This window comes from Mytilus edulis, chromosome 4 (assembly GCF_963676685.1).
Source record: "Mytilus edulis chromosome 4, xbMytEdul2.2, whole genome shotgun sequence".
Lineage (NCBI taxonomy): Eukaryota > Metazoa > Mollusca > Bivalvia > Mytilida > Mytilidae > Mytilus > Mytilus edulis.
The window spans coordinates 35485188-35773545 of NC_092347.1; the positions used below are offsets into that span (position 1 = coordinate 35485188).

The 288358-nt window shown below is 32.2% G+C and overlaps 11 protein-coding genes and 1 long non-coding RNA gene across 18 annotated transcripts; 3 read left to right on the forward strand and 9 right to left on the reverse strand.

Moving 5' to 3' along the window:
- Positions 1-21558: 21558 nt before the first annotated feature.
- On the reverse strand, positions 21559-28914 carry LOC139518426 (GTPase IMAP family member 3-like). Its single transcript, XM_071309967.1, has 3 exons — positions 28868-28914; positions 24100-24171; positions 21559-23356 (listed from the first exon to the last, which is right to left on the reverse strand). Exons 2-3 carry the CDS (start codon positions 24152-24154, stop codon positions 22461-22463), a joined length of 951 nt encoding a protein of 316 aa, XP_071166068.1. The 5' UTR covers positions 24155-24171; positions 28868-28914; the 3' UTR covers positions 21559-22460.
- A 2950-nt stretch (positions 28915-31864) lies between these two features.
- LOC139518427 (GTPase IMAP family member 3-like) lies at positions 31865-39429 on the reverse strand. Of its 2 annotated transcripts, none has more exons than XM_071309968.1 (3): positions 39365-39429; positions 34315-34389; positions 31865-32964 (listed from the first exon to the last, which is right to left on the reverse strand). In XM_071309968.1, the coding sequence occupies exons 2-3, from the start codon at positions 34370-34372 to the stop codon at positions 32078-32080; spliced, it is 945 nt and encodes a 314-aa protein (XP_071166069.1). In that variant the 5' UTR covers positions 34373-34389; positions 39365-39429; the 3' UTR covers positions 31865-32077. The 2 variants fall into 2 exon arrangements, with proteins under 2 accessions (XP_071166069.1, XP_071166070.1); XM_071309969.1 differs by lacking the exon at positions 39365-39429 and adding an exon at positions 38993-39112.
- A 14461-nt stretch (positions 39430-53890) lies between these two features.
- Positions 53891-85800, reverse strand: LOC139519610 (lon protease homolog, mitochondrial-like). The gene is made up of 22 exons (XM_071311801.1): positions 85204-85800; positions 83786-83874; positions 82648-82776; positions 81995-82035; positions 80478-80782; positions 79995-80056; positions 78085-78152; positions 76955-77016; positions 73291-73374; positions 72790-72921; positions 72341-72429; positions 71504-71642; positions 70475-70597; positions 69572-69627; positions 64593-64680; positions 64155-64277; positions 63763-63879; positions 60400-60540; positions 59519-59684; positions 56361-56572; positions 55946-56110; positions 53891-55473 (listed from the first exon to the last, which is right to left on the reverse strand). Exons 1-22 carry the CDS (start codon positions 85759-85761, stop codon positions 55321-55323), a joined length of 3102 nt encoding a protein of 1033 aa, XP_071167902.1. The 5' UTR covers positions 85762-85800; the 3' UTR covers positions 53891-55320.
- LOC139519564 (uncharacterized) lies at positions 67494-68731 on the reverse strand. The gene is made up of 2 exons (XR_011663623.1): positions 68558-68731; positions 67494-67857 (listed from the first exon to the last, which is right to left on the reverse strand). It is a non-coding gene; the product is annotated as an uncharacterized lncRNA (long non-coding RNA).
- Positions 85801-92732: 6932 nt separating the features above from the next.
- LOC139519613 (cation-dependent mannose-6-phosphate receptor-like) lies at positions 92733-105669 on the reverse strand. 3 transcript variants are annotated; one of them, XM_071311805.1, is made up of 6 exons: positions 105486-105669; positions 101062-101291; positions 98371-98567; positions 96881-96984; positions 94620-94743; positions 92733-93994 (listed from the first exon to the last, which is right to left on the reverse strand). In XM_071311805.1, the coding sequence occupies exons 1-6, from the start codon at positions 105638-105640 to the stop codon at positions 93929-93931; spliced, it is 876 nt and encodes a 291-aa protein (XP_071167906.1). In that variant the 5' UTR covers positions 105641-105669; the 3' UTR covers positions 92733-93928. The 3 variants fall into 3 exon arrangements, with proteins under 3 accessions (XP_071167906.1, XP_071167907.1, XP_071167908.1); XM_071311806.1 differs by lacking the exon at positions 105486-105669 and adding an exon at positions 105213-105246; XM_071311807.1 differs by lacking the exon at positions 105486-105669 and adding an exon at positions 104485-104567.
- Positions 105259-122151, forward strand: LOC139519611 (protein rolling stone-like). Of its 3 annotated transcripts, none has more exons than XM_071311802.1 (5): positions 105259-105390; positions 115727-115943; positions 116478-116697; positions 118078-118182; positions 119114-122151. In XM_071311802.1, exons 2-5 carry the CDS (start codon positions 115740-115742, stop codon positions 119494-119496), a joined length of 912 nt encoding a protein of 303 aa, XP_071167903.1. In that variant the 5' UTR covers positions 105259-105390; positions 115727-115739; the 3' UTR covers positions 119497-122151. The 3 variants fall into 3 exon arrangements, with proteins under 3 accessions (XP_071167903.1, XP_071167905.1, XP_071167904.1); XM_071311804.1 differs by having other exon boundaries at positions 105273-105410; XM_071311803.1 differs by lacking the exon at positions 105259-105390 and adding an exon at positions 109255-109359.
- A 2760-nt stretch (positions 122152-124911) lies between these two features.
- On the reverse strand, positions 124912-139953 carry LOC139519615 (polyamine-modulated factor 1-like). Its single transcript, XM_071311808.1, has 5 exons — positions 139755-139953; positions 135174-135279; positions 131897-132000; positions 127979-128177; positions 124912-125705 (listed from the first exon to the last, which is right to left on the reverse strand). Exons 1-5 carry the CDS (start codon positions 139883-139885, stop codon positions 125643-125645), a joined length of 603 nt encoding a protein of 200 aa, XP_071167909.1. The 5' UTR covers positions 139886-139953; the 3' UTR covers positions 124912-125642.
- Positions 139954-158629: 18676 nt separating this feature from the next.
- On the reverse strand, positions 158630-159322 carry LOC139521348 (P-selectin glycoprotein ligand 1-like). Its single transcript, XM_071314827.1, has one exon. The coding sequence runs from the start codon at positions 159320-159322 to the stop codon at positions 158630-158632; it is 693 nt and encodes a 230-aa protein (XP_071170928.1).
- Positions 159323-162135: 2813 nt separating this feature from the next.
- LOC139521349 (uncharacterized) lies at positions 162136-165526 on the forward strand. Its single transcript, XM_071314828.1, has 2 exons — positions 162136-162721; positions 165204-165526. Exons 1-2 carry the CDS (start codon positions 162304-162306, stop codon positions 165524-165526), a joined length of 741 nt encoding a protein of 246 aa, XP_071170929.1. The 5' UTR covers positions 162136-162303.
- Positions 165527-165902: 376 nt separating this feature from the next.
- On the reverse strand, positions 165903-167795 carry LOC139519565 (putative nuclease HARBI1). Its single transcript, XM_071311735.1, has 2 exons — positions 167409-167795; positions 165903-166537 (listed from the first exon to the last, which is right to left on the reverse strand). The coding sequence occupies exons 1-2, from the start codon at positions 167698-167700 to the stop codon at positions 166053-166055; spliced, it is 777 nt and encodes a 258-aa protein (XP_071167836.1). The 5' UTR covers positions 167701-167795; the 3' UTR covers positions 165903-166052.
- Positions 167796-173918: 6123 nt separating this feature from the next.
- On the forward strand, positions 173919-238276 carry LOC139519616 (uncharacterized). The gene is made up of 10 exons (XM_071311809.1): positions 173919-174418; positions 191973-192009; positions 194511-194666; positions 218055-218179; positions 220137-220275; positions 229287-229525; positions 229944-229985; positions 232623-232734; positions 234333-234494; positions 234932-238276. Exons 1-10 carry the CDS (start codon positions 174332-174334, stop codon positions 235321-235323), a joined length of 1491 nt encoding a protein of 496 aa, XP_071167910.1. The 5' UTR covers positions 173919-174331; the 3' UTR covers positions 235324-238276.
- A 23234-nt stretch (positions 238277-261510) lies between these two features.
- On the reverse strand, positions 261511-282479 carry LOC139519617 (KH homology domain-containing protein 4-like). 2 transcript variants are annotated; one of them, XM_071311811.1, is made up of 18 exons: positions 282365-282479; positions 277055-277235; positions 276232-276336; positions 275717-275787; positions 275417-275469; positions 274783-274967; positions 274108-274194; positions 273517-273644; positions 273220-273280; positions 270072-270159; positions 267355-267462; positions 266594-266677; positions 265938-266146; positions 265401-265571; positions 264845-265020; positions 264363-264457; positions 263752-263823; positions 261511-262785 (listed from the first exon to the last, which is right to left on the reverse strand). In XM_071311811.1, the coding sequence occupies exons 1-18, from the start codon at positions 282463-282465 to the stop codon at positions 262082-262084; spliced, it is 2679 nt and encodes an 892-aa protein (XP_071167912.1). In that variant the 5' UTR covers positions 282466-282479; the 3' UTR covers positions 261511-262081. The 2 variants fall into 2 exon arrangements, with proteins under 2 accessions (XP_071167912.1, XP_071167911.1); XM_071311810.1 differs by having other exon boundaries at positions 267355-267465.
- Between the last annotated feature and the right edge of the window lie 5879 nt (positions 282480-288358).

Sequence of the window (288358 nt, forward strand, 5' to 3'; positions counted from 1 at the left end):
TTTTATTTGTCTATGTAAAATGCACCCATCTAGGATGGAGGGTTTTGAGTACTGATGTAAAATTGCGCGTTTGAAATTCGCACAGGTAGACATGAAATAATTTTGTCGTTCAAAGTATGACGTGATGCATAAATACAGTCACGCAAAATAGATATGACAAAAACTGACTTAACAGTTAAAGTAATAATAATAAATAAAATAATAGTGTGGTTCAAAGTCTGACGGGATAAATAAGTACAGAGTCACGTCAAATGTATATCACAAAAAAAGTGGATTAACAGTAAAAGTAATATTAATAAATAAAATAATTTTGTCATTCAAAGTATGACAAGATACATAGGTACAGAGTCACATCATAAAATAATTTTGTCGTTCAAATTATGATGGGATATATAAACACAGAGTTACGTCAAAAGGATATCTCAAAAAAAAAGTAATTAAAGTAATTAATAAAGACAAATAAAACAATAATATAACACGTTATTAAATGATAAACAACGTCAGTACGCAAAATCTATACTTCAAGACCATCGTGTATTATTTGTGAAGTTGATACGGAATATTTATCAACAAGTTCTGGGTACCTTCCAATGAACTTTTTTAGTAAAAGGACGAGACGTTCTTTGACATACCCCTGGTTCATCAACTTTCTGCTCAGACACTGGTGACGTTTTACAAAGTCTGAGTAGGAGCTGCAAGCTCTTGAATACCAAATAAGTTGGGAAATGTATATTCCATATGCAGGTGAAGTTGGTATATTGCTACTAAGGTGGGGAAATTGATAATTTCAAAATCAAAATCGTCTCGTTAGTCATAGATTATGGCACTAAGATGACTGTGTATGTCAAATTCGAGGTATAAGTCTAAAAATGTGTCTGTTATCTCTTTAATTTCTAGTTATGGTGGATATATTAATGGAACCCAATCAGAAAAGTTCGGATTGTTAATGGAAAGAACATCATCAATATATCTGAAAGTGAAATTAAATAACCTGGCTTCTTTGATCATCTTGTTTTTGACAAGTGTCTGAAGGAACTCCGATTCATATGAAAATAAGAAGAGGTCAACAAGGAGAGAAGCGCAGTTCGTTCCCATAGGAATGCCGACAATTTGTTAAAAAAATTCAACCTCCAAACTCAAAAAATATGTTGTCAATAAGAAACTCCAGCATACTGACCACTTGTTCTTTTGTGTAGCATGTTTTACCTTTTTTTTGTCACTATTAACGAAATACGCCTTATGAAATCCCAAAGTAATAAATTTATAGCGTATGCTACCATTTGTATGTTGAAAGGCATTGTGGATTCTTTCTTTTAGGCTATTTTCAATTTCACATGGGGAATGTTGGTATACAGGGTTGAAAAATCAAAAGTTTTGATAGAACTAATTTCAGAAAAAACCGAGATTTAAAATTGTCTAGAAGTTCTTTAGAATTTTTAAGAATCCACATATGCATGGTTAATACCACTACGCGAGTAAACAGTAAAACGGTACTTCTGAAGACCCTCTTTCACTGCAGATAGAATTTTAGTCAATCTAATGGACAATTCTTTAGTGGAACATGAAGATGAGCCAGCAATATACCGTTGTTTGTACGGAATTTTATGAAGCTTTGGTATCCAATACAAACAAGGTAAGTCCTCCGATTTGGTGTTCAATGTAATGTTTATTGAAGCCATGAATGACTTGCTTAAACCTCATCCTTGTCAAATGATATGTCTTTGTATATGGGATTACCTGAGTGCTCCTTTATACCCAATTCTATTACAAGACATTCGTAGTAATACGATTTACATACAAAGACAATATTATTTGAAGCTTTGTCCGCAGGAACAACAACATACTTGTTGATGATAGACATTTCATGGCCTCTTTGTCTCTGAAAACGGACTTTGGTCGATCGTTCACACAGTTTTTCAACTTGTGAATGCGACGTTTTATCAGAGACCTGATAGTTTTAACCCATTCTGACAAAGTGTCCAGTTCAACTTCTTCTCGCTTAGCCCATGCTCTGGCGTAGTCCTCAATGGAATCCATAATTATTTTGAAGTTATGGTTCCAATTGATGTGTTGGGGTTCTTTAAACTTAGGACCATGAGAAATCACTTTTCGGAGATTGTCATGTTGAATTATGTTTAGATCTCTAGTTATAAAATGACCAGAGGGGCTGTAATTATAAGGCGAGTGGGAACAGTCACATGTCGGAGGGTTTTTTAAGTATTGTATTAAGTCAAGGTCCTGCAATGCTTGTTTATAGTTAAACATTTTAGGTGCAATGGTTTTGGTGTAACTGTAGGATACAATAGAAACAGATTGATTTTGAAAATAAATAGGTATTTTAGATGTTACCTCATTGTGATGTAGAACGTTGCCGATATTGATTGCATCAATTCCTCTATTGGCAAAATCGACAGGAAGGAATTTCCTCTTTTCCTCATGTAAAGGTTCCGATCTTACTGGTTTGAAAAGACGGAAAAGAGCTACATCACACATAATACTGACTAGTTTGTATATTGCAGAAAATGTATTGGTGCCTCCTTTGTTAAGTGCATAATCTCTCAAACGTTTTAGAAAATTAACTGGCAGTGAAAAGAGAATAGTTATTATGTAATGTAACCCTATTGGATGATGAAGATGTGAAAGAAGGTCATCAAAGCTCCCAGAGGGTGATCTAGATTTGGAAGACTTTTTTTTACATTAGACCGATGGTAATGTTTTTGCCCATGACTACGTTGTTGTCGTAAGGTGGTATTAAATAAACTCATTACATTAACATCACTGCAGGCAGAACTTGACAAATTCCCTACTCCTTTAATATTGTCATTGCAACCATATGGCATTGCAGTCCCTAACTCCCTTATCCAGAAATTTTCTCTATCTTTGCGGAAAGGAGTACTTAGTACAGGGCTATTTGTGTGGTGATAAATTTTCTCAATGATGCGTACTTTCATAGATAAAGAAGGATCATGGTCCGGTTGATTAAAATGGTTATAAAAAACCCTAAATTGAGGATCTTTATTATCAGACCGGTGTTAATTCATTCTTTTACGCAAAGTTTGACGAGTTTCACCAACATAAAGTTGTCCACACAAAGTACATTCGATTCCGTACACGACATTGTCCGTGGAACAGTCCAGAGGCTCGAAAGATTTAGTATAATATGTTTTAGATGTTAAATTACTAGTGAAATCAGGAGTCGTGATTAACATATCACATGTCTTACATGTGCTCCTTTTTCCTTTTTTATTGTTTACAAGAAGAAATGATAGGTGTTGATTCACTTGTAGCAGGTGTCTTTAAACAGTCGAAAATTTTGACACAACATGGCTTTAATTTATGAAAGGTATCTGAATTTTTGAAATAGTAATTACCTTCTGGCTGAACATATGTCAAATCAGGGGTATCCCAGAGGATATTTCGTGGAACACACAAATCAAATGCTACAGTGTTCCGTGCAGCAAAAGAGGTCCTTGGTAACCCGGGCGACGTCCCAAACGGTTTGTTCTTCGTATTATTTGTATTCATCATGCATAAAGCTACCAGGTTAATGATGCCCTCGGGGAATAATCCACCAGCAGTAAAGTTTCTTCTGTGAAGAAACTTGACATCGACTTGGTTGTAGTAAAAAGTGAAATCACAAAAATACTGAACTCAGAGGAAAATCAATTCGGAAAGTCCATAATCACGAAATTCCATTATATTGTCACCGATGCGTGAACAAAACAAACAGACAATAACAGTACAACAATATAACAGTACAACATGAGAACAAACTATAAAAATCAGTTGAAAAAGGCTTAACTCATCAGAGGGACAAAAATACAAGTTAACGTACCGGGCACTTGTACATCCCAACAACAAAAATACAATAGGAACCGATCTGAGAGTACTCGCATTTAGGGAGGGATAAATCATACTTTGTAAAGAATCACTTTGATTCAAACAAAAAATTCTCTGAAACCGATATTATCAAGATGCTTGATTTCTTGATTGACAACATATTTGTAACGTTCGGAGCACGTGTTTTTCAACAGACTGTCGGCATCCCAATGGGAACAAACTGTGCCCCTCTACTTGCCGACTTGTTTCTTTATTATTATGAGGCTGACTTCATGCAGGAACTTCTTAGGAAGAAAGATAAGAAGTTAGCAATATCCTTTAACTCTACTTTCCGCTATATAGATGACGTTCTTTCACTAAATAATTCAAAATTTGGTGACTATGTGGAACGCATCTATCCCATCGAATTGGAGATAAAGGATACTACAGATACAGTTAAGTCGGCTTCATATCTTGACTTACATCTAGAAATTGACAATGAGGGTCGGTTGAAAACAAAACTTTACGACAAAAGAGATGATTTCAGCTTTCCAATTGTGAACTTTCCATTTCTAAGTAGCAACATTCCAGCAGCACCTGCATACGGGGTATATATCTCCCAATTGATACGATATTCCCGTGCTTGCGTTTCCTATCATGATTTTCTTGATAGAGGGTTACTGCTCACTAGGAAGCTATTAAACCAAGAGTTCCAAATGGTGAAGTTGAAATCATCCCTTCGTAAATTTTACGGACGCCATCACGAGTTGGTTGACCGTTATGGAATAACCGTTTCACAAATGATATCGGATATGTTCCTTACGTCGTAACTACAATCCCCTTCCCTTTCATGAATGTGACCTACCGAATTAGACTCTTTACCGGATTTGTAATCACATAAGCAACACGACTGGTGCCACATGTGGAGCAGGATCTGCTTACCCTTCCGGAGCACCTGAGATCGCCCCTAGTTTTTGGTGGGGTTCGTGTTGTTTATTCTTTAGTTTTCTATGTTGTGTCATGTGTACTATTGTTTTTCTGTTTGTCTTTTTCATTTTTAGCCATGGCGTTGTCAGTTTGTTTTAGATTTATGAGTTTGACTGTCCCTTTGGTATCTTTCGTCCCTCTTTTATCTGACAGCTAGTGCAAAGCCACTAACAGCTAATAAAAAAATCATGCATCTAAGACTTAATTATCAATTCAAACATCCAATAGATTTAGTATAAAGACGTCATAAACAGTCAGAGAAAAACATGACCTTGTGCAATGCCAAGATACAGGTATCGACAGATTGTAGATCCTTGAATGTGTATATGTATATAATTTAATTTTGGATGTAACGCGTCTTCTGATTGGCTGACGTTATTTTATTATCAGACCATAGACATAATTTGGTCATGTGACCATGAATGTAATATTTTTTCTGTCTATTCGAAATAACATAAAAAAGGTGGTACACACTGTTAAAAAAACCCGCTACGGGCGTTATTCAGTGTGCACCAATTTTTTTTATGTTTTTTTTAAAACAATGTATTTATATAATAAAAATAAACGCTTATTAAATTTCGAGCGTCTTCAGTGCTTTCCATGATTTACCTTAATCAGGAAACCTCAAAACGAAAACATTATAAAGACAGGGATTGATATAGATAAGGTTAACAGTTAAGCACTGTGAAACCAAAATAGGACATAAAAAGAAAGTCAAATGTATCTAATGTCAGCTTTGCATGGTTAAGTTTAAACCTTAGTCCTTAAGTAACTCTGGAAATTTATCAAAGAGGAATTGAGAAATGATATATATCATAAATATGTCAGTACTGAAGCATTGCAAACTAAACTGAAGTGGTGGTAACCTATGGGACTAACTATCGGCACAGTGCCAATAAATGAAAGTAACATTTCATAAATCGTGTTTCCCATGCCTTTTTTGTCAAGCTTTATATGGAATGTTCAAACCCAAATATTTGAAAAACAGAAATTTATAAATACGTTAAAGAATTCGGAGCTATATGATCAAGTATGGCCTTAAACACTAATAAACAGTGTCCAATTTCATTCAGTTAATTTTTGCCCAAGCGCTTTTCCTGGATATATAAATAAAGGCAACAGTAGTATACCGCTGTTCAAAACTCATAAATCTATGGACAAAAAACAAAATCGGGGTAACAAACTAAAACCGAGGGAAACGCATTAAATATAAGAGGAGAACAACGACACAACACTAAAATGTAACACACACAGAAACGGACTTTTTGCAAATATAACATTAAACATTTAAACTAAATACATGAATTGAATTTGGGATAGACAATAATAATATTCATTATGAACGCACAAACCAATGTATATCGGATGGACTCGAACTTCTTGAATAAAATGCAAAACGGCAAACATTGGAAAAAATCTAGTCTGATTTTGGGAACTTGTCATTAGTTTCTGGATATGACCTGACCACATAAAGATATTTTGCTGTAATAATTCAAATTGTTTATCAATAATGTAAATGTGAGATTTTTATCTTTGTCAGTTTTTAAAATGTCAATTTATCGCTATGCAATCTTAATTTGTTTGCCTCGAGTTTTCATATTTTGAAAACCGATATAATCAATGTCTTTTGTCTATCTTTTTCTAATTTAGCTATTTGCTCTGAGTATTTTTTTCTTATCTCGCAGTAACATAGCCCATTGTTTCAAATTATACAAATCATTACAACATTGGCTCTCTTGTAACACATGGTTAATACCAACTATAATTATCTTAAAATATAACTGATCCTATTTCCTGCAATAAATTCTGAATAATCAAATGAAAGTGTATCCAATAGTAGAGAAGGATTATGATCTACAAGGAAATGTTTTGATATTTTTATATCATAAAACTTGTAGATTTAAAGGTGAAATGATTCTCGCTGTTTTTCCTTTATCGAAACCTTGAGATTTGTTTTATAAAAATAAATGTTATATCTATGTTCGTAAAAAATGTTTCAAATAGCTGTATATCAGCGAAATTGAGCAGAGTAAATATATTTAAAAAGTGTTAAATATCAGAACAATACATAATAACATTGAATCGAATATCGCGAACGTTTCTGTTCATAAACTATTTGGTTTGTTGATCAAAGATTTTGTGAATAATCGCTTGCTAAATGTTTGGTCCTAAGCGAACTTGAAGACGGGTAAGAAATACGTGTTGTGCACAGAAAAGTTTTATGTAGAGTCAGTCACGTTCGTCTAACTGTTCCTCGTTTTAATATTGACCCAATACCTTTAGAACCTTGAAATATCTATAGATTGAAGGTCATTAAATTGATAAGATAACAGTTGGATTGTAAATCATTACATTTTCGGATGTGACCTATTTTGACTAATTAGATGATATCATTATGAAAAAGAAAAATACTGAAATCCGTGGAAAATTAAAAAAAAGAAAAAAAATCCCTTATCAAATGGCAAAACCAAAAGCACTCATCAAACGAGTGGAGAACTGCTGTCCTTACTTGGTACCTGCGGTTTTTTTAAGTAAAAAATGGTGGATTAAATTGATGTTATAGCTAGATAGACCTCTTACTTGTATGAAACATTTGCAAAATGTTCACGTTTTGGGTGTTTGTCATTAGAAATGAATATATAGCGAATTATTCTTTTCTTATTGGATCTTTTGTTGAAATGCTTATTTACATTCACAGTAGATCACATTAGCTTTATACCATTTGCTTTATGAGGTTACCGACAAATTATCTTACATTACCTTAATTAAGGATAAGACTTTTATTTGGCCCTTTTAAACTTTTTTGGATTCGAGTGTCACTGATGAGTCTTTTGTAGACGAAACGCGCGTCTGGCGTATATACTAAACTTAGTCCTGGTATCTTTAATGAGTTTACTTATCTGACATACGTTTTATACGTTTGTTAATGATATACCAGAATTATCTAACGTTCTACCAGTAAGGAACAAATGAATTGGAGTTTGTTCGTTTGGAGGTTTCTCTAGAAACCACTAATTATTTGACTGGGTTGTTTGGTTAAGAAATAGAAGAGAAAGAAGCCCAGTTCACCACTGGAAAGTATTGCTTTGCTATTAATTGCAATACTCATATAAGAAGACCCTATATCAATACTGAACGAATACCAATGAGACGAAGAACAACGATCAAGAGTTGTTGACGTATTTTCTAAACTATGCTAAAAATTAATCTAGAGTTGTCTCTCTTTGTCTGTTGTTAATTGTAATCCACAAATGCCAAAATTGAAATACTACAGACTTTCTGTATATTATACTCATTTGTATAGAGGTTCCATCCTCTGTATTTCTTTTACAACTTATACAAAAACAATCCTTGAATTAAACATACATTTTATTACACCAACTTGTATTTACATTTTCATGACTAGAATATACATGTTTACTTTGTGGCATTACTTTGGCTACAGAGTATTCTATAATATTTTGTTGAGGCGCCAGGTGACTACCGATTACCTATACACAATGGCTATCAGCTGACCTATGTTAAACACGGTTACACCACCACCTACCCTGGGGAGTGACCGGGGGAAACACTCGTATTACCAATGATCCAGTTATAAGTGCCCACCTGTTCGCAAGTGTAGGCCTCCCCTCTATAAGATGAGGTGGAAGAGGTCCCAGAGTCACCCATCTGTAGACCCCACCGTTACCACTAACCACATTTTCCAAACCTGCAAATTTTAGAACTTGTCAGGCCCAGAGCAAGGGCCGAGTGAAATAATCCCCCAATCACTACCAGTCTCCCTGGACCCCCCCTCCCCTTCCCATTCAAAATTGACTCTGCGCCTAAGGATAGTAGAAGATGATCAATTTCTGAAAAATGTCTTGTTTTCTTTCCAATTATTAAAATTGTTAATTACTAAAAACTAAAATTAATTTTGAATGCTTAAATCACAATATTCCATAATATGTCAATAAAGTGCTGAATAACGGAAATGTCCAATTCATAGAAACGCAAGTTTATTCGAAATTATCCTGTATTGGTCCAATACTATGAAGGTCCGCTTGGATACTGGTAACCATAATATTCCAATCAAATACATCAAACAAGTGCCTAGAAATATAAAACAAAAACAGCATCAACTATTCTCATAGGGAGGGTGGGCGGGTTTTAAATAGTTAAACTAATTTGTGTAACACCTGCTTTCTAGTCGGCAGCAGATTAACAAGTGCCCGATACGGGAATTCCAAAATTCTAATCCAAGCTGATACGGAAATTCCAAAATTCTGATTCAAGCTGCGAGCGCCATCTATGGCCATGCCGAATATGGCAATGAGCTACAGGCTGCATCATCCACGCACCCACACAAATATTTGATTGAATTAAACCAGATTATTGAAAATATAACTTTTTTATAATCTCTATTAATTGCAATACTCATATAAGAAGACCCTATATCAATACTGAACGAATAACAATGAGAAGAAGAACAACGATTAAGAGTTGTTGACGTATTTTCTAAACTATGTTAAAAATTAATCTAGAGTTGTCTCTCTTTGTCTGTTGTTAAATGTAATTCACAAATACCAAAATTAAAATACTACAGACTTTCTGTATATTATACTCATTTGTGTAGAGGTTCCATCCTCTGTATTTCATTTACAACTTATACAAAAACAATCTTTGAATTAAACATACATTTTATTACACCAACTTGTATTTACATTTTCATGACTAGAATATACATTTATACTTTGTGGCATTACTTTGGCTACAGAGTATTCTATAATATTTTGTTGAGGCACCAGATGACTACCGATTACCTATACACAATGGCTATCAGCTGACCTATGTATAAAACCCCTGGTAGTTAAACACGGTTACACCACCCCTACCATGGGGAGTGACCGGGGGAAACACTCGTATTACCAATGATCCAGTTATTAGTGCCCACCTGTTGGCAGGTGTAGGCCTCCCCTCTATAAGATGAGGTGGAGGAGGTCCCAGAGTCACCCATCTGTAGACCCCACCGTTACCACTAACCACATTTTCCAAACCTGCAAATTTTAGAACTTGTCAGGCCCAGAGCAAGGACCGAGTGAAAAAATCCCCCAATCACTACCAGTCTCCCTGGACCGCCACATGAGAGCCCAAGTCAGCTACCAAATCTGACATGGGTTCTCACCTCCACAAAATTTTCAATTTTGAATCTTTGGAAAAGTTTATTATGTTGTGCGTAGGAAAGACTCAACCTCTCCCCCCTCCCCCCCCCCTTGTATATTATTTAAGAAACCCTGATTTCCAGTTTGTGACAAATAAGTTCCATCTGTTCTGTATAAAGACACTTCACTTGCCCTAATGTTCTCATGTAATATAGTTAAACCCCCATTTTCTGTAACAAAGTTTTTGACCACTAAATTCCTCTTTTTCTGTTCTGTTCTATTATTGTACCCGCATTCAAAGGTGCAAAATGCCAGTATCGCACTGTAGCATTGAAGACCATATAATATTATAATAACCTTTTTAAATAAAGCCTGGTAACGTAGGGTAGACCATTTTACATTTTCAATTAAACCCTTCACTGTCAATTCTAAATCTGTCAAATGATTAGCTCCACAGTGAATAATAATAAAATGAGGAGATGGTAAAACAATTTTTTTTAATTTTTTTTTTAATTCTATTTGCATCCAGTAGGGAGTCCAAATCTTAAAGAGACTATAGAGACAATAACAAGTGGAAACTATAGAGACAATAACAAGTGGAAACAAGGAGTTATCGTTCTTAAACTCGGAACAGTAACTTATCAAGTCCAAGTTGGAGATTTAGTATGGAAGGGCATATTGATCAGATGCGTGGTTTCGTACCGCAGGTAAATAAAGACATACCAAACATACTTGAAATTACCATATCTGATATTGACACTGAATTCATTACAGTATCAACATGTAATTCAAACTGCGATACCGAAAACTCTGAAAATAACAATAAATCCGAACAAACTAAAATAACCGAAAATAAAACAGTTGAAAATGCTAATGATATTATCGTTACGCACCGCACAGAAAGAGTAAGAGAGGCACCAGAGAGACTTATTGAAAACATGTGACTGTAAATATTTGTGGTTAAGTTAGTGTAGTGATATAACTGTAGGTTTAGGATTTCATAATTGAACATTTAATATATAGACAGTAAAGCTTTTAGCTATTTAGTTTAATTGAGTGCAAATTGGATTTATTACTTTCATTCACTAGAGATTACTCTTGTTTATCTTAATCTTCTAAATTAAAACGGGAAAGATTGTTATGTTTACATGATACATTATCACTTTAATAGTTGAATTGGCTTATAATTAATACTGACAGTTAGGAATTTATAATCATCAGATTAGCGGATGTTGTGTATTTGTTCTATAACCCTGTGATTGCACTGACACACTGTTTTGTACTATGGGAGATGTAATGTGTAATAGCCAATATTCACCGTGTATATCATGTATATTTTCCCAAGATAAATTTGGATTCTTTTCTATTTTTAGCCTAAATTGCTTGTCATAGGTGGCCCAGTTTTCTGACCTCGTTGCCGCTAATCTTATATCGCGCATATATTTTAACAATTCCTGTGCCCGTGTGCTGTATTTCGCAATGTAGACACTCATAAAAACCATGAATGCTGAAGTCCATTCATTATAGACAAATAAAAACTCGACGATCTTTTTTCAATGCAAATTTTCCCCCTTTTTAATTTCAAATCGCCCTCGTCCACCTCTTCCATTGCTTTTTGCGTTCTCAATAGAGAATGAAGCTCAATAAACTTTCCCTCCCAAATTTTTTCCTTAATTTTAAAAGGCACGTGTTCCCCCACTGTGTCATGAATGCTAGATTCTTGCGACGGAGTGAAATCAATGGAATTATTTGCAATTTCAAAGTTTTGGTGTAACGGGTCGTGCCTTAAAGCGGGGAACGCTAGTGCATCCTCCTCCGACTCATTACCTCATGAGAAATCAATAGTTTCCACCGGTCCTTCTGCCACCACGTGTCCGACCCCTTGTGTTTTCTTGGCAGTTCTTTTCCGGCCAGCTCCGTCCTTCTTTTGGGGTATTTCTTCGTTCTGCACTCTCTGTCCTCCTGTCCTGTTAGACGTTCTTCTCTTCTTTCCTATGGCCCTTGATGGCGATCCTATGGCATTTCTCTTGTTTAGCATCTTTTCTTTTTCTTTTAAATAGTTTAACTTATTTGTTTAACACCTGCTTTCTAGTCGGCGGCAAATTAACAAGTGCCCGATACGGGAATTCCAAAATTCTAATTCAAGCTCATACGGAAATTCCAAAATTCTGATTCAAGCTGCGAGCGCCATCTATGGCAATGAACTACAGGCTGCAACACCCACGCACCCACACAAAGATTTGATTGAATTAAACCAGATTATTGAAAATATAAATTTTTTATAATCTCTATTTATTTCAGGAAAATAGCCTAGCCTCGCTCCTGTCTATTGATCAACAATGGCCAAACCCTGTCATAAACTTGTGTGTTGCTTTTGATCTGCAAAATGGTTATGCATAGAAAAAGAGGCTCTTTTTTACATATTTGTACTCAGGTTTGATTTCAAAATGTGTACCTAAATGTATGACCAAAAAATGAAATTGCGGAACTGTTATTTTAAATGTTTGCACAGTAAATAAATATCATGATTATTATGGAAAGTAAAAATGTAAATTCAGGTAACGTTACGATTTTTACCATTCAAACTATTGTTGTTTGTTCATACATTTCGATTCTATATAAAACTGCAATGCATTTCTTTCTTATAATGGCATTTCCATGTAGAGTTGCACAAAGCAATAACATACAAAGAATTTAATTGCAAGAGAAAGGACGAAAAGTAGTCACGAAAAAGGAAAAATTGATGCATAACTGAAGTGTTATATTTAATTTAGTCATTAAAATCAACTAAACTACGTAATTTGTGTTATGTAATGTTGTGGTGCCACGCGATCAGTATAATGACAGTGGTTGTTCTCCTACTGGAACCAATGAACGCTTCTTATATGGTGCTGTACTACACAGCTACTTTTGCATAGGTACTATTTCTGTACTTATTGTAATATTTAGGTACTTGTATTTTCCAGTACTTGATTTGCACTCAAAATATTGGTACAAAAATGATACCAAAAATGATCACAGTATTACATGTTTGAACATCATAACTTCATGAGATTTGAAAAAGACAAACGTTCAAAATGCTGAAAATGTAACCGTGCAACCAAAATTCTGTAGTACTTAAATTTCAAGTACAAATCAAGTACTGTAAAATACAGGTACTTAAATATTACAATAATTCGTAAGTAACACAATATAACTGAATATTAAAAGTAGATTTCCAGGACTACAGATTTGTGGTACATAAATAGTACATAAATAGTACCTATGCAAAAGTAGCTGTGAAGTTATCGGACAAATCTTTCAAAATATACCTATAACATAAACTCAGCATGGATACCAGTGACTGTATGCATTTAACCACTTAGTTGAGAAATCCAATCGTAGTACTTATTTATCGTTAAAAATGTAGAAAAATATATCCTTTCGGAACAAATTTTAATTTAAGTAGTTTCATGCATGCGGATCGAGGCTTTACATTCTTGTACGCCAGATGTGCGTTTCGTTTATGAACACTCATCATTATTGATTTAACAGGTTCAACCCACCATTTTTTCTTAAAATGTCCCGTACTAAGTCAGGACAATGGCCATTGTTATATCATAGTTCGTTTCTGTGTGCTTTACATTTCAATGTTGTGTTTCTGTTGTGTTGTAGTTCTCCTCTTATATTTGATGTGTTTCCCTCAGTTTAAAATTGTAACCCGGATTCGTTTTTTTTTTTTATCTTAATCGATTTATGAATTTCGAACAGCGGTATACTACTGTTGCCTTTATTTGAATCGCTCGAACTAAAATATTTTTAAAAAAGAAAGAAAGAAAAAACGAAGTAAAAAGAAAAGTACGGATCCAAATTTCTAAAAGTTTTTTTATGTTCAAAAAAGTGAAGATGGGTCACCGAGCTATTTTTCCAGCTATGAGTTGATGAAAATTTGACCATGAAAAAACACATTTTTGTGCATAAAAAAAAAGAAGTTTGAAATAAATTGTGAAAAGATAGGTTTAACAATATTTATTTTCTTGGTACAAGTAAAATTTTAAAATTTCCCTATCAGTCCGGTATAAATTTGTTACTCCTTAAATGGCTTAGTTGAAAAAAATGATTCTAAAACACAAATGTATGCTATTTGTTTAAATATTTTGAATAATACAATAAATCAGTAAGTTTTCTTCATATAAATAAACACTCAAATCAATAAATCAATAATCAATAAAATTTCACATCTGTCTACAAATTTGCAGATTTGGGCTATTAACTAGACTGATTGTGTACTGCAATAGTACAATCTAAGATGGCGGTATACCATGAATCTACCTTAACAAAATGTATTTCTATGAGTAGATAAAAATTTGACCATGAAAAAACACATTTTTGTGCATAAATAAAAGAAAGAGAATTTTGAAATAAATTGCGAAAAGATAGGTTTTACAATATATTTTTTCTTTCTACAAGTAAAATTTTAAAATTTCACTATCAGTCCGGTAAAAATTTGTTACTCAAAAAGTTATCTCCCCTTAAATGGCTTAGTTGAAAAAAATGATTCTAAAACACAAATGTTTGCTATTTGTTTAAATATTTTGAATAATACAATAAATCAGTAAGTGTTCTTCATATAAATAAATACTCTAATCAATAAAATTTCACATCTGTCTACAAATTTCCAGATTTGGGCAAATAACTAGACTGATTGTGAACTGCAATAGTAAAATCTAAGATGGAGGTATACCATGAATCTACCTTAACAAAATATATTTCTACACATTAAAATAAATTTAAATTTAAATTTATTTTATTTACAATGACAGATTAGCTGCTGGTGTTGTTTTTTTTTTATATAAATAAACCAAATATTTTTCAAAACATTTCGCTTCTTTTTTTAAAATTGGTCAATCAGAAGAACATGCCTGCAAAATTTGATTATGATTTGCTATTAATTAATTAAAAAAAATATAACAATGGAATTTTAATTGACAACATATTTGTTAAATTTTGGAGGTTTTGTCTTCCAACAGACTATTGAAATCCCAATGGGTACCAATTACGCTACTCTACTTGCAGATTTGTTTTAAGTTTCTATGAAGCAGAATTTATCAAAGGGCTTGTAGAGAAAGGAGAAAAGATATTAGCCCAGTCTTTTAATTTCACCTTTCGGTATATTGATGATGTACTGTCTCTTAATAATAATAGATTCAGTGATCACTTGCATTTAGTATACCCGAGTAAACTTGAAATTAAAGATACTACCGACACAGATAAATCTGCTTCATATTTAGACCTTTTTCTCGAAATGACTACTGATGGTAGGTTGAATACCAAAATTTATGACAAACCCGATGATTTTCATTTTCCTAAAGTCAACAAAAGCACATAATTTCACTCCCGGTTTTTAGTGGAGTTCGTGTTGTTTCTTAATTGTTATTTTAAACTGTTGATGTAAATGTCCTTTGGTTTTCGTGAGTCTTTGTTTACTCCTTGTTTTTGATTGTTATTGTTTCAGAAAAAAAAATCCAATTTAGTTTCGACAATAACGAAATGGTAAAAGTATAGTAATCTAACTATGCTTTCAATACTTACAATCTACTTACATAACCACAATCTTTGTCTAGCGATTATACTGATAGATGTGTTGTTTTGTGAATGCACTATTAAAGGGGCACTAGCTACGAGATATATAAAAAATCTAAAGTATGATTGTTTTTTGTTCAATCATTAATGAAAGTGTAATAATGAAAAACTAATGTGCTTTTGTCAGCTAAAATGGTTCAATTTTGTCAAATTAATCTAATAAACATTGTTAATGACTTATTCACTTGCAAATAAATAATTTGACGACCTTATTAAATCCGTATTCATGTGAACTCCAATCTAACCCCCGTAGAAAGAGATAGAATAACGCATGCATTGTCCGTGTACGGTTATTTAAAGAAAAAGAATGTCAACATTGAAAGTGAAACAAAGGTAAATAATTTGGTTGAATTATTCGATCCACACAAAAACATTATTATAAAGGTAAAAACGACGATAAACATACATTTTTAATGTATAATACAAAATTTAACAGACCTATTAAAATATAATTGCACGAGTTGCTTATAAAAAAGAAGATGTGGTATGATTGATAATGAGACAACTATCCACAAGATACCAAAATGACTCCGACATTAACAACTATAGGTTACCGTACGGCCTTCAACAATGAGCAAAGCCGATTCCGTATAGTCAGCTATGAAAGGCCCGATATGACAATGTAAAAAAATTCAAACGAGAAAACTAACGGCCTTATTTGTATAAAAAAATGAACGAAAAACAAATATGTAACATATAAACAAAGTTTTTCTTTTGATAGTTTGGAAAAATGTTTTACATTGTTATACATAAAATATGAGAATTTGAGTCAAATCGGTGAACATGAATCTTGCACCTAGTGCCCCTTTAGTATAAAACGTGGAAAATCAGAGATAGAGCATTTACAGTTGTCTAAAATTTAATAAAGAAAGCTGAGCTGAATCACAAATTCTGTAAACGTCAAAATTATTTGTTTTATCATTTTTCTCAAATATAGTTCAATCTTAGAACGTTAAGTCCTTTTAAAATGCATACATCAAAAATGAAATGCTTCTTTTGGAGAAAAATATTGTGTATTATTGCTGAAATTCACTATTACTTTCCAATGTTATCAAAAATACATCCAACGCAAAAACACATAATTCGGCTAGAGGTGCCGTCTTCAAAGACAAAACAATATAAAGTAGTGTCGTTAGAATATGATCCTATATCGATCTCTACAATTCCAAATGACATTAATATTGATCCTAATATATTTTGTTTTATTCAAAAAAGCATCCGCCGAGTTAGTTTGAGGGATTAGATCATGTTCGAAAGAAAACAGAATGATCATTTAAAAAACTTTATGTTTTTATGGCAGTTCATTGTAATTATTCAAACCTAAAATTTACCTCTGTATTTTTTTAATTTTTTTTTGTGTACAAACATCGATATTTTCAGATGTCAAAAAGCACACTGAAAGTCACACATAAAGAAAACAAAATAGATAAAATTTACTACAGATTAAGTTTTAACTACTTTTATTTAGCAAGTCTGTGATCTTTTTGTTGGAGTTTAATAGTAAAAATTAAATGCGTGGGTATCATTGAAGTCTAAACCATCTATGTAATACCGGTCGTGCTGAAATGCTTAAGGAGAAATTAATCACTGTATATACAAGCCTTTCAATAGTATCATCCGAGATGTAAATATCTAATATATTGCAAATAGTTAGATGGAAGTCAACAAAAGGGATTAGTTTTGCATTGTGAATGTAAGTCCTTAAATAATAACTGACACAAACATTATATTTAAGGACTACAGTCAAGATAGTGTTTCTTTTTTCTCTGTTCAAAAAGTAATAAATAGTAAAAAATACCAAACTTCAAGAAAAATACAAAACATAAAGCCCCTTACCTAAATCCTAAGCTCAAACTCAACAAACTATTGGAAAACAACTGTCATATACCTGACTTGGCAAAGGCATTTCCTTAAGTTGAAAATGGTAAATTAAACCGTGTTTTATAACTAGCTCAAACTCTGACGTTTATGACAATAACTATATTGACAACAATGTGTGAGCAAAACTAACGAACATAATTGGTTAAATTTTTGTAAGGCAGTCAACATTGTGTTGTAGTCTTGATCACTATAAAAGTAGATAACTGCATGGACCATTTATTGAGTTTCAGGATGTAAGGGTGTGAACAACAATACAAAGAAAATAATTAGAAGCATGATTTAAACTGAGGGGTTCTGGTAGAATAAGCAGTACCTAATCCATTTGTGCCACCTTTGATATCCCTCTTATCAGAAAATACACAAATCAATATGTTATGTTCCATGACATTTCACTCGTCCAACAATTGTGAACTTTCCATTTCTATGTACCAACATTCCCGCAGCGCCTGCATACGGAGTATATATCTCCTAATTGATACGATATTCCCGGGCTTGTATTTCCTATCATATATATAAAAAAGAAGATGTGGTATGATTGCCAAAGAGACAACGGTCCACAAGAGACCAACATGACACAGAAATTAACAACTACAGGTCACCATGCGGTCTTCAACGCCCATACTGCATAGTCAGTTATAAAAGACCCCGAAATGACAATGTAAAACAATTCAAACGAGAAAGCTAACGGCCTTATGTATATAAAAAAAAAGAACGAAAAAAACAAATATGTAACACATAAACAAACGACAACACTGAATTACAGGCTCCTGACTTGCGACAGGCATATACATACATAATGTGGCGGTGTTAAACATGTTAGCGGGATCCCAACATTCCCCTAACCTGGGACAGTGGTATATCAGTACAACATAAGAACGAACTATAAAAATCAGTTGATAAGACGTAACTCATCCGATGGACAAAAATACAAGTGAACGTGGCCGGGTACATCCCAACAACAAAAAGACACTAGGAACCGATCTGAGAGTACTCGCAGTTATCTGAGAGCTAGTTCAAAGCCACATACAATTAATAAGAAAAATCATGCATCTAAGACCAAATTATCAATCTGTACACATCCAACATCCAATGAATTTAGTGTAAAGACGTCATAAATAATCAGAGAAAAACATGACCTTGTGCAATGCCAAGATACAGGTATCGACGATTGTAGATCCATGAATGTGTATATGTATATAACATACTAGTAATATTAGTTTGCTTTAAATTTAATGATAACAAAATTAATCTTTATACCAATAAAAAAACAATATTCAATGATCTTATGACAGCGTTGAATTGGTAACCTTTTAGAATAAGTTTATTTAAAGGAGCGATAAGTTTACAAGGATCATTTCTAAATATCCGGGTACGGTTATCAACATTTACGTTAAACTGAGGATGTGCTATCATAATTGAAATAAGTTTTCTACAGGTAAAATCAAACTTCAAAACCAAATCTTTATATCTATATCATATATTTTTACATATAAAATATCATATATTTTACATATAAAATATCATATATTTTTACATATAAAATATCATAAATGTTTACATATAGAATATCATATATTTTTACATGCCCCAGACTAAAGATACGTCAAAGTTTGGGTTTTTACAGCCGTTACTATGATATATAACATAATTTTCTAAATTAACACAAGAAGACTTACACTTAAATTACATACTACTCTCAAAATTTGCACTTTTAATTAAAATCTTTACCAATTGTTTATCTGCTTCTTCAAAATCAAACAATGGAGGACGACACCCCATGTTGATGAGATAAGTATATGATTGTATATGATTTTTAATAGTTATTATTCTTTTGAAACTGACAACGCTAAACTTGACACTTTTCTGCTAGCTATTTGTTGTACTTATTCAATGTTAAAATACATAGAACTCTTGCTTTTTGGAATCACTGTCAACTTTACTATGGTGAGTGACGGAAGTGACATTTTTTTCAACCCAGGTAACAAATTATATCCCTTATTTTAAACAAAGCGTATTGAAACCATATATTTTAGGAATCAGTGTACAGTAAGCTACTATCTGTCACTGAATATGATCAAAATATCTTAAACCATTGTGGTGACGTCAGCCTATTCATTTACCGTGGATTCTTTTTCTAGAATCAACGCTTCCTAGATACGTCGCTGAAATGGACTCACCATTTTATATTCTTTTGTTTCCTTTGTGTGCCTAATTACATTACGGTTGAATTGGCCAATTTACTGATTTCTGTTCAGTAATTTCTATATGCCTGAACCGGGAGTCGAACCCGTCCATGAATTCTCTTAAGTGTCACTAACATCAACATATCGACGAAACCTCTGGGCTACCAATTGGTTACAATTTAATTGTCTAATTTATATATATAAATGAATATTTGATATACATCGGTACAACGGACACACATGGATTGTACCTTTATATATACAATAATAGGCAATCGTATAGTATGAGTTTGTAGCCGCGAGCTTTCACGGTTAAAGATAAAAAAAAATGGTTATGCTCAATGAGTTAGAACTTGTCGGCTTAGGTATGAATTCTGTTATTTTTTTGTTGTTTTCCCCTTTTCTCTAGTTTTCCTGTTTTGTTTCTTGTTTTTTAAGTTATTGTGGATATTTTGTTTAATAAAAGCGAGTTTGGTCGTTTATTATCCGATCATTGTTAGCTATTCCACATGTTTGAAACGAAAATGTTTACATTATAGGTGTCCATTTTTGTTGTATAAATCAATATAGTATGATTTCATCTGTTTATTCGCAAATTCCTATGCTAGAAAATCGTGATGTGCCTAGAATAAGACTTCTTGTTAGAAATTACGGACACATGCTTTATATATATGCTATATATATGTTTTTTGTCAAGTTGTTGTCCCCGGCTTTGACACATTCCCCATTTTCATTCTCAATTTTATTAGAAATAAGATCAAATATGTCTCATTTTGTCAAAGCAGATAATGTTCAGATGCCTGATAAATCAAAGTATTTAAGGGCAGACGTGTAGTGTTAAACATGTATTTGTATTGTTTTAACAATTTAATTGTAATATATAATTTATTGTAACGCATCGTTTGTCACGATAACAGGGTTATTTAAACTCACTTACAATAACTTCTAATAAAGAATAGGCTTTAATTTTGAAAAGACATTATCACAATAGTTTAAGTTATAGATGCAATGGATAAGCGTTGATTCAGGAAAAACAAACCATTCGCCCTGCGGGCTCATGGTTTCTTTTTCAAGAATCAACGCTTATCCATTGTATCTATATCACAAAATATATGGTTACGGTCGGAAAGACCTGTAATGGTTCTCTGAAGCACTGGCTTTAATTATCATTTTTACCGCTAAATTATATTCTTGTGTGTACGTTTTATTTCATGTCATATCGCTTAAATATTTAGTACATGTTTTCGAATAGTTTATGGGCCTTTAATTTTGACACTGTAATACAGAATGATTTTTTTTGTGAGAGTTATCTCCCCGGACATTTTTCATCTTATGTATGCATCGTAAAGATAATCGACAACATTTGTTTCCAAAATAGCTCGTATAATCCTCAAGAATCATTGTACCCGATCGATATTTAGACAAAATGTGCGAGTTTCTTTCCCTTTTGTATTTGACATAAGTTATACAGAAAAATAAATTTTAGAACCTGAAGTGGTAGAGACGTAGGATATCCTAATTTTAGGTCCTTTGTACACCTTGGTACACCAACAAGACAATGCTGTCAAAGCAAAATGTCGAGGTCGTTTTCTGAATTTTTCTCTTTGCTTGGGTTTTCATCATACTGTATACTACGTCTAAAAGCACTAATGAATAATGTTGGGGTGTTGAAACGAACAAATGGTACATTAAGTTCGAAGCGATCTGATGATTTTTCTTATATGCGTTATTGTCCCTTAAATTTTAAAATTTAAGGTAAATCGAATACCACTCTATTCCAGTTCATGATAAATAGTTCAACAGGAAAATAATGATAAACAATTACCTTTTGGATAATACTTGAAGTCGCCTTTGTAAATAGGAATTAGCGTATTATCTTCTGATTTGAAAAATAAGTATATAGACATCTTACACATTTGGGAATAAGTGCAAAGTAAGTATCTTATGGAACCAGAAATGACATTTACTTAATCAGAAGTAACACACATGTACATAGAAACCGTATATTTTAAGAATCAGTGCAACGAAATCTATGATATGAAATTGAAAATGACATTTTTTCAACCTGAATCCCCTAATGTAAGTCACAAGTATAGAGAAACCATACATGTTTAATCAATATAAAACAAACATATAACTGAACGTCAATAGTAGCTTTGCTAAGAGAACAATTGAAAGTCTTTCCACATTACTTCTCTTCTTTTTTAATGTAGTTTTATACTTATAGAAATGAAATGCGGAAAGACCTTCAATTGTTCTGTGAACAATTCTTTTTTTAATTTTGATTTAATTTGTTTCAAGTGTACTAATGCGCACTGTTATCTTATTGACAAAGAGCTGGTTCGAGACGCCTACCTACAACATAGTAACGTCAAAGGCATATTTCGTGACTAGATTTTAAGAACAAGTTTTTTTCTATTAATGTCGTACCTACATATACCTCTTTACGATACCTATATCTTCGGGTCAAAACTTAGCCGTCCATGGCAGGCGTTTAAAATTCTACAAACACATCCTTTTAGAAATGCCCAAATAAGACAGTTTCCTCACTTTATGATAAGATAATATAAAGAATAAAACTTATATAGTTAAAAAAAAAAAAAAAAAAAAAAAAGGCAACAGTAGTATATTGGTGCTAAAAAGTAATAAATCGCTTGAGATGAAACAAATCCGGATCTTATACATCTTTTTGTGTCTTAATGTCATCTATTTCAGATTAATTAATGTGTGTTTGTTTGAATATCATAGTCACTTTTTTGTATGTCTGTAATGTATGTTTAAATTGTCAATCACAAATACGTTTTGCAAGATCTCAATATTGATGACTTCATTTCGGTGGGTATCGATTTAATCCGGTTGCAATTACCACACCAGTTACCAAAGGCACAGGACCGTAAAATGATGCGATCGCTACCCCACAAGCACCACAAGCACCTAAAATAAGGCCACGAATTAACTTCGTAACCCAATTTTTTTCTTCTACAATTTCTCGACGCGCTGATGATCTTAAGGTTAATAAGTCATCATAAGTTAACGATTTAGAGGATTTCTTGACTATTTCTTTTATTCTGTTATCGATCTCCTTTTCTGCATTGATAAACTCGGCATTTTGGAAAAACTTTCTTTCGTTTCGTTTCTCCAATGCAAAAATCATATCAAGTAAGTGGTTTGCTTCTTTTTCTTTAATGTCAGCTGTTGCAACATTATTGATGGAACAATAACGGTTTTCGCAACTAGCAAGGAATGCATTCTTCTGACCATCTTTAAACTTCAGAACATAATCTTCAATTGATAGACTATTTCTTTCCAATTCGTCTCCTCTAGTGAAAACTACTATAAGATTTTTCATCAGATCTTTACCAAAAGCTTTTTTGTACATATCTATTGCTTGTATTTCTGTATTGTCAAATCTGTTTAATCCTACCACAAGCAAAAATACATTTGGACCAGGGGCAAGTAATGCAGTTGCCTTAGCCAGCTCTTTCTTCATGTTTTCTTCAGTGAAATTACGATCAAAAAATAATCCCGGTCCATCAACAACAACAATATTCCGATTATATATCTCCTTTGTCCCAAAGCGAAATGTTGTGGTTACAGGCTGAGGCGAAAGACCTTCTTTAAAAATGTTTTTTCCTAGAAGTGTGTTTCCAGTATAACTTTTTCCAGAACCGCTTTTGCCGATTAGGAAAATTCTAACTTCCCTATCTATAATGGTCTGAAGATCTGTAATAAAAGATTTCATTTGTAGTATAGTATTTCTAAATAAGGCAACATGTATTTACAAACCATTGACCAGTTTCACAAAACATCTGAAGACTAAAGTTGATTGTAAATGCATATAACGAGATGTGGTATGAGTCCCAATGAAACAACTCTCCATCCAAGTCACAATTTATTAAAGTAAACCATTATAGGTCAAGGTACAGTTTTCAACACGGAGTCTATGCTCATACCGAACAGCAGGCTATAAAGGGTCCCAAACATTACTAGTGTAAAACCATTCAATCCGGAAAAGAAATGGTCTAATCTATATAAAAAAACGAAAAACGGAAAACACTTGTGAACCACACAAACAAACGACAATCACTGAACATCAGACTCCTGACTTGATACAAGTGCAAATAATGTAAGTTTAGATAGAGTGAATCAAAAAAACAATTTGTCCTTTTTAATCACAAAATAGTTTGATTCTAGTAAAGTTGTACCTTCTGTCATGTTATAACCTTAACGTTACAAATAAGATTTCTGCTGGAATGTAACAACATTATATTGGAGAATGGTGTGAAATTTTGAATTGTCTCAAACATTAAGTTTTCAGCCAACTAAATGTCATCGTTGTAGTGCAATCGTACAGAGTGAGGAGGTGTCTCTAGGTTTTATTCGTAAAAATGATAAGAAACCTTAACCTAGCTGAATGTTGCTACATGAACAGAGATTTTTTTATAAAAGTAAATACAATTATATACCAGTCCTATATTTTTCAGCACTGTCAACTTCTTTATTCATCATTTTTGTTGCCATGTTATGTCTGTGGAGTTCTGAAAAAAAGAATACATTTATTACTTAATTGTATGCAATGTGTTTGGATTTGACATTTTACAAGATAATTCTGTTCAGGTTATTTATTGGTGATGAAACACGAAATCCTTCAAATAGTTATCAAAGGTACCAGGCTTATAATATAAAACGCGCAAACAAGACCCACCAGTGACGCTCAGACCAAAATAGTGAGAAGGTAAAAACAAATACAAAGTTGAGGAGCATTGAGGACCAAAAATTCCAAAAATTAAATGTAAACTATGCATTGGATAAGAAAATCCTAAGTATTTCGAAAAAAAATCATACTTTTGCAAAAACAGGTCTGTTAATTTTTCATTGCAAAATATCTTTTGAATGTTGCTTAGCAATATCTACAATTCATCAAATGGATGAAGAACAATATAGTTGACCTACTAAGTTATTGTAACAAAATAATCTAAAAGTTTTACATGTATTGAACTTCCGTATAAAATACCATACAATCGACCCACTTGAAAAAAAGTTAGTACCGACCGATAGTCAATGTTTATAGTACCTCACAAATATTCACTGTCTACATGGTGCATGTGACTGAATATTTACATTTAGTGGTATGTACCTAAAAAAAACATTCTCCGTCTTGGATCTCATATACGTTCAGTACATATTCAGTCCGCACTCTGCAATATGATTAGTTGAATTCATGACGAAAGTTCCTCCTTTACTGACAATCAAGAGTAAACAAAATAACAGGAATTGATAATTTAAGGGTTTATCGAAGTATATACATAGACAAATGTATGCTTAAATGGGCACTAGCTGTCAAATTCATGTTCACCGATTTTAATCAAATTCTATTATTTTTTTTATAACAATAAAAAAACATTTATCCAAACTATTAAAAGTCTAAAATAAATATAGCACGAGTATGAAAATACATAGCTTCGTTTCGTGTGTATTAAAGTCCAGACGCCATCTAATTATCATAGAATTGACCTCTAAAGTCATGCGATAGCCATATTACCGATGTAAACATAAATATAGATATAAATAGATTAAGCAAACTCGTGCTATGGGATTATTCTAGGTCTATTTAATTTCATATTATAGATGAAAACTAAATGTTTATCATCGTTTTTATCTGTATAAGAATAAACTTTTGTGGATAGAATCAGCCAATCAAATGATCTACCTTTGTTTCACTTTCAATGTTGACATTCTATTCCTTTAAATAACTTTACACATACAATTCACGTGTTATCCATCTCAAGCTAAGGGGTTAAATTGAAGTTCACATGAATACGGATTCAATGAGATCGAATTATTTACCTGCAAGTGAATAATTCATAATCAATGTCATTTAGCTTATTTTGACAAAATTGAACCATACTGGCTGCTCAAAGCTAATTATTATTTCACTATTTGCATTAAATCATAGATTGAGCAAAAAAAAAAATTAGATTTGTTATACATCTCGTAGCTAGTGCCCCTTTAAAAGCATTACAAAGTGGGGATATAATTTATATAATAACCAAAGAAATACTTGTTTCTCTATTTTACTGAATATACCGTTATTTGTCTCTGATACTGTGTGTTTCTGCTTTATACCTATCTGATGAGGTAAACCCTTCTTAACTGATTTTTATAGCTTGTTCTATTGTGACAATTCTGTCCCAGGTAAAAGTAGGTTTTGGGGTCAACAAGCTACCTTAATCAGCCACATTCTGTATTTGACTGTCCAAAGAAAAGAGCTTGTAATTCAGTGGATTTCATTTCTTGTTGTTTATCTTATTTGTTTTTCGTTCATTGTTTAGAGAAAAAAAATCCGTTCGTTTTCTGTTTTGAATTTATTTGAATTTGTTAATTACCGGCCTTTTAAAGCTGAGTATGCGATATCAGTTGTGCTCATGGTCGTACGTACGGTGACCTGTATTTATAAACTTCTATGTGATCATTTGGTCTCTGGTTTGTTTTCTCATTGGCAATCATACAACATCTATTTTCGTGGCTTTAGATGGATTAATGTGGTATAACCAGTAAAATATAACTGACATACTGCTTGGGAATTTCCTGGGTTTCTACTTCTGAACAAGATGTTGTTCGAATATATTCGGGACTGTTTATTCAGTTTGTATAATTCTTTTCCTGAAGATACGCTATTTTTGTGGTCTTATTTCGGGGACAAGTTATGAGCGATTGTGAAATGGAAATTAATAAGTTAAAATGAAGTGTTGGTATGATAGAGAATTTAGAATCCTAATAATCAGGTAAATGGTGTCCTACGTATTTAATGACATTCAATCATGGAAAGGTTTTTAACTTATATTAAACACGATAAACGTGTAAATGATTTGGACTATATAGTCAACGCATTGATAAGTGTCTTTGGAAATAGCATAGTCACTACCCTACTTTACAACCAGATAGATGGTAGTTTGAATGATTTTCCAAAATAGGGAGTTGTTTATGTATATCTAGTCCAAATAATTATGACGTCTTGAAAGGCTATTATATTTTTTTTCTTTGACGCCTAACTTCGATGTAAGGCGTCAAAGAACAAAAAATATAATAGCCTTTCAAGACGTCCTAATTATTTGGACTAATGTATATCCAGAACTACTAATGTAGCTAAAAGTTATATATATATATATTGAAAATTCTAGAAAATCGTCAAAATTTCATTACAATAACCAGCTAAACTAAGATTACTTTTTTTGGTAATTTAATCATTATATTACCAACAGGACAGACACGATCTACAGTAACCTGAGTAATTACTCCCAAGGGTGATTGTCTTATAATATTTGTCATTGAAAGTCTTATTAAAAGCTTGACATCTTGATCAAGAGTTCAGTGTTTGTAAATAGTTTCGAAATTTACAGTCTTCTGATGAAACTAAGCAGATGTGGTAATATCACTTATAACACCTCTCCACAAAAGATCAAATGATACAGAAATTAACAACTAGATACAAAAATGAAACTGAAATTTATGCAGAGAAGTCGTTATCCATTCGTTTGATTAGTTTGACATGAAATTTGGGATGTTTGTTATTAAGTTTTTTGGATGGTTGATCCATTAAAACGTAAATAGTGGATTTCAACCATACTCATATTTATCTTTGATCACTACCTCATGGTCAATGTCATTGTTACAAAACATAGACTTAAAGCGTCTAGAAAAGTAATTTTTGGGTGTTGAATCAAATCCTATATATGGGATTGGAATTTTCTTGGATATATGATCATATGAGTTGAGAGGTAGAATGGTAGATATATTTTTATTGATTTGATGTCACCGTATCAAATGTCAAAGTCATAGTGAGAATAATAACTGGCAATGTGCAGAAAGGAACTTACTTAAAATTATGTTGGATAGCAACCTTTTTTTTACCCTAAAACTCAATTAAATAGCACAATATTTTTGTTTGCATAAGCAAAGAAAGACTCATTTTTTAAAGTCATCGGGTCCATTTCAACTTTTCTTCCTATCACTGGAGGATGAGGTTAACAGTTGGTCTGTTCACTAAAAAAAATTTAATTGATTTCGTTCATTTATTATTTAAATAGAGGCAGCAGTAGTATACCGCTGTTCAAAGTTCATACATCGATTAAGTAAAAACAAATCAAGGGTTACAAACTAAAACCGAGGGAAACGTATCAAATATAAGAGAACTACGACACAGAAACGAACTATAACATTGGGGAAGAACTTGTTGGATGAACCATTCTTGCTTGCAAGTAACACGATTGATTATTATACATCAATGTCATGTTCTTCCTTCGGATTTCTTAAAACATAACTTAATCAAATTGTAATGTCGTTAGTTTTTTTTTATGACAAAAAAAAACACAAAAAAAGCGGATCAATTTAGGATTTTTATTCTAAAAAATATGGCGTTTTTAACTAATAATAAGCACTCTTTGTCAAAACTGGTTTTGTAGTATTGGTTACAATAAAACTCGTCCTTAACTGTACATTGATATACATTTGACAGATGTTCTTTTCAATAATTCTACATTGAACAGAAGGTATATAATTGAAAGATTTAAATTTTTCAATAAATGTGTTTTGACATTGTAATCGATCGATCTTGACATCAAGGAAGAAAGATAATATTAATATTCTTAACCTTCTACGTTTAAATTCAATGGTAGGCATATTATTCAAAATAGTAAATTGAATGTGTAGAGGGACAAAAACATTTTATGAAGGATAAATTAACGACATTTTTTAAAAATCAAAATAACTGACACAGGCCTTTGTCTACCCTTTCTAAATAAATTTATCTAATCATACAGTCTTTGTTGAAATTAGTTAACATGGTTAATTAAAAAAAGTTTTGAAGCTTTGAATTTCATTTTTAATTCAACTTACTGTTAACTTGATTAAAGACTTTCCGTTTGAAATTTTCCGGAGATCAGTATTTTTGTGAATTTACATTTTTTTCACATTTAAGTTTCGCTAACAAAGGGGGGACTTGACATTTGAAGTTTAACTGACCCGCCTTGCCGTGAGTGGGCCTTAACCTTGATGACCACATTATATTTCAGAAATTATATTCTTTCAATTTTCCCTCTATTTTCATTTGGGAATGTTCTGATGTCAGTAAATAGAGAACGGAATAAGCTAGTTATAAATATTGAACAAATATCAAACGCTTATAGAACTCCTCCCTTTTCCCTTGGTAGAGGACAATATAGAATCAGATCTTACCGTGTAATGATACAACTTGTCATGTGTGAGTCATCAACAGTGCGTTCAGTTTAAAAAATAGGTTTTAATAAAATGTTAAAGTACAGTTAACATCAGTCGAAACATTACTTTAAAGGCTAAACATTTTGGACGAAAGATATACTATTTCATTGAATTTTATTTGGCATAAAACTTTATTATTCTCAAATCACGTTATATATAGCAAAGAGAAGAAAATAGTAAAACTGAATAATCTATATCAGTCTCAATCAATAAGTGAATCTTGTTCAAAATATTTTTCTTACCACGATGCTTTTTTAATGTTATAAAATGTAAAGAATCCGGAATATTCCAAGTGGTGAATAAACTATTCATTTTCAACGATGGTCATGTTTTTAACATTAGATAATGATCTCTCAGATGGGTTAGTTTAGCATGACACAATTTCAGCATGTTCAATGTTCAATGTTCAATATTACCTCACAGGTTACACTCTAAAACATCTAATTGTTTATATCGGACAAATATGTTCCTCCATACAATGAAATTTTGACTTTTGTTATTTGTTACGATTCATTTTTGTGTTTATTTTGCTAAAGCAAACCAATTATAGGACTCCAAATCATTTATAAGCACTCTTATTCAAAAATATAATAAAATACTTTTGGACTTTACGTTGGTTTATTTTATATTTTAAGCTGGGATTTATATCATAGTTAAAAGAAACAATATCTTGTTGTGCGTTTAAACTTTTCATTTTCCACGCTGGTCAAATTTTCAAAAAATATTAATGATCTTTCGGATGGGTCAGGTGATTTTGAAATAATTCAAATTACTTGTATGTTCAACAATATTTTCTGTTAGATTCTATTCTATGAATGAAACTATATAATGATTAAATATTAAAAGCAATTCCAAAAACCTTTAAGTTTGTGTCTGAATGAAACTTTTAATCCAGATAGTGAATTTGTAAAAGAGTCCGTGAAATAAAACTTAAAAAGTGTTATTTGAAGTATTTCTAATAAGTTACGACTTTCTATTTTTAGACTCAAATTTTCCAAATTTTTGAATTTTATTCAGGCTCTGTTTTGACTTTCCATATAAAATAAGAGAACTCAACATAACATTTATTTCTAGCAATTCAGCATCTTCCATAACATTTGACAAATCAAACCTGTACCAAGTCAGGAATATGACAGTTCTTGTCCATTCGTTTTTGATGCGTTTTGTTATTTGATTTTGCCATGTGATTATGGACTTTCCCAATTGATCTTCCTCTAAGTTCAGTTTTTTTGTGATTTTACTTATTATTAGAGAAGAAAATATATTAAAAAAAAACAATCATAAGTAACCATTTACCTAGCTGAAGAACAAATTCACGTGAAAAACTATATCCTACGAATTTGATCCTTCATTTACTTGATTCAAACATCAAAAAAAACATCGAAACAAGTATCTGACAGCAAGAGATTTTCCAGTTTAACAGTTGTTATCGATTTGTTTGATATGTTTGAGCTTTTGATTTTGTCATTTGATTAGGGACTTTCCGTTTTGAATTTTCCTTGGAGTTCAGTATTTTTGTGATTTTACTTGTCACTGTACGCAACACCTGTTAAGACAGACAATCCCACTATAATCCTAATGCATCTCAGGAACAAAAACAACAGAACTGGTTGACTTGATTGAGCACAGAATTTCCAAAGCAATCGAAAGACATTATCACATTATCATTCAAATTTGGCAAGGACCCTGTACTTTACTTTAAAAAGGGGAAATTTATGGTCAAAGTTGTAAAACTGTCAATTCCATACCAAAAGAATCAAACAATACACATTGTTGCGCAACATCCATGTTCCGAAACATAGTTCATTGATCGTCTCAAACTGTCAGTCCTCATTACAATAATTAAGAGGACATACAGATTCAGCACCATTTAAAGTTGAAGATTCCAAGTATCTTAACAGATGATCTGAGATCATTCCCAATAACTAGCAATTTGATAAGAACCTCAAAGTCAGCAAATATTTCATCAGAGACAGAAAAATAAAAAGAAGTTGCTCCATACAGTTAATTAACATCTCCATCAACAAAAAGACGTGTTCTTAGCCCAGGCATAGATTATCTTAGCCGTATTTGCACAATTTTTGGGAATTTTCGACCCTCAATGCTCTTCAACTTTGTACTTGTTTGGCTTTATAAATATTTTGATATGAGCGTCACTGATGAGTCTTATGTAGACGAAACGCGCGTCTGGCGTACTAAATTATAATCCTGATACCTTTGATAACTATTTTCACCACTGAGTCTATGCCACTGTTGGTGGGCGTTTCGTTCCCGAGGGTTTCAGCTGCCTAGTAGTCAACACTGCGGTGTTGACATGAATATCAATAATGTTGTCATTTTTATAAATTTCCTGTTTACAAAACTTTGAATTTTTCGAAAAACTAAGGATTTTCTTATCCCAGGCATGGATTACCTTAGCCATATTTGGCACAATTTTTGGGAATTTTGGATCCTCAATTCTCTTCAACTTTGTACTTGTTTGGCTTTATAAATATTTTGATATGAGCGTCACTGATGAGTCTTATGTAGACGAAACGCGCATCTGCCGTATTAAATTATAATCCTGGTACCTTTAATGACTATCTACCGCTCGGAAACGTACTTAATCTTGTCATCACCAAACAACCTACTGATTTGTTACATGTTTGTATGTTTTTATAGTGATGAGAATTAAAGCACAATGTTGGCTGCTGTATTTTTAACATTTTTATCTTTTCGGTTTGAATTTTCCTCGCAGATCAGTATTTTTGTGATTTTTAAAATTATTTCGTGACACCTACCGTGAATAATACAAGGCAATACAAGAATCATAACTTGTCCAACTAAAAGTCGAAGAACTAAAGCTATTGACATTATTCTAGCACCAAGACTTAATCCTGCAGTTTGGTTTATTTGAGGTTATCTTATCAGTGTGAACTACATCGTATTGATACAAAGTAAAACAAATTACTAAAAACAAGTACTATAGAATATATTCAGCACATAAAATTTGCATTACATGTCAACTTCAAATTTCAAAATGTGGTTTATCCCAATTGTGATCATTATTGTAAGAACCATTATGAACATGCAAAATATAACTGGGACAAACATTGAAAAAGAAGAGATACAAATAAAACAAGATATAACAGTGAACAGTTTGTTAACAACAATATCGTGTTTATTCATTTATCCTTCAGCGTATTTTCCTACTCCACCTATAATAGCTGCACTAGCTAACACAGCAGCAGGACCGCCAATATAAAATGCGACTACTGCCCCAAAACCTACAATTAATGAACCGATCAACGTTTCAACCCAACCCGCTTCTATTATTATGTCGTGACGCACTGATGCTCTTATGGTAATTAAGTCATCATAAGTTAGCGATTTAGGTGATTTATTGACCATTTCTTTTATTCTTTTATCGATCTCTTTTTCTGCCCTAATAAACTGCGCATTTTGGTAAATCTTTCTTTCGTTTCGATTCTCTAGTGCGAAAATCATATCAAGTAAGTTGTTTGCATCTCTTTTTTTAATATCAGCAGTTCCAACATTATTGATGGAACAATAACGATTTTCGCAACTAGCAAGAAATGACCTCGCCTTAACATCTTCAAACTTTCGTACGTAGTCCTGAATTAATAGACTATTTCTTTCCAATTCGTCTCCTCTTGTGAAAACCACTATAAGATATTTCATCAGATCTTTACCAAAAGCTTTTTTGTACATTTCGATTGCTTTTAATTCCGACCCGTCAAACTTCTTTAATCCTACCACAAGCAAAAATACATTTGGACCAGGCGCAAGTAATGCAGTTGCCTTAGCTAGCTCTTTCTTCATGTTTTCTTCAGTGAAATTACTATCAAAAAATAATCCAGGTCCATCGGCAATAATTATATTCCGACTCCCGGTGTTCTTTGTCCCAAAGCGTAATTGCGAGGTTACCGGCAGAGGCGAAAGACCTGGTTGAAAATTTTTTTTTCCTAGAAGTGTGTTTCCGGTTTCACTTTTTCCAGCACCGCTTTGGCCGATGAGGAAAATTCTAACTTCGTTTTCTATTATGGTCTGAAGATCTGTAATAAGAGAATTCATTCAAGTATAGTTTTTTTTCTAGATTAAGCAACATTAATGACCAGTTTTACAAAACAACCTTACGACTAAAGTTGCTCGAAGGTGTACTAAATTGTTCACCCCTTACGATCAACCGAAGTCATAAGATTTTTTGTTAAACTTATTAGTGGTGCCAAATTGTTAACTTAATTAGAAATAAACATGTAGTTGTGTTTTGTCAGTTGTATTAACTCAGAACAAGGCATTTAGACGAAAATTATAGCTTTGTTTAAATTATCAATTAAATCTTTTAATTTGACAGTAATGAACCAAACTTCCAAATAACCTAGAATTGTGTAAGATAAAAATATGATTGAGTTAGATGAGCTGATTCAGACCAGTCAAGAATAAGTTTTAAGGTCAAGACTGAGTGTAGACAGGTCGATAGTGGTGGAGACAGGTCGCAACTGGTCGCACATTTGTTGAGAATGTACCACGGTTATCGAGTACTTAATTAGACTAATAAATTAAGGTCAAGACCAAAGTCGAGTACAGTTCAGTTCAGCTTAGTATTTTCGAGATTTTTTCGAGTCTTAAGTAAAAATATAGTCTTTTAATACTATGAGCGGTATGTAGTGCATGTAGTGATGGGCTTATGGCATTTCAAGAAAACAAGATGTAGGAGAAAACTAAATAGCACAAACCCCTTCTCTGTCAGTAGAAAGTATCCGCGTTTGAAAGAAAAGGATTAATGCATAAATAAATGAGGATATAATAAACTAAAAGTTTCAGGATTTAAACCTGGGGTTCACTAAATTCAAATGATGGAATAATAACATCTTGAAATAATCAATCTGCTTGGGCCGTAGAAGACATGTTCCGTTTACGCACTATATAACAAAATATTAGCAAAACGGTGAGCATGGATGTTTTAATTAAATAATTATATGGATATAGACACGGGAGAAAATTAACCACTGGTATCATAACGTGTTCAAAGTACCTGAAACTCAATTCTGGGTTAAAAGTATTTGTCACCAGTCTATTTGTGATATGTTTTTTTTTATTTGGAAACTATGTCGCTGTTAATTGTTCCTCCCATCTTGAATACGTATTTACCTTATGTACGTTTATCACGTATAGTCAAAGCTAGCTCATTTTTTTTTGTCGACTTGAATTGCGATGTTGTGATACCGCAATTTCAAAGTATTTCCACAGTTTAAAGCATCTGATCATTTTGATACTTTTCAAGAATAGCTTTAAATATTATAAATATAAATACGATATTACGAAAACTTTTTGAAAACTCAGTTGAATGATGCTTCAAGATAAAAAAAAAAAAAATTGTCATAAAAATATATACAACTATATACCAGTCTTCAATCTTTTTTCTTCATCATCATCTCGAATATATAACATTTCCGTCGCCATGTTATGTCAGACGATTTCTGAAAAATATGTATATCAAATATATTAACCGATAGTTTACACTGATGCTGTGTTATTTCTGATGTGTATCGATCTGTTGAGGTAAACCCTTTTCAACTGACCGTTATTGTTGGATGTTATGTTACACCACTGTCCCCGGTTAGGGGGGTAGCACCATACAAACAAGTTATACTCCAACACATTATGTATGTGCCTGTTCCAAACGAGTAGCATTATTGGCTGTATATCATATTTGTTTTGCGTTCGTTGTTTTGAATTAATTTCGTGCTGTCAGATTTTAGCCTTTTATAGTTGACTATGCGTTAAAGGTTTAGCTAAGTGTTGGAGGTCATACTATAGTCTATAGTTATGAACTTATATATGTTTTTTGTCTCTGGTGGGGAGTTGTCTCATTGGCAATAATAACACATCTTCTTACTTTCACATTTCGTATCTTTTAACTTAATTGGTCTGGCAAAATTAATAAATATATTATTAAACTACTGCTTGGGAATCACCTGCGTTTCGCCTACTGAACTAGACTTTGGTTGAATCTGTTCGATGCTGTTATATGATATATTAGTTAAAATAATTGTTTTCCTGCAGATACAGTATACTTATATTCCCAGTTATTTTTTCTTGTTTCGGAACAATTTATCTGCGCTTGTGAAATGAATGATAAGGTAAAAATGAAGTAATGGTTAATATACAATTTTGGAATCCTAATAGTCATGTACATGGTTTTCTACGTATTAAATGACATTCATTCCTGTTTGTTGCCTATATTTAATAACATAGTAAACGAGTAAATAGCTTGGACTATACAGTCAACTCCTTGTAAAGATCAGTTATATATAATCAAATTAATTGTGAACCTTAGAAATGGCTCTAACCGATTTGGATCTAAATAGTAGTTTCAATGGTTTTCAAAAATAGGGAGTTGTATATGTGTATCCAGAATTTAGTAAAGAGTCTTATATTTATTGAAAACTATCAGCAATTGTTCAGTCCAATTCAGTCTGACATTTTTCCTATAACATTGGAAAGTAGACCAGAAATAATACAACAAAGTAGTTTAAATTTCATTACAATGACGGTTTTTGTCTCTTTGACACAATCCCCCTTTTCATTCTCGTTTTTATAAGATGTGTCGTAATTCAATTATAGTATTGCCTCTATCCCTACCAACAAGGTATTAAAGATTTAAAGTACCATGACTATATTCCCTAAAACAAAACGAAGGAATATCTAATATGTGATTAGCCACGACATATCCAGGCTTATGGCGGTAGAACGTCATTGTGAGAAAAACGCCGTTAACTATATGTGACTAGCCATTTCCAGGCTCAGGAGGGTACATTGTCTAAAATTTGATTTTTGTATATTTATCTAGAATATTTCGAAACAAAACTCTCTGTCATGTTATTATAATATATTTGTTGTAATAGCAATGAAACGCGTCATTTCGAATACCGGTATGAAAATGGGACTGTTCTATAACGACTTTTATTTATTGAATGCCCGTATTTATAAAACACAAAATTATTGTATCTATTGGCTTTTAGTGATGTTCAATAGCGTATTTGAATAAAATTTTAAAGACTTAAATTTACTACAATGCAAACAATTCTTAGCTCTATTTTAGAACATGTAATTTAAACTTGTTGAAATGAAGTTAGTTTAACATTTGTCAAAGTAAGCATTAAGAATTCCTTTTTTTTAATTTAGATTTATTATGCATGTCTCTATACATAGTATGCGACGCGTAACAGTTTATAAGTAGGTGTTATCTTAAATGCATTTGATACGGTGCATTAATTATGGATATATTCAGACTTCATTTATGAAAGGAAATCTATAGGGCAGAAATTTTATTTTTTTTGTATCAATTTAAAATGTAGATTTAAATATTTTTCACTTCAAACGATAAAGTAAAACTTTTTCAAAACTTATAGATGATGTATAGTTCGGCGTCCGCAAAATGAAGCCAAGGAAAGTGTTTATCTCTTCTTCACAAATACGTATTTCATTGAATCTCGATATTTATTATGTTTATAATTTTTCTAACAATGACGTTCTACCTCCATAAGCCTGCAAATGTCATGGCGGGTCACATATATGCATTCGATAGTATTTTAAAAAGCTTTGACATCATTATCAAGTGTTCAGTGTTTGAAGATAATCTTGTTATTTATGCTTACAGCTTTTTGATAAAACTAAGAAAATGCAGTAGGATTGTCAATTAAACAGCTTTACACAAGAGATAAAATGACACATAAATTAACAGCTATAGGTCACCGTACGACCTTCAACAATGAGTAAAATCCATACCACATAATCAGCTATCAAAGGCCCCGAAATGATTCCTGTAGATTAATTCAAATGAGAAAACTAAAGGCCTGATTGATGTACCAAAAGATGAACGAAAAAAAATTATATTAGGACAACAGCAACAAACAACAACCACTGAATAACTTGGGACAGGCATATACAGAATGTGGCTCCTGAAGGGCAAAATCTTTTTCAGTCATCAGGCATCATAATATGACCAGTACGTTTTTGATATAAGAATGTAAAATTTATATTGTTATATCATTGAAGTTGATTCATAATTGCACTTGCTATTACTAGTAATTGTTGTATAATTCGAATTACTTACAAATCAACAATCGTATGTATGAAAAAAGCATATACGTTTCAAGGTTTATGTACTAATACACATCACAAATAACAATCAATGAAATGATGCCCAAACAAATAATTTTGCTCAGAAGATTAGGAAAAGGGTTATAATTTTTCAAGTTTTCGCTCAGTTTTATTCTAGTGGCAAGGTTTTGGATGAGATTGTTTAGTTCATCATTTTTATCTATTAAAACAGTAACTTCCACTTCCTAAGTGACAAACTGTTACAATCGATGACACAACTGTCTTTATGTACATCGACATAAGATATATATAAGATGCTAGCTTAATCCATTGTATAAAAATGCGTCTGCAGTTTGTCGTTTGTTAGTACAAACGCTACATTTGTTTCTTACCTCAACCTGATTAAACGAAGTATATTTTTTCTACGTTTGTAAAAGGTCTGTTTACCAACAACATGTGCATGCATTATTGAAAGTTCAAACAGGGTCATTAAAGACTTATTAAACGATGTATTTGTTTCTACTTTTGTAACGTTTAGAAAACAACAACAAACGCGACACAACGTTTACAAAATTTTGGTTAGAAAGAAATGCGGCCAAGGAAAAACACAAACAGACAAACGATAATGCAAAAAAAAATAAAGACAGAAAACTTAAGACTAAGCAACACGAACAAGCACAAATAATTTATTTGGCACAACTTTTTGGAATTTTGGGTCCTCAATGCTCTTCAACTTTGGACTTGTTTGGCTTTTTAAATATTTTGATGTGAGCGTCACTGATGAGTCTCATGTAGACGAAACGCGCGTCTGGCGTACTAAATTATAATCCTGGTACCTTTGATAACAATTTAAACCACTGGGTCGATGCCACTGCTGGTGGTCGTTTCGTCCCAGAGGGTATCACCAGCCCAGTAGTCAACACTTCGGTGTTGACATGAATATCAATAGTGTGTTCATTTTTATAAATTTCCTGTTTACAAAACTATGAATTTTTCGAAAAACTAAGGATCTTCTTATCCCAGGCATAGATTACCTTAGATGTATTTGGCACAACTTTTTGGAATTTGGGGTCCTCAATGCTCTTCAACTTTGGACTTGTTTGGCTTTTTAAATATTTTGATGTGAGCGTCACTGATGAGTCTTATGTAGACGAAACGCGCGTCTGGCGTACTAAATTATAATCCTGGTACCTTTGATAACTACTTGACAAATTAATGGACAAGTCATAATATAAAAAATAATAACTCAACAGAAACAGATGATATATATTGTCTACTTTGTCGGACTTTTAGATGCAAATATTTATGGTGTTATTGTCATGTTTCTAATTTGATTCATGAACATGTACACACACAATAATTGCTATTATGATAGGTTATTTTTGGAAACGGCCGTCGGTAGTTCATTATTTAATTTTTGTAGTACGTTTGTCTTTCGTTAATATGAACTGTTGTAACAAAAACACCGCATCTCACCTAAAATCTTAACTTTTGAAAAGACTTTTAAGATTAATCCGAGTACTCGAGTACTCGCGAGTATCATGACCGAGAATCCGAGTATTAAATTTCAGATCTTTTGATATACCTAATAATAATAATAAAACTCGTCGTTAAATATATATTGGCATGCAAACTTACGACTTAAGAAAGGAATAAGATATCTAAACACACGGACCAAGATCATATTGTAAAAGGAAAGATATAAATCTGACAGAGATTCTTTTTAATGATCCTACATTTTAACAAAAGGCATATAATTCAAGATACGATTTAAATCATTTTCAATAGATGTGTTTTGACATTGTGATCTTATGATCTTGATATCAAGGAAGAAAGATTATATTAATAAGTTCTTAACCTGCTACGTTTAAAATCAATGGTAGACATATTAATAAAAAATAGAATGTGACAGGGAAACATTAAAATCTTATAAATCATACATTAAACAGGAAATTTTTATAAATTAAGATAGCTTACATAGGCGCTCGTCTAACATTTCCAAATGTATTCATTTACACATACAGTATTTACTTAATGTTGTCAAATAAAACAAGTTTAAGTTTCAACTAAATTTCCCGTTCACATCCAACTTTGGCATAAAACGGGGGACCAGGTATAAGAAGTTTTTACTGACCCGACTTGCCTTTAGTGAGCGTTTGGTTGCCAGATTATGTTGCAAAAATTATGTGCTCACAAATTTTCCTCTATTTTCTCTTTTTAATGTTCTGATGGCAGCAAACAGAGAACGCAATGAGTTTATAATAAATATTTGGACAATTATCAGATGCATATTTTTGGTATTGAACCCCTCCTCTCCCTTGCTAGTGGATAATAAGACTCAGATCTTACCGTGTGATGATACAATTGATCATGCGCTAGTCGTCGATAGTAGTAACTATTCAGTGTAAACAAACATTCATAGTACTTGTTTAAAGTACAGATAAGATCAGACGAAACATTACTTTAAAGGCTAAACATTGCTTGCGAAAGATTTCCTATTTTGAATCTTGTTTGACATGAAAATTTAATTCTCTAGAAACGACTAACTTTGTATATTTATGCAGTGAAGAAAATAATAAAATGGATCAATAATGTTCAGTCGCAATCAGTAAATGTCGTTCAAATTAATTTTTTCACGATTAGTGATTTAAGAGATACATAATTTTTTCGAAGCAGTTATTATTTAGATATGCAATGGAAATCCAATTAATTTCCGGAACGCATGAACAAGAAATTGAATGACATCGAGTAAGACCTTGGCAGTATGTTTGTTAAATTGAAACATTGAGATATCAAAACGTATATCGACCGTTACTGATTCAGGTTTCGAGTATGATCAAATGGTCATGGTAAATGCAAGTTAGGTCTATTAATGTTACGGGATCCATTTGACGTTTTTTCAACATCTTTTTTTTTCTCGTAACATATGTTTAGGAATTTGAAATATTACCTCATACATATAACTCTAACTGATGATAACACTACTGCTGAGTAATTTGTTATATTTTGTTAAGATAAGTGAACGATGAGATTTTAAACCTATTATCTTTTTGCGATATTTTTTTGGCAACTTTTATGTTTCAAAAGAAAACATTTTCATAATCATTTCCAAAATAAGTATATTACTTTAAATGACACAGTTTATTTTCGACATTTCTTATGGTTAGTTTTATATTTTAATCTATCTTTTTTCCATAAAAATTTCAAAATGTAAAGAAATTGGACTACTCTAAGACTTAAAGAGAGCAATAAACTATGCATTATTTATGCCATGTTTTTAACATGAACTAATAAACTTTCAGATATGAATGTTTAGAAAATGTAAAATATTTTCTCACACAGACCATTCTGCGACAATGATTCAAAAAATTCTAATTGTTTATGTCAAATATGTTCAACCATATGATGACAAATTCAGCTTTCATGATTTGTTATGATAGTTGTTGGCTTCATTTTGCTAGAGCAAACACATTTTAGGCCCTCGGGACTGATATTGGTTTCTCATGGTGATACAGCATGCGATACGGATTTTGCCATGTATTAGTGTATATAAAATGACTGTAACGATATCTCTAAGTGCAATTTGTTTCAAACTATTGTCTCCGTGTTGGGGATTAATAAAACCTGAGATAAATCCGAACTATCATTTTCAAGTTTTACTAGCCTAAGGGTGATAATATCTCTAATAGCGAATCTTTATTGACATTATCTACTTCTAAATATTTTTCTAAATAAAATTGAGAATGGAAATAGGCAATGTGTCAAATAGACAACAACCCGACCACAGAGCAAACAACAGCCGAAGGCCATCAATGGGTCTTCAGTGCAGCGAGAAACTCCTGCACTCGGAGGCGTCTTTCATCTGGTCCCTTAACAAATATGTATACTAGTTCAGTGATAATTGACGTCATACTAAACTCCAAATTATACACAAGAAACTTCAATTAAAAATCCTCGTTTTTTATGTTCTAACAATTATATTTTTTTTAAATTATTTTACTTTCTTAACATGTATCCAAAGTAGCTGTGCTTGTCATCTGAAAGATAAGTTGGCAACATATCAATAAACTATCAATAACGTTAATTTTATACATGAAGATTTCTAACATCCTAAAGTTACAGTCAATGTTCTTGCAGGTATCTATTCATCTGATTTCATTATTGCAAAATGTAGGTTTTTTTAAAGTTAAAGACGTTGAAAATTGATCGCTCATAAGATGAATCCAAAGTTGTAATAAAAGAAAGAGGTTTAATTTTTTACTCTTATCTTTACAAAATTCTAAGATGATGTGAGTTTTCATAGCAAACATTCCCACAAAACATAGGGTATTATAATGTGTTAAGGCCCTTTGAATTCGAATATAAAAAAATGATATAAATCTATCGAATATTGAAAAAAACCGTATTTTTTTAACTTTGGCATACATATTTTTTTGAGTACTTCAAACTTCATAAATTGTAAACCTGCCAAAAGTGGCAAAATGTTAGCCTGATTTTGAGGTCTTAAATAGTCATTTAGAAAAATCTTGAAATGAGTAGATAACAAACCCCAACAGATATTTTGCTGTACGAATTTACATTATTAGTCTTTATTGTACATATTAGATTGTTATCTTTGACATTGTATTTTAGTATCTTTTTCTTTTGTAGATCATTCCATTATTTTGCCTTTTCAATTGATGTATTCTGAAAGAAAAGATGACGTGATAATTTGGTAAACCGTATGTTATATACCCGTGATATCCGAAATAAATCTCTTTGTTTTACAAGTGTATTTTTTTCTTATTAAACCTGTATCTGGAGATATCTGATCAAAATAACGGGATGAAATTTTCGCTATTGAATTTTTATTTTCTTTTATGCGTTAATATGAATATGCACTATTTACTCTTGAACACTATAACACAGTTACATAGTCCATTATTTCAAATTATAGAAATTCTGAACGACAATGGTTTCTTGTTACCGATTAACTATAGCCACTAGAATTGGGTGAATTATATACCTGTAACAGATCATATCATTTCTGAATAATATTGCTCGATGTTAATCCAATAGCAGAGAAGGGTGTGGATCTACAAGACAGTGTTTCGATATTCTATAAGACAAAACGTATGAAATAAATAGTAAAATGCTTCCCGCTGAAGCTCATTTCCTGTTTTTCCTATAAAGAAACAACTTTAAATTTTGAAATTGTAATTTTCTGCACTTTTTTTTTTTTTTTTACTTTCTAACTTTGTTCTTATTAATCTTTTCAAGTAGCTGTATATAAACGAGTTGAATTGTACATACTATATATATTTAAAACGTGTTAAATGTCTGCATAATTTGTAATATCACCAAATTAAATATTGTAGACGTTTTTATTTGACAACAAAATTGTTTGCTAATCAAACATTATGTGAATCATCGCTTGCCAAACATTTGGTCCTAAGCAAAATTGCTGAAGTTTAAGAAATACGTATAATGTACAGTAAAAGTTTAATTGATCCAGTCACGTTTAGCAAACTGTTTAAACCATATCAATGCTGATCCAATTTCTAAAGACACTTGAAATACTTGAAGGTGAAATCCAATTAGACAGATAAGATTAAAGTTAAATTGTAAAAGTTTTATATTTTTGGATGTGAATTATGTTAGCTAATGAGATGATGTCCTTGTGGAACATTTGTAAAAATATTCACGTTGTGGGTGTTTTAAATGGATTGATAGCTTCTTGCAGATGTGTGTAAATGTTTTTCTCATTTGGGTCTTATTGACTTACACGTTGTTGCATTACTCATAAATCATTTGTTCTTTATGAGGTTTCCAACAAATGGAATAAATTTACCGTATTTAAGTATAAGACTTATCTAACATACGTTAAATACATTTGTGATGGGTAATTGACCAATGTATACAATCGTTATCTTACAATTTATCAGAAAATATCAAATGTATTGGAATGTGTTCGTTAAGATTTTTTAAGAGACCACGAATTAGTAGATTGTTTTTTTTTTGGTTAACAAATGGAGGAGAAAGAACGTATTGTCCTATTCACTTCTGTGAAGTAGTGATGTCCTATTCATCACAGAAAAATAACCTCTATCATATATATTATTTAACAATATCCCGATCATGTAATGAACAGTTGTGCTGTTTTTGTTCTGCAAAATTAATTTGCAAAGACAAACAGGTGTTACTAAGTACATTCCCCAGTGTTGATATTAAAAGGTGTACAAATTTGTTAGGACACAAATGAAACTTCATGAAAGTTAATTTCAAGGTTTGTTTGGTAAATAAATACTGTGTTTTTCCGACGTAGTCGGTATAGTTTCGGTTTGTGCCCTTTGAACTTAAGGACGCTTAACTATGGCAACAGAATACGCATGCTCGAAAATCCTTTCTGTGATTGGACAAAATGCTATCATGGTGGGTGATTTGGCAGTGTTTGAAAAAACGTCTCGTTAATTATATCGTGATGGAAAGCAAGTGAAAAACTATAAATATTTGAACTAGATCTTACAAAGACTTATATTTTTATTAAAATAATTGTTTCTCCAATAGCTCTTTGCATCCGTGACAGCTGTTTATTCGGAACAATTATATAATTTTTAATGTAAACTTTGTTGTACGAACGTACATGACTTTTATAACGCTCCTACGCATGTGACATTTCCGTGGGGTTTTGGTGAATGTAAACAGAAAGATACGAGGACCGAGAATACTGAACACAAACAGTGAAAACGTTACTTAAATGGTATCTTTGTGCTTCTGAAGGTTATCGAAATGATAGTTTTAAACATATACTCAAATCTAATTACATCGGATATCTTTTTTTAAAGATAGTTCTTGTTTATTTATACATCAGGTAAAGTAAAATGTAAATTCATGTTTTGATAGGAATTTTGTATCCAAACACTTGCTTATAGATCAATAAAGTTCCGTTTGATATAAAACAGTGCGAGATAATGTCTTTATTAAGACATGAAAAATTCAAAATAAATCAAATTATTTGTGCATCCGCATGTATTTCTTAGGCCACACCAATTTAATTTCTTGTTCTACGGATTTTTTGGACTCCAAAAATGGGGGGCAAGCGAGCGATTTGAAAGTTTTAATAAAAAAATAATTAATTTGCAAATTTTTGAGGCGAAGCTTGAAAAGTAAAGGCGAGCGATTATAATTTTTTTTTGTAAACATAAAATTGTAGGTTTTGACAATATTGAAACTTGATTTATCATTTCTTTAATCTATGAAGTATTTTTTCCCTGTTCACCGAGAAATAATTGTATAATTAAATCTGGTCTATGTATGTGTGACTGACAATGAGACAATTCTCTATCTAAGTCATAATTAGGTTGGGAACAACCCCTTAATGTTATAAATATCCCTTTTATGAGGGGTTAATATAAGTTATGTCTGTAATATATTACTTTGTAAAAAACACTTTTAAGTACAAAAGGGCTCATATTTTCAAAAAGAACTATATATCTATCTATCTACTTTAACAGTTTAATATTATTCAAAATAAGTGGACCCTCTTTTAGAAAAGTTGTTTAAAATATGATGTACTCTTCTTAAGTAAAAAATTCTAAGTTTTTAAAGGTTTTGTATAGTAGCAATGTACAAATCCTTGGTATTTCTACAACAGTAAAATGACCCCTTGTCTGGGGAGGGTTGTTCCAAACCTAATAATAACAAAAAAAGGTCAAAGTACGGACTTTAACACAGGGCTTTGACCAGACCAAACAGGGACCCCAAAATTATTAGTGTACACAATTCGAACAGGAAAACCAACTATCTAATTTATATATCCAAACGAGAAATAGTATACCAATGCCCCACATCAACAAACGAGAACTGCTGAACGACAAGCCCCTGAATCAATCAGGACAGGTGCATACACATGCAGCGGCTATGGATAGTTTTGTTTCGCCAGCATACAATATAATTGCAGTTGAAGGCAAATCCTTCAGAAGTTAATAGGGAATATAAGTAAGGGGAAAGAAACCAATGTTTTGTTCTGTACAGGTATTTCCGCTGTTATATATTTATATTGGAGCACACCCACGTGGGATAAACAAATATTCTCACAGATATTTACAGTGTGATGGGGTGCTTATAGGTTTAAAATCGTTATATACAGGTTAGACTGTGATTTAAAAAAACGAATGTTGATATCATTTTATAATATTTACAAAAAACGGTGCGGGAAATAGACATGATTACATTTCCTGTTGCAGGATGCGGGAATATAAAAAAAATAAAAATCAAAGCGCTGTAAGCACTGTAGGCAGTTAACAAAAACCAAGGCAAACATAATTATGAAAACTGTGGCAATGTTGCTTCAACTTTTTTAAAGATTTAAAAGAACAAACATTAAACATTCATATATAATTGTACATTTATGTTCATTTAATTAATTAATCATTAAGGCAAATAATTCATATTTTATCAAGGTTTTCAATAGCAATGCACATGACCACGAACGGTCATGAGTCTTTCATGAGTCAGCAGTGGTACAAATTTGCAATGATTGCAGTTCTTCTAGTTGATCGTAATTGTTCGTATTAGTTGACTGTTAGTAGTTCAAGTTGACTTTAGTACGAGCTTGTAAAAGTATGAATGGACTTGCTTCCCTGGAAAGAAAACTGAGTTTGTGTTGTACAGTACAAATGAGACACAAATCAGACAAATGTTTACTACTACAGGGATCAATGGTGAGGTCTGACTGACCTGTCCATAATAAATGTAAATGACTCCCACGTTCACCCCAAGTCCATGATGTCTAAGTTTGGAATAAAATGACAGGTGTTAGGGTCTAGCAAAGTGATATGCATATGTGTCGCCTATGAGATTGACCTTGTATGTCATTCAATCTGTTGACAAACAGGAATGAATATGGTTTAGGCGTTGGTATCTCAATCTTTTACAAGTTCTCAAAACACACACAAGAGGGAGTGGGGTGACCCTAGGGACTACCCCTATTTTTCATTTGATTTTTTATATTGTCCCATACATGAATATATATGGTTTAGGGGTGGGGATCTCATCTGTTTCTAATTTATCAAACAGGAGTGGGTAGGGTGACCCTAAGGACTTTCCCTATATTTCATTTGATTAGCTCTCATACATGAATATATATGGTTTAATTTAAAGGTGGGGATCTGGACTGTTTCCAATTTCTCAATCAGGAGGGGTGGGGTGACTGCAGGGACTCCCCCTATATTTCATTTAATTTAGAGTTGGGGATCCCAACTGTTTCCAAGTTCTTAAACATGAGGGGTAGGGTGACCACAGGGACTTCCCCTATATTTCATTTGATTTGTTATATAGTCTTATACATGAGTATATATGGTTAAGGGGTGATGATCTCGAATTTTTCCAAGTTCTTAAACAGGAGGGTGTACAGTGACCATTGGGACCCCCTTATAAGATTTGTAATATTGTCCCTTACATATTATTTCAAATCATTGTGGATCTCGACCGTTATAAATTCTCAAACAGAAAGGGGTAGAGTGGCCCCACGAACTCCACCTATATTTCATATAATTTGTTATATTGTCCCATACATGAATATATATGGTTTAGGGGTGGGGATCTTGACCGTTACCAAGTTCTCAAACAGGAGGGGTGGAGTGACCCCCCAGGGAATCCCCCTATATTTCATTTGATTAGTTATATTGTCCCATACATGAATAAATATGGTTTAGGGTTGAGGATCTCGAATGTTTCCAAGTTCTCAAACAGGAGGGTTTACAGTGACCCTAGGGAACCCCTTATCATTCCTTTGATTTGTAATATTGTCCCATACATCATTGTACATGAATATATATGGTTTAAGATTGGGGATCTCAACCGTTTTCAAATTCTCAAACCGGAAGGGGAAGAGTGGCCCCACGAACTCCACCTATATTTCATATGATTTGGTTATATTGTCCCATACATGAATATATATGGTTTAGGGGTGGGGATCTCGACCGTTTCCAAGTTCTCAAATATGAGGGGTGTGGTGATCACCAGGGACTCCCCCTACATATTTCATTTGATTTGTTATATTGTCCCCTACATGAAGATATATGGTTTAGGGGTGGGGATCTCGACCGTTACCAAGTTCTCAAACAGGAGGGGTGGGGTGGCCCCCAGGGACTCCCCTATATTTCATTTGATTATATATATATATTGCCCTATACATGAATAAATATGGTTTAGGGGTGGGGATCTCGACTGTTTCCAAGTTCTAAAATATGAGGGGGTGGGGTGACCCTAGGGACTTCCCCTATTTTTCATTTGATTAGTTATTTAGTCTCATACATGAATGTATATGGTTGAGGGGTGGGGATCTAATCTGTTTCAAAGTTATCAAACAGGAGGAGGTAGAGTGGCCCAATGGACTCCACCTATATATTAAATGATTTGCTTACATTCAGGTATCATATAAATATAGTTGCACTATTTGTGCCTGTCCCATGTCAGAAGCCTGTTATTCAGTGGTTGTCGTTTGTTTTTGTGTTACATATTTGTTTTTTGTTAATTCTTTTTATATAAATAGGGCCGTTAGTTTTCTCGTTTGACTTGTTTTACATTGTCTTATCGGGGCCTTTTATAGCTGACTATGCGGTATGGGCTTTGCTCATTGTTGAAGGGTGTACAATGACCTATTGTTGTTAATGTCTGTGTCATTTTGGTCTCTTATAGATAGTTGTCTCATTGGCAATCATACCAGATCTTTTTTTTTATATAAGAAACTTCCAGCTATTTTAACTGACCTATCAAAATTGAGAAGAAAAAAATACCCCTTGAAATTGCAGTAATATGTTTAACTAGAAAAGCATCTAATATGCATTACCAACATTAATCACTGATAAAGAAAACTTATACTGTTACCAGGAACATATATATTGTTAGATAAACTGTTCCCAGATGTCACGTTGTAATGGATTTTGACATTAAAATTGGTGTACAAAATATTTTCTGCTTTTTCTTTCTTTTACATATATCTGTTGGTTTTCAATTCTAGTGTTTATATTTATTTACCATGCATAGATGTATTTTGTCACCTGTCTGGATTTTTTCAGTTGATATCCAAAACCCGGGATTACCCTTATCCGCTTCCGGAATCGAATCCGATATTGTAATTGTCTTCTCGCGGCAGCCATTTTTTTCGATGTTGTTTTTGACAGACAGTGAGATACGATTTGACTCGGATTTACACATTATTTGTCGGCGATTTTCTGTATAAAGCTAGCGATTGAACAAATTGAACATCGCTGCCATGAATAGTAATGATGAAAATAAGTTTGAGATCGTTTATTAGGAACCTTTGGTAAAAATGTTTGCAAAGTTATTTTTTATTTTCTTTCAAGGTCCGTCGGGCATGTCGGGCGTAGCTAGTAACCAAGTAGTAAGTCCGACTGCAAAAGTGGAAGGTCGCAGACCTCGGATCACCGCTAATTTGAATCCCTGCGTCCAAATTTAAAAGATACGAAAATATCAACTTCTAATTCAAAATTGCCGCCAACAGCGTGATCAGTTGAAATATATTAATAGACTACTGACGTAGATGACGGGTAACACGAATGACCGAATAACACTGTTATTATCCGAATAACACATGTAATGACCGAATAACTCTTCAAATATCAATACTAACACATTTGAGTGACTTTTAAACATATATTATTGAATAAAATTATCATAGAAGTGTATTTTATAACCTAAAAATGATTTACAAGTTGCAGGTAAGTTAATATTGATCATTATAAATTTATGAATATCGGTGTGTATTTCCAAGATGGCGACCAAGGAGATCGTATACAATTCAATTCAATTCAATATTTTATTGGAAAGAGCACAATAGAGGCGTGATCCAAATACAGACAATTATAATATTAAAACAACACATAAATGAAATAAAGATTCATGTAACAAGTCATGAGCCAATTCTATGTATACAAATACATTATAAACTGATATTGATACCATAAACTTATATTTCAGTATTATTCTAGATTTTCATATATTTACTTAAAACACACAATATAAGATTTATATATATATATATATATATATATGCATATGCACTGAATAAAAGAAAGATTGCATACAATCCCTCAACGTGTTCATCAGTGGAGCCCTCACGCCACGTCAAGGCAATGAACAATGTGAGGGTGGGCCTTTTTAAAATAAAATATGGAATAGTAAACTGTTTAAATTAGTTTTTGTTTTAATTTTAGTTAGTTATTAAAAAAATAAGTATCTTTATCATATTATTATATTTTTAATTTAGAAATGGATGTTAACCAAGCCCCTTTTAAACTCTAAAATTACAACTACTAAGATATCCTGCACAAGGCCACGGGCTTATCTGTCATAGTCCGCGAAAATACTTTATGTAGAATTTATTGTAAAAAAAATTACGGTTATTTTTATTTTACTGATTTATTTTCCAATCTATTGATTAGCAGAATGCTGTACGTCTCAAGTGCTGCTGCATACGTTTTAGTTTGACGCGGTCACATGCAAAATATTTCTATAATTTGTATTTAATATTCAGTCTGTGTTGTGTCAGTTCCGAGATAAAAATAATTACAGTGAGCAATACTTGTATATTATTAGTAGCTTGATGATTCTTTGTAGTTTTTACTGTAAACAAATATTGTCCGAAAGTTGGAGATGTTTAACTAAAATAGAACGCAAATAATAACACTAGAAGAAAATATTGATTCTTCCCGGGCATAAGTTTATTTTCTGCATTGATCTGCATTTGGGGGTTGTGGGTAAAAGGGGTCCAGATCTCGAAATCCCGGGCTTAAAAACACGAAGTCCCAAGGTCCCGAATTTAAATCCCGACATCGCGAAAAAAAGAATTCCCAGATCCCGAAAGGGTTAATCCCGAAATCCCGAACTTAATTGCATAATATTAATTTACGCACAACCATGTAAAAAAAGAAACTTGTATGTTATATTTTTTTATAGCAATCTTAAAGAGAAAATTGCCGTGAAAAGACAATTCCATGATACACATATCAGTGATCAACAGCGTGTGCACGTGGTTGAACTTTAACTTGACTCCACTCACAATAATATTGAATGCTAATAAAAGATATTAAAGATCGATTTTGTCCACTGCACGAGATTTTTATATGGCGGGAAATGTAACAGTAAACACAGGTGACCTTACTGACCGACCGTGGGAAAATTCATTTATGATTAAATTTGATGTGGAATGATTGACAGTATTGTGTATTAGTTTTGAGGCTCTTGATCGATTTACCAGAATAGAAATTTAATCGATTTACATACATGTATAATCAAAACACGATTTAGTCGTCTTTAACTATTTTTTGTTTTATTTTTATCAGTCATTTCCCGGATTCCCATTTATCCATAAAAATAAGTCCCTACCCGTACTGTAATGCAGCCTTGGTAAACCAAGACAGTCACAAGCCTGTTTAATGCAGAGTGTCCATACCGTAATATAATTTCATTATCTCTTAATAATTAATTATGTAATGGGCACGTGTCAGTAAACAACAACCGAATTAACACTATAACAGAAGTGTGAGGTAATGATTATTTTGTTTATTGGAACATATTAACTCATTATCACTACGTATTGACGACAAACAATATTCCTACGACTTTTGCAATTTGGGAAATCTTAACTACTTGTCTTTAGAGATTTTCGGCGATTAAATATTTCATACATTTGTTCTTTGACATCTTAGCCAAAAGCTCAGGGGAGAATAAACTACATAAGGATTCCTAATGTGCTCTACTTCCTATGTGCAACTTCAAAACTTTTGGGAAAATCGACGATCATTTAAGGTTTTTCTGGTCCCATTTTTGTAATCCAGAATGAAAAGTATGAAAAAACTGTCCAATAAGTTATAAATAATATAGTAGCCAGCTAGATGATAACAATGGCACGTATTTCAGAATTTATTGGGTAGAACACAAATCCAGGGTGCTCGCATAAGGCAGCTTAACTGCCTAAAAATCTGTTTTGAAAAAAATAGGTGCGGGCAGGTCGGTCGAACGAGGAATCAAATTGGTGTGGCCTAAACAGAATTTTTCTTAATATCGCAAACATTAAAATCGCATATTAGTCTTAAATGATAAAATCGCAATGATAAATGCAGCCAATAATTTCTGAATTTACAGTATTCATCTTGTTTTGTACTATTCAGCGCATTAGATTCTTCTTTAGTTTATATCAAACAAGATTTCTGATGTATATTTTTAAAGGGGCACTAGCTGTCAAATTCATGGTCACCGATTTGACTCAAATTCATATATTTGATTTATAACAATGTAAAACATTTATCCACACTATCAAAAGTCTAAAATAAACAGTTTACAGAGCATGGGGTAGATAAAATATAGGTTCGTTTCGTGGGTATTTAAGTCCAGATGCCATCTAATTAACTATCGATTTGACCTCAGATGACCATATAAGCGATGTAAACATAAATAAAGATATGAATAGATTAAACCAACACGTGCAATTGGATTTTTATAGGTCTGTTTGATTTGATTTTATAGATTAAAAATAGATGTTTCTCATTGCTTTTAACCGTATAAGAATGATTTTATGTGCATCGAATTAGTAATCAAATGATTTACCGTAGTTTCACTTTCATTGTTGACATTCTTTTTCTTTAAATAACCAGTACACGTACAATGCATGCGTTGTCAATCTCTAGCTAGGGGTTAAATTGAAGTTCACATGAATACGGATTTAAAGAGGTCGACTCATTCACTTGCAAGTGAAAACCTAATTATCAATGTTTCTTAGCGTAATTTGACAAAATTGAACCTTTTTGGCTGCAAAAAAGCGAATTGTTATTTCACTATTTCACTTTCATTATTGATTGCACAAAAAATCAAAGCCTTAAAGGCTGTAAAAGCAATTGCTGCCATGTTAATGTTTGGAGACTTTTATTTTTCATCCACATATATACAAGAATTAAACCTGACATGAGTGTTGTCTAGTTAAAAGTAAGAAGGTTTTAACTTTATATAAATAAAAGACTTTAGCAGAAAGTCATTTTTAATATGTTTTATATTTCACAAGGAGACAACACGTTTACCAGGCTAAAGTTGGGGTCAAATATACATGTGCTGAAACATATAACTCAAAAAGAAATCATCATGGATTATCCCCTGGTAGTGTTTGTAACTTCCTTGGCAATAATTTCCTTTATTGATTTAATTTTAACAATTTTCATTATTAATTTATATTTAACCATTAACACAAATGATTAAGTTAAAACATTTCAACTTTCCAGACGCAAATGTTAAAAAACAGGAAAGAAATAAAATATCTTACAAGACATAAACATGTAAAGAATAAATGTATATTCCAGCTTAATAAAAATATTTTCATCATTTTTAAAACTAAGTTCCAAACATTATTGCTCAGTTGATATGTGTCCTTCTGATGCGGTACGAGCACATGCACTTGTTTCTATCCATAGGAAGGTCGATTATCCATATAAATAGTTTTATATGGATAGTCGACCTTCCTATGGATAGAAACAAGTGCATGTGGGTACGAGATAACTACAATTCTCATGCAATCCCGAAAAAGGGGGTCATCACAGACAAACATGACATTAAATCGTTATCACTGAACTAGTATATATATTGTATAGGGGCCAGCTGAAGGACGCCTCCGGGTGCGGGAATTTTTCGCTGCATTGAAGACCTGTTGGTGACCTTAATTCTGCTGTTGTATGTTTTTCTATGGTCGGGTTTTTGTCTCTTTGACAAATTCCCCATTTCCATTCTCAATTTTATTATACGAAGAAGAACAAACAGCTCTACGTTGCTTTGATATTTATCAATTTTCAGGAAACATTGCGAAACATGATCTTCAATATTTCGAAAACATGTGAAATAAAATTGCTAACAAGGTGGACCGTCGAGTGTCAACAAACGTAGTAGACTTGTTCACTGAAAAGACGAGGATAATGGTTTCATCTGACATTTGTTATGCAAACCCAGTTTTGATCATGGTATTTAAAAAGACGTACTTTTTTCAATCTATGTATTAATAAACCAGAAAATTCCAAATTGTAAATATCTCTTCATCTGGACCGACTTGGCATCTACTTCGTTTGGACGGGTCCATTTCATTAGTAAGGTGGTCGATAAATATTACGGAGTTTTGACAGAAAAGGAAAACGAACTTATTGTTATGTGTTTTCAACAAGGGTTTCGTTCCGCTAAATTATTTGCGCAAATAAAGTTTGTCTATTTTTAGATTACAGGTAATAATTTGACACTACGCATTAACCTGTGTAGTGATTTTGATTTTACGATAAATGTATGAATGAACGATAATTTTATGAATGAACAAGAGCACCTGAGCTCTTAAAGAAACACAAATTAAACATAAAAACCGTATTTATTAGGAGATAATTCAGTTAAATTTTCAATACTAAATCAACAACTGAAATGAATCCATATTTTGTTGAAACATCGTACGAACGGCGGAAAACGGAATCGCATTTATAAAAATATACTTTTTTTCACTCGGACTTCTATGTTATTTGATAGTCAAACGGTTGACCCTTTAAATACAAAAATACATCTACAAGAACATATTCTGAAACTTCTTAAATCCACTAACTTTTTTTAAAAGTTTCAAGCTATGTATTGCATTAGAAAACATACATAGGTGTTAAAGAATGACTGACAAGGAGCCTGTTTAACAAAATACTATGGCTTGATCTGGGCGGAGTCTCTGATCTGGGTCACAAAGATGGCCATACGCGACGGCATAAAAGCAATTGCTTTAAAAATCAAACTTTAGATTTTTTATATATCTCGTAGCTAGTGCCCCTTTAAAGGGATTGGCAGGGGAAAAAAAATTGGCAACATGTGTAATATTTAAACATTTATTCTATTTACATTGTTTTTGTAAACTTTTTTTTTACATATCACAAAATGTTACGGTAACTACGACAATCTACAATTTGTTCAAATATTGAGCAAAAAGTGTATTTCTATTGAAGATAATATTCATATATTCATTTGATCTTTCCTTAGTTGAAAATAACACAATGAACACTAGTGTGAAACTTTGATAGATATTTAACTCTTCCCAGTGATAAAATCATGTACAAATATACCAAGCTGCTTTAACAAGATATTAAAAATTGGTATGTATATATCCAGTGAAATCTACAACTTTAACAGATAACTTCACAAATAATATCCTGTCTCAACATTGATTTGTATGAAAAGAGGATGCATTTTTTTTCTCCAACATTACATGACAATTTGGTCTCAAATAAATTGTTTTTATTCTTTATATTTTGGTTGGGTGGGACTGGATTTTAGGATTTTCATGAAATTGTCAAATCACACAGCAGAATTTCCTCTTTGTTACATTCATAGCTATCCCAAATTCATAGATTGTTTGTTTATGATTTTTTTTTATCAAATTAAAACCTCAAAATACCAATAAAGCTTTGACACTGAGGAAAAAAAGCCCAAGTGAGAAATATATGCAGTGGAAACTAGTCCAACAGCTTGTATTGGCAAATATTGAACTAAAAGTAGTATATCTAATAGCTGTTAAACCACAGCAGTAAGTTAATTGTTATAATGTAAGATGCCTGCAATTATTATGTATTCCTATATTGACATTAAAAATTGTTGTGCAATAAATATCACTATTCGATACAAATATGAATCATATACATAAAAAACATAAAATATAATATTAATCACAACAAGGTCTATCTATAATGAATAAATTAAGAGAAGAACACTTCTTCTTTTGATACCTGACTTCATAAATAAAAGGGCACGTTAAACTAGTATTATAAGTTGCACTGTTAAATAAACATATACCTGATTATTAATTACAAAATATATAACTCCAGTTACAAAATTGCCTACCCATAAAAATAACATGTTTGTGTTAAGAAATCATATTTGCAGTCTTGTCAACAATTTATTGATTTTTGGCATTAATAAAATCAAATTCTTATGTTAGATTAACAGTTAAAGGTGAGTATTTGTTAATGGGTCGGATAGTCCAACCTTATATCTTTATGTTCTATCTTTTTGTTGAATATTTCCTTTTACATAAACATGATAAATGAATTGACATTATAAACATTGAATACATGAATTTAAAAAAATCAGCTGGGTGGTTGTTTTGATTTGTGAATTCAGTTTCACATTCCATGAAAATTCATAAATTGACTTACACTTTTTATGTATCATTTAGATAAAATACACAAATATCTAATTGACTTTGCAATAACCTACAACATAACTGGCTATTTTACAGTGACATTCTGTCATGAATCTACAGGAAATGCAATGTCATATACTTGTTGATAATTCTCTACAAAATGTATCTCAACTCCATCTTTGATAAAGTCTGGCAAATCAGAATAATCTTTTCTGTTCTCTTCGGGCAAGATAATACATGTTATTCCTGATCGCTTTGCCTGTAAAATTAATAAACTCAATTAATTTGCATACAATGCTTATAATATGGTATGGTATTCATGTGTTGATCAAGTTAAGCAAAGAAGGAAATGGTCCTCAAAATTATTTCAGTAGGTGTAAAAACTGATCTGGTCACTAAATCAATTATCAACATGTTTTTCTAATAAAAAGAATTTCAATATTCTAATATAAAACTGTAAACCATTGAAATTTATACCAGCAATTTAAATAAAAATATTTATTGTTTTACAAGTATCATCATTTGATTAAATTTCAAGAAACCAATAAATTGTTTAAGTGAACATTCTCTTTGTATAAACATCTGTTTTGTGAAGGCACAAGAGAAGTTACTTAGAGATCTTCTTCATTTGGTAGCTGGTAGATGGTTTTCCCATTGGCAATCATTAAACGTCCCCTTACTTTTTTATAATATAAAATGTACATGTAAGCAATCTGAAACTTTTCACTTACAGCAATAGTTTTCTCTTTGATACCTCCCACTGGGAGCACCTTTCCTGTCAATGACACCTCTCCAGTCATTGCTAGGTTCTGTCGACATGGTCTCCCTAATGTCAGGGACAACAGAGCTGTTACTATTGTACATCCAGCACTAGGTCCATCTTTCGGTGTAGCTCCCTACAATTAAACATTTGATAGCATAAGCAAGTCAGTAAAAGAAAAGTCAATGTTTACTTTAAACAGCTTATACAAAAGATGTAATGACTTTGTTAAAGAAAAGTAAAAAGTAAACTGCTTACAAGATCTTATCCAATCATAAAATAATCTTTACTTGTTAAAAAGATAGACAAGACCTTATATGTATCTTCAAAGTTATGTCAATGAAGTCAAAGAGTTGAAGGAGAAATGAGAGCCTGACTGATTTTACCTCAGGTACATGTAAATGTAGCTGTGCTTTCTGTAGGAAGTTATTATCAGGTTCTGTCTGTGTCATGTATGATTTAGCGTAGGTATAAGCTAGCTGTATACTTTCTTGCATGACTTTGCCAAGATTGCCAGTAACTTCCATAGCACCGTCTTTGTCAGAACCAATTTCTAAAGCTCTTTTCAATACTGTTTCTATATATAATGTAGCACCACCTAGAATGATATTGGGTACTCAGTACAGGAGAATGTTCACAAAATAAATTATAAATTTAACATTCATAAAATAAGTATTAATAATTATCAAACTTTTGAACACAACTTACTTGTTCTAAAACACGTTTTTAAAGAATGTATGAGGAAAATTCAAAATGGCAAAATAAAAATCTCAAACACATCAAATGAATGGATAGCAACTGTCATATTCCTTACTTGATACGTTTACACGCCATTATTCCGACAGCCCATTAGTCCGACAGCCCATTGGCCCCACAACCCATTAGTCCGACAACCCAATAGTCTGACAACCCATTGCTCCAACAGCCCAATACTCCGACAACCCATAAGTCCGACACTTATCAAGTCAAGTATCAGGTAAAATAAATGTTTGTCTGTCTGTATTATTACGTTTATGTAATAACATATTTTAAGAAATAACTCCGTATATATTACATAAGACTAAGGTAGTTCGAATACTTTCTATATACTCAACTCAAAATCTGTTTATAGAATAGAACAGAAAAGAATATTTCATTTTCCAAATACATTTGTAACAGGGTCTATAAAGAGCATATAAATCAAGACCAGCCGACCGTGCAAGGGCTGTATAGCCAGTCAAGGTCGTTAAAAACTTCCATTTGTTGTTGCCAACCAGTGATGGTGGGAGCTACTGATGATACCCACGCCGGTAAACAGAAAGTTGTTGAGTCTGAAATTGCATCACACGATAAAGCCGACTTCAATAAACCCTGAAACCAAATTTCAGAAATCCTTATAATGTTGTTTATGAAAAAGATGCAACGAAAATATTCACGGGACGGACGGACGAACTGACGGATGGACGGACGGTCAGACAGAGGTATAATGCTTGGGTCAACATTAAGACAATACAATACTAATATATACTAGTTATCTTTATTCCACAATCGGAGCCAAAACAAAATAGGAAAAAAAGAACTAACACATTGATATCAAACAACAGTCAGTATCAAGACCTGTACTACATGCATAATTCAAATGAACTAACAATAAAATCATAATTTTTCCCATAGTAGTAAAGTTTTCTTGTGTTAACATCGAAGATTAATGAGTCATGTTTATCTAACTTTATCTAACTCTGACAAGTGCTAGAAATTAATATGCTGAAAGAGTTCATCCATTATTATGAAGGGAGCATTCGATTGAAAAATGACGCTCATACTCAACTTTATCAGCTGTACAATACGTTTTTTTGAGTATCTGGCATTTTCAATTCCTAATGTAATGGGTTCTTAATTAACATTTGAACTACCTTTCTTAAAATCAATGATATCTAAATTGAAACAATCTTTAAATGAAAAATAAGTGTCAAGTATGCCACAAAACACACAATGTACTTAGTTTTTAGATAATTTGACAAAGACACAAGCGTGACCAGAATGTCATACATTGTCTTCGAATTTTTACTAGTTGTTATTGACTTTTATACTGCACTCGTTCTATTTAAGCATTCACATTGCGTTGACTGGATGTTTCTTTGTCATATACAGTCACTGACCCGATATCACTTTTCCTCATGAATATTTAAATAGAAGTTACCGAAATTGTCATGTCCGCCATATTTGTTTTTCGTATTAAGTTTTGTTGTAAATCATAAGTCCTAAACCTACCCCAACCATTATAAATGAGGCATATTTTTCTAGATTTTAAAATAAGCTCAGGATATAATATAAGTATCCCTACAAATATATTGAGTTTCATCTCTCAGACTATGTCTGATCTATCGCTATTGCGGAAGTGACTTGTAGTTGTCTCCGTATTTCGTGGATTTACTTTCCCGAACATGATACCGTATTCTTAATTGAAATTGCTCATCTTTTCTGAGCACAAATTTCGTCCTATTTGTCATCTTATGTTTTAGGATCTTGGTATGTATTTGATTCTGTTTTTCTCATTTTGCCTGATGCCACATTAGTCCCTTATTTCTGCGACAAAATCAATTTAAATAAAACTCAGATGAGTGACACAAGGGGTAGCAAATGTTGCGTCCAAAGAGGGCGGGTAGTGTAATCCAACTACGATATATTTATTAATGTAATTAATTGTGGTGAAACTTCACTTCCCTGATACGTGTAAGAGGGAAACCGAAGATCTAGTGAAAGGTAGATCAAGACACAAAAAAACCAAGCGAACTAGAACAGCACAGACTGACAGTTGACACAAAAACGACGAAATATGAATAAATAAAATATTATACTCAGACAAGTAAAACATAAGAGGGTCGAAGGTAAGGACTGGGCAGTTGCAATTTGCATGTGTATCAACTTTAATATAATGAGACAAATATCCCGCATGGAAAGAATAATAGGAATCAAAACGGACAACCCCAAATATTAAAGAGAACAAAGTTGGTCTTTTTAAAGAAAAATTAAGCAATACACACAAGACAGATGCATTGTCGGAATAATGGGCTGTCGGAGTAATGGGTTGTCGGAATAGTGGGCTGTCGGAGTATTGGGCTGTCGGAATAGCGGGTTGTCGGAGTAATGGGCTGTCGGAATAATAGGCTGTCGGAGTAATGGGCTGTCGGAATAATGGTTGTCGGACTAATGGGATGTCACCCTTGATACAGGCATTTTCTTAAGTAGAAAACGATTTTAATAGCTAGCTAAACCTCTCACATGTATGACATGAAATTCCATCTCATTTAGTCTCATAATTTTACATGTCATAGTATTATACTATTGTTCTCTGATGTCTATCTGTGTTTTATATCTATTTAATATATGTTGTTAATTTTGAAATAGCATGTCTATGACCTTGTAATAAAGATTCATTCATTCATTTTTCCAAAATTATCCAAGTAAAACTGCATCTAAAAATAAACAAAGAAGAGTCTGATAGCTTAAGTTGGAAAGATTGATTCCCTTTATATCTGAAGTCTCTCGATCTCGTTAGACCTACCCATAGCAGTCCATGCTAAACCTGTGACGACCCCTGGTGGAGTTATATCGTACATCCTGTCTGATGTAAACAATGGCTTCCCCACATAGTCTGATAAATTATCTGTAGATATCTCTATATTTTCTGTGTTTTCTTTCACCATCTTAAGTGCTGCTTTCCTATATATCTGAAAACAAAACATACAATTTTATAAACTAGGCAGAACTTTTTTCTCTCCTAAGAATATAAATGCTTTGCTATCAACTGTCAGAGATTTGCACTAATCAAATAAAGAACATTCATGTTCAGAACAGAGAACTTGCAGTACATCAAATTATAAAATGTTAATGTATGTCTTTTGAAAAAAGATTGTATGCTGACCTTAAATGTATTTTTGTTAATTGGGTTTTGGGGTTACAGTCTCATTGGCTAATACCTAACATATCCTTTTATTCATATCAAACTTTACAGATAGGCACAGAAGAAAATCAAAATTTATGGATAGATAGAACATCATATTTACAGATGGACTGAGGAATGAAAACCATAATATGTTAAACTAATTATCAGATATCCATTCCGTTTCACCTTAGAAATGACAAAAAATTTACCTTTTTGACAGCATAAATGTTTGTGCTAATATCACACTTTCTGCAGTTGTTTTCACAATGTATCTCACGGCTATAAACTATAGTTTTACTGGAAAGTTTATGAATAAAGTATTTTTCTCGAAAAATCGTTAACTTTGTTTAAAGGATATTATAAAATGTCAACTGCTTTATTTAATCCTTTATGCAGAAAACCTGAATTCCTATATATTAAGGGCTTATCAATGTATTTTGTCTACATACAGTTTCCTATGTAGAGCAAAGATTTCTCTTGTCTAAAAGACTGAACCATACCTTTTCTACCTGTTTCTGTAGATTTCTAACTCCGCTCTCCCTACAATAATGTTTGATTAAAGTGTTCATAGCATCATCTGATATAGAAACACCTTCTTTAGTTATACCAGTATGTTCCTGGGCTTGTGGCACCAAATATTTCTGAAATATAAACAAATATCAGTTACACACTCCATTTATGAAATAGTTCAGTTTTGACTGAAAGAAAAAATATTCAAATATATTTCATTGACTTGGTTAAAATGATTGAATCCATCAAATTTGTTAGATCTTGTTATCAATAAAGAAAATCAAATTTTGGTATGAGAATCCTGTGATCTTTGTGTTAAAATGAAGTGAAAATAAACAAAAACAAACTATATCAAGAGTACACAAGTCATTCATTTCATTAGTCAGATACACTGACAACAACATGGGAAATAGTGAAAAATGATGAACAGCAAAACAACAGTCTATAAAACACGTCATAAAAAACAGGATTCAGGAACATATATATTGATGGGACTTGACAATACATAATAAAAACAGGACCCAGGAACATATATATTGATGGGACTTGACAATACATAATAAAAACAGGACCCAGGAACATATATATTGATGGGACTTGACAATACATAATAAAAACAGGACCCAGGAACATATATATTGATGGGACTTGACAATACATAATAAAAACAGGACCCAGGAACATATATATTGATGGGACTTGACAATACATAATAAAAACAGGACCCAGGAACATATATATTGATGGGACTTGACAATACATCATAAAAACAGGACCCAGGAACATATATATTGATGGGACTTGACAATACATCATAAAAACAGGACCCAGGAACATATATATTGATGGGACTTGACAATACATCATAAAAACAGGACCCAGGAACATATATATTGATGGGACTTGAGTCACTTGACAATACATCATAAAAACAGGACCCAGGAACATATATATTGATGGGACTTGACAATACATCATAAATACAGGATCCAGGAACATATATATTGATGGGACTTGAGTCACTTGACAATACATCATAAAAACAGGACCCAGGAACATATATATTGATGGGACTTGACAATACATCATAAAAACAGGATCCAAGAACATATATATTGATGGGACTTGACAATACATAATAATACAGGATTTTGTTGTTGGGTCATAGTAAATAAATTACACTATATGGAAATGGATATGTGTAAAATACTATTTTCTTAATAATTTCTAATAGTATCAATAAATGTCATTCAAACCACGTAATGAGTGAGGCCAGTGTATAGAACTTGTAATTTGTCACTTCAAATTTGGCCTAATCACATTCATTTCATCACAGAAGGGTACAGAATGCAAACTGGTTACTAACAAAAATGGGGCAGATGGCACTCTCAGTAACCTTGAATTCACCAACCAATATAAAGCAATTTACATCAAATTAATCATACTTATATTGGTAATTTAATATGAAACTAGATGTGTCAAAGCGACACGAATGGCCCTGTCTCAAAAAGTTGAACAATTTGTTATTTCAATAACACATGTGGACACAAACATGAAGGTAGTCTCACATATCAAAAATCAGCTCAAAATGTGGATGCGTATTTAAAAAAAGTCTGTATAACTGTGATGTTCAACAATTTTCAAAGTTGTAAAGCCTTAATTTTGGCAAAAATAAGCGGAGCAGAACGAAACTTAAACTTGATCTGTAACTCACATACTAAAAATCAGCCCAATATCTGAAAGAGTTTAGAAAAAAAGTCTGTATAACTGTGATTTTCAACAATTTATCAAAGTCCATAGCCTGTAATTTTGGCAAAAATGAGCCGAGTTTAATAAAACTTAAACTTGATCTGTAACTCATCTTGGTTAACTCACATGCCAAAAATCATCCCAATATTTGAAAGCGTTTAGAAAAAAAGTCTGTGTAACTGTTATTTTCAACAATTTATCAAAGTCCAAAGCCCGTAATTTCGACAAAAATTAGCGGAGCGGACCGAAACTTAAACTTGATCTGTAACTCATCCTGGTTAACTCACATACCAAAAATCAGCCCAATATCTGAAGGCATTTAGAAAAAAACTCTGTATAATGGTTTGTTGCGGAATGACAGAATGACAAGAATTTCAGAATTACGGAATTTCAGAATTACGGACAAGGGTAAAACTATATGGCACCGACAACTTCATTGAGGGGCCATAAAAATATATCTACTTTAAGACAAGAGGCTGTCACAACGACAGCAAACCGGATTTATTAACATTTATTTGTGTCCTGGCAATATCACAAGAACCATTACTGATGAATGGTGAAAGTGAAAATCGTCAATATCAAATTTGACCTCCATTTTGTCATCAGTATCAACATATTAAAATTTGAAAAGCTTAGATTGAATGGTTCATGAGTAAATGCAACAACCTGAATGGAAACGCCATTTTACGATCTTTCAAGAACCATAACTCCTGAACGGTACAAGTCAAAATCGTCATTATTGAACTTGACCTCTATTTTGTCATCAGTAACAACATATTAAAATTTCAAAAGCTTTGGTTGAATGGTTCATGAGAAAATGCATGGACACGACGGGAAAAACCATTTTTCAATCTTTCAAGAACCACAACTCCTGAACGGTAAAAGTCAAAATCGTCATTATTGAACTTGACCTCCATTTTGTCATCAGTAACAGCATATTAAAATTTCAGAAGCTTTGGTAGAACAGTTCATGCATAAATGCACGGACACGACTGGAAACTCCATTTTTCAATCTTTCAAGAACCATAACTCCTGAACGGTAAAAGTCAAATTCGTCATTATTGAACTTGACCTCCATTCTTTCATTAGTAACAACATATTAAAATTTGGGAAGCTTTGGTAGAACAGTTCATGCGTAAATGCACGGACAACTCCATTTTTCAATCTTTCAAGAACCATAACTCCTGAACGGTAAAAGTCAAAATCGCCATTATTGAACTTGACCTTCGTATAGTTGTCAGGAATAACATATTAAAATTTTAAAAGCTTTGGTTAAACGGTTCATGAGTTAATGCACGGACAACATTTGATTGCCGCCCGCCCGCCCGGCCGCCCGCCCGCCGTACATCCCCAAATCAATAACCGACATTTTTGTCACAAAAATCCGGTTAATAAAACATTTTTGTTTGTGACAATGTGGTTATTTATTGAATTACCTTGATGGTTTTGCAGTCAGACACTTCTAAAATGCTTCAATCTCGCAAAGTCTCAGAAAGTTCAGGAGTTTATCAATTCATTACTGAAAAGTCTATCAGGTTCATTTCCCATTAGATATACTGTTCACAATGTGACTGTAGCAGTTTATTTGACTTAATTCTACATACCTGAGCTATAGCTAATTTTTCTTCAGCTACATAACCAGAAACATCAATCATTTCCATTCTGTCTTTAAGGGGTTCTGGGATAGTATCTGTCACATTGGCAGTGCAAATAAATAATACCTAAAATCATACATTGTTTCAAAATACTTTATAGAAATTCAAATTTCATATCAATAAATATCAAAGTGAATTGAATAAACTAGTTGAGCAATAAATAATATTTATGAAGAAACCATAAAAACATACATCAAAACTTATTGGTAAATATTGTTTAAGACTGCAAATCTAACTTCAACAAAATGTTTCAAACACAATATAGTTCACAACTTTCATGGATGGTGTAGGCAAAACCACAACTTCACAAAACAATCATACTAGTTAAAATAATAACTTACTTTAGAACAATCAACAGTCACATCAAGATAATGGTCAAGGAAGTTAGCATTTTGTTCAGGATCTAGTAACTCGAGTAATGCTGAAGCTGGATCACCTTGGTAACCTTTACCTATCTTATCTACCTGTAAATATACACAAAACTTGATACACGTACAACTATCTTAATCATATAATTCAATACATATTTTAATAGATTTAATAGGAGACTATTGGAGTAATCTCCCTCAAAAATGAGTTATTTTGCAAATTCTGTTAAAATTATATTTCCCCTGGTAAATGTCCATATAAAAAGCATATACTAATTGTATCATTTATATCCAATATAAGGTAGCAAGCAACATATTTCATTGTAAGTTTCTAAAACAATGAATCTCACTTTTCATGATGTATAAAGGGACTTGTTCTTTAGAAGACATACATCCCATAATAGTACTGACCTCATCAATAAGTACAAGTGGATTTTCCGTCTTCGTTTTCTTTAGACACTGTATCATTTTACCTGGCATGGCTCCCACATACGTCCTCCTGTAAACAGGTTTTAAATTAACTCCTTTATTTGTGTTTCAATGTTTACATTATAAAGAATTGAGACAATCATTGTAAATCAACACTTGTTATAACACCATTTTCAAAAATGTTGTTAATTTGTGGCGGTCAGTTTTTATTAATGGAGGAACCACCATCGACCAACTGACAAATCTAGTCAATTTTAAAAGATTAGAGTCAAGCACACCTGCTACATGCCTACATAAAACTCACAACCACAGTGTTGACAGTCAGTCTAGTGATACAGACAATTTAATAATTAGACCAGTTGGCCACAAAGGCCCCAATCAACATTAAAACATTTTATATTTAAATCAAAATTACATCTTACAACAAATTTATTTTTTGGGGTTAATGCTCTCAGTTCTGTCTGATTTTATTTTACTTAAAACAGATTATGGTTTGTTTTCAACAGGAATTTTAACAAGACTGTGTCCATAGTACACAGATTCCCCACTCACACGTTCATTTTCTATGTTTAGTAGACTGTGAAATCGGGGTAAAAACTCTAATTTGGCATAAAAATTAGAAATATCATATCATAGGGAATATGTTTACTAAGTTTCAAGTAGATTGGACTTCAACTTCATCAAAAACTACCTTGACCAAAAACTTTAACCTGAAGCGGAACAAACAAACGGACCCACAGACCAGAAAACATAATGCCCCTCTACTATTGTAGGTGGGGCATAAAAATAAAAAGCTGTTTTGGTCTATTTTAATAAGTGTTTTCATCCATTTGTAACATGTCAATTTACATAGCTACATGAATCATACCTGCCAACTTTCCCGATTTAGGCGTGTATTACACGATTTTGACCCTTTGTCACGATTGCACGATTGTGATCGTGAAAACCCCTCTAAAACACGATTTTGTGAAAATCTACAAAAAAATATGGATGGTTCCCGATTTGAACTGTGTGCAAGGAAGACATTCGTGTTCAGCCAATCAAATTCTATGTTAATTGTTTCTCATGATCAAATTAATCAGCCAATCAAAAACGTTTTCTCTCAAGATAATTCTAACATCCTAGATTTTGAACTTGTAAATACTCCTGATTACCCAGTACGGGGTGTTCCTTAGATAAGAAGCTCATACACAAGAAAGAAAGAAAGAACTTATGTTGAATTCCTCTGTTTTTTAAAATCGTAAACATGGCAAATGCTTTTTCACCTGCAAGGAGGTTCTTACATAGAATAAGAATAAAAGCATGGCTGATTGACAAACTTCAATGATGCAGTACTACCATAAAGATAATAAATAGTAGTTTATTCACTAATTTATTGATATTACACTTGCTGTAACAAATGTTATTTATGTATTTAATTAAAATACCAAATCATTTAATGTACTATTCTTTATTTTTCACATGGACAACACAAAAAAACCCACATGAGGAATCCCTTAAATGAGGGACTTCCCTTAGTCAAGGGGTCATTTTACTTCTGTGAAAAATAAAAATGAAAAATGTAGATTTTTATTTAACTTAAAAATGGGCAATTCTGACATTATATTTAGAACTACTTTTCTTAATGTACAGTGGGATTTCCAGTGACACTAGAACAATAGAAAAGTCACTCTTCTTATGAAAGAGATAGAAAAGGTCTAAGAACAGGAGAGACAATTTACGCATAAAACCCGATATGCATAGGGATGAATATCTCTTAAAACACAAAACCATTATATAACTTTTATACAACCACTATAAATAAAGTAAATGTTAAAGCTAAATGTGTTAATATATGATTTTTTAATTGCCAAACATGCTGTTAATTGAACAACCTATTGTTCAACATAGGGGTGTGTAAAAAACTGCCAGATTTGACTGCATATTTTTCTTTTTTTTTGAAAAAAATATATATCAAACCTTAATAATGTAGCTTTCTGGGTATCCAATTTTTAACGTGTTCCGAAATGTAGTTTCGTCACAAGAATTTTTCAAAGTTGTGTCATTTTGTCTATATGAATGTCGGTAAATTGGTATGATCGAGCACACCGACAAGTATATCGTTGGGACAACTCTATATAATGTAATCAATATACGTGAAAGATTACCTAATGTGAAGTTTATCAAAATCATCATAACATAATTGATCAACACATTATGTTTGAACAACATGAGTCCTACAATATAAGATTTAAAGGTGCATATCATTTACATTCAACGTTTTTATTGGATTTTTTTTTACTACAATGTAACCTCGAGGTTCAACGTTGATAGTAAAAAAAAATCCCAGAAATTTTTTGAATGATATTGTAAATGATATGAACCTTCGAATTCTTATAACATCGGAATAGAAAATATGTGATCCGAATTAACCATGCACGTGTGCTACAGAAGATTATGAACTTTTATGATGTACAGGGGGTAAGGGTTTTTCTTAAACAATATTATGATCCCAAATTTGATGAATTTTGTTGGCAATACTTTAATATACACACTACATATAGCAAAGTATATATTAAATCTCAATGTATTATAATTAGGAAAAATGTTTGACTCGGTAAAAAAAATCTTCCCCCTCCCCCCGTATTGCATGTAATGGTTTAAACCTAAAGGATTCGCACTAACTGCCTAAAAGGGGTCCGCTCCAGTCTTGAATCAGTGATTTTGTTTATCATAAACAAAATATTGTCTCACACTGAAAGGGTCAGCCGGGCAACATGCACAGCCCGGATTGTCAAAACAACTAAGATTTACAAAAACGATTACAAACAAAAACCATCAGTTGGACAATCTTACTGGAATCTGATTATCTCTACTGATAAATAATGCAACACTAATGACACATTTAAGTTTTGGAATGATTTTATTCACAAAGAATGTTTCTCATTGGTATACATTTCTATGCTCTTGTCTTTTCAGAGTTTATATTGGAAATTAAAAATTGCTGCATGAAAGACACTAGCTCCACATTCCTATGCATATGATTTTATATGTACGAGAATCATTCCATAAAATATCCGTTTGATATCCTTTCAATGCATGACACTGTCTAGTGGTTTTTCTGCCACAATTACAAGGAAAACCTGGCTAAACTTGTGCTAAATCAAACACTTGAATCTTACATCGCTATTGATGTTAAGCAATTATTTAAAGGGCCATCCGGAACTGTTGGGTGTTTATGACAGTCTTCCTTCCATACACACCATCGCTGCAAAATAATTTGAACATTCAATTAGATGATTATAATATTATTTGGCAATCCAAATAGAACCTGAAAACATCAGACCACAATAAACAGAGACCCCAAAAAAAGCCAGTTTTACTTTACAATGAAATTGAAAAAGTAGTTAGTTACATGTCAAATCATCTTTTGGCTGTCGACAAAAAATAAATAAAATCTAAATTTCGTAGCATTTTACCACCCCCCCTTTTTTTTAACTGAATTTGTTCAAGGTATGGTGGTTTTACCCCTTTTCAGATTTCAGTATGTCATGTTGTATATCTTTTATAAATTAGATGAATTTCTAGCAAGTTTCTACGATATTCTTTATCATTTGACAAAATACTATGCATCTGAATTAAATTGTTTACTATTTGAAAAAGCGCGCCTTCTTTTACTTTAATTTACTTCCCTTTATTTCACATAGCAACAAATATTAAAAACTGCCACATTTGACTGCATATCAATTTTTTTTCCCCAAAAAAATATATGTCAAGCAGCATAATTAACTTTACAAATTGGGAGAAAATCAAGATGTTCCGACTATAGGTTAGTATTAAAAAAAAATAATGAAAGGTTGGCATGATTCCAGGTTTGAACCCTGACGACACTTAAAATCGAAAATTCACTTATTTACCTATCATATGAAGATACGATGATGTGATAAACTTAACAATTAATAATTTACCTGGTGCATTATCATATTCACATTACGTTGACACGTCTCAGTTCGTCTGTGTTAGCTCATTTCAAGCTCGTAAACAATGTACACCATTTTCCGCTGTTCTTTACCGATTACCTCTAGTCAGAAGAGCCCACTGTTTACAGGGGCGATAATATTTTGTCACCGGTTCACGCACTGTGTAGGGTCCAATTATTTTGAAAAATAAAGAAGATATACATGATATATTAGGCCAAGAACATACCAAAATTCTTAGACATGTGTTGACCATATTATACCAGATAGATCATAAGATGTATAATTCTTTGGGAAAAGTTTCTTCAAATAATATGAATATGTGCTCATTTTTACTTAAAAAATGATTTAATGTCCTTACATTGAGGGGATACTCCTAGGTGTTGTTCCCAACCTGATAAAGGTCTTTCTTTGTGCATAATTTTAAATTGGAAGGTCAACAATTATTTAATATCCTTACACATGAAATTAATTCCTGGTCTTGCAGCTACCTGTTCATCTTTTCTACTGATATATAATAACTAGTGCAAATAAACTTAAGAAAAAGGCATGTAAGCTCATCTTACAAATATGACACTTTTTCTAGACCACAAAACAGCACACGCAAAATAGTCGTCGCAAAGAATTGTAACCTTTGAAATTGTTGTCGCACACTAAAACCCCCATGGGCACATTCAAAACTTAGCAGGTATGATGAATGCATTTTAGAAATTGGGGACAAAACTCTAATTTGGCATAAAACTTAAAGATCTTATCATAGGGAACAAACATGTGTACTAAATTTCAAGTTGATTAGACTTCAACTTCATCAGAAACTACCTTGACCAAAATCTTTAACCCAAAATTTTAACCTGGAGCAGGACAGACTGACAGACGCATAGAATGAAATACATAATGCCCCTAAGTGGGGCATAAACATTTGGTTTTCACAATTTACACTTAAATGCATGTATGTTTAATGCTATTGCCTTTTTCTGATTTTAGGACTCTACTAGTAAATATTACCTATGTCCTTTGATTTCAGCAACGTCAGTCATACCTCCAACACTGAATCTGTAATACTGAAACCATAAAAAATATAAAACATTTATAACTTTCTATGCATGAGTTAGCTATTGGTTAACAATTTAAGATTTGTATATGCTGTAGAATAAACAGTCAATTAGTTTGAGAGAAATTTGATTTTAAATTTATATACATACACTCTTCAGTTTATAGCTTGTGTAAATTTCAACTGTATTTCTATCCTGTATCAGCTTATTCATTGAACTTAATTAGCAGACTTTACACCAATTCATAATCCTTTAATGTTTGATATGGCTATAAATGTTTTCAATTTAATAACCTCTCTTTAAAAGGCTGAATATACAAAGTTAAAGAACCAGAATACTCACCTCTTTATTAAAGGCTTTAGCAATAAATCTGGCTATACTTGTTTTATAAAGTGGGAGAACCAGAATACTCGCCTCTTTTTAGGGCTTTAGCAATAGATCTGGCTAAATTTGTTTTATACAAAGTTAGAAAACCAGAAAATTCACCTCTCTTTATAAGGCTTTAGCAATAGATCTGGCTATACTTGTTTTATACATAGTTAGAAAACCAGAATATTCACCTCTCTTTATAAGGCTTTAGCAATAGATCTGGCTATACTTGTTTTATATAAAGTTGGAGAACCAGAATACTCACCTCTCTATTTAGGGCTTTAGCAATAGACCTGGCTAAACTTGTTTTATACATAGTTAGAAAACCAGAATATTCACCTCTCTTTATAGGGCTTTAGCAATAGATCTGGCTATACTTATTTTATACATAGTTAGAAAACCAGAATATTCACCTCTCTTTATAAGGCTTTAGCAATAGATCTGGCTATACTTGTTTTATATAAAGTGGGAGAACCAGAATACTCACCTCTCTATTTAAGGCTTTAGCAATAGATCTGGCTATACTTGTTTTACCCACACCTGGTGGACCATAAAAACATAATATTTTTCCTTGTGTTGATTTCTTTAACTGGCTTACTGCTATAAATTCCTTTAAAATAGAAAATATATCATTATCAATATTACTATTACTATCAAGCAATATGAAAAACCGATTATCATTGAGATAGACGGACAATAAAAGACCGGATCATATCAGATAATTGATGGTCAGATTTCCTGCATCGGATTGGTATTAAAAACACTCATAATAATCATTAATTGATCGTGGATATTTAACACTACTTTCAGCAGTTTTAGCTATATCATGACAACCCGTTTTAATGTTGAAGGAAGCTGGGGTACCCAGAAGAAACCTTGAGCAGAAAAACAGGACATCCTACTCAATTAAGTTCTGAGTTAAATGCTATTTTCTACAAAGATTGTTCAACTATTAAACAACCTCTAGCATTTGTAGGATAGTGATCACTGTAGATGATATTTACAATTAAGCCATAGAAGACCACTGATTATTGAAGAAGTATTATCTACTAAAAAATTATCGATAAAATTTTTTCAACTATGAAAATTGAATTTGAAACTGATCATAATGTCATGGTATTTTAAACTAGACATTTTAAAGTATTTATCATATTTATCCAGATTACTATTTTTAAAGCAAAGAAAATGTATCAACAACAACCTCAAAATATATTCTTACCAAAAATAGTCAAAATAGTAGTTTTTGTTTCTAAATACTGTAGATTCATTAACATTCGTTGGATACCAATTTGCGTAGATTTCGTGGGTACAGGATAACCTCAAATTGAAATGTTCAACAAATTGTTAATTTTACGAAAGAATGTATGAAGACTTTTCCAAAACCATGAAATTAAATATATCCACAAATATGCAAGTTTTTCTCAAACCACGAAAATCGGTACCCACAGGAATAGATGAATTCACAGTATAACTTCGTTTTATACTATTAATCAAACTAAGTAATTTTTCTACTCACAAGAATTCTATTTTTAACATCTTCCATTCCATAATGGTCTTCCTCCAACACCTCTTTGGCTTGTTCTATTTCCAAATTTTCTTCACTATATTTACCCCAGGGTAAATTGGTTAACCAATCAAGATAATTTCTTGTTACGCTGAAATAACAATTTAACATTTATTTTAACTACTGACAAAAGTTTGTTTTAAAGAAGGTAGGACAAAACCTAAAGTGAGCAAGTTCGCATACTCACGCTTTATAAAGAGGAAGAGCTATGTAGAGTAACCTGCTGACATTGTTTTAAGATCTGCAGGCCCTTTCAAGTTATAAGAATTAAAAGTGATATATCTTAAAAGCCAACTCTTGAATAAAGTCATTATACATGTTATACAGACCTCGCAGGTTGAAACCTTCATAAAGATAAAACACAGATCTGATCAAAAATGAAGGGGCTTTACCTAAAACAAGAACTTATATGGGTAAGTGTAACAACCCCTCCCTAAAATTGTCCCAAATCTCAATTTTTTTTCTATTCATGCATCTGATGTTTTGAAGAATATAAAAAAGGTAATATAAAAAAGAAGATGTGGTATGATTGCCAATGAGACAGTCCACAAGAGACCAAAATGACACAGACATTAACAACTATAGGTCACCGTACGGCCTTCAACAATGAGCAAAGCACATACCGAATGATAAGCAGTGTATCAGCTAAAGGTAGTTAATGAATACCAAGATCTAAAAATATGACTTTTCAGGCATTTCTTTGTGGATTGTTTTAAGGTCTAAAGCCAAAACAAAAGAGATTCATTCCAAAAATGAATCAGTCAGACTAATGTTTTATGAACATCTTACTTGAATTCTGATGAATGTTGATCAAGGAAACTAAGTTTATTTGTTTCTTCATCAATGACTTCCTTTACATGCTTGGGAACCACTAAGTCCTACAACATAAAAAAACATGATTATACTCCTCCACTGAGAAAATGCAGAAATTATAGTATGCCTATTATTCAGTCAACATTACTCAAAATCAAGTCTTCATCTATCGGGTCCAACTTTACTGCAAAAAAATCCTTTACAACAAATGAAATTACATGTCTACATTCAAGTCTAGAAATTGTGTACACAATTCAGTAGATGCAAAACTGTCAAAATATAAGTCAATTACTTTCTTTTGTGTTTTGGAAACATATGATTATGCTGATGTCATTTTTTCAATTCAAACTTTTCTAAAAAAAAAAAAAACAAAAAAAAAACAAATTGATATGTTTGATATATAATGAAAATAAAAAGTTAAATACCTTTATTCTTTCTTTAAACTTGTCTTCAAGAGCATCTTTATCATCTTTTTCAATACCCAAGTCTCTTTTTATGACCTTTAACTGCTCTCGTAAAATGTATTCTCTATGTTGTTTCTGGACTTTTTCCTCAACCTACATGATAGAATGAGGAAAAAGATCAGTTATTTTAGTACAATTTACAAAAGGTTAAAAGTTAGATCTTGAAATACATCATCAAACAATAACTATCAAAATATAATTTAAGAGGGTCCAAAATAATTATCATTATTAGAAGTCCTTGTTATAAATGGACAAATATGCAACAGTATTTATACTATCAATATTTTTTTTTTATTTTTGAAAAAAAATGTATCCTGTCATATATGTCTAGCAAAGTGTAAGCTTTGAAAGAGCAAAAACTTGTTCAAAATTTTAGACTTATCCATAAACTTGTGTTCCTTTTCACTCCTTTTCACTCCTTAAGGTTTTTAAGTTTCCACCCATTTTTTTCAATCATCTTACCTCTTTAACTATTTTTCTCTGTAGTTTACACACATCATATTCAATTTTTAGTAGTTCATATGTTAGATATAGTCTTTTTGATATCTGCAAAGAATAACAGAACACCAATATAATATTTCTAGGATAATCAATAACATAAATTTTTCATTCAAATCTGAAATCATGATATAGAATTAATCAACATACAATGGAAATCTACTTCATTTTATTGTGTAGCATATCAGCTGAAACATATGAAATCCTGTAATAATTTTTAATATCTTATTAACCTCTTCTGCGAAGTTATTTGATTGCTGCATCATTAAGATATATAGAGATTAATACATGGCCTTTTCCATATCAGCCTGGGTATCATCCCGAGACCCCCATATCAGCCAGAGACGGAGTCAAGGTGCTGATATGGGTCGAGGGATGATACCCAGGCTGATATGGAAAAGGCCATGTATTAATCGCTTTATCATATACTTCCGTCAATAGTTTTATGTAAGGCAAATACACAAATGCAATAACTAAAACAGTCAAAAACTGTATAAAGAAGTTAAGTTATGAATCAAATATACTTTAATTGTCCAACAACAGCATCACTATCTCCATAGTGGGTCTCATTGGGGTCTAAGTGTGACGCGGGATTGCCGATTGTTTATAAACGTGAAAGTCGAATTATTGTGCCGTGAAAACGGGAACTGAAGTCTAGCAGGACACGGGAAATTACAAAAAAAATGAAAATTGCTTAAGTACATAGCGTAAGCGGGATACGGGAATCTGACAAAACAGTAAGCAGGACCGGGATCAGAACCCCCCAATGAGACCCCCTCAATATATATGTATGGTAACATTTCCTATAGAGGCATTTTGAAACATTGAAAATTTGGAAGAGTTTTATGATCATTATTACTCCCTGTTTGTTATACTATAAAATGACTCTTAAAATTGTCAATGGCATTTGTTAGCAAGTACTACACTATCCCCACAAAAGTTCCCGTAAATTTTGACGTCGTCATAAAATATATCTGACGTCACAATGGAAAAGTAAACAATCGATACCAGAACCACCGGAAGTAACTTGCACGAGAAGCACTGTTATGGGTTTTTGCACGAGACGCCCCTGATATGGGTTATCAGCCCGGGTGGGAAATTATGGCTTGTGTACTTCCGCTCATTACACATATGCAAAAGCTATCATATCAATGCTAAGTATATGATAAACAAAAATATCTTCTTTATGGTGACCTATAGTTGTTAATTTCTCTGTCATTTTGGTCTCTCGTGGAGAGTTGGTCCGAGTACACAGTTATCGTCCTTTGATTTTCGTTGTCCACGAATATAGTCCTTAGTGTGGACAGTGTGTTACTTGCCAATTTTTGTTATACCCCTTCCAAATTTATTTCTCCATGTTTTATGCCTCATATAGAAAGTTGGGGGGTGAAATGACACTGTAAAAAAATTTGGGTCATAAATATTAATGTAAAGTAGTGATTAGGTCCAGCTGAAAAAGGTCAGAAATTAGCACTTCGGAAGCTGTCAAAAGATTTCAAGACCCCCTTAACACAAAATTGTCCATATTTTGAGTTAGAGCTGATGAAGTTTTCTATAATTTTGATATAATTTGTCCCAAAAGTAGTACAACACACTGTAAAAATATTATTGAGAAAGCGCTCGTGGGATTTTTTTAATTTTCATTTATTGTCTAAAAGAAATGCACTACGAAATAACTGTGTACTCGGACCTAAGAGGTGAAATTAGGAAATATAGAATCTGTACTTTGGCAACTTCCCTGAATGATTTGATGGTGTCAATTTGTCAAATAGCATAAAACTAAAGGATTTAAACTTTTATTTGATAGAATTTCTGCAAAAATGACCAATTTTGGCATTTTATGGTCAAAATAAGCATTTCATAGCTTTTTCAATTTTGATGCATAAGTGGCATTCTGACTTTCTATCTGACATGTTTTCATGTGTCAATTTTTGTGTTTCTATGCTTTAATCCAGTTTTATTACTCATGTGTGAACTCTGAATCTACAGAAAAGAAGATTATCTCAGACAATATGAGCAAAATGTGTTGTATAAATGACCCTCGCCTAACGCCCTGTTTGGATCAAGTTAAATGTGAGGAGCATGGCACATAAAAGTTGAAGTCCATAATAAAGACCTCACTAAATTTGTATAAAAAGCACTTAACAATGTCTTTTGTACCTGTTTCATTTCACATAATATCTTTCTTTACTTCTGTAGGATAGCATGGGGTTCAAATATAAGCCTGTTGAGACTAAAATTGCATGCAAGTTTTTCACTAAAAAGTGAAAAATCTTTGTATCAGACCATACTGTCTGCTAAAAAAGTTGAATGTAAGAGCCTTTTTGTGCTCAGATATATTGTATCATGTCACCTGAGTATAGAAATGATAGAAAAGACACAAATTTTTATTTCCTATAGCTTCAATATGCATTTTTTAATGTAAATATGTGCTACGGCCTAAATTGACCCTAAATTATTTTTAGTCTTACTTGGCCTAAGACCCTTTTAAACTAATATGATATGTTATTTGTAAGTTTTCTTTCCATTTAAAGTACATTAAATACATATGGAAGGATTATTTATAATCAAAAAGCTTCACAAATTTAAAATTGCTGGAAAATATTACATCTTCATGTAAGGCCCCCCTTCATTGGAAAACCTCCATTTTTAGGCACAGGCTCATATAAATTTGACTTTTGAATAATTATGCTAAGTCTGATATATCAAATGAGTACTCTATTGCTTTAAATACATGATATATTATATATTAAGGCATTTTAAAAGTATTTTTTTGCAATGTTTAAATTTTAAAAGCCCCAAATGTTGATAGTTGAAATTTCTCAATTTTAACGTCTAAATTTAACACGCAAAGTTGAATATAGAATTAATCATATTGTCTATAATATATATCCTATTGCTATGAAACTTTGTAAGCAGTCTTATAATATATTAAGCTTTAGTCATACCAAGTTTTATTAAGATTGGTCAACTTGTTCTATCCTATTAGGTCCGAGTACACAGTTATCGTCCTTTGATTTTCGTTGTCCACGAATATAGTCCTTAGTGTGGACAGTGTGTTACTTGCCAATTTTTGTTATACCCCTTCCAAATTTATTTCTCCATGTTTTATGCCTCATATAGAAAGTTGGGGGGTGAAATGACACTGTAAAAAAATTTGGGTCATAAATATTAATGTAAAGTAGTGATTAGGTCCAGCTGAAAAAGGTCAGAAATTAGCACTTCGGAAGCTGTCAAAAGATTTCAAGACCCCCTTAACACAAAATTGTCCATATTTTGAGTTAGAGCTGATGAAGTTTTCTATAATTTTGATATAATTTGTCCCAAAAGTAGTACAACACACTGTAAAAATATTATTGAGAAAGCGCAGGTGGGATTTTTTTTATTTTCATTTATTGTCTAAAAGAAATGCACTACGAAATAACTGTGTACTCGGACCAGTTGTCTCAATGGCAATCATACCACATCTTATTTTTTATATAAAAAAATCTTCTTTAAATCAAACATGTTTACAGTCATTTTATTTCATATGAGTTCTGAACTAAGAAAAGACAAAGAAGAGGTTGACAGGGAAAAGAAGTTGAAGCTGAGGTAAAAATGGACTTGTGGAGAATATAAATTAACTTACATCAGTTTCTTCAAGAACCTTTTGTTGATCTTTTGCTTCAACTGAATTCAGTAGCTGAGCAGCTAAAATATAAAAAGGTAAATATGCACAATCCTTAAGTCTTTAATAACATGTTTAAATGAAATAACAAAGTAATTAAGTTTTATTTAAAGATTTTAAAAACAAGAATGTGTCCATAGTACATGTAGTACATGGATGCCCCTCTTGCACTATTATTCTATATGTTCAGGGGACCGTCAAAAATTAGATCAAACTCAAATTTGGCATTAAAACTAGAAAGATTATACCATAGGGAACATGTGTACTACTAAGTTTTAAGTTGATTGGACTTAAACTTCATCAAATACTACTTTGATCAAAATCTTTAACCAAAAGCAGGACAGATGGACCAATGGACTGACACACAGACCGAAAAAAAACATAAAATATATATTTTGCCACTTGATACATTGTATTAACTCTACTCAGACAGATGCTGATTATGTTATGGGATTCAATTTCATGCAGTATTAAGAATAACAATTTGAAGGTCAACATGTATAAGAAATCAAATTTTGAATAACCGCAAATTGATATTAAAACATGAATGTGTTGAAAGTATGTGGATGCCCCACTTGCACAATCATATTCTATGTTCAATGGACCATGAAATTGGGGTAAAACCTCTAATTTGTCATTAAAATAGGAAAGATCTTATGATAGTGAACATGTGTACTAAGTTTCAAATTGATTTAACAACCTTGACCAAAATTTGAACCTGAAAAAGCAGGAACGATAGTGAGACAATGAACAGATGCACATACCAAAAACATAATGCCCCTAAGTGGGGCATAAAAAAAAGAAACAGATGTAGAAGCAACATAAATGTTCAAATTGTATTCTATAAATTATCATTTTTCAATTGATCCAATTTATGTTTGCATGTATCTTTGGTCATTTTCCTCCTTCCGATCACACAAAAAACAGATTCATTTGAAGCTGAATTCTTTCTAAAATTGATTACTACTGAATCTATAATCACTTTGCTATCTTACGATCTAAAACAGATGGATACTTGCTATCTTACGATCTAAAACAGATGAATACTTGCTATCTTACGATCTAAAACAGATGGATACTTGCTATCTTACCTAGATCACACATAAAAACTGGATCACCTGCAACTGATCCTTTATCTAAGATTGACAGTAACTGATCTCTGAAAAAGAAGAATATAAAGCTGTTAACAGTGAAGAAAAGTAAATTGTATATAGTCAATCAAAGTGATGGAAATCACTCATGGAAAGATTAGAAGAGTAGTTGGAATAATTTCATATTATGGTATGGTGGGGGAAAATGAACAGTAATGAAGCACTATTGCTGAAAATTGCATTAACAGCAGGGAAGTGTGCTTTTCCAGTATGAGAATAAAATGAGCTCAAATTAAATAATATAGGTCTCTTAATTTGCACAATTTTATTTAAACTGCAGTTTATATCTTATTCAAAAATTTAAATGTTGCCTGTTCTGAACTTATTTCAAAAAAACAAAAAAATGCAAATAAAAAATTCTTCTAGTAAATGTTATCCACTATCCTTGTAAGACATTAAATTTAGACCAACAGCTAAAAACTTTAAAGTGTCAACAAAAATATTCTAAAAATTTTGTTTTGGGGCATTTTGTAAGTTGAAAAAGAGGTTATATGACATTAAAGATTAAAAGTTGTAGAGTGCCTCAATTTTTTAAAGTATTTTTCAACACGGGCATTGAAAATGTATTTTTTCAATGTAAACAAATTAAAAAACATATTTTATTGAAATGTGGATTCTTTCTTGATTGCAAAAATATATATTCACTTCTAATAAAAATTCAAACGACTAAAAAAGACATAATGATTGATGGGGAATAAACTAATAAACAATGGTTTGTTATAATTAAAAGTTTTAAATTTCAAAACTGTTTCAAGCAAATTCCTGATAAAAAAAAAAAGTGAACTAATCTAAATTGTTGATCAATTACAGATGAATATTGGAAATTTATCAAGTAAACTACAGGCCTTACTTGAATACCTTTTATATATTCATATTTATATTCATATTTCTTTTTTTTCAAAGATCTTGAAAATCCATTAATCATTTATCTTTCAGATATAATTTACAGAATCACTTTATGTAATGTAGATCAAAAGCAATTAGGCAATACATAAATCTATCATCCTTATATATATCAAACATCTAATATATACATTTGTGTATTCTATTATGAGGTCAAATATTTGTATATTAAGATCTAGATGTATATTGCAGGTTCTCTTTAATTATGTAAGACTGAGGTTGATAAGTAATGTGGTCAATTTGATTGGCAGTGTAGGAGGTGGGGCATTGTAATTAAAGGTCCACCTTGTCTTTGATTGTTTAGTGATAATGACAAATGTCAATCATACTAGTATTGTATCAATACCCAATTACCTAATCAAAATGTTTTTTAAAAAATGCCTGCACATTAACACACCTTAATGACATACATTTTTGAATGAACTGCTCCAATAATATACTCATTTTTTCAGTTTGGATGTGTATTATGTGCACATGAATGAGAACCATAGGGGACTATATTCCAGAGTGAATACATTTACTAACAGTAGCTAACCTGTCGTGTTGTTAGGGGAGGCTGGTGTCTTAGTAAAGATTAAGAACAAGTTCTAATCTTTCCAAAAACTGACACTGCTTTCATTTCAATATAGTTGAAAATGAACTCAGTGAAATCACACACTTCATAACATAGTCTCTTTTCATTTTGACACCATGTTTGTCTTTGACTTTTTGCAATCAAATGTTCAGCAAAGTTTTATGAGAGTGTCAACTATGATAGGTTTTATTGATTTGTATATTATGTCATATTTTGTTCTTCCAATTTTTTTTGTCTAAATAAATAATAATTATGTACATGTATGTTTCAGGATTTATTTTCAAGTATCACAATTTAAAAATTATAGGAAAATATGAACAGAAAACATAATGCCCCTAGATGGGCCATAAAAACAAAGTAAAATAGTACATACCTGTATAAATGATTCATCATAAGTATTTCTTGAATAGTTTTAACAATTTCTGCAGTAAGGGCCTGCAATAATGAAAAAAATAACATAAATAAATGACAACCTTGATTCACACAAACTAAATTCAGTCCATTACATCTTAAAAAATTATTTTTATCTTGAACGATAGTTCAAGTTTCTCTAAGTGTATTTTGAGAAATTAAAACCGACAAATTTTAAAGTAAGAGGGCCAATAAAGGAAAAACTTAATGAATAGTGAATGTCATGTTGATTTCAGTGACATAGCAAGACATTTCTATTGTAATGTTGAACTTGCACTTTGTAAATATTTCATAAGATGGCAAATTATCTCCCCTTAATATATATTTTTTTGTACAGATTATTATACATTTACAAAGTATGTCAGCAAGACAAATAACAAAATTCTTCAGAAAAAGAAAACAAAATCCAACAAACTACCTTCTTTTAACATTAATAAACACAAACCTTTATTTTAGTATCGCTAGTTAAAGGTAAATCTTTTATATTTTCTGTTTCAACCATCAGAACTTTTGGCATCTCAGGAGGTGTAACCACTAAACCTTCCAGTATATCATTGGACAATGGAGGGGGAGTTGGTGTGATCAGTTCTGGATCAGGCGTGATCAACTCAGGATTACCATTCTCATCTAATTCAGATGCTTCTATTGGCAGTATAGGAGCTGAATCTTCCTTGGGATTCTCAAGAAATGTATCAAGTACATTGTTCCTCCTTCTATTCTTTCTTTTTCCTTTCTTCTTTGCTTCCTCATCTTCAAAAGTTGATTAACATAGTTTAGTTAAAATATTTTATAATAGTTTAAAACAAAATTTTAATGTATCATATATACTTTTAAATGTTTTACTTTGCATTGATATTAGGCTTTGCGCAAAAGTAGGGAATGATAAAAAAAAATAATTAACAAAAATATAATGTACAAAAATTCAAAAATGGTATCTTTAACTTTATTTGCACACTAGTGAACAGATGTCTCGTAGGCAATCACACAACAACTTCTTCTTTTATATGTTTTATATATCTTGAAACTGACACTGCTAAACAGCTATCTTTTCATTTCCTTTTTTCTTTGTATTTGTTAAATATTGTCATACAGGGTTTCCCCTGGGTCAATTATTTTTTTCGCCACCTCTTTCGCCAAAACAATATATTTTTCGCCACTTTATTATTTTTTTCGCCAAGTAACATAAATATATTTTTCCTGTTGTGCCCTTTTGTACTAAGAAGTAATTTTTACAACAAAACAAAAGCTTTTATCTCATGAAATTGATCCCTCATTTCATGTGTAGTCATTAAATTCAAGGGTTACTCTCATTCGAGGGGTTGTTCCCAGCCTTTTGGATAGATTTTTTCATAACGACAGTTTTCTTTTCTTGACCATCGTAAATGAAAAAGTTGAGACGTACAACTATGCTTGAAACACGTGCATGTGTCACTCAAACGACTTTATTAAAGTCAAAGGATAAAAGAATTAAAGTTTTAAATCGGAGATTTTTCTTGCTTTTGAACAATTTTCGTCACAACAGCTTTCTTTACAAAACTATCTTTAAAGGGAGAGATGTCAAAAGTTTGCTTCAAACACGTGCGTCACAAAGATGTAAATAAATTCTGTATGTGACATTTATAGCGGAAGCCATTTGACCATATCATTTTGTGAAACAATTCAATCAACACCTTTATTAATTAGTCCTTTGTTGTCGATAGCTATAAAATGCAATCAGCTGATTATTGATTTTCTGTCTAAATCTTAATGAGGTCAAGGTGAATTCCGAGTATTGTCTGATCGGGTAAAGTCCGAGAAACTCGTAAGTAAAGTAAATAAACAAGATGGAGGAAAATAAATCGGTTTATATATTTCTTTCGCCAAATTCTTTCGCAAATGACGAATTTTTATCGCCACAAATATTATTTTTTCGCAAATTGCGAAAATGGCGACCGCCAGCGGAAACCCTGTTGTCATAGTTACCTGGTTTCTGATCTTCAGTCAACACAGATTTAATCATAATTCTGTAAAACAGGAAAATAGGCTCAACTGGGTAAAATTAAATCTTTTAATTTACAAATTATACATAGTGTGTATTGAAAAATTATGTGTGAAATACATTTGTACTAAAACATAAATCAACCAATAAGCAGCTTGCTTAGGAATATTTTTATTCATATGCAGATTCAGAAATTATTGAGATGTCTTCAATAATGCAAAAAATGAGGCAGTATCAGGATCACAATAATAAAAACTCCCAATCTTATTTTTAAAACTTTACATTTTTATCAATTATCAGTAATTTGAGACACATTAATTTTTTTGAAATATACAGCATATCATTTTTATTGTACTATCCTAGATAACATTGTATACTTATAAAATGTATTAAAAGTAAGCAAAAAATTTGTTTTCCCTAAATGCCAATAACCAAGTAAAAATAAAAAATAAAATATGGTATTTTCAATAACTTTTCTAAATATTTAATGTACCTGAGGATTTATTTATTTTTGTGAGAATCAGTTTTTATGGATAGATGGAAACCTACATTTTCATTGAGATTTTATTTTGTGGTTTTGACAAAATTTGCATGCTCCAATAGAGAAAATTTGCAGTTTGTTGAACATCTTTCTTACCTCCTGTAAGCCTGTACCTCCATGATCATTTTTTTATCTGCAGCTTCCAGTACTTGCATAGAAAGAATCTTCACAAACACTCCAACATTGTAAACATCACTCAAACTTTCCACAACCTCTGCATTATTACTGTAAAATAATCAATAACAATAAAATCATACAACTAATTTACTATGTCTTCCTTAAACATGATAGAATGAAATATTCTTGGAATGCTATCCCAAAGTTAACTTGATCTTTTAGCAAAATTAAAACCATGAAAGGTGTAGGTATCAGACAAGTTTTGCTTTGATCAGTAAGAAGATTTCAAAGAGAAGGTTTTTATATACCTTTAAACCGATGATGCAAGTGGAACAAATAGTTGTGGTAGCTTTATTCTATTTTTACATGATCCCAATTTCAGGTATATTTCTGATAGGGAACTTCATATTAACCATTTGTCAAAAATTTAGTTTTATCTTCTATATACAATGTATAACATATTCAATTCTGAGACAGAGCAATGATATTAAACAACTACAAAGCCAGCATATTAGTTTATTTCAAAAGAGAATATATTAGAATGGTTAGAGTACTACTTTATTTTTCTTCTATTTTTGGCTTGTTCTCCGGATCTTTTTTTTTTTTTTTTATCAAAGTCATCTATAAATGCAGTTGGTTTATATAACCACATGCAAGTACATGAGGAGTAACGTAATAAAATTAATAAGAGGCTAAATTTCCTTGTATCATGTGTATAGTATATGCAAGCCAGAACAAAAGGCAAAAAAAAAAAATAATAAGTGTGTTTCCTATTACATCTTTAAAAAAAATAAGGTAGCTTAAAAGTAAGATTTTTGTTTTATATTACCATTTTTTTTAACATTGAGTCTATTGGAGGGACATTTTGACTTTTCACAGTGCTTAATTATTGAAAGGACAACAAAAAAAATGGCTATTTTTTTAGCTCAAAATATAGGGAAGGTAGGGTAATAGAAAACACACATATTTCTTTATTTGGCCCAATGAACCTTTACTGTTATATGTCTTTATTTGGCCCAATGAACCTTTACTTTTAACACTAGATTTTGAATATTTGTTATGTGGTTTCACAATAAAATATTAATTGACACCTTTGGTAAATATTTCATCACTATACCTTTCATCTTTTTTTAAAAACACACCAGCATATGGCTGTCGCAACTCCATCTTCCTCACCAAAAGACTTATCAGGTCTTTATCGGTCACCTAAAGCAAAAATATTTTGGAAATTAACATGATTAAGGTGATGTCTTGGCCTGCAATTTTTTTTTGCATATATTCAGCTTTGAGCGTCACTGATGAAGTTAAATCCAGATAAGTGCTTTGACATGTTGAATGCATGAAATTTATCATGTTTATAGTGTTGTTCTTATTTTTTACTAGACAATGCTAGAGTATCAAAACACTGACAGATCGAAGATTTTTTGAAGATCATTTAAAACTTGAATCCAGACAATATTTCAGTCATGGGAGTCCTTTCAAAAAAATTCTGTCTTCTACACATGTACATTAATGTTTACAGGATGACAACAAATATTTTCAGATCTAAACATGTAGTTCATTTTTTAATCCTTAATTGATACATTTGTACTTGTGTAGCACTAGGTTTCAATAACATGCATGATAATATAAATATCTTTCCTTACTTATTTAGAGGTAATGAGGGTTTACAGCTAAATAATCGTTCTCTCACGGACAAATAAAACATGGTAGATTGATAAGAATATAAGTGTAAATGAATTGCATGATATAATATCAAATGCATGTAAATACGGGTCTCACTAATTAGCGACAACAAGCCTCAAGAAGCGACAACAAGAATTATTTTAGCGACAACAAGCGACAAGAAGACTATTTAGCGACAAGAAAACATTTTTTTTTTTTATTAGATATAAAGAAATTTGTATTTAATGGTTTTTTTTAAATATACGAGCAGATATGTCTAATTAAAATGTTTTATTATATAGAAAGACGAAGAAATGAAACATTTGTGAGAAAGAAAGAGGCAATAAACAAATAAAAAGATGAAAACATTCACATTTCAATTTTCTTTTCCTCCTGTTTGATTTCAGTTCTTTGTATTTCACAATTTGTGTCAATATTTTCAGGACAATGATGCACAAGTAATCAGTCATTTTGCGAGCTTAATACATGTACATACTGCACGAAAAGAGTTTTAAAAAACAAATTATAAGATAAATAATATGTTCTAAAACACAAGGAAAAGTAATCTCATAATACAATAATTAAACATAATACTGGCTGTTATTCATAATAGATGATAAAATATTATGTAAATAATGTTTCATTATTTTCTATCAATTTTAACTTTCTTGTCGCTAAAATTATTTTTTTTGCATATGCTTTTAATATTTATCATTGTTTATTGCAATTATTAATTTTAATTAAAAAAAAATGTTTTCTTGTCGCTAAATATTTTCTTGTCGCTAAAATAATTCTTGTTGTCGCTTCTTGTTGCTTGTTGTCGCTAAAATTCTTGTTGTCGCTAATTAGTGAGACCGTGTAAATACTAACAGTTATCAATTTTCTAAATCCGGGGAAAACAATGTTACGGTTAATCGTCAAGACAGGAAGGTTTGGAAAATAATCTGGGACTGTAATAGGAGCCAATAATGAATTAGTTGCAGATGTTGTTTTCTCTTCCGTTGCAGTCTCAGCTGATACATCCTCTTGCTCCCCTCCACTGCTACTGACTCCATCATCACCATCACTACTGCTGCTGTTACTGCTACAAAATCTTTTAGAGATATTAAATGTTGAGAAAGGTTCATTTCCAGTAAAGGCACTTCTGTTAAATCTATTGCCAAGAGAATAAAGGGAAGCGTAGTTTCTGTTAATTGCAACTTGTGAGTTTGGCAAAGGCAGACAAGTATGATGCAACTGTCCTTTGACCTCGTTTATGCAATCAGGTTTTGTATGAATTGAGTTTTTACATAAGCATGACGAAACTACAGGTTGTAGAATAACTGCTCTATGAACTCCAGCACTCAAATGTCTAGATATTGTCATACAAAGTTGCAGTTTTGACTGTTTCGTAACACACGTGCTGGAAATTCGACCAAAAGTCGCCATGTTGAAAGTAAACTTCCGGTTAGGCGGTTCTAAATTTTGAACCTGTGACGGAATATAATTTTGACAGATTTGCGGAAAACAAAAACAAAAACAAAAACAAAAACATAAAACATAAAAACAAAAACAAAACCTTCTTTTTTATTTTAATATCTTGTGCACTTTTAAAAGCAAAATCTTTTTGTGAAATTAAAAAAAAATATGTGGAGATTTTTTTTAATTTTTTAAATTTTTATGTTATACCTGTGCATGTATTTTTTGTCTGAATAACATATACTTTATGTATATATATTTCGTATGCATGTAATTTGTTGATGTTATAATGTGTCTTTAGTGTTGAATAGTCAATTTGAATAGCTGATTAGTGCTTGTGTAATATGTATTTAGATATAGGAAGATGTGGTTTGAATGCCAATGAGATAACTCTCCATCCAAATCTGTTTACTTGTTGACTTTGAATTCAATTGAATTTTTAACAAGCCAATATCTCAGGCCCTTAAAGGTCAAAAGACAACAAGTCATGGCCTGCTCAAGGGTAAATCTTGCCAAAAATACAGTTATCATCCTAGAGGTCAAAGTTCAAGGTCACATGAAGGTCATATTTGTACAGGGATACACCAATACATGATAATTAATACATCCACATACCAAAGATTTTAGGTCTAGGTCAGAAGACAAAGAAGTCATGGCCAGATTGTGCTTATTTCGAGAGAAAAAATAAGTTGACCTTGAGGTTAAATTTGAAGGTCTCATGAAGGTCATCATGAAACAAGACACTTGACCCTATGATGTCATACATCAACATGATACATATCTAAGTCCTAGATCAAAAGAATAACAAGAATGTGTCCATAGTACATGGATACCCCCCCACACTATCATTTTCTATGTTTAGTGGACCGTGAATTTGGGGTAAAAACTTTAATTTGGCATTAAAATTAGAAAGATCATATCATAGGGAACATGTATACTAAGTTTCAAGTTGATTAGACTTCAACTTCATCAAAAACTACCTTGACCAAAAACTTTAACCTGAAACTTGCACTATCGATTTCTATGTTCAATGGACTGTGAAATTGGGGTCAAAACTCTAGTTTAGCATTTAATTTAGAAAGATCATCACATAGGGAACATGTGTACTAAGTTTCAAGTTGATTTGACTTCAACTTCATCAAAAACTACCTTGACCCAAAACTTTAACCTGAAGCGGAACGATCGGAGAAACAAATGGACGAACAAATAGATGAAAGAACTGACCGAAGCACAGACCAGAAAACATAATGCCCCTCTACTATCTTAGGTGGGGCATAAAAAGTTACAGCCATTATGTACTAGCTATAAGAATGGCATTTGCTATCATTTGTGGTCAAATTTTTAAAAAATTTTGCCAGAAAAACAGACTGGTATAGCTTTTCAAATATATTGGATTTTTTTTTATATGAATGACAACACATTCTTCTTCAAGTACTAGACCCATCATATTCACTTTTGAAGGCTGAACTTGAGACCCCTTTTTTAAGTTTGGACTCAAATTTAAATCCAGAATAAAAACCTGACAATTGAAGAATATCCGTGAACTAAAATTTGTCTCAGTTATCACTATATACTATGCTATTGTCAATTTAGGATAAATTTTTAAAAATATTATCATATATATATATATACCCTTATAGTCATATTTTCTGAAACTTTGAAGTTTGACCGATTTTTGCATGTAAATGATGCCATATTTGAGTTGTCAATTCTTTTAAACCTATGGTCCAAATCTTTTGTAATTTTATTAAGATGTTCAGCTAGACTTAGTTTATCAACGTGAAAAAAATAAGAAAAAAATTAACCACAGGTTTTTTAAGGGTATAATGTTGGGTATAGAACAGGTTATGCATTCAGTGGTGAAATCTCTGAATAATAAACTTAATAAACCATTTTCCTAAGTCTAAAACATATTTAAACAAGAATGTGTCCACAGTACACGGATGCCCCACTCGCACTATCATTTTCTATGTTTAAAGGACTGTGAAATTGGACTAAATTCTCTAATTTGGCATTAAAATTAGAATGATCTTATCAAAGGGAACATGTATACTAAGTTTCAAGTTGATTGGACTTCTACTTTATCAAAAACTACCTTGACCAAAAACTTTAACCTGAAATTTGCACTATCATTTTCTATGTTCAGTGAACCGTAAAATTGGGGTCAAAACTCTAATTTGGCATTTAAATTAGAAAGATCATATCATAGGGCACATGTATACTAAGTTTCAAGTTGATTGGACTTCAACTTCATCAAAAACTACCTTGACCAAAAACTTTAACCTGAAGACAAAAACTTTAACCTGAAATTTGCACTATCATTTTCTATGTTCAGTGAACCGTAAAATTGGGGTCAAAACTCTAATTTGGCATTTAAATTAGAAAGATCATATCATAGGGCACATGTATACTAAGTTTCAAGTTGATTGGACTTCAACTTCATCAAAAACTACCTTGACCAAAAACTTTAACCTGAAGCCAAAAACTTTAACCTGAAATTTGCACTATCATTTTCTATGTTCAGTGAACCGTAAAATCGGGGTCAAAACTCTAATTTGGCATTTAAATTAGAAAGATCATATCATAGGGCACATGTATACTAAGTTTCAAGTTGATTGGACTTCAACTTCATCAAAAACTACCTTGACCAAAAACTTTAACCTGAAGCGGGACAGACGGACGAACGAACGGACGAACGAACGAACGAACGAACAGACGGACGGACGAACGAACGAACGGACGCACAGACCAGAAAACATAATGCCCCTCTACTATCGTAGGTGGGGCATAACAAGACCGTCCATGACTTTCCAGTATACCTTGTAAAAAATGCCATTTTCATATTCATTAATTTCATTTTCTGTCTTCCAATCAGTTATGTCTGCTTATTAGTAGATCTTGTAAAGTTGCAATTAGTATGTCTTCTAATGACGATCATTTTGACTGTTTACAGTTTATAACATTCCCCACTATCTATTACAGTTTTGAGATAATTTTTTTTTTATAAATTATGAAAAAAAATATCTTTTTTACCGCAATTATATATAAACTATTATAATAGTATTGATAATTTTGCCATTTTGCCTTACTTGTAAATTATTGTTTCTCTCTGACTTCTATAGCCAATAACTGCTATCTAATTTGATGATTTCTGACAAGTATTTCTTCTAGATAAAAATTTAGAGACACAGGATGGATCTATAGAAGTTTTCGAAATGTGTATTGCTGTTTTTCCAAGGATGCTTCTGTTTTGTTGCAGTGTGCGCATGGAGTAATGTCTTGAAGTTAATAGAGATTTCCAGTGACCACTTGCAATGCATGTGTGTGTTTAAAACTCATGGATTGCTGCTAGGAAAAGTATTTCTTAAAGAATTTATATTTGTTTCAAATAAAGAAATACTTGGCACAAGTAAAGTTTGACCCTGTACTGAATACTGCAGAGAAAATTTCACATAAAATATCATTGCATAAAAGAAAATAACCATAACTTGAAGTTAACTAATCAAATTTTCATCCATTTTTCGATGTGTACAAGCCATAGTAACCATGATGTAACCTCAAGTTTCCAAAACATTTTTTAGAAGCACCAAATAAAAACAGAATGGTGTTATGAAACACCCAAGAAATATGCTTATGCACAGAAGTTTTTATCTTCAATAAAATGTAGGGTTTAATTTCCAACAACTATCAAATTCAAGTGAATATTTTTTTTCAACACTTTTTTGTATGCAACCGGATGTGAAATTCTACTATTTGGTGGTATAAAACCATTAGATGCTCCATCTATTTACAGAGTCAGTTATTTATATTTGTTTCATGATATTTTGTTTTATAAATATAATGTATACTTCATTTACTTATGAACCTGGAATAAGAAATCAACTGAAACTCAAGTAACTATTAGCATTAATTTATTTATTCAAAATAAAATTTTGTATGTATATATAGTGTATAAATAAAAACAGAAAAAAACATATTTATCAATATACATTGCTATGCACTTCAGGAGAGCTGAAACTGTTTCTGATAAGTTTACTTTTGATTTTAATTCTACTTATAGATAGACATATAAACAATAAAATAAAATACTGATTAGTATTGACTTGTTGTATCTTATATCTCACAATGTATTATTTTTAACCAAGTATCTTTTCATAAAGGCTTCAAATATGAACCCAAATTTTATTAAATCAGAAAAAATTTAAAAAAATTTTAAATTTCAAAATTAAATGCCTGTGTCCTCAATACATTTCAAATTTCTAAACAAAAATATCAAGGTACCTTTTTTCATTTATTTGCTTCATAGATAAGACTAAAAATACAACACATTTATATGGAAAAAAAAAATAATAACAAAACAATAGAGAACAGTCTTAACTCAATCCTTGCATATTTCAAGATCTATAACAGCACTATCATAACAAATAAAAATATATTATCAGTATAACAGCAAACAAGACAGTGACATTTCATAAGCAGCAGTTCCCTGTTTCGTGATCTTCACTTTTTCAGGGTAAAAATTTCAAGACTGTACATAAAGGCTGTGATTGGCTAACAATGTCCCACACAATTGGTGTTTTCATTGTATCAGACCATGTATAGGGCTGCTATATCATACCATGCAGTCAAGGTCGTTAAAAACTCCAATCATCATCGTTTAATGCTTACCAGTGAAAACTGTTATTTAGCAATTTTTTTCAAAATTATGCAAGGGAATTTAACCAATAATGGTTAGTGTGTTAGGTGTTGTTTTTTACCCATGGCAAACAGTTTTGAATAATTCTTATACCCCACCTACGATAGTAGAGGGGCATTATGTTTTCTGGTCTGTGCGTCCGTTCGTCCGTTCGTTCGTCCGTTCGTCCGTCTGTCCCGCTTCAGGTTAAAGTTTTTGGTCGAGGTAGTTTTTGATGAAGTTGAAGTCCAATCGACTTCAAACTTGGTACACATGTTCCCTATTATATGATCTTTCTAATTTTAATGCCAAATTAGAGATTTTACCCCAATTTCACGGTCCACTGAACATAGAAAATGATAGTGCGAGTTGGGCATTCGTGTACTGAGGACACATTCTTGTTTACTATCAAATACTTATAGCAGCTTGACATATATACACATATGTGTATATACATGTATGTCTCTGCTTATAGCAACATATATATATATAAATGTGTGAGTAAAATAAACACTATACAAAACAAGAATGTGTCCACAGTACACGGATGCCCCACTCACACTATCATTTTCTATGTTTAAAGGACTGTGAAATTGGAATAAATTCTCTAATTTGGCATTAAAATTAGAATGATCTTATCAAAGGGAACATGTATACTAAGTTTCAAGTTGATTGGACTTCTACTTTATCAAAAACTACCTTGACCAAAAACTTTAACCTGAAATTTGCACTATCATTTTCTATGTTCAGTGAACCGTAAAATTGGGGTCAAAACTCTAATTTGGCATTTAAATTAGAAAGATCATATCATAGGGCAGATGTATACTAAGTTTCAAGTTGATTGGACTTCAACTTCATCAAAAACTACCTTGACCAAAAACTTTAACCTGAAGCCAAAAACTTTAACCTGAAATTTGCACTATCATTTTCTATGTTCAGTGAACCGTAAAATTGGGGTCAAAACTCTAATTTGGCATTTAAATTAGAAAGATCATATCATAGGGCACATGTATACTAAGTTTCAAGTTGATTGGACTTCAACTTCATCAAAAACTACCTTGACCAAAAACTTTAACCTGAAGCCAAAAACTTTAACCTGAAATTTGCACTATCATTTTCTATGTTCAGTGAACCGTAAAATTGGGGTCAAAACTCTAATTTGACATTTAAATTAGAAAGATCATATCATAGGGCACATGTATACTAAGTTTCAAGTTGATTGGACTTCAACTTCATCAAAAACTACCTTGACCAAAAACTTTAACCTGAAATTTGCACTATCATTTTCTATGTTCAGTGAACCGTAAAATTGGGGTCAAAACTCTAATTTGGCATTTAAATTAGAAAGATCATATCATAGGGCACATGTATACTAAGTTTCAAGTTGATTGGACTTCAACTTCATCAAAAACTACCTTGACCAAAAACTTTAACCTGAAGCCAAAAACTTAAACCTGAAATTTGCACTATCATTTTCTATGTTCAGTGAACCGTAAAATTGGGGTCAAAACTCTAATTTGGCATTAAAATTAGAAAGATCATATCATAGGGCACATGTATACTAAGTTTCAAGTTGATTGGACTTCAACTTCATCAAAAACTACCTTGACCAAAAACTTTAACCTGAAGCCAAAAACTTTAACCTGAAATTTGCACTATCATTTTCTATCAGTGAACCGTAAAATTGGGGTCAAAACTCTAATTTGGCATTTAAATTAGAAAGATCATATCATAAGGAACATGTGTACTAAGTTTCAAGTCGATTGGACTTCAACTTCATCAAAAACTACCTCGACCAAAAACTTTAACCTGAAGCGGGACAGACGGACGAACGGACGAACGGACGAACGAACGGACGGACGAACGAACGGACGGACGAACGGACGCACAGACCAGAAAACATAATGCCCCTCTACTATCGTAGGTGGGGCATAAAAAATGTAGAAATGAGATATAAGCAAATGGAAAAAAAATCAATTACATTTGCTTATTTGAATTTATGAAATTGGAATGTTTAATATAAATCAGAATTCAATGCAAAATATTTCCATAGCAAGAGATTCATTCTATGCTTACTCAAAATCTATTTACCAATTTATTGATGCCAGGACCATTAAAAAAAAACAATATGGAGATGTGGTACTGTACATTTCAAAGAAGTCAATAAATAATAAAAGAATATTTATCATCATCCAAATGTTTTTTTTTTTAAATTGGAATGAGCTTGAAATTTTTCCTGCAATGCATATCATTGATTTTGGTACAAAAATGAAAAAAAAAATAAGCTTAAATGTATAAATATTATGCAATTGCAATTGGTTTACTGTTTTTTCTGTTATAATATGATTGTTGGTATAATCTTCTTTTTTACAAATAAATGAAATAATAATAGATTGTTAGACTCATACTAATAACTTTTAGTTAGGGTGGTTTTTATTTTCAAATAAAATAATAAAAAAAATTACAGACAACGGTGTTATTTCAATTTGGTTTAAGATCTTTATCAAGATATCTTAAAAATAAAATGAATTCATAAATACATTGTATTACATACATAAAATGGCAACCAAATGATCACTAAATGACAAGATAAGATAAAGACTTTTAAGCACAGTTATGACTATAGCATATTAGAATTACAACATTATCATTAGTAAGCATCTTTAGATTTATAATAATATAATAATATATAGTTTTATAAAACAGCAGAGAACATAATAATCACTTTGAAGTTAACATAAGGGCATCACTATAGAAAATCTTATAGATAAATATACCAACATCTTGCAGCAATAACAAAATAGATATACATATATATTGTCCTTTCTAGGTTTAGCTAGCTATAAAACCAGGTTCAATCCACCATTTTCTACATAAGAAAATGCCTGTACCAAGTCAGGAATATGACAGTTGTTATCCATTCGCTTAATGTGTTTGAACTTTTGATTTTGCCATTTGATTTGGGACTTTCCATTTTGAATTTTCCTTGGAGTTCAGTATTTTTGTGATTTACTTTTTTCTAAAACATTTTTCTCAATTTTAAGGGAGATAACACATATTACCAAGAACAAATCACAAAACTAAGGCTAGTTCATGTACTTTTGTCATTAGTTGTTGGGGAATTTATCTTATTTAAAATTCAAAACAAATTCCAAAAGTCAGTATCCCCTCTCAAGTAACTGGTCCACCTGGACGAAATTTTCTTTTATATGTCCACAATATTATCTGCCCTTTATAACTTGTTTGAGGAAAAATATTTTAAAAGATTATTTGAATAGAATTAAGGAATGCATCATAAAATAAGCCACATAACTTTAATGGGGTTAGCCCACAAAATTTGCCTCTGGTTATAGTTTTAAACAGAAGATGTTTTGTTGATGGTCTTTTTTCTATTCATTCAAATCAAATGATCTGTACATCTAGGTAACCATTGAATTTCTAGATCCACTATTCTGTCATTTTTCATATACCATCGTAATTCCTGGCCATATCAGTCTTTCCACATTTAAGGGTAAAGGCAATACCGTCCTATAAAAAACATATGAAAATTTACACAGATGTTATCATTTCAAAATAATTAAGATGTATTCATTTCTTGTTTTGTTCAAATTATAATTTGGCCACGTCGTTATGCATTGATGATTTTGTAGAGTATGACTAACCACCTGTCTTTTGATTATTAAGGAACATCTGTCCAAGATTTTCAAACAATTCCATTAAGGGTTGACAAATTTAATGATGTCTTTAAATTTTTAACCACAGAATGAACCTAAATGTTGATGCTGTTAAAGATGACAGCAAGTAGGATGTCTTGTTTCAGCAAATTTCGTTGCAACTGACCGAAAACCAAAGACTGAACCTAAGACCAAATAAATAAAAATTTGTGTTTTCTATTTCCCTACCTACCCTATATTTTAAGCTTAGAAATAGCCTACCGGTACCTTAAAGTTTTTTTTTGGTCATTTTTCAATAAGCAAGGTTTATTCAGAATTCCTCTTCCATAGATTCAATGTAAAAAAAATTGTAAAATAAAAAAAAATCCTCAACTACATTCCCTAAGAAACGCACATACTATTTTATTTGGACTAAATGTTGACGAAATAGAAAAAACATAGAATTTTTCTTTGCATGCAAAGAAATATAAAATACTAACTGTTATCAAAACTGGTAAATCTATCCAAAATTCTGAATGTGGCAGTACTTCTGGCCCTCTGAATCCGTAACAAAATTTAAATGTACAGCCAAATAAAAAGTATGTTGACACGACAACTACAAATCTGAAAAAAAAAGAAACAAATATTAATTGTACTGTCGTATTGGATGTGACAAGTGAAGGCAAAAAATAAAAAAATATAGGTCAAAAACATAACAAAAATCAAATCTAGCCTTAAGTTATTATTTTTTTATCATTAAATCATTGTTTATTTCACTGAGCCTTGATAATGTCATTTTTTTCACCTTTTTTTTTTAAAACCCAGGATTTTCCATTTCTAAAAATAGCCGATTCAATAATGTTTGCTAATTAAGAGTATGATTAAGAACTTTCTTAATGCACATTTTAATCGACCAATCAGATGAGACCTAACTTTTTTAAGGCTTTATTTAAGACTGTGAGACACAATACAATAAAACCGAGATTATTATAATATATCATCAATGTTGAAATCTCATACAAATATGAATTTCAGGAATTTTTTGAAAGTAGAAAATTGTTAAAAAAGTTAAGTGGAACCCTGCTCAGTCCATGTTTTTGTAAGTGAAACTCCTAATGCCACTTTTGTCAAAGTTCATATAAGGGTCATAACTCAATGTCCTGACCATGATAGAACAAACTGCTCTTTGGATGTGAATTCTAAAAATTAGTTTTTGCATTTTAAACAAGTTTGACATTGTCGATTACAAAATATATCAAAAAGTGGCAAATGCAACATCACAGCTTTAGTGGCAGGCTACACAATAAAAATATAACAGGTGTTATATCACAAGTCATCTCTATGTGTTGCTTCAGCTTTGATGGTAGGCAAAACCATAAATATTACAAGATTCTTAGACTTACATGATAATTAAGATAGACCCTAGACTTAAGACTGTTATCTTCTGGTACTGGTTGTGGTGGTGCTATGGCTGTACAGTAGACTTACATGATTATTAAGATAGACCCTAGACTTAAGACTGTTATCTTCTGGTATTGGTTGTGGTGGTGCTATGGCTGTACAGTAGACTTACATGATTATTAAGATAGACCCTAGACTTAAGACTGTTATCTTCTGGTACTGGTTGTGGTGGTGCTATGGCTGTACAGTAGACTTACATGATTATTAAGATAGACCCTAGATTTAAGACTGTTATCTTCTGGTATTGGTTGTGGTGGTGCTATGGCTGTACAGTAGACTTACATGATTATTAAGATAGACCCTAGACTTAAGACTGTTATCTTCTGGTATTGGTTGTGGTGGTGCTATGGCTGTACAGTAGACTTACATGATTATTAAGAAAGACCCTAGACTTAAGACTGTTATCTTCTGGTATTGGTTGTGGTGGTGCTATGGCTGTACAGTAGACCTACATGATAATTAAGATAGACCCTAGATTTAAGACTGTTATCTTCTGGTATTGGTTGTGGTGGTGCTATGGCTGTACAGTAGACTTACATGATTATTAAGATAGACCCTAGACTTAAGACTGTTATCTTCTGGTATTGGTTGTGGTGGTTCTATGTCTGTACAGTAGACTTACATGATTATTAAGATAGACCCTAGACTTAAGACTGTTATCTTCTGGTATTGGTTTTGGTGGTGCTATGGCTGTACAGTAGACTTACATGATTATTAAGATAGACCCTAGACTTAGACTGTTATCTTCTGGTATTGGTTGTGGTGGTTCTATGTCTGTACAGTAGACTTACATGATTATTAAGATAGACCCTAGACTTAGACTGTTATCTTCTGGTATTGGTTGTGGTGGTGCTATGGCTGTACAGTAGACTTACATGATTATTAAGATAGACCCTAGACTTAAGACTGTTATCTTCTGGTATTGGTTGTTGTGGTGCTATGTCTGTACAGTAGACTTACATGATTATTAAGAAAGACCCTAGACTTAAGACTGTTATCTTCTGGTATTGGTTGTGGTGGTGCTATGGCTGTACAGTAGACTTACATGATAATTAAGATAGACCCTAGATTTAAGACTGTTATCTTCTGGTATTGGTTGTGGTGGTGCTATGGCTGTACAGTAGACTTACATGATAATTAAGATAGACCCTACATTTAAGACTGTTATCTTCTGGTATTGGTTGTGGTGGTGCTATGGCTGTACAGTAGACTTACATGATTATTAAGATAGACCCTAGACTTAAGACTGTTATCTTCTGGTATTGGTTGTGGTGGTTCTATGTCTGTACAGTAGACTTACATGATTATTAAGATAGACCCTAGACTTAGACTGTTATCTTCTGGTATTGGTTGTGGTGGTGCTATGGCTGTACAGGCTCCTTCATATTGAACGTATACAGTAAACTGAAATAGAAGTGTACTGCAAATGGTTTTTTGTTTCTTTGGTTGTTTATTCACAAGATAAAATCTACAATCATCTATCCAATTTTGTCTAATATTAGTGTGATTGAAATACAAGGCTTTCATAAGAAAAATCTTCATTTAAAGTTTAAAGATTCTAATAAGAAATAAAGGTGCTATACCTTGTATATTGATTTCATAAAATCATATACTGTGAACGTACTATTATTGTGGGGTACCAATTTTCGTGGTTTTCTTGGATGACTTTATCCACAAATTTAAGTTTCTAACGAAATAAAACAACCATTGTCCAAATCAAAACATGGAAAGATCCCCACTGTAGGTTTGACTTCTGACATGATCTAGAGAATAAATTGAATATTGCCAAATCTGAGAATACTATAATAGTAGTGACAGTGCAAACGCACTATGAACTACAACTGCATGCAGGATTAAACTCATTTAATCTTTTATAACCTAAACTGTACAACTTTTGATCTTTAAATTCTCATGAAAAATATTTTTGATCAATGAAAGTTTATAGCATTTGTGTATGTTACTGTTTTCTTTAGGTGACATGTTTATAGCTTAATTAACACCTGTGATGGTCTTTAATCTGTTGATCTCTTTATTTCGGGTTAATTAGTGTGGTCAATACAATTTACACTGGTCATGTTTACTTTGTAATTTCCTTCAATACAGACAAATTTATTGTAACCTTCGTTTCTAATGGCTTCATTTTTGAACTCTTTTTTTTTAAACTAAAATCCACGAATTAAAAAACCCACGAACATGTAAATGTTGCTCAAACCACGAAAATTGATACCCAAGAATAAAAGTACTTTCACAGTAATATTGAAAATATCCTATCCAAAAATAAAATAGTTCTGACAATTTTTCCTAATTTCAAAAGTAAAAAATCTTTGAAGGTATGTACATGTATAAGTATAAATCTACATTCAACTTATAAATTCTTACATTAGTAATGGAAAGTCTTTCCATACAGTTTTGACAGACATTATAAATGCATGAAGTCTGTTCAATACAACATTTAAAAAAAATATTGATTTTAAGTCCATCTCTCTATATTTGGTCTTTGAATACAAGATTGAAAATATCATGCAGTAAAAGGTAAACAAATTTTGTTTGAATCATTTCACATTTGTCATTTTGGGTCCTTTTATGGCTGACATTCCAGATTGGATTTTCTCATTGTTGAAGTCTGTGAAGATACTTATAGTTAATTTCTGTGTCATTTGGTCGTGAGAGTTGTCTAGTTGGCAAACATACAACATCTTCTTACTTGAAATTAAATGTACTGTAGCTGTATATGTTTGAATGTAAAGTGTTTGTACTACATGTAAATCATATATTAATTTTATAGCATACCGTGCAATTACTTTCATCAAAAGTAACATTAGTTATATAGTTAGCAGGCAGTATTGCTGTTTTACCAGCATCTACTGGTTTCCATTTCATATTTCTATTGCATTGGAAATACACCTCTGACTGTAGCACACACCCAGTCTTATTATCTTTCTTGGTGTAGTTTGCCCCACTGTAAAAATTTGCTTTAAAATCAGTACCTAAAAAACAATCAAATTCAAAACAAACATGACAAATGACATTGAAATTTACTGTTAATTGAAAATTGTCATCATCGATCATAGTTCAGTCAAATAAGGTTTAACCTCAAACTTATTGCGTCAGAAAATGTTTTAGTTCTAATCTATAGGATTAAGCCCCAGATATACACAGAAAAAAATCCCCTTAAAATTTAATTTGAGGAAACCTCAAAATTAGAATTTCAATTTCATAATGATATATGGAAATAAACAATGGAAAGGGATGATAACTCTGCAAATTTGAGTCTTTTTTGTCAGTTTTTGGTTGATTTTCTTAAAATTATGTAAAGCATGATACTTTGGTGAGGATGTACATTTGTATTTGACTATATCATACCATCTCCTGCTCATGAAATGTACAAAATCCAGGTGTTATGGTTTTGGTTTTTTTTAAATCACACATTTTTCATTAAAGAAATTGCAAGTTTATGGTTTTGTAACCATATTGAAAAAATAATGTGAAAATTTGGTATTGTTTTTAAATCATATTTGTTCAGCATCTACCTTGTTTAAAGAAACTTTAAACCACAAAAAGAAGGATTTTTATGCTTAATTATCTTTATCAAGTTTAAGATTCTTTTCCTTCCCATGTTGAAAAATTTAACAAATGGTCAACTAATCATTTACGAAATCTAGGTTGTAGCTTGATAAAAGATATGAAAACACCTTTATAGTTGTTTGTTATACTCTAAAAACAGCTAAAATATCAAGAATCAATACATTCTGCTGAATAGAAGCAGTAAAATTATAATTGTGTATCAATTTCTATTGATATTTCTGCTTTTTTTGCAAGAGTTATCTCCCATTTCAATGCAAATCTCCATAGGAATTTTAAAATCATGATTTTTTAGTCTTCCTCAAGTTATATTTTGCTGGACTTTTAGTGTGTACTGTGTATTTTGGGGGTTTAATGCTAAAGATTAAAACTAAAAAAATATTCTGTTGCAATTACTTTAAGTTTATGTTAGCTTCACTGGACTATCAATTTTGTGATGAAAATAAAGTAGTGAACATATATATCCTTTGGTCTTAACTTGATCTTTACAGATTTAGACTCAGTACCAAGAAAGAAAAAAAAATCAAAAGTGACTGCTAAAACCCTCATGAAACAGAATCCATTAATATTAACGTAAAATTCATTATCTTTAAAATTATCTGTAACACTCATACTCTTGCTAACAAAATACAATTTATTCCTTTACTCCATAATGACCTTTTGATGCCACCCCCTTTACTCCATAATGACGCCTTTCTACGCCTGTGTAGTCCCTCAGTTGAAAGGTATTGGCTATGAAAAAACTTTATCAGACTTAAAAAAAAAAATTGAATCTTATATAACAAGAATGTGTCCATAGTACACGGATGCCCCACTCCCACTATCATTTTCTATGTTCAGTGGACCGTGAAATTGGGGTCAAAACTTTAATTTGGACTTAAAATTAGAAAGATCGTATCATAGGGAACATGTGTACTAAGTTTCAAGTTGATGTAACTTTAACTTTATTAAAAATTACCTTGACCAAAAACTTTAACCTGAACTTTGCACTATCATTTTCTATGTTCAGTGGACCATGAAATTGGGGTCAAAACTATAATTTGGCATTAAAATTAGAAAGATCATATCATGGGGAACATGTGTATTAAGTTTCAAGTTGATTGGACTTCAGCTTCATCAAAAACTACCTCGACCAAAAACTTTAACCGGACGGACGAACTTAGGCACAGACGGACGGACAAACGGAGGCACAGACCAGAAAACATAATGCCACTCTACTATCGTAGGTGGGGCATAAAAAGGATATTCATGAGAATATAAACCTGATGATTTTCTTTTATTGAAAAAATCCTATGTGAAATCAAGTATTTAAAAAAAAATCCATGGAGGAAAGGGGCATGGTAAGGTTCCATTTTATATTTTAGGAAATAATAAAGCCACATTTGTTTCTGAAGGGGCCTCAGTGACCAAGTGCTCTTAGAAGTTTCACTAGTGTAATCATTAGCCAGTCAACACTGATATCGTGAGTTTGAACCCTGCTGATGTGGGTGCGCTCCACTCCAATCTTAATTGAGTAGGATTGTCAGTTTACCATTTGAAGGTTGGTGGTTTTCTCTGGGCACTCTGGTTTCCTCTGCCATTAAAAACTGGCCACACGAAATAACCCAAAAATGGCTTTAAAACAACAAAAATCAATCAATCAATCTGTTTTCTGACAAGCTAAGACTATAAATAGAAATACATGTATAATAAAATATTTATTTTGGATTGTCACTGGAAAACCAAGAGTTATAGATAATACTAATAGCTGAGTTATTATCTTGGAATATAGGCAGTGAATGCATGTATCTAATTTATATTCTTTTTTTTTCTACTTTATTTTTAAAAGAGTACAGAGGATATCGCTTTAATTATTTTTAACAATAAATAAATATGTCACCAATTTATACAATAAGTTACCTGTATTGGCTTTTATTGTTGAATATGGATTTTTGTTGGGTATTAATTTTCCTACACTGTAATTTTTCGTTTCATTTGCTCCAGTTCCATTGTAAGTCTGCACACATATACTAGAAGTACTTCCACATCCCATACTTGTTTGCAGTCCATGACAGAATCCCATTATTACAGTAGAGTTTCTATATCGATTCCAACCAATTCCTTCTTTCTGTGATGTAAATAACCAGTAACTAAAACATATACACAAATTTCAGAACTGTAGCATGCAGACTTTGAGGTTTACTGAAAAGTGATAACCGTATTTGTCTAGTTTGAATTTAGCACAGACGATAGAATTATCCAGTAAAAGAACTAGTGCATGTAATAAAGAGTACAATATGTACTTGTACAAATGTACATGTACATGAACTAATACTACAGTTTAAAATCAAATAAAAACATGCAGTCAGGGGTACTACTTGAATGTACAAGTAATCTTTATTTACTTGAAGAAGTAAAAATAAATATACTTAAACGAGTTAATTATAATGTTTGAATAATCTCCCCTCAATTTTCTCACAAATTCACTTGTATAAGGGATTTCTTTTTTACAATTCCACAAAAATTCTCAAGTTTTGACATGTAAAAACATATGCCTTTAATGATTTTTCCCAGGTTAGCTCAGATTTTTTTTATAATAGTTCAATGTTTCATCTCATTTATAATTCAACAAAGAAACTGATTGCACAAAGATGTAAGTATTTGCAGCAAGGCCTTCAAAAATTACTCATGTATAAAAACAGTATTAGATAATTTAGTCAGTTAATTTATTATATAATCAGAGGTGGATTTAGAATGGGGATCAGAGGGATCAGTCTTTAGTTTTCTATGTTGTTTCTTGTGTACTATTAGGGACGACATCAAAAGATCGATGTAGGATAAAAAAACTTAAATCAAATAGTTTGGGGGTGGGGGGGATGAAATTCTGCAAGTTTTGTATATGGACCATAATTTGGTATTCGGCCTTTGGTTTCTTTTTGTATCCTTTTTTATAAGTTCTAAAACTTTAACTTTTATTCTGTGGGTTGTGTTGATGTAAGAATAGTATTAATGGAACAATTGAGTTTTTCGAGAAAAAATTAATACATTTTGATTCACCGTTTACGTGACAGGAAACAAAACAGGAAACCAATCTTTATTTTCTTTATTTTGCACAATATATTTCAAAAGACATAAATGAACACCATTACTAGTGTTACTTGCTTCATGTTAATATTTAAAATCTATTTTCAATGTTAAATTAAAGTTTTTTTTAAACGCGACAGGAAACCATAAGAAACCGAAAGCATTTTTTTAGTTTTATTTTATTGCAAAATCTGCTTAAAATGATCTGAACAGTATACTTTTTCTTAAAATCCATATTAAATGTAACAGTATTATAAAACTCCTAAATATGTGCTTGTTTTGAAAACAATTAGTACAATTTATTCAGGAATTTCCGTATTTTCTTCATTGATACAGGATACCATAATCGTTGTATCTTGATGTTTTAGCCAAAAAAATGTATTTATATTTGGTTTTGAAATTCCAGTTATATACAATTTATTCCAAATCATTGGTAATGTAAAATTCTTTAAATCCAGTAAAGAAAACAACTTTTAACTTGGAATTAGCATCTTTAAAATAGGCACCATGTGATATTTGTGACCTGTACACCATCTACATGGTTTCCACATTTTAACCTACTTTAGTGGGCTAAAATCAATAAAGTACTTCCTTTCAAGTCATGCATGGTAAAAGTTTACTTTTCCTTTGACAAGTTTATTGCGTTTCTGATAAGTGTTTGCAGAACATGAATAAAAAAAATTAATTAAAAATTGTGACAAAGATACCAACTTTGTACATTCCAAGTGTAACGGTACATTAACATGTATTTTTTATTAAATTATCTTTATTCACCTAAAATATCCATTAATATTTACTGCTGAAGCTAAATCAATCCAACGAACATCGGCACCATGATAGGAGACGTAATTTCGATTGAATTTTCCAAGGACCTTTTACATTGTTATTGGGAAACGAAGTGTGTTAAAACGTCGGTCAAATCTGAAATCGATTTTGTCAAGTCATTGGGCATTTATTTTCACACAAGATCATATGTAACATTACGCACATAGGAAAAATAATAGACCCCCGGCGCAATCTCTTTGAAAATTGTATTTTCCTTTTTTAAACAAGACGAAACAAGCCTACAGATTATGTTTGCTTACATCCCGTTGGAAACAAATACAATGTTTAGACCTAGTATTTCGTATATCCGGCTGTAAGGGCGTGATCACATGTTAGTCACATGTTTCACGTATGACCGGAAATGATTAGAACTTAACGACAAAAACAATTTTAATAAATAAATGGACTTCTGTTTTGTGTGAAATGTAACGCATAACGATAACGTCATTTTCTAACTTAATTATTACGAAGAACAAAACAAGAATGTAAATCATCTCTGATTTACCTGTTTGAACATCTCGCGAGAGTTCGTATTTGCATATTGTTGCAAAGAATTCTTTTACAACAAAGCAGATTAAACCATCTAAAATGTGCGTTACGAAATGGGAAACCAAAATAACGACAGTGTTCTTACACCTGCTACAGAAATACTTATAGTTCTTGGCATTTTCTTCTCACTATTCTTATTGGTCGATGTTCTTTTTTATTTTAAAGCAAAAATTACGAATTTGCCGGTGACGATTATCTATAAATTAGTCAGCGTTATGCACTTCGGACGCGAAAAGTAACGCGAGAAACGACACACAAATACGGTCGTATAATCTTTGAAATTTGTTAATTTCAATTTTTTTTCTAGGGAAGAGTAGCATACACTTGTATGTTGATAAAAATAATGGCATCTTTAGATGTAGTTACAACTTTTCTTACAGTAATTCACATTTTATTACTTTTCTATAGTTATAGGAAACGGAGCCCAATAGCAAATTATGGTCCATATCTAAAATCGATTTTTACATATATCCCTATTGGTAAATCAATTTTTCCCAAATTAAGTTAAGAAGGGGGGGTTGTTCAGTGAAAAAACTATGTGAATTAAGTCTAATTATTAAAAGCTATTTTATATTTTTGCTTTGATGCCTTACGGGGGCATATATATGAGGGGCATAATGGGGATACCTTTATGACAAATAACGTTAAAAATTCTTGCCAAATGACGTTAAGTTATTCTTGCTGTATGACAATAAAATGTACACTTTCTTAGACTATAAAAACATATGGACTGATTTTGACAGATCACTTTATTTTTTTCCCCAAAAATGATGGTAACGATAATTATTTGACACCTCTGACAAATCACGATAAGGATATTTTGACGAATCACAATAAGGATATTTTGAGAAACCACGGTAGAATTTTAACCAATTTGATGCTAACCTTAACCAAAAATGACTGTTTGTTGTCTGACGTTTAAGGGCATTACTACCCTCATATATACAAGTGACTTAGTCACTGGTTGATTCGATCAAGGCGTCAAAACAAGAAAATAAATTTGAATTTCTAGACCTCATAATAATTTATAGGTATCCTTTTCCTAGCTAAAAAATATAACTTTCTTTTTAATTTTTTTTAATTGATTTATAAGCTCAGGTTTATATTCTACTTTAAATGCCTCATGTTTGTCTTCTCAAAGTGAAGATACACTTACCGGGTGCACTTGAGTCATTTTCAACATAGTATTCATTGAATAATAATACATTGCTACTATTTTGTTGAGTGTATTTTCTGTGTTATATTATTTTATTTTATTATTTTTATAACACTTGTTACATATCTTTACTGTGTGTGTATTGCATATGTTATTGTTTATAATAATATTGTCTGTATCATATGCCCTCCTGGGGCCCTAATTTGGTAAATAAAATATTCTATTCTATTCTATTCTATTCTATTCATTTCATGTTTTGCTAAAGAAAAAAATTTCCTTGAATATCTAGCTTCAAACAGGGACTTTCTATACTTATTTTAGTCAGAGACATATAATACATGTATTATATGTCTCTGCTTTAGTATAGAAAGTCCCTGTACAAAGTCACTGTTTAAAAACAGAGTAGTGAAAAGGATAAGTGTACATAGGAGAACAATTCCTAAATAAAAAAAAATACCCTCCCCCTTTTTTTAAACTGTTACATCAAAGGGAGATAACGTTATCATCAATGTGTAGTCATGTGATTTCCAAATGAGGTCATAATCATGATAATGGAGACATCGTATTTGTAAACAGAGGAACAGAGGAACGGGAGTGTAGACACGTGAAGTCGTATACTTTGCTCAAGAAAAAAGGTAATATGCTTCATATTCAGGTACGTTTTTAAAATAAGTTAACAAGGAAATCGAAACCATATAAAACTTTAGATTTGCTGTGATTGTTCGCCTACCATTTTGATAGATTCCCAACTTTAAAATTGGAAAACGTATCATTTGGACAAGTGTCACAGTTCGTAGGTTTTGTTACGATAGAAATAATCAGCATCGCTCCAAATAGATTCATAATACACTTTAAAAACATATGAATTGACATTGTCGCCACCATTTTCTATCATGTGACGTCTCGTGATAGTATTTTATGGCGGGAAATTTGAAAAACGAATAAAACCCAAAAAGTTTCAGTATTTTTATATTAAAGTATGTGGAACACTGTCAATCAAATTAAAAAAAAAGAGTTAGATATGTTTGATGTACTTGAATGCCGAAGTTTTACTTTTAAACAAGTGCACATGTAAACAGTAAAGCAAAATTATATCCGGGGTGAAAGGAGCACTGGTCCGGTAAGGGAGCTACCATTTGATTTTTATGGGGGGGCTAGGATGAAAAATGTTGTCCTGCATTTTTTTTTTAGTTGTAATCTCTGTCCTGCCTTTTTATTTTTCACTCTATTCGGTCCTGCCTTTTTTTTTGGAGTTTATCCTGACTTTTTTTTACCTTAATTGTCATCCTGACTTTTTTTTTGCAAGTGTCTCACTCATCCTGCCTTTTTTTTTTAACTCAAAATTCCTGTCCTGCCTATTTTTTTCAAATTTCATCCTAGCCCCCCCCCCCCCCCCCATAAAAATCAAATGGTAGCTCCCTAAGGGCCGATATTGGCCTCACAATTCAGGTTCATCTATTAACGAAATATTTTGGACACTTTTTAAACACTTAAGAGGGTGTCCATGGAAAAATTAGGCAGTGGATGGCACATGACATATTTTGATTTTAAACTTTTTTCATCTATTTCATATCACAAATTCATTCTTTCTCAAAATTAAATTTTGTTTGTTTATTAACTGCAACAAATAAAGAGAAAAAAAATACATAGAAAGCACTGAAAATTCATTGAAAAGGGGAGATAACTCTTCATTTTGTACAAAATTTTGTTGCATTGATAGTGAACTTTAAAATCATTTTCTGAGCCATCCACTGTTGATTCAGAAATATCTTTGACATATATATCCTTTGTATGATATAAACATTGCATTGGAACCAAAAATTCAGTGGGAACAAAATTATGTTGTGCCACCTATAATATAGGATTTGCCTGATATTTACTTGGACAGCCTCTTAAGTGTCTATTTCAATTCCTTCAATCAGTTTATGTGAAAGATTTGAACTGATTAAGTCATTAAAAACGTTCCGATTCAAGCTTTTAAAATATGAAAAATCTATCAAATATGCAAAAAATCGTCACTTTTCAGATAGTTTTTGTCAAAAATGGAAGTGGCCGCATCCGTGTTCATCCTAAACCTTTATATATGTTATGTTTATCATCAAATACAACTTACATTTCAATGTTATGAATGAACACGAATGCGGCCCGCCCCACTTTCATTTAAGACGGAAACCGTCAAAAATTTTACTAAAATGCTAAAATTGTGAAGATTTCAGTAATTTAGCATGACTAAATGATGTAAGTACCCGAAATATGTGCATTGCATGGTCAAAAACAGCCCATATTTGTGTAGCAGAAACATTCTACTTTCCAATAAATGATTTAAAGATTACATTTTCACAATTTTGTAAAACTGCTATATTTTGGGGCCAAAAAGGGGTTTTACTGAACCTTCTCCTTTGATCCGGAGGAAAAAATGTCACAGTAGTTGTTGTTATTTTTTTATCTGGAGGAAAATATTTCCCTGGGATATTTTTTCCTTTGCCGTGAAATTCTATCTGGGTAGTTTAACTATTGAATACTTATTAGAAAAAACTTATCCTTTACAAATACTACGAAATCATAATAGTTTTTTTGATTTAAGGCTAAATTGTTAAAAAAAAAGATGTATTTTAATGGGATATATTAAATTTCACAAATTATCATTGAAAAAATTTCCTGAAATATTCAAGTAAATATTCTTTTAAAAAGAAAATTATCTTTATCATGAAACATAAGGATTTCAAAGAAAAACCAGATGTAATTTCAAAGATCGTAATTGTGAAATAATATCATGATTAATAAGGTAAGTGAAATACATGTAAAAGTATCTCAGTACAAATATAAATTAAAAAGTAAAGGTAGAAATATAGTTGCAATACTACTGTTAACAGTAATGGAAGAATTTGATTATGATGATATTTTTAACTATATAAATCGTTTTGTCTGGGGACAAAGATGTAGTTGTTGATTATATGGAAATCAGATAAATCATAATATAACAATATATTGAAATAAAAGCAATTTTAACAGCTGGATAGTATTTATCTGTGAAATGTTATAATCTGTCTTCTTAAAACATCTTGTATTTTTAGTCATCTTTTTATATAAATGAATATATAAAAAATAAGATTCAAGAAAAAATTTCACTATTAAATAGATTCAGTATATAAATACATGTATATTATATTATAAATTCTTTAAAATATAAATTGCTTACAATTACCGCCCAAATTTGTTCTACCTTTGTGAAACATTTTATAATTAAGTCAGGTATTTATTGATTGGAAGTAACTTACATAGTAGTCAATGGGACAAATATGGTACAGCAAATATATACTGGTACATACTATCCGGTACATACTATCCGCATAACACAGATAGATTTTCACTCCTCTGGAAAAAACTACCTGTGAAATACCATGTCTGGAAAAAATTACTGTGACAAATTATCCCCAGGATAAAATATCACAGAGGAAGAAATAAACCATTACACACATGGACTTTCTCCTAAAATAGAACTCTTAATATCTTAATATCTACATTCTATATTCATTTTATATTTGTGTACATCGAATAATTATGACTAGATGTCATAATTATTTGGACAGCATTATTCATGAGCAGATCAAAACCTACAAAACAAGGCCTATTAAATCCAGATATTTAAAAAAAAAAGGGGTGGACTCCCAACCATCATATATAGATATAAGAAGATGTGGTATGAGTGCATATGTTTCAGTTTTAAAGCATTGGTGTTTTATTAAATGGGGTTCCAACCCAATGAACCCCCAGGCCAGAAACCCCCCCCCCCCCTTTTTCAGCCCCAATATTTATCAACAACTGCAATTATTTTGAACAGCATATAAAAAAATTCAATCTAAATTATGTTTATGTTCTCAAACACAAAATTGAAAAATTGTTTGATAGGTCATGCATTTATACATGTATTTGCCTATAATGTAACGTATGTATCATTCACATGTTTGAATACATGTAACTGATATACCTATCATGTACCATATACATGATTTACCTGTGTCAGAGAGGATTTTTTTTCACTTTATTTGTTTAATGCATAAATAAAATTTTAAGCTTGTTTTTTCATGAAAAATAAAGTGGCTTTCAAGAGAGAAATAAATTCAATGCATGTACATGATACATCAATTTTTTCTAATCATGCTAATGGTCACAGGCACTTGTCTCAGAATTTTTTTCCCTATATATACCTTAATATAACAAGGTATATAGGAACAAAAAAATTCTGAGAGAAGTGCCTGTGCTAATGGTGTATTGAAAAAAAACCTCTTAAACTTTTCGTGAAAATTTTGTAAGAATTACCACCAACATGGTAAGTCCAAAACACCAAAATTTTTGTATTAATATATACAGTACATTGTATTTTTTACTCTTTCAAATGAATTCTACATCAAATACTTCCCTCACATACAATGTATTGCTTTTCTTTTGTCAATATGTTGTAGGTAACAGGAAAGTATGTTAATGATGTAATTTACCACTTTAAAATGTTCTATCCTGTAACTTGTATTTTCTATCCTGTTTACCAATAACCAGTATTGCATACTGCGTATGCTAAATTGCAAGGATAAAGATCAAGATTGATTGTAAGTACACTGAATTGTTCATTACTTACGACTAATCTTAGTTGTAAGTTTGTTTATTTTGTGAAACTGACTCCTGAATTATTTACTTCATTTATAGGTTACCCGCTATGAACATGATGAAATGTTCAAAATATTTTGTGGTTAAATTTTACCAAATCTTTATTATGTTTATAATTTGTAAAGAACATGCAGATCATTAAAAAATTATCTATGAAAATAATATTTAGGTTGCATCTGTATTAGTTACTTGTTTCTGTGCCTCACTTTTAGTTTTAGATATAGATAAATAAATATATCTTATTCAGGGGCGGATCCAGCCATTTGAAAAAGGGGGGGGGGTTCCAACTTTATGTCCCCATTCAAATACATTGATCGTCCAAAAAGGGGGGGGGGGGGGGGGGGGGGGGGTTCCAACCCCTGGGACCCTCTTCCTGGATCCACCAATGTTATTCATTTGAGATATATTTTGTAATTTTGTATAAATCACTGGCAGATGAGAGAAAAACAAATTTTGGTTTAAATTCATTAAAAAAAGACTACATCAAATAATGGTTTTATAGAGTATACATTGTTCCATCTATCTATCTCATTATGAAGTGACTCTATAATATGGATTCATTCATTTTCATTGATATTTGATTTTGTTGTTATACGACCGTAAAAAAAAAATTGTGTCGTATAATGATATCATGTCGTTTGCGTCGTCGTCCGAAGACACATTTAGTCCAGACAATAACTTTAGTTTTAGTGAATGGATCTCTGTAAATTTTTACCAGAAGGTTCATTACCACTGAAGGAATAGGGTTGAGATTGTTTTTTGGGATTATGCTCCCAAAGGTTTAGGAATTAGGGGCCAAAAAAGGGGCCCAAATAAGCATTTTTGTAGTTTTCAGTCAATAACTTGTGTTAAATGTATAAATCTCTCTAAAATTAAACAACAAGTTTCCATTCTACAAGGGGATGGCTATGGGGGGTTATGGCTCAAATCATTTAGCAATTAGGGGCAAAAAAAGGTGAAAACAATGTTTTTTTCTTGTTAAAGGACAATTTAGACACTTTAAAAGCAGTGTAAGGGAGGTAATCCAATTCCATTTAAAGAATACTGTTATATATTTGTTTGATTACCTCTTTTACACTGCTTGAAAATTATGTTTTGAGAAATGATGCTTGTCTTGAGGAGATGATTAGTTGTAATTAGGAGGGGGGGGGGTATATTTTTTCTCATTTCGGTTTCAGAAATTAAACAGAAAATTTCTTCAAATATTTTTTTTGAGGGGATTAATATTCAACAGCATAGTGTATTGCTCAAAAGCAAAAAAAGTAAATTTAAAGTTCATTAGACCACATTCATTCTGTGTCAGAAACCTTTAGGCTGAGTCAACTATTTAATCACAATCCAAATTCAGAGCTTGACAGCTTGAATGTTATGTCCATACTTGCCCCAACTGTTCAGGGTTCGACCTCTGTGGTCGTATAAAGCTGCGCCCTGTGGACATGGTGGAGCATCTGGTTTTGCCATGGTCTACAAACAAGCCTATAGTCATGATAGATAAGGGAGCTACCATTTGATTTTTATGGGGGGGCTAGGATGAAAAATTTTGTCCTGCATTTTTTTTTAGTTGAAATCTCTCTCCTGCCTTTTTATTTTTCACTCTATTCGGTCCTGCCTTTTTTTTTATTAGTTTATCCTGACTTTTTTTACCTAAATTGTCATCCTGCCTTTTTTTTTGCAAAGTGTCTCATCCTGCCTTTTTTTTTACTCAAAACTCCTGTCCTGCCTATTTTTTTCAAATTTCATCCTAGCCCCCCCATAAAAATCAAATGGTAGCTCCCTAACTCAAATTGTACTTCTTTCAACATCTGAATTTATGGATCACTACATGTATTACCCTTGAAAATAGTATCCAAGGAATGATAATGAATCCAGTCTATTCTATTTTAAATGTTGAAAAAAATATGGTACATGTCATACTTATATTCATCTGTCCTGAGATTGAATTTATAATATTGTGATTTCTAGCAGAAAAGACAAATGTGTTATCTATAGTTGATTAACCCTTTTGAATTTAATTAACTACCCTTTAAATCAAATTAAACAAAATGTACATTTATTTACATATACAGTTATATTATTTTACATTCCAATCAAAATCAAAATAATTTTCATTGACCCTTAAGTATATATATATATATATATATATAATGTACATGATGTATGGATGATCAGAGGTAAACTTGTGATCTGTTCAAATATGAACTCCGATCATCTATCATAATGCTTATAACATTGTATATCAACATGTACTATTACCTTAAACTTTTAGTTACATTTTGATACGACCCCAAAAAAAATTTGGGATCGTATAATGGTATGATGTCGTCGTCTGCATCTTCGTCGTCCGAAGAAACATTGGTTTCCGGATAATAACTTTAGTTAAAGTGAATAGATCTTCATGAAATTTTTACAGAAGGTTCAATACTACAAAACGAAGGTCCCAATCGATTAGGAATTAGGTAGCACTCCACAGTTAGAAAATAAAATAAAAAATGAGCCACAAAATGTTTTGTCATCTCCTATTCCTGGATTTCTTATACATTAACCTAACTGTTTGTGTTGTACATGTGCATATGTATGTAATCAATATATTTCTTAGATTTGATTTTCAAAAGTTAAGAGTGATAAATTAATTCCTTTTATGTGTATCCATGGCAACATTCTGCATTTATTTACCATAAAATATTGCAAAAAGGGGGGTGGACATGTCACATACCCCCCAATATTTTGATCAAACTAGAATTTCAATGCCTTTGAGTGATACCTTTTTAGAAACTGTTTTCATAAATCTTCCTAATGATCAAATAAAAAATGGGTGTCTTTCGCCTCATTTTTTCGTAAAATCCAATCACAAAGTTCGTGCGATAAAAAGTTGGAAAAAAACATGGCAATAATTGCCGGACCAATGTATGGTAGGGACATGCAAATACGGACTGTCATACAGAAAACAGCCTATATTACATACATTACATAATCATGATGTTCATATAAATCCAATACAAAGGCTATTTTAATACTCAGCTATCCAAAAATGAATTTTATTGCACACTAGCTCTCATATTTGAAAAATCCACAGGGGCCAAAATGCAAAACTACACACCTAACTGTGGAGTGCTACCTTAGGGGCCCAAAAGGGGCCCAAAACAAGCATTTTTCTAGTTTCAGGATAATAACTAGTGTAGAAGTATTTCAATTGCTCTGAAATTATACCTCAATGTTTAAAACCACAATTAGAAGGTTTAGATTGATTTTAGGGGTTATGGGACCAAAGTTAAGGAATTAAGGGCCAAAAAGGAGTCAAAACAAGCATTTTTCTAGTTTCAAGACAATAACTTGTGTGTAATTGTATGGATCTCTCTGAAATTGTACCACAATGTACCATACAACAAAGGGGAGGCTGGGATTAAGTTTTGGGTTAATTGCCCAAAATATGTAGGAATTAGGGGCCAAAAAAGGGCCAAAAAGAAGCATGTTTCTAGTTTCCAAACAACTATAACAATAACTTAATTGTGTTTAAGTGTATGGATCTCTCTGAAATTGTACTACAAGGTTCCATACTACAAAGGAAAGCATGGGATTGAGTTTAAGGGTTATTGCTCCAAGAAGTTTCAAAAAGTTGGGTGGGGGGGATTTTTCAATTACCATTTTTTGAAGGGCTTCCTTTTTTTTCAAAATTTTTCAAATTTCGAATTTTGAAAAGATTCAAGAAATCTCCAATTGCACAGTATTGCATGTATTGTGCAATAGATTTGTTAGATCTTTGACCACATTAATTTTGTGACAAAAACCTATATTATGTCAAAAATTTGATCACAATCCAAATTCAAACAGAATCAAGCTTGAACATTGTGACCAAAATTGCCCCAACTGTTCAGGGTTCAACCACTGGGGTCGTATAAAGCTGCGCCCTGCGGAGCACCTGGTTGTAAATGTATTTGCAAAAATTCATAAACATGATAAACCTGTAAATATTTCAATAACAGCCTCAAGTTCTCTAACATTTATTAAATATTAGTTAAATAAAATGATAATTAGGTGATTAAATTTAATATCTAATAAGTTTGCATTTGTATTTATTAATTCCATGTTAAATTATATCAATATTATTATTAAAATTTATCTTTCCCTAAACTGCTAGCATTTCATACCATATTAAATAGTAATTACCTACAGTTAGACTGTTATTTGAAATTAGGTTATATGCTTCAGTACATTAACTTCAAAATATTTACCTATCCTAGTCATTGTATATAAGTACATGTAATAAGGTTATTTAAAAGTTGTTTAGTTGGCACAATGTTGTATAAATGGTATTGCCACATAAATGTTGTCAGATCTGGAATTACGTGTAATGTGAAAATGTGAAAAATACACGTACTTGTGTCTCACACAGATTAAATGAATTAAAGAGGAACTAGAATTATCGTGATTCAATATATTAGTAGATCGATAACATATATCTATATTTGAAGAAAGATTTGAAAGTATAAAGGTATGTGTATAATGTGAAAATGTGTATACTATAATATAACTAAAAATAAAATTGAGAATGGAAATGGGGAATGTGCCAAAGAGACAACAACCCGACCATAGAAAAAAACAACAGCAGAAGGTCACCAACAGGTCTTCATGTAGCAAAAAATTCCCGCACCCGGAGGCGTCCTTCAGCTGGCCCCTAAACAAATATATACTAGTTCAGTGATAATGAACGCCATACCATTGAATTTCCAAATTGTACACAAGAAACTAAACTTAAAATAATACAAGACTAACAAAGGCCAGAGCCTTCTGACTGGACAGGCGCAAAAATGCGGAGGGGTTAAAACAATGTTTATATGCAGTATAAACAAAAAAATTATGTTGTGCTTCTGCATGTTCTGAGGGGCATAACATTTATGTATTCAAGATTAAATATAAATTTTGAACGTGTTTTAGTATGATGTTTAAAGTTTTGTTGCTCTTGAATATATGTTGCCTGGTGAAAGTAATCATCCATCAAGCAATCTTAATTAGATATACATGATATAAAAGTAATGTTTCAATAAAAAGCAAATAGCTGTCTTAAAAGTCTTCTAATTTTATGATTTTGTCAATCATCTTAACTGTAAGCATGGTAAGTTATAACTTACATTATCATATATAGTTATAAAATGTATTAACCATCAATTAAATATCACTTATGATGTAGACATTGCCCTATCAATTTCATGTTTAAATCCTGAGCCTAAAATGATTAAAAACACTTTATTGCAGATTTAACCTTTGACACTTGTTGTATTAATTCTAAGATAAACATATATATTATAGGAAGATGTGGTATGAGTGCCAATGAGACAACTCTCCATCCAAGTAACAATTTATAAAAGCAAACCATTATAGGTTTAAGCAAGCTATAAAGGGCCCCAAAAATTACTAGTGTAAAACCATTCAAACAGGAATGTATGTATATCAAAATTTTAAAGATACATGTACATACCATATAAGTATTGTAAATTGATGTTAAGTTTTATATAAAGTACATTGATCATGTTAATAAATACATGTAAACTACATAAACACACATTGAAGTCTGTCATGTCTGCTATTGCATTGAATAATCAATTCAAATTGAAATTACACAAACATGATTAGGAAGCTTGAAGGAAACTATATATTTTATCAAGATCAACATTTTTGAGACTGAAATTGTGTAGCTTATATTTTAAATGTTGGCCTACACATTAAGGAAGATTTTAGTACAATTAAGATAGAAGATAACTTTCAGAGAATTGATGTGAAGTTTCGTTTTGATTGGTTTAATTTATATTTGTAATTATGACTCAATAAATATCGGAACTTATGAAATAATTAAACTAATTTGAACCTTAATTCGAAATTTGCTTTAAGCTTGTAGGTGGGTATATATTTTACTAAACATACTGAAATGGAGGGAAAGGTAGAATTAAATATCCAAATAACTACATTTTCAGGGTTTTTTTCTTCAAATTATACAAAAATGTTTAAAGATTCTTATAGTAGCAAATTATACCTAAGCTATTGGATCAAAACATGTTTCATCAAAATAAGTTACATAATTGTGTTTGAACTAAATCTTGTGGCTTGAAGACACATATATATATGTTTCTATACATGATATATATATATACAGTGACCTACATTTTGTAACTATTATTGAATACTTAGCTAAGTTTTCTGTGTTAGTACAGGGTGTCTTTGAGTGTAAATTTAGACCAAGGACAAGCTATTTATTAGGAAAGAAGGAAGTTCAGTAGTACATACATATTGTTATGATTTCTTATTCCTTCATTTTAGGTGAAATAACAATATGTTCAAGATAACAGCAAAGTTTGTTCAGGCAACCCATGGGGGTGTGCGGACCCTACAGAGAGGAATGCAGACCTACACAAGATATGCATACTATTCATTGAATGATCGGAAAGGAACACAAGATGGGTCCATGTCAAAGAAACCATACCAGCCTAGGTACAGTTTGGAATATGACAGACCAGAAGACTTTGTTAAATCCCAGGTAAAATAGACAGGAACTTGTTGTATTTTCAGTATATTGAATAATTAACCGCCATCAAATTTAGCTGTGGTCTGCAGATATACAGCCAGTGCAGTCAAAATTGTCATATATCTTTAAGTAGATAAGCAAATGATTGATGTTGCATCAGTTTACTTAAAAAAACCTAATAAGAAAACTGTATTCAATTTGCTTATTATGTAAATATAAAGAAAATTTGAAGTAAATAATGAGACCGTAACACAAAACACAAAGAGAGACAAGATTCAAGCACCAATTTCTTTGATGGATATCAATTTTGGTGGATTGAGGAACTATTGCATATTCTTTTAAACTTTATTTCTTGGTTTTATCAAAGTATCCATTAAAGACTCATATTGATAGAAAATGTGTATCTTGTTGAACATTTAAATCTAGGATTTACTTAAACCCACAAATTCCAGGACAAAAAATGATTCAACACAATGATTAAATATTTTAAATTGAGCCTGAAACATTTTGAGAATATTTTTTTAAAGATTTTTGTTTTATTTATAGTGGTGCAAAAATCAAAATGACTCCGTCAACTATGCAATCTACAGAACCTTAGTGGCCTTGTACTTCCTGTTTGTCGTGATGTACTCAGCAATTGTAGGAACACTGAAGATGAAGATGTTTATAATGTTAACCTACTGGTCTCTATATACCTTAACAGCATGTCAGGTCCTGAGGGCATATAATGTGTGGCATTACATCTCTTTAAAAAGGCAGAAAAAAGGTATTGATATAATGGTTACTAATATAAAACTATGTATTCATTAATTTTATGGATATCAATTATCTTGAAGTATTTTCATGAATATTTGATTTCATGATTTTGGCACATCCTGCATACAAGCCTATAGAAAAATTTTACTTATATGCAGGCCTTGAGAAAATCAAGAAATCAAATATTCATGAAAATACATTTAAATTTATGGTTCTGACACCTTTAACCATATTATAATTCAGGAAAGCTGGTATCACATGAATAATAAATATAACTGAACTCACACACTGTAGACTAAATAGTACAAAGAAATTTGCATTGTAATTAAAGGGAGTCTAAGGGTGAGAAGAGCTTTAAAATTGTTCTTTATATCTACATGATCAAAGTACAGTGTAACTTGTTTTATCTTATTATTATTACATTCTGCTCGAACGGACACATTTTCACGGTCCCAAAATAGTCCTTAGTTACATGTATTATTGTATATTAAGGTAAATAAAATAGTGAATTCAATTTGATTTGTGGTACCAATTTGTTTAAAGAAATAAAACCACCAAACTTCAAATTTCAAGGTTAGAAAAAGAAATTAAATAGAATGTTTACCATGTGTACTGAGTAATTGCAATTTGATAGTCTGAAAGTCTTGATAATTTAAATTTGATGCATAATGTCACTCAATTCAAAATCACACATTATGTTCTTCAGGGGGATATATCTTTGTGTGATTTTGTAAACAAATTAATAACCTGAACTGTTTGAAAAATAATTTTATGCTTAAATTTAGGTGCAAATTGTATTTATTCTAATGCATTCTAGTGTCATTGTTTATTGGGATTACCCATTAATCCCATTCTGTTATCATTTTTTTTTTAAATTTTGCATTGCTGGTACATTTCATATATTTCATCATTATTTTCTTTCATCTATACCCAACACTAGCTAGGGTATAATGCTTTTGACTTATCTAACTGTCATCTTGTTTTCCGGAGAATATCAAATACTTTATCAGATTCCAACCTTACATTGATGTATGGGCTAATATAAGAAAAGGAAGATTCTTCATTGTTTTGACTTTGGTTTTGAGGTCACAAGAGCTGGAGTGAAGGTCATAGTTACATAAATAAACCAAAAGAATTTTGTGCAGGAAAGTGGTGTCTAGAATCTAAATCAATTGTTATATGTGTGATTGTAACTTCAAACAATATTCACATTAAATGTTGATTTTGAGGTCACTCTGGTTAAGGTCAAGGTCAGTTGAAAATAAACTGAAAAATATGAAGAAATACATTACAAAATAATAAATAAAATAGATGGCTCTTGTCCTGCTAGATTGTTGTCTCATTGACAATGATTGATATAATTTATTAATATTTTCATGTTTATTTACAGATTTACAGATGATTAAAAGATTGAAATGGCAGTGGACTTTGTATAACATCTCAGTAGGTTCTGCACCAATAGTAGCTATATTATACTGGGTTATAGCTTATGATGGTGAGTTGAATACTTCAGGCCTTTTCATTGATTAAAAAAAAAGTATGATTTAAAGTACTTGTGATAATTGATAATTACAAAATGATTTTTTGTAAAAAAAAAAAAAACATACTTAGGCTAAATATGCAGCTGCATTGATGTCATTTAGCTCAGACTTTTTATTTTATTTGTTCTTTGCTAATCCTTGCACAAAACAGTAGCCTATGGAAGAATCGTTTAAAGGTTGTTGGCGATTATAAAGATACTGTAAAAGCAGAAACTTTTGTGGAGGATTAAATTTTATGGAAAGAATATATTCACGTAATTAAAACCCCACAAAAATTTACCCTTCATATAATATCACTTCCATTTAATGAAAACCACGAAATTAAATCCCAAAGAAATCTTATAAAGTGACAAAACCATGAAATTTTAACCACACGTCTTGACGAAAAATAATGTTTCTACAGTTAATAAATTATAAAACAAGAATGTGTCCATAGTGTGCTCCGCTCCACTCTCACTATCGTTTTCTATGTTCAGTGGACCGTAAAATTATGGTCAAAACTCTTAATTTGGTATTAAAATTAGAAAGATCGTTTTAATCAAACATGTGTACCAAGTTTCAAGTTGATTACACTTCAGCTTCATCAAAAACTACCTTGAGCAAAAACTTTAACCTGAAGTGGGACAGACGCACAGACAGTGAACGAACAAACACAGACTGAAAAATATAATGTCCATAAATGGGGCATAAAAAAAAATACTTTGTCAAATGTAGTTTAAATCTTTGTTTATTTAAATATTAAACTTACAAAAAGTACATTGACATCCTAAAAAAAAACCCTACAAAATCAACCAAATTAAGTTCTAAAAAACAAAAGTAGTAATCATTGCCATGATTGTATGAGTAATGAACTTCAAATTTCATGATAATTTTCTGTTCTTTCAGGAACAGGATATAATTTCATCAACGTAAACACACATGGCGTCAATGCTGCATTTATCCTGTTAGATACATTTATAACCAGAATGCCTGTGAGACTACTTCATGTTTACCAGAGTTCATTGTTAGGCTTCACTTATGTTTTATTTACCATAATTTACTGGTCCTTTGGAGGATTGAACCAGTTTGGACAACCATATATTTACACTGTTCTTAATTATGGTCAGTCACCGAAAAAAGCATTTATATATGTAATGGCAATATGTTTTATAGTTTGTCCTTTAATACACAGCTTTGTATTTTTTCTGTACAGATTCAGGGTGTTTATTCATAGATATTTGACCACTATGGATAAAAGGGAAGCACTTGTTCATAATAGGGATAAATAGACTTCAGTATTATATTATATTTTTTTCTAATTTGTCTTTCAAGCCTATATTTCCATAATGCTCAAATGGAGCTATGCAATTGCTCATATTGAAGCTATATACTTGCCTTAGCTAATTTTTTATTTGTTATTGTTTAGTCAATAGAAATGTTACTGTCCATGTTTGTCAAAAAAGAAGTTTAAAAATCAAATGTAGAAGTAGAAGATCTGTTTAATGCTGAGTTCACACGTAATTCGAATTAATTTAATTCGCATTCGAAACATTTTACGTTCGTTTAAAAAAGAAGAGTGTGTGAACGCGATTAGCCAATTCGATTCCTATTTGAATTTAATATACGTGTGAACAAGGCATAATATATTGTTTTGCTATGAGTATGAAGTAATTTTGGGTTCATTTAGGGAAAGAAAATCTAATTTATTTTTATATTAACATTTTCATCACAATAATTGTAGCTATTTTATGCTGCAGTATTTAAACATTATAAAAGTTCAATGTCTGAAGAATATCAACTTTATTGTATTCGTCATACAACAGTTGAAAGGTTCAGTAAACCTTGACAAGCCTCATACTATTTAAAGTAAAAAATTTGATATATTTCTTACTTAGACCTAAAGTTTTATATTCATTTTTTCATTCATACTAAGGTTGCGTTACATAGTCAGTCCCTTTGTTTTTCCTTGGTAAAAAAATCACAGATATTATAACTTTGTATTTCATTTGAATCTCTTAAATATTTTTTTTCATATAAAGAACAAGAGGGTTTTTTTTCATTTTAAAGTACAAAGTGGTTTTTTTATAAGCAGTTTATCATTATGTCATGCATGAACTTCTGTTATAAATATGCCATTTTTTTCTTATTGAAATTCTACTATGTATGTTCAGTATAGTTTGTGTTATGTATTGTGCCAATATCTAGCGATATATCAGCTTTATCAACTTCGAAAAATAACTTCTGGCTACAACAGGTAACTTAAACAATAAAAAACCCTGAAAAGCACATGAGGCTGTTTTCTGCTCCTCTGGTTGTTGTCTCTTTGACACATTCCAATTTAAGCTAGTAAATGTAGTTTGTTTAATACAATTCAATACAATTTATGTATTTGTCATTCATGTGTCTTTATTTGTATGAGATTTTTATATTAGAATATTGTCTGATATATTTACCATAATTTATTTTAGTATATGATATGTTATTATTTAGGTTATGAATATGTTTGAAGGACTTCTCACAAACAAACTCATGACAAAAATAACCACATGTGAAATACTGTCAAGATTTCCCTTGTTTATACATCTTTTTTGTGGGGGAAAGATTAATAAAATTTATATGAAGAAGGGAAGTATGCAATTTGTAAAATTATATATATAGAATTCAAAGTTATTGGCAATATAAAAGATTACTCAAAGACATCCATGAAAGAATAGATACACAAGTGATCTGAATGATCTTAAAACAGCATTCATCAAATACAAGAGGGGAGGTAACTCTTTACTTTATTGCATTGAATTATTAAGAAAATACATGAATTGCTAATTTTCGCAATAAAAAATAAAGATTATCTGTAAGGCCACCATGATGCCCAAGTGCATATGCCTATGGAAAATATAGTATGATCACTTATCTTTTCTATCTTCAACATGGTCCTTCAGAGAACTGCAACCAACTTTCTGTTCCAAATAATTTTGGCTCAATCTCTATGCTATCTGAACATTAGCTACATGCTTTTGCAAGAATTGATTTTTATTAAATTTAACTCATGTATATCTTTATCAAACTGCTTCTGAAAAGTTAAGACTTAATATTGTTGATTGAAATTAAAAAAAGGTACTGATCTGGTTTAATAATTTTTGAAAACGATCTGAACAGAGTGAATTGCATTTGAGTTGAATAAATCTGATGATAATGTTTTAGTTTTATTCCTGGTTATTTTATATAAGTATTGTTTATTTATTGTTTGACCAAGATATCCATATTTGGAATGACTAATATATAGAGCTCACTGCAGAAATGTTTTGTCAAAATCAAATGTCGTTTTTCATATTAATCATGGTGCTGTGGTTTTTTTAAAGAATTTAAATTCTCATGCTGAATTATTTTTATTTTTCTGATTATCATATTGGTGAACCATCATATTTGGCTTGCGAGTTGTTTTGACACATAAGTTTTCATTCAATATTTTTCAAATTTTGTGTATTACAAATTTTTAACATGCAAGTCCTTGTACATTTCTAACTATTACTGTACAGATTTAATGGAAATAATGATAGACATGTTTTTTTTTAAACCTTTTTGCTTGTTATACAAAAGTTTGTCATAGATCTTAAATCAATGTTTCTTTCAATAATGAGACAAAAATACTTGTAATTTTATAGATTTAAAATTATTAACAAGCAATTAAACCAAAAACGTAATTTACAAGATGCAAATATTTCTTTTCTTTGATCATTAGTCAATCTTAGTAGTTACATGGTATATATAGTAGTAAGAGTACATTCCTGTATTTTTGCAGTTTTATAAATTAAACTTTACACAGATCATTCATACATTACGACATAAAATTAATTTCATTTTACATAATGAACAAGATAACATTTTGTGATGGCCATTATAAAAAAGTGATATTTAGGAATCAAATAAAATGAGATATTTCTTGATTGTTTGTTTACTTTTGAATTGGAATAAAAGGAGTTTAAGGTAGACATCAATGAGACAGCAATCCAACAAATAAAATAAGCTGAAAGACATCAAGAGGGCAACATACAGTCTTTAATAATTGACCAGTCAGTGGCGGATCCAGAACTTTTCCTAAGGGGGGGCCCGCTGACTGACCTAAGGGGGGCCCGCTCCAGTCATGCTTCAGTGATTCCCTATATAATCAACCAAATTTTTTCCACGAAAGGGGGGGCCCGGGCCCCCCACTGGATCTGCCTATGCCAGTGTCCAAACAACATCAAACTCTGAACCATCCTGTGTCTAAACAAGTTATGAATAAATTGAACAGAAAGATCTGCCTTTAACACCAATTCTCAAAATAACAATAAACAATGAGATAAGACAAAAAAAATAACTTAAGATGATCTTCGTTACTTGGGACCAGCACATGAAATTAATTTTTTTTATATTATAAAACAATTAAGAACACACTTATTAAAGAACATGGGTAACACTCCAGTACCATATTCTCCATCCTTCAGGCTTGGCAGTTTATAATGCTGCAGCATCAGTAGGTCAATAAGTCACACCCATTCCAACTACATCAGTCTTGACCAATAGCACCACTTGAACTCTCTTTATTAGATGTAAAATGGTTGTGTCTAGTGTTTACTAATTTTGTAAAGCAGGAACTGAAAATACATGTTGTCATTCTGACTTTTGCTTGAGAAACATATCCAGGAACTTCAATTAGTTGATATTGAATAATAAAATTGTCACTAAATATCTTCTTGGGTTTTGGAGGTAAAAAATGGTTGCACTATCAACACATGGCAATCGTTTAATCATGTTAATAACATGTTCTACATATATACTAGGTCATCTTAAAGGTTCTTTTTGTTGGATGCAGCAAGTTACAACTGTGACCAAAGAAAATTATTATCTCGTAGATAATTCTACCTTAATCTACAAAGAGTGGCAAAGAGGGGACTGGATTGTAGCCTTGGCTAGCGAAGATGAGTTTTGGAGATGCCCCTGATATTTTGTGTGCAGTAGTTATAGCGTTGGCTTATTTCTATGGAGATATTTAGGCCAAGCCTCATCAGGCATGGTCAATTGATTTTGAAACTTTTGTATTATATCAAACGTGCATATAAACAAGACACATATGTGTCAACAGCTTCTTGATTTAGAGATTTTTCCCCCCAAAGTTTACAATGGGCGACAACATCACTCCAATTGATAACATATGGCCTTGTTAGCTAAACATAGATAAAAATGGCAATTCATGAAGGTGAAAAAAGTACAAAGACATTTCAGTCAAGTTGAATACTTATAGATCTCATCTAAATTTCTGTTTTATATATTAATTTTCAAAGAAATATCTAAGAAGAAAACTATTTCAACAGATCAAACAGTCTATTAATGATTTCTTTATTGATTATTAACGGAAATGACATCAAGGTCTCACAAACCCTTCCAGACCAACATGTCAACTTTGAATACACCAATAATGGTTGACCTTTTGTTTATACTACATGTATCTGAGAAACAGACCTAACCACAAAAGTTTTCACCGATGAACAATCTTAAGTGACATCATCTTTGTTTTTTAGATTATTGGTTTTATACATAAAACAGATGATTAGTTTTCTAGTTTAAATTAAATTATTTTATGTTTTCATTTTGGGGTCATTTATAGCTGACTATGGGGTATGCATTTTGCTCATTGTTGAGGGCTGTACGGTATGTATTTGATAACTTCAATGTCATATGGTCTCCAGTGGAGAATTGTCTTGTTGGCAATCATACCACATCTTTTTATTTTTATATGTACACCTTTCAATAATTCAATACATCAAATATATTTCATCTATTGCTTATACATGTAGTATATGAATAATAGATATAGCCTAGCGAGTCTTGACACTGATCAATGAAAAAAACAACATGACCGGTATATACTCCATTAAATTCTTCCATATGCAACTTTGGTGCTCCTTTTGCTTATAGTAACTGAATGTACTAACCAGAGTCACAAATGTTGACAAAGGAACCATGAAAAAGGTCAAGGTCTTGTGAAAACTGTTTGACAGACAAGACCTTGCCAGGATCCTGTATACCAAAATCTTGAGAAATTCTTGATATAAATATATAAGCTTAAAATAGATCACATCTTTCTGATCATATTGCTTGTTACATTTTTGCATCTAAAATCTATTATAATTTTCTGAATAATAGCCAAAAGCTAATTAAATTTGAATTGGAGATATCTTCCTTGTTTATGATTGTAGAGGAGTTATATTCCTTGTTTATGATTGTAGAGGAGTTATATTCCTTTGTTCATGGTTGAACATTTGTAGTTAAACCTATTTTTAAAAAAGTTTTTTTTTTTTAAATTAATTAGGAAGTTAGTTTCTCGTTTGATTTGTTTTACATTTGTGATTTTGGGGCATTTTATAGCTGAACATGTAGTATGTGCTTTGCACATTGTTGAAGTCGTTACATTGACTTATAGCTGTTAATTTCTATGTCATTTGGTCTCTTGTAGAGAGGTTGTCTCATTGACAATCATACCATATCTTCTTTTTAATTTCATATGCAATGCATTGGAGTTTAGTATGACGTCCATTTTGACTGAAGTAGTACACATTTTTAAGAAATTTTGAAAATCACTAAATCTCGCCCGCCGACCAACTTTATAGCAAAATCGCTATCATATTCAGTAAAAGGGAGACAACTTGTGATTCAAAGAAAAAATATAATCTAATAAATATATTTATTTACATAATAATCCAGTTTCTAATACCAAATGTACATCAGAAAAAAACTTGTCCTCTGCAGTTTTCTAACAAAAAAAAACATTAACACTCTTTACTCCAACATATTTAATATCTATATTTAATATAATCGAGGGCTATTTCAGAAAAAATAGAAAAGGTGGTTGAAAGGCACTGAAATTATTTTTGTATGAGTGGAGTCACAAAGTTCAATTTGTGAGGTTTTGTACACAAAGTAAAATGAAATTGTAATTTAGTGATGTCCATTAAAGAAAAGTGTCTTCAATTCCCTTCCCTGCTATATTGAGTCTGAATAATTTCAGTGTCCTTGGCTTAATTGAACTGAAATGATTTTTTTTCATGTTGTTGTTTTCAATTATTTAACAATTATTATTGACATTTCAAACTATATAAATTTATTATGTAACAATTTTTTTCCATAGTTTATAATACAGCACATTATTGATTAACACAAATACATTTATTGTCCAATGAACACTATAATTCTTCATAAAGTTTTTGCCAATATCATCTCATGTCAATTTAATGTTACTTTTATAGTGCCTGCTACTTCTATCAATATATAATTCATATCAATTTAAATGTCAACATTTATATAGTTATATTTTAACGCTAACATAAAGATATGGATAGCACAAGCTTGTTCACATTTAAGATGGTTGCTAATCACTGGTAAACATTCATAAATCGTCTTAGTGTTTATCTAAATACAAATCAATGTCTTTCATATCTGCATTCTGAATATCTTCAACAGCCTGTAAATAGATATACATGTATAGTCAGTTTTTCTGCCTGTCTAAATCTAAGACATTTTGTATTCTAAATAGTTTTGCATAAAATTTAAATAGCAGCATGTTAAAAATACACCAGTAACATATATAGATAAATGATTAACTAAGTAGCTCTTCGTCTCATGGAGTATTGCATTCTTGTTAACCCTTTAATACATGGCTTAGGTGGAACACTTTTATTCATGTTTTTTTTTGTAGTTTACTCTAGTCTACATTCAATTTCAAAAGGAGTCTTGCCTACTATTTTCCTGAATTTGTCATAATTTTAATTTGAATTTCATTACACTGTTCATTTTCTCTTCTATAGAAATAGAGGTGTAGTTAGGATTTACCCGGTACAATCTTTTGACAAAAAATCTTACAAAATAATAATCATTACTGAAATATTTAAAATTTATGAGTATTTTTCTTGTGACATCTTTTTGGGAAAAGAGAAGCAGTCTTTCAAGTAAGGGTTTATTCCTTCCAGTATAATTATGATCAACCTGTTCTGTACTATCACTATGTCTTTTTTCTGTGATTTCCATTAGTGATGATGGAGGTTGATGTTCTTTATAATGACTTTTAAACAATAAATGCATCAACACATAATTAGTTCAAAAGATGTTTACAATGACTTGTCAGACAATAATCGTTATAAACAATTTTTTAAAGGAGATGACAGGTCACTATTTGTATTTCAATTGTGAAAGAAACAAATCATAAAACAGACCAGAAACACCAACTTATTGATATAAAAATTGCTAACAAAACAGACCAAAGTTTGCAATTAGTAAAACCATAAATAAACATAAATAATAAGATTTTTGATAGATTTTAAAACTTAACTGAAAGAGAGAAACATGAGACAATGAACATATCTATTTGTATAAATCAAATAATTGTTGACGGTCAATGGATTTCCCAATAATTACATGAATTATGATACAATATATCTTTGTATAAATAAAACAACTGTTTAAAGGAAATTGTCATTCCTATTATCTTGGCACAATGAATGATATACATATGATATATCCTATATCTAAACCATTTATTTCAGGATTCTGGGATTCTTTGAGATTTGGGTATCCATTACACTAGCCTCTAAAGTTGTTTTAGGTAGCAATACACAGTTAGAAGTTTAGTTTCGCATTAAGGCCATGGTGATTTTTTTAAATATGAAAGTTTTTGTACAATAAAATTGAATTTTAGATAATTGAAGAATAATATAGTCTTCTTAGTGGGTTTATATGAACATTTATATTGTTTTTAGCATGTTTTTTATAGGTTAAAAACAATATAAATGTTCATATAAACCCACTATGAAGACTACATTATTCTTCAATTATCTAAAATTTATTGTACAAAAACTTTCATATTTAAAAAATTTAAATGTTTAACAGTACATGTACATATTTTCCTATCCCTACCTCCCATAGGTCCATGAATTATTATAGTGTTTATCGACAAAGATTTCAGTATCACTGTATCAAAGGTATCACTGTAATTGATTAAAATTTTCCTTTAGACCAAATTTTTGAGACTTTTGTGACATGTTCACCCCCCTTTTTTGCAATATTTTGTATCAAATAAATGCAGATTGTTGCCATGGTTACACCAAAAAGAGATAACATTTCATTATTATAACCATTAGAAATCAAATCTATGGAAGATTCTCTTTCTATAGATATACACATGCATAACACAAATATTAAGCCTTATTTGTAAGAAAGGAAGGGAAAGAGGGTGTTTAAAAATTATGAGTGTTAATTTTAAGTTTAGTGTTTATACAATTCAGAAACAGAATTTCAAAGTAGACTTGGGAGGGAAAATCTGTTTGTGCCAAAAATGTGTCCTTTTGCACTTCAACTCATTTGTGCCACTAGTTTTTATGAAAACTTAGAATAATTTTTTTTTTCAAATGGCTTTACTTCTCTTTTTCAACCAGGTATGGGACCAGTTGTTTACATTGGCAACTTGTTATTGCTTCAGTCATGTTAGTATCACTTTCATAATTTGTATTTTTCTTACATTTGACACACATAAGATTAATATTTATACAGTGTCACTAGTAGACAATAATAAAATCCAATTTAATAAAAACACCTTTTTCCTTCATGATCTTCAGATAACTTGAAAATTATGCATTCAAACTTTTCTATCTATACAACAGGTACTTTTGGAATGGACCCATAATTTTTCTAAATATTTTTTATGCTTTGTCTTTCTTGTTTTATACTGTGATTTGTACAAACCTTTGACCATTTATCTGATATTTTATCTATTTTCTGTTTTGTTTTTATCAACTTTTTCTGTTTCTTCTCGTGTGCATCTTTTAACATTTTGTTGACAGATTCAAGTTCTGTGACCATCTTCTCAAGTTTCATTTTATGTTTAAGTTTAATAGGCATAGTATGGGCAACACTATCCTTCACTGGATCACCCGAAGGTCGCCTACAAAACATGTATCATGTATATATTGATTACTAATTAAACAATACTAATACTGTGTTTGGACAATTGTTGTAGGGTTCTGTTTGAAGAACAGCCTTTAGAGCTAAAATGATTGGCGTTTTCATCAACTCATAGTTTCAACTCAGTGGCAAATCCATGAGAAGGAGGGTTGTTGGAACCCCCCTTTTTATGGAGGATCAAGTGGTTTTCAAAAAGAACTTATTTAGAACCCCATTTTAAAAATAGCTAGATCCTTCCCTGCAACCAATCAAAATGCATGAAAATGCTAGTAAACAAAATTCTAAGACTAGAGATCCAGTTGAGATGACCAATGATAATCTGTTTATCGCTATTTTACCTTATAACGAAGTTGTCAATTTCAATAGCAACGCCACGTGCCTCCTTAGTTTCAAGCTATAATTTTCCATCTCAAGCGAGTAGCATAATATGAAAAATTATCACAAAAAAAGATCAAAGGAAAAATGCACAAAATAGGGATAATTGCATTTATTGTGCCATAAAGTAAATACAATTGGTAAGACATGAGTTCAGTATCCTTGAAATAATATCTTTTTTATTCAAAAATAAAATCACAATTGTAACCATTTTCTAAATATAGGTAAACAGTCATGATAGTACTGATGCTAAGTGATGCAGATATTGAAATAGTAAGTCTTCTTATATTTTACTAAACTGTTGTAAATATCTAATTCTACTATTAAAGAAAGGAAATTCTTTCCAAATCATATTGAAAATGATATGTAAAAATAAATTGAAATACAATGTTTAAATTGTGCATTACAAGTTTTATCACTACAACAAAGAAAAAAATAACCAATAAAACAATTACCCATATCATATTCATTTATAGTTTAATATTTCAAAGTTATTCCTTATGTCAGTTCTGCTTTTTCTTTTTAACATTTTTCACAGAATTATTTCTCATATTAGAAATCTGCCACAGATATTATGAACAAAAATGACTTAAAGTTTATTATCCTCTTTAAATGTCATATAAATTAGATGTGTCAAAGTGACCCAAATGGCCCCGTCTCAAGAAGTTGAAATTTCAATTACACATGTGGACACAAACATGATGGTATTAATAAGTCTCACATATCAAAAATCAGTTTAAAATCTGGAGGCATATATATAAAAAAAAAGGCTATATAACTGTGATTTTTTTAAAAAGGTTTAAAGACACATATTTTTAGACTGGCGTACTGTGATGTGTAAGGGACGACATCAAAAGATCGATGTAGGATAAAAAACTTAAATCAAATAGTTTGGGAGTGGGGGGGTTAAAATTCTGAAAGTTTTGTATATCAAAAATCGATTTTTACATATATCCCTATTGGTAAATCAATTTTTCCCAAATTAAGTTAAGAGGGGGGGTGGGGGGGATCAGTGAAAAAACTATGTGAATTAAGTTTTTTATCCTACATTGAACTTTTGATGTCGTTCCTAAGACCTGTGATATTTATTTATTATTCTAAAAGTTTAAGTGATAGGGCCTTTTATTTTTATTTTGTTTAAATTTTTAGTTTTAAAGATTATATTTAAGAGTCATTTTTTTTTTTTTCTGTGTTTACTGGTTAAATTTCTAACTTATATTTTCTCTTAGTTAAGTGAATAAATCCTTTAATGCAAATTTTTATAGATTTCACTTGTGTATATACCGCAGGGAATATAAATACTTATAATTTTCATCATTATTTTATTTAATTTTTGGTTGACTGTTATAATTTTAATATGTTTTTAAAATTACAGCAAAAATTAGCCAAGCTAAACTGGCCAGTAACTCATCAAAAATCAAAAATCAGCCCAATATCTGAAAGAGTTTAGAAAAAAAAGTCCATATAACTGTGGTTTTCAACAATTTATCAAAGTCCATAGCCCTTAATTTTAGCAAAAATTAGCAGAGCAGAACAAAACTCAAATCTGTAACTCATCTTGGTTAACTCACATGCCAAAAACCATCCCAATATCTGAAAGTGTTTATGAAAAAGGTCTGTATAACTGTGCTTTTCAACACTTTATCAAAGTCTGAAGCCTGTAGTTTTGGTAATAAATTAGCGGAGCTGATTGAAAGTTAATCTTGATTTGTAACTCATCATGGTTAACTCACATATATCAAAAATCAGCCTAATATCTTTATCTAGAAAAAAACCTCTGTATAATGGTTTGTTGCGGAATGACGGAAAGACGGACAAGGGTAAAACTATATGGCACAGACAACTTCGTTGGGGGGGTCATAAAAATTCCAAAAACCTGACGTTTAATACAAGCATGACAAGGTAAGATAAAGAAGGAGAAGAAGAAGGAGAAAAAGAAGAAGAATATAGAAGAAATTAAATAGTCTAATGGACATATACATCTTACAAATATTCCACATACCAAATGGTGGTAAGTAATACCAAAAATATGGATCTGATTCAGACGAAAATTAAATAACTAGTAGTAGTAATCATGGTATGGTGTTCCAAATTCTACATTTACAATAATCAACCTTTGTCATAAAAACTTAACCTCACAAATGGATCATAAACAAGAGGCTCTCAAGAGCCTGAATTGCTCACCTGCATTTCAGAGGCAAAGATTTTTACATGTAAGCAAACTTGATGAACAAATTGTCTTTAAAGGGCAATAACTCCTTAAGGGGTCAATTGACAATTTTGGTCATATTAACTTTTTTTGTAGATCTTACTTTGCTGCTTACTGTTTATATCTATCTATAATAATATTCAAGATAATAACAAAAAACTGCAAAATTTTGTTAAAACTACCAATTTTGGTGGCAGCAACCCAATGGGTTGCTTGTTCGATTTGTCTGATAATTTCAGGGCTGTTAGATCTTAACCAATTGAACAATTTAACCCTTGTCAGATTTGCTCTAAAAGCTTTAGTTTTTGAGATATTAGCCAAAAACTGCATTTGACCCTTATGTTCTATTTATAGCCATGGTGGCCATGTTTGTCAATGGATCAAAACTTCAGATACAGTTTATAAACAAGATATCATAAGGAACATTAAGTTAAAGTTTGAAGGTAATTGGCTCGGTAGTTTTTAAAGATTTTTAAATATTAGAAAACTTGAAGAACAAATTGTATAAAATTGTCTTTAAAGGGCAATTACTCCTTAAGGGGTCAATTGACAATTATGGTCTTATTAAGTTTTTTGTAGATCTTACTTTGCTGAACATTATTACTGTTTACAGTTTATATCTATCTATCTATAATAATTTTCAAGATACATATAATAACAAAAAACTGCAAAATTTCCTTAAGACTACCAATTTAGTGGCAGCAACCCACCAATGGGTTGTTCGATTCGTCTGAAAATTTCAGGGCTGATACATTTTGACCAATTGTCAATTATAAACTAGATACCCTAAGGAACATTTAGTTAAAGTTTGAAGGTATTTGACCCAGTAGTTTCAGAGGAGAAGACTCTTGAAATAGTTTACAGACGAAGACGACGACGGACGCCAAGTGATGGCATAAGCTCAGGCCCAGGCGAGTTAAAAATGAAACAAAGGACTAAAATTGTGACAGTATCAGATTGACATTAAAAAATATTTACACAAGCCTAATATTGTTTACCTATTTACAAAAGCATGATATTGTATACACTTTACATGTACATGACCAAAGCAATGTGCATAAGAACACAAATCTTTAGCACTTGATATATTGAAAAGTTCTTTTGCAGTTTCTTACCATGCTGAAGAATTGATGTCATCACAGGCTTTATCAATCAATTTATCTAACTCATTCATTAATACTGGGATTTTTTCTTCATCAAAAATCTGCTTGACTTCCTCCTGTGACAATAGAATAAATTCATATTTAGTACTTTTATTCTGCATTTCCTACTAAACCCTCATTCTATAAATATCACATATAGTGGATCGATCATTATAATTTGTGGAGTACTAATTTTTTTATGTTCTTTATAGTGATAGTTGAACCTCAAAATTGTTATATTCAATAAAATGCAAATTTCCTATACTATATTAGGTGTGTACACAAAATTGTTATATTCAATAAAATGCAAATTTCCTATAGGTGTGTACACAAAATTGTTATATTCAATAAAATGCAAAATTTCCTATAGGTGTGTACACAAAAGGAGTAGGTTCAGTAAGACCCCATTTTGGCCCCAAAATATAGCAGTTTTGCAAAATTGTGAAAATGTAATCTTTTAGCTATTTATTGGAAAGTAGAATGTTTCTGCTACACGAATATGGGCTGTTTTTGACAATACAATGCACATATATCGGGTACTAACATCATTAAGTCATGCTAAATTACTGAAATCTTCACAATTTTAGCATTTGAGTTTAATTTTAGACGGTTTCCGTCTTAAATGAAAGTGGCCGCATTCGTGTTCATTCATAATATTGAAATATTAGTTGCATTTGATGATAATACATAACATATATAAAGGTTGAGGATGAACACGGATGCGGCCACTTTCATTTTTGACAAAATTCACCTGCAAAGTGACGATTTTTGGTATATTTAATAGATTTTTCATATTTTAGCTGGAATCGGATGGTTGTTAATGACTTAATCAGTTAAAATCTGTAACATAAACTATTTGAATCAATTGAAATAGACACTTAAGTGTTTAAAAAGTTTTCAAAATCTTTCGTTAGATGAACCTGAAATTTGAGGCCAAAATCGGCCCTTACCGGACCTACTCCTTTGGCAAAACCATGAAATCAATTAAGTTTCCATAAAAATTAGGTGTATCCTCAATCCACTAAAATGATATTTTTGTCAGATATTTGGAATGTCTGTTTTGACCATGTGGTGTAATTATAAAAATATGCTGGCTAAACCTTTCCTTTTTTCTTTTCATAATTTTATTACATATAGATTGAACAGCCATTTTGAAAATCCTTGTTATTTTTTCAGGGATTTTGAATGAAAATAGGTGCCGACTGATGAAAAATAAAAAACATGTACACATGCATGGACCTTGGTTTTTGTTCTGTTTTTTAGTTCCATTAAACATATATATATAATATGTATCATGTTTATTATATATTATATGTAATAAATTTATAATTGGTCTTTAGATAGCTTTTTATTTAGAACTGAAACAGAGAAGCAAACATCTGTAATCAAATAATTAAACATATGACCTTTTACCTTTAACATAGAAGTACTAAAACTTAGTAGCTAAGGGCTGTTTTCAAAATGTTCTGGTAAAAGCACTTGATAGCTACTGAGGCAAATAAACCTATTGATAGGTATATACAATTACATTCACTATCTCAGTGCACATGGTGCAGCCACTGGCTATCAAAGTAAATTGTTAATATGGTCTGTTTAAATGTTATAAGATTAGTTCATTCCTCGTACATTGTAATTAAATAGCATGATTATATAACACTGTATATATTTATAACTGCTCAATAAAGCTGAAGATGTGTTTTTAATTCTATATTACATAATATTGCCCTGTTTTTCTTCTCATATTGAATCTTTCATGTTTTCATTTGCTCATACTTAGAGCGTTCTTAATCTAATATTACATACTATTGCCCTAGGTTTTTTATATTGATTTTTCATGTTTTCATTTGCTTATACTTTGGTTCACATGTACTTGGACTTGAATGTAGGCCAAGAGTAAAAGGACAACAGATGTATGTTTGTGAATAAAGTCAGAAATTCCTGCAGTACATTGAAAGAGGAATCAAATGATGTATGATGCACAACAATGCAGAAACTTTTTTGGACCAGCTTTGCTTAACCCAAGATGGATTCATTTTAAGTACAAACAAGAGTGCACACGCTGAAATGTCTCGCCTTCTATACTAATCATTGATATTATGTTGATAGTCCTAAGTATAAAGCTAAGCTTTAATACAACTGTCACATAAACTTAACATTAACCAAGATAACTAAACAAAGACCAATGAACCTTGAAAATGAGGTCAAGGTCAGATGAACCATGCCAGGCAGACATGTACAGCTAACAATGCTTCCATACAACATATATAGTTGACCTATTACTTATAGTTTAAGAAAAATAGACCAAAACACAAAAACTTAACACTGTGTAATGAACCGTGAAAATGAGGTCACGGTCAAATAAAACTTGCGCGACTGACATAAAGATCATAAAATATTTCCATACACCAAATATGGCATATAGTATTAGATAAAAAGACCAAAACTCAAAAACTTAACTTTGACCACTGAACCATGAAAATGAGGTCAAGGTCACATGACATCTGCCCGCTAGATAGGTACACCTTACAATCATTCCATACAACAAATATAGTAGACCTATTGTATATAGTATGAGAAAAACAGACCGAAACACAAAAATTTAACTATAACCACTGAACCATGAAAATGAGGTTAAGGTCAGATGACACCTGCCAGTTGGACATGTACACCTTACAGTCCTTCAATACACCGAATATACTAGCCCTATTGCTTGTAGTATCTGAGATATGGACTTGACCACCAAAACTTAACCTTGTTCACTGATCCATGAAATGACGTCGAGGTCAAGTGAAAACTGTCTGACAGACATGAGGACCTTTCAAGGTACGCACATATCAAATATAGTTATCCTATTACTTATAATAAGAGAGAATTCAACATAACAAAAAATCTGAACTTTTTTTTCAAGTGGTCACTGAACCATGAAAATGAGGTCAAGGACATTGGACATGTGACTGACGGAAACTTCGTAACATGAGGCATATATATACAAAGTATGAAGCATCCAGGTCTTCCACCTTCTAAAATATAAAGCTTTTAAGAAGTTAGCTAACACCGCCGCCGCCGCCGCCGGATCACTATCCCTATGTCGAGCTTTCTGCAAAAGTTGCAGGCTCGACAAAAATGTATGGCATGTTCTATCAACAATAAAAACTGTAATTGTTAAAAAAATAAGTCGAACTAATTATATAAGTGAACAGGATCTGTTCAGTCAACAAATATCATCATTTAACATAAATTATCAACTCACATTAAAATTTGATTCAACTTGTCGTGTCAACTCTAAGTACATAGTTCTGAATGCATCAGGATTCTTCTTATAAATTGGATGGAAATGGTGCTGAAATCTAGCATACCTAAAAAGTACAAAACATCACATGTATAGGAAATCTTCCCCTGGATTTTGAACTGTCAACATGCATGTACATATGTATAAATAAATCAGAATACATGTACATGTTCATTTGTATATTGACATGTACAGTAGTCTTCATTTTTAAACAACAAAAGTGTCAATAATTGACCAAATAGACATTACAGACAGTTTTCAATTTTAACTAAGAATAAAGTTTTGTAATATAAGACAGTGCTCCTTATTAAAACAATTAAATTATAGATCACATGTACACAAAATTTTCTAAAGTATATTAAAAACTTTATTTTTTCTATCTTGAAGACATAAAATTAACTTGAGGATTTGTACAGTTTTGAGCTATGTTTGAATAATAAAGCTTAATGTAAATCCTTGGATATCACATGAAATCTGTCAGATAGGCTTTCAGTATAAAATTGATAAAATCTCAGACTCCCTGAGACTTTGAGATTTCTAGATTTTGGCAGCATCTGACTGACAAAAAATATTCGAACTGCTCAATTAATTTACCACAATTAAAAATTATTACAAGTTTTATCATGAAGTAGATATATTTTGTCATAAAAAATAGTTTTGATTTATTAGCTTTAAGTGTTTTATAATGGTTTGTGAATTTGGGAATGCAATCAACACTATTTCTTGTTACCCTGTTTGCATTCTGTACCATTCTGTGATGAAATGAATTTGATTTTAACAAGTTTAAAGTGACTGAATATTAGTTTGATACACTGGCATCACTATACAACTAGTTTGAATGACATTTTATAATCAGAAATTATTAGGATAAAAGCAAGTACGTTTTTAACACATGTTTCCGTATTGTATCTGATCTTTATAAACTAATTGTGCTGTATATGTGTATGGTATATCAATGAGTTTAGATTGTAATGGTAATTATAGAATATACTTAAAATGTTATGGTATCCATAGAATTTACTTATGACGTGTTGTTACATGCAACTATATTTTATTTATATGTTGTTTAAATATTTATTGTCTGTATTTGGATCACGCCTCTATTGTGCTCTTTCAAATAAAATATTGAATTGAATTGAATAAACTATGACCACACGATAAAATAGGCTACAAATTAGGCAGTGCCAAGTCCCATCAATATATATATATGTTCTTGTCTAAGTCATGCAAGTATATGGAAATTATATAAAAAAATCCAGTTTTTCTTGTTTTGTTGTACTCTAACATTTGACAATCATTGACAATTGGTTAGACTTTCCTGACCAGTGCTCGATAATTTAACACTGTTTTTGACTGTTCACGGACATAATCGTGCAAATTAATTCATGACCTTTTGTTTGATCAAAGTTGACCTTATTTGAAATAAAAGGACCTGATTGGTTGTTTACTTCCTTTTATGACGCCACCTTGATTCACATGCTAAAAATATACAAAATTCGATTACAATTTGACCAGTTCTCTATAATGTTATAAAAACCTCAGAATAAAAAAAATAAGAACTATGATGACTATTTGATATTGATAAAATGAACATTTTACTGATAATTTGGCATATAAATTTTACTGAAATGGTAATATTTCACAGAAATTCAGAGATTCTAAAATTTATCAAAATGTGTATTGTTTGGAAAACTATGTTTTTCCGTAAAAAATGTTCATAGTTCATTATTCCTCAGACTGTACACAAACACTGCAGTACCACGGCTCATCAGTGACATATGAAACACCCAAACCGGAATATACATGAATGGACAAGCAAGTTTACCCAAAATATATTGTTTACATAAAAATGTCTGCAGTCAAGTGAAAATATGAGGGGGCTCTAGGAGGACAAAAATGATGTTACAAACGCCCTGGATTTAATTTTACTGTAGGAATCACATCATTTGAATTGTAAATGAATTTCTAATCGATCCATGTTATTTCTAACTACTAAATATTTAATTACAAAAAAAGTTACACTTGATTCCAAGAGCAATCTTTTCAACTTCGATTCACCGCTGTCGATTCATCGTCTGCTATAAATATCCCGTTAAGTTAAGACCATGCGAAATGTACATTTCCTGTAAAGCCACTTTTAAGGTATAAATACAAAAAAACATTTTAATTCAAAAGTGTTTCATTTTCATTAAAAAAATATTTCTGTACCGCGTTATCGAGCACTGGTCAGGGGAGTCTACTAATAGATAGGAAACTACCATGTATACAGCAAGCAATCATTTCAAGCTAGTTGTCAAAGTTGATTTAAAAGTAAAAAAAAAACTAGAGGCTCTTAAGAGCCTGTGTCGCTCACCTTGGTCTATGTGCATATCTAACAAATGACACAGATGGATTCATGACAAAATTGTGTTTTGGTGATGTGTTTGTAGATCTTACTTTACTGAAAATTCTTGCTTCTTACAATTATCTCAATTTAAAATGAATTTGGCCCATTAGTTACAGAGGAAAATATTTTGTTAAAATTTACAAAAATTTACAAAATTGTTAAAAATTGACTATAAAGAGAAATAACTCCTTAAGGGGTCAATTGACCTTTTTGGTCATGTTGGCTTATTTGTGAATCTTACTTTGCTGAACATTATTGCTGTTTACAGTTTATCTCTATCTATAATAATATTCAAGATAGTAATTTTCTTTAAAATTTCCAATTCAGGGGCAGCAACCCAACAACCAGTTGTCAGATTCATCTGAAAATTTCATGGCAGATAGATCTTGACTTGCAAAACAATTTAACCCCATGTCTGAATTACTCTTAATGCTTTGGTTTCAAAGTTATAAGCCAAAATCTACATTTTACCTCTATGTTCTATTTTAAGCCATGGCAGCTATCTTGGTTGGTTGGCAGGGTCACCGCACACATTTTTTAAACTAGATACCTCAATGATGATTATGGCCAAGTATGGTTAAATTTAATTTGGACCAGTAGTTTTAGAGGAGAAGATTTTTGTAAAAGATAAGGCCTAAAAAAAAAATGTTGTGACCCCCGACTCAAAAGTTTTTAAAGCTGATGTGGGAAAAAAATAATTTGTATACCTACCGACCGTTTTTTCTGAAAGAAAATAAAAAATTCCAAGTCCCTCGATCTTTTTATTGCCCCAAAAGAAAACAACGCTAATTTTAAACTCGAGGCTTATTTTTAGAATGTACTGGAAAGTGGAATCTTCTTGGCTAATTATATATGCCGGAGCATGCGCAGTAGTTATTTTCGTTTGTCAGTGTTTGAACATGGCAACACAACGCGTGCTATCAATGTTCAATGCGGAAAATGTGACCATTTCGCGGAGAAAAAAATATTTCTAAATTTTACAGAAAGTAACACCTTTTTTGACATTAGCCATGTTAGCAATGAAATTCATCCAATGTCTAACATCGATGAAAAAAAATACACAACACAAATTTTGTGCTCGGCCACCGGCAAAAATGACTGGGGATTGATGACAATAACACAACTGTTGGAACAATGCAATCTTTTGGAATTAAATTTATCAAATGTTCATGCCAGACCCTTCTTCAAAATGAACATGATATTAATCCATCTGAAACTGGTCAGCCAATCAACGCTTTATACATTCTGATGAAAAGCCACAGATGCTTTGCCAAAAGAAAGTGTCCTGCCAGGTACAGTGTATATAATATAATTGTCTATCTGTAGGTTTGGGATGATGTTTGGTTCATGTTCCTATAAATGAATCTGCCCCACATCTCAATTACTTTCTCTGACAATCCCAAACTTTTGGTCCTGAAATAGGGGAATTGGGTTAAAAAAGCTAATTTCCATGGGGAAGTGCTGCCCAATTTTTTTTTAGGTTTGGACTATAAAGGGCAATAACTCCTTAAGGGGTCAACTGACCATTTTAGTCGTTTTAACTTATTTGTAGATCTTACTTTGCTGAACATTATTGCTGTTTACAGTTTATCTCTATCTATAATAATATTCAAGATAATAGCCAAAAAAAGGGTATAATTTCCTTAAAATTGCGAATTCAGGGGCAGCAACCCACTAACTGGTTGTCCGATTCATCTGAAAATTTCAGGGCAGATAGATCTTTACCTGATAAACAGTTTTACCCCATGTCAGATTTGCTCTAAATGCTTTGATTTCAGAGTTATAATTAAGCCAAAATCTACATTTTACCCCTTTGTTCTATTTTTAGCCATGGCGGCCATCTTGGTTGGTTGGTCGGGTCATGCCACACATTTTTTTAAATTAAGTACCCAATGATGATTGTGACCAAGTTTGGTTAATTTGGCCCAGTAGTGCCAGTAGTTTCAGAGGAGAAGAGGGGGTATTTACAAATAATCCCTGGGTTTACTATCCATACTCGTAGGAAAAATCGTATGAGTGTAGATAGTAAACCCCAATTGACAGAAACAAGTGCCTGTGGAATAAACAAAGACACTACTACTACTACCACTACTAGACAGTAGTCGTAGCTAGACTTCAGAAAATTAAATGATAAATGACTGATTGGTTGTAATTACATTGAATCAGATCCAATTCCTATCTTCTTTACTGCAACTGATAGTGCATATCTTAAAATTTCCAAATGTTTTCCATCGGAATCATCTTGTGAGGAAGAAACAGAAACTGGCAATCCAGACTCGTTTGACATTTTTATGTTTACAAATCCCGCTTTGAGTAAACTGGTACTAGTTCTTAGTTCAAACGATAGGAATGACAATCAGAAAACAGAAAACCAGTCAAACTAATACGTTGATAAATCATGTATGTACGGTCCCGATAAATAGAAATGGTGTAAACCAGATTTTTAATAACTTTGATCCAGATATAAATGTACCTGTACGTTATAGTATGGACGAAACTATCTCGTCGAGGGGTAAATATTTAAATGATATCTGTATTGAAACAGGTCTTAGAATTTTAAATGGACGAACTACTGGAGACTCTATTGGCCAATTAACGTGCTATACTCCAAATGGATGTAGTGTTGTAGATTATTTTATTGTATCAGAAAATTTATTATCAAAGGTATGTTTTTTTAAAGTCCATAACTTATTGGGCGATCTCTCTGATCATTGTCAAATTTCTGTGTTATTGAACATACAGTGTAAAATAAAAGGAGATACATGTCAAACTCAGATGTCTCTTAAAAGTTATAAATGGAATGAGAACTCTACTGAATTATTTCAGGAAGCATTATCTTCAGGCAGTATGCAACAAAAAAATTTGAATTTTAATAAAACTGAATACCATTCTGATATAAATAACATGATTAAAGATGTTAATACTATATTCTATGAAGCTGCAAATTTATCATTAAAACAAAAGCCCACTAAAAAATCAACAAAACCCAATTGGTTAGATGCTTCATTATCTAAATTAAAAAATAACTGAAATGATAAAGAAAAGTTATTACAAAAATATCCTTTTGATCCAGTAATAAGGTCATCTTTTTTCAGTCTTTTAAAACATTACAGAAAAACAAGAAAGAAAAAAATAAGGGATTTTCGACAAGATTTAATAGATAAATTAGATAATTTAAAAGACGAAAATCCAAGTCAATATTGGGCACTGCTTCATGAGTTATCAGATACAAATAGGGAGAATACCACATCTGATGTGTCAACAGATGCTTGGTTTTCTTATTTTAAAAATTTAAATGAAAAAGACACTAATGCATCCTGTGATTATTTAAAAGATAAGATAAAAGACATGGAAAGAGAAAAAATATTTACTGAACTTGATAATTTGATTTCAAAAGCAGAAATAGAAAAAGCGATAAGTACACTTAAAAATAAAATAGCCAGTGGTTTTGACTCAATTCTAAATGAAATGTTAAAGTCCAGTCAAATATATTTAGTTTCTTGTTTTCAAAAATTGTTTAATAGTATCTTAAACTCAGGAAATTTTCCCAAAATTTGGGCAAAAGGATATATAGTTCCTTTATTTAAAAGTGGTTCAAAAGATGATCCTTCAAATTATAGAGGAATTACCATTGGGAGTTGTTTAGGCAAGTTATTTGTGAAAATTTTAAATATTCGTTTAGAGAAATTTTTGGCAAATAGAAATATTATTAAACCGGAACAAATTGGTTTCTGTAAAGGCAAGCGCACCAGTGATCATCATTTAGTTTTGAGAACTCTTATAGAAAAGTATACTCAACAAGGCAATAAAAAATTCTTTACATGCTTTGTTGACCTAAGAAGAGCCTTTGATACTGTTAATCATGATGGACTTTTTTATAAACTGAGAAATATTGGAGTCAGTGATTTATTTTATAACACTCTAAAAAATATGTATAATAATATTGAACTTTGTGTAAAGGTAGACAAATATTCTATGACTGAAAACTTTACATCTAACATAGGAGTCAAACAAGGGGATAATTTAAGCCCCACTTTATTTAAAATTTTAATAAATGATATTCTTGACTCTTTTGATGAGACCTGTAAACCTGCTATTTTAAATTCCTTACAGCTTAATTGCTTATTGTATGCAGATGACTTAGTAGTAATGTCAGAAACAGCTGATGGTCTTCAGAGGTGTATTGATAAACTATATAATTACTGTGATAAATGGGGACTCCAAATAAATATAAAGAAAACTAAATCAGTAGTTTTTAATAAAACAGGAAAACTAGATGAGAAAATATTTAATATTAATAATATACCTATTGAAAGGGCTAGGGGCTATAAATATTTAGGAATTTATGTGAGTGCAAGTGGAAGCTTTACAGAGGCTAAAGATGATTTATATAAAAGGGGATTGAAAGCTTTATTTAAATATAAAAAAAGTTTTAACTTATATAAACCTAAAATTAACACACTTTCACATATATTTGATCATACTGTGAAACCTGTGTTGTTATATGGGAGTGAAATATGGGGATCTTCAGTAATAAATAAACTAAATAAAAATGAACATAATCTTTTTAAACTATGCAAGGACATGAAACAAGAAAGTATTCATGTCAAATTCTGTAAATTTTCTTTGGGTTTAGGTAAAAAAATCTACAAATATAGCTGTATTGGGTGAAATGGGAAGATATCCCTGATTTCTTGAAGTAATTTTAAATATGTTTAGATATTATAAATATATATTAAAGTCTGATGATATCCTTCTCTCTGAAGCCCTGAATGTCTCTAGATCACTAAATAGTTTAAACAAAAATAGTTGGTATAGTTGTATTGCTATTCTTATGAAATATCTTGATATAGATCTTAAACTTGTTAAAAATTCAAAGATGGATTTAAAATCACTAATTTACCGGAAATTAAAACAGAAATATTCTTGTATCTGGAAATCTGAACTTTACAATGATAGACAAAATAAACAGCATGGAAATAAACTAAGAACTTACAGATTATTTAAAGAAAATATTTATATGGAAAAGTACTTATTAATTTTAAATGAGGATGAAAGGCGACTGCTCACTAAGTTCAGAGTCAGTGCACATAAATTAGAAATTGAAAGAGGCAGATATGTGGGGCTTCGAGTGGAGGATAGAATATGTAAATTATGTAACACTGAAGTTGAAGATGAAATTCATTTTCTTCTTCAGTGTCCTGTTTTAGAAAATAAAAGATCTGAATATATAGATTACTTAAATAAGGTTAACAAAAACTTTAAAAGCCTCCCAAATAAATCAAAATTAATATGGTTAATGTCATCTGAGGATAATGTTATAATTAAAAAAGTAAGTTTATTATTGTGTACTTTATTCAAAGAGAGAAAATTAATTCTAGATACAGTTTAGTCACCGGTAGTTTGTCCATCTATATTATATTGTAAAACTATATATGTATATATCTTTTCTGCAGAATTTATTTGGTTGAAAAAGACTTGACTTTGTTTAATTGTTAAATAATCAATGTAATCAATATGTAATCACTTGTATGAAATTGAACTTAATTGTACTGCTCAAACTATTGGGCGTCATAATTGACAATAAAAAACTTTGTATTGTATTTGTATTGTATTGATACATGTAAAATTTACTTCGCCAACTCGTACCATATTTCTACCAACTCGTACCCAATATTTTCTATTATTATTTTTGTTTCATTCATTAGGTGACATTGAACATTTGAATGTTATTTTTATTTGATCTTATGATATGATTTTTCGTAATGTTTTATGATTGTTTTTATAACATCAAGACAAATAAAAAAATTAAAATATCCTTTATTTTCTATTTTTTATTTTATTTTCTATTATTTCCAGATGTTTTTTTATGGGGGGGGGGATTAAACTGTAATAGTAGTTTTAGGATTAACATAGATATACTATCAGTGAGGGGGAGGACAGGGGGTACCCTTCTCCCTTATCCCACACCTCTTCTCCTTTCTCCTACCCCTGTTCTCCTTTCTCCCATTAGAATAAAACATCTCCTTTTGAGATATTTTTTCTTGAAATATTAGAAAAATTTTTAAAAGGAGAGATATTTTATTTTTTCTCCTTTCTCCAACCTTTTCTCCTTTCTCCCAGCCTTCCTCTCCTTTCTCCTACCCCCTTTCTCCTTTCTCCCAGCCCCTTTCTCCTTTCTCCTACCCCCTTTCTCCCTGTCTCCCTTACCCCTGTCCTCCCCCTCATCAGTGGAAGAAGACCCCTCCCCCTTTCCCCCTCAGTCCCACCTCGGATGTTCACTCCGGTTATTGATCGTTATTGATAAAGAGATACCAGTTTCTGTCAATAAAAACTCATCAATATCTAATACTTGATCGGTTAAGAACAAAACTTTACGACAATAGCGATGACTGCATCATGCAGCTTCCCATTGTGAACTCATAATTCTTTTCTATGTAGTAACATTCAACAAGTACCAGGCCATGATATGGAGTTAATATACCTCTCAATTGATAAGAATTTCCAGAGCCTGCAATTCTTTCATCATTTCCTAGCTTCCAGATGGTCACTAGTTACAAAGAATAAAAAAAAAAAAAAAAAAACTAGTTACAAAGAAGCTACTGAACCAAGAGTTGTGACGAAATTGAAAGCATCCTGTATAAACAATTCAAGTTACGGTCGACATCACGAGTAGGTTGACCATTATGGAATATATACTTATACATCCCTCAAAAAATTAAGCAATTTAAATTGGTATCTTCAACAATTGAGGGATGTATAAGTACCAAGCCACGTTCTTCTAGTTTTACTTAGTCAAAAATTATTATTACATTTTAACGGCCGTTTGTTCGCGATGTTTAAATATTCAGACTCTGTTGTAGCTACTTTACTCTGTCAATTTTAAATATTTTAAAATTTAGATCGTTCAGTGCTGTCTATTTGGTAATTTTACAGACGTTATCATCATGCTTATACATGTTATACCATCATAGATCATCATAATTGTCGTTCCCGATAAAGTTTTAGAATTGTGATGGTTCAAATCGGACATTATTATTTGTATTTAAAGCATATATGTGAGCTCTAGCTCTGTTGTAATAAGCCATATAACCTATGTCATGTTTAACAATTTTTTAGAATGATGCAAGCGTCTTGACTGATGTTCGGTTTGACTTTTTAATTGTATAAATTTCAAGATTTAGTATAAGTTTAATCTAAGAAGACTTATAAAAGATGATTAATTTAACATCAGAATCTGACTGACAAAGGATATCTGTTATCCGAAATATTTTTAAATAATTACATTTATAGTTACCTTTTTTTGTATTTGGAGTTGTTGTGTACACTTTTTTAGGCGTTTATATAATTTATTTATTGTGTACATGCATGTATCGTTACTCGTAACGATCCAGCGCCCTCGTGGGGAAAATCGTTGACTACTATTCAGACGTTTTTTTTAACTTTTTTTGAGAGCCCTATTGGTCGTGTGGTCTAGCGGGACGGCTGCAGTGCAGGCGATTTGGTGCCACGATATCACAGTAGCATGGGTTCGAATCCCGGCGAGGGAAGAACCAAAAATTTGCGAAAGCAAATTTACAGATCTAACATTGTTGGGTTGATGTTTAGACGAGTTGTATATACATTATGTACACATGCAGCCATGTATCACCATCATTGATGGCGATCCGATGGATACATCTGTTGTAGAGTTGTCACTGACTCAGACGTACTTATAAATATAATTATTTTCTGTGACTGTATATTACATTAAATTGTAGGATCCTTTACTATAGATAATTTAGCTGATCTGTAACAATAACATCTTCATGCCTTATTTATCATGTACTGTAGTACGCCGCTAGATTAAAACTGACGAGGAAAGGTAACACACGGCCAGCGAAAGCTCTTTTTTTTTGAGAGCCCAGGTGGTCGTGTGGTCTAGCGGGACGGCACGGCTGCAGTGCAGGCGATTTGGTGTCACGATATCAGATCACAGTAGCATGGGTTCGAATCCCGGCGAGGGAAGAACCAAAAATTTGCGAAAGCAAATTTACAGATCTAACATTGTTGGGTTGATGTTTAGACGAGTTATATATATGGTATATATATAAGTCTGAAAATTACACCAAACAGTGTTAGAGTTAGATTTTCTACTGACATTTTTTTTTTGTTCGTCCCTCAGCGGGATTCGAACTCACACCTTTGATACACTACAGCACCAATCGCTTAGCCTCATGTCCAGCGCTCTTGACCACTCGACCACATCCGCTATATAAAAATATAACTTCAATAGTCGTAGTGTTACCTTGTCACGAAGGCTAATATGAGACACGTGTTTTATTAAGCGTGTGTAGATGTTATCACTTTTATACACAATGTATTTTTCATTTGTCAGTAATCTAACTCAACAATTTTGATTTATCATATACTTAGACTAAATAACATATAAATTTTACCGTATGATAATAGCATTAAATTGACGTAAATTCCATATTTTTTGAATTGGTGCTTAGCGGGCTGATATGAAAAGTTTATCACATGCTTCGATTGTTATCACATGCCTTTCCGTAACGTTATCACATGGCATTCCGGTAATACTCGGCCAATTCCGGAAAATACACCTCAGTGCTACGTTTTCAGTGAAAAACATTACAAAGTAGTGTACAAAACAATTACTTGAATACTGGAAAGTATATTGTTTAAAATAATAATAAAAAACAAAAACAAAAACAAACAAATTATTTAATAAATGCATTTTTTAAAGTTTTTCTGAAACATAATTTAGAAAGTTTCTTTAAAAAGTTGACTTTTCCAAACAATGATCATTATGTGTATTGTTGAATTATTTTTTTGTAGATTCGTCCATATTAAAATGGTTTTTTTCCTCTCTCTGTTGAGGCATACGATAGAAAGATTTGATATTGAATGTATCAAATTTGGGGTCCGACGGCCGTGAACTTTTTTACTCTTTAAACTTCGGGAACCACGTAAAAGGATCAATATATGAATCGGTTATTTTTCTCTACTGTTGAAGCATATGATAAAAAGATCATAACATGTCATTTTTCATATCGCATGTATTATCAGCCCTCGGGCAATATCAGCCCTCGAGCCATGCGGCTCTTGGGCTGATATTGAACCTAGGGCTGATAATACATGCGATATGAAAAATGCCATGTAATAATCTGATAATATCATATGGGATCATGATTCATGTCATTATACTGTCACTAGAAATAAGTATATCATACAAACAAGTCTAAACAAGTGACAAACCATACAATATATATGCCCACTGGATCTCAGAGTGATAGAGATACATGGTTAATACAAATATTTATATAAGTCTGAAAATATGTATATATAAAGTCTCTGAATGATTGTATAATAAAAACTATAACACAAATTCCCATACGTTTCGGCCATTACGGCCTTCTTCATTGGAATAATTAAATTACAACATTGAAACAACAATTACATTGCTTGGATACATATATATATATGTTTTAAAGTTGCTAATATGGACGAAGGAAATGTAACACATTCCTGACCAGTCTCCTTTTCCCGCCTAATTAGACTTATCACTAGGTATGTACTTACATAAGCAACCGACGATTGGTACCACACGTGGAGCAGAATTTGTATTGTTTACTCTTACAGAGCACCGAGACCCCATTCCTTAGTTTTTTTTATGGTGTTCGTGTTGGTCAGTCTTTTGTTTCTATGTTGTGAATTGTATACTGCTGATTCTTTTTTTGATTTTTCCTGTTTTTATACGCCCGTCAAAATTTTGACGGGACGTATTATGGTATACAAATGTCCGGTGTCCGTCCGTCCGTCTGTCTGTCTGTCTGTCTGTCTGTCTGTCTGTCCGTCCGTCTGTCCGTCTGTCCGGCGTAAACATGTCGCACCGTAACTTGAGAACGACTTATCCAAATTTCATGAAACTTAATATAGTTGTTTCTTATGATAGTCAAATGATCTGTATACTTTTTGGTGAAAATAAGATTTAAACTTTTTGAGTTACGGCACTTTGTAACTAAAACAGGGGTGTGTTTTTTTTCACATGTCGCACCGTATCTCAAAAACGTTTCTTGATTATTGCTTAAAACTTTACACACTTCTTAGTTATATTAATCTTAATATCTGTATACTTTTTGGTGATGATTCAAAATTTCATTTTTGAGTTTTTGAGTATTTTGTAAAAAAGGGGGAGGGTTTTTTTACATGTCGCGCCGTATCTCAAAAACGATTTATGATTATTGCTTAAAACTTTAAACACTTTTTTGTTATATTAATCTAAAGATCTGTATACTTTTTGGTGATGATTCAAAATTTCATTTTTGAGTTATTGAGTATTTTGTAAAAAAGGGGGAGGGTTTTTTTACATGTCGTGCCGTATCTCAAAAACGATTTATGATTATTGCTTAAAACTTTACACATTTCTTTGTTATATTAATCTAAAGATCTGTATACTTTTTGGTGATGACTCATAATTTTATTTTGAGTTATTGAGTATTTTGTAAAAAAGGGGAGGGTTTTTTTCATGTCGCGCCGTATCTCAAAAACAATTTATGATTATTGCTTGAAACTGTACACACTTCTTTGTTATACTAATTTAAAGATCTGTATACTTTTTGGTTTGATTCAAAATTTTATTTTAGTGATATTTGTAAAAAAAAAACAGGGTGGTGGGGGGGGGGGGGTTCACATGTCCCGCCGTGTCTCAAAAACAATAAATGGTTATTGCTTAAAACTTCCTCAGAAACTATTTATGATTATTGCATAAAACTTCCACACAAGACGTCGGGCGTATCATGCGCTCATGGCGCAGCTGTTTATTTTGTTTTTGATTTTGCCATGGTTTGTCACACATGTAACATGTATACATAAGGGGAGCTAGCTCAGATAAAGGAATAACATCCCGAAAATTATACATGATTTTGTTTTGTATAGTAAGAAAATGACATGTTCGATAACCATACTTTTTTCTGATATTTCATGAAAACTGTAACAAACTGTTAAAGCTTTCCTATCGCATTTGAAAATAAACTCTCTTATTATTTGTACAAAATTGGTTTTCCATGTTGTATATTTCATACACAAAATGATCTGATAATTTTGCAAACATGTATCGTGAAAAAATAAATCGTCGTGGTATATACATGTACAATGTATCATATTGCTGAAAATAGAAGTAGATCCGTGTGCTATATGTATATATATATATATACCAGAGCTGAGAAACTGCGACACCGTAAGGCCGGATCAATTATTACTTGGAAGACAAGTTATTCTCTTCTTCTTTTATTTTATATAAATATATAATGTATAGTAATATAGTATCTGTAATGGCCCTGTTTTTTCTGTAATGGCGCTGTATTAATGCCCAGTTAGGGTTTTTAATAAAGTTAATAAAATTAAGCTGTAAAGAGTATACCTTATTGTATTTTATTAAATTTAGTAACCAGCAACAAACATTAAAGAACCATATAAAGGGATCACTGTTCATCCTGTTTTTCAACACATAACTTCTTTTAACTTAATATCTTGGATATTTGGTATATTTACAGCTTGATCATGGTGAAGTACAAATTATTTTTTTTTCAAACTAAAATGTCATTAAAAGAGTAAGAGAGTATATCAAATTGGCAGCAACACATACACTTTTTCAGTTGGTTATTAAATGTATTAAGAAAAATGGCCCTATTATATGTCCTTGGTCAGTAATAATGGCCTCGGATGTCTGTAATGGCCCTCGGCGTTGCCTCAGGCCATTACAGACTTCCTCGACTATTATTACAGACCTTTGACACATAACAGGGCTATTATAAAAAATACCCATTCATTAATACTATATTATATATACCAGAACTGAGAAACTGCGACACCGTAAGGCCGGATCAATTATTACTTGGAAGACAAGTTATTCTCTTTTTTTATATAAATATATAATGTATAGTAATTAAAGATCATACCTCTATCACTGAATTTGCTATATTACAAATGAACATGATGCTCTTTCATATTGAATCTCCTTGAAATCAATATAGTGAGATTACTTTTTTTCAAAAATAGTGATGGCAAACTGGTATTAATATCTAATCTGTACTAATTAAGTTTATCATAGATCCAAGTTTTGAGTTGTCCATCAGCTTAGTAGTTTATTTCTAGAAACAGTTCTCAGGTGTAAAGAAAACATGCTTTCTTTTTGTATCACTAACGAGGGTGGTAAATAGTTATTTTCGTTATTCACCGTGGTTCGTGAAATCGGTAAAAAGATCAACGTGCAAGCTATTTTTAGTTGTTCGTTGATCGTGAAATGGCAATTTTATTTCGCGTTCTTCCGTGCAGATACCCACTTTATGTCCCTTCATGCGCGTAGCTACGTAAAAATAAATTAAATTATACGTGTCAAAACGCCCGGGCGTACACTTTAATTTTGAAAATGAAACAAATAATCGACATAGAATAAGAAAAACTGGTCAAAAGCATATCAGCCTTGTGCTTCTGTTTTCAATGGATTGTAATTTTGAATAAAAGGGACTAAATTTTCTCAAAATTTACATATTTGTTCGAATCAGTTTTGTTAAAGTCTGAATCTACTATGAATTCTACGTACTTTTCTTATATTTAAAGCAATTCACTATCTGCTCAGATTCGATATGCAGTTTGTATTTTTGTCGAGCCTGTGATTTATGTCCAAGAAGCGAGACAAAGCGGCGTCAATATTTAGGTTCCGAATGTGGATAAAGTCTTTTGAATGACTCTCCGTGAAATTTTACGAAAGTCGGACAGAAACTGTTTATGATCAAAAGTGTATTCATAGCAATAATAATGCAATTTTATCTTTAATTTTTCTCCATTTCAAGGACAAAATGTATTTCTTTCTGCAATTAATAAGTGGTCGCAGTTTGGGCTTACATTTTGTTATTTCTCAATTACATTAACTACTTGTCGAACATTCGTCGAATTTTATGAAAATGCCGAAGAACCTTCTATGACTAATGTTGAAAGCTAAAATTTTGAAAGCATTTGTTTTCGTTCATTTTTCTGTTCTTTTCTGATTGACAGATAGCCGGACTCTTCTTTACGCAATTAATTGTTTTACATGCTCAATTTATAAAACATTCATAGACTGTCGTGAAATATACCAGATCAAGAAAAAAATATCAAGAAAATTTTATATTTTGTTTTAAATCCCTTTAAAGGAATGATAAATTGATTCACTTGTTCATGTTTTTTGTGGGAAGGAATCCTAGGTGTTCCAGAGTTTTTTTTTATATTGCTCCTCTTAGAAATAATTTTATTTCGTGTGCATTAAAAGGTGCTTTTGTCGATTGTATGCTCACTCACGGCAACCTTTAAACTTATTTAAAAGTAATATTGGTTTGGACATTTTCTCTAAAACCAATGACCATTAGGCTAGCTTCCAGTTTAACACGATGAATAAGTTAACATATTACAAAATTTAACCAAAACAAATTAACCATTTAGATTCAAAAGTATGTTGCTATAAATGATTTTTTACTGACAGGAATCATTATGGTATCTCATTCTCGATAGCTTTCCCTTTCGAACCCACTACCAGCAGGTGCTTTAACATTGAGCGGTTGGAACCCTTCACATCCCTCGCCAAGGTTCGGGCGTACACGTAAAAATAACCCAGCTACGCCACTGCCCTCACTAAAATCAAGTTCATTTATACAAGTATGTGAGTGATATATTAATATTCATTGAGAAAAAAATATTATCACTTTCTTACTTTTGCTACAAATTTCTTTATTCTTGCCTTCTAGAAATATACGCATTGCAAATATTGCATGGGTTTTCATTGTCATGTTTTTTTTAAGGACAATATCTATACTGAGAGTCAATTCAACTTGACTATTTTGAATTGAAATATAAGCAAATCATGACGTTCTAATCGTTTTGAGGTGACCGGTTTTCTTTATCTGTAGTAATTTTAAAGATATAGTCATCAAGCACATCAAATGATTCCTACTTTTCTTTTAAACGGCCATGACGACTGACAATGACGGACACCAAGTGACGGCAATAGTTCACGTACGCCTTTAGGCAGTCCAAAGTGATCTTTAAAGAATGAAAATATTAAAGGAAATACAAAAGTATAGACAACGCCCGGGAAATACACTCACACACACACATAGGCTAATACGCTTCCACGAGTAATGAAAAAGTCGGCTTGCATGCAGGAGTGCATATATCATTAAAGCTTTTTCGAATTCTGTCTGCCTGATGAAATATCAATTCAAACAATTGTCGGCCTTTAAATATCAAAGAAATTTTGTCGATCAAAAGGCCAGCATTGGATTTTTTTTTACAAATTGTGTTTTATTGAATCAGTGAAACCCTAAATAAAATTTTCCTGTCACGTATTTTTTAATACCAGCTAGGAAGAGCTCGGAATTGTCTGTTTTGTCGTGATTTATTGGTTAATCACAATAGTTCTTTAAACTACAGCTTCATCGTTGATAGTCTGAATTTATTACGAAAATCGCCTATTAACAATAGAACAGATGGAGAGATTTATGATAAGCTTTTCTTTGAATAGTCAGTAAGACAATTTAAGAATAAAAATGGGGAAACAATAGTGTAACGTACAACACTAAAAATCCTGAACGCGTGTATCATGTTTACTACTATAAGTATTTCATGTTTCTCATTTGAAGTATAACCAATAAAAACATGAATGATAAAAATGTTTCCAGCGTTTAAAATTAATGTTATCTAATGCATGAAAAAAAAACTCAGCTTATTCAAAACGTAAGCTAAGTCGGGTTTCCAGCGGCAGCGCGGTCAACAGTTCATTAGTTTGGGATTACTTTTGTAGGGAGCCACTAGTGGTAGGTCATATATATTTGGTATGCTGTTGCATTAGCACAAACAAATCCATGGAGATATTTGATTCATATTCAAGTTGGGCTAATACCTGTGTTACGAATTTACAGTTTAAGAAGGTTATAATATTTCAACAGTTATATATTTTCCGATATCTCTATGATTTTCCCATTTAATCTTATCATCGTTGAAAACTGTATCTAAAATCATCCCTTTATCCTTGGTTGCTATCAGACGCTTTACCTGTACAGTTGTTGCTAGGGTGCTCTCTTCGAGGTCCGCGTTTTAAGTATAAATAGTGGGTAGCTATTCAGTTCAAAACGAGCCGACCGTGCAAGGGCTGTATAGCCAGTCAAGGTCGTTAAAAACTTCCATTTGTTGTTGTTGTTCAAATCGTCATTTGTACCGAAGACAACAGACAGTGAACATTGGAAAGGTTGGAAAGGAAGTAGTTTATAGCAGGCAGTCGGTTAAGTTTAAGTGAAGTGTAGTGCTTGGAACCTGTGGACAGAATATAGAAAGGCTGAGACTGTTGGTTCGGTACAGATTGTCCAAACATGGCTGGTGCTAAGGTTTTGTGTCTCGCATCTCTCACTATTGCAGTGAGTGTTTGCTGACATACCATGCCTTAGTGCTGCCCTATTGTTCAGACAGTTATAAACATGTTTATTAAATAAAGTGTTATACCTTTTAGTTTTCAGACCAGTCCCAAACATTTAGGTTTCAGCCCAGTTCCAAACATTTAGGTTTCAGACCAGTTCCAAGCATTTCGGTTTCAGACCAGTTCCAAACATTAAGGTATCAGACCAGTTCCAAACATTTAGGTTTCAGACCAGTTCCAAACATTTAGGTTTCAGACAATAGTTCCAAACCGTCTGACCCGTTCCAAACATTTAGGTTTCAGACCAGTTCCAATCATTTGGGTTTCAGACAATATAGCTCCAAACCATCTGACCAGTTTCATACATTTATAGTTTCAAACAGTTGGTTTAAACAGTATCGGACTGAAAGGGTTTTAAACAGTTTTAATTCAATAGGTTCGGGTTAGGTTGATAGGTGTTGAAATTCGTTTTATGTAGTATTTGTTTCATATTTGTTAGTGGTAGTGCAAACTTTTTATTGACTTTAGAATTATTGAATTGCTTTTCAAATCCCAGGAAACTGGTACGAACCCGAGATAAAAATATCTAAACGTCCCCGCCCGGTTACACGTTACAAATGGTGGCTCAGCGGTGGGATTTGTCGGGCATCTCTGTTTAGTATTTTGTGATTGTCTATGACTGTCCGTCCGTCGGATGGGGACGTTAAATCCGAGGTCCCGTGTTCAGGGAGTACCACGTCCTGTGCACGTTAAAGAACCCTTTACAACCAACTCTTTGAGGGGTACGTAAGTGGCCTGTTGTGAGGCAAAATTGTTTTAAGCCGGTTTTTTTGACAACACGTCTTTTCAAGTTGTATTCAAAATATAATATTTGAAACGGTTATATATCTGGTCAAAATTTAATTTAAGTTCAGTATTCAATTGCTTGTACAAATGTGAATAAAAGTATGATATTTGGAAAATAGGAACTTAGCTAAGAAAACAGAAAGACCATGCTAGTCGAAAGAAGCTGACGGGAACCTCAGAACTGTGAGTAGGCTAAGCTAGGTACCCCTAGGTCTGACGCTTGTCGACAGATTGTTGTAGGAAAGCCATTAGTTGGTTATCATGGTATAACCCTCGGTGTACAAACTGTTGCTGGGAGAGATATTCTGCGGAATGAGTGGATACATTGAGGTTAAAAGTAGGACCTTGGTATGGTGTCAGCTAGTGTTAACACTATTTTCAAACCGTCTGACCCGTTCCAAACATTTACGTTTCAGACCAGTTCCAATCATTTAGGTTTCAGACAATAGCTCCAAACCGTCTGACCAGTTTCATACATTTAGGTTTCAGACTATAGTTTCAAACAGTTGGTTTAAACTACAGGTATTTGGGGCATGGACCCCCCTTTTTTTGGACCTCACTAAAAAAAAATTGTTTGGTGTTTTTTTTATTTATTTTCAATTTTCTACAATGTATGAACATATATCAAGTCTCAACAATCCATTGCTAGTCGAAAATTTTCCTAAATGTATGGAACGAGTCTGAAACCTAAATGTATGAAACTGGTCAGACGGTTTGGAGCTATTGTCTGAAACCTAAATGATTGGAACTGGTCTGAAACGTAAATGTTTGGAACGGGTCAGACGGTTTGAAAATAGTGTCTGAAACCTGTCTTCGGTACAAATGACGATATTCCGAACTGTATAGCTACCCACTATTTATACTTAGAACGCGGACCTCGAAGAGAGCACCCTAGCAACAACTGTACAGGTTAAGCGTCTGATAGCAACCAAGGATAAAGGGATGATTTTAGATACAGTTTTCAACGATAATAAGATTAAATGGGAAACTCATAGAGATATCGGAAAATATATAACAGTTACTGTAGAAATATTATAACCTTCTTAAACTGCAAATTCGTAACACTAACCACGCCTCCGATTTCATGCGTCCTCGCATGAGTTTACAATTTAGTACTCACAATCAAAACACAATCAAAACCGTTCTCGTTAACACTAGCTGACACCATACCAAGGTCCTACTTTTAACCTCAATGTATCCACTCATTCCGCAGAATATCTCTCCCAGCAACTGTTTGTACACCGAGGGTTATACCATGATAACCAACTAATGGCTTTCCTACAACAATCTGTCGACAAGCGTCAGACCTAGGGGTACCTAGCTTAGCCTACTCACAGTTCTGAGGTTCCCGTCAGCTTCTTTCGACTAGCATGGTCTTTCTGTTTTCTTAGCTAAGTTCCTATTTTCCAAATATCATACAGTTTAAGAAGGTTATAATATTTCTACAGTTATATATTTTCCGATATCTCTATGAGTTTCCCATTTAATCTTATCATCGTTGAAAACTGTATCTAAAATCATCCCTTTATCCTTGGTTGCTATCAGACGCTTTACCTGTACAGTTGTTGCTAGGGTGCTCTCTTCGAGGTCCGCGTTCTAAGTATAAATAGTGGGTAGCTATTCATTCAAAACGAGCCGACCGTGCAAGGGCTGTACAGCCAGTCAAGGTCGTTAAAAACTTCCATTTGTTGTTGTTGTTCAAATCGTCATTTGTACCGAAGACAACAGACAGTGAACATTGGAAAGGTTGGAAAGGAAGTAGTTTATAGCAGGCAGTCGGTTAAGTTTAAGTGAAGTGTAGTGCTTGGAACCTGTGGACAGAATATAGAAAGGCTGAGACTGTTGGTTCGGTACAGATTGTCCAAACATGGCTGGTGCTAAGGTTTTGTGTCTCGCATCTCTCACTATTGCAGTGAGTGTTTGCTGACATACCATGCCTTAGTGCTGCCCTATTGTTCAGACAGTTATAAACATGTTTATTAAATAAAGTGTTATACCTTTTAGTTTTCAGACCAGTTCCAAACATTTAGGTTTCAGCCCAGTTCCAAACATTTAGGTTTCAGACCAGTTCCAAACATTTCGGTTTCAGACCAGTTCCAAACATTAAGGTATCAGACCAGTTCCAAACATTTAGGTTTCAGACCAGTTCCAAACATTTAGGTTTCAGACAATAGTTCCAAACCGTCTGACCCGTTCCAAACATTTAGGTTTCAGACCAGTTCCAATCATTTAGGTTTCAGACAATATAGCTCCAAACCATCTGACCAGTTTCATACATTTATAGTTTCAAACAGTTGGTTTAAACAGTATCGGACTGAAAGGGTTTTAAACAGTTTTAATTCAATAGGTTCGGGTTAGGTTGATAGGTGTTGAAATTCGTTTTATGTAGTATTTGTTTCATATTTGTTAGTGGTAGTGCAAACTTTTTATTGACTTTAAATAGAATTATTGAATTGCTTTTCAAATCCCAGGAAACTGGTACGAACCCGAGATAAAAATATCTAAACGTCCCCGCCCGGTTACACGTTACAAATGGTGGCTCAGCGGTGGAATTTGTCGGGCATCTCTGTTTAGTATTTTGTGATTGTCTATGACTGTCCGTCCGTCGGATGGGGACGTTAAATCCGAGGTCCCGTGTTCAGGGAGTACCACGTCCTGTGCACGTTAAAGAACCCTTTACAACCAACTCTTTGAGGGGTACGTAAGTGGCCTGTTGTGAGGCAAAATTGTTTTAAGCCGGTTTTTTTGACAACACGTCTTTTCAAGTTGTATTCAAAATATAATATTTGAAACGGTTATATATCTGGTCAAAATTTAATTTAAGTTCAGTATTCAATTGCTTGTACAAATGTGAATAAAAGTATGATATTTGGAAAATAGGAACTTAGCTAAGAAAACAGAAAGACCATGCTAGTCGAAAGAAGCTGACGGGAACCTCAGAACTGTGAGTAGGCTAAGCTAGGTACCCCTAGGTCTGACGCTTGTCGACAGATTGTTGTAGGAAAGCCATTAGTTGGTTATCATGGTATAACCCTCGGTGTACAAACAGTTGCTGGGAGAGATATTCTGCGGAATGAGTGGATACATTGAGGTTAAAAGTAGGACCTTGGTATGGTGTCAGCTAGTGTTAACGAGAACGGTTTTGATTGTGTTTTGATTGTGAGTACTAAATTGTAAACTCATGCGAGGACGCATGAAATCGGAGGCATGGTTAGTGTTACGAATTTGCAGTTTAAGAAGGTTATAATATTTCTACAGTAACTGTTATATATTTTCCGATATCTCTATGAGTTTCCCATTTAATCTTATTATCGTTGAAAACTGTATCTAAAATCATCCCTTTATCCTTGGTTGCTATCAGACGCTTTACCTGTACAGTTGTTGCTAGGGTGCTCTCTTCGAGGTCCGCGTTCTAAGTATAAATAGTGGGTAGCTATACAGTTCGGAATATCGTCATTTGTACCGAAGACAGGTTTCAGACACTATTTTCAAACCGTCTGACCCGTTCCAAACATTTACGTTTCAGACCAGTTCCAATCATTTAGGTTTCAGACAATAGCTCCAAACCGTCTGACCAGTTTCATACATTTAGGTATCAGACTCGTTCCATACATTTAGGAAAATTTTCGACTAGCAATGGATTGTTGAGACTTGATATATGTTCATACATTGTAGAAAATTGAAAATAAATAAAAAAACACCAAACAATTTTTTTTTAGTGAGGTCCAAAAAAAGGGGGGTCCATGCCCCAAATACCTGTAGTTTAAACCAACTGTTTGAAACTATAGTCTGAAACCTAAATGTATGAAACTGGTCAGACGGTTTGGAGCTATTGTCTGAAACCTAAATGATTGGAACTGGTCTGAAACGTAAATGTTTGGAACGGGTCAGACGGTTTGAAAATAGTGTTAACACTAGCTGACACCATACCAAGGTCCTACTTTTAACCTCAATGTATCCACTCATTCCGCAGAATATCTCTCCCAGCAACTGTTTGTACACCGAGGGTTATACCATGATAACCAACTAATGGCTTTCCTACAACAATCTGTCGACAAGCGTCAGACCTAGGGGTACCTAGCTTAGCCTACTCACAGTTCTGAGGTTCCCGTCAGCTTCTTTCGACTAGCATGGTCTTTCTGTTTTCTTAGCTAAGTTCCTATTTTCCAAATATCATACTTTTATTCACATTTGTACAAGCAATTGAATACTGAACTTAAATTAAATTTTGACCAGATATATAACCGTTTCAAATATTATATTTTGAATACAACTTGAAAAGACGTGTTGTCAAAAAAACCGGCTTAAAACAATTTTGCCTCACAACAGGCCACTTACGTACCCCTCAAAGAGTTGGTTGTAAAGGGTTCTTTAACGTGCACAGGACGTGGTACTCCCTGAACACGGGACCTCGGATTTAACGTCCCCATCCGACGGACGGACAGTCATAGACAGTCACAAAATACTAAACAGAAATGCCCGACAAATCCCACCGCTGAGCCACCATTTGTAACGTGTAACCGGGCGGGGACGTTTAGATATTTTTATCTCGGGTTCGTACCAGTTTCCTGGGATTTGAAAAGCAATTCAAAAGTTCTAAAGTCAATAAAAAGTTTACACTACCACTAACAAATATGAAACAAATACTACGAATTTCAACACCCATCAACATAACCCGAACCTATTGAATTAAGGGCGAATTTATTGCAATTCAAACTGGTTTGGGTTCGGGTTTAGGGTTTAGAAAACCAGTTTAGGGTTTTGAACTTCTGCTGATGTGCCTTTCGATGCTGCTTCACCTGCTATACAAGGTTTCAACTGTGGTTCTACAGATGTTCCTGGTCTAGACTGTGGTTCTATTGATGTTCCAGATCTAGTTTGTGGTTCTATTGATGTTCCAGGTCTAGACTGTGGTTCTATTGATGTTCCAGGTCTAGACTGTGGTTCTATTGATGTTCCAGGTCTAGACTGTGGTTCTATTGATGTTCCAGATCTAGTCTGTGGTTCTATTGATGTTCCAGGTCTAGACTGTGGTTCTATAGATGTTCCAGGTCTAGACTGTGGTTCTATAGATGTTCCAGGTCTAGACTGTGGTTCTATAGATGTTCCAGGTCTAGACTGTGGTTCTATTGATGTTCCAGATCTAGTCTGTGGTTCTATTGATGTTCCGGGTCTAGACTGTGGTTCTATAGATGTTCCAGGTCTAGACTGTGGTTCTATTGATGTTCCAGATCTAGTCTGTGGTTCTATTGATGTTCCGGGTCTAGACTGTGGTTCTATAGATGTTCCAGGTCTAGACTGTGGTTCTATTGGTGTTCCATGTTTTGTTGGTGCTACTGTGGATGTACCGGGTTTAGACCAAATTATACCAGTAGTTTCTGATTTTTCTGTACTGCTGTCTTCGTGATACTCTGAATCATAAAAATCAAACATGTAGTACAACTATCTAATTGAAATGTAGAATAAGGGGAGTTGAGGGTTGAATTTCTAGAAAAATACAGAAAAAATATGTGTAAGAATGGCTCGGCTCATATCATCCCCCGTCCCCATAATTACCCGTTTAGAGCCAAAATGTTTGAAGGACACTTTCAAAATATAAATAAAAACTTAAGGGAGCTCTGTATGAACAAATCTTTCTAAATTTATCACACAACATAGGAATTCTAGGTCCATTTTTATGGCTTAGCAATGCCAATTTCTCTTACTGCTCACGTAACCTTATTTGTTCTTATAAGTATTGAGTCAAAAATAGTAGGGAACTAAACCTATGATAACGCTCACAAAGGTTCACCCTGTCCCCCTTTTTTTTCTCTTTATTGAATTGAATTATCTTCCAAATATTCGAATAGGATAATATTTCTTTGTAGATAGCTACAAGGTGCTAGTTTACTGGCTCCGGCAAAAATAGCCTCATTGGCGCTATTTTGCCGGCTCCGGTGAATTAGCAATTTAATAGAGTTTTGCTATTCTGCCGGTCTTATTTCAGATTTTTAATCAAGACTATATGAAATATATTTTTGCACAAATGTATGACAGCTTATTTGGGTTATTCTATGCAGTAGAAAAAAATGTAAGTTGTGGCCACCAATTACTTATTAATGGCCACGAATTACTAAGTCATGGCCATGAGTTACTTACTCTTGGCCACGACTTGTAAATTATCCGTTGCCACGCGTCTTTCTTATCCGTGGCAACAATTTATCTAATTATGCTTGATTTTTTTAAATGAATAAACAAATAAAGAAATATCTTGAAATGTAAAACTGACTTCAGAAACCTTGAAATGGATATAACAAGAACGATTGCGTCAATAAAAATTCCAAATAACAGCACTGAACGATCTAAATATGTAAATATTTCAAATTTGACAACGACAGAGTAGTAACAACAGAGGCTGCGTATTTAAACACCGCAAACAAAATGCCTTTTTTGTAACTACTCTGGCTACGGATAAGTAAATCATGGACACAAATAAGTACTTCTGTGGATCTACCGGGTTTAGACCAAATTATACCAGTAGTTTCTGATTTTTCTTCTTTTTTCACTTGGGGCTCGTATGGAAAGTAAAAAAGTTATTGCAATCGACTAGCAATGGATTGTTGAGACTTGATATATGTTCATACATTGTAGAAAATTGAAAATAAATAAAAAAAACACCAAACAATTTTTTTTTTTAGTGAGGTCCAAAAATGGGGGGTCCATGCCCCAAATACCTGTGGTTTAAACAGTATCGGACTGAAAGGGTTTTAAACAGTTTTAATTCAATAGGTTCGGGTTAGTTTGATAGGTGTTGAAATTCGTTTTATGTAGTATTTGTTTCATATTTGTTAGTGGTAGTGTAAACTTTTTATTGACTTTAGAACTTTTGAATTGCTTTTCAAATCCCAGGAAACTGGTACGAACCCTAGATAAAAATATCTAAACGTCCCCGCCCGGTTACACGTTACACCTGTATAAAAGGAAAGTTATTTGAATTACCTCCCTTATCTAGCAAATGAATACATGTTCTGTATTTCTTTTATCAGTTGTTATGATAAGATAAAACACATTATTTTCTTGAGTAAGATGGTAATGTGTATATTCTACTACGGATCTAGACTGATCGAGCTCTGTTTTTTCTTTCTTTCAAAGATCATGTCTTCACAGGGGCTTGTTACAATTGCCGGGTTTACTATCCATACGAACCCCTAAAAAAGTGTTTTTTTTTAGGGGTTCGTATGGATAGTAAACCCGGCAATTGTAACAAGCCCCTCTTAAGGATGTACTTAGGTGAAATTTGATTAAAAAAAAATCAAGAAATTAAAATTGATACTACAAGTCGAAAGAGCACCAGTTATGAAGAAAAAATAAGCTAAAAATATTGATAGGTCATGGAGCTCCTTTTCGAGATATTTGAATTTTAAAAAATGGCGGGAAAAGGCTGACTCGGACTTTTACCTTACATAGGTATTATTTGGGTCTCAAATCGAAAGACCAAAAATCAAGAATCTGCTTCAATTTTGGAAAATAAGTCTTTTATGAAAAGAAACATGGGTATTATGGGGCACAATATTTCACCCTGTACCGTAGGAAAAAAAGCAAGGAATCCGAACATTTGACACCAATTTCCAAAACCTCACCCAAGTGCATCCTTAACCTTTACACCAGAGTTAATCCGGACTATATTTGTTCAAAGGGCGTTTTTCAATAAAAACACGTGTACTTTCTTGTCCCAGCCACTTTTTAAAAAATGTGTTTGATCTTTGCAAGTAATTTTTTGTGCAGTCAGTACATTGAATTAGATTTAACTTTTTTAACCATGACACGGTTTATTTTTTAGAGGGATTGATAAGATATTGATTCAACATTCATGCTCTAAAATATCGTAAAAAATGTAGAAATAAATGTTATTTTTACTTAATATAAGTTAATTAATAATTCAAAAGTATGTTTAGAGCCAACCTATTTTAATAAACAGATTTTAACATAGGATTTTTAATTTCAGAAGGTGTGTCCCTGGCAAAATGTCCACTACGAAACGAAGTCATTAAATTTTTTTAATAAACAGTTTTATAAAATCAATGTAAATTTTGTTTGCAAGAGATATAAACATTAAAAGGTCTTACAAAATAATTTATGTTTTTTATAACGGCAATTAAATTGTTGGTAAGAAAAATTAGCACATTAAATGGACCTGGACTGGGTTGCACAAACGTCATTTAATTTAAACATTATTTAAAAGATAAATGATACTTAACTTCTTAAATAATAATTAGTTAAACAACAGTTTAAAATCTGTTGCTCAAAGCTTAATTACGCCTTCAATTACTTAAGTGTTATTTAACAACTTTAAGTATTATTTAATCCAGAATCAACTGGTTCTAAAACAGTTCCCTTATTCGCGTGCATTTTCGCGAATTTTGTACGGAATCAAAATGGAGAACCAAGTAGACGCTGATAGAAAAAAACGATCATCAAACTGGGATTCATCAGAAATTTCCTTACTCAGGCAACTGGTTGAACAAAATTTAACTGTAATAAGAAGCAAATTGACCAACGCCATTACAAATGCACAGAAAACAGGGGTCTGGAAGACCATATCATGCCAAATCAATGCTCTTGGGTTACATTGTCGCACAGGCAAAGAAGTTAAAACCAAATGGCAAAACTTGCAATCAAAGGCAAAAACACAGTATGCTGAAAAAAACAAATATTCAAAACAAACAGGTGGTGGGCCGGCACCTAAACCAATGTCAAATGAAACAGAGAAAATAGTTGAAATGATGAAGGATTGTTCCAGTTTCGTTGGCCTGAATGGTTGTGAATCTTCAGTGATTCTTGTAACTTCTGAAGGTGCTTATTCTTTCTCTTTTTCTCTTATCGTGTTGCTCTTAAATTTAAAAAAAAAGGAAATACACATTCTAATTCTCTCAACTACGCATCAGCTGATCAATATTTGTAAACACATTCCTTAAAAATAAATTGTGGGGCCTTTTTGAAGGGTAGTCCACATTTGTATAATAATAAAATTAATTGTATATATAAGGACGCTCACACACTGCTTATGGAATGAATATCGTCATTCGCTATTTACTAATTTTTCAATATTTACGATTTCTTATTCTCTGACCTCTCAATTATAAGTCAAAATGAAACCATATGACTGTGACCAAGCACATTTCGCAACCGTCAACAAAGTCGAACGGATATTCACTCGAGAGGGCCCTCATGGGGTTTTTGATTATGTGATTACTTGGCCGTTTTTTTAATGATTATTTGATTATTAAGCCAAATATTTCATGATTATTTGATTACCTAGGACTGTATTTTTAGTTTATGATTATTTGATTACTAAAGATAAGCAAATATTTAATGATTATGTGATTATATTGGCAAAAAAATGGTGATTATGTGATTACTATGACCCCCCCATGAGGGGCCTCACTCGAGCTTACTTCAGAAATAGAAAAAAACCTTACCGGTTTCTGTGTAATAATCCAATATTTCCCAATATTCTTACTCTCACAAATATTATTATTTTTAATTCAATTCTCCTGCACTATTGCCTCTTAGAGAAATATTTTAGCTTTTCGATTTTTAACATGACGTCACGGTAGTAATGAGGTACAATTATGGGTGTTTTTAAAGCACACCATTATCGATTTATTCTATGTTACAGTACTTGAATTTTTTGTATCATTTCTAACATGTCTAACGTGATAATTCTTGCATAAACACAATTAATAATTTGGGTAAACGTAATTTCTACATTGAGTTTAAAAAAAAAGACAATCGACTTGTTCCGAGATAAATGATTGTTTTTATTAATTTAAAAAGTATTTTCATACTAGAGGGGAGGGGTATAGGTTTTTTTCGGGTCTTTGGGATCGGTACGTGTTTTTAAGTTCGGGATTTCAGGATTGACCCTTTCGGGATCCGGGAATTCTTTTTTTTATAATTTGGGATCGACGGGGAATTAACTTTATTTAAAATCTGGACCGCGATCGGGATTTTGTGTCTTTAAGCCCGGGAATTCGGAATCAGGACCCCTCCTACCCCACCTTTTCACTACACAAAAATTAAATGGAGCATATATCATTTTTTTTCAAATAATAAATGCTTTCTTAGTTGTCTCATTGGCAATAATACCACATCTTTTTTTATATTTTCGTCGAGGAGCATTTGTGTAGCCATAGTTGATCTTAGTTCAAAATAATGTACAATGTAGTCGTGGAAAATATTTATGATTCTTAATGCTAATAGAAAGAAATCTATGCAATAAACATTAACACATAATTTAGATGTTGGTAACTATTATTAGTTTATTGCTACAATTGACACAAAACTTGTAATTTGCAGTTACCTTTTTTCTGAGACAAATATAAATTAAAGTCCTATAATTTAGACAAGAACTATATAATATCATTGCTTACATTGCGAGAGGTCGTGTATTCGATCAATTTTCCTGAATCATTGTTTTATTGTCAATTAGGCTAAACAACATTAGTTTCCCAAGTTAAATATGTTTCATATTTTTCCTGTCGGGCATTTGCATTGTATTTCTCTCTCTCTCTCTCTCTCTCTCGTCATTATTAAAGGCCGCGGCGCGGTTGCCCATCAGTGCATACATCTACTTTGGTCAAACCTTGCTGGTTAGTTCTCTCATTAGCAATTGTACCACCTCTCTTTACTCTAATCATTGAACATTGAATTCGTACAGTGCGTCTTCCTCAAAATATCCCACAGTCAGAAATTAATAGGAGTAACGTTATATATATAGATTTAGGATGGGGGTCTCACGTGGGTTTATTTTGGAATAGAATAGTATGGCCCCTTTTTAGACGGAAAAAAACTTTCTTTCTCACATTTTTGGAAATGAATTGCCTAGACCCAAACAAAATTGGCTCGTTTTGCTCGGCATCTTTATTGGTTATTTTTTACTAGAACAATGTGATGCTCCCCCATCAGGCCCCTCTTTTCTCCTGGATTGGGACCCCCTTTTTAAATGGCTGGATCCGCCCCTGCCTCCAACACACGATATATACAAACAAACCGTGAGAGGTTTGATTTTAATCAGAATGAACTATGGCCCATGATGTATCTAATTTTAATTTTACTGACGGCAGTTCAATATATTTATATACATTGTATATCAACATTTTAATTGACATATTAACATTTTCTTGAAGATTGTATATACTATGTAAATATTTTGGCAGGTTAAAACAATAAGTATTTTACTTTCTTTCTGTAATATATATTCAAACACTGCCTTCTTTATGCCAGTCTAATCGATACCGTATAATTCATGCATTTTCAATCTTTATATTTTCAGATAATTCAGACTCAATCTTTTCACCAAATATATCTCCAGCTGAATCTTTCTCAGGGTGTGAGGTTGAAGTTCAACCAGAAAGTTGTTTGTTAGTAAACAATGATACCTATGATACTATTACGTGCACTCCCGCTACTGCAATTTCGTTACCAAGATACACAAGCACTCCATACTCTAAGAAAAACTCAGTGAAGACTTCACATGTTATAACTCAGGAAATGCTAGCAAGGAAACAATATGATGTATTAACAGTCCAGGAAGAAAAATTTAAACTTGAGGTAGAGAAACATATTGTTATTCTTTTACTTTTCTACATTGGCTAGAGGTATAGGGGGAGGGTTGAGATCTCATAAACATGTTTAACCCCGCCGCAATTTTGCGCCTGTCCCAAGTCAGGAGCCTCTGGCCTTTGTTAGTCTTGTATGATTTTAAATTTTAGTTTCTTGTGTATAATTCGGAGTTTAGTATGACGTCCATTATCACTGTACTATTATGCATATTTTAGGGGCCAGCTGAGGGACACCTGCGGGTGCGGGAGTTCTCGCTGCATTGAAGACCCATTGGTTGCCTTCGGCTGTTGTTTGCTCTGTGGTCGGGTGGTTGTCGCTTTGACATATTCACCATTTCCTTTCTCAATTTTATTAAAATTAAACTGGAAAACGAAAAGCTTAAACTTGAAATTAGAAGGCTGAACCAGTGGGAAATACAAGAGAACGACGCCCTACTAACTCTTGATGCATTAAATGCATGATCAATGAAACAAAGAAAAAGATGATGTACAATTTTTGAACATTTATGTTATCTGTGATATTATTCTTTAATGTGCTTCAGTGTAATATAATAAAATTATTATGCAAAAAATGTCCTTGCAATGTGATCTCTCACAACACGTCCTTCGTCTGGTCCTTGGAAATCTTTGCTGATGTTCCAAAACATTTGAATTTCATCGTCAGGATCCTCCATCGGTTCTCTCATCTCTATTGCAAGATTGTGCAAAACTGCACATGCCATAATTAAGGTGCATACTTTCTCTGGTTGTAGTCTTAATTCTGCGTGCAAGCAATAAAATCGTTTCTTCCACCACCCAAATGTTCTTTCAATGCAGCATCTTGTGCGCGTGTGAGCTGTATTAAATCTCTCGTGGTAAGGCTCTGTCGGTCTGATATAAGGCGTCATCAGGAAACTTCTACATGCGTAGCCGCTGTCACCAAGTATTAATCCATCTTCTACACATTTATGAGCTTGCTCCAAATGTTCAGATATTTGTGAACATCTCATGATATGACTGTCATGAACACTTCCAGGCCACCTCGCTACAATGTTTGTAAATTTACCTACGAAAATAATAATTGTATACTGTAATATAAATCAAGAAATACTAAAACAAAAACAAAATCTTTTAGTTTTTGAGAGCTTATTTGATTTTTTATTGATTTTTAAAACAACACAATTTTATTTCATAGCAAATTCCGAATTGAGAATTTTATGACACCATTCAAAGGTTTTAAAATTGCCTTTTCAAATGTTTTGTCGGAACGGTACCGTTGGAACTTAGGAATGATATTAAAAGATCAATACATGTAGGATAAAAAAAAACTAAGATCAAATAGTTTGGGGGTGCATGGGTGGGGGTTTAAGATTTCGCATATTTGTATATATAAAATCGATTTTTTCCAAATTAAGTGAAGAGGGGGTGGAGGTGGGGATCGGTAAAAAAACTATGTGAATTCAGTTTTTTATCATTTGATGTCGTCCTTTATACCTTTTATAGAATTTTCTTTGTAAGCGCTGGTCTGGATTTTACTTTATCAGAGATGATCAAACAGCCAGAAGTCTACGCGGAATCTTAATTGGTCAAGTTAAAAAGTGGGTTTATTTTCTGGCATTTATCAGTGAAATGGACAAACGATCTGCATATTTTGTTATGCTTATAACTGCTTGAATATTTAACTAAATCACTCTATGATATTTTGATATACTTATAAAAATATTGACATTTTTTTTGGCAGGAACGAATAATGATAAAGTAATGTTATATATTCATTGCGGATGCATGTTTATAGTTCTATATAGATATAGGAAGATGTGGTATGAGTGCCAATGAGACAACACTCCATCTAAACAACAATTTAAAAAAGTAAACCATTATGTATATATATGCGTGGCATGAATGGAAAATAAAAATTAATTTATGTTGATAAATACCTTCATTATCACAAATGGCCTGCACATTTATGCTATGAAAGCCCTTTCTGTTGACAAATGATGGTTCGTCGCTTGAGGGTGCTGCAATTCTCACATGGGTACCATCTATACAACCAATTACTCCAGGGAATCCACCATTGTCATAAAAACCTTGCTTTATATCTCGTTTCCTCTGTTCTGACGGCCATTTGATGTACTGGTCAGATTTAGAAGCAAGGGCTTTTGATACTTTGTTAACACATCTACTAACTGTTGATTTATCTATACCCACAGTATCTCCTATGACCTGCATGAAACTACCAGATGCAAAGAACCTCAAAGCAACAAGCACCTGTTAAAACATTATATATGATGAGTTTATTTTTAAAACTTGCGTGCTAACAGTTCATTAACCATTTATATATATATATTATCAGAGGCGAAATCAGGGGGGAGCAGAGGCCCGGGCCCCCCTTTTTTTAGAAAAAAATTGGTTGCTTAAATAGGGAATCACTGGCGCATGACTGGACCGGGCCCCCTCTTAGGCCAGTCAGTGGGCCCCCACTTATGAACATTTCTGGATCCGCCACTGATTATACACTTAAAACGCTGCTTAGATACAGAATTTAAAAATCATATATTACATGCATTTTATTGCAAAAATTTATCCCTGAACCCCGAAATAAGGTACAAGTATCGGGTCCTTTTCGTCATTTGACACGTTTGCACACAACCGTATATGATGTTCGAAACATAATCTCTTCATACAAAAATATATCATATGTATTTAATTTAATATCTAGATATTTATATTTTCAAGATTATAAACATGCAGGAACCGGCGTTTCTTAGTTTAGCGATTAAATGAATAATCGTTAATTATTAATTATTATACATACATATATATATATTGATACTTAAAAGAGGGTCCTTATCCCGAAATCCCGGGCTTTACCGCTTAAACTAATGAAATCCAGAGGTCCAGAATTAAAAAAAAATCTCGGCATCCTAAAATTCGAAACAAGAATTCCCGGGTCGCGAAAGGATCAATCCAGAAATCCCGATCATAAAAACATCCGATCCCGACGTCCGAAAAAGGTCCTGCCCCTTTTTCATATTAATTCGTATTATTTCTAAAATAATAACAAAGGTATAAAGTTGTGCACGTTGAAATTATGTGTTTTAAAAAAATCACTGAAAATAATAATTATTATTTTTTAACAGCGTGTCTCTATGATATCACTATTAATATGTCACACGGACAGTAACGAATTTCATAGATAAATTACACGTTTCCGGGTTTCCCTCCCCTCCCCAATGACTTTACAAAAAGTTAAATTTTATAAGAAACTGTATCCCTTTATGAACCCCGTAAAATGTATAACGTCCCTTTGAAAAAATGTAAACAAAGTTGATGGTGGGAAATGTTTGACACATATTTTGGATTTCGGCATTTATGAAAGGATTTAATACTCAGTGTGCAGATGATCTTGTGTAGCTGTTTTTATTCTAAGAAAAAGGATGTCGCAAATGGTGGTTATGTTCGTAAACACACAAAAAATAGAAACAAACATTGGAGAATGTAATTGTTTTTCAAAACCATGTTTACAAGAGTTTAAAATCTACATTTAGTACCTGCATTTCTGCGCTTAGTGCGTGACTTCTCTGGGTCGGGTGTGTAATATCGTCACGAACAATATCAGTTATCCTTTGGATAGATTGTCTCCCAAATCTATATCTGGAACGAAGCTGCTTGTCTGTCAAATCATTTAGGGTGAGTAGCCTTTCTCTATACTTTCTAGGTGCCAATGGTGGCCTTATATTACCAGCAAGGTTGCCGAAAAGCAGCATGTCTTCCATATTTAATCGATATTTAAATATTTAAAAGTACCCCTTTGCCACATTTAAGTTTAAGTAACCTTTAAGTGTTACTTACCTCTAATAAACCTTCACTGTGCTTAAACGGCTGTGGGTAACTTAAGTTACCCACAGCCCAAGATGGAGCCGCCTTGCGTCGGTTAGATACTTTTCTTCTATAGAATAACAATACCACAAATGCATCAATTAAACAACTGAATTTAAAAGTTGTATTGATCGTTTAGGGAAACCCCTAAACTGGAAAGGTGATTAAATTCTACAAAAGAAACGATCACAGCACGATTTTAAAAAACACTTAGGCTGTCCGTAACTTCAAAACAACTTGTCCGTAACTTTTTCCATCATACCAATAGAGATGTCCGTAACTTTCAAAGAATCGACATACGCGGATGTAATGTTTAAACTGATGATAGAGATTGCATCGAATACATATTCACAAAACGAAGTAGATGTCTAGTATGATATAATTCATTGTACCGATGGAAGACAAAATTGGGAAAAATATGAAAAAAATCACGATAAATCCGCAAAACTCGGGTCTCATTTTGTATAACGTCGGGGTACCCGAATCGCCTAATTCGAAGGGTTGTTTCCGATCATAGCAGATAAACTGTTGAAACATCATTGTTCGTTTTTATTTTTGAACAAGTAGACTACACAAGTATTTTTTACACATACATGGAGCATGTATACACTTACTGATTTTCTGACAGCAACGACAATATACAAAGTTTTTTTTTATTGTCAATTATGACGCCCAATAATTTGAGCAGTACAATTAAGTTCAATTTCATACAAGTGATTACATATTGATTACATTGATTATTTAAGAGGGGGAGGACAGGGGTAAGGGAGACAGGGAGAAAGGGGGTAGGAGAAAGGAGAAAGGAGAGGAAGGCTGGGAGAAAGGAGAAAAAATAAAATATCTCTCCTTTTAAAAAAATTTCTAATATTTCAAGAAAAAATATCTCAAAAGGAGATGTTTTATTCTAATGGGAGAAAGGAGAACGGGGGTAGGAGAAAGGAGAAGATGGGTGGGAGAAGGGAGAAGGGTACCCCCCTGTCCTCCCCCTCATTTAACAATTAAACAAAGTCAAGTCTTTTTCAACCAAATAAATTCTGCAGAAAAGATATATATATATAGTTTTGCAATATAATATAGATGGACAAACTACCGGTGACTAAACTGTATCTAGAATTAATTTTCTCTCTTTGAATAAAGTACACAATAATAAACTTACTTTTTTAATTATAACATTATCCTCAGATGACATTAACCATATTAATTTTGATTTATTTGGGAGGCTTTTAAAGTTTTTGTTAACCTTATTTAAGTAATCTATATATTCAGATCTTTTACTTTCTAAATCAGGACACTGAAGAAGAAAATGAATTTCATCTTCAACTTCAGTGTTACATAATTTAAGGGTAGCGGGAATCCGGGATTTTGGAGGGGAACCCAAATTGCCCAGGCATGCAGTGGATAGACTATACGAGACTTAAGTGCACAAACTTTTCTCTCATCCCCACAACAACAAATCCCATCAGCATGGACAGTAAAATAAAAGGGGTGTCAATCTGGACACACTGGTACGTTGCGCACGGTGATATTGCGGCACCCTGGCCAAGATTTACAGTAAATGGGAAAACTTTAAAAAAGGACATTTTGTATAAATGAATAAACTTAGTTTTACAGCTAGCTGCATATTTCATTTGTATGCAAGTGAAGTTTCATTAAATCTCATTAAACTGAATAAAAAACTAAAAGACAATATAGATAAAAGTCAGTGACAATAAACGGAAAAGAGCAGTCAACATAGTGTAACAATTCGACATAGTATATAAAAATATAAATAACTACGTAGGACAACAGGGTAATTTAATAGTCTAAAAACCCTGATAACATCCAAAGAGAGAAAAAAACATACTAGGAAACATATTCAAAAAATCATAACACTATAACTAACTGGTGGGATGTATAAATACTGAGCCGCGTCAAAGAGTATTCATCAAAATACACATAGAAAGAAACAGAGGTGAAGGTAAACCGCAAACATATAATTAAACTCAAAACATTAAAGAGTATGGAAAAGCCTTGGTCTGACAAGCGAAAAACGTCGATAAGACGCACATCAGTAAATAAAAGTTCAAACCATAACCAGGATGGAGTACCACAAACCCCACATAAAACTTCTGTGGTGTAAGTATGATGCGTTGATAAAATCACATGTGGTGGTGAATGAGTAGTATAAACGGCCGCGAAGGTTACAAATATGATGTTAATTGTCTTCTAATTGTTGAAATTATAATTCTTAAAATTTTAAATCAAAAGTTACCCACATCTAAAAATAAAGTTACTGACAGTCTGCTTAGTTTCGATCAAAAAGTTACGGACATCTTGTGCATTTTTTAAAGTTGACATTGCGCTTTAGTGAACTCTATATTAACAAATTTATGGTAATTGTTAGTCTTTTCTTTATTCAATAATCCTATAAATATTTACATTCTACATGAAAAACGTCGCAAAAGATACATTTTGTATGAATTAAATATAAACGAGTTTAGAGTCCGCCATCTTGGGCTGTGGGTAACTTAAGTTACCCACAGCCGTTTAAGCACAGTGAACCTTTGTGCAACAGGAATAACGGTTACTTAATTTTAATTATGGTTTAACGTATATTTAAATGACACTTAAATTTAAATAACGTTTGTGCAACCCAGTCCAGAGTGATACCGTATTTTTGTTAATGTCCACTACGACACGGATCAAATCTCCTTCAGTCATTGTAAGTATCTGGTTTTAAAATTATGAAGAAAAAAAATCAGTGTACAGCTTATTACATGCTTTGATGAATACAATCAGTCTTGTTACTATTGCAATATAGGGATTGTGGGGAAAAAATAAAACATGTGAATATGTTAGTGGGTTTGAACTAGTAGCTGTCAGATAACTGCATGCGAGTACTCTCAGATCTGTTCATTGTGTCTTTTGGTGTCGGGATGTATAAGTACCGGGCAACGTCCACTTGTATTTTTGTCCATCTGATGAGTTAAGCCTTTTTCAACTGATTTTTATAGTTCGTTCTTATGTTGTACTGTTATACCACTGTCCCAAGTTAGGGGGAGGGTTGGGATCCCGCTAACATGTTTAACCCCGCCACATTATTTATGTATGTGCCTGTCCCAAGTCAGGAGCCTGTAATTCAGTGGTTGTCGTTTGTTTATGTGTTACATATTTGTTTTTCGTTCATTTTTTTTACATAAATAAGGCCGTCAGTTTTCTCGTTTGAATTGTTTTACATTGTCTTATCGGGGCCTTTTATAGCTGACTATGCGGTATGGGCTTTGCTCATTGTTGAAGGCCGTACGGTGACCTATAGTTGTTAATGTCTGTGTCATTTTGGTCGTCTGTGGATAGTTGTCTCATTGGCAATCATACCACATCTTCTTTTTTATATGTCCCCTACGAAACGGTCACCTACGAAGCAAGTATGGGAGAAAAATGTTTCGTAGTGGACACTACAACTACCATGTATAGTCTTGTTTACTCTTTTTTTTAATTATATTCGTGCAAAACAAATAACAAGGGTTAGTTTCATGTAATTTTTATTTTGTTTTTATTAACATAGAATAGGGTTGATGTCAACTACGAAACTTTTTGTCCACTACGAAACGGTTTTGTCAACTACGAAACGCATCAAAATGTCCAATACGTAACATGAGTTGTACCTTCATACGTGAAGTACTGTCTTATCTTAATCGATAAAAAATGGTTCTCCAATTCAGAAAAAATGAGATTTTTCTAGTATATAAAGTAAACAAACTGGAATGTCTATAGGAATCATTTAAAATTGCAAAAAAATAAGTGTGTTTAGAAGCCTTCTAGAAGGCGCGCAAACCATCCACTAATCTAGGATAGTAGTGTAACAGTACAATAAAAACATTAAACTTCGAAAAACGATTAAAAAGGGCTTACAATGTATAACCCATCAGATGGATACAAAGCAGAATACATGATATAACAAAAACACAGAGTGGACGTGGTTAGGTAGGCTATACGTGTATATCACCACAACAAAAAGACATGAAGTACACATATATCATAGTACTCAAAGTTACTGACATCTAGTTTAAAGTAGTGTTTTAAATAACAACTAATAAAAAAAAATTATAATTTAAGATAAATTATCAATCAGTACACATCCAACATCCAATGGATTTAGTGTAAAGACGCCATGAACACTCCCAGAAAAAACATGACCTTGTGCAACGCCAAGCCCAGATACAGGTATCGACACATTGGATCATATTGTAGAGCCATGAATGTGAATATGTATATTTAACAATAATACATTAAAGGGATATAACAGAATAAGCAGGCATGTTGTTTTCAAAAACAATCATGGTATATAGCCAGCTACCACAGTGACTTTTCTGCTACAATAAAAGTTGAGACGCGGGAACAGTTAAATTAAGAGTATGTACAAAGCTTTAACAAAAGGCATGACTTTGCCACCGTCCTCTTCCCCCAACCCCTTTTTTATGAAAATTTCAGGATCCACCACTGGTCAGTGCTCCACCTAGATCAATGTTTCCTTCTCCTGTATTAATACACACAGCCCTGCCCACAGTGGCCCTGACACGTAGTGCCTCAATCATATCAAATGTACACATCCGTCTCCGACTAAAATTTAAAAAAAATTAGTAACATAGGTTTTATAATTTTGTTGAACAGGAAACATATCAACCTCGTTTATTATAAACTTTTACTATTGAAAACAAATATGGTAAATATTGATTTGATCATATACGACAATATCGTCTTATACCTTTCAGTAATAACTATCTAAACACCTGTGACTTGATTTCTGTTGTGTACTGGATTATGACCTTGTTAAGATAACACCTAGTTATTTGTCACATCAATACACAGTTATTGCTGAGATGTCGCTGTTGATAATGATTTACAAATTATCTCAAAATCAATTTACGGGAAAGACTTTCTGATTTTAGTGTTGCAATTTTAATTCTTTACTGGAAGTCACAAAAAGAGGACAATATGAAATATGTGCTTTCCGAGATATTTTCTTTGGATTATATTTTTCTCAAGCCTCGCAGGAGAAAAAAATAATATGGTAACATGCAGTTCTAAGGTACGTTTGTTATTGTTTTTTTTAAAGGACTTCGTGAATATTCGTCTTTTTTAATAACTTTCATTTAGATGTATATAATATGTTTATTTTCTTTTTATCTTCAAAAGTACTGTACGTTTTAACAATAATTTGTGATTTTTTTACAAGATACTTTTTAGGAGGGATTTTTTATGGGGGGAGGGGGCATGAAAGAAAACGGCATTCCTCGTCATAAACTACCCTATTTAACTACATATAACCTTATTTTATCTTCTATTGTAAATAACTGATATCCGTGACATTGAAGTTTAAATTTTTAAAGTTTAAATAAGTCAAGGTGGAGGAAATATCCCATTCCTTTTTTGACCGATTTAGATAGTCATGTTTGCGTAAATAAATATTAACTCATAAATTACAAAATGCACTTAATGTGCATCAAATTATCTTGGCCGGTATTTTGTATACATTTTGTATTGATTTGTCAACTGAACTCTTTGTACTTTACTTGTTATTATAAATTATTTAGTTATAAGTAAGATATACTTGTTATTCAGTAAACTTATTGTTTGTTTTGACAACTTACTTATTTTAACATTTACTGTTCGATTTCAACTATTGACTTTATTTTGTTAATGTATTTGGTTAGTAGATCATTGATTACTATTTTATCAAATAAAATGTTTATATTAACCAAAAAGTGATGTATTTCATCAGTAGAAAATATGCCGGCTTTCGTATGACCAAAATAATATAGCATCAAGTGGTCTTTGCATATATATATTCACAGTAACTTAACATCTACATTAACTTATATAATACTGTATAATAGTAAATACTATATTTTTATATTTTTTGTATAGGTAATTTGAAAATTATTAACACCTCAACGATGGAAGGTTTATTACCTCTTTACCCCCCCCTTTTTTTCCCCTAACCTAAAGTAAATAAACAGAATAGAAACCATTTACTTCAGAAACGATCATCTAGAATGATAGTGGCTCTTATGAATTTTCTTGGACAGGGAGCTTAGTATTCACAAATCATCCGTCCCAGGATTCATTAATAACAGTTGTCTTTTTATGATATTGTCTTGTTGTCTGGTATGTCTTGGACCATATTAAACCCTTTTTTTTCTCTCTTCAAATTTGCAATTATGAGGAAAAATTGTCCAAAGATGATCGTCTAAATTTGTACATGTCAAGAATGAAGAAAACATAAATTTTTAAAAGTTGCAAAAAAACATTGAATTCTTTAAAAACTCGCAAATAGCATCAATACAGGAACGAAGTGAAGAACATGATATCAAACTTTTTGTTTGTAGTACAATGAAAACATTTTGTATTGATCTTTGTGATTAAATTCAGCCCTAGTGTCCCATTTAAAAGTCGTAATCATAAAATTGAGGCGGGAATTCGTATGTGTTGTAAAATTAGTCTATGTGATTTTCAGTTGATTTTGTTTGTCTAGCACAAAGAAATATTACGGACACGTGGTTTCAAATTGTTCTCTGTTGTATATTAAAAGTGTCTTGATATTATATTTATTATGCTATAAAGCATGTTAATGATTTTGCATTTTCATTTATTTATTCAGCAAATATTCAATTTGGTTCCTTATATTATTATTTATTTGTGTAAATTTTGGTAATGGTGTTATATTTTGTTGGGGGTATGGGGGAGAATGTATTGGAGAGCTTGGCTTACATAAAAGATTATAATTTTTTTTTTAATTTAAAAATTCAAGTTTCCTGATAATCTCTCTGCATGCACAGTTATCATGTGAAAGAAAAGCATCTAGCAACGATATTTTTTTTTTCTATTGTTACAAGATTTGAAAAGGAGTAATGCAATTCGAAAGGATGTGATTCCAAATGATTAAATCCTCAATTCTCTCAGAACAATTTAGATTTAAAACAGCCCCCATCAATATCTTAATTTGGAATTAGTTATGACCTAAACATTGACCTGAAACACGAATTTCAAAAGGATGTGATTCCCATTTTGAAAGTTTCCTGAAAGACTCTCAGACCTACGTATTTTGAAGTAAGGTACACAACAAAAATAAATCTGGGCCACATTTTAACCAAAGCTTTTATGTGAAAAAAATTGATTTCAAATGAGGCCTGATGTGATTTTGGTGGTGTAAAGACATTTTGTTTTGAAGACTTGGTAACAGAATCATGCATGTCAGTCAACTATTACTTGCTTAAAAAATAAGCTACTTCAAGTAAAATTGGTACTTGTATGATAAAACAACACTGAAGGAGGTTATTGCATAAAATCCAAGAAACTGAAAAATCGCATTTTAATAGATACAACTATATCGGGATATAATAATAATATAAATCAAAAAGTTTTGCTTTATTACTTGGTTTGTTCATAACAAAACAGCATATCAGCTCATTTTGTGCATGGCATCTTCCTTTCCTTTTTTACTGTAAGACTTAAACGAAGCTTTCACATGCACCTACTCATTATTAGTTCACTTCATTTTCAAAATATACTTGTAGTAATATAAATATACAGTTGTTGTCGTCTGTTTATAAAGTTCATACCGGTTTCTCGTTTTTATATAGATTAGACCGTTTGTTTACCCGTTTGAATGGTTTTACATTAGTAAATTTTGGGACCCTTTCACAAATGATATCGGATATGTTCCTTACGTCGTAACTACAATCCCCTTCCCTTTCATGAATGTGACCTACCGAATTAGACTATTTACCGGATTTGTAATCACATAAGCAACACGACGGGTGCCACATGTGGAGCAGGATCTGCTTACCCTTCCGGAGCACCTGAGATCACCCCTAGTTTTTGGTGGGGTTCGTGTTGTTTATTCTTTAGTTTTCTATGTTGTGTCATGTGTACTATTGTTTTTCTGTTTGTCTTTTTCATTTTTAGCCATGGCGTTGTCAGTTTGTTTTAGATTTATGAGTTTGACTGTCCCTTTGGTATCTTTCGTCCCTCTTTTATAGCTTGCTGCTCGGTTTGAGCCAAGGCTCCGTGTTGAAGGCCGTACCTTGACCTATAATGGTTTACTTTTATATATTGTTATTTGGATGGAGAGTTGTCTCATTGACACTCATACCATCTTCCTATATCTATATAATATATATGGCTCTAACAATTCCATAATTAAAATGAGAAACGGAAATCCAAGCTCAATGATCAGTTTTAGTGTGTCACTGTAGTTTAGTTATCAACTTAAACGCAAAAATATGAAATATGTTTAAGTTAGATAGTTACCACTTTTTAGAGGGCATTTTCTTTGCTACAATTATCTTAACCAGGTAGAGCCGATTTCATCAAACACTTTATTTTTGTAGAACATTATGTACAGCGATTTCAATGAGCTGAACCGTTAAGTCATTGTTAGGTAAGGTATACTAACCTCTTGTCGAAGTAGCCTAGTCCTACAGACAGATAAATTAGATATCTGTTGGACTAGTCTACTCTTAAAGGAGGGTAGTTTTCCTGACCTAACAATGACTTCACGGTTCAGCTAGCAAGCAAGCTAACCAAAAGATATTACCGTTGCCTACACATTCATTGAAATCGTCTGTAATGGGCTCAAATTTTTATCTATCACATTGACGGAAGTCTCAAAAATAAAACAGAATTTCTAAAAAAAAATCATTACTGAAACGATTTTTGTCCCCATTTAATACAACAAAACTATTTTTTATGTCTAAAAACTCATGTAAAGTTACTGATTGAAAGCATCTGTGTTTTTTTTTAAATAAAATTACGCCTAGATATATATTCACAAGGATATAATTTAATTATGTATAAAATCCGCTTTGAGTTATATTATTTTTTGGTGTGAAATTTTGAATTTCTTTTGTATATAAGTATGCTAGATAAGATGTCTTATTATTAAGGATTTGTATAGTAAACAAATCCTTGCTTTTATATTGAAGGAATATGACGAAACTATGTAATCTAGAATTGTTATCAAGACCTAAATTTTTCCGTCTGTATATATTCTTGAATTACTGATCTGCTGACTGACATTTTCGAAGATTATAGTAACTGTTATGAAACTGGTGACAAAAATTCGTCGCCCGTGCAAGTGAAACTCTTCGATGCTTGGTATTTTCGACAAGAGTGCTATTTGCTATAACATCAAAATAAGGAGATATGGGAATCATTGCTTTCGAGACAACTATCAACCAAAAACTAAAGGAAAATGGTGTAATAATAAAGTCAGCATACGTCATAAACAAACAAAATACCAAAAACCCATACTGTATAGAAGTTGGGAAAATAATGTTAAACAATTTAAATAGAAAACTAATGGATTGATTAAAGCTTTCAGTATATTGATTATTTATTTAGAAAACTCAGTTGTAATTGCGTTCAGTCGTAAAAGAAATGTGATGCGACTAATTTATTATAAACATTGAATTAATATTTTATATAAACGATCGACAAATATGTTAACTATAAAACACAAATCGGATGTAATGTAGACTTTGAAATTTGCTATTCATAAATCGATATTACAGCCGATTGCATTGAGTGTGTAGGGAGAGATAGAATCCTTGGTTAGCTTTCTTTTTAGCTGAACATTGAAGTCATTATTAGGTAAGGTATATATATATACTACCGTCCTTTCGAAGAAGTCTAATCTTACAGACAGATAGATTGGTTATCTGTCGGACTAGTCTACTCTTAAAGGGGGTAGTTTACCTAACCTAATAATGACTTTACGTTTCAGCTAACAAATAGAGCGATGCTCTGAATAGTAATGTCAGCCAGTCAGGATCTACAAATAAGATATTATATCCTTCTCTCTGTATCCAGTCTGTATATTACAAAGTGCATGATCCGATCGCGGATATATGCGCACATACCCTATGTTATCTGTGTCTTCTGAGATAGGAGTTACTGCTCTTGATTTTTTTTAAAAGTCGCAATAGCAATTACAGCAAGAGAAAAGTTGTAAATAGTAAGTTGTAAAGGATGTTATCTGTTAGATTTTCAGATAAGATGAAAGTGACTGCAATCACCAATGGACTCGTTATAGGCATCAATGTCCTTATACGATTATTTTTGACGTCTTTACCAAATATCCTGAACACTTCTTAATACTGAAATATTAGCCTGAAGCTTGAATAGCAAATCTAATACAAATTTTTTAAATAGGTTAATCTGAATGAAATTATCGATCACAACGTTTACCTACTTTTATTTTTTATTTTTTTTTAATCTTTATCTTATTTTTATCTTTCAAAATATTATGGGTATCCAGAAACTTGGTTATTAAAGAGAAATTTATCACCAATACAAGATTTTTACGCACACAAATTCTTTTCAACACAACAAAAAAAAATGCAGTGCATGCTAAAAATTAGCTTTTATTTGCAAAAATAAGAATATGTGGTATGGTTACAAATGACACAGAAGTTAACAGCTATAGATCACCGTTAGAAATTGGCACAAAGAAATGAATGAATTATAAAAGGAATTTCTTAACTGTTAGAAAAATAAAGCTTTTCTTAACTGTAAGAAAAATAACGCTTTTATTGCAGTTTAAATATAAGTTTTTTTTTTTATCTATTTAAGGAATAACTGTTATATTTTTTCTGTCTATGAAGAAATAACATTAAAAAAATGTTGTTATTTAACAGTGTGCACCACATTTTTTTATGTTATTTCGAATAGACAGAAAAAATATTACAGTCATTTCTTATAATTTAATTCTAAATTCCATTTTAAACCGTAAAAAAAACATGAAAAAACGTTGACGACGCCACGGTCACATGACTTAAGGATGTACTGAGGTGAGGTTTTAGAATTTGTGTCAAATGTTCGGACTCCTTGGTGTTTTTCCATACAATACAATGTAAAATATTTTGCCCCATAACACCCGTTTATTTTTTCATATAAGACTTAATAGCTCATGAAAGGTCATTTACCAAAATTTTAGAAGATTCTTAATTTTCTTTCTTTTGTTTTGAGACCTAATAATACCAATGCAAATATAAGGTAAAAGTCCGAGTCAGCCTTTTCCCGCCATATTTTAAATCTAAAATATCTCGAAAAGGAGGTCCATGACCTATCAATATTTTTAGCTTATCTTATTCCTTAATTGATGCTTTACCAGCTTATAGTCTCAATTTTAACTTCTTAATTTATTGATTTTTACCTAACCTCACCTAAGTACATCCTTAATTATGTTTATGGGCTGATAACAAAATAACGTCAGCCAATCAGAAGACGCGTTACATCCAAAATTAAATTATTGATAAATGAATGTTGGTGGGATGTAAGATCATTGGCATCTCGAATAAACACTAAGCGTAAAAACAGCAACGTCATGCTGACATTTAAAGTAAATATTTACCTTGCTTGCGTTCAAAATTTTCGATGGTTGTACTGTATTATAATGGAATTGTTAAACTTAAAACATTCAAATGTTTGATAGCAACCGTTACAAGATATCCTTTCAAACGTAAACTAGGCTTAATGGTTCTGAGAAAAAGTCATTGTTTTACTCCAGACATATCGCCACCGGTGCCGTATAGGATAATCGTATCATGTAATTCTGGCATTGGCAGAAGCAAGTATGTGTAAAGTAAGACTATACAAATCCTTGGCAGATCTATTATACCTGTTTTAAAAGAAAAAAATCTCTGAAGAAATGAGATACATATAAATATTTAAAAACAAATGATAAATGCTGCTAAAAATGTCGATTTATTATGCGGCGGTGCGATTAAACTGAGTATTTTATATATAAAAAAAATGAATAAAGACAATAAAGATTATCATAGGCCTTCAGGTTCATCGAAACATAATAACAATATTCTATCAAAAGTCAACGGCTCTTCATCTTTATGACACTTTGCTTATATTTAAGCATACATATGACTGTAGCATCACATCTGTTGACCTGATTTTTTTTTTTAAAACACAGCAGTTGGATTTCCGACAAACAGTTGAAACGATAAGGGCTAATTCCAGGAAAAGTTAGTTTCATTTTGATTGACCGATCCGAGTTTATACAAAAATGATAAACCTAATCAACTTGACAAGACTAAGGATATATGTCATCTCTTGTGTCCAATTCTGTATATATATGATTCCAAGAACTATTGTCTTTTTATGGTATGGTCGGATATGTTTAGGGCCATCACAGTTTTTATAGATTTACATGAAGGTTAAATTCAAATCAAAGTCATACCGTTTTTTATATGGCAAACTTGGTGGCCTTCGGCTGATTTCTGCCAAATGATCGAGTTGTTGTCTCTTTCACACATTTCCTTTTTCCATTCTCAATTTCATTGCATGGTCATCCGTCTTTATACATTTTAAGAAAACACGAAATAACGAATCATTACAAATAAACTAATTAAACTCGAATATTAGATTCAGTCAACAACTGTTGAAGAATACAATATTAAACGTTTTATTTGTAGTAGAATGAAAACATTTTGTATTGATTTGTTTGTTGTAAATTGAGTATTAGTGAAAGTGAAAACCATTTGATTTAGTGTGCCTAGCACTCAAACATTATTACAACACAGTCTCTGTTGCTATTCCCTTACATTTGCGAATTATTGAATAACATCAGTTTAAATCGCATGGTTCTATTCATTTGGGATGTTTAATTACGCAGCAACGTTGAATTTCTTAACCTACGTCATTTTTGAAATGGTAAAATTATAAAAACGTTTTTGTCTAAGTTTTATAATTGTATAAAATGTAGTTAAATAAGAATATATTGAAATGATTCATTTTACACCATAATCATACTGATGATCGAAGGATATCTGTTATCCGAAATATTTATAGATTGTTACATTTAATCTTTCCTGGTTGATATTGGTGTGGTTTTGTACACTTTTTGGCGTTAAATATATTTATAGCTCAAACAATTTAATTAATTAAATGCAATCTTTACATTTCATTAACATTTTCTGATACGTAGGCTTTTTGCATCGCCACTAACTCAAACATGTGGGAATAATATAAATCTTTTTTGTTTTTTCTTGTATTTACTTAACAAAACACATCGAAAGAATCGGGGTATGCAACGACAAATATACATGTTCTGTGGTTGTCGTTTGTTGCAGTGGTTCATAAGTGTTCCTCGTTTGTCGTTTTTCTGTTTTTTTTGTTTTTTTTTTTGTTTTTTGTTTTTCTAGATTAGACCATTGGTTTTCCTGTTTGAATTATTTTACACATATCATTTTAGTGGCCTTTTATACCACAAGTCTTTCTCCACACACCTTATTTTGGTAGAATATAAATGCTATTCACAGTGTCATAAAGTTTACAAAACATTTTTTTTTAATTTTGATTTTATATTTTTATACGCCCGTCAAAATTTTGACGGGACGTATTATGGTATACAAATGTCCGGTGTCCGTCCGTCTGTCCGGCGTAAACATGTCGCACCGTAACTTGAGAACGACTTATCCAAATTTCATGAAACTTAATATAGTTGTTTCTTATGATGGTCAAATGATCTGTATACTTTTTGGTCAAAACAAGATTTAAACTTTTTGAGTTACGGCACTTTGTAACTAAAACAGGGGTGTGTTTTTTTTTCACATGTCGCACCGTATCTCAAAAACGTTTCTTGATTATTGCTGAAAACTCTACACACTTCTTAGTTATATTAATCTTAATATCTGTATACTTTTTGGTGATGATTCAAAATTTCATTTTTGAGCTTTTGAGTATTTTGTAAAAAAGGGGGAGGTTTTTTTTACATGTCGCGCCGTATCTCAAAAACGATTTATGACTATTGCTTAAAACTTTACACACTTCTTTTTTATATTAATCTAAAGATCTGTATACTTTTTGGTGATGATTCAAAATTTCATTTTTGAGTTATTGAGTATTTTGTAAAAAAAGGGGGAGGTTTTTTTTACATGTCGTGCCGTATCTCAAAAACGATTTATGATTATTGCTTAAAACTTTACACACTTCTTTGTTTTATCAATCTAAAAATCTTTATACTTTTTGGTGATGACTCAAAATTTTATTTTTGAGTTATTGAGTATTTTGAAAAAAGGGGAGGTTTTTTTCACATGTCGCGCCGTATCTCAAAAACAATTTATGATTATTGCTTGAAACTGTATACACTTCTTTGTTATACTAATTTAAAGATCTGTTTACTTTTTGGTTTGATTCAAAGTTTTATTTTAGTGATATTTGTAAAAAAAAAACATGGGGGGTTCACATGTCCCGCCGTGTCTCAAAAACAATAAATGGTTATTGCTTAAAACTTCTTCAGAAACTATTTATGATTACTGCATTAAACTTCCACACAAGACGTCGGGCGTATCATGCGCTCATGGCGCAGCTGTTTATTCCAACAATTAAAACATATACATGACATGTATTTACATATAATATAACTAGAACACACCCGTGATATAGTGGGTCCGTGACTGAATTAAAGTATATAACTATGCGCAAGCCTTATTTTTTTATCTGATAAAGTCATGCCGATTATAAGATACACAGTTTTCTCTGCTTTCAAATCTTTCTGTTTGAATCGTCGAACTGGAACTTATCAATTATTGGTAATATTAATTATTTGGATAACAAAAGGTCCTGGAATAGAGTATTTTTTAATCAACAGCATTGTCCTATGTTAGTTATAAATAAAGTTGAATTCTTTGATTCACTGTTTTATGTCATGCCCGCTAACAAATTGAAAACGGTTCCTATTTACACCTTATTTTTAGTCCAGATTTTTAGTATTCGTATTGCTTTGGTAGAAAGTCTTACTGATTAAAATACTACAATAGGTAACAATTTGACAATGATTGAATTTAGTAGTGTCAACCCTGTGATTATGATCCGTGTACCGGTATATAGCATAATCCTAAATACACCGTTTGGTGGTGCACCTGTTAGATGCGGAACGTACAGATAAGGTAATAGGTAACAGGCCGTGAATATACTATTGGTATCGGTATCGGACTCGACCCGGAACTTCTTAATTATTGGCAATACTAATTCCGTGGAAAACAAATTGGCCTGGAGTGGTGTAATTTTTAATCTACACCTTTGTACTATATTAGTTATATATAAAGCTGATTTCTTCGATTCGTCGTTTTTACGTGATGACGGCTGACAAATTGGACCTCGTAATTTTAGTATTATAGATACATGTAAGATATATACAATGTCATTATTATAAATACATCATAGTTGGAAATATTTGACATTTTCTATAGAATAGATCAAAGAAAAAAGTTATTTATTTAACATATTTTTATTTTTGATATAAAAAATAATGTATCGTAAACTATATCTAATAACTCGACAACAGTTTATGGTTGAAATAATGTGTGTTTCTAAACTAAAAATTCCCCCAAGTCATATATTGAAAAGAATAGATTTTAATTGAAGTGTGTAATCTCAATGCAAATTTGTTGATATTACAATTATGTTCTTCAATGTAAATGTGTTGATATTTCCACGTAATTCTGTTCTTCAACACAAATTTGTTGATTTTACCTCTCAATTATGTTATTTGGTGCAAATCTGTTAATTTTACTTCGAAATTGTGTTCTTATTCAGTTGTTATACCTCGCAAAAGTGTTCTTCAAAGGTAACATGTAACATGATCGACAAAGCATTCTACTCAAGTCTTACTGGAGTGTGTCTTTAAATTGAAGTTATGTGCTTTTTATTTGTTCAAGTACCTATATTTTGTCCTGAATTGATAAACCATATATATATGTACATGTACTACATCATCATTTCTTTATTACTAAACTTTAAATTGAAAAAGCGTACCAAATTGAATATCTATATTTAACGTTTATTACAGAGTCGTTATCTTGATGAAGTAAAAAACAAATTTTACAAAACTGGTTTTTATACTTGCATATTTTAAGTGTTGGTTTCCAGTTCGTTTGGTTTAAAAAAAAACAAACAACTAATAATGTTTAAAAACATATTATATGACATCCGCACAAACAATACATGTTTCCTTAAGTTTACAAATATTTTTCATTTTTCACTTTCAAGTGTTTCTTTATCTATACTGTTTCTTCTAGAATTGTTGATTTTAAACTAAAAACACGACTCTTTTCAATTGTGTCATTTTCTGTTTGTACTTAATAAGTATCGCCTAGACTACACCAACTCATTTTGTTCGCTTTTTCGTGCTATTTGCTACGAACAACGTGATTTCCCAAACTTACTCTAAAGGAGTCCGAAAGGAATGAAAAAAGGGGTAGCTCGGATCTATTAATAGCATGGATGAGTAGTAGTTGTACCAGGTGCCCAAACCTCATAATATGTTTTCAATTTAAAAATAAATATGGGCAAGGATCAGATAAAGTGTAACATTTGTGTGACATAATGTCCGTCACATTTAAGCCCATATATCAAGATTTTAAATATATCAGAGGAATCTTCAACTTTTCTTAGCAAATTTTAAAGGATTATTATTTGAGGGTTCCTGAACATTTGTAGGGTTATATTAGACATTGTACTTTAACAGTAAATAAAAATTAGGTCATATTTTGACAGACAGCATAATGGGCAAACAGTGATTTTTGAAGAGTTTTTTCTCAATAAATCTGCACAAATCTGCATGGACACGGTGTCGTCTGATACGGCAGGTGTCCCCTCATCACCAGACATGACAAATATCTCAAACACGACTCATTCAGATCATCGTCCTAGTGACAATAGCAATATTACACATATACAGCCATGTTCAGTTCTCCTTAAAGACATTTTGGTGTTTGATGACACAGTACAACACTGTCGCATTTCAAAATGTGAGACCAAAGGCTGCAAAACTTGTGCTATTTTAATTACAGATGCTGAATTCACTAGCAATTTGACCAAGAAGTCATATTTTACCAGAAGTTACGATGATCTGAATTGTAAATCGATAAATGTCGTCTACGGATTAGAGTGCAACCTTTGCGGATTGGTATACGTCGGTGAAACGAAAGGAAGGCTTAACAAACGTATGTGCGGTCATAGATCAGACATTAACCTTAATGCTAACGACATTCTATACCAGCATTTCAATCAGCCCGACCATTCCATCGTTTCTATGACAGTTCGCATTATCGAAAAGATATACCATAGCTCTAACAATCCTAATCTTTCAACGACTCTCCGTAGACAAAAAGAAGACTACTGGATTAGACAATTGGGAACTGCAACACCTTATGGCTGCAATGACAAAATTGATGGTATAGGTATTCTATCTAGTCCTTCGTGTAACTCGGTGAATGTGATGAATATTTTCAACTCGACTCCTCGACGTAGACGTAGTCATGGTCATCGTCATTATACATCACCTTCTCTGCATGATGTCTCTATTAATGACTTGCTGCCATTCATACAAAAGCCGTTAGGTATTCATCACATTCGCACGAAACTTTATTCATTACCCCTTTCGAAACTTCATTCTCTGTTCAATTTATGTTTGGAATCCACTGTTACAAACCCTCATTCAAACCAATACAAACTTGAAGCTATAATTTCGGATATTGCAAGTCACAGACTTTTCAAGCCAGTTCGCATTGGAAAAGATGAAAAAGAGAAAAGATCTTTTCTTAATCTTTCCTTTGCCAACAAAGGTCTCGATGGCGTCAACCTAGGCAATATCCTTCATCATAAATTAGTGCAATCGAAAATACCTCCTTATTTCAAAGACCAGTCTGTACCAATAATTTCTTATACCTATACCAAACCTATTGCAACTAAAATTTTCAATTACAAACGCGTTTTGCAGGATCTCGATATTGACGACTTCAAGTCTAAACCTCCTGATTGCACTTGTGCTAGTTCCAAATTCACATATAATCCTGCTGGCCACGTTATTACCGGTGACCTTAACATTGTTAATAACACTTCTCTACGAAATGTGTTATCGAAAGGTCCCAAATATCGTGAGCCTAAATCCATCAATTGGAAATACAACTTTAAAATTTTGATGGATTCAGTCGAGGATTATGCCAGGCAATGGGCTAAGCGCGAGAAGGAAGACATAGACACTCTTTCCGAATGGATTAAGGCAGTGAGGTCGTTGATACAAATCAGAATTAAGAAACTGAATGGGTTCATCAATGCCCATGCTACGTCAATCTTTAAAGACCCAAATGTTGCAAAACACCTATCCGACCTCCATGACAAATATGTTGTTGTCCCTGCAGATAAAGCCCCAAATAACATCGTTTTTGTGTGTAAAAGTCACTACATCAACTGCTTGATAAACGAATTAGGTATTGACAATTCACTTGGTAACTCAACATATACCCTCACGACACTTACCAAAGAGGAAATCCTGGATAATCATAGGTCTGTTCTATGTTCCTTTGGAATTTCAACCAAAGATGAAGAACTGGATCTTCCATCACTGTATTGGATACCTAAACTACATAAGTGTCCTTACAAACAACGGTATATTGCTGGGTCTTCCAAGTGCTCCACGAAACCTCTTTCTAAATTATTAACATCTATTTTATCAGCAATCAAAGACGGGCTTCAAAGTTATTGTGAAACTGCCTATTCTAGAGGTGGCGTGAATCAGATGTGGATACTTAAAAATTCAAAAGATCTTTTAGAGTACATACAATCTAACTCTCTTTCATCTTGTAACAGTATTAAAACATTTGACTTTTCTACCCTGTACACAAGTATTCCACATTCCAAACTAAAAGACAAATTGAAAGAGTTGATATTACTTTGCTTCATAAAAAAGAATGGCCAACGTAGATACAAGTATCTTGTCTTAGGGAGGGATAAATCCTACTTTGTAAAGAATCACTCTGATTCAAACAATAAATTCTCTGAAACTGATATTATCAAGATGCTTGATTTCTTGATTGACAACATATTTGTTACGTTCGGAGGACGTGTTTTTCAACAGACTGTCGGCATTCCAATGGGAACAAACTGTGCCCCTCTACTCGCCGACTTGTTTCTTTATTATTATGAGGCTGACTTCATGCAGGAACTTCTTAGGAAGAAAGATAAGAAGTTAGCAATATCCTTTAACTCTACTTTCCGCTATATAGATGATGTTCTTTCACTAAACAATTCAAAATTTGGTGACTATGTGGAACGCATCTATCCAATCGAACTAGAGATAAAGGATACTACAGATACAGTTAAGTCGGCTTCATATCTTGACTTACATCTAGAAATTGACAATGAGGGTCGGTTGAAAACAAAACTTTACGACAAAAGAGATGATTTCAGCTTTCCAATTGTGAACTTTCCATTTCTAAGTAGCAACATTCCAGCAGCACCTGCATACGGGGTATATATCTCCCAATTGATACGATATTCCCGTGCTTGCATTTCCTATCATGATTTTCTTGATAGAGGTTTGCTGCTCACAAGGAAGCTATTAAACCAAGAGTTCCAAATGGTGAAGTTGAAATCATCCCTTCGTAAATTTTACGGACGCCATCACGAGTTGGTTGACCGTTATGGAATAACCGTTTCACAAATGATATCGGATATGTTCCTTACGTCGTAACTACAATCCCCTTCCCTTTCATGAATATGACCTACCGAATTAGACTATTTACCGGATTTGTAATCACTTAAGCAACACGACGGGTGCCACATGTGGAGCAGGATCTGCTTACCCTTCCGGAGCACCTGAGATCACCCCTAGTTTTTGGTGGGGTTCGTGTTGTTTATTCTTTAGTTATCTATGTTGTGTCGTGTGTACTATTGTTTTTCTGTTTGTCTTTTTTTATTTTTAGCCATGGCGTTGTCAGTTTGTTTTAGATTTATGAGTTTGACTGTCCCTTTGGTATCTTTCGTCCCTCTTTTATTCCTACTCATAGGTTTGAAGTGTTCATTGACATGTTATTTCTCAATATTAATAAAGCTGGAGAACATGCAATTTGACAAATGGATATTCTAATTCTATTTTCTCAAAGGCCTACTAAATGTCACAAAATGGCTGACAAAAAACATTGACATTTCAGGAAAAAATCCAATTAAAAATCGAATCACAAATAGTTAATAAATGATTTTATTTATTATATATATACACTTCAAACACCACTTTGTTTTGGTTTATGACTCTTATTTAGGGAGCTACCATTTGATTTTTAGGGGGGGGGGGGGGGGGGGGGGCTAGGATGAAATTTGAAAAAAATAGGCAGGACAGGAGTTTTGAGTTAAAAAAAAAGTCAGGATGAGACACTTGCAAAAAAAAAAAAGTCAGGACGACAATTTAGGTAAAAAAAAGTCAGGATAAACTAAAAAAAATAAGGCAGGACCGAACAGAGTGAAAAATAAAAAGGCAGGACAGAGATTACAGCTAAAAAAAAATGCAGGACAAAATTTTTCATTTTAGCCCCCCCCCCCCCCTCCCATAAAAATCAAATGGTAGCTCCCTTACACACATGAGTAAAGAAAATTTTCACAAAAAATCTTCGGGCGTTACTTTTTACACTTTATCTGATCTTTGTCCATATGTTTATATAATAGTATAATATATGTATTTGCTATATCAATCTCACAAGATCAGATATTTTTTGTATTTATCATATTACTTGATCATATTTGACATAGTTCAATAGGTATGAAGCTCTGAAAAGATGCGGTTCATTCGTTAAACAACATTAAATATTTACATATTATAAGCCTTATCAGATGTATTTTGAATAATCAAGTCCTCGTTCGATCCAAAAAACAAGGGTAGTTTTCGGCGTTATTCATTTTGAAAATGTTTGTCGGAATGAGAGACGACATCACTGAGTAGAAATAAATTACTAAGAAGATGTGATGTGATTGCTAATGAGACAATTCTCCGCCAGAGACCAAATGACCGGCGTTTTGCATTTGCGCCGATCTGCATTTCATTTGCGCCGATTTTTTCTTTCATTTGCGCCGATTTTTGTTTTCATTTGCGCCGATTTTTTTACAGGTAAATTACAGGTTAATTACAGGTGAATAGATATAAGAAGATGTGGTATGAGTGCAAATGAGACAAGTCTCCATCCAAGTCATGTTTTTTGTTATATTTATCATTATATATAGACCTCTTCCGTCATCCAGTTGTACACTATATTTACATACTTTAAAATCAAGAAGTAAAACCCTTAGATAAAAACACTCTGGTTTATACTAAAATGACTTTTTAAAATCTATTTACAGCATTCAAATCCATAAAAACGGAAGACATTAAAATCACAAATCTGTTGTTGCTGAGTATTTATAGGCAACATATCTAATATGTTCCTTTCATGTGATTTCGTCTCTTCTATATTTGTTGTAATTGTCAATAACGTAATCCATCTTTTCTTTGTCTTGCTAACGTACTTATGTGTGTGGCCGCCGATGGTTAAAGAAATTGACTCCTCGGCTCGTTGCAGTGTGCAATATGTCCATCAATTACAGCAAAGTTCAGAACAATATGAATCAAAATTAACTAAAACCTATGTTTATAAACAGATTTTACCAATATACCTGCACGGTATAGTACATGTACAAGTATTAACTTACCTGTAAATCCAATTAGGAGCAAATAAAAAATCGGCGCAAATGAAAAAATGAAATCGGCGCAAATGAAAGAATGAAAATTTTAAAAATCGGCGCAAATGTCATACGCCCCAAATGACATAGACGCTAATAATTGTAGATGCCCATACGGCAATCAACAGTGAGCAAAACCCATACCACATCGTCAGCTATAAAAGGCCCTGCCATGACGAATGCAAATTAATTCTAACGAGAAAAGTAACGGCCTGATGTATAAAATTGAGAATAGAAATGGGGAATGTGTCAAAGAGACAACAACCCGACCATAGAAAAAACAACAGCAGAAGGTCACCAACAGGTCTTCAATGTAGCGAGACATTCCCGCACCTGGAGGCGTTTTGTACAAAACCAAAAACGAAAATATACAGCAACAAACGACATCCACTGAATCAAAGACCCTTGACTTGGGTTAGACACATTCAGAATTTACCGGGGTTAAACAAGTTCGCTGGCACCAAACCATCCCCTACCCTGGGACAGTGGTGAGCATTACAACATGAGGAACACACTCTTAACAATCAATAGTTCATAATGATATAGGAATAGATTTGTTTTGCATATATATAGCAGATACTAAGTACAATCAAGGCAATATAAACTAGGTCAGTGTCTATATCTGGTGTATACGTTAGTTGAACATGTTATTAATGTTAGTCTGATTTGCATCACCAATAACATCTGGCCGATACAATTATCAAATAGTGCTGAAAGTGGCATTAAACACAATCAATCAAACAATCTTTAAGATTGGAACTTACCACATGTAAACCTCGCTATTTTACTTAATGGGAACTTACCATATGTAAACCTCGCTATTTTCCTTAATTGGAACTTACCGTTTATGTTAACAGACTTTCCTGGAATCTACAGTATTGTTTTATACAAAAATAAAAACGAAATTACAAAAAGACTCAAGAAAGTGGACTAAAAGGTTTTCACTGCACGTTTTCAAAGATTTGATGAAATAATTTTCGAAATTAACATTACGATTTAAACTTTATTCCATAATTTTATTACCAGCAAAACACATACTAGTACATGTTTTAAATGATTATTTTCTTTACTTTCAGAATCGATTATCGTGCTCATTACATACGTATGAACCAGGTAAGATAGTATTTCAGATATGTTCACACACACAGTGAACAGGTTCACACAGTGGTTCGTATCGTATAGTTTTATTTTCAAAGATATATGTCATCTTCGTTTATCAGTTGTATTTTCATTTACTTCGAAAATGAGACAAACGACGCCAAGGGTACATTTAAAACAATTTCAAAGAAAAACACGATAGACAAAATGAAAAACGACAAACAAGTTTACAAAACTTTATACTGAAAATAAAGATACGAAATTCATTAACCAGGGTGTTCGCAGGTGCTTCAGAAGGGTAAGCAGATCCTGGTCCACTAGTTGCACACGTCGTGTAGTACATTTTTGCCAAAGACGTGATCGTGACTACAACAACTGCATTACAACCGTTTTCATCAGAGACACATACATTCCATAACGGTCAATTTTCGTTCTGTTAGTCCGTGAAGTTGTGAAGTGATGTTTTCTGTGGACGTTCGATTGTGTAGTGATTCACGCAACCCATGCACTTACGCCCCTTGTATCTCTATTTTGAGATTAACATCAATACAAAAGAGTATTATTTCATCTTACTCATTTTAAAAGCCGTACAGTGAGTGACCTTTAGTTGTTGATAATTTTACACTTGTACTCTTTTCTTTTGGTGTATAGCTGTTACATGGGCAAGCTTAACACATGTCATCATGTAGTACATTATTTACAAGGAGTCCGTTACTAGGGCAATGAACTCTGTGTATACTTACGTGAAGACTGAGTGTAGGCACCAGTGAGAACATAATTGCACTTGAACCTGATGTTCAGTAGTTGTCTGTTGTTGATGTGGTTCATAAGTGTTTCTCGTTTCTCGTTTATTATATATATATATATCACTGTTGGTTTTCCCGTTTGAATGGTTTTACACTAGTCATTTTGGGGGCCCTTCAAAGCTTGCTGTGTGGTGTGAGCCAAGGCTCCATGTTGAAGATCGTACTTTGACGTATATCGGTTTATGTTTTACAAATTGTGACTTGGATGGAGAGTTGTCTCATTGGCACTCATGCCACATCTTTTTAAATCTATTGTAATACAAAAATATTTATACCAATGCTAAGGTGTTTGTTTTGTTGCTACTGCGTGGGTATGTCGTCCTTAAGTCTATAAAAAATAGACAAAAAATTACAATATGATTCATGATATGTTTGGGTAATTATATATTATGTTATATATATATACATATATGTATATTTTAAAGTATTGAAATGTTTGGGTAACACCATTTAAAGTATCATAACGATATGCATGATTTACATAGAAATGGGGATGTCAAAAGCTCAATGAACCGGACATCAAATTATTAAAATGTTATTTCAAAAGATTTGTATTCTATATAACTATATTTGGAAGAATAATGATATGTTTAAATATTCCTTTAACGATAATATTATTCAGAAGCTTAATTGAAGAGCTTAAAATGATTCAAAACCCATTTTTTATATTCAATGGATGATCATAGACACAATTTCGGATAAATGAACCTTGAAAATTATTAATGTATTTTCAAAATGATAGAATTTTTGTATTTTGAAGCACTGTTTATATAATGACATAAATTTGAATATACAAAAAGCATAAACTATTCATATTTTGTATTTTGTATTTTGCTTATGCATTATGAATTATTCGTCATGATATTTTATAGACTTAGTTATGAACTATTCATTTGTTTTAGAATTGGTTATGAATTGTTATTACTTTACAGACTTGGTTATGGATTATTCATATTCTATAGACTGAGTTATGAATTATTCATATTTTGTAGACTTGTTTATGAGTCATTCATCATGATATTTTATAGTCTTGGTTATGAACTATTCTTATTTTGTAGACTTACTTGTGAATCATTCATCATGATATTTTATAGCCTTAGTTATGCATTATTCATTTATTTTAGACTTAGTTATGAATTGTTATTATTTTACAGACTTGGTTATGGATTATTCATATTTTATAGTCTTGATTATTTTATAAAAATAATACAATTAAAAAACAGCCCTGATACTACACTACACGGCATGTGTCACACTGGTGACGTCGTCCTGGTCATATCAATCAAGTGTTCTATATTGCTTTTCGGCCCGGTCCAATATTTCCGATACGGACTGGCATTGAAACCTGAATTACATGTAAACATATATTGTGCATGTAAATCAGGATTCATTGCCAGTCTGTATTTGAAATATTGGCCCTATATTCACATCATTGCCAGTCCGTATTAGAAATATTGGCCCTATATTCACATTTGATGCATGTAATACAGCATTCAGAACAAGTCTGTATCGAAAAAGTTGGATTATTTAATAAAAGTGTAATGAACTGTCTGTTTCTGTATTGGCACTGGTGTAGATTATCGGTCAGCTGTATTAGACCTCGATCCTACGGGTCTCGAGGCCAATACAGCAAACCTTGAATCCATACCAGTGCCAATACAGAAACAGCTAGTTAATAACACTATATTATGGATTATTCATATTTTGTAGAGTGTGATCCACAGTATATGTCTTCAGAATATCCATTATTATTTGGAGGAGCAAATTCAGAAGCACCAGCTGATTTTCCTTTGAACTTTAGGTCGAAGGTTATTTCCAAAGATGGGACAGTTGGTATCATGCTCATATGGCAGCAGTATTTCAGAAGTAAGTAACTCTATATCATTTTAAAGATCTCATGCCCACATGGAAGTTACTTTGAAAAAATCTGTTCAATTATTAATTGCATGTATTGAATTTTTCTAAAAAAAATTAAACTGTAGACATATTAGCTTGCTGCATTTACCCCATATGATAGTGTTTGTATCTAAATCTGTTACACATTTAGATTTATTAGAAACTATGGTGAGGACTGTCTAAAGCAATGCTGTTTTTCAGTTGAATGATATTGGTTATTCTTTGTTTTGTCCCAATTGGTCATATTTTTTTCACGAAGTCAGTTAGATTTCTTCCTCGGGTTTCAACTGTTTTGTTTTGAGCGTTCTTGATGAAGATAAATCCAGACAATCGCTTTAGACGCACCCAATTTGTAAATTGTTATTTCCAACAACAACAAAAATAGTCTGTTTGAGTGTTCTTAATGTTGATACTCGGTAAATGTATTGTATGTTTGCTCAATTAATTTCATTTATTCTTCCGGCAATTCGTAAAAGAAATTAACTTCAAAAATTTGATAAGTGTGCGTGTAACTGTATTTGCTGTATTCGTTACAACTTCGATTTTAGTCGTTAACATTTAGAAATACAATAATTTGATATACAAAAAAAAAATGATTTGAGTAACTGTTTTTTTGTTGTTGTTTCAGTGGTGATATTTTAATGTCATTTTGGAGATAAAGTATATATACGACCAAGTAATTTCAATCTACTTGGGATGAAATAGTTTGCGGGATTTCGTTTATCGAAATATTCATTACTAAGTTCCTATGACCTATAGTTACTTAAATTCACTTCATTTGAACTCTGTTGGATAGTTGTTAATTGGCAATCATACAACATCCTCTTATTTAATATCGATTTAGGCATTGAAAAAGATTAGGAACAACTGCAATATATTTAGATAATAGCCGATGTAAAGCTTATACATTGTATTTACAAGACTAAAATATCCGTTCTTCCAGCTCAGCTTGCGTGTTTTGATTTTGCCTAATTTCGGAAAATGTGGCTGCAGCAATGTATGCAATATAAAAATATGAAGATGTGGAATGATGACGAGACAACTATCCACGGGATTTCAACTGATGAGAATGCAAGTAACCACAGGTCAACCCATGGCCCCTTCAGTGAGCAGAACAAACAATCTACAGGCAACCTCAAAAGTCTCATGTACGACATAGGGAGAACAACCCAAAACGACAAAACAATATAAGCATGACATACAGTGTGTTTTGAATGATACTATAGTATTAATGAATGGGTGTTTTTATAATGGCCCTGTTATATGTCCAAGGTCTGTAATAATGGTCGAGGAAGTCTGTAATGGCCCGAGGCAACGCCGAGGGCCATTACAGACATCCGAGGCCATTATTACTGATGCCCGCGTCACACTGTCCCGATTTTTATATACGATGGACACCCGAATGCTAAAATTATAAGTTCGTACGAAGTTGGTCCCGATCTCGTTAAAATACCAAAAAGTGACCGAAGCAAGTACGATGAATAACGAAGTCTATACGATGGTGCCGAAATTGTATACGATAGCAAAAGATGGACATACGAAGGTTAACCGAAGACGGGTATTTAAGCTTCATATCTCAGCCGTTGCCTACACGATGGAGCACGAAGGCTACACGATGGATTACGAAGGCTACACGATGGATTACGAAGGCTACACGATGGATTACGATGATGGCGCGATGGCCATACGATGTCTAAAAAATACGAACAGAATTTCGACAACATATCGTTTCTGTACAAGTCTGCCATGCATGGCGGGTAATCGATCTTTTTGTCTTATTCTTATAAAACTTAGTTTATTATCCCCTCGCCTACTACATGTAAGTTGCGTGTAGATAAAATTGTTATGGACACTCTAGAACCAAAATGCTCAAAACTTGGTATGGTGTTACTCGTTAAGAATATCTTAAGCGCTATTGACTTTAAAGTTCAAAGGTCAAGGTCACAGTGGCAGTTGTAATACAAGGCAATATCACCCTTGTGGACACTCTAAAACCAATATGCTTCAAAAGATTTTAACCACATTTGGTATATTGTTCCTCCTTGTAATGATCTGACATTTTTTACGTTCAAGACCAAAGGTCAAGGTCATTCAGATGGACTTGTTTTTTCTCCTTGAAATAGCATAATACACAGGAAATTGGTTGCTCATTTTTTTTACCTGCTGGTTCTAAAGAGAATATTAAAGGTATTCCCAGTTACTAAATGTTTTGGTTGATTTCTAAAAAAAATAGTTTTTGTATCAAATATGCATATTCAATTTACCATTTTCTGCATGTGTCATATACAAATATAGTGTCCATATTTGTCCCCAATATGTTACATACGAGGGGATGCCACGCTCGGCATTGCCTTGTTTGAACTGTAAAATGTGTGCACTAATCTGAATAATCACCCATAATTATGCCCATGTTTACTGATCTATCTTAAGGGTAAGGTAATGGGTTCGTTGATCCCTTTTATTCAGAAAGAGCTCTTTCCAGGAGAATATCACAATAATATAGACAAAAGGAAGGATGTGGGGAAAGCAACAAAGGTGGCAAAATATGACATATAGAAAACAAAATGGTTATGGAGTAAACATTCGTGTGACAACAACTCAGACGATACATAAAAAATCAGAATAATGAATAAAAAGTTGGTTTCCTATATACGTGTACCTGCAGTGTTGAAGTACGAGGCGCGTTTATTTAAAGGAACCCCAGCATGTAATGATATGAAACAATCCAGATGGAAAAGGCCTGAACATAATCGCTCTTATCATAACTAACGTTTTTGTCTGTTCGTGTTGTTGTTGTGAATAGAAGAAATTGAATATGTTCCGACATTGTCTAATATAAATTAAAAACTCTAAATTCTTTGTCACCTTTAATTATGTTACTTGATATAAAAAATTGACAAAAAATAATATTTTACTTGTAAAAGTAAATCCTGAGCCTGTAATAGCTGCTCTTCTTGGTCCATTTGAATTAATAGAAACAACGCTGTCGCCTTTCTTGTTCTCATAGAATCATATGATATGAGCTCCATGTTTTGTGAACGTCTTTCTTAACTGTCGTATTGGACTGACCAGTGCATATCGCGCATGGCACTTTAAATGTATTTTAGCGCGAAAATTAACTTACATTAAGCTGGATTTATTGCCGTCGTAGTTCCATCTTGTCGCCTTCGTACTTTTATTCGATGGCAACACGACGGGATTACGAGGTCTTCACGAAGTCGTGTTGCCATCGTAAGACATTTAGGTACCTTCGTGATTCATTCGTGTAGACATCGTAATGTCAAAACTGCCCGATGGAAACGATTGAAACACGAATGCAAGACGATGTGCAAAGATGCATTCCCGGTGACATTACGATATTGAGGATGGTGATACGAACTCAATACGAACCCCTCAACATCGGGCGCACCTTCGGGGATTTTTTAACATGTTAAAAAATTTAGAACTCTTCCCGAAGTTGTCCCCGAAGGCTAGAAAAAGTGGCCGATGGTTAAAGATGATAAAAGATGGCACTACGAATAGCCCGATCTGGATACGATCAGCCCCGATTTTGAAAATTTCCATTATCGTGTTGCCATCGGCGTAAAAATCGGGACAGTGTGACGCGGGCATGACCGAGGACATATAACATGGCCATTATAAAAACACCCATTTCTTGATACATTTATTAACCAACTGAACAAAAGTATATGTGTTGCTACCAACTTGATGTACTCTCTTACTCTTTTAATGACGGTTTAGTTTGAAAAAAATAATTTGTACTTCATCATGATAAAGCTTTAAATATACCAAATATCCAAATAAAGTTGAAAGAAGTTATGTGTTGAAAAAAAGGATGAAGAGTGATCCCTTTATATTGTTCTTTAATGTTAGTTGCTGGTTACTAAATAAAATAAAATACAAAAAGGTATTATACTCTTTACAACTTAATTTTATTAACTTTATTAAAAAAAACCTAACTGGGCTTAATACAAACAAACTGGGCATTAATACAGGGCCATTACAGAAAAACGGGGCCATTACAGAAAAAAACTGGGCCAGTACAGAAAAACAGGGCCATTACAGAAAAAAACAGGGCCATGACAGAAAAACAGGGCCATTACAGAAAATATGTAATTTTTAATATATGGTCATTTTTGGCAATAATGTACTTAGTTGGTTAATAAATGCCTAATTAATATTAATATTGAGTCACTGATAAGGTCTTTGCATCGGAACTAAACACATTTATTCTAAAAAACAGTTGTTGGCATGACACGGGTTATGTTCTTCTCATATATGTTATGATGGTATGATACTAAACCCCTAACGGGAAGGATTGTGCCTGATGTTCATATGATGAAATCATAATCTTTCAGTCAGTTTAGTTGAAGTCTGGAGCTGGCATGTCAGTTAACTGCTAGTAGTCTGTTGTTATTTATGTATTATTGTCATTTTGTTATGATGGTATGATACTAAACCCCTAACGGGAAGGATTGTGCCTGATGTTCATATGATGAAATCATAATCTTTCAGTCAGTTTAGTTGAAGTCTGGAGCTGGCATGTCAGTTAACTGCTAGTAGTCTGTTGTTATTTATGTATTATTGTCATTTTGTTTATTTTCTTTGGTTACATCTTCTGACATCAGACTCGGATTTCTCTTGAACTGAATTTTAATGTGCGTATTGTTATGCGTTTACTTTACTACATTGGTTAGAGGTATAGGGGGAGGGTTGAGATCTCACAAACATGTTTAACCCCGCCGCAGTTTGCGCCTGTCCCAAGTCAGGAGCCTCTGGCCTTTGTTAGTCTTGTATTATTTTAATTTTAGTTTCTTGTGTACAATTTGGAAATTAGTATGGCGTTCATTATCACTGGACTAGTATATATTTGTTTAGGGGCCAGCTGAAGGACGCCTCCGGGTGCGGGAATTTCTCGCTACATTGAAGACCTGTTGGTGACCCTCTGCTGTTGTTTTTTATTTGGTCGGGTTGTTGTCTCTTTGACACATTCCCCATTTCCATTCTCAATTTTACTGTAATACGAATACGGTGGTTTTCGTTTGTTGCAGTGTAACATTTTTGTTTTTCGTTCATTATTTTGAACATAGATAAGGCCGTTATATTTTTTCGTTTGAATTGTCTTACTTTTGTCATTTCGGGACCTTTTATAGCGGACTATGCGGTATGTGCTTTGCTCATTGTAAGAGGCCATATATTATACGGTGACCTGTAGTTGTTAATTTCTGTGTCATTTTGTCTCTTGTGGAGAGTTGTCTCATTTATATTCATATCACATCTTCTATCTATAATAACTAATTTGCTGTTACTTTTAAAATTGTGTAATGTTAGCAAAGCCAAGTTTTGATAGATCAACTTTAGGCTAAGCTGTACTTAAACCTTTGCTATTCTATCGGATTCTTTTTCGTTTTTGATGAAAAAAGTAAAATCATAAAAATATTGAACTCCAAGGAAAATTCAAAACTGAAAGTCCCTAATCAAATGGCGAAATCAAATGACAAATAGATATAGGAAGATGTGGTGTAAGTGCCAATGAGACAACTCTCCATACAAATAACAATTTAAAAAGTAAACCATTATAGGTTAAAGTACGGCCTTCAACACGGAGCCTTGGCTCACATCGAAAAACAAGCTATAAAGGGCCCCAAAATTACTAGTGTAAAACCATTCAAACGGGAAAACCAACGGTCTAATCTATATAAACAAAACGAGAAACGAGAAACACGTATATATTACATAAACAAACGACAACTACTGTACATCAGATTCCTGACTTAGGACAGGTGCAAACATTTGCAGCGGGATTAAACGTTTTAATGGATCCAAACCTTCTCCCTTTTTCTGAAACAATAGCATAACATCACAACAAAGAAAAACATACGATAAAATATCAATTGGCAGACTTAACTCAATCAAAAAACACATCAAACGAATGGACAACAACTGTCATATTCCTGACTTGAATTTCATTTGTTTAAATTCATTTGTTTAAATTTGACCTGTGGTTGCTTGCATCCTCATCAGTTGAATTTCCGTGGATAGTTGTCTCAATTTCATTTGTTTAAATGTACCTAACATTAATAGTAGTTTTTCTTACTTAATGGTTAAACTTTATTTATTAGTCTGCAATCTAAACCAGTAGCATTACAAAATGTATACGCACACCAAATATATCTCCAATTTGTTTATTGGTCAGTGGGTCTTTTTTGTTTTGCTACGTTCTAATAAAATTGAGAATGGAAATGGGGAATGTGTCAAAGAGACAACAACCCGACCATAGAAAAAACAACAGCAGAAGGTCACGAACAGGTCTTCAATGTAGCGGGAAATTCCCGCACCCGGAGGCGTCCTTCAGCTGGCCCCTAAACAAATATATACTAGTTCAGTGATAATGAACGCCATACTAATTTCCAAATTGTACAAAATATATACTAGTTCAGTGATAATGAACGCCATACTAATTTCCAAATTGTACACAAGAAACTAAAATTGAAATAATACAAGACAAAAACAACAAAAAAAGGCCAGAGGCTCCTGACTTGGGACAGGCGCAAAAATGCGGCTGGGTTAAACATGTTGATGAGATCTCAACCCCCCCCCCCCCCCCCCCCCCCCCCCCCGTATACCTCTAGCCAATGTAGAAAAGTAAACGCATAACAATACGCATATTAGAATTAAGTTTTGTGTAGTCCAAACAGCAAAAAATACGACAGACGACCAAATATCAAATTCAAACTACTATCTTGGTGGCTACTTTCTCAAAATGTTGTTAGCCTAAATAAATAATTCGTGTTAATATTTTTGTACAGTGAAACAATGAACAGAATTAAAGGTTAGACATCATGGGTCGATTTCACAAAAAAAACTTACGACTAAGATTGATCGTAAGTATACTGGTTGTTCATGATTTAAGACCAAAATTTTTGTGAAATCGACTCCATTTGTTTATATCTTGATCGTTGCTGTGTAATATAAGGTATCGTGTAAGCCAAAGCTGATCTGCAAATGGTAAATTTTGACTTTTACTTGGATACACGAATGCTTATAGTATCTCCACTAAGGGGGGGGGGGGGGGGGGGGGTCGTCGTCTCTTGTCATTTGATAAGGACAAAGTTGACTGGTGTAAGGAGAATTCTACACACCTTAAATAAAGACCCTCCAACAACATTTCTCACAAGCAAGCTGACTGTAATAGGACCGTTGTTGATCCGGCCCTTCCCAGCTCTCGATACATTTCTTTTGAAATTCAATATTAGTTCCTCTATTGAATCCTATCAAACTCTCTTTTCTAATTCATATTCATCACTCCTAATAGAACACTTTTTGCTATTAATGCGGTAAAACACTAAGAACCAATCAATCAATTATAATGGCTTGTGATGATCAAGGATAGATATTCCCCGCGGAAAATATTTAATTCTGTTGACTGTCGAAGATGTTTCATAGCAATATGTATCAATCATCTATTGAAATCTCATCTCGCATCGCGCCTAAAAGATGTTAATACAATTAATTGGTTAATCAATAAACGTAAAAACATATAAAGCAGTGCATCATTACTGAGTGGAAACGTCTTAATGGCAAATAAGACATAGCCTTTAGAAAAACGAACTTGACCACAATTTTAATGATTTTACAAGTTTATCTTGTTTACTGTCTCGTAATTTCCCGTAGTATTGAAGTACTTGTTGAAAAATTATAAACCAATAGGTTCTTAGGTAGTAGGGACATGACAAGTATTACAATATGGTTTTTTGTGTCTGCATTTTGTTATTTCACTAGTCGCGATGAAAGAGTGAAGGGTCGAGTTTTGAAAAGAAATATTTAAGCCAGTCACATATAATTGCAGAAACCGTTTTCAGTGGATGTTTTTGTCATATTGATTGTTGTACTTAGATGTAAGAAGATGTGGTGTGAGTGCCAATGAGACAGCTCTCCATCCAAATAACAATTTATAAAAGTAAACCATTATAGGTCAATGTACATTGTACGGCCTTCAACACGGAGCCTTGGCTCACACTGAACAATAAGCTATAAAGGGCCCCAAAATTACTAGTGTAAAACCATTCAAACGGGAAAACCAACGGTCTAATTGTATGTTAAGCTAACGAATGATCTTTGATAGTCTATGTTTAATTTTATTCGAAGCTTTTCCAGGATCGGAGCAATTTAAAGATTTTGAATGTGTATGTGTTTTTCGATTTTTGTGTAGTTTGGTTGCTGTGTAATTGACGTTCACCTCATACAATCGAAATTTGAACGCGATTGTGAACAATTTGAAAAAAACCTTTACCGATTATATTTGAGGAAAGTTACTAAGTCAGGAATATGCCAGTTGTTTTTCATTCGTTTGATGTTTTAGAGATTTTGATTTTGCCATTTAATGAGAGGCTTACCTTTTGCATTTCCTTGCACTTCAATATTTTCTTTGTTTTACTTTTGGCGAGATCGCGCTTGAGTATATGTTGAAATATCAAAAGGTGGACCGAACAAGCATACCATCTGCAAGCTCTTTATTGCCAGGTTTTTAGGACGCTGGATACAATGTTGCTACTGGTGCTGTTTCAATAACAGGAGCTAAAATATCGCTGAAAAGAAACAAAACAATTGCAAAATAATAAAAATTCTTCAATCTCTATCAAGCTATGTTAGTTAAATAGGATTTTATAATTTAGGAACTTTATTGCGGAAATGGCGTTTGTATTGTTACTATGAAGATTTTGAGGTTGTCAGATTGATAAAGTTGATTTCATCATATAGCTTATTCACTGTGTATCATCGCCACCGGAAATTGGGTACTAACGAAGCGGAGAGAAATAGAAAAAAAAGTAAACAAGTTAAGAATTCATTCAATTTAAAGCATTTCCACTCATGTGATGAGGGTGCCGCTTAAGAAATGATTTTCTGATATATAATTCTTGAAATTATTAGGCCGATAAGTACAAAATTGATACAAGATTTTAAGTAATAATCCAAAACTTGCCCCTTAGTACCGGAAAATTTCGAGGTCGATCATCCTCTGTCGCCCCATTCTCAAGATATTGAACTGTTTTTCATTATTTTTCCAGACCTGTTTTTAGATTATTATAGTGTGGCATCATATTTACTGAAATTTGTTGTCAAAAACATGTTTTTTAAAGAATATGGACAAAAACGTTGTTTGTTTGTTGTACGGCGAATTGCAGGACGTTGTACGGCGAATTGCAAAATAACAACTTTTATCTGTACGGCGTCTTGCAATATATTATAATTTTAAGAGGAAATTAATCGCTGTTTAGATAATATCAAGTGACGATATTTTGTTGATATCAAAGCTTTACAGGCTTACAAATATACCAAATGTCTTACTTATCAAATATTATTAAATATATGCCGTTAATTCAGTTCAGAAGGCCTCGTTGCGTACCGCTTTTTGATTTTGTACAAAAAGTTTTTTTTTCAACCATATTATCCTAAATACATTTATATATCGTTATACTACTAACGACTGTTGTCTTATTTGTTGTTAGGTTGAAATTGTGTAAGTTCAATAAAGTAAACCGTTCATTCATCTTTTGCTGGTGCTGGCTTTTTTTTATAGATAAAAACAGTGGAGATGTGGTATGATAGCAAATAAGATAACTATCCATCAGGATAAAATAAAGTGTATGCAAGCAATTATATGCTATCGTACGGCCTTCAACAACGAAAACTCGTACCTTATAGTCGGCTAAAAAAAGCACCGACAGAAAAATGTGGAAGGACTCAACAAGAAAACTAACGGCCTAACTCATATACAGTGTAACAAAACAATTTATGAAAACAACAAATCAGATAGAGATGAAGCAACGACAACCACCGAACCACAGGATCGAGAATTCGGACAGACAAAATTAAGAAAAGACTTTGTTTTCATCGAAAGTAAGGAGAAACAAATCGTGAATTGCATTTCGAATTAATTTTCTTGTCAGTTTCTTTTTGAAAAATTTCATTTGTATACATCTTAAATGCTGTCAAGCAAATGGTGTTTCTATCTTAAATGCATTTTATCTAATGCATAATTAGATAGGAGGAGGGGTCCGTTAACATGTTAACAACACCCCGATTTTGGCAAAAACAGTTAACAACAAATTTTAAATGCTGATAAGAGTTAACAGCAACTTTAATTTACCCTTTTTTCCAAACGAACCCAAAAGCAATGAAAAGGGCAAGTGCATATCTTCAATGTATTCAAAAGTTTGAAAACCACTGTATAAAGTCGCAGAAATGCAAAGCTCCATAAGGAATCTTTTATAAAGCTAACTAATTTTCAGAAGACACACGCAAGTACCATATTTTTTTTATTGACACATGCCAGACAATTGAACGGATGGAAAAGCAGACGAAGTGATTGACTCCAAGAAAAAGGACTATGTCATGAATAATCGAAAATGCTTCAAACAGCAAAAGGGAGGCTTCTTCTGGTTATGTATATTGTTTAGTAAATGTTTTATGTCATCAGTCGTAGCAAACTTGGGTTATCGTCATGACGTAGGAAAGTGTAACAACCAGATAGAATGAGTGAATACTATAGGGCGCGAACATTATTTTTTTTATGGCGGGGGCTCTTATAAATTATGGTTACATCTCAGTCAGGGTATTCATGCGACTCATTGCTTACATGATTTTATTAAAAGGAATTACGAAGGTTTACTGATTTTTATTTTAAATCATCAAAACCAGTGTATAAATCAGAAAAAAAACATGTAAGGTGTCACAAGTTGAAGCGCTCTTTCATCTCCAAGTCCCAATTAAGAACTTTGATCTGATATAAAAAAAAAAGCCTTGGTCCATCTTTACATTTCTGAAGTCTTAGACTAGAAAATTTGACATTAATTTGAGAACCTTATAGTCCTCATTTTTCGGCCTCGTCTACCAGGCCACACTGTTCAGTTATTTTACGAATTGCAAATTGAAAAGGTAATTTATTTTTCACAATTCCGTCCAGGTACTCTGGGTCAATATAACTTATAAAACATTCCATATACATCTGAATTATTTTCATCATAGGACTGACCAGAGTTTTAGCTGGATAAGAAGTGGCCTTTCCTTTTAACGTTTTGGGTACATTACAAATAGAAGGCAGATATAACTCCATTGGTTATACGTATAAAGAGGGGCATGAGATATCCCTAAACATGTTTAACACTGCCACATGTTTTGCACCTGCATGACCCAACTTGAGTCCGTAACCTTTGCTACATTTGTATATAGTCTTGTATTTATTTCATTTTTTAAATTTTGGTTCATTTATATATTTCAAGAAACAAACATTGAACTTCTACCCCCTTTTTGTAGTTAAATGATTGCTCACTTAGGAGACAGCTTCAGGTATATCAATACACAGTTACAAGTGTAGTTTCGCATTATAGCCATGGCGAATTTTCTAAATATGAAAGTTTTTGTACAATTGAATTGATTTTTAGATAGTTGAATAATAATATAGCCTTCCTAGTGGGTTTAAATGAACACTTAGATTGTTTTTAGCATGTTTTATAAGACATTTTTCGGTTTGAACGTTCATACGATCCTATCCGTGCCGCCATAGATTTAGAAATTTTGTATTGTTTTTCAACAAAGATTTGACACTCGATCTTTTCAATTTTATGGAAAAAGCAGCAGAAATGCATATGATTTTTTTTTTTACATTTTGATAGATATATGTCTATGGTTTCAGGAAAGGTATCACTCTTATTGATTGAAATTTTCCTTTGGACCAAATTTTTGAGATCTTTGTGACATGTTCAACCCCCTATTTTGCAATATTTGGTATCAAATAAATGCTGATTGTTGCCATGGTTAAACATACAAAAAAAGATTATATTTCACCATTATTACTATTGGAAATCAAATCTATGGACGATTCTCTTTCCATAAATATATACATGCATAACTCAAATAGTAAGCCTTATTTATTAGGAAGAAAGGGAAAGAGGGTGTTTAAAAATTATGAGTGTCATTTCTAAGTTTTTTTCCTATCTGTGAATTGACACCCCACCCTAGTGCATAATTTTCTCGTTGCGTTGGGTTTTTTCTTCTATTTGGTCGGGCTTCTGTTTCTTTGACATTTTCCTCATTTCCATTCTCAATTTTATCAAGGATTTACTATACTCAAAGATTTTTTAAAGACATGTACAGTTACATATATGCTGTTTATGTCACTCCTTTGCGGAAGCAACGTAAAGAAAGAGATGGACAGCAGATTGTAATGTGATTCTTGTAAATAACAGTTAAGATCAGTTAACAGAGAAAATAATGTCAAAAACAGTGAACACTTTAAATATTAAGTAACAGATAACAGGAATCTCAATTTCAAATAAACAGTTAACAACATTGCAAATTTTAACAAAACGATTACAGACAGTGGGTCGAAAACAGTTAAACCCCCTATTTTGCAATATTTGGTATCAAATAAATGCTGATTGTTGCCATGGTTAAACATACAAAAAAAGATTATATTTCACCATTATTACTATTGGAAATCAAATCTATGGACGATTCTCTTTCCATAAATATATACATGCATAACTCAAATAGTAAGCCTTATTTATTAGGAAGAAAGGGAAAGAGGGTGTTTAAAAATTATGAGTGTCATTTCTAAGTTTTTTTCCTATCTGTGAATTGACACCCCACCCTAGTGCATAATTTTCTCGTTGCGTTGGGTTTTTTCTTCTATTTGGTCGGGCTTCTGTTTCTTTGACATTTTCCTCATTTCCATTCTCAATTTTATCAAGGATTTACTATACTCAAAGATTTTTTAAAGACATGTACAGTTACATATATGCTGTTTATGTCACTCCTTTGCGGAAGCAACGTAAAGAAAGAGATGGACAGCAGATTGTAATGTGATTCTTGTAAATAACAGTTAAGATCAGTTAACAGAGAAAATAATGTCAAAAACAGTGAACACTTTAAATATTAAGTAACAGATAACAGGAATCTCAATTTCAAATAAACAGTTAACAACATTGCAAATTTTAACAAAACGATTACAGACAGTGGGTCGAAAACAGTTAAACAGTTTTTAAAATTTATCAGTCAAATAACAGTTTTAAACAAATTAAAACCTTGAAAAGGACAAAAACAGTTTAATATAAAAGGGTACCCCCCGCCCCCAACCTTAGATATTTGAACTTAATACTTTATTTTCTTTGAAAGGACGGTAAATAACTATCCTGAAATCAGCAAGTTGCCGTACAGCTGAAAACAAGTTGCCATACAGTAAATTTGTCAACACGAGCAAGTTGCCGTACCCTAGACTTTATTTTTTATGGTCTATATTCTTTAAAATACATCTTTTTGACAACAAATTTCAGTAAATATGATGCCACACTATAATAATCTAAAAACGTGTCTGGAAAAATAATGAAAAACAGTTCAGTATCTTGAGAATGGGGCGACAGAGGACGATCGACCTCGAAATTTTCTGGTACTAAGTGGCAAGTTTTGAAGTATTGCACACAATCTTGTATTAATTTTGTACTTATCGGCCTAATAATTTCAAGAATTATATATCAGAAAATCATTTCTTAAGCGGCACCCTCATCAAATGAGTGGAAATGCTTTAAATTGAATGAATTCTTAACTTGTTTACCCTTTTTTCTATTTCTCTCCGCTTCGTTAGTACCCAATTTCCGGTGGCGATGATACACAGTGTTATTGCAACATTTTAAAAGTCATTTCCAAAGATATATTGTATCCTATTTATATATAAAATCTTTTGGCGAAATATTTTTTTTTGTACGGGTACAAGTCATAACTAAATGTTTAAAGACATGATTTTGAAGTAGGAATGTTCCTGCAGATCTTTAATTGCAAGAAGCATGACGCCCTAAAGAAAATAAATAAAACAAAAGTAAACAATATAAATAGTCCTATCTGACCGACTTATGTCTTATAAACATCTGAATTTTGATTTTTATAGTTTGTTACACCATACAAGTGACCTGATCATTAATAATGTTTCCTTTGCATTTACATAAATGAAGCCTCAAAGGTGTATTCAATTCTGTAATTGAAGTTGGAAAATAGATACATTTCTCGGAAGTATTCAATTTTTAAGATTTAAAAACTAATATTTATGCGTGTTCCGTTTCACTAGAACAAAAACGTGACTACCAGGGGAATATTTCAATTCTGAGTAGTTATTTTCCCCTATTTCCTATCCAACTGTTAACGATTTAAAACTTTTAACGATTAGTGGTGAATATCATATGTCGTTCATGTTGTATTGTCTGTCCAACTTTGACTAGTAATTGCATTTAAACTTCTCCCTCGGTACCTTCTTATTTTTTACCATTTGACTTTATTTAACTTGATATAGTATTATCATTTACAATTTGTCTTTGACATTTGAAAAGGAAACTGTTCAATGATGAGATATAGGAGAGGATTGCCAATTGTCCATATGTCAAGTTATTTCTGTTGAATTATCGATTAGACCCGGTTGTTCTCTAATATATGAAAATGTACACACTCTTCTAACAGAAACATTGCGGTCAAAAAGTAAGTGCAATCAAGATTCAACTAGCATAGTTAAACTGACTTTCAACTGTTACGGGGTTTGAAACATTCTTAGCTTTCAAATATTCGGCTTTGAGCGTTCCTCATAAAATTAAAGAGGTAGACCTAGGTTAAGGGAAATAACTCTTAAAATCATCAGTACGTTTATGTCAACCATTTTTTAAGAATATCTTCTAAGCTTCTAAGTTACATAGATTATTTTCAATCTGTTTCAGGTAAATGCTTAAAATACATGGATGAACTTGACTTTTACAAACGCTTAACTGATTTAAAGAGTTATCTCCCTGAACCAAGGTCTACCCCCTTAAATAAAGAAAAGCGCTTCGAAGGCATGCAATTTTATAATGTGTTGTTTTCATTTTCGCCACCCAACGTATAATAATGTAGAAAGAAACTGGGTCGAATGTTTTATAATTTAATCTTTTTCTCTGAATTATTGAATGCAGATGCGTTATTTGATTGGCCGACTTGATTATAACAGGAAAATAAGGAAGCAAGTTCCTTCTGAATATGGAATGTTTAATATTGGTCAATTAGGAATATTTTAATTGTTTCAATTGAAATATATATTGCTTGGTTGCCATGGTTAAATATAAATATCAATTTGAATTCATCAGAAACAAATTCAATATAAATATCAATTTGATTTCAATAGAAAGAGATTTAAAATGTAAATTTTTCATGATAATATAAATTAAAATACAAATTGAATATAAAATGCATGATTTTTGTAATTTATACTATAGTTATTATTTAACAATTATTTTACATTTTTGACGGATGTAATTTGTTAAAATTTTTCCTTTGTTTACCAAAATTGATCATTTTAATATTTGTATCAAGTTTTTCGCAATTTTAGTGTAGATCAATTTAGTTTTCGTATCTCTGTTTAGTAGTTTCAACCGCTTGAAATCTCTTGTATGCTAAAAAGAGAGAGTAAATCAACCACTACAGTTTATAAAAGATCGACTGTTCAGGAAAGGTTCTTCTGAATTGTGAAATGCAAAAACGTTACTTTCACTAATGTTTTGTGTGTCATTTGATTGTCCGGCTTGATATTTACAGAAAAAGTTAGTTCCTTGGTAATAGGGAATGTTTAATCTAGGTCAATTGATAATATCTGGATTTTGTGAATAGATGGAACAAACATAGTCGAATGTATTAGAACCCCCGCCCACCACCACCCCACCACCTGAAATATCTAATGCAAAAAGGTTACTATCTATAATGTGATGTGCGTCATCTGATTAACCAATTTGAATTATAGAAAAATACGTAAGCAATTTCCGTGAGAATCCGGAAACTGTGATATTGGTCAATTGAGAATATCTTGATTGTGAGAAGAAAGGAAAGAAACCCAGTCGAATGTATTAGACTTTTTTCTGATTTCAAATGAGTTACTATCCCTAATGTGTTGTGCTTAATTTGATTGGCAGACTTGATAATTATAGGAAAATATGTAAGCAATTTCCGTGAGAATCCGGATTCTATGATATTGGTCAGTTGGTAGTAATTTGATTGTGTGAATAGAAATAGATAAAGCGTTATTGATGAAAGATAACTATCAAGTTTACTGCAACAGGAAGAGATTGAAAATATACTTCCCAATTATATAATCAAGCCACAATAATACCAGTACAAATGGAAAAGCAACACTAAATCACACAAGTACACTAAATAAACTCATCGTAGATACCAGACTTAAAAGTCAGACGCGTTTCATCTGCAAAAGAGGGTAGAAAGATACCAGAGGGAGAGTCAAACTCATAGATAGAAAATAAACTGACGACACCATGGCAAAAAATAAAAAGACAAACAGACAAATAATAGTACAGAAGACACGACATAGAAAACTAAAGACTAAGCAACACGATCCCCACCAAAAATTGGGGGTAATCTCAGGTGCTCCGAAAGGGTAAGCAGATCCTGCTCCACATGTGGTAACAGACTCATCAAAGTAACATACAGACCTATGGAAACAAATTGATATAGATTATATTAACGAACTAACATTTTAACTTAACGACAATAACATTAACGGTACCAATTTTCCTGCACCAGATGCGCATTTCGACAATACATGTCTCTTCAGTGATGCTCGTGGCCAAAATATTTGAAATCCAAAGCTTATATAAAAGATGAAGAGCTATAATCCAAAAGGTCCAACAAGTATAACCAAATCCGTGAAAGGAATAAGAGCTTTGCATGAAGGAGATACATTCCTTAATTTGTAATAATTTCTAACATTTTGTTACAGCAAATTTTAATAACACAAAAAATCCGTATTTTCATGCCAGTACCGAAGTACTGGCTACTGGGCTGGTGATACCCTCGGGGACTAACAGTCCACCAGCAGAGGCATCGACCCAGTGGTAGTAAATATTAGCGGTACCAATTGTCCTGCACCAGATGCGCATTTCGACAATACATGTCTCTTCAGTGATGCTCGTGGCCAAAATATTTAAAATCCAAAGCTTATATAAATAAACTCATCATAGAAACCAGGACAAAATTTTGTACATACGCCATAAAAGACGAAGAGCTATAATCCAAAAGGTCCAACAAGTAAATCCAAATCCGTGAAAGGAATAAGAGCTTTGCATGAAGGAGATACATTCCTTAATTTGTAATAATTTCTAACATTTTGTTACAGCAAATTTTAATAACACAAAAAATCCGTATTTTCATGCCAGTACCGAAGTACTGGCTACTGGGCTGGTGATACCCTCGGGGACTAACAGTCCACCAGCAGAGGCATCGACCCAGTGGTAGTAAATATTAGCGGTACCAATTGTCCTGCACCAGATGCGCATTTCGACAATACATGTCTCTTCAGTGATGCTCGTGGCCAAAATATTTAAAATCCAAAGCTTATATAAATAAACTCATCATAGATACCAGGACAAAATTTTGTACATACGCCATAAAAGACGAAGAGCTATAATCCAAAAGGTCCAAAAAGTATAGCCAAATCCGTGAAAGGAATCAGAGCTTTGCATGAGGGAGATACATTCCTTAATTTGTAATAATTTCTAACATTTTGTTAAAGCAAATTTTAATAACACAAAAAAATCAGTATTTTCATGCCAGTACCGGCTACTGGGCTGGTGATACCCTCGGAGACTAACAGTCCACCAGCAGAGGCATCGACCCAGTGGTAGTAATAATATTAAGGGTACCAATTTTCCTGCACCAGATGCGCATTCGACAAAGTGACATTAATAAAAATGGATTTGGCTATTATGTTAAGGTAACTTTTGTCATATAGCTATTCAACTGTGTTGGTTGTAGAACATCATTTTCTTTCAAATATTCGGCATTGAAAGTTCCTGAAGATGGCAAATTCAGAATAGTGCTGTGGACGCATGACCTATATTTAGTGCTGTTCCATTTTCTGTACCTATACAACACACAATTTGTAGTTCAATACATACCAGTACATAAGGCATTGAATCGGAAGATATGTAAAAGTACCATGGTGCGGTAACATCCATCACAGAGTTTTGTGGTTCTATGCTCCTCTGTATGGTATATTAGTTTCTTAATCGATCTTATCCCAGAAATGATTACACTTTTTTTGTAGTATAGGGGTGTTTAATATGTTGGAACTGCTCTGTGGTATCTAGAGCTTGCAGAAATACTTTATGGAAAAGTTGAAAAATGCCATCGAAGAATATGAGCTGCCACATTAAATTGTGTTTGTTATTGATGGAATATTTTCAGTATTTTTTCTGCGGTTTGCATATTGTCTTGACTGTTATATATATATATTTCGTGTGCATTTTTCTGTTATGAATGTGCTTGCGTGTGATTGTGCTGTATTTCTGCCTTAGCTGGTTAAAACGATATTTTTTAATATTGTCATAAAGCGGTAGGTTTGGCTAGCCATTAAACCAGGTTCAACCAACCACTTTGTCTTAAAATGTCATGTACTAAGTGAGTCATATGGGCAGTTTTTATCAAACAGATTCTATGTGTGTTGGCGTTTGTTTTTTGTTTCACTTTGTTTCACTTTGGTGTACTTGTTGTTTCTTTGTTGTTCCTCTTTCATTGATGTGTTTCCCTCGGTTTTGTTTGTAACCCGAATGTTGTTTTTTTTTGTTTTTTTTTTCATCGCAATCGATTTACGACATTTACACACCGGTATACTACTGTTGCCTTTATTTTTAAGCTTTTTTGGTTCGTTTAAATAATTATCAAAGGTACCAGGATTATAATTTAGTACGCCAGACGCGCGTTTCGTCTACATAAGACTCATCAGTGACGCTCATATCAAAATATTTATAAAGCTAAACAAGTACAAAGTTGAAGAGCATCTAGGATCTAAAATTCCAATATATGTGCCAAAAACGGCTAAGGTAATCTAAAGATTGATATATTTGAATAGGTTTCGTATTTCAAATCGATAAGATTGAATAGTAAATATGCTCCAACTCACAGATTTGGCGTTGTTGATGACTTGTCTCTTGTTTGGTTCCTTTTGTTCATTTTGCTCTTCGAGTGTTTGTTCTTATACATAATTGGCCTAAGAATGTTTGGGTTTGAGAGTTCCTGATGATGGAAAATCCAGAAAAAAGCACGAAACTAATAACATGCTATTTCATTTACTATATGATAAATCCTGAACTTTAATTTTCAGTAGGCGCAGATATATTTTATACCGTAAATAATGATTATTTAAGTTTTGTAACAAACGATGTCTTGTAAAGTTGTGATTATATAGTCTTAAAATTCTGTATTGGATGGCTCTCTATTTATATCGTTCTTACACACACTATATGTAATTGTTTACTGTAAACTCTACAGAGATGAGACTGACGCACTTTGTAAAGTTGGTGCGTTCAAAGAGCCTTTCTATACGCAATTTCGTCATTTATTCATCTTATCGATATTTGACCGTAATTGTTGTACATCACAGACGTCACAAGATAAGTTAACAAAAATGTTGGTACAAGCGTAACCTCATAAGTCTACGAAAGCCTGCGTGATTAATTGCGACACGTAGAAACATAGAATCTTGTAACAAGTTTTGTTTGTGTTTGTTTATGGATTGTTTTAAATCGTTATTTATTTACTCTATCCACTTTAATGCTTGTAATATACAATTGTCATACTATATTATGTTGCTTAAAAACAATTAAATGTATTTAACGGATATTGCCACTGACTGTTGTAATCCGAATTATTTTAAACGTGAAGCTGTTATCAGAAAAATTTATAAACATCCTGTCAACTCTGATATTTAATTTGTTTCTTATATATACTTGGTGTTTTTAGACATATTTATAAAAATGGTATCTTTAATATAATTTGATTAACTGCTTTAAAATTAGATTGCATATTCGCCGAGTGAAATGTCCGACATTTCGAATTATCCAATAGGTCTCTCCGATATCTGTAGAATGTTAAGTAAATTGAAACATTGGTTTCCCTCTTCTCTTTTATCACGCGGATAAAGCTTAGTAGTTGTATATTTTTCATAATAACTTTTTATACAAAGGCATATGTAACTAATTTCAAAGGGATTTTCCGATTAAGGACGTTTCATTTTTACAGAATTTGTTAATATTGAAACATATCATTCACCTTGAATGATGAATAAATGTGTTTAGCAATTTTGTAATCTTTTTGAATTTTGAAAAATAGAATTGAGAGTACTTTCTTTGAACAGCGTAACCTTAGATATATATAGTTTTTAAATGGAGATTTGCTCATAATTTGGATTATGTAAACAACAAACAATTACGCACATTAAACTTAAAATTAAAACACATGTAGCGCAGACCGACTAGTTCATCAGTTTCTGGTCCATTTTAACTTCAGATAAACCCCCCCCCCCCCAAAAAAAAATGTAAAACAAAGCACATCATATTTAATCGGTTGATAAAAAGGTTAGATAATGATTTTCGTTTTCACAACGATAGTCTTGTTTGCTTGACATTTAAAGGTTCGACAACAATAAAAACAACATTTGAGGACAAGAAGTGAAAAGGGTCTTTTAGACCACAGTAGTTTATCGATGTTCAAATTTCACCTATAAATTGAAACAAATCAAAGTAAAAGATAGAAAACAAAGCTACCAGAATAATCAAAGAGTCAACTTGCCTGATGAATTAACGACCTTAGTTTTATTATAGAAATGGAGATGTGGTAGGATTGCCTATGAGACAACTCTCCACAAGAGACCAAAATGACACAGAAATTAACAACTATAGGTCATCGTACGGCCTTCAACAATGAGCAAAGCCCATATTGCATAGTCAGCTATAAAAGGCCCCGAAACGACAATGTAAAACAATTGAAACGAGAAAACGGCCTTATTTATGTACAAAAATTGAACGAAAAACAAATATGTAACACATAAACAAACAACACACACTGAATTACAGGCTTCTGACTTGGGACAGGCACATACAAACATAATGTGGCGGGGTTAAACATGTTAGCTGGATCCCAACCCTCCCCTAACATGGGACAGTGGTTTAACAGTACAACATAAGAATCATATCATTTATGAACTGGACATTTACCGTTGTAAACACCTGGTGAAACCTTTGGTGTCTGATAAATAATCTCCGGTAAAGAAACCACTACTTACAAACAGTTTTATTAGAAATTTCATGCGTATGACTCTTTTTGAGACTCGTGAACTTGAGGGGTCAGTAAAAATACATTACAGAATCAAGTTAATCACAGAAACAACGACCAAATACGATTAGAAGGAGATTTCTAACATTTCAGATAATAAGATGACAAAGCAGAAAAAAATCCGTAAAAGAAAATATTTTTTGGAAACCAAAATGTTCAAAACATTTTTGCCAAGTCTATGTACGGGAGTAGAAAATCCTGTTTTGAATCACTATTAACGTTTTTCTTAAAGCAGCGGTTAAAAAAGCTCGATAGAAATTGCGCTTTTAAAGTCTATGTCGACTTTTTGTCATGACAAATCGTATCAGTCTGATAATCAAGTGAAATGAATAGTAATTGTTTTCATTTGGACTATTTATTTTCTTATACATTTAAATAATCGTCTTGTTTGTAGTTGATTCTTTTTAACATTTGTTCAATTTTCTTTAGAACTAAGTTTATAAAAGATATTTGTTTTGTGAACGATAATATTGTTACGAACTAATTTTTATTAAGATTACATTAAACAGGTCAGACATGGCGTTTTCTCCTTTCTTTAATTTTGTTACTTTGCGGTCTGAAATAATCCTTATAATCTTGACCCTCCTTTTATTTGGAGGCCGTACCTTGACCTATAATAGTTTACTTTTATACATTGTTACTTAGATGGAGAGTTGTCTCATTGGCACTCATACCACATCTTCCGTTATCTATTTACATTGCATTTTATGTGATAAAGACCGGTGCAAGTGCGTCATTGAATTTGCAGTTTAAATGGATATATTTAGATAGTAATATGATACAAATTACGAGGCATTAATGACTAGTCTTGGTCCTGCAAAATAAAGATTTGAGAACTATTTTAAATATGTACAAAATCTTTTGAAATGCATAAAATCAAGAAATATAAATGAGTTGATTAAGATTTGTGATGTAATGGCGTCACAATTACATTATATCCACCATTTTCTACTCGAGGAAATGCCTGTACCAAATCATGAATATGACGATTGTTTTTCATTCGTTTGATTTGTGTGAGCATTTGATTTTGCCCTTTGATAAAGGACTTCTCATTTTGAATTTTCCTAAGAGTTCAGCATTTTGCTCGTATACTTTTCTCGTCATGATGTGCACCATTTTCATAAAAATGAAGAACACTGCATGTTTTTCTCGTTGTGGAAACATCATACACAGTTGCGAAACAAGAAGATAAGTTAAGAGAAGCTTAGTTATAACTATTTGGGTGCGTACATACTTTCCCGATCATTTAAAGTGTTAAACTAGGAAAAACTCCCAAAAATAACGTTATATACACATTTTGTTATGGTTTGTTATAATGGAAACTTGTTAAATGTGAAACTAAGTTTTTATTTTTTGAACGCCTAGTTGGGACAATTTTTGTATGGAAAAGTTTTTAACTTGAACTAATATTTGGGCAACATAAAAGCCTTAATGCACCCTTTTGTAAAAGTTGCTTTTTAAAATTTTCTCATCAGACGTTTGCAGTTATTGGATACTAAGCACATCATTTTAATCAAATGATCTGTTAATATTACTTTTCCAAATATTAAGACATGACTTCATTACTTTGTCACATTCTGGTGTGAGGCTTTCAAATTTCTGCATTTATTGCAAATGGTTACGAAATTACAATTGCCTCTTCTTCATAAGAAAATGACTGTACAAGGTCAGAACTATGACAGTCGTTATCAATTCCTTTGATGTGTTTGATCTTTTGATTTTGCAATATGATTAGGAACGTTCCGTTATGAGTCGGTACAGTTGTTATTCTCATTTAATTGTTACTCAGTCTCTCGTCATTTGTTTATGAATTCGTAAAGGAAGTTTCAATATTGTTTTCTGATGTTCATAAAACTTTGGTGTTACAGGTACTATATGTGTAGCAGGATCTGACTACCCTCCCCGAGCACCTTAGATCATCCACGTTTATTTTCTATTTTCTATGATGTGGGTTGTGTACATGTGGGCTGTTTTTTTGTGTGTTTATGATCAGTTTTTTTTTGCCATGTCCTTGTCAGTTTAATTTAGAATTATGAGTTTGGATATCTCTTCGATATATTTTGCCTCTCTATAACACTTATACGGTTGTTTAAAAAGATTGTTAAAATATGTATGTGCTATGAATATTTAAATGTTTGTCACTTACCAATATACTGTCGTTGGTTGCAGGTTATAACCCAGTAATTCAAGGATATCAAATCGTCATGGAAGGAAAAGATGGCATCGATTTTGGAAGTGGTAGATGTTTAATATTACAGCTTCAAAACAAAACAAATATAGTTCTGGATTCATTTGTAAGTCATACCTTTCGAACTTAGAAAATATTATAACGACTGGAAATAGATAACTTTATCTTGTCATGTTTGTTTGGACTGGTTTTCAGAGTAGACTGGATATAATTATAGTTTTTAAGATCTTAGAAAATTCATACTTAAATGTTGCTATACAGGCGTCACAAATATTGAAATAATAAAGTGATGCGATGTCGATTTAAACTTGTATAATTTTTTTTGGGAATAGTAATAATATCAACGATTAAGTTTTGCGTTGGATTTTTATATTTCGATTTTTTTGGGCAAATTTACATTGAAGTATCTGGAGTTTAATTTAAAGATATAATTAAAAAATGTATTTAGCTTTTCGTTTCTTTTTAAACGCATCGTCAATTCGTTGGATTTTCATGTTTCGAATTTTTTGAGCAAATGAACATTGAAGTATCTTGAGTTTAATTCAAAGATATAATTAAAAAATGTATAGTTGATAATTTAATTGATCATGCAATTTGCCAACTATTGTTCAAATAACAGATATACAATAATGTTTTGCTTTATTTGTACTTGTACAAATAAAGTCTCCTGTTACCCCACTTCCATGTTGAGCAAGCGGTAAAATGAATATTTCTGTTTCTTAACCAGTTCATTTTGGGGTCCTCTTCGCGGTCCACGTTTCAACTATGTCGATTTCTTTGAGAAATAAAAGACAATGATTTTGAATTTATTAACTAAATTTTCAAGTGATGGGAGTAATTTTAGGATAAACACAATATATATACATTGTTGGAAAATATACATATATTGTATATTTATTACCAAGTATGTGTACACATTTCATAATATTTTTTGACTTGGCTGTATTTTTATTGTTTGGGACTATATAACTTACACTAAATATTTTTTTCTCTTTTCAACAAAGGAGTAGGAGCAATAAAGCCCTTCTTTGGCCAAAAAATTACTGCAAATTTAAAAGTTATCATACATGTTCTTTATTAACTGAAAACTTTACTAAGGTTCAAGGTATTCAGAAAAACTTAAACAAATTTGACATTTAACAAGTTACCATGGCAGCAAAACATGACTTAATTTGCATATTTTGTAAAATTTCATGATTTTCCTTGTTTTTTGTCAAATTTTTAGCATATTTTAGATTGAAAAATTATGTGCGCACTCAAGAAACAACTTTATGTTTGGTGAGATTATGTCAATAGTTATAATAAAGCTTCTGTTATATTATGTTGTTGTTTTTTGGCTGTGCACGATGTTTCCACAATGGAAATACAGATAGAAAACTGCATAAATTCTGTATTTTTCATCGTTTTTGTGAAAACAGTACATATTATGACGTAATTGTGACGTCATCAGATAAATATCTTCATGTTTTTTCATTAATATTTTTTGGCCCTATGCTTTTCTAAACATTATGTGCCAGTTTGAAATAGTTATCAAAAGTTTCATTTTCTTGGGCCAAAACCAGGCCTTAATGCTCCTAACGAATTTTTTTATTCTTAGCATAAAATTGAGAATGGAAATGGGGAATGTGCCAAAGAGACAACAACCCGACCATAGAAAAAAACATCAGCAGAAGGTCACCAACAGGTCTTCAATGTAGCGAGAAATTCCCGCACCCGGAGGCGTCCTTCAGCTGGCCCCTAAACAAATATATACTAGTTCAGTGATAATGAACGCCATACTAATTTCCAAATTGTACACAAGAAACTAAAATTAAAAAAACACAAGACTAACAAAGGCCCGGCATCATACTTTTCATTAATACATAATAACCGTTTTTGTCTATTTGTGATCCCTGGCTGTTTTGTATTTTTTAAATACGGACTACATTTTTTGTGTTTTATGTTATCAAATAGCATTAATCATTACTTTTACTAAAACTCTGTTTAATACTATTATACCAATTTCTTTATTATTAGCAATTTTCATACTACAAATTCAGTCCAGGTGAACTTTTTACTTATAGGAAACATTTTACCTCATGATAGATGGTGTTCAGCCAATGTCTACCTATGGCTTCCTACTATACAACTTACCTCGCTTCAACCCGTTTCAACAACACACACACAGATTGGAAACAGATGTTGACACAACTGGATTTTCCGGTTTGTATAATATTCAATTTAAAAAAGTTTAAACTGAGCATGGCAGAATAACGGTTCAATTATAGTGGACGTTGTCATGAAAAACATGGGGAAAAAATAATGCCTAACAATTTAGCTTACTAGGCCATAAGGGTAGGTGCGATGTATTCTAATCACTATGTGTGTACCATTCGTCGTCTGTCAAAGGGACTCGGTAGTTGAGGGGTCTAAGTAGTCGAACTCATTCATTCAACACCGAGTTTGAATTCAGCACGGGGCAGTTACACTGTATTCCATTCTTTATTGACTAGATTGGCAGTTTTTCCAACCGAAGGTAGTTGGTTCTTTTCAGGGATTCCGGCTTCTTTTACCTATAAAAACTTACCTCCACGAAATGATGCAGTAGTGTTTAAAGTGGCGATTAAGACCAACCAATCAGACCACCAATCGTCGTCTGTCGCCAATCATCTGTTAACTTTAAAAAAAAAGTCCTCTCTGAAATTTCTGGATGAACTCTAGAAAAAAGCTAATCTTACAACATCTTGATACATGTATGGTCAGCATCATCAACTATGTTTGATTATTTTATCAGCCTGTATTAACTAAACATTAGATTTACAAAAAAAACCCACTAATTGACAAGTTTGATCTACCAAAAAACTAAAGAGTGTCTCTTAGTAAGATACGTTTACTTCAGGTTTCGTTTTTGTGGTTTTGCTTCAGTAAGAAAACAAGGCATAGTTTATTATTTTTGGCAGACGTATTTTATTATGTTTTCTCTCTGGTACCTTTGTTTCGATTTCAGTTATTCTTGACTGGTGATATGATTCAGTCTTTGGTCAAACTTTTAAACTCGAAAAGGATTGAGTCAATATAATCATGAGTCAGCTTTTAAATGGCACTTTTCTCCTTTTTAATAAATTAGCAATATTCAGCCGAACTTCAATCATCGACAGTGTAATTTCAATAATAGTATATCAAATTCTGCACCGTTCACTGTAAAGTTCCAAAGTTAGATGTTAGATATATATTGATTATCAAGATATATTCTAGAGCAACTTGCCTAATATATAAACGGGAAAGTTCCACAAGCAAACTGAATAATTAAACCATGTCAAATCTGTAGAAGGAAATATAATTGACAAATGAAGAGTTGCAGTGAAATTGAGACATTTTTGTTAAAAATTCACTTAACTTAAATACAGAATTCTAAATGACGCTAAGGAACGGGAATGCGAGCATTTTTGCCCTTTCAAAATATTTTAAAATCGTTAGATTAAATCATTGCTTACATGAACATAAGGTCATACGTTTTAAATTACTACCATTAGGTCTGTAAAGTTATATTTGGAATTTGGAATGTCCCCGCAAGCATTATTTTCCCAATTGGTAGTGGTTTGGTACCATCATTAATCATCAATCAGCATTATTACCATTTGAACAGAAAATATATATCAAGTTAAACTACATGCTTTAACGGCAAAAAATCCAATTGCCTTTACAATATGACAAGATAAAAATCAACTCGGATTAGAAAAAGAGAAAACAATTAATAATCAACAGGACACACACATTAAGATGTAACTAAAGAAAACCACTGTCCTTGAAATGAGACCATCACATTAATATAGATAGGTGTTTAACTTATATTTTTACCACAATACCTGTTTTAATCTTTTGTACTGGAATAGAATAAATATACACAGAAACACATACACTCATTTTTTATATAAATAAGGCCGTTAGTTTTCTCGTTTGAATTGTTTAACATTGTCATTTCGCTGACTTTTATAGCTGATTTTGCGGTATGGGCTTTGCTCATTGTTTAAGGCCGTACAGTGACCTATAGTTGTTAATTTCTGTGTCATTTTGGTCTCTTGTGGAGAGTTGTCTCATTGGCAATCAAACCACATTTTTTTTTATATATAAACAAATCATAAAATCGTAAATGGCGTAATCATAATCATCTAATATGAATGGAAAAACGGATGATATCATAACAGTTATATGTTGTTTTTTTTATTTGCTAGTACTAGTTTCACATTAAAGATAAGGTAAAAAGTAAAAATCACAAAAAGCTATCAACTCCGCGGAAAAGTCCCTAAACAAATAGCAATATCAAAAGCTCAAATAGATCAAACGAATAGACAAATGTCATATTTCTGACTTGGTGTAGGCATTTTCTTATGTAGAAAATGGTCGATTTAACCTGGTTTTTAAACCTAGCTAAACCTCTCACTTGTATGACAGTCGAATCACATTCCATTATATTGACAACGATGCGGAACAAAACAAACATACATTATATGTAAAAATGTCAAAGATAGGGGTACAGCAGTCAACATTGTGCTCTAATCTTAATCACTATAAAACAAACAAATATGTAACAAAAAAGCACAAAAATTAATATAGCCAAAGCACATTAGCAAAAATTAAAGACAATAGTACAATAATTTACTATGGCTTAATAACACAATATCGGAATGCATAATTCAACCCAGCTTAAATTAAGGAGATATGCTTAATCTTAATTCATCTGAAATATAAGCTTAAATACGAATATAATTTAATTTTACACCTAACCTGTGCTTGGAAAAGCATTTAAATTTTATTCATATGGAAGAACGTCTGAAATAGATACAATGTATTAATGTTTACCATCAGAAATTGGTTGACTGCTACGATGTGTCTATTTCTCATCTGACAACCGACATGTATGTCGCTGTCTTTAATAGATAGTTAGATGCAAGACGAAATGAGTCCTAGTAGCGATTTTTATGCCCCACCTACGATAGTAGAGGGGCATTATGTTTTCTGGTCTGTGCGTCCGTTCGTCCGTCCGTCCGTTCGTTCGTTCGTCCGTTCGTCCGTCTGTCCCGCTTCAGGTTAAAGTTTTTGGTCGAGGTTGTTTTTGATGAAGTTGAAGTCCAATCGACTTCAAAGTTGGTACACATGTTCCCTATGATATGATCTTTCTAATTTTAATGCCAAATTAGAGATTTTGCCCCAATTTCACGGTCCACTGAACATAGAAAATGATAGTGCGAGTGGGGCATTCGTGTACTGAGGACACATTCTTGTTTAAATGAGTGTTTATTTGCACGGTGTGTGATACATGCAAAACTGGATGTCGACCCTGTCAACGCATCCGGTCTGGTTCATGTAAGAGTTTATGGGATCTAAAAAAAAGTTTCTTATCTTTAGTTGTATCTTCTAAATAGATTAATAAGTTGGAACATTGGTAAACAACTGCTGCCTTTAAATTACAAGGAACTGACGAATAACAATATGACACACTACACAATGTTTTTATTTATTATTAAAAGGGAAGAAGAAATTAAACGCGATATTACTGTCTAGTAACTATACCACCTGCTTCATCATCAAACATAGTACATTTTAAAATAACATTATAAGACTTGTCAAAGGATTCGTATCGTTTATTAAGATAATTAACAATAATATATTATTACTCATGCATAATGGTGGTGAGTAAGTATTGATCACTTTCAACTGATGTTATTAAACAACCCAAATGTTGCAATGTCCTTCCAACCTTTTGTCAGTCACTCCGTCTAATATTTATTTTTGTCACACTTTTCACAGATACTACTAAACTTAGAGATTTGTATATCTTGTCACAAGCTAAACAGTGATACATTGTAATGTGTGAGCACTATTCAGATCTTCCTGTTTTTTAATACTTTTAGATTTTCAAAATAATATGAAAATAAGCATCGTCATTTATATTTCTTGAAACATTGTCCGCGGTTCCTCGAAAAAAAATTCTCCCAGAATTTCTTCATATTTGGTCAGTAACTCAACAGTGATGAGTTGTAACATGAAAACATTTTTAAAGTATTATTGATATGGAACTAGTGTATGCTTAGCACCAGTCGTCGATAACGTTTGCATTCTTTCTTAATTTTATCATACATTGTAATATCATAGGGAATGGGCATGGCCTTGTGTCGTACCTTTTGTTGTTAACGTGTATATTTACATGGTAAAATGAATGCTATAAAATTGTATGATAAAATGTGGGGAAATATAGAATTCTTCCGTTTAATTGATACATGTTCATTAAGATTTATCTTGATTTAGTAGTTAAATGATGTTACAATTCAACTTTTTCAATATTCTTGACATTTCAACCGTTCTTTAGTAATCACAGTTCGGTATATGACTCACCAATAAAGCTTATTAGGCTTTCGCTCTCAGTTCCTTCGATTGAGTTACGACAACGGAACAAAGTGTCTGCTAATCTTCCATTGGATTGAGAGAGAAGAGACCACAGTTTTATATGGTAGTAGTTTTATCTTTGTTTGGTGCATTGATACTGCTCTTCAGAATCTTACTTCTTATGACAAACCCTGCAATATTTATGTAACCACCCCTTGGTTTAACGTGCAAAACATATTGTCTGTCAGAATTGGTTATGGCTTTGAGGTCGTTGATACAAATCAGAATTAAAGAAACTACATTCATTTTTATGTACCTGTTCGGCATATAAAGTTATATAGCTGGGTCTGCAAAATTCTCCACGCCTCTTTCTAAATTAATATTGTATATTTATTAGCAGTCAAACCGGTCTTTTGATTTATTGTGAAACTACCTTCTTTGGGTTGCTGTGAATCGGATGTGGATATCAAAATAAAATAAACCCTTGTTATGGTACATAAAATCTTAGTCTCTTTACTGATTCAGTTGTCTCGGCAATACTGAAAACGTATTTGACTTCTCTGTCACTTTACACTAGTATTCCTTATTCTTAACGTATATTCAGACTGCAAGAATAAGTCAAACTTTGAACCATCATTTTTTTATTGACAACATATTTGTTATGTTTGAACGAAATGGTTTCCAACCGACAATTCGCATTTCTCATCTTGCCGACCTTTTCTTTATTCATATGAATGAGTTTCTCGTGGAGAATAATAAAAATGGTATTATCCATTAACTTCACTTTCTGTTATGTTCTTGATGTCATCAAACATAAACTGATCAAAGGTATGTGATTGCTAAAGAAAAGGAAATACTTTTTGTTGTTTTTTCGTTGGGATTTTATTTTGCCATCATGTTGGTATTTTCGGTTTTTCATCAACTGGTGATTTTTAAATATCAATTTGGTATCTTCTGCCTTTTTATCTGCGTTTTCACGTAGTTATACGAACAAAAGTAGACATAAAAAAAATACAAAAACCGTTATTTCTAATGTAACTAAAGAGTTTCTTAGGATTCATCAAAATTAATTCAGTCACAGGAAATAATCACTGTTGAATACCTAAAGGACAAATTGTCATTTATCCCTCGTTAACTTGTTTGAAGGTTAAAAAAAAGACGTCATCAAAGCTACAGAGCAGTATTATTTTTATCTCTTTTGCCTAATTGAAGTCAATAGGCTTGATTGCTGTAAAAATATTTTTTGTTCATAAAATGAACCTGATGATTAGACAAATTTTCCCTCCATAGCACGTTCCCAAACAGTTTTATTAACCATGATAACACATTTTGTTGCTGTTGTTTATTTGAAATAGTAAATACATTTACATAGATTAATATTTGCTGAATGAGAAATATATTTGGACCATTTGGGTTATAATTTTCTCCTCCACGAATTTTCATCTCAAGTTTCCGGTAAGTATCCTGCATAGTGCAAAATTAAAAGATTTCAGAAAACCAGAATAATATTTTACTAGTAAGTGACTTTCAATCGTCTCGTATCATGTCGAGATTCAAAACATCGGTTTATTTTCGACTTATGAATTTCAATGTCCCTTTTGGTATCTTGCCTATCTTTAATGATTCATGGAGAGTTTACAATATGACTGGTTCTCATGAATTTAGGCAAGATAAAATATGAAGAAAGCGGTAAAATTTGAAAAAAAATGTTTTGGATTGATGATATGGAACCTAAACCGAAGTAGTGTATGTATTTACGTGTTCATTATTTCAACTGTTAACAATGGTAATAAGTGAAGATAGGTTCAGAAAAGTGCCTCGGATGCCCGAAATTTAGACATATTGTTTTAATTTTTAATTACTCAAAGAAGAGAACCCAATTTTACTTGCGGCTGTCATGAATTTGCAATTTAGAGCCAACTGAAGTCATTTACAATTTGGTTATATGTTCAGAAATAAGCAACAATATTGTTTAAATTTTAGTACGAATGTTAAGGTGTTATACCTTAAATTTTATTACAGATTGAAAATCTTTTGAAAAATTGATTAGCTAGGTATTCATAAGTAATAAATTTTTCAAGGCGTTAATGCCTATAAAATTGACTATGGTAAGTACGGATGTTGAACTTCGTATTGATCGTAAAAGGAGAAAAATGTGTTTACCCTTAATTTATAAAACCATAAAGCATTATAATCGTTCAGACAAGAACACCCAGCGTTGACAAGAAATTACACTAGAAGAGATTCATTATGCTGTCTACGTATTTTTTTACTTATTTATTTCCTTATTTGTTTTAGTTCTTCACGATATTTAAATTCAGGTAAATGATACTTCAATCTTTCCTTAATTTTTATAAATAATATCGAATCTATGTTCTTTGAATAAATAATACGCTGATTCTTTTTACTGAAAATATTTCCTTATCGTCGTTCTTTCTATCATTTATACAGTCATAAAACAATTGCAATCACATTTGGTTTTTCTCATGTTCAAACAACAATAACGATTTTTGATCTTATCATTTATGATTTCTTGATATTTGTTCTGTATTTACAATTCACTAACATTGTCTTTAAGTCATTAATTTTCGTTTCCATATTAACTAGCCAATGTAACAACACACAACAGGTAACATTGTCCTTGTGTATTGATTTGAAATGTAAAAATATCCTTGTCGTGGAAGCACTATTAAGTCAAAGTGTGTGAGATGTGAGATGTTTGAATTCATAGTATTTTCAACTGTGAAAGGTACTATATATCGTCATGCAAAATCTTTTATAAAATATGATTTGCCTGTTTTTAATTATTATTATTGATACGCCTTTTTTCTATGTATCTTGATGCTGGTTTTTAAAAAAACCAATAAGCAAAATTAGTATCAGAACCCCCCCCCCCCCTTCCTTGGCTCCTCCCCCGTAATGACCCCAAAATAAACGTGGAATAAGTCACAAGAAGGTGATCTTCAATCGACAATCAATTGCTATCTCAGTGTTATTAAAAGTTGAAAAGGGTATAAACTAACGCTTTGACCCCTGTCAGAACCAAAATTATGAAAATGGTTCATGGTGATTGTTTCGCCAACCAGTTGCCTTGTGTATTATGACCGAACGTGTGCTACTGCCACCATGTTTTTTTCATCAGAAGTTACTCTAGAATTTAGGTCTTCTATTTAGATTTAATATATGCATGATACAATCTGCATTTCCCTATTATTAACGGAACAAATAAAACTCCTCATGGTTCAATAAAGTCGTTGGAGGCAACGCAGACCATTGATTAGTTCTGAAATTCGGATTTAAACTCAGAGAAGCTTTCCGGAATTTGTTGTTCTAAAAGAAAAACATTACCATATAGAGAGTAGATCGTTGGTTTTCCTGTTTAAATTGTTTTTTACACTAGTCATTTTAGGGCCCTTTATAAGTTGCTACTCTGTGTGAACCAAGGCTCCGTGGTGAAGGTTGTTTTTGTTTGTTTATTTACATATAATGGTTTACGTTTTACACATTGTGACTTGGATGGAAAGTACAATACGACAAGTATCGTTTTATACTGTCTTTTAGTAGTGGTACACAAGTGTTGCTTTCTGTCCTTTCAACCATTTCCCTGACTGTCGGCATATAATATATTGTTAAATAGTCCACTTGGTAAACATACCTTGAATAATCATGTTTGGAGTGTAAAAACTCTTTGTATGCTGTGGAAATTTCCAGAGCTTTTTATTCGGTTGGAATCTATATATATTCGATTGTCTATACTACATTTCCAGACAATCTAATAAAACAGAAATTTTCTTATCGAATCAAATGGTTATTCAAATTTGACTACAGGAGGCAACTCATTTCTGCAGCTCATATAAAGCTTTTTTGAATGCTTGAATTGTGATGAGTTGACATCAGTTGAGAGTTGCTAATTTCTGAAATAAAATTCTGAAAACCTTTAAAATTCTTAATTAATAGATACAAACATTTGTTTCTAGTTGATTGATAGTTTATTGGTCTGCAGTAGCCTTTTTACAGCAAATTATATAGTTAACAGTCGTTCTCTTATTTGTGGCTTAAGTCATTCTGTGTTTTAATCTTGATTGATTTTTTTTCAAAGTGTGAAAAGTGAAAAGTAAAATCACAAAAATACTGAACTTCGAGGAAAATTCAAAAGTCCCTAATCAAATGGCAAAATCAAAAGCTCAAACACATCAAACGAATGGATTACAACTATCATATTACTGACTTGGTACAAGCATTTTCTTATTTAGAAAATGGTGGATTAAACCAGGTTTTAAAGCTAGCTTAACCTCTCACTTGTATGACAGTCACATCAAATTTCATTATATTGACAACGAAGTGTGAATAAAACAATCAGACATGATAGGTAAAATGTGAAAAATAGAGGTTTAGCAGAGAGCATTGTGTTATTATCTTAATCGCTATAAAAACAAACAAATATGTAACAAAGTACAAAATAGCATATAGACCAAGCATACTATCAAGAATTAAAGACATTTTAAATACACAAATTTCCCATAAAACAAAAGCACAATGACGAGATGTATAAGTACGGAGACTCGTCATATATTTATCAAAGAAACATAAAAAGGCATATAGACAAAGCACAGTAACAAATATGATATACAAGAATACAAAAAAAAAAGTTTTACAATAGCATAATAACGGGATGTATAAGTACAAAGCTACTAAAATATCTTCATTATTCGCTTTATAATTTAAAAAAAAAAGATAATCATTTAGTTTTATGATATTTGCACAGAGATTGAATGCAATGCTATTTTTTCTTCTTCTTATATTTAATATAATTAGCTTTGTTATTACTGTCGTGAATATTTTTATTTCAGATCATTTTCGACTATTTTCTGGAAACTGGGACCAGTACGTTGAATGTTTATTTATCAAAGAGACAAATTCAATACAGATTCTCATTGAAATACCTCCGAATGATTTTAAGATGACATTATTTGATATTAGCATATTTGATGATTTCCAATTAGATATAGCCAACATAAACATTAATTTAAGCATGTACAGTGTCCATCAGGATCAACTTCATCTTTTCACCAACGGTTACATTTCTACGGTAAGTTCGTAAAGTGGTGAAATAGAGAAAAGTCTTTTCGAGGCCACACATATACATTTAATCTCCTGTAAACAAGGACTATTTTCATGTTGAGATTTTATCTTGAGGCCAGAGATATACAAATTGATTTATGGCATAAACCCCCCCCCCATAAGATATACAAATACCAAAACTTCAAAGGAGACAATAATGTTCAAGCAGCAATGTCCTCAGTTAGGCCAATTGTGCCTGAAATTTAGTTTTTATCAAATTTTACAAAATTTATTAGCTAACAATTTTTCTAGCAACTCTTTTAAAAACCACATACAAATTTATATATATGTACGGTACCATATTTTCAACAAAACAGTATATACACATGAATTTCTAGTCGTACACTTTGAATTTAACCTATCTGAATCGCTATTTTACATTACAGAATTTCAGTATTACGAAATCAGTAGAATTTATCGAAGTATGGGTAAGTGATTAAATTATTCATAGAAGTGATGAAATTACACAACAATACCAGTGGCACCAATAATAAGTTTTAATTGTTTAATAAATCAAGGCAACAGTAGTAAAACGCTGTTGAATAGTCATAACTCGATTTAGCCAAAACAAATCAGAATGACAATCTAAAACCGATGGAAATGTATAAATTATAAGAGGAAAACAACGGAACAACACACTGTTATTTAAACGAATAAATGGAATTAACTAAACCTATAATGTTTTCTATGTTTTGTATATATATGATAAGCTGGTTCATTAATGGACAGCCCTCACCCCAGGCAATACAATTTATGATAGTCTATTGATCTATGTCTTCAATGATATATTTTTATGTCTCGAACTTGTTTTAAAAACACCCATTTAGTTTATAGTTCGATAAAAATATATTCAGATAATTAAAAAATTAACGTACATTGTCATCGAATATCATTAGGATTAAAACAGTGTTAAATGATTGGGATATATTATGTTTCATATAATGTTAGATATTAACGCAGTTAAACAGATTTAAGTCTTCATGCACGTATAACATCTACCATAAGTCAAATAGAGGTCAGGTACAGAAATAGATTGATTGTCTACCACAACGTGGCCTGTGGTATCAGTATTAATACAATACTTCCTTTTTTGCATAGAAGTATTATCATGTATCAGCAAACAGTGCCGGTTTTGGCCATTAAACTAGGAAAATAGCGATTCATATTGTCATACAAACGCAGTGATAATGTATCAGTTTGATGATTGAAAAATAGACGCAATTACGATTTCATTTAATATCTTAAACTAAGAAACAAATTCTGAAAATGGCAATATACCTGCGGTTTTTCCCGACCTAATAGCTCCTCTGAAAACAAGAGAATTTCCTTGCTTCAAATCAAACTAAGTAAATTCACTACACATTCCTACTAAAAGTTACATTATCTGATTTAAAAAATAATGTTTGGTAAAATTAAGATTATACACATGACTGTACTTCATTTAGGTGATAGTAATACAAATGATTTTGCACATTTCATTTGAGATGTGTTTGGTAAAATTAAGATTATACACATGCTTGTGCTTCATTTAGGTGATAGTAATACACATGATTTTGCACATTTCATCAAAGATCTATACCGATCCTCTTCTGTTGCATAACAATAAAAATTGGTGAAAGACTTCACATTAACCTTAAATTGAATTTGCTTAGTGTTGTCGTACCTTTGCACTGTTCTTGTATTTATTTGTATATGATTTCTTTCAAGACAATTTTAGTTTGGAATTTTCTTCTTTTATTCTGGTGCATTTATGTTCTAGAATGCGAATATGTAAGTAAGTAAAAATTTTAAAAAATGCTGTCCTCTTCCACATAAAGTCAATCAGCAAGGCTATAGTTTCATTAAATAATTTAGATAAATTGATGTCATTGTTATTGTGCTTTCATAATACCATAATGCAATTTAAATGTTTTCTCTACTGATTGTCTTATTACGATTTAAAACATCCATTCTGTCAGAAATTACATGTTTGGCACGTTTTTATACCGCACGCAACAAAGTTGCGGAGGGTAAAAAGTTTTTGACATTTCCGTCCGTCAGTCCTGTTCTTTTCATCGCAACTCCTCTGAAACCACACAACAGAATTTCATGAAACATTGTAGATAATAAGGACATACTATGTAGATGTGCATATCGACAGGAAATTATTATTCATTTTTTTCTAGGAGTTATGCCCCTTTGATCTTATTTGCCTAAATATACTACTACAACAGTTTGTTATTGCAACTCCTCTGAAACCAGACAACAGAATTTCATGAAACTTTGTAGTAGTAAGGACATGATATGTAGATGTGCATTTCGACAGGAAATTATGATTCAGGGTTTTTTTTCTAAGAGTTATTTTATTTTATATTATTTTTCCAGTGACAATGATGAGACGTGGGGTATGTGAGCGCGCTCACTAAGGTTCTTTAATGGATATAGTGGTTTTTTCAATTATTCGAACTTTATTCAGAAACAAAATACGTGATATAAGTTAGATACAACATAATTCATGAAAAATTTATAAATTGCTTTAATTGTGATAATCGGAACTAACAATTACTCACTTAAGGATGTACTTGGGTGAGGTTTTGGAATTTGTGTCAAATGTTCGGACTCCTTGGTGTTTTTTCATACAATACAATGTAAAATATTTTTCCCCATAACACCCATTTATTTTTTCATATAAGACTTAATAGCTCATGAAAGGTCATTTACCAAAATTTTAGAAGGTTCTTGATTTTCTTTCTTTTGTATTGAGACCCAAATAATACCAATGCAAATATAAGGTAAAAGTCCGTGTCAGCCTTTTCCCACCATATTTTAAATCTCAAATATTTCGAAAAGGAGGTCCATGACCTATCAATATTTTTAGCTTATCTTTATCGTTAAGTGATGCTCTACCAGTTTATAGTATCAATTTTAATTTCTTAATTTCTTAATTTTTACCTAACCTCACCTAAGTAAATCCTTAAAGTAACTAAATTGTAGAAATTTTACACATACACTTTATACTTATTAGTGCGCATTAATACGTATCCAATATTACTTGGAAAGTTTTACTTGTCTTTTTTGTATTCCAGGTAACACCGGTTGACATTTATGGTTATTCTCCGTCCAAATGTTTATGTCATCTCAGAGACCGACATTGTGTACCGTGTAGAACAGCAACGACGAAATGCTCTGTTGGTAAAGGTAATTAAAAGTCAATTTTAGTATTTGGTCCGAGTTAAAACTGACTAGGTATTATCTTAGGCATCATAAGTTGTATAATATTCCGTGGCATTTTTTGCCTATCATGATTTTCTTGTAAGAGTGTTTCTGTCTTCTGAAAGTTATTACATCAACAAATGTTCTAGTAAAGTTAAAATCATTATTTCGAAAGTTTCCAGGCGCTATATTAATTGGGTTTCACCTGTACTGAATATTTTGTATCACATATGACAAAAGGGACATTTAAACACACAAAGTCGAAAACAAAATGACAAGTTGTGACAAAATACGAAAAACGATGAAAAGTTAAACAGTAAACAAACCACAATATACAATCGTGAGAATGAGCAACACGAACCCCACCAGAAACTGGAGTGATCTTCGGAAAGGATATATTCTTCTTGCCGTAGCCACATCCTATCTTTTTCCTCGATTGTGCCATCAACAAATATGACTTATCATCCGAAGGTAAAGAGAATAACCAGGAAGAAATATACTTCACATAAAATACATTCGCTTATAACAAAATTGAAGGGCGATGATGGATGAGTCATTTGACTTCTTTTTTTAAAAATACTGAAAAATTGAATGATACAAAAAAAGCGCATAAACATAAAAAGTCGAGTAAGACAGATAAAGTTATGGCCAACAGAAAGAACATAAATATATTCCATCGAAAGACTAGGTCTTTTACCTAGCATAAGGCAAATCAACCGCCCGTAAAATTGAGGGTTAACAAATAAATTTCTGTCCTAACTAACGACACCCATCGATAGGCTCCAGTTAACATCCGTTGATAAGTCATACTTGCAAAATTCAATTCCTAAGTTCTGCCCAAAGACGTAACCAATTTATAAACCACTCCCATTATATGCTTGACATGAACACGTGTTTTTATTTCAAGAACAATAAATAACAAGACCGTAGCTGATTGCAATAGTAACACGAAACCGTGCAAGAAAAATTAAGGTGATGTGCTAAGATAAAGAAGTTCTTTTTTTCCAAATTGACACCCTATCATGCATCTTTTATAAAAATCTAATTAATATTAGGAAGTTACGTGCTTCTGAATCGCTTTTCTTAATCTTTCTTCACCAAGAACACTCCAATAAAAAAATATAAAAATTCTGGAATGTATAAATACATATAAAATGTATTGTGTGTCTGTGTGGAGCAATATAAAGAATTAATCGCACAGGGGACCATTGCTTCCAAATGAAACATAAATGAAACACAATAATCAAGATAAACGACATGACGCCATGATGCCCCCTATGAAATGATATAACCTCTTACGAATCGGTACATACTAGTGTTATACCAATCACATCTTCACTAATTTACAAGGAGTGCGATAAAAACTACATATACAGATATTACAGGAATGGTGCAACATAAACTGAAACGGTCACAATAAGGAGATACTTCATACTTGTATATGTGAATGTGATTTGTACATATTATAGATAAGACATCAACTGTCATAAAGTCGAATGTAAATCCTGTTAATTATATAAAAGTATGCATTTTTATCAACTTTTATGATCTCGTATTGAAAGATTCTTATATTTTTTTCACAGAGATCATTGAAGCTCTACATCACAATGATTCGACAAAAGATTGGAATTCGTTGAAAAATGGAAAGACCGATCTTATTGCATGGTTATGTGTTGGGGGTTTATTAATGCTTGCATCTGTTAGTGCCTTCATAGTTTTCAGAAAGCAGTATGGCTCGTGTACAGGTAAACTTCATTTAATAATTGCCATTGTATTGTTTTACTGCATCATAAACTATTATTTAACAATGTAATCAACTAGGAACTAATTGAGGGTTTATTAAAAACTGTTAAATATTCTATATCAATTTGAATGCATGTTTTTCTACGTATGATATGTTTACCTGTTTCAGTGTACATCCAAGTTTTGCATACTTTACCATTTAAGATTATTAATAAATACAAATATACCACACTCATAAAGGTGAAGATTGAAATTCAGATATTTTCACCCTGGAAAATGACGTATTCGTATATAATGCATGAAAGTTGATATAAAACAATGAGGACCGAAACTTTTCCAAATCAATCTCTTTTTAATTTACGAAAATGTAAGAGATCAACAATGCACTGTTTCTAAACAATGACCTGTTTATACAAATGTTTCAATTTTTATATTTCAGATGTATCACAATGTATATCTTCAGAAACGAGTCATCCTCAGACACATTTAAACAATGAACATGTTAGTATTGATGAGGTATCCGAGACTTATCATGTTATACCAAACGAGATTGACAATAATGGAACTAGCAGAGAAAGTAATGAAGAGGTTTTTCCTTTAGTTGACTCATATAGTCTACCACGCAGTCATTCTGACATGAAAGAAATGATGGACACTTATTTTAGTTTTATTCCACCGGAAACCAGCTCGGAGATGTCAAAAGCAATTAGTGAACAAATGGTCGATATTAATCGTGAATTTCTTCCAGCGAATACTTCTGAGTCAAATGAAAATAACGAAGATCCGGATTTCACTCATGATTCGAAAAGTCTTAGCAATGGGAGCGTTTAACATCCCACAAAATCCGCACTGTTTTGATTTGAATGCAGTAGTCACAGATGAAAAAAAAAAATTAAAAAGTATTTACTCCACAAAAAAGAGACATTCATATCTCTAAAACTTAATTATTCACTATTAAAAGAGTAAGCTTTAATCATCACGAAGCGTTTTCAAATCTCATTCTGCAAACTTTTTTTCGAAAATTAACGAAGCATTGTGACTAAACTCATTTTTCTAAAGGAAATAAATACAGACATCCAATTACATTAAAATACGAAAATAACGATATTTTTAACAGGATATACTTTTTTTTTATTTTCTTATTCAATAGACACAAGTTGGACTACAAAAGTTCAAGTTAAAAACACTAAAAGACAGTTGGTTTTCGTAGAAACAATTGTGGCGGAGGGAAGAAACCAAATTTCATTTCAATTATGTGTCAACTAAGCATGTTCTTATTATTTATAACATTATGTTCTTCTTGAAACAAAAATGTGTTTACTTAAGTTCATTTATATTCAACATTCCAGTTAAATCTAGAATGTGATCAAAGAGAAATCTGTTTAGTAGAATTGGATTGATTTATGAATATTAATTAAACTGTTTAGTATTTTTGTGTAAATGACGTTTTATCTTATCTAGAGCAACAACACATGCACGAGCTAGTATATCTTATTTCATTTTGATGATCTAAAATACAGCAATGCTAATCTGAGTTAATACAGCTTATTTTCGAGTAATGCTTGTTTTCAATTCCTTTGTCTCCTTGAGAAGGGCATGATTTGGACCAAATGCTTAAGATATATGATTTATTAATTTATAAAGTTTTGTGTGTCTTTTGAAAAGATGTAATAGTTTGAGCTTCTATCATTGAAATTGATATGTAAGTATAAGATTAGCATTGAGACAAGTTTATAGCATATATACTATCCAATTTACCTATACTTCATTTCAGAGCTATGACATAAATAGCTTTAAAATGGGAATAACTAATCACACAAAATCGTTCAAATGATACTTGATGTATCAGGCTCTTGCCAACGTTTGATATGTAATCTTAATTATATACTATCTTATTTGACATTTGTATTACTGTCACGTTTATCCCAAGAACGTGGATGGATATATACTATGACATCAATGTTTTACATGATTATGGTTTTTATACAATGGCAGCTGTATAAATGTATCAACGATATGTGTTGACTGTAGCAAACATATATTTAATTAGTTTTCTAAGGTTGCTGATTATATGAGTAACATGATTTGCGATGTGACTTTCTGTTTTCATGTTTTCTTCTAAGAAATCGTTATTATTAAACTATTTCCAAGTTAAACAATGTAGATAATCTGTGATTGTAAATCTAGTGATAGATATAATAGATGTAAACAATATTTTTATATATATTTTTCTTAACAAAAACTTACTGATGCTACCTAATGACAAACCAGTTTATACAATTTACATTAAATAAATGATAGTTTGAAAAAGATAAATATTAGGAAAAACAAAGATTTAAAGACAAGAAACAGTCAAAAAAGCATCGTTCCTTCATTACATCGGTTTTTATTTTGAATATATTTCCCTCTTATTACGTGTGTCATTTCTTTTCTCATACGAGTATTGACAATCGTCAGGATTTTGCTTGTTCTTGTAAATATTTCTTCAGGCTTATACCTTACAAACGAAACACTAGTATGCTTTTATATAATTCATCAGTTAGAAACATGAAATCCATCAACTTTATCTTCTTTTTTTTATTAACGATGCTTCACCTCTTTTTTACACTACAGGGCATTAGTAGTTATTACATTTGCATTAATGAAACACCGTATTATATTTTGTATAATGGGTTTTCATTTATACTCTGGGCATTAATAGTTATAACTTTTGCATTTTTGAAACACCGTATTGTATTTTGTATCATGGGATTTCATTTATACTCTGGGCATTAATAGTTATAACTTTTGCATTTTTGAAACAACGTATTGTATTTTGTATCATTTCCCCAACCTTTAAATTTGATTCACAATGAATCTTTACGAACAGTGGCATTAATCCCTATCAAGCAGTCTTTTAAATCTCATGTTTATTTTGAGAAGAAATATTTGTATGTAAAGTATATTTTTGAAATTATTGTTTAATCTTTTGATCGTTTTAAATGATAAAAATAATCATTATTGGGAAACAAACTAACACGTGCTTATATGCTGCTTATTTCATTATATTTGTATTTAACCGTATAACACAATCAGTTAATTTTCCACTTATGAAAATTGAATATCATGAGAGATATTGATACACAAATGTTTTTTAGACCTTCACTGTTAAAGTCGAAGGGGCTTATAGGTTTTCCCACCATCTATCCGTCCATCATTCTCTTCTCTCAATTATTTGATAAATATTTGGTATAAAGACATACCATATGAAATCAGAAAAGTTTTTTTGATAGGGCGATTTTTTTGAAATTTTTGCATTTGGACAAAAAATATCAGTAATTGACCACGTATTGTTTGACTCAAGCTCTGTATTTCTTTCTCTACACATTACCAATACGTTACAAAAAACATGTCGTAGGTGAAAATACTTCAACTGATTGTATTCCAAATACTTTATCTGTAGATAAAAAAAATGTAATTGAACCATTCATATATTAAGGCTAACATAATTCTTCAATTTCACCCAAGTCCAATAAGGATTTTTTTATTTTTATATCAAAATTATAGTTCACATAGAATTGACTTATTTCTCAGGAATAATATGTCTTTTCAGTGATTTTAACCGATATTTGGTAGGCAGTTTTTTTTATTACATTGTCAATTATTCCACAATAAATCCTTTTTTTTTGTATCATGTTTATTATATCTTTATTATGTATTTTGTATAATGGTGATTTCGACAATCAATATGTATTATCTTTAAATGTCTTGATATTATTTTCAGTAGTAAAAAGTTAATAAGAAAGCTTAAGCTCTTTTCATTTATTGATTCAATACAAAGCGCCATACTTCTACATTTGATTAAGAATTTAAGTCTTTATCTGTTTTTCAGTAGATTTGTTTGTTGAATTAAAAAAAAACGTATGTGTACTGAGTAGTAGAAAGTGTTATTAGCTTTTTTTGTGCAACTGTTACATTTTGCTAAGATTTGTTCAGAAAAAAAGAAATGACAAATCCCTACTTAGCGAAATTTTGATTTCTATAGTAAAGGATTTATCTAATCTGAATTTGTTAACAGGTATTTTTTTATACATGAAATAATTTCCCTGAAGTGTTGAAGTCACAAGGTTAAAATCTGAGTAAAACTTTGCTCGAACTTGGGTATTTAAGATTCAAGATCACATACTTAAAAATATTTTTGACACATTTACTGCACGCTGAATCTTTCTATTGTCGAAATATTAAGGATAAATTTACCCCAAGAGGATATTACCTTAGGTGTTTTCGACAAAACTGTTCGGAAATTTAGGTCCTGCATGGTTTCAACTTCGTACTTTATGTAGGCACTTAACTCGTTTGATTCTAGCGTCACAAATAAGCTTTTATATAAATTAAATTCACAAAACAAAAATACTGAACTCCGAGGAAAATTCAAAACGGAAAGTCCCTTATCAAATAGCAGAAACAAAATCTCAAACACATAACACGAATGGATAACAACTGTCATATTCCTGACTTGGTACAGACATTTTCTAATGTAGAAAATTGTGGATTACACCTGGTTTTATCGCTAGCTAAACTGCTCACTTGTATGACAGTCGCATCAAATTATGTTAGACGTGTTAGATAAATGAATACTTTTGACAAACAAATGACGAGACTCGAGAGACAATAAACATTTTAAAGGGGTCGTCTCAAAAGAAGTAATGATTGTTTTCTATTGATAACATAATTTATTATAATTCATCACGCTCACCGAAAAGAAACATTTTAAAGTAAGGATTTTATTATTTTCAGTCAATTAAATTGTGCCCTCTTTCTACCAAACCAGCGCAAAGTTCAACAATCTGAGTTATTCTCAAGCGCGGATGACGCCACATTATACCAAGTACTTTAACATTTGAGTCTGCGAATGGCATGTTCGACATTAACTCTGCATTCTCCGATGCGACGATTTAGTTTCTTGCATTTAGCACAGTCTCTTCTTGTTTAATGTCGCAATTAGTGTCTTTTGTAAGGCATTATTAATGGATAGAGGTTAGCATATATTTTATTTTGAATTGTTGTGCATTATTTTGGTGGCCAAGGAAACCGCTGCGTACTAGTCGTATGTGATTTTGGTTTTCAATCAAAACCTGGGTGTGTATACAGTGCATATGTTTGTGTCCGGAATAAAACTGTTCCTGTGGCTCGGTTTGGGGGGCGATAAATTGCATGAGATGTACCATCTAGTGCCGCGACTGCGTTTGACAGTCCTGGCCATCCGCCTTGCAAGGACAACCACTCGTTATTCGACGGCCAATCCAATGGAGAAAATATCTCCCATAACAACGGTACTATACCAGCAATTGTATGTGACACAGTAAATGAAGAAATATCAAATAACAAAGACAAAATCGAATAACACGGATATGTTCATAGCCACAAGATAACCATCAAATTTTATTTCGATTTTGGGAGACAATTTATGTGGAAGTCCAGACTCCTTGAGTCCCAACATTCAGTATTTTATTTCAAAGTCAATTCAGCATCTGAATCAGGTGTTTCATCAGTGCCTCGGTAGAAATCGTATCTATGTGAAGAATAAACAGCTGCGCCATGAGCGCTTGATACGCCCGACGTCTTGTGTGGAAGTTTTATGCAATAATCATAAATAGTTTCTGAGAAAGTTTTATGCAATAACCATTTATTGTTTTTGAGACACGGCGGGACATGTGAAACCCCCACCTTGTTTTTTTTTACAAACTAAATATCACTAAAATAAAATTTTGAATCAAACCAAAAGGATACAGAACTTTAGATTAATATAACAAAGAAGTGTGTACAGTTTCAAGCAATAATCAAAAATTGTTTTTGAGATACGGCGCGACATGTAAAAAAAACCCTCCACTTTTTTTACAAAATACTCAATAACTCATAAATAAAATTTTGAATCATCACCAAAAAGTATACAGATATTTAGATTAATATAACAAAGAAGTGTGTAAAGTTTTAAGCAATAATCATAAATTGTTTTTGAGATACGGCGCGACATGTAAAACAAAACCTCCTCCTTTTTTACAAAATACTCAATAACTCAAAATTGAAATTTTGAATCATCACCAAAAAGTATACAGATATTTAGATTAATATAACTATGAAGTGTGTAAAGTTTTAAAAAAATAATCAAGAATCGTTTTTGAGATACGTTGCGACACTCCTGTTTTAGTTACAAAGTTTAAATCTTATTTTCACCAAAACGTATACAGATCATTTGACCATCATAAGAAACAACTTTATTAAGTTTAATGAAATTTAGATAAGTCGTTCCCAAGTAACGGTGCGACATGTTTACGCCGGACAGACAGACGGACAGACGGTACGACAGACGGACGGACGGACACCGGACATTTGTATACCATAATACATCCCGTGAAATTTTTGAAGGACGAAAAAAAGCGCTAAATATCTGCCATTCCAGACGTCTTCTTCTGTGGTCTTAAATCAATAAGAGGATCGGGAGGGGGTCTTATTATAAGAAGTTCCAAAGTCAGAATCTCGTTAAAGAACCTTGCCAACATATATTTGTTATTGTAACGTGTAAATCAATAATAATTATTTTATTTTTTTGAGATGGTCCCTAATTTAAATGTCTCAACTATAGACTCTCGACTCTCAATTGTCAACAATAGTTATTTATCTAACATGCCTAATATAATGACAGCGATGCGTGAACAAAACAAACAGAAAAATATGGATACATCAGTCAACAGTGTGTTATAATGTACTATAAGTTTGAATCTCACTTGTATCTTTCACTTCTTTTTGTTGACGAATTCAGCGTCTGCAATTCGAAATTATAAGTGTTAATGAAATTGAAAATTGTCATCTTGTAATGAACATATTCGTCTTACACATTCGAAAATCCGTCAATTATGTGTCGTAAAACTAAGTACTAGATATAAAAAAAGGGTGTAATATGATTCCCAATGAGACAGCTCTCCACAAGAGACCCAAAATCATGCAGAAATTAACGTCTATAGATCACCGTACAGCTTCAACAAAGCCCATACCACATAGTCAGCTATAAAAGGCCCCGACATGACAAATGTAAAACAGTTAGAACGGGACAACTAAAGGTCTAATTAATGTATCGAACAAAATAAACAAAACAAAAAACATGTAACACAGCAACCAACGAAAACCACTGAATGATGTTAACCTCATAGTTTACATAGGGAGGATTAAATGTATTGACAGCGTTTGACAACACAAAAGAAACTGAACGAAGTAGCTTGAGTTTATAGACGTGAACGTACGTGTTTCTCATTTTTCAGTTAACCATATTGAGTTTTAATACTGTTCTTAGTCTTTTTATCGGTTGTCGTCATTGACTTATGAGTTGCATTGTCCTTTCAGTATCTTCTGTATCCCTTTTGATTGCTCGTAAGTTAATAACTTGCAGAATGTACATGCCAGTACTTTTATACGGTATTGTTTATCATGGTCATTCTTCTATTTGTGGTTTGTAGTCTATTATACAGTAGTCAGAGAGGTCAGCATAAACGATTAACTGATTTGTATTGCACAGTCTCTTATGGGCATCTTTTACTCAACTGAACGATATCAAAAGGGCGTTTAACGATACCAAAACAACACACTTTAGCAGCTCATGTGTCCTTGCTTCCAAAGTCAGGACCTGGTCTGTGGTTATTTTTTCTTATATATCCTAACATGTTGTCATTTTGGTTTAAGCCTCGATGTTTGATAGCTCCTGTTAAGTTTACTGAACATTTTCTTATGATCTTTTTAATTAATTGCTGATAATTTCACCCATCATGTGAACCTTATTAATTGTTATACAGCACGCTTGTGTTCACATGGAATATCGTATATATATATAAATTGAAAAAGTAAATTTGTTACAAACAAATGTTTAATTATGCAATTTTTTAAGCTTTTCCTACCCTAAACGTATGTTACCTATACCGGCTTTGAAATAAAAGTTTGAAATATTTGGTTTTGTAAAGTTATTTAATTATATTTTACAATTCCTGGTAGTCACCAGTCTTGTTTAGCATGAAATTTCATTGAACAGATCTTTATATTTCTGTCAAATTTGAACATCAATTTGGGGAACGGAAGTCGATTAGAGAACGGACGTCGATCTGAGTCTTACATAGATATAGGAAGATGTGGTGTGAGTGCCAATGAGACAACTCTCCATCCAGAAAACAATTTAAAAAAGTAAACCATTATAGGTCAATGGACGGCCTTCAACACGGAGCCTTGGCTCACACCGAACAATAAGTTATAAAGGGCCCCAAAATTACTAGTGTAAAACAATTCAAACGGGATAACCAACGGTCTAATCTATATAAAAAACGAGAAACACGTATAAATTACATAAACAAACGACAACTACTGTACATCAGATTCCTGACTAAAGACAGGTGCAAACATTTGCAGCGGGATTAAATGTGTTAATGGTACCAAACCTTCTTCCTTTTTCTGAAACAATAGTATAACATCACAACATTGAAAAACACGATAAAATATCAATTGGAAGGCTTAACTCAATCAAAAAAACGCAAATTAACACACTATGAACGAATAAATATTATTTTTCACCCAAAGACAAAGGTTGCTTTTTAGGAATTTTTGGTTACAAAGTTTGTCAACTTCGTATATGCAAAATCTTCCAAATCCCGGCAGTCAGCACTTGTGTGTTGACATGAAACGCATTGGATACGGTTATTTTTTTTGAAACTTAATAATTAAAATGCTAAATTATTTAAAATACTAGTTTTTCTACCCCTATTCATAAAATCTTTCGAAAGATTTGAGCAATTTCGTTTGTTTCAAATCACTTCATTTTCGTTTTTGATTAGAATTCGTCAAGAAGAAACACCACTTTATGTCCAGTTGTAACGACAAGCCAGTCAGACATCTATTCGTGGTAGCTTCTCAAGACATCCTTCTACTACGATATTCGTCTGGATAAGTATGGTTACTGGAGGAAGAAATTAATCCTCAGCAGCTTCAAGTTGTCCAGAAGCAATGCCTTACGCAAACTAAGTAATTACCATGAAGAGCCTTTAACGAGATCTTAAAAAAATGAAGTGTGTATTTAAAGACAAGTTTTCTAGTCGGCTCTCTTAATGATGATAGTCTCGAACTATTTTATGTTTGCTTAATTATTGTCAGTCTTGTGACATATTTAAGAGTAGAGAGTTTAATTGATAATTTATTTCTGAGTTTGAGTTTAAGGAATTAACAATTTGTCAATGTGAATCCAAATGTCAGTCCGAACTAACCACCCTCAATCAAAGTCAACCAACTGCCCATATTCCCCTAATCTGATGTTTTGCTTAATTTGTGCTATCCCAGGTAACAAGGAGATACTCAGTTATTCAGAAACAGTTGAAGAAAATATCATGGGTAGTCAATGTCATTAACAGTATAAATGAACACACCATGGATATCAAGATTGCAATTTAATATTTGCGCCACACGCGCGTTTTGTCTACAAAAGACTCATCAGTGACGCTCGAATCAAGGGTTCGAAATCAATTTAAAGTTTATCGAGGTAGCACTACTACACATTTTTGCTGAATTTTTTGAAATCGCATGTTTATCTGTAATCCTAAAAATTATGACCGGGTGTTTTATTCATACATTCAATGTTTTTCTACAATAAAATGCAGATAAAATTTATTTCATTTTGTTATTCTTATTTTTATAGACGGTGTATTCTTTTCTGTTATTGATAGAAAATGTCCTTATTAATACAACTACATCTATATTACAGTCCGATTACAGTAGCTGTATTCTGACAAAACCTTTCGGAATTTTGGGTCGTCAATGCTGTTCAACTTCATACTTTGTTTGGCCTTTGTAACTTTTTTTATTCGAGCATCACTGGTGAATCTTTTGTAGATGAAACGCCCGTCTATCATACAGATTTTTTATCCTGTTATCTTTGGTGAGTTTTTCCAACATACCCTCATTTACAGGATTTATTTCACACGCTTATCAATATGATTAATATTTGTTTTACTTACAGGCTTGATCCGTACTGTTGGTGGTATATTTTATTCTAAAATCTCTTTTATATGACTGATTTCACATTTCTTTCAAAGTTTCATTAAAAACTTATTTTAATAGGGTTGTTTAGTGCTCTCTTTGATAGTATTTATCCCGTACTCTTCTGATAAGAACTCACCAATTTGTCATGTTATCATTGATAGACTCTATCCTATATGACCAGCACATGACAGGTGCAATCGACTTCAATCTCATTTGACTACCGAAGGTCGGTGGTTTACATCCGGCATTCCGGTTTCCTCGGCTGCCTCTACCAATAAAAATTGACCGCCACGAAATAGCACAATAGTGCTGAAAAAAGTGGCGTTTATAACCAATCAATTATACTTGATTGATTTGATGTCGCACTCGTATTTATTGTAATTTCTATCAATCCTTTCATTTCAAAATTTACGGGAAAAATAGCCATAAAAGAATTGAAAAATTTCCATGAATAAGTCTTTTTTTTTAAGGGGGGGGGCGGTTGATGGGTTTTGAGGATTCAAGATTTGTTATAATATATTGGTTTTTTTTTTGTTGTTGCTTAAATAACATTGAGTGACAGTACCAAATTATATAGCACCATTTGCACAGTTCGACAATCAGTGTCACTTCAGTGATTCTGGAGGTTCACGTATTGGAACTGCCTAAATCCTGAATAAAAACTATCAAAGCTTTAAAACTATAGTAATGATTTAATAGATGATTCTATTAAATGGACCCTACAGTGAGAGTAGCTTTCACGATATCTCACACGAGGATTTGTTCTATAGTTCCAAATGCGACGAGACGCTGTTGCGCATTTATATATGTATACCCTTCACTTCAAAACAAAACGTCTTCTCGGCTTACATTTTTACCTAATGACTATCTTGGTATACCTGGTCAACACTTCGGATTTCTATAATTCGATGTTTGAGCTGTATTACATTTCATGACGTATAACAGTTGTGTTTTATTTCATTTGATGAAATCGATGGATACAACGTTAATTTCTAACATCTATTAGACTTGTAGATTGCGAACAAACGTGACTTCCGTAATAAAAGATATAAGATTTAATTGTATATTGATATTATTCAATTATATATTCATAACCGTAATCACGCCAAGGAACACAAAGAAAAAAAAGGTTACCAAATCAAAGGTTAAATCGAGTTTAAGCTATTAGATTTTTCTGAAATGAGTGCTAAATCACAGATTAATGTGTTATAATTGAATAAAGTTGTACATATATAATAACTAGCTGATTATATAAGACAACAGTAGAATACCGCTGTTTGAAATTCATAAATCGATTGAGAAAAAAAAACTCCGTTTTGTCCATACAGAACTAACCAGAGACGCTCTGATAAAAAAGTTGAAGAGCTAGCATTAAGAACCAAAAGTTCCAAAAAGTTGTGCCTAATACGGCTATGGTTTTCTGCCTGGAATAAGAACATCCTTATTATTTAGAATAATTCATACAAACGGTAAATTTATAAAAAATGACTATATAATAGATATACATGATAACACCGAAGTGGTGACTAACTACAGAATAAAAACGAATACATAATACAATTTAAACCAGCATAGTTACAGCCGAGTTAGCCAAAGAGATCAACTCACAAGGTGTTAGGATATTAGGATAATTCAAGATTATGTTTGTAATACTGATATAACATTTATTAGTTTTTTTTAGAATTATGCGTTTGACTGTGCCTTTTGGTATCTTTCGTCCCTCTTTTATTAATAACTATGAAATTACAATACTTATTAATATAAAATTGTGGTAGTTATTAGATATTTAATTGTATTATTTAGCTATGACGATGTTTTTTCTAAATTAAACTAAATCATATGATAAAAGATCTTTTGTCCATTGTAAAGCCAAAATCAAATAAATAAAAAAAAGATAAAATTCAAATAGAACGCCATTTTGGAATCAAATACATTATATTTTGGATAAATTGGACTCATATCTGGAACTTTCTGATATTTTTAAGTTTTCGATGCTCTAATTTCGCAATTAATTTAAACTTCGAGCAGTTTTATAGACACAACTGGCATCTGGTGTTTTTAAAGCTAAATTATAGGCTTGGTACCTTTGATGAATTTTTCTTTTTCTTTTTCTTTCTTTTGTTTTAGGAAAACACATTTATTAAGCCCTGAACTTGATTCCTTATGAACCTCTGACCATGCAGATGTGAATTGGATTTAAATATGTTGTACATGTTCAGACAGTCATCTTTTGGTGAACAGAATAATGGTTCCTTGCATGATACAAATCCAGTCTTTGTAAATAAGGAATGATTTATTAATCATATTTAACTGTAATAAATTTTAAAAAATGTACTATGCTTAACGCTAATCTAGTAATCATATTAAAAAGTAAAATGCTAAACTACAAGGAAAACCTCTCACTTGCATGACAGTCGTATCAAATTCAATTATATTTACACAAAAAAAAAACAGACATAATAGGTAAAATTGTAAAATAGGGTTACAGTATATGTTACATTCAGTATATTATGCACTGCACGTATTTCCATTACACTAGATTTAAAGCAAAACTTATAAGAAACCGTTTTAGAATCATCAAAAATTTAGATATTGATCAATTAGCCCAGTAGTCAGAACTTTTTGTGCTGACATGAATTATCATTGATATGGTTATATTTATAAATTAACTGTTTACAAAATTTAGAACTTTTAAAATACTAAGACTTTTCTACCTCAGGCATAGATTACCTTAGCTGGATTTTGCAAAACTTTTAGGAATTTTGGTCCTCAATGCTCTTCAACTTCGTACTTTATTTGGCCTTTTTAACATTTTTGGATTCAAGCGTCACTGATGAGTCTTTTGTAGACGAAACGCGCGTCTGGTGTAAATACAAAATTTAGTGTGGTATCTATGATGAGTCTATTTACACTTAAAAGGGACTTTTTGGTTTGAATTTTCCTTGTAATTCGGTATTTTTGTTATTTTACTTTTTACACTGTTTCATGGTATATTACTTGTACACAAACCAAGAGCCTATCCTATTTTCTGATATTGACGCAAATGAAGTTTCTTTACTTTCAAACTTTTTTTTATTTGGTAATTATTACAGACCGCAATTTTCAACTTTTAACATTTACCAATTATGCTCATGCAAATTATTGTTATTGCTACATGTGCTTAACCGTGCATAATTAAACAAATGTTTTGTTGTATTCTTGTTTAAGTTAAGACAGAACTTATTCAGTTTTGTCCAATCATTTTTTTATCCGCAATAATAACAGAAATTACAGTCCTAATTTAAAACACCAGATGCTCATATCAGCATTTCGAATGTCAAAAATAATTTTGAAATAAACATTTTAAGACACCATCGAAATCATCTCCTGGATTATCGTCATTAAGGTAGCACAATACAAAATTTTATAACTCCAACTCCTAAGTTTTAAAATGCTTGAAATTTTATAAAAGTGGTAGTTTTGGATAGCTAACAGATTACTCTTTCAAATAAATGCAATGTTAGTATTATGCAACAATTATATAACCAATTATAATGTTAACTGTGTCTAAAATATTTTTCACCAAATTTCCACTTTCAAATGAAATTAGCTTCTGCATAGGTAGCCCTAGAGAGTTGATTTTGTTATATGTTGCTCCTATGGCCATTATCTACAAAAGGGTGTCTCAGATTTCATATAGAATGTATAGAACAAATTTTACACCTAATTAAACATTATCTTCTTTTATGTGGTTAGGATGTGTACACTGATTAGATATTTATGAGAGAATGGAATACAATAGAGACAATCTGAGACACCCTTTTGAAGCCCATGATGTGTTGATTAAGATTTCGTTAAAATTTTCTGTATAGTTAAAGAAATGGTAAAGCTAAATTCATTCAAGTGAACTTACCCAGATTTTGCCACTAATTACATAATAATTGATTACATAATGATTGCATAATAAAGATATTGCATTCATTTAAAAGATTAATCTTTTATCTATCTATGTATACCTCTTTTATTATTTTCTATGCATTCATAAGAAAGTTACAGCATTTCAAAGGTTATTGATTGGAAGTAAAAAAAAATTTGTATTGTGCTACCTTAAACGGTTGGTTATTCTTATTCATATTCAATACTTTTGAACGAGATTTTACGAGGAGTTTAAAGTCAAGATTATTGCCAGTTAGTTTTAAAAATGAAGTCTCTACAAATTACGTTTTATTTCATCGACGAAATATAGATATTGAATGAATTTAAAGAAATTTATTTAATCAGTTAAATGAGTGAACCACACAAACACTATACAATCAATTTGACCTACTATCATAGTTAAGGAATACAGTGAGGATTAACCAAAAAAGGACTATTTTGGTTTACTTTCATTGTTTAGAAATGCAGTTAGGAGCAACTGAAAAGGACCAATTTGACCTACTTCTATTGTTTAGAAACGCAGTAAGGATTAATCTGGTAAAATATGAAATTAAAGCAGTTGTTTAACGTACTCATTTATTTTATTTTATTTTTTGATCATTTTGTAAGAATAAGGAAGATTTTTTTTTTTATCTATAATCTAATAAAAAAGATTCCAGACGCAATGAATGAACAATAATTAAAACCTTCGTAAACAAATCTACCAATCCATAAAAATATATTGAATGACAAGTTAAAGTCTTGTTAGCTCCGGTAACGCCTGCAAAATATATTTTTCTCAAGTTAGATTATAATTGCATCTCTTCATGTCGCAAATGACGTACAGAAACGGCTTGATTATATATTGAAACAGATATTTTCACTTCTAGAAAGGTGAAGTATTTTTACATAGTAGGTCATCATCACGCACAATTAAAGGAAAGTGCTTCTTACTTTAAAGTACTGTTACAATAAAATCTGATATTTTTGAGATGTTGCATTTTTACGATTAATTTTCAAATTTGCATACATATAAAGTGCTATTTCTTATTTTATGATACCACTGGGAAAAGGTAAAACTAGTTAGCTATTATCATATCATAAATATATGTATGTCTCTGTGCTGGGTGTTCTTATGTTTGTTTGTACTGTATTCATATCACGTAGTGTTGTCATTTAGTGGTATTTTTTATTTATATTATCATATAAGTGAGAGGTTTGGTGCCATAAAACCGGTTTCAACACATACGTTTTTTTTCTTAAAATGTCGTGTACCAAGTCAGGAATATGGCAGTTGTTATTTACATTCCATTTCTATGTATGTTGGCGTTTGCCTTTGATGTAGTTCGGTGTTCCCGTTGTTCGGTTGTTTTCCTCTCACAGTTAATGTGTTTCCTTCGGATTCAGTTTGTTACCCGGATTTGATTTTGCTTAATCTAATTATGAAAATTGAACAACTGTAATCTCCTTTATTTGTAGATATCTTAAGCAAAATTAAACAAAAGTGGTTCAATCTATGACAATTACTGTTTTTAAATATTTTCTTGGCAATACATTGTATTTGAATTCTAATAAGTAATTATCATGATAATGTGTTTCCCTTTTAAAAATGGGTTGATGGGTCGGACATTTCACTTGGTCACCAGTACATCAACGTATTTGATGGATGTACCCGATCTGTTCATTTTTTTTTTTTAAATTGAGAATAAATTCGTGTTTTGGTACCAATTTTCAAATTTTGTGTCAATTCTTTTTGATTTGTTTGATAGAACATTATTTTATTGATCTGAACGTCTCCCGCCAAATTTTAAATACAATGCACAAAAGTCCATCAATTTAGAAACACATACTTTGTCTCTCTTTAAAAACTATAAATACTTTTAGAGGGGATTTTGCACAATGCATTTGTTTTTTTCTTCTTCTGATTTTAAGCTTTATTAAAAGAGTCAGTTATCATGCAATCATCAGTAGAAAAATAAACTAGTAACAACGGGCTTGTGAATGTTCGGTGTCTCGTCAATAGTTACCTCCCTCGATACTGTTGATATTGACGAAAAGCTATTTGCATAACTTTGTTTCATTTATTTATACATGATTTAAGGCAAAAAATAAAGAGATTTCTATTTCCATTTTCTTGCCACAAATTCATGCAATATGAAATGTGCATATTCATTTTACAATAGATTCTAGGCCAATCGCTAAAATCACAATGACCCATAGATCACTTGGACTTGTATTTCAACAAGTACTTTATATTTCTAGTTCAATTGGAGTTTTAATTAAAAATAATTAATTTTCTATGTTGAAGGGTTTCAGACTAATTAGTTTCACTAAACGATTCCACTGAGCTCTGCTGTGAGTCATATATAAGATATCAAAATATAAGAATTAATTTGAATCATATATGAAATCAAAAGCTTGATAGCTTTGAAGAAATCATGGTCATTGTTTCCATTATGTTATGTATTCTTCTGAAAAAAAAATACCTCTACTGGTATCATAACGTTTTTTTCGTTATATGCATTTATCGCCTATACAACGCTGCTAAATTGAGTCAACACTTTCAACATCAACATTTGTCATTTTAAGTTGAAAAATGGAAAAGAAAAATATTGATATTAGTAGCAAAATGATGCAAGATTGGTTTTTGTCTCGTGGTTTTATTCATGTTTGTTAAATAATACAAACATAAATATTTCTTGTGGATTTGTAATTTTTTGAAAATTGTTTAGCTATATTTAAGACTTCAACAGTTAAATAGTGAACAATATCCACTATAAGAAATTGGTAAACAGAATATTGATTAAAAATGAATCACACAGTATGCAATGCTTACACGAAGCTCAATACTAAATTTAGGGAAATATTTATTGGACGGACAGACACATGGATTGAAGGATATTCAGACGTAGTAATCTTTTATATCGGGTATATTGTATTGCACACAATATAAATGAGAAATTATGAATGATAGCAAATTAAACTTTGAGAAGATGCGAAAGAGCTATCATTGAACGATTTTCTTTTCAAACTTGATCGTGATGAACAATATACTATGTTCCCTAGACACCACAAAAATACAAAATGAAATTAGATGGGAAAAGATGCTCCGAGTGGCAATTTTTGTGAGGGGGATAATTTATAAAGTAATGCCTTTAATGGATATGTCAAGAAATTGTGTTCTTCTTTCCAAATGAAAGCAGGCATTTTTGTAAGTAGACAGAAAGAGGAGCAATAAAATGGAAACATTGGTAAATATTTACGCTGACCGTTAGTTATTCAAAATGGTATATAACGATGCTAAACTGGCCTCCAGGTAAATTCATCGTTATGATTAAAAAAAAAATTCGAATCATTTGCATTTCCGGCATAACGAATCCTAAGCATGATATCCTTAATTGTAGAATTTTATAACCACAAGGTCGATGCACTGTTTAATTGTGGATGTATCTTCACAGCGGTTGTCATCAGCCCAGAAGTAAGCACTCTGTTTACACATGAAATATCATTGATGTCAATATGTTGTTTAATAATTTTGATGAATAAATCGAAACACTAAGGTTTTGTTTCCATAGTCTGAGATAGTGGAAGTCGTATTTACCATACATTTGGACTTTTCTTATTCTTACGAAGACGAAACGCTCGACTTGCGCAATAAATCATATTTAATAATAACTCTTTTGTGTAAGTCTTTAAATGATTATCAAAAGAATGGGGACGAAAAAGATACTGATGTATCAAGATATACAGTAAACTGTTGCTCACAAATACAAATGTACATCTTAGTATCATGTAGAGCAGATTTGATGGGCGAAGTAATGTGTGACCGTATCACACAGTAATGGTATAAAACCACTAATGCATAGCCCCTTTGCTTTCTATGTTAAATTCTGCTATTTCATGCATTAATGGCTACTTTGTCTTAAGTTCAAATAAGTGGCAGTAACTTCATGTTAAAACTACCTTATCCTGACTTGTGCTGAAAAAATTCAACATACCTTTAATTGCATATTAGAGCGTACTGGTTCCCAAAAAACAGGACCTTCTCATCTGAACAACAAGCCAAATGTGCCCTTCTATCAAAGTTTCATATACTTCTTTATTATTCTATTAAATTTTTCTACAAGGGTTCTACAGTGATCCCAAGTCTTTGATACCAAAATTACCCAAATATACCCGCTATTGACAAAGATACAGCTATGCGAAGGAACTATTTTGTTTAAAATATTTACTACTTTCGTATGTTCTTTCCGACCGGGCCCGAATTAGTGGTTCTACCTAAAGCATAATCCTATGATAATGGATACCAGATATCCGGAAGCTTGATTCTTAGTTCTTGAGAACTATGTGAAGAAAATTTCATACATGGTCAAGAATACATTTATAAGTTTTCACTAAGCATGGCGTTTGATGAGTGATTTATGTAAAAACACATCTTTCGGTGCTATCATGTAGCATAATATTAATTTTGATAAAGATCTGATGTGTAGCTCCATAGAAAAATGCGATCAAAGTTTCATGGGAGGGTCGGACGGATGGATAAACAAAAAACTCCATACTGCTATCTTAGTTAAAAACCTTTCTCTAATCCTCTGGTAATTTAACACTTGCTGAACCCATTGTATCAACAAATTTAATCAACGTGTGGTTGCCGGTAATTTCAGCAGATGAATGGATGATTTAAGGTCATAACCTTTGTCAGCTCACTGGACGAATCTAAATGTGAGAAGTTAACGAAATAGGGGAATGTAATAAGCACTCAATGGGGATTTTCGTATAACATAAAATGAACAGATTCTTACATAGTTACTTGTGGATTATCGGATTTATCAAATCTTGATAATCAAATTATCAATTTGTAAAGTCTGCGGCGAGGCTCGAACTTCAAAATGGATAATTTAACTATCTCGATTGGATAAAACCGATAATCCACTGATATCAATGTCAGAATCTATATTTAAGAACACTGAAAATATTTTCAATGTAACGTCCGCTCAGTTTTTGTTCGTTACCTTGGTGTGTCGTCTTCGTGAATCTATGAGATTTTGATATCGGGAAACTACTGTTGGCTAAGTTTACATTGCTCTTTGCCATATCGTTCACATAACATATTAGGAATGTTAGGACGAAAAAAACTAAAAATATACATTCTCTTATCTGTTGAAGGGATACTTTTTTTCACAAAGTCTTATGATAGCTAGGGCCCATGGAACATTTAATTCAGTGCATTCCACTAGTCTCTGTCTCACATACACATAAAGGTAGATCATAAATAAATATATTTTGAGACAGAATTTTCTAATACTTAGCCAAAATGAAGATTTTACTATGCTCTTTTCAAAAATATAATAAAAAGTATGGGTCACCGAGCTATTTTTATTGCTATGAGTCGTTGAAAATTACCTAAATTTGGTTAGATTGTTCATGGAAAAACACATTTGTGTGCATAAAAAAAATCTATGAGATAGAATTTTGAAATAAATTGTGAAAAGATAGTTTTTGTAATATATTTTAGGAAAATAAAAAAAAATGGTGTCACCGAACTAGTTTTCTTGCTACAAGTAAAAAGAAAAAATTTCCCTATCAGTTCAGTATAAATTTTTTACTAAAAGAGTTATCTTCCCTTAAATGGCCTATTTGAAAAAAATGATTCTAAAAGCAAAAAAAAAAATGATATTTATTTAAATATTTTGGGTTATACAATAAATTACCAAGTTTTCTTTATATCATTAAAAGAGGGACGAAAGATACCAAAGGGACAGTCAACCTCATAAGTCTAAAACAAACTGACAACGCCATGGCTAAAAATAAAAAATACAAACAGAAAAACAGTCTAACCTTTAAATTGCAAATCTGTCTCCAAATTTGCAGATTTAGGCAAATAACTAGACCGATTTTTTACTGTGATTGTACAATCCAAGATGGCGGTATACCATGTATCTACCTTAAGAGGAACAGGTTAAAAGGTAAAATCACAAAAATACTGATCTCAAACCGGAAAGTCCCTAGTCAAATGGCAAAACCAAAAGCTCAAACACATTAATTGAATGGATAACAATTGTCAGTCAACTGTTTTAATGTTTTCGAGACACTTAGGTATTTCTAACCACGGGCATAGATTGCGTGTGCATTCTTTTTTTTTTTTGGTTTATAATGCTCTTCACATCTTTTTTTTTAATTGGGCCTTTTGACTGTTTAAGTTTTAATTAAACGCCAAAGCTGTCAATTTTTACGTATCAAACAATAAGTCTGGAAGTAATGATGAGTTTTAGTATGCGTTGTGCTGAAATGATTTGACTAATTGTTAGTAATACAATAGTGTTTTGAAGGTATTTTCTATATTGAAAAACCAAGAGACACATATCTATAGCTTCCTTTCAATAAGAATTTTTCCCTATACTTATAAATATATTACAGATACTACTTTTTATAACAAGTCATTGTAAAAAAAAGTGTGTGTTTCTGTGCAATCAAAGCTAGTTAACTAAGGTTTGCCTTTATTTTCCCATTGAACAGTGTAAGCCATCAACAATTATTATTAAAGGCAATCACAATTAAACCAAAGTTCGGTAGTGATCGACCCTCCACCGTTTTTTTTTCATACTGCTATTGATTTTAGTTTCTAATTTTCACCGTTTTTAATAGCAGTATCCGATTCATCAAACTTGATGCTAACAGTACATCATAAATGGTAGTTTGGTCAAGGTCTTGGAGCTTTTCGATGACGTTATATATTATTTAAGCATATTGTATTTCTTTTGCAGTTTAATGACTATATTGTGAAGATAAAACCTTATAACGTGATACGCCAGACGCTCGTTTCGTCTACGCAGGACTCATTATTGTCGCTAGTATCAAATCAGTTGGAATGGTAAATTAAATACGAAGTTCAATGCACTAAAAAGTTAAAAACCTAAACTCTAAAAGATAAAAAAAAAACTGACTTTTTGATAGTTATTGCTGCTTTGAAATAAATGCAGGAAAAGTGTAGTCCTTATTTGATAGTAATGAACAAATTAAAAATATAAATGTCTTATGAACATTTGAAGGGTATAATTAGTAAGTTGACAATGAAGCCAAACTTCGATGGCATCTGAGGCAACTTGAAATAAATGCAGGAAAAGTGTAGTCCTTATTTGATAGGCATGACCAAATTAAAAATATAAATGTCTTATGAACATTTGAAGGGTATAATTAGTAGGTTGATAATGAAGCCAAAATTTGATGGCAACTGAGGCAACTTGAAATAAATGCAGGAAAAGTGTAGTCCTTATTTGATAGGCATGACCAAATTAAAAATATAAATGTCTTATGAACATTTGAAGGGTATAATTAGTAAGTTGATAATGAAGCCAAACTTCGATGGCAACTGAGGCAACTTGAAATAAATGCAGGAAAAGTGTAGTCCTTATTTGATAGGCATGACCAAATTAAAAATATAAATGTCTTATGAACATTTGAAGGGTATAATTAGTAGGTTGATAATGAAGCCAAAATTTGATGGCAACTGAGGCAACTTGAAATAAATGCAGGAAAAGTGTAGTCCTTATTTGATAGGCATGACCAAATTAAAAATATAAATGTCTTATGAACATTTGAAGGGTATAATAAGAAGGTTGATAATGAAGCCAAAATTTGATGGCAACTGAGGCAACTTGAAATAAATGCAGGAAAAGTGTAGTCCTTATTTGATAGGCATGACCAAATTAAAAATATAAATGTCTTATGAACATTTGAAGGGTAGAATTAGTAAGTTGATAATGAAGCCAAAACTTGATGGCAACTGAGGCAATTGACACTTAACAGGACTTTCATTTGTTAATCAAGTCTGTAATATTACATTTGTTTAAATTGAACAATGTAAGCCAAATTAAATAGTGTCATTCAGCATCAATAATGATTATTAAAGACAATCACAAATATATCTAATTAAAAAGAAGTTTGGTAGTGATCGATCATGAACAGGTTTTTTCATATTTTTTTTATTGAGTTTATGTTTCTAATAGTTATCAAAGGTACCAGGATTCTAAGTTTCATCGTTTAAGTAGAAGTATCCAGGTCGTCAACCTTGAAACTAACAGTTAATCATAAATAGGACATTTAGTCAAGGTCTTGGAGCTTTATGATGACACTATATTTTATTTACATAAGGATCTTGTTTTTCTGTTGCAGCTAAACGACTATATTGTGAAAACAAAAGCTTACAATTATTACACCAGAGACTCATCAGTGGAGCTAGTATCAAATCAGTTGGAATTTCAAAAGCAAATCCTTAACCTATCTCAAAAACAGGCTTACTTGCGGGTTAATCTTCTTAAAAAACAATACTAAACATTGCATTACACCAAGGTTGTGAAAATACGACATATACATGATCAAAGAAAACAGGAAAAGAATAGCCAAATATCGTCAAAGTTCAACTTTGACTGAAAGAATTAGAACCTTAAATTTAAAATAAATAAATGTTAATCATGTTTGTACCGAGGCACTGACTTTTGAACTGACGATACTTTAAAGGACCAACAGCAGTACCCAACCCGGTGTAAGTAAATGCAGTATTGTTCAAAGTAAAAAGTATTTTGTGAAATGCCCACTTGTGCAGAACTTCAATTCATTAAAATATATGGATTATTTAAGATCATTTTAGTCTTGCTTCAAATCAAATAACCAATTCACGTTCATCTCAAATTACATGTCGCTAAGACTGAGTTACTTCTGTATGCTTGTTATATTTCAGTAGATCAGGTAACCTGATCTTGCCGGAGAGTATGATGTCTCATTTTCATGATTAGAGATATTGTATAACTTATTAAGATGAGCAAAAAAAAGTTGTTATTTTGAAGACCGTATCGGCTGTTTTAACACATTATACACATGTACATCCCTACTTTTCAAATTCATAAACAATCTAGTTAGTGTGTCAAAGTTCTCATCTAGAAATGAAATAATGAGAAATACTACATTCTGACTAAAGAAGATGTTTTGTCTTTTCAGATATAAATATTGATTTTGTTACAAATATTAAATTAAAACTCCATTAAATATTATTTGTACACATGTCCATTGTTATTCATGGTACTACAACATGTTGAAACCTGTTTTGGTAATGCACAAGATTTAAGTCTTAGATACACAAGTTTTTTATTCTGTTAGTGGCCATGAAGTAGCTTTCGTGTTTGTCGTAAATACAATCCATTCCATTTCCCCCGAATATGACAAACCCAAATAGACTAATTTCCGTGTTCCCACTATTAAATATGAACAACAGGCTGTTTGCCACACGTAGAGCAGAATCTTTTTGCCCTTCTAGAGCACATGAGATCACTCAAGTTATTGGAGGGGTTTGTGTTGCTAAGTCTTTATTTTTCTATGTTGTGTTTAATGTACTATTGTTTGTCTGTTTTTGGTCTTCTTTTTTAGCCAAGGTGTTGTCAGTTTATTTTAGACTTTGCGAGTTTAAATGTCCCGTTAGTATTGTTTGCCTCTCTCTCAGTATAGTATTGTTTGCCTCTCTCTCAGTAACTGGGAGTACTGTGTATTTGTAATGTTTACGTTTCTCTCTTTCTATTGATCTGTAGTCAACCCCTCGCCACATTCTGTATGTGTTTGTCCCAAGTCAGTAACTGGGAGTAGTGTGTATTTGTAATGTTTGTTTCTCTCTTTGTATTGATCTGTCGAGTCAACCCCTCGCCACTTTCTGTATGTGTTTGTCTTAAGTCAGTAACTGGGAGTACTGTGTATTTGTAATGTTTACGTTTCTCTCTTTCTATTGATCAGTAGAGTCAACCCCTCACCACATCCTATATGCGTTTGTCCCAAGTCAGTAACTGGGAGTAGTGTGTATTTGTAATGTTTTTGTTTCTCTCTTCGTATTGATCTGTAGTCAACCCCTCACCACATCCTATATGCGTTTGTCCCAAGTCAGTAACTGGGAGTAGTGTGTATTTGTAATGTTTTTGTTTCTCTCTTTGTATTGATCTGTCGAGTCAACCCCTCGCCACATTCTGTATGTGTTTGTCCAAAGTCAGTAACTGGGAGTACTGTGTATTTGTAATGTTTTTGTTTCTCTCTTTGTATTGATCTGTAGTCAACCCCTCGCCACATTCTGTACGTGTTTGTCCCAAGTCAGTAACTGGCAGTACTGTGTATTTGTAATGTTTAAGTTTCTCTCTTTCTATTGATCTGTCGAGTCAACCCCTCGCCACATTCTGTATGTGTTTGTCCCAAGTCAGTAACTGGGAGTACTGTGTATTTGTAATGTTTAAGTTTCTCTCTTTCTATTGATCTGTCGAGTCAACCCCTCGCCACATTCTGTATGTGTTTGTCCCAAGTCAGTAACTGGGAGTAGTGTGTATTTGTAATGTTTGTTTCTCTCTTTGTATTGATCTGTCGAGTCAACCCCTCGCCACTTTCTGTATGTGTTTGTCTTAAGTCAGTAACTGGGAGTACTGTGTATTTGTAATGTTTACGTTTCTCTCTTTCTATTGATCAGTAGAGTCAACCCCTCACCACATCCTATATGCGTTTGTCCCAAGTCAGTAACTAGGAGTAGTGTGTATTTGTAATGTTTTTGTTTCTCTCTTTGTATTGATCTGTAGTCAACCCCTCACCACATCCTATATGCGTTTGTCCCAAGTCAGTAACTGGGAGTAGTGTGTATTTGTAATGTTTTTGTTTCTCTCTTTGTATTGATCTGTCGAGTCAACCCCTCGCCACATTCTGTATGTGTTTGTCCCAAGTCAGTAACTGGGAGTAGTGTGTATTTGTAATGTTTTTGTTTCTCTCTTTGTATTGATCTGTAGTCAACCCCTCGCCACATTCTGTACGTGTTTGTCCCAAGTCAGTAACTGGGAGTACTGTGTATTTGTAATGTTTAAGTTTCTCTCTTTCTATTGATCTGTCGAGTCAACCCCTCGCCACATTCTGTATGTGTTTGTCCCAAGTCAGTAACTGGGAGTACTGTGTATTTGTAATGTTTAAGTTTCTCTCTTTCTATTGATCTGTCGAGTCAACCCCTCGCCACATTCTGTATGTGTTTGTCCCAAGTCAGCAACTGGGAGTACTGTGTATTTGTAATGTTTAAGTTTCTCTCTTTCTATTGATCTGTCGAGTCAACACCTCGCCACATCCTATATGCGTTTGTCCCAAGTCAGTAACTGGGAGTACTGTGTATTTGTAATGTTTAAGTTTCTCTCTTTCTATTGATCTGTCGAGTCAACCCCTCGCCACATTCTGTATGTGTTTGTCCCAAGTCAGTAACTGGGAGTACTGTGTATTTGTAATGTTTAAGTTTCTCTCTTTCTATTGATCTGTCGAGTCAACCCCTCGCCACATCCTATATGCGTTTGTCCCAAGTCAGTAACTGGGAGTACTGTGTATTTGTAATGTTTAAGTTTCTCTCTTTCTATTGATCTGTCGAGTCAACCCCTCGCCACATCCTATATGCGTTTGTCCCAAGTCAGTAACTGGGAGTACTGTGTATTTGTAATGTTTAAGTTTCTCTCTTTCTATTGATCTGTCGAGTCAACCCCTCGGCACATTCTGTATGTGTTTGTCCCAAGTCAGTAACTGGGAGTACTGTGTATTTGTAATGTTTAAGTTTCTCTCTTTCTATTGATCTGTCGAGTCAACCCCTCGCCACATTCTGTATGTGTTTGTCCCAAGTCAGTAACTGGGAGTACTGTGTATTTGTAATGTTTATGTTTCTCTTTTTCTATTGATCTGTAGTCAACCCCTCGCCACTTTCTGTATGTGTTTGTCCCAAGTCAGTAACTGGGAGTACTGTGTATTTGTAATGTTTAAGTTTCTCTCTTTCTATTGATCTGTCGAGTCAACCCCTCGCCACTTTCTGTATGTGTTTGTCTTAAGTCAGTAACTGGGAGTACTGTGTATTTGTAATGTTTAAGTTTCTCTCTTTGTATTGATCTGTAGTCAACCCCTCGCCACATTCTGTACGTGTTTGTCTTAAGTCAGTAACTGGGAGTACTGTGTATTTGTAATGTTGAAGTTTCTCTCTTTCTATTGATCAGTAGAGTCAACCCCTCACCACATCCTATATGCGTTTGTCCCAAGTCAGTAACTGGGAGTAGTGTGTATTTGTAATGTTTTTGTTTCTCTCTTTGTATTGATCTGTAGTCAACCCCTCACCACATCCTATATGCGTTTGTCCCAAGTCAGTAACTGGGAGTACTGTGTATTTGTAATGTTTTTGTTTCTCTCTTTGTATTGATCTGTCGAGTCAACCCCTCGCCACATTCTGTATGTGTTTGTCCCAAGTCAGTAACTGGGAGTACTGTGTATTTGTAATGTTTTTGTTTCTCTCTTTGTATTGATCTGTAGTCAACCCCTCGCCACATTCTGTACGTGTTTGTCCCAAGTCAGTAACTGGGAGTACTGTGTATTTGTAATGTTTAAGTTTCTCTCTTTCTATTGATCTGTCGAGTCAACCCCTCGCCACATTCTGTATGTGTTTGTCCCAAGTCAGTAACTGGGAGTACTGTGTATTTGTAATGTTTTTGTTTCTCTCTTTGTATTGATCTGTCGAGTCAACCCCTCGCCACATTCTGTACGTGTTTGTCCCAAGTCAGTAACTGGCAGTACTGTGTATTTGTAATGTTTGTTTCTCTCTTTGTATTGATCTGTCGAGTCAACCCCTCGCCACTTTCTGTATGTGTTTGTCCCAAGTCAGTAACTGGGAGTACTGTGTATTTGTAATGTTTAAGTTTCTCTCTTTCTATTGATCTGTCGAGTCAACCCCTCGCCACATTCTGTATGTGTTTGTCCAAGTCAAAGCCTGTAATTTAATGGTTGTAGTTTGCTGCTGTATATAATATCAGTTTTTTGTTTAATTTTTTTGTTCATAAATCAGGACGTTTGTTTTATTGTTTGAATTGTTTCACATTTATCATTTCATGTCCTTTAATAGCTTGATCATTCTTGAAGTCTTTACTGGGCCAATAGTTGTTAACCTATAATTATTTGGTCTCTGATGGGGAGTTGTCTCATTTGCAAGCATACCACATCTTCAATTTTTTATTAATACAAATAAATACAATGGAATTGAAAATTACTCTAAAAAACAATGCATTGAAATTTTATTTTATTTTCATAACATCTAAAGCACATTTCATAAAAACTAACAGCAAATTTTCACAAATACATTTATACTACTACATTTAGACCTTAACAATTCAATAACAATGTATAAATAATATTCTGTAAACAGACATGTTTAAACAAACAGTTATTTACAGCCTTGTAGATGCATTGTCCTATTCTGTAAGCACACATACATTTATAATTAACAAACAAATATGTACTGCATTTATAATCATGATCATACTTGTTCAAAATAATATCCCACAGAGCACTTAAAACTGCATAAAACATTCATATAGCAGTCATGTACCATTATTCATCACTTTATTTACATTATTTTGAAAGTTGTCCTCAACTTATTTACATTACAGTTTCACTGGATTTTATCACACATAAGAAGTGCATATACAATCCAATACTAATTCAGGATGAAGTTATAAAGTTACACACATTTAGTTTGTGCCTGATCCTTTAGAATTCTTAAAATCTCCGGATTTTACTTGGATATTTCAGCTTTTAAAAAAACTAAAATAGCATTGGGTCTCATTACTCAGCTGGTGATATAATAAGGCATTCCAGGAGGAGGAGGATAGCTGTGTTGCTGTGGTGCAGACATAGGAATAGGTGGCTGTACCTGTTGTGGAGCATATGACACTGGTGGCTGTGTTGGTGGTGCCATAAGTGGCATAGATTGTGTAGTCATGTACTGACCACTTGATATTGGTGGTGGCATATTTGTATAACTTGGTGGTGGCTGTTGTAACTGTTCCATCTGTGGTGGCAATTCTTCAGGTTGTAGTCTTGTTTCAGGGGGTGGCTGCAACATTTGTTCTTGGGCTTGAGGAGGCAATGGACCTGAAATTGTGATTGTGTGTGGTACGGCAAACGGTTGTCCTGTTGAGGTCAAGACATCATGCTGAGTGTATACAGGGTGTGGTGGACTCTGTGAAGGGGAAACTGAGTACATCGGCTGTTGTTGGTAGTAATGTGATGGGAGAGAAGATACATGGACCATTGGAGGTCCTGGAGAAGGGGGTGGTTGTAACATGACAGATCCTGGAGGTTGGCTAGGTTGATACTGGAACTGTTCTGTGATTTGTTGTGGGGGTTGATACTGGAAGCCTGGGTCATTGTCTGGTCTCTGGTCTGTAAAACCATCAGATTCTCCCTGTGTATATAACTGTGGTGCATTAGAATACTGGTTGTACTGGTACTTCCCTCTTCCTGCTTGTTTATCTTCTTCATCTCTAAATCCTGAAGAAAATCATAATTCATAGGTTTAACTTTAAAACAAGAATGGCCTATAAAAAATGGATGAGATAATTTTAATATGAACCTCTTACTTAAATATCTGAATATATAGAATTGTTAGAGAATGAAGCTGATGTCTTTCCATCCTTTTTTTATCTTGATATTGTTTAGAGAGCTCATAAATTTTTTATTTGTTCAATAAAAAATTATTGCAATTTGAATCAAAGTTATTAGTAAAGGACATCAATGCAAAATGTGGTAAGACATTTGAATATTGTCCATTTTGGCAAAAAAACTGTTTTTTTGTTTTTGTTTTTTCAACTAACCTATAGTTATCCAGATAACTCTCATGGTCTTGTACCCTGTCAATACTTATGAATTACATTTCAATAGGACATGTTTTTCTTAAGGTTTTTTCCACTTGATCATTCGGTGGTGTAATAATTAATGTTTCAGTCTGGCTAAATCAATAATTGAAATGAGGCTTTATACTAGCTTTAAATAACCAGAAAATTCAGGAATTTTATCATTTATGGAGGGACATAATTTATTGTAATTGTTATACCACTGTACCTTGTTATAATTGGGGGAAGGTTTAGGGTAGTAAACATGATTAAACTAGTGACATTCTGTATTGGCCTGTTCCAATTCAAGTGCCTGTAATTCAGTTGTGGTCATTTATTGTTTTGTTCGTAAATCAGGCCATTAGTTTTCTCTTTTGAAATTGTTTTACATTTGTTTTCTCATTGTTGAAGGTTGTATGGTGAAGTGAAAGTTGTTAACTTTTAGGTCATTTAGTCTCTGGTGGAGAGTTGTCTTAATTGATATCATCATACCACATTTTCTTTTTTTTATATAGATGTAAAATATTTGAAAATTAGAAACTGATGTTGAATCTTTTAATTTGTATTCTTATTTAATGAAGTTTGTATGTGTTTCCTTTGGTTAATGTACCTATGTCAAACCTACCAGTTGGAGACATTCTGTCCTTCTTTCTATCACTTCCACCTTGTCTTTCAAGTGAGGCTCTTTTCAATGATGCTAAAAGAATGAAAAATCAAGCTTTAAATTTTGATAATGAAGGCAATATAAACTTCAACAAAAGATACAAACTAGATACCTTGAATAAAAAAATAAGATTAAATGTAAATCATAAACAATTCCTATAGCATTTTTGCAATAATAAATAATTGTGTAATAGAAGAATATGTCCATGGTACAAAAATGCATCCACTTGTAAATGTATAGCAAATTCAGTATTTTTTATAAACTGATAAAGGAACACAACTTCATTAAAGTGAGTGTTCCCATCGAAAATTGACCTAGAACTGAGTAAGTGTAGAACTGAGTAAGTGGTCACAAGCCAATTTTAGGACATATGGACTGACCAGAATAAATCTAAATGCAAGCATAAAAATTACAAAGATTATATGCTATTATTTTTTCTAAAAGATAATCAAAGATTCATGCAAAATTCAGAATTATTGGCCAATATATCTCTATAAGGTATTTTTAAAATTGCCATTAAATATAGACAGTATTTTTGCAAACATCTTTATCTGACTAATATATATATATACCTGGTATGGGTGGTGGTGGCATCAGCTGTTTGTCAGCATTATCCCCAGGATACCCTCCTGGCTGGGTCATTGTAAAATTGGTGAACTGGGAACTCCTACAATACAATTTTAAACTCCATACATTTTATGTTTATAATCAAAATCATTGAAAACATTTCTAAAATGTTTTATTTCTTTTTAATTTAAATCTGACTATTTAGATGAACAATGAGGAAGTTATAAAATCTAAATTAGGTTCCTATCCACTTCTTTCGAGGGGTTTAATCTGTGCTGTAAAAGTCTAGTTGATAGTTGATGTCTATTCTCAGTTGTCTTAAATGTCAGATGGCTTAACAATGAATGCATGTTTGGTGGAATTAATAGATTCACATGTATTGAACACTACAAAAAACCTTGCCCCTGGTCCTGTAAGAAATAAACTTTATAAATATACAGGCAACTCATTTATCCCTAACCGGCAAATATATAAATTTAACAGTTACCTGTCATCAGGTGAGGATAATGGTGCTGATGTTGTATACACTAGCTGTGGTGTAGATTGTGCTACACTGTACATCTCAGAAACTTGTGGTTGGTATGGTGGATGTTGAGAAACCTGGGACTGTGTCTCTTGAGGTGGACCCTGTACAACCAAGTTGGCTAAATGTGGAGGACCGTGCTGAAATTTATATCATAAATGCTAAAATGATTTGATTTGAAGTAACATATATATTCTTTTCAAACTAAAAATGATCTGTCAATAGCCCTGGCAATATCAAATTCTTATTCAACCTAATTTTAAAGCTCCTCAGCTTGAACAACTAATTGTAATTTTGCTGAATATGATTACTTATTAAGAATATAAAATCTACATTTACCTCTTGGGATTTAATTACAAGCATTATTCATTGAAACATTATTGTTTACATAATTTGATTGATTTTATTAACTTGACTAAATTTTATTTTATCTGTATACAAAAGAACTTTATATAACACAAAACATCTTAAATGAAAGTCAGAATTACAGTAATATCATTATATCAATATTAATTCCTACCTCATAACCTAAGAGATTTTCTGGAACTTTTTCCTCCAACTTTTCCTCAGTGAACCTGCGTTTTGGTTCCTCCCTGGATGAAGTGTGATAAGTGTACGTAGTTGTAACAATTGGAGCAGACGACAATGGAGTGTGTGTTGATATTGGTGGAGGTCCACCACTGCCCAGCATCTGACAAGGAAATGAAATTAGTTTTATTATTGAGAAACAGGAGCAGTAAGAGTAACATTTAAAATAAGTTGTTATGCTGATATGTTCCCAATGCCTCTGGCAATATACAAAAAGATGTGAAAAAGAGGCATAATTCTCTAAATATGGATCAACCAGAAAACAATCCTTACTGAATCTTTACCAATTAACGACTACATACTAAAATTCATTAAACAGCTATCTCAAAAGCAATAATACAAATAAAATATCTATACATTTGTCTTGATATGTAATATTTATTTTTTAAAGACTTCAAAACAGGTAGAATGAGAGCAATTACAATGTGGATGCAGTATCAAATTACAGAAATAGAAAATCGGCCCATACCTGTCCTGCTAAACTACTAGGCATGTTTGGTGAAGTATTCCAAGGTGAACCAGTAGGTATTAGTGTAGACTGGGTAACAACTTGTACTTCTGGTGGCATTGTAGTAACCAGCTGTGTGACATCTGGTGCCATATGTGGAGGTCCAAGCATCTGTGGTGGGGGACCATTTTGTGTCTGTACCAGCAGAGGAGGAGGCTGTGCTGTCAAGACTAAAAAAAGTGTTCATGTTATTTTTTATATTTTTTTTGTATAATGTACTAAATACACAGATAAAGATTTTAAACATGCTTGTTTTAAGGTACAAGTTTATAATAAACATATAATCCGATCTTTCTCCAAAGTTAACCAGTCTTTCATTGGATGATTGTACAGCAATCTACCACAAATATTAGAGGATAAATGCCACTGATGTATTCAATTTCTTTGTTAATATTTTAACCACTTATAGATGAGAATTTTGAGTTCTCTTAATATCCATATAATTAAAACAGTAAAATAGAGCATGAAAATCATTTCCACATTGTGCACAAATCATATTTTCTCATAGAACTTCAAATTAAATACAAGTCTGATTAATTTGTGTCTTCACAAAAATAAAGTTGCAGTTGTATTCAATACATGAATAATAATTCAATCTATCTGTCACATGTTCTTACCTGAAGGAAGGGTCATACCCATTGATGTTGGCAGTGAGTAAACAGCTGAAGAAATTGATGTTGGTATCATAAATCTAGTTGTTCCTAAAATATGTAGAAGATAGCACAATGAGGTATATGGCTTTTATAATAAGTTTCACCATTGATATAACATCTGTTAAATTGGTACACAAAACAGTACGAAAAATCATATTCATGACCGAAATTCAAATTCACTTTTTATTTCAACAACTTATAAAATTAAAAAAAAAAAGAAACTTCAAGTGGAATTCTTTATTCATTGCATGAAGCCGAAACAATAAAAAAATAATTCCCTTTATCTAGATAGCATACTGAATAATAAGCTGATATATGTTTAACTTGTTTCGACTAGAGACAATTTGACATTTATCTAGATTTGTCTATTGTTGAGGACTGAATACTTGAATGTAGATGTCTTTTGGTTATTCATGTAATTGAGCTGGTCTCATTGATGTATACCCAACATCTCCTTGCACTGGGGAATATATTACACTTGAGATTGAAAAACAAATGTATCAATGATAAAAAATTATTTGCTCTGATTATAGCAGATATATATTACACTAGAAATTGAAATATGTTTCAATCATAAGAAATTATTTGCTTAATGATTATAGCATATATATATATTATACAAGAGATTGAAAAACATAGTGTTCAATGATAAGAAATTATTTGTTCAAAGATAACATAAGATTTTGTTAGGGGAGTGGGAAGGTTTGATCTTATATTGGTCTTACCAATTCTTCTTTCACTCATAAACACACTACCTGGGCTAGGTAACTGCTGTGGGATTGGTGGTGGGGCCATTGTTGGTATTGTGTTGATCAATGTACCAGGTATGCTTGCTGTTAAGGGAAAATTAAACAATTTTTTAAATTTCATAAAAATAAAAGATACTTCAGCCTCTATAAATCTGTCAAAAAGAATTTGTGTTGGTTAATTTAAAATACAAATTGTTGCTATTGAAGTGTTCTTGAATACCACTATATTCAAAAAAAAATTCTACATATTTTCATTTTTTTTTTTGTAAACTGACAAACTTTTTACCATGAATTGCCTAAAAAATACATAAATCTAGCAACTGGAAAACCTAGATTTTTTTTTGATTTTTTTTTTAGAAAAACAAATTTTGAACCAAATTTTTCAACACTTGTAGATAATTAGTTCATCTATTCTATAAACTTCTAAGAAATTTTATTACGACAGCAATACCTTATATTTCATCACTTTTGACTTTCAATCTAAGACTGACAATTCAAGTTGCTAAAATAAATGATTTTTTGGGGCACTTTCATGATAAATTTAAACATAAATAGATTTTTTTCACAGATTTAATCATAAACTTCTACATTATAGCTATAGTATACTATCAAAATATCCTGTAAAAAATATAAGTTTCAAAACTTAAAATGTATATTAATGACTTGGTATTCCTGTAAAATAGAAGAAATATCATATTAAAGCATTAGTATGGGTTGGCTTCACTTCTGAAACATCTCCATCTGAAAGTCTCATTTATAAAATGTGAAACTAAAAATTCCTGCTAAAATCTCTGTAAATGATTGATGCTCTAAATGCATTGGCAAAATTTCTTAATAACAACAAAGCTGAAATGCAAAGCTTGTAGTTATTTTTCAGATTGCCTGTATCACACATATATATTTTCCAACCAATAAATAAGTTAGAATTCATAATCAAATCATAATAAAACATTGAATTCTAAATAAACTGAAGTGCTAATAAAATTTTAAGTATGGTAATATTATACAAAATTAGAGCTAGCTTTAAAGCTATAGGATACAGTGGATTAATTATTATTCCTGGGATGCCATTTTGTTTTTTATTTTGTGGGGTATAGGTAAAAAATTAAATATTCAACAAAATACAAATCTCCTAATAATATAAAGAATTGTATATATAGAATTTGGCAAAACCATGAAATAAAAATCCATATTTTTTTTTACCCTCCACTCTCATAGTGAAAATTGGTATCCAGAAAAATTAATGAATCCACAGTATTAGTCACATATAAATGAAATGTTGTGAGTAAGATTGCATAAACTAAAGCTTGAGTGCCTCATATAATTATTTTAGTGTTTAAAACATGACTTTTAAACTAAATAAACGCTTAGCAAATAAAGTTTTTTGTCAGTAGTTATGTAGCTTCGTTGGTGAACTTGAAAACCACAGAAACTGTTCTAACAACTGTTTTACTTTTGGAGAGTTGTATCGGTAAATTTACAGTCTTACGTAAAATTACTTTCTTCCTCTCCTTAAATGAACCTGTAATAAATACCTAAAACATTTTTTTTTATGAATTTGATTAGAAAATGTCTATTCAGCATGTTCACAGCAATTCATCTTGGGTTTCATGGAAGCAGCCACTTTTTTTTGTATTGCCTGCTTCAAAAATAGATTACATAGCATTAGAAACATTTGAGGCATAAAATGTTAACCTAGAAATTACTGCTGAACAATATAAAATTAGCTGTAAAAAAGTGGAATCTTTAAGGAACTGAAAAATAAAGTAGGAATTAAAAATCTGTCTGAGTGTAAGATGTATAATACATCTAATACATTTCCAGCTCATCTAGAGAACATTTCTTTCTACAATTGAAATAAAGTGAAGGAAGGGCGATATTAATAAAAATAACTTTTGTTTTCTTTGTTTTTGTGCGTTTGTGATAACATGTACCTAAAATGACTAATATATTAATGAAATTTGACTTGATGTCCGACACTTCTTCATCTGAAAGTTTTATTTACAAAATATGAGAATATGAAATCCCTGCTAAAGCCTTTGTAAATGATTGATCTTTTTATTCATAAGCATAATTTTCTATCGACACACAGCTGAAATGCAAAAGTCTGCAGTTATTTATCAGATTTAATCAACCTAACATAACACTGATAACAAATCTTTTCCTGAAACATTTCGCAATTAATATTATATCCATCTTTTATGTCCTTTATCAGTCCAAAAAATCTGAAATGATAGAAATTTTCATTTCTTAACTAAAGCTTTTCAAGGAAAAGAAACATGGGAGGTTTTAATTTTAGACTTGTCCCCCTAACAACAATATTAATGGGAACTGAATGAAACTATCTCAGTGAAAGTTCTAATTTGACATTCTTAACCTCCTTAAACTTTTCCTTGAATAGCTCTAATTTTTTCACAAGTTCGTTGAAAAATCTATTCATAACTGCTATTCTTGGTACTCCAGTGTGACAAATAACAGGTTACCTACCCTGTGAAACTAAAAAGTTTGTGTAAATAATTTTTTAAACTACATGAATTATATTTATTTTTCAATTTGTATTAAAATGTATAATTTATAGTTACAAATCTTTAAATGTCTTCTTTCAAAACCATTTCCTGAAATAAAATATCTTGAAAAGAAATGTTTTAACCCTTTGGAACGCCTCTGTTTTTCTGTTTTACATAAGGACTTACTCTGCTGTGACAGACCAGTTATAATTGTTGTGTGTCCAGCTGGTATAGCTGCCAATGCTTGCTGAAATTGGGCATAATCTTGCTGAACCTACAATCAGAGCAAATTTTCTCATGGTTAAACATTGTTTACATTCAATAAATTTGTGTAGTGTATTTTCAGGGTTCCTTGCAGCAACATTTAACAAACACCGGAAAGTCACCTTAATATCAAATTTGAAAGAAAATATGTGCTAATGATAATATAAATAGGACAGAAAAGAAATGTTAAAGTGAAAGTTTCGTTTCTCTTGTATATATTTCTTTGCATCTCATTATAAACCATTGCATCTATTTACAAATTGAAGTGATTAATAATGCATATTTTGTTTTACTGATAGAAAACAGGTTTGTAATACAACAGAAATCTTGCTGAGATCTGAATTGCATTCAAACAACAATATTTGAGACTAGTAGAACAGTCTTTCAAAACACCATCCTTTAATAAACTTGTTGCACAATTATAATTCTGACTGAAAATGCAGAAAAGGCGTTCTTTTATCATCTTGAATCCAAGAAAATTGACTCTGAATTGCTGAAACATCATCAACCTTCTGGGCATTCTTGAAGATCCCATCTGTGTATCAAATATTAGCTGCCATAAACAGGTTATTTTAGAATTCAGTGTGGCGTCCATTTTCACTAAACTGGTACACGTTTATGGTCAGGAACCAGCCGATTTTCTCACTGTATTGAAGACCCATTGGCAGCCTGGGCTGTTTTCTGCTCTTTGATAGGGGTTTTGTCTGTTTGACACAGTCCCTATATCCATTCTCAATTTCAATATTGTTGATTAATTCAAAGTTATTATTTTCCAGCATATGGTACTAATAACAGCTGCATTATCATATTCCTGCATTCTAAATATTATTTCCATAACATGATATACATGTATAAGATAAACTGAACCTTATTTTGTTCTAAGTCTCATGCGAACTTTGTTTTTGGTTTTTGGCCTCTCCCAACATCTTGTATCCGTTGTTTCCAAAACAGTTCTTATTCAAGGACTTGGTCATCTTTAGAGGGTACCTATCCTGAATTGTATTCTAGTTGATGAGATTTAAGCATCATCCCATCATCATCAGTTGTCGGCTTACTCAGTAAATTTATACTACTAGCCAGTAGCCTTTATTGTATAATAGCCATCATTGTATATCCCTGCTATAATCTTTGAACTCTTTCCCCCTTAGTTCATATACAAAGGTAGAACACATATTCTAACCATCAAGCATTTGTCAAGAAAAAGCACAAGGCAACTAATTGTAAATGCTAAAAGACTGTACAAAACTGGGTAATATATAGGACCTTGAAGGAACAATCCTGAAATATTCTCTGACATGATATATCACTGAAATAAATTTTCAAAGTAATTTCATGCTCAAGCTTTAAACATCTGCTATATGTTTGAAAATGTAAAAATCTTTTATTGCATGTATCCTATAAGGAGTACAAAATCATCTGTATCAATTTAAAAAAATATTTTACACAACAATTTCATAGTTGGGCACCACATCATGAAAACAAACATTACATATTTAGACATATCCATACTATCACGTTGTACTTTTCTGAGAATATATATAATTGCCAATAAGAATATTTAAGCATCAATTCACCTCATCAACTTCTGCAAATCTATAAAGAGGTCCTCACAAATTATCTAGATGTACTTGGAAGCATATTTTTCTGTTTTCTGATGTTGGTCGGGTTGTCTCTTTGACAAATTCCCTGTGATAACCATTCTCTATTCATTAAATCTATTATGCTCAATTTTGCTATCAGTAATGTGACCTTTTTGAGATATTAGCCAAAACTAGTATTCCTGTGTTCTATTTTTAGTCAAAGTGGCCATGTTGGTTGATCAACCTAGACAAGAATCACAAATCCTAAAGAACGTTGGTTTCAATCCATTGTAATTTCAGAGGAGATCTTTTTCTTATGTTAATTGAAATTGCGTAATTTTAAGAACATTTTATCTAAACCACCATTTATAAAAAAATTGAATCCTTTAATACATAAGTAGTAAGTGGGTGTATGTTTTGCTTGAAGATTACAAAACAATATAACTACATGTATGTACACTTTAATAATAGAGTTTGCGAAAAAAAAAATTGACCCATTAGTCATGGGACTGACAAAGCATGATTATATGTCAGTCCTACAAAACTGTTGCTGGTCCTACAAAATGTGTCAATTTTATCCAGAAATAAAACTAATAACATATTTTATTGAAAATAACTTTATTTTGCCAAATTATTAATTACGGGCCAGTTCTAGTCTTCTGATTGTTCTAATTCAAAGTGAACTTCACTGTCCATTTCATCATCTGAATTATTTTTCAGTTGTGACAGTAATTGTTGGTTTCATAAAAAGGTTCAACTGCTAATTGTTTGCCAGGGATGGCTTAATGAACATATTTTACAGGCCAGGTGAAGCTCACCTCTTCAGTTTGCTTATAATAAATTTTAGAAACCAGCACTGAAAATAAGCCATTGGTACATCTGATGAATGTTGTGTAAAAAACGTGTTGAAATAGTTGGCAGTACATCTTATTAACGATGAAAAAATGTGCCGACATAGACACCACAATGTCACTTTTAACATTGGTCATTCTGACTGCCACCAGCCTTTAAAATACTGGTCGGAACCTCATTTTGGCAGTTAGAATCGACAAGACCGACGGTTTTCACTAATTCTGATAATAGTCGAGTGATGTTTGCTGGCCTCAGTCTTCGACACTGTATCCTGAAAACTAATCTTCTCATAATATCTGCAACTATCTTGGAAAGAAATTATTCTAAAACATCAGTCATCTAGAAACCTGCTTCAGAAGTCTCTAATATTTAGTAGAAAATATTTCTGTCACGAACAATGAGTTATTTTGTCAAAAAAGAATACAAGTTCATCAACTGATGAGACAAGAAAAAACAACCACCACAGCAGTCAACACACTGGCCTTCCTGTAAAACTAATAAATCAAATTCTATGGTCTGTAGTGGCAGAATACCATAGAAAATATACCTTGCTCTAAGAAATGAAAAACAGAAAGTGGGCAAAAATTAAATTACATAGATTAGTTCTGAGACATTTAAAAGTTTAGTGATTTACTTACTGTTTGTATAAGGTTCTCAGCAAGTTGTTTGGCTTGTCCGAGTCCAATTGGGCTAGGATGCCTAAAATAAAAATAAATTAGTCATCTTTGAGGTCTGCCATCCTTATTCCTATTTTTTATCTCTGTAAAAAATGTAACATGCAAAAAAGTATAAAAATATGAAATTTCCATGGAATCTGTATCAATTATTTATGATCTTAAAAAAATCTAATCAGATCAAATTACACACAAATATAACTATATACTCATTTCTGTCTTCATAATATCATTAATATATGTCTGTGCAAGTTAACTTACTCTAAGAAAACATGCATGGGTTCAATGGAATCTCTGCCAGGAGAGTTCATATCCAGAAATCCTGATCCTTTCCCTCTCAATGTAACTTTTGCACCAGTTTCTACCTCTACATGCTGAAGATAAGATCCCTAAAATTAAAAGGTTAATATTTGTTCAATGAAGATACTTATTATAAGTTTGGTCTCATCCCCTATGGATTTTACTAACCCTCTACGGATCCGTGCTACATGTTGGGGTTATGTGTGAACAGTATAACGAATTTAATGCACATGGGACTCTTTCTGCCAAGTTTTGTATAAAAATAAACAATGAAATATAATCACATCAATAGATGACGTCACCATAAATAGTAGATGTGGCGTCAAGAACCCCATATGAACTTTACTATCACCATATGGATACATACATGTAGGGGTCACTATGTGCAATGATAATCCTATCACAACATCACTCTTATCTGAGGTGCGATTAAACATATCTAAATTTAATGATGTAATATTAAATAAATGATGTTAAAATGCACCAAGATTGATTTCAGTATAAATCAATACAGTTGTACATGTATAATCATGACAATAATCAATATCTCACCTCAGGTCCATGTATCTTTTCTTTTACTCCAAAATGAGGTGGAGCATGTTCTAAACCAATAAAGAGTTTTTCTTGAAGTATTGTAATCTATAAATTAATAAAAGAAGACATGGTTAAAAACAAACAGTGGATTATGATTTGTCTCTATAAAACATCAATATAGTCCAGCATTCATCCATAGACGGCATAGAACATTGATTCCTATCTATCCTACAGCTGATATATATCAAAGTGTTTATGAGCATTTCGTTGATGTGGTTCATAAATGTTTCTCATTTTTTATATTGATAAGACCATTGGTTTTCCTGTTTGAATGGTTTAACACTATAGTCATTTTTTAGTCAGGCCCGTTATAGCTTGCTGTTCGGTGTGAGCCAAGGCTCCGTGTTGAAGACCCTACTTTGACCTATAATGGTTTACTTTTACAAATTATGACTTAGATGCAGACTTGTCTCATTGGAATGGCATTCATACCACATCTTTTTATATCTATTGAAGGATCAAGATCATATTGATTTTGCTGTTGAAACTAAAATTTCAAATCAAGAGATATCATCCCTTCTCTATAATTGATTAAGTCAAGTGGAAGATATATCTGTTTAACTCCAATTTAAGTATTATCTTGAACTGCTATTCTTATGACTGACTGATAGCCATGCCTTGACAGTAACTTACAGTCTGTTGTTGAGGTAAAACTGGAGGCTGTGTAATAAACCCTGGAGGTGGGCCAAGCCTTGGCATAAGTTCTACTGGATTAGGCCCTAATAATTGGGGTCTCTGCTGAGGAGCATTAGCAGGAGAAAATCTGGTCCCTTTGTTCTTATAGTTTGTGATTATTTCATTGATTCTGTGAACAGCAACTACAAAAATAAAACAATGATGCTTAGTTTTCATGTACTTTCGCAATATGTTAAACTTATAAAAAAAAGAAAAAAAAAAATCACTATTGCCATAGCTTTAATCATGCATTCAAATATATATGAAAAATTCTGAAGAATTTGAATGGCAAGAATTGTATTTAAGACAGAAAAAGTTCTGATTTTTGCATTATCTTTTCTTTTATACATGTTGTATCTTAGTAATAATATAACTAAGTTTATGATGGTTAAATTTAAGTTTATGTGGCTCCATCATGTCCAATAAAATCATAAGCATTAAAAACAAGCTAAGTGACTGTCAATAATTGAATGTTCTGACTTGGGTCTATATGAGGTTAATGAAACTGGTTCTTTGTTATTGATGCATGATTGATGGTCATGATTCAAACAAGTTACAGATAGAGAAAATAGGTTAAACAAATAACACTTACTGTCTACAGATTCTTTCGTTGGACCTTGTACACACAAATACAGGGGTCTGTCTCTGAAAATAAAAATAAATCCATACTATATAATTATGTAGGTTTACTGAAGATCTTCATGATCTATTTTACCAAATTTTAAAAATTCTCTCAACCTTTATTTTACATGCAGACAAACGTAACCTGGTTTTCAATTCTAACATTTCTTGCTATCTATAAACCAGGCTGTTACATAATTTGTATTTAGTAGCCGATTACCCCTCTTAGAAATAGCATAGGAAGTCTTACTAACTTACAAATCAAACTTACCCAGCTCCTCTCTCATGTGGACTAAGATATCTACCTCTGGTGGAAACTCCTGCGCCACTGACTTTAGATATCTACAATTAAAATCCACTATATCATTTTGGGGATAAAAACAGTTCAAACTAATATCATGAATATTAAAAGGTAACTTTCCAGTTTATTTATTTTTGAAACATTTTTTGATAAACCGTTGCTTGCATAACTGATTCTTTCTTGAATATGCTGATGATACTTGACATGGGACAGTCATTTAATCTAAAGTACAATGTATAATGAAGTTGGACTTGTTTTTTTTCTTTCTTTCCCAATAATTTGCCACTAAAGCAATTCATATCAAGTACTGAAAATCTAAGGAAAGGAAATTGTGACAGAGTTACAGTGTAGAACTTAAATTTATGTAAATAAAAGTTTATGAAAATGTTCTCAATTTTTGCAATAAATACACATGTTCACTGATTCCTTAATTAATTGTGTAAGCTGAAATGCAGATTATGTTTCAACAATTTCAAATGTAATACCTCTTCTTGTGTCGATCCTCTTGTCAACATGTTTCTACAGCCAATAGGTACATCATTTATTTCTACCTCTGCTACTGCCATGTTGCCTGTTGTAGTACTTGTTGCCTAAAAATAACACATTACAATATACAGCCGACATTCACATTTCTCTGTTTTCTTTGATTTGGATTTTTTAAAATAATTTTATGGTGTACAGATATACTGGTAATTTCTCAAATTTAATTCAGTCATACTGTCCTTGGAAGTTGAATAAAAAGTTTTGTGTGTATAATCCCTCTTTTTTTGTGTTTCAGTAGAGATGTTTTATCCAAAGGAATTTATGAGCATTTTTAAAACATGTACACTTCAATTTGACTACATGATTTTGCTCTGCCACAGAGCTATCTTATGATTTTGTGGCCTTAGAATCACTTATAAATTCCTATAAAAGTCTTTTAGAGGAAATATTTTGCCAACTCCCTCACCTTCAACCACATTACACACAAGGGTGCATTTCCTGGCAAATAGGATTTATCCTTCATACAGTTTTCATTTTAAATAAGAAAAATGTCACAGGTTAAAGACAAAACAATATGACTGTCTGTCTATGGACTCACAAAATTTAAATGGATCTTCAACTATTGTTTCAGATAAGGTATTTTATAATTTACATTTTTTTTTACAGATTCTGGAAGGCTGACAGGTCATTAAATTTTAATTCTTACCTTTTTATGGTGACAGAACAAAGACTAAATTTAACTTGATAAGGGATTCTGAGGTGGAAAAATCAGACAATGGCTACTGATTCAAAATCCTGAAAGGAATTAAATAAAACAATGCTTACCTTTTGTTTGTTTGGTTGTTGCTGAGACAACTGTGAAGGCTTGAGAGCACCTTTAGCTATCAACATAGCATTAACTTTAGCAGCTGCATCAGCAGCTGCCTCCAGACTACTCCTGTCATCTCTATCAGCCCATCGACTGCTCCTATCTTCTTTGTCACTCCATCGAGTCGATCTGCCACCACTGAAATCATAAACATGTGTAATGGTAGGTCTATTCACCATGAAACACATTGAAATACCAAATAACACACCTAAATATATTGATTACCAGTGATATTGTTTGCCTCAAATTACAGCCGAAATTCGGCCTTTTCCCCTAGAAAAAATTCCCAATTACAAAAAAAAAACCAGGTGCTCCACAGGGCGCAGCTTTATACGACCGCAGAGGTCGAACCCTGAACAGTTGGGGCAAGTATGGACAAAACATTCAAGCGTGATACAGCTCTGAATTTGGATTGTGATCAAATTTTTGACATTACATGGTTTTTTTTACACAAAACAAATGTCAAGATTTTACAAATCAATTAAAGATTTCTTCTTATTTAAATCTAAAATTAAATAGTTGACACAGCATAGGTTTCTGACACAGAATGAATGTGGTCTAATGAACTTAAAAGTTTTTTTTTTGCCTTTGAGCAATTCACTATGCTGTTGAATATTAATCCTCTCAAAAAAATGTTTGAAGAAATTTTCTTTTTATTTATGAAATCTGAAATGAGAAAAATTTAAACCCCCCCCCTTTTTTCACATCCCCGTTTCCCTTTTTCCAAAACTGATATCAATTCAAATTTCTAATGGAGTTTGCAACAATAACTACTCTTTTAAATACATCATAAAATATTAAAATGTAAAATAAAGTGCTTGTTATCACTGAATGGTAAAGATTGGTTGGTAGTAAAAGTGAATATACATTGTTGATTGTATAAAACAATAAAAAAAACTTCATCAGTAACATTTTATATTGGCAAATTTCCAATGAAGTTATTTACATAAAGTTATTGGAAAATAAAAATAGAAAATGACATCATAGTCATGTCTGGCAAATTTCCAACATACATTATCTAAAACATTTTAGATAAGATAAGGAAAAAAAGCTTCATCAGCAACATTTTATATTGGCAAATTTCCAATGAAGTTATTTACATAAAGTTATTGGCAAATAAAAATAGAAAATGACATCATAGTCATGTCTGGCAAATTTCCAACATATATTATCAACTACTATTCTATACAAAGAAAGATAACTCCAATTGAAAATTAATTGCTATTGCACAATATTGTGCAATTAGATATTTCTTGCTATTGTGCAATACTGTGCAATTGAAAATTTCTTGCTATTGCACAATACTTGATATGGAATCCTGATTTGGACCAACTTGAAAACTGGGCCAATAATCAAAAATCAAAGTACATATTTAGATAAAGCATATCAAATAAGCCCAAGAATTTAATTTTTGTTAAAATCAAACTTAATTTAATTTTGGACCCTTTGGACCTTAATGTAGACCAATTTGAAAACTGGACCAAAAATTAAGAATCTACATACACAGTTAGATTTGGCATATCAAAGAACCCATTTATTCAATTTTTGATGAAATCAAACAAAGTTTAATTTTGGACCCCCATTTGGACCAACTTGAAAACTAGGCCAATAATTAAAAATCTAAGTACATTTTTAAATTCAGCATATCAAAGAACCCCAAGGATTCAATTTTTGTTAAAATCAAACTAAGTTTAATTTTGGACCCTTTGGACCTTAATGTAGACCAATTTGAAAACGGGACCAAAAATTAAGAATCTACATACATAGTTAGATTCGGCATATCAAAGAATACCAATTATTCAATTTTTGATGAAATCACACAAAGTTCAATTTTGGACCCTTTGGGCCCCTTATTCCTAAACTGTTAGGACCAAAACTCCCAAAATCAAACCCAACCTTCCTTTTATGGTCATAAACCTTGTGTTTAAATTTCATAGATTTCTATTTACTTATACTAAAGTTATTGTGCGAAAACCAAGAATAATGCTTATTTGGGCCCTTTTTTGGCCCTCAATTCCTAAACTGTTGGAACCAAAACCCCCAAAATCAATCCCAACCTTCCTTTTGTGGTCATAAACCTTGTGTCAAAATTTCATAGATTTCTATTTACTTATACTAAAGTTATTGTGCGAAAACCAAGAATAATGCTTATTTGGGCCCTTTTTTGGCCCTTAATTCCTAAACTGTTGGAACCAAAACCCCCAAAATCAATCCCAACCTTCCTTTTGTGGTCATAAACCTTGTGTCAAAATTTCATAGATTTCTATTCACTTAATGTAAACTAAAGTTATAGTGCGAAAACCAAGAAAATGCTTATTTGGGCCTTTTTTGGCCCCTAATTCCTAAAATGTTGGGACCAAAACTTCCAAAATCAATACCAACCTTCCTTTTGTGGTCATAAACCTTGTGTTAAAATTTCATAGATTTCCATTCACTTTTACTAAAGTTAGAGTGCGAAAACTAAAAGTATTCGGACGACGGACGACGACGACGCCGACGCCAACGTGATAGCAATATACGACGAAAATTTTTTCAAATTTTGCGGTCGTATAAAAATGGCTTAAAATTCCTCCCAAAAAGTTTTACAGTCTCCCAAAACAGTGATGGCATTGGTAGTAATGTTTGTAAATACGGTTTTCATGTTATTATTTTGATATTAGAAAGCACTTTTGAGACCAGTTTTCTGATCAGAATCATCATGGTGTTTGTAACACATTTTGTTTTCAATGCATTTTAAAGTACATGTACCATCATTGTTTTGGTTTCTTTCCCCTCTCCGAAAAGTACCTTTCAGGTTGAAACTATAGGTTACAATGTACCAAATGAAATTACATGGGCGCAGCCATTTTATGAAGGGAACATGACATAGAGATAAAAATAGATGACTCTCTGTGATTGGTTGTTATATCATTTATATATTTTTATTCTGGAAAGCATTATGAATTAAGTTTCATGGAAGCACAAATTTGTCCTTAAATGTATATGATGAAGGGGCGGAAATATTTTTTTTATGTTGATTAAAATGAGGGAAAATTTTCTGCGAAATCGTAAGGTATTGTGAAAACCTCCAAAATTCACCAAGAAAAGCCATGGGACCATATATATTTGAGTGCAGTAAAATCACAAATAGATACCGAGCTTCAATTAGACAACAGCAGTTTTTTCATAAATAGTTTATTAAAAACGCCTTTTAAGGAGATAATTGCTAAAAATTGCATTGCTGGCAATGTGGCCACCATTTAGTACTTTATATTCTGTTTGTTACAAGAGCGCAATTATTCGTAATGCATTTTCCATAGGGTACCACTAGTGTTCCATATTTTGTTTCTCGAAGACTACACAGATTAGGGAAAAACGGGTAGCAGTTCCTGTTACTAGAAATGCCGGTGTTGCATTACAACTAAAAAAATTTATAGGGTCATGCGGCTCAAATTAACTTAAACTGCAGTTGAAAAAGAACGTCTTCTTTTTTCGCTTAATGAAAAAGGCATATTTTTAATGGGTCCGAAGTGCAAAAATGGAAGATGTTTTCTATACTTCGTAAAATGTGAATATGATTTTCGGCAATTTTTAAACCTAATTGGATAAGCTTTCTATTAAATGTAATTCCAATCCTGTATCAACCAATCAGAAGCTGTGAAGGATTCTATTCTGAGTACCATCTTGGGGTAACAAAACTTGTCGGTAAAATGTAAACAAATAATTACGCTCTTGTAACCTGTCTGACAACAAAAATATACAATATATATGAAAAAATAGTGCAAAAAAGACAGCAAAGGTCAGCAAAAAATTGGAGATGTGTTTAGAATAAAAAATACAAATTTCTCAATTTCAATAAAAAATATGCATTTTTCCCAATAAAAAATGGTAGAGGTAGTTTTGAAGTTCATATATCACAACATGTTTTATATGATCCCCAAATTGTAGCTCAATAAAAATTCAAGAACTCAAAAATGAATAAAAGAATCATCACGAAAAAAAAGTATACAGATCTTAACAATAATTTAACTAAAAAGTAATGAATAGCGTGACCATCAAACTTTTAGAGTACAATTGCACTTTAGAGTCGGACATGTATAACAGCAAGTATTACGTTTACCCTGTTGTATTATGGTAATACTTTTACTTGTGTTTTAGAACTATAATATATTTGTCCTATAATTTGTTTTCAAAACTATCTTTGTACAATAAATAATAAACTTGCAAAATGCATTATTTGTGCATCATTGCCCAGAAAATACATACACAAATTGTGAAATCGATGGGTCTCTGTGAAAACTTAAAATATGGAAAAACAAAAGTTGGCAGGTAGGTGAAACTTCACGGATTTGACTATACATTTTGGACCTTTTGGAATATAGCTCTTTATCTTTTATATAAGCTTTGGATTTCAAATATTTTGGCCAAGAGCATCACTGAAGAGACATGTATTGTCGAAATGCACATCTGGTGCAAGAAAATTGGTACCGTTAATTTTATTACTTCCACTTGGTAGATGCCTCTGCAGGTGGACTATAAGTCCCCGAGGGTATCACCAGCACAGTACTTTGGTACTGGCCTGAAAATAGGGATTTTTGTGTTATCAAAATTTGCTGTTACAAAAGGATGGAAATTATTAAAATTAAGGAATGTATCTCCCTCATGCAAAGCTCTGATTCCTTTCACAGATTTGACTGTACTTTTTGGACCTTTTGGATTATAGCTCTTCATCTGTTATATGAGCTTTGGATTTCAAATATTTTGGCAACGAGCATCACTGAAGAGAGATGTATTGTCGAAATGCGCATCTGGTGCAAGAAAATTGGTACCGTTAATTTTATTACATAAATAAAGAGATAAATGAATAATGAACAGATTGATGCCTGATTAATATAATTCCAAGGCCCTCATTCGGCACCAGAAGCGACAAAGCAGCGCATCTATTTTGGGTGGGCAAATATCCACTTTTTGATATGGGACGAGCACTGACGTCCCACGGCCCCAGGAAATTCTGCAATATTTCGACCTCCTTTTGTTTTCAATGTCCCTCTACTTTAGAATTAAGGTTCAGGTTTGGGTAACGATAAGGTTAAAGGTTAAGGATAGTTAAGTATAGCTCTATATCATGGGTTTGGACACGGGCACCTGTAGAGAAAAAGACGCCATTTTTTTCATTGCAAAAAAAAAATGTTTCTCACTGCACTTCCTGACAGAAAATGTTGTTTATAGCCACAACTTAAAGCATGTTGAAAGAATAATGAAAATGTGCGTGTTAAGAAAATTAATACTGTTGATGGCCATGATATCCTCCACCGCGGTGAAAAGTGTTGTGACCACGGCCGCCTCGTCTGTGATGAAGTGCCATTTTCTTTTCCAACTCATTAATCATGTGACATACGTCATTTCCGGTTGAATAATAAATACGGTTTCACAAATTATTATAGTCTCGATAACCCAGACGCATATTTAAATATAGCGTCTGGGGTGATTAACCGGACTGGTCAGATATTTATAGGGGGCGTAACAAATAATTAAATATAGAACATATCTATAAATAGCACTTCCGTTATCCCCATTATATTTAAAAAAAAATAATAACGACAGTAAACAGTGTAACGTTACATGTATATGTGACTATTAAAACTGACATTCTTGTAGCTGATCCTATGTTGCCCAACTTGCAGATGGGCAATTTTAAAAGAACGATAAAAAACTGTAATTAGCGGCGATCTTTTTTTCTGAATTTTTGTCACATGTAAAAAAAAAATTAAAGACATGATTTTTTTTCGTGGGAAAAATTTGGTTGATTATATCATATAAGGAAACACTGTAGCATGACTGTATAGTGCACTCCTTATAACAAGTTCTGGATCCGCCACTGGTCGTGTATAGAGGATATCCCACGCACAGAGAGCGCTAAGAGAGGGATCCGTAGGTGGACCGTTGTACATAAAGCAATCCAATATACCTTAATTTTCTGGTGAGTTATAATTTCTCGAACATGTATCCCCAACGGGCTATAATTTAGGACCTCATCTTTATAATTATTGTTATTTTTTTTCGTCCTGAACATTACCATTATTTACCACAAGACGATAACCAAGCAACCCAAAAGATCTATTTTTATATTTTAACACACCACGTTTAATATTCTCTTATCTTCATACTATAAACTACCATTTTTCTCTATTTTCATATTATAGCACACCACTATATATATTCTCTATTCTTTATATTGTATCACATCGTCCTGAACATGCATGAAATATTTGCCACTTGACGTTAACCAACCTACAGTCGGTATATTGTAGCCACGTTAGTCTGTATTCCTTATTTTGAATTTTTCATTGTTTTTATCTATTTTTCTTAGTTTTGTCTCATTCTTATTTCTGTAAATTCTTGTTATAATTTATGCTTTCCTTTTTATAATAATCTTTCAGATATCTGACGCACTTACCTTACTCGAAAAGCACACATCAAGTTACGTTTATGGAAAGAAAAACAACTCTAAGATTACAATGTAAAAAACCCTGCTTAACAACTTATCACTGGCAGATCAGCGAGATCACACAATGAGTCAACTCAATTTTTATTTACAAAATTAACTGATCTTAAAATTGCTAACGACAGCATAGTCTGAATGTTTCACCAATAATCTATATCGCCTAATCCTTTTGGGAAGAAAACATTTGGGGACCAACCTTCACACAATACCACTTTGCCAGTCTCCGTGTCTATGAAGAAATACAGAAGTTAACCAGTCATTCATGAAACCATGCAATACTCAGTGGCGGATCCAGAGGGGGGGTTCCGGGGGTCCGCACCCCCCCTTTATTTTGGCCGATCAATGCATTTGAATCGGGACATATGTTTTGCACCCCCCCTGCACCCCCCCCCCCCCCCTTTGCCCTGGGCTAGCACCCCCCCTTTCGAAAATTGCTGCATCCGCCACTGATACTCTTTGAATGCATGTTTGGATCAATCACATGGAAAAGATAGAATGGGATTTATCCCATACTGCATGCTAACTTATACAAAAAATAACTGAAAAGTGTATTCTCCTACTACAAACTATTATAATATCCATCATGACTTTTGTATAAAAGAGCAGCTTCACAAAAACAGCAACTTCGAATTCTCCTGTTCATGTGAACCTTTATATAAAATAAGGAGATTGGTATGATTAATTGCTAATGAGGCAACAACCCAGCAGAGTTCAAATGACATGGATATTCGCAAATATAATCACTGCTCGGCCTCCAATATTAAGAAAACTCCATACCATATAGTTAACTGAGAAGGGCCAGACATGTAAATGAGATACAACGCAAACATGAAAACTGTTAAATTGTTTATATGATTTTTAATTTGTTAATACAAATCTTTAAAATTCTCCGACATATCTGACAACAATGTGTTTCTTGATGTTTGTTTCATTTACTTAATATATGTCTGTGTACCTTTTTTCGCTTTGTGGTTGCTGTCAAAATAATGTTAACCCAACATTTTTGATACTGTGATTTATTTATAATGATTGCTGCTTCAGTAATTAAAAAAAAATCTTTAAATCTTTTTTCTTATAAAATTGAACCTTGAAGCTGTTTATGATACAATAAAAATTCGAATATTTATATAGATTTTTTTTTAATTCTTCACATTTTACACATAACATCTGTGTCCCGAAATCATCATTGGTTTGTCTACAAAATAAAGTAAATGTTAAAATCATATTAATTTTTGGTCACCAGCATAGCATATATGAAAAACAAAATGTTTGGAAAAAAACATCATATAGAAATATACATTTAGAAATGTCTTGGTGCAAGCTGAATTCCGCTACGGGATGCGAGATTATCTCGCTGTGGTGATGACACGACCCATTGGTGGCATTGGGTTGTTTCCTGCTCTTTTGTTGGGTTGATGTCTCTTTGGCACATTCCCTGTCCGTGTTCTCTATCAAAATCATGCATGAATTTTTATCATTGTTTTAGGCCATACAGTTGCCTATACTTGCTCTCATCCACCTCCTTTGAACTTGGGGTGGATAGTTGTCTCATTGGTATTCATACCGCATGTTCTTACTTGTATAATGTTGACCTTTTGGTACTTTTATTCTCAATTTTTGTTTAAGTCAACAAGATGTCCTCTTAATCATGTTGATGTCTACTTTTGGTAATGTATGTCATTGGGTTCACCGATTGCTGCCTCATTGACACCTCCTTTCATTGATGCTGCATCTATTGTTTTACTGTCTTGTTTTGCATAAAAACAAATTTACAGTGTATTCCTCATGCCATGGTTTTGTTTCAAGGTTTAGAAAGCCAATTGGTATATATTCACTGACAACATTTGTATTCCTTTATGGACTGTTTTTAGTGTGAAAAAAATGCCTCTTAAAAGTGCAAAAAAGTATTTTTCTTTTTTAAGTTGACCAGTTCAGACTTTGTTTACTAACAGTATATTTAAATTACTTTTCATAACAACGTGTCGCACTTCTTATATGTTTGTATAAGCTAAATGCATTTGTTTTAAAAAAAATCGAGCATAAATCATTTTGACCGTTTGGTGTATGTACAAAATCAGTGGCATCTTCTAGATATACTTTGTTTGTTTTTCGTCTGCTTATGTTTTTGAATTGCGTTCCCTCCTTCAAAAGTGTACAACATTGCGCATCTCTCCTCCCCCCTTTTTTTACACATATCAAAATGCAAACTCCTTTATACACTACATATAAATACAACAAACTTATCTTAGATGAAGTGCATATTTCGGCGTCATATCACTTTTCCATCAAGTATTTTTAAAGTTAACAACCCCAAAATGTATTTATAGCGTACACACGACTGTTCGAGTGGTCCCAGTCAATACAAAAATTGCCATTTATTGTATAATTAGTAACTTGCTTACGTAGCACGGACATGCATGAAAGAATATATAACTACTCGCTGTTTCAGTTTGCATTAAAATTTATGTAACAGATTGTGTTGTTATATCATCTTACCAAAGTTTGATGTGCTGTTATTTTCCTTCGCGGTCATGGAAGCCATGCTGTCTGGTGTTTTCCACGACTTGTATGTCGTCACAAACAAAATATAAATAGCTTTAAACAACAATCGGTACTCTCGGGCTTTTCAATAGTATTATCGTAATATAATTTCTTCCGAAGTCAATAACCAACTTCTTGGTTATTCGTCTTGGACATTATCTTTAAAAACAAGCTAAAAAAGCCGATACTATTCCGAATGTCATAAATTACCATTTTTATATCACTTGTCATCCAGACGCTCTACTTTGAAAAATAAAGCGGCTGGATGATCGAGACTAAAATTATTATTGACCGAATCTATAACAAATCGCCCCACTGGAAAATCGCCCCACACCTAATCGCCCCACTTTTTCACAAGCTCGCCCCACTTTCTAAAAAAACCGCCCACTCTTGTTTACCAACTCGCCCCACTTATGAAAAGGGTAAACTCCCATTGCAAATAGTTATGATAACATGAAAAGGGTTAAAATCCCGCTGAAATACGGTCTGTCAACTGGCCCCACTCATGACAAATAGATAAACCACTTATAAAAAGATGCAATCCCGTTGTATATCTTTGTCCCTGTCCACGTCAATACCTTTGAACACCAAAGTGAAGTGCTATAAAATCAAATTGCTGTTAAAAACTCTGTTTTTGCAATAAAGTTATATATAAATGTTAATCACGCATCAATAGTATGATTATGATACAATTAACAGGTTTCTTTTCAATTGTTATACAAATAACTAAGCTTGCAAGTATAAAGTTATTCTCAAATAATGATACAAAAATGTAATTGCAATTATATTTTAAGAATGTTAATTACAAAAATCAAAATAAGTTTTCATTTAAGTGCGGCTGGTTGGTAGACCTGAAAATTACATATATAGAAGTAGATTTTTCCCTTTTTTTCAATAAGTGGGGCGAGTTGACAGGGGAAAATTTACTGGATTTAACCCTTTTCACAAGTGAGGCGATTTTTTTAAAAAGTGGGGCGAGTTGGTTAACCAGGTTGGGGCGATTTTTTTAATTTTTTTAATAGTGGGGCGATTTGGTGTGGGGCGTTTTGTCCTGCTTCCTTATTGACAAGACAAAGCATGAATTTTACATAGCGACAAAAAATGACAAGAAACCACAAAAGAAAATTTATTAGCGACAAGAAAGTTTATTTGCTATTAAAGGATCCATACAAAATGGAGAAAAAAAGTAATTAGGCCTATAATTAAAAAAAAAAACAAACTGTATATAGGTATACCCAGTCTTCCCCTACCTTTTGACGGAGTTTTTTTTTTTTTTAAATATAAAGGAAAAGAAAAAAAACCAGAAGGTTGTTCTCTTCAATTTTATCCATCTCAGTTTCTCGCATATTAAAAAAAAACAATTTAATGTATTTTTCAATAAAGGAAGACTTACTGTGCGTATTGCTGTGTGTTTGTTTTTTCTACTTTTATTTGGATATAGATCATGTATATACAGGGGGAGGATTGAGAGTCAAAACATGATTCACCCCGCCGCATTTTTGTTAAGCATTATCACTGAACAAAAATTAAGAATGGAAAATGATAATGGACGTCATACTAAACTCCAAATTTTATAATGACCTTATATTATGGTAGCCTTTGTCAATTTTATTGATATTTAAACTGTTTAACTCAATAAGACTAAATTCCTGCCACTAATTTGTTTCTTCTTGTTGTTTCTTGTCAAAATATGTTTTTGATACACCACGGATGCGTTTTATATATACGTTCACACAGCACTGAAACTACGCCAGGCGTATATGTTAAAAACACGGCGTGTAGTGAACAGATATACGCCTAACAAACGCTAGACCTAGGTGAGAATTTTAATGTTGCATAACAATTTCCTGGAGTTATAGCTTTGACCAAGCGTAAACCTCTGACGTACTTAAAATTCAGTAAGTAACGCGCGCATCTATCGATTGCTTAGACGTCTCGGGGGGGGGGGGGGGGGGGGGGGGGGGGTACTGACTATCCTTTCGGGTATTACTGTACCGACAGCACTTGCCAAATCATACCCTGTTCTAACCATAAAACATTGAAAAACATATCCTAGCTGTTCTAAACAGAAATATTGAAAAACATACCCTGTTCTAGACACCCTCAGAAAACGTATACCTTGTTCTACTAGACCACGTATAAAATGTATACTGTGCTAGATCCGGGTTCTAGACTGTATCTTAAACAGTTAAATAAGCAATCCTGTACTAGATAATGATACTTTGTTTGAAAAAAG

Coding starts and splice junctions, on each gene's coding strand:
- LOC139518426 (XM_071309967.1), bottom strand. CDS start 24,154: ATGGCAACAAAAATGATGAATAAAGAAGTTGACAGTGCTGAAAAATAT. Junction 23,357..24,099: donor TGCTGAAAAATATAGGACTG/GTATATAATTGT, acceptor CTTTTATTACAG/ATCTTCAGACCATTATAGAT.
- LOC139518427 (XM_071309968.1), bottom strand. CDS start 34,372: ATGGCGACGGAAATGTTATATATTCGAGATGATGATGAAGAAAAAAGA. Junction 32,965..34,314: donor AGAAAAAAGATTGAAGACTG/GTATATAGTTGT, acceptor CTCTTATTACAG/ATCTTCAGACCATAATAGAA.
- LOC139519610 (XM_071311801.1), bottom strand. CDS start 85,761: ATGGCGACTTTTGGTCGAATTTCCAGCACGTGTGTTACGAAACAGTCA. Junction 72,430..72,789: donor AGTTTAAAGAAAGAATAAAG/GTATTTAACTTT, acceptor TTTATGTTGTAG/GACTTAGTGGTTCCCAAGCA. Junction 70,598..71,503: donor ATGTTAAAAATAGAATTCTT/GTGAGTAGAAAA, acceptor TCTATTTTAAAG/GAATTTATAGCAGTAAGCCA.
- LOC139519613 (XM_071311805.1), bottom strand. CDS start 105,640: ATGGTGGCGACAATGTCAATTCATATGTTTTTAAAGTGTATTATGAAT. Junction 101,292..105,485: donor GTTGGGAATCTATCAAAATG/GTAGGCGAACAA, acceptor TATATGTTTTAG/TTACTGGTTATTTACATCAC. Junction 94,744..96,880: donor GGGTCTATCTTAATAATCAT/GTAAGTCTACTG, acceptor TTTTTTTTTCAG/ATTTGTAGTTGTCGTGTCAA.
- LOC139519611 (XM_071311802.1), top strand. CDS start 115,740: ATGTTCAAGATAACAGCAAAGTTTGTTCAGGCAACCCATGGGGGTGTG. Junction 115,944..116,477: donor AAGACTTTGTTAAATCCCAG/GTAAAATAGACA, acceptor TTTTATTTATAG/TGGTGCAAAAATCAAAATGA. Junction 118,183..119,113: donor CTGGGTTATAGCTTATGATG/GTGAGTTGAATA, acceptor CTGTTCTTTCAG/GAACAGGATATAATTTCATC.
- LOC139519615 (XM_071311808.1), bottom strand. CDS start 139,885: ATGTCAAACGAGTCTGGATTGCCAGTTTCTGTTTCTTCCTCACAAGAT. Junction 132,001..135,173: donor AAGTTGAATCAAATTTTAAT/GTGAGTTGATAA, acceptor CTATTGTCACAG/GAGGAAGTCAAGCAGATTTT. Junction 128,178..131,896: donor GACATCAATTCTTCAGCATG/GTAAGAAACTGC, acceptor CATGTTTTGTAG/GCGACCTTCGGGTGATCCAG.
- LOC139521348 (XM_071314827.1), bottom strand. CDS start 159,322: ATGTTTGATTTTTATGATTCAGAGTATCACGAAGACAGCAGTACAGAA.
- LOC139521349 (XM_071314828.1), top strand. CDS start 162,304: ATGGAGAACCAAGTAGACGCTGATAGAAAAAAACGATCATCAAACTGG. Junction 162,722..165,203: donor GATTCTTGTAACTTCTGAAG/GTGCTTATTCTT, acceptor TTATATTTTCAG/ATAATTCAGACTCAATCTTT.
- LOC139519565 (XM_071311735.1), bottom strand. CDS start 167,700: ATGCAGGTCATAGGAGATACTGTGGGTATAGATAAATCAACAGTTAGT. Junction 166,538..167,408: donor GGCCATTTGTGATAATGAAG/GTATTTATCAAC, acceptor TTATTTTCGTAG/GTAAATTTACAAACATTGTA.
- LOC139519616 (XM_071311809.1), top strand. CDS start 174,332: ATGTGCTTTCCGAGATATTTTCTTTGGATTATATTTTTCTCAAGCCTC. Junction 174,419..191,972: donor TGGTAACATGCAGTTCTAAG/GTACGTTTGTTA, acceptor CTTTACTTTCAG/AATCGATTATCGTGCTCATT. Junction 229,986..232,622: donor TAGAATTTATCGAAGTATGG/GTAAGTGATTAA, acceptor TTTGTATTCCAG/GTAACACCGGTTGACATTTA.
- LOC139519617 (XM_071311810.1), bottom strand. CDS start 282,465: ATGATTAATGAGTTGGAAAAGAAAATGGCACTTCATCACAGACGAGGC. Junction 277,236..282,364: donor GGATATCATGGCCATCAACA/GTATTAATTTTC, acceptor TTATGATTTCAG/TGGTGGCAGATCGACTCGAT. Junction 265,021..265,400: donor AAAATCTCTTAGGTTATGAG/GTAGGAATTAAT, acceptor TATAAATTTCAG/CACGGTCCTCCACATTTAGC.